The sequence below is a fragment of the Panulirus ornatus genome, chromosome 14 (genome assembly GCF_036320965.1).
Source record: "Panulirus ornatus isolate Po-2019 chromosome 14, ASM3632096v1, whole genome shotgun sequence".
Taxonomy (NCBI): Eukaryota; Metazoa; Arthropoda; class Malacostraca; order Decapoda; family Palinuridae; genus Panulirus; species Panulirus ornatus.
The window spans coordinates 2,097,095-2,336,804 of record NC_092237.1 but is presented as its reverse complement, the minus strand read 5'-3'; the positions used below and the strand labels follow the sequence as shown (position 1 = coordinate 2,336,804).

Here is a 239,710-nt window from a genome sequence, read left to right as displayed (position 1 = left end):
TCCAGCCAGCCCCCCCCCTTAGCAAGGTATCACGCAGGGGGAAGAGAGAAAAGAGAGAGAGGAAAGAGAGAGAGAGAGAGAGAGAGAGAAAATGAGAGAGAAGAAAAAAAAAAAAATATTGTCCGTACCCCCCATCAACAGCTGACCGATAGTACCCCAAAACGAAAACTTCAACCAACAAAATTTTGGGGGAGGGTTTGGTTTTTCCTGTTCGTCTAAGACTTGCCCTTTGGGCCCTGGGGGAAAAAAGCCCCTTCTGTCCCAGGTGCCCAAGCTTCCCAAGGTCCATACTAACGGGAAAACGTGAAATACTCATCTTAAAGCACCAAAGCCGTGTTCGGGGGAAACTTTTTCTTGTAAGTTTCATTTAATGGAGGGTTTTAAAAACTGGACTTTTTGAGGGCCCTTTAAAACGCCCCCTGGCACTTGATAGGCCAAAAAGACCAAATAATAAACCAAACCAAAACCACGAATATTTACCTTAGGGGAACCACCACAAAACCACACACACCACCACACAAAACCCCCCCCCCCCACCGCCCCCCCCTTTGGGGTTTTTTTTTTGGGTTTTTTTTTGGGGGGGGGGGGGAAAAAAAAAAAGAAAATTTCCCCCCCAAAAAAAAACCCTTAAAAAAAACCCGGGGGGTTTTTTGGGGGGTTTTTTTGGGTTTTTATTCCAAAAATTTTCCCTTTTTTAAACCTTATTTAATTTAAAAAATTAAAAATTTTTTTTTTTCCCCGGCCCCCCCCCCTTTGTTAAAGGGGGGGGGAAAAAACCCCCTTTTTCCCCTTTCCCCCAAAAACCCCCCCAAAATTTTTTTCCCCCAAAAATTTTTTCCCCCCCCAAAAAAAAAATCCCCAAAAAAAATTTTTAAAAAAAATATCCCCCAAAAAAAAACCCCCCAAATTAAATTTTTAAAAAAATTTCCCAAAAAAATTTTAAAAAATTTTAAAAACCCCCCAAATCAACAAAATTTTTTAAAAAATTTTAAAACCTAAAAAAATTCCCCCCCCCCAAAAAAAAAAAAACCCACCCAAAAAAACCCCAAAATTTTTTTTCCCCTTCCCCCCTTTTTTTTTATTTAAAAAAAAACCCCCCCAAAAAAATTTAAAACCCCTTTTTTTTTTTTAAAATTCCTTAAATTTTAAAACCTTTTCAAAAGGCCCCCCTTTTAAACCCCTTTTTTTTCCCCCCCCCCAAAAAATTTTTTTTTTTTTAAAAAAAACCTTTAAAAAAAACCCCCAAAAAAACCCCCAAAAAAAACCCTTTTTCCCATAAATTTTTTTAAAATTAATTTTAAAAGGCCCCCCCCCCTTTTTTTTTTAAAAAAAACCCCCCAAAATTTTCCCCCCCCCCCCTTTTTAAAAAAAACCCCCCTTCCCCCCTTTTTTTTTTCCCCTTTTTAAAAAACCCCCGGGCCCCCCTTTAAATAACCCCAAAAACCCCCAAAAAAAAATTTCCCCAAAATTTTCCCCCCCCAAAATTTTTCCCCCTTTTTTTTTTAAAAAAAAAAAATTTTAAAAAAAGGTTTTTAAAAATTTTAAAACCCCCCAAAAAAAAAAACTTTAAATTTCCCAAAAAAAAAAAATAAAAAAAAAAATTTTTTTTTTTTCCAAAATTTTTTAATTTTAAAAAAAAACCCATTTCCCCTTTAAAAGGGGAAAAAAACCCCCAAAATAAAAAAAATTTTTAATTTTAATTTTCCCCCCCCTTTTTTTAAAAATCATTTTTTTTTTTCCCCCCCAACCCAACAACCCCTTTTTTTAAAAAAACCCCCCCCCCCCCAACCCCAAAAAAAAAACCCCCCCCCCAAAACTAAATTTTCTCACAATACTCCTCATAACCTCGTCATACTCATATCCTCACTAAAGCACTTCCTCATAACCTCATCATACTCATATCCTCACTAGAGTACTTCCTCATAACCTCTTCATACTCATATCCTCACTAGAGTACTTCCTCATAACCTCATCATACTCATATCCTCACTAGAGTACTTCCTCATAACCTCATCATACTCATATCCTCACTAGAGTACTTCCTCATATTTCCCAAAGTGAACTCAAATTACACCAGATGTAAACCCACACAAACCTTCCCTCCCCTTCCCGTTCTTTTCCATATCGTTCCGCTGTCCCGTCTTGCCCTTCCTGTGAGTTCCTTACATTCACAAGTCCTGCCTCGTCCCTGATGCACCATTCAGACTCGTCTTCACGGCCCTGCCCCGCTCCTGACGATTTATTCAAGGTCGTGTCCAAGGCCCTGCCCCGCCCCTGGACGCCCCATGCAGCCAGGGGTTGCACAGGGGCACGCGAGGCTCAAGTGACGCTCGCCTTTACCGTCGTCAGGTTAGTTAAACTGGAGTCCCGCAGGCGTCCTACAGGCGTTCTAAGGCGAGCTGGGATGTCCTAGAGATATCTTAGGGAGTTCTGGGAAGTCCTATGGCATCTTGGGGCGCCCTAGGGAGTCCTAGAGAGTCCCGGGGTGTTGTAGGGAGTCCTTGAGAGTCCTGGGGTGTTGTAGGGAGTCCTTGAGAGTCCTGGGGTGTTGTAGGGAGTCCTTGCGAGTCCTGGGGTGTTGTAGGGAGTCCTTGAGAGTCCTGGGGTGTTGTAGGGAGTCCTTGAAGGTTCCTAACCATATATCACTCCTCATTGTAGCCTCATGATCAGGGTTGGGATGTTGATCCTCGTGTGTGCGTCATACACAGTGTGGTGGGTGAGAGAGCAGTAGTGACTGATGGGCCCACTACCTGTGCCGACTTGCTAAGGGGAGGGGAGGGGGGGCGGTAATTCATGGTTTCACTACCTGTGTTCTTTGGGGTAAGGGGGAAGGAGAAACTCTGGGGTTGAGGGTGGATGATGAGATGTTGGTGTTCTCTGGAGGTTTGATGGCGTTCTACCACCTGGGGTGTGTGGGGGTCTCTCTGGGGTGATGAATCTATTGTACTGATGGTGTACGTACACTTGAGGTACACTGGCTGTACCATTCAAGGTAACCTCACTGTACCTGTGTCATCTGTGGAAATAATTCGGTGGCTTGGTACACTTTCTGGTACACATTCTCTCTCTCTCTCTCTCTCTCTCTCTCTCTCTCTCTCTCTCTCTCTCTCTCTCTCTCTCTCTCTCTCTCTCTCTCTCTCTATGTATGTACACATAAACCGATTATGCAAACGTGTCCTTGTGTGTGTAGTATGTATGGTCCATGATGTATCGCCGTTCTCATCCGTTAAGGGAAATTTAGATGGAAACAACAGATAACAGGCAGACATACGGACGAACGAGCGTTCAGACTTCGTTGTGACGTTTGTGACGTAATCTGCGACGTTTCTTACCTCACATACGTCATTTGTGACGCAACGTTTGTCTCCATGGAACGTTTATGACATAACATGGAACGTTTGCGACGTAACGCGTGACGTGTGTGAGGCCACGCTTGACATTTATGACGTAATGCGGGAGGATTGTGACGTAATACGAGACGCTTGAGTCTGCCGCTGGTGGAATACAACGCCCGTCTCATTTGCATACTGCTCGTCAAATGGTCGTTCCAGAGGAAGCAGCTCCGTGTTGCTTGTTCCTGAACCCGGCTCTGGCTATGTCCTGGGGGAGGGGGGGGGGGAGGGGTGTTGTGTCACAGGGTGTGTGACATGGTCTCTTAGAGGGAGGATGGGGGATGGGGGAGAGTTCTTGTGGCAGAAGGAGTGTCTTATAGAGGACTAGGTTAGGCTAGACTAGAGTAGGGTAGGTTAGGTTAGGTTAGGTTAAGTTAGGTAGGATTAAGTTTAGTTAGGTTAGGTTAGGTTAGGTAGGGTTAGGTTTAGTTAGGTTGGGTTAGGTTAGGGTAAGTTACGTGTGTTTGTGTTGAGAGAAAAGACTTTTGTGAATGTGTGAGACATTACCACCATTTCTCCTCATTGTTTACTTTGCTGGGTTTTTTTATGTATTTGATTTACTCTTACGATAGTAAAGACTGGGTCCGGATACATGAGTATCACCACGGTGCTTTATTGGGTAATTACAGAGGTGATGTACCTCAGGGCAAGCTGCTGTAAAACGTCCGGGATTAGGTAAGACACTGAGGTGAGGTGAGGTGAGGTTGGCTGGGTTCCCCTGGCGTTGATGGAGGTGCAGAAGGCGAGGCAGGTGGCCCAAAGGTGCCGCTGCAGGAGGGGTGGAGGAGGAGTGTTTGCCTGGCGACGTGTTGGGAGGTGTAGTGAGTCAGGCTCTCCGTGGGGGAATTGCCTGGATGTCGAGTCTTGTGGACTTCCAGTTGATGGGAGGAGGCGTAGCCGAGGTCCTGAGTGAGTGGCCGGTTCCTGAAGTGTTGTGCTTTGTGCTGCCGGAGGCGTGGCCGTAGGTTCTGTGCTCCAAGCTGCTTCAGAACACAGGCGTTGGCGGTGCACGGGTACAGTGAGACAAGATGTGTCATCCACGCCTTTAGTATTAACTGTGCGGGCGTGTCCGCCAAGTCCATTGTGGCGGGTTATTGGAGGATGATAAAGGGTCGTTGATTTGAGGGAGTGACACGGAGATGGACCTCCTGTTGTGATTACAATCACTGTTGTGTACCTTCTCAATCGGTGGCCAACGGCCGACCTGGGTCACATTAGGTCACGAGAGGTTCATGTCAGTTACGTGATGGTATAATCACACTTGGCCAGGTGTCTACTGCTGACGGTGAGATGGATGTTATCATGAGGTCGCAACGCAGGTGGAGGAACAAGGTTTTGTGGCATGACAGTCGAGAATGTTACTATAGGCTGTTACATGATAATGTGAGGTCATTTGCATGTTCACTTGCTGTTTGTGTTATTGTTCAGCTGCACATAATACAGTTATCTGAACAATACAACAATAGTGATATAAACTAATTATAAAAAAGATACAATGTGATTCTGAGACAATGTTGTAAATGACAATCTTTCAGATAACAGATAATGATTGTAATTGCGTTTGTGTTTATATCTCTGTCTCTTTTCTTATCATCTTTATCATTATTTTACATTTCTCTCAGCCATTGGTCAGACAGTCACGTCTTCTTGTTGGTTTATTGATTTGTTTTGTCAACGTGTGCAGCCTCTTCCCTCTTTCCTTCATATATTCTCATGTAGTTATCATTATTATGATCTTGTCGTGTCTGCGTCCGTGCTCTCTCTCTCTCTCTCTCTCTCTCTCTCTCTCTCTCTCTCTCTCTCTCTCTCTCTCTCTCTCTCTCTCTCTCTCTCTCTCTCTCTCTCTTCTCTCTCTCTCTCACTTAAAATCTCACCCTTAAGCATGTCCATCGTAAGGGTCAGAGTCAGTGAACACCTACTTTGGCCACCTGCGATCAGATAAGATCTAACTCAAGAACATTAACAATCACAAGATGATTGAAATTGCAGATTATCCTCATCACTTGAAACAGACTTAGCATAACCTTGTTATAATATTTACTATAAATCTCTGTTGTATCACTAAATATGTCGATTAAATTATATTAATGATAATTATCTCGCTCTGTGTTGGAGCAAGAAGTTTCACAAGATGGGCAGCCTCTACCAACTTCAGACGACGAACATATATTTCGTAACATATCTTCTCTTCCTTCTTCTGCCTGGCAGGTTGCCGGATGGCATGAGACATTACAAAGTCATTATCGTTCACGCTACATTAAGACAGCAGGACACCACATGCCATGTTTAGAATCCCTGAGCGTTTGACTTTCGCTCTTGCGGAAAGATACACAAAATGTACCCCCTTCAAGATGGCTTCCGCCTCCTCGACTGTGTTTAACATGTAAACATGTGCCTTTCTTATTTTTATACAAACCCAATCAAACACGTCTATTGTTCACAGTCAATAACAATAACAGTTTCCTAATGACAGCAGGAGAAATAATGAATATATCATACATAATGTCATGCAGAATATCATGCAATACATCATGCAATATATCATGCAGTATATCATGCAATATATCATGCGCTAAAAGCAATTATTTCAAGAGCAACACTGAGACAGTTAAGTCAGCTGTATAACCCTTCCTGAGCAGGACGGTACAAGTCATAAGGACGACCAAACGACCACTGGACACGACGGTACGACCCCTGGACACGAGCATAGCATCCTTAGATATGGTGTCCTGGCCTGTCTTACGACCCTTCAGTATCAGGTCAAAGATCAAACCATCACACTCAAGGACCTTACCGTAGTTCTGCATATCGTAACGTCATGCTCAGCTGTCGCACCGTCGTGCTCAGTTGTCGTACCGTCGTGCTCAGTTGTCGTACCGTCGTGCTCAGGAAGCTTACCATCTCTCCTGCGTCTCGTCGTCTCTTCCTCTGTGGGAGTTTATCTCTACGAGTTATACTGTCTTGTTTACCCCCTGGACCCACACCTGGCCCGGCCGACAGGTGGCTCCAATTACCCAGCCGGCTGCTAGACAGGACGAACAGGAAGTCCAGCTGGTTCTATTTGGAGCCAACTGAGTTCCTCCAAGAACTGGTCAGGCCTTATTTCTGCACCCAGGAGTGTGTATTTGTTTTGCGTAAAGATTTTCTTGTGATACGAAGACTGAGCACAGAAGGTATGACCCTCGAACACGACGCGCGTGACCCTTGGATATGACGCACTGACCTTTGACCTAACTCATAAAAAGTCTGGCACTGGTGCCAAAAGGTTGACACCTATACCAGAAGCCTGGCACCAGTACCAGAAGTTTGGCACCAGTACCAAAGTTTCCCATCGGTACCAGAGGATTGGCACCAGTGTCAGAGGTTTGGCACCAGTGCTAAAAGCTTGGCACCAGTGCTAGAGGTTTGGCACCAGTGTCAGGAGTAACACAAAGTATAATTAATGTAAACATATGCATTGTTAGAGCTGAGGTGTTGTCCTCTGGTCTGTGGTTCATAGCTGTGGTTTGAAGCTGAAGTTTTCTTCGTAACTTACAGTGGTCGCTTGTAGCCGTGTCCCGAACTTACTGAAGGTAGAACTGTGGCCTGCAGCTGTGGCCTGCAGCTGTGGCCTGCACCTGTGGACTGCAGCTGTGGCCTGCAGCTTGGCCTATAGTGTATGTGTTCTACTTGGTGTCTGATGTTTACTCAAACATATAACGATACTTTATTGCTATCTTTAACGTCAGGGAAACTCTAGATACATCACAAATACACTGTGTGTGTGTGTGTGTGTGTGTGTGTGTGTGTGTGAGAGAGAGAGAGAGAGAGAGATTAGGGAAGTAAGAGACACATAGACAGAATGCTCATAAAAATTCCTTGCGATTTTCGTTTGTTTCATCTTCCTAGAAGAAAGGGAGAGAGAGAGAGAGGGGGGGGGGGGCAATGTAGGTAGAGGAGGGGGTTATGGGGCGGGGGGGTTAGGAGTGGAGAATGTAATGACGTCATTGAGATACCTCAAGTATTGACCCTTAGTGATGTCCTTCTGACTAGCACCAAGACGAATTCCTCACGTTTATTCATTTTTCATATTTTGATATATATATATATATATATATATATATATATATATATATATATATATATATATATATATATATATATATATATATATATATATATACATATATGTAATGTAATACGTTAAGATAGAGCATAATAATATTATGTATTGGAAATAATCCTTACATTATATATGTATGTACAATACATGCGTTGCCTGTAATGTATGTATGTATGTATGTATGGAAAGGATCTGTGTTCAGTCACAAGACATGATCAGCTTATCTTCTTAATACCAAAAGATTAACGTAACAGCTGAACATTCCTCGTTTGGCTCTAAAGCCTTACAAGCGAAGGTGTTTTGTGGGGAAAACGAGATTTAAAGATAAGGTTTCCTCAACCAAGAGGAAGAAAATGTTACCCAACACCTCAGGTGGCCACAGACATCCCGCCCACTACCAGAATATCAAGCTCAGCTTCCGCTACATTTACAATGATACACGCTAAGTGAGCGACATTTGCTAAGATTGTTGTACTCTTTGCGCCTTACGAGGGGATGTTTTCTTCTCCACCTGATACAGACTGAGGAGTTTCCGGGAGTTCACCGTTACAACACACCCATGAAAACCTTCGCTAGCGAGGCGCTACGTGTTCATAACAAAGAAAAGCAGATCGCTAACTTTACGCTTAGTTGATGGAGATTTCGCTTAATTTGCTCTATGTTAAGCAACGTTATCATCAGGCCGGATATATAAACATTACGAATTGAAGTGAAGTGTGTAATGAGCTGAGTAGACCACAACCTTCCTGTGCTAACAACACGACCAGAATGTATTGCTAAGTAGCAGCTTAGGATCTTCACACATATTGAACACCATTTCGTTATATCAACAATACGTCGCTCAATGTGCCACTGTGATTCGTACTATCATATAACTCATTCATGTTATAGGAACCACCATGCAAGCCACATTCAACTTATGTTTCATAAATTACATCTCGAACCACCACTCGACTCATTCATGTTTCATGAACCTTATCTCGAACCTCATTAAGGTTCATACACGGGTTTCATGGACCCCGAGCCTATACTCAACACCTTCCCTGACTCAGCTTCAGTGTGGGGGATTCGAACCTGTCTCGCTAAGCTTAGAGACGTCGGCGGTGACTTTGAAACCTGATACCACACACACACACACACACACACACACATAGGTCTTAAGACCCCAAGGAAATGACTGGGGTTCAGTTTCCAGGAAAGGTGGAACCGAACCCCTGCTTCATGGGTTTCACGACAACAACAGGAAAGTGTTGGTGAACGGAACAATGGAACGGTTTGGTTCACGGGAGAAGGTTCAGTGTCTGGCAGAGGCGGGTGTCTGTGAGAGAGAGAGAGAGAGAGAGAGAGAGAGAGAGAGAGAGAGAGAGAAAGAGGACACAGAATACCCGAGAATGAGACAGACACAGACGGGTAGAATGACACGAGGACACAGCAGATGCCGACGTCAGAACAAACCGTCAGCTTCTGTCATTGACAGGGACTGTTGACCGTGCGAGTGCAGGCGTCCCTGTCCATAACTAAATGACAGATCAAAAAAAAAAAAAGTCGCACTGCGGGTTGCCAGCGGTTCAGAGGATCCGCAGACAGCAGCCGTCATCTCCCCCCCCCCCAGCTCCCCCCACCCCCCAACCACCCAGCTCCCCCCCCCAACCACCCAGCTCCCCCCCCAACCCCACATCTCGTGGTAAAACAAGGTGGGGGTCGCCTCCACACCCCCCCCCTGCGACATAGCGAGGTGGGGGTCGCCTCCACACCCCCCCCCCCTGCGACATAGCGAGGTGGGGGTCGCCTCCACACCTCTCCCTGCGACATAGCGAGGTGGGGGTCGCCTCCACACCCCCCCCCCCTGCGACATAGCGAGGTGGGGGTCGGGCCATCCCCTCTCCCTGCGACATAGCGAGGTGGGGGTCGCCTCCACACCCCCCCCCTGCGACATAGCGAGGTGGGGGTCGCCTCCACACCCCCCCCCCCTGCGACATAGCGAGGTGGGGGTCGCCTCCACACCTCTCCCTGCGACATAGCAAGGTGGGGGTCGCCTCCACACCCCCCCCCTGCGACATAGCAAGGTGGGGGTCGCCTCCACACCCCCCCCCTGCGACATAGCAAGGTGGGGGTCGCCTCCACACCCCCCCCCCTGCGACATAGCAAGGTGGGGGTCGCCTCCACACCCCCCCCCCTGCGACATAGCAAGGTGGGGTCGCCTCCACACCCCCCCCCCTGCGACATAGCGAGGTGGGGGTCGCCTCCACACCTCTCCCTGCGACATAGCAAGGTGGGGGTCGGGCCATCCCCTCTCCCTGCGACATAGCGAGGTGGGGGGAGGGGGGACGCGCTCTCCCGCGCTCACTGCGGCATACCAGGGCTGGGAGGAGGGGGGGGGGACAACAACAGCTGCGACCGATGACGTCAAACGAAGCCCAGCGAACTGACTCCGACAAGGGAATTTAAGTACCGGGTTGAGTGAGAGGGCCAGCTGGGAGAGTGGGGAGGGAGAGGGGGAGGGCCAGCTGGGAGAGTGAGCAGGGAGAGAGTATCTTGGCTCTCCCTGACGGCGTCTCAAGGTTCCTTTAGCAGCACAAGCACCTCCCCAACCCCACCCCACCTCACACCACCAGGTGCGATCAGACCTTACATGAGACGTCTCCTCCCTACCCTGCCTGCACTGGTGTGGCCGAACTCCCTCTCTCTCCTCTCCCTATCACCCTCCCTCCCTCCTCTCTCTCTCTCTCTCTCTCTCTCTCTCTCTCTCTCTCTCTCTCTCTCTCTCTCTCTCTCTCTCTCTCCATGGGTAGGTTGAGACAAAGTGAGGAGAAATAGAGAGGAACTAGACGAGGCGCACCTACAGGGGAGTATGTCCGACGAGGGTGTGAAGTGAATTGTAAATGGGGAGATTTTGCCCTCCCAGCGACGCCTGGGTGCACAAGGCCTCTGGGAGAGAGAGAGAGAGAGAGAGAGAGAGAGAGAGAGGGAGGGAGAGAGAGAGCAGCCACCAACCCTCACACTCCACAATATAAGCGATCCACCAGCAAGACCTGGTCAAGGGGGAGTGTCCTGGGAGGTGCACCGTCTGCCTGACCTTGTTGTTTGGGGAGGAAAGGGGGGGAGGGGGGGTTGTCGGGCTGGGGAGGGGGGAGCTCGAGCTGGGGAGAGGGGCCTAGAATTAGGGGAGGGGAGTTGGAGTTAAGGGGGAGGGGGCTAAAACTGGGTGAAGGGGTTGGCAACAGCTGGGGGAGAGGGGGAGCTAGAGGTGGGGGAGGGAAGCGAGGGTGACAATGACAGACAGAAAAAGAGAGAGGGAAATGCCAGTGTAAGATGGTCACAGAGACAACACGATCATACATACACAGAAGATGACAAACAACACAATACCAAATATACCATCAACCAACCTTCACATTCTCATAAATAAACACAACGTACACAAGAAATCCTCAAACCCTGAACCAAGAAAATATAGTGTCTTCACCAAGAACATATTCTCAGCCACTCATATATATATATATATATATATATATATATATATATATATATATATATATATATATATATATATATATATATATATATATATTGATTTACGATCTTCCATGGTGTAATAGTCATTTTTGTTGGCTATGTTTCGAATGCCGGACGCACACACACACACACACACACACTCACACAACACACACACGAGCCTCTACAACGGTCGCCTCGCACACCATCTAACACATCGTTCACAAGGCCAGGAATCACATGTAATCCTTCACGTTCTTCAGGTGATCCGGGGCACAACAGAGGCTCTCTCTCTCTCTCTCTCTCTCTCTCTCTCTCTCTCTCTCTCTCTCTCTCTCTCTCTCTCTCTCTCTCTCTCTCTCTCGCCATGGCTTTTGAGGGACAATGAAAGAAGAAGAAGAAAAAGAAGAGGAAGAAGACAAACAACATTTGATATTAACAGCAAAAAGATAATTAAAGAAAATATGTAAGACCAATATATCCACCCTGTCCTCTCCTCTCCTCCAACACCACGACAACAACATCCCCCACCACCACCACCACCACCACCACCAACACCAACACCAACACCACCACCACCAACACCACCACCAACACCAACACCACCACCAACACATCCTGTTAGCCTGGTGGTGGTGGTGGAGGAGCAAGGTAGGGGAAGGTTGGGGTAAAACAGTAGGAGTGGTGATGATTAGCAACACTGGTGGCAGTGAGGAAGCCAACCCTACCCCACCCCACCACGAACATGGCCCATACGCCCTGCCAACCCCTGCAGGTGCTGCCCAGCCACACCTGCGGCGCAGGAGGAGACCCTCGAGCACGACGGTACGAGAGCTGAGCACGACGGTGCGACAGTTGTGCACGACGGTACGACAGTTGTGCACGACGGTACGAGAGCTGAGCACGACGGTACGAGAGTTGTGCACGACGGCACGAGAGCTGAGCACGACGGTGCGACAGTTGTGCACGACGGTGCGACAGTTGTGCACGACGGTACGACAGTTGTGCACGACGGTACGACAGTTGAGCACGACGGTTGTACCTCTAGGTATGGTCGTTTTCAGCTGGTTTAGAGCTCCCCCTTCCCCCCTTGTCCTCCGTTGCTTCTTCTCTTCTTCGTGTGTCACCAGGACCAGACCAGACCAGACTGGGTAACCCCAGCTACAACTTTACTTATAAAAACTTTCGTCTTCCGTCCAGCGGAAGTTTGACCACCGCTGCTCCTCTGACCGATCTTGGTCATCAGCTGGGCAGCTCTTCCTTCCGAACGGTGGAAGCCACACAAGAGGCCACTCACCACACTTAACTATCGACCATCGAAGACCTGAATCTGTTTCCCAGTGTCGAACCCTACAACGGTTCAGTGTCGAATCCTACGACGGTTCAGTGTCGAACCCTACGACGGTTCAGTGTCGAACTCTACGACGGTTCAGTGTCGAACCCTGATAGGAGTCGGTATCGAACTCTACAACGAGTCAGTATCGAACCCTGGACGACCCTGTTGCCCCATGTGTCATGACTTGAACGTTCATTCGTCAAAATTTACAATACAAAGTTTAAATTTATACAAGGAACTTGTTTACATGCAACATTACACACACGAAAATAAGATTTTCATGATTAGTGAAAACCTTTTTCACAATTGTTCTAATAAAAATATAAGGAAAATAATTCGTTCTTCGCTTCGGGAAAAAAATCTAATTGAGACAAAATGAAGAAAAAACAAGTTATTTGAGATAGTTTAGATTCCTCTGAGGCCGCTGACCTGACGGGAAAAAGGATCCAGTACTCTCGGTGTTTCTTTGAAGACTTAAGCTGACATCTGCTGGAGGAATGTAAGAACTTTGATCAAACTTAACACATCCGGTTTTAACAACAAGAAATAGAAATGATTTAACTCCAATTCTTCTGAAGTAAAAGCTAGTCTTTTTTTTTTCTTTTTTGAGGGGGGGAATATCATTAAAACCCAAACAAGCTTAACCAAAGCTAAGCTTGGCATCCCTAACCTCAGCTATACTAGAGCAAGCTAGGTATATCTAACCTCAGCTATACTAGAGTAAGCTAGGTATATCTAACCTCAGCTATACTAGAGTAAGCGCAACTGCTCTATGCAGTCCAACACAAGAGTTGTGTGCATAACTCTGAAAACAATAACAATATATTTTTGCAGTAACTAAGGTTGTAATATGCAAATCAAACATACAAATACATGTTCACATTAGCCAACAACACAAACAAAATAGAGACATGTGTAAACAAAGTTAATGTCACAAAAGTTTGTAAATACTGACTCCTGTATGATTCGGCAAACAATCTCACGCAAACAAACAAAATCATACAAGCAAATAGTCACAAGATAGCAAACAAATATCCCAAAGACTAGTAACAATATTTTGTTTACGTCGTGAAACTGCTCAGAAATGACAATGTAGATAATTTGAGACACCGTAAACAATGTCTGAAATCAACGTAGAAAAAATATATATCTAAACTTGAGAATGTCTTGTTTACTGGCTATATGGGGTGGAGATCATGGGGAGGTGGGAGGTTATGGGGTGGAGGTCATGGGGAGGTAGGAGGCTACAGAGTGAACCAAAAAACTTCAGGAAGGTCTTATTGAAGAGTGTAGTGCAGGGACTGTGTGTGTGTGTGTGTATGTGTGTGTGTGTGTGTGTGTGTGTGTGTGTGTGTGTGTGTGTGTGTGTGTGTGTGTGTGTTGGCAGCCATGCGAGGCGCCCTTGGCCCATATACCGCCTGATCTGTGGTGGAAACAGGACGATAATGTACCTGAGAAGGTACCAAGACCACTCGTACCTCGTAAGGTAATCATCTGATGGTGATGGTGATGGTGATGGTGATGGTGGTGATGGTGATGGTGATGGTGATGGTGGTGATGGTGATGATGGTGGTGATGGTGATGGTGATGGTAGTGATGGTGATGGTGGTGATGGTAGTGATGGTGATGATGGTGGTGATGGGGATGGTGGTGATGGTGTTGGCGGTGGCGGTGGTGTTGGTGGTGATGGTGATGATGGTGATGGTGATGGTGATAGTGATGGGGATGGTGGTGATGGTGTTGGCGTGGTGGTGATGGTGTTGGTGATGGTGTTGGCGTGGTGGTGGTGGTGTTGGTGATGGTGTTGGCGTGGTGGTGGTGGTAGTGAGAGAAAGGAACTCAAGCAAGAGACCCATGATTGTGTGGCCTGCAGGTGGTTGTGTTGGAGGAGTGGATCAGGAACTCACACATTAGTGGAGTAAACATGAAAAGATTCACAAGGGGTTCAAGGAGGGAACCTGCAACCTTTTCCTGTGAGTCAAGAGACACAAACAATGTTAATCGTTGTCTTGGAGCAAAATATCTTACAAGTCTATTCTTAAAGGTATTTACAGATTCCCTTCAAACGATCTAACTAGCAAATTATTCTACCTCTTAACGATCTTGTTGAGGTAAAAATACTTTTGATTTATTTCTGGTAAAAATTTGCCGAAGGGAAGGTACAACATGACACTGATCCCCGGCCAGTAACTGGTGCCACAAGGTCATCTTTCTGGACCCGTGTTGTCCCGCATGTGATAACCACATACCCGTGTGATGACCTCCCGAGATAATGACCCTCGTTAGAGATTCCGCGATGTGACTGGCTGGCTGACTGGCTGGCTGGCTGACTGGCTGGCTGGCAGGAAGAAAGAAAGAGAAATAATTGGCATTTTGGGAAGGTTAACACTGGGGACAGCAAGTGCTGGATTCGTGTTCATCATAGAAAAAGGAACCATTTCCTTTCTGTCTTTAGGAATGTTACAGTGTTTCTTATGTCTTTGGTTCATGTTCTAAAGTATTAAGTAGATATATGATTTTTCATATATGATTTTAGTTTACGTTTGTCTCAAAAATTAGGATTAGAACATTACACTGACTTATAATGCCTTGCTTCTTGAAGTTCTGTGTGATCAGTGTCAATGTATGAAGTAGATGTATAATACTTTGTATAGGTCTTGTACCCAGGTGGATGAGGATATATATATATATATCATGCATGTATTACCAGATCTATGAGGCTCAATTTCGTGGTAAACTTATGGTCTCAACCATAGCAGTAGGTGAGGTTAATGTGTCTAACCCATTCCTCAGGGTCTGGCCCATCCCTCAGGGTCTGGCCCATCCCTCAGGGTCTGGCCCATCCCTCAGGGTCTGGCCCATCCCTCAGGGTCTGGCCCATCCGTCAGGGTTTGACCTATTCACCAAGGCTTCGTCGAACCCTCGGGGTTTCACCCATCCCTCAGACAGCATACTATCCCTCATGACTTCACTCACCCTTAGGGCCAGAGCCATGCTTCAGGGCCTGACCAACCATCCTACAGCAGAGGGTAACGAAGGTGTTGAGGGATGGTTCATGTCACTGCTTACATCCTCAACTTAAGTCTGTTGTGTCTGCTCTCACCAGCCAGTGGAGACCCCGCCACATATGTTTTCGTCCTCTGCACATGAGTGATGCATATGTATAACTTCCTCCTGTATACACCGAGTCAATAAAGCTGTCTATCATCAATAATCCCAGGCTAATACCACACTAACTGCCACCTGCCACATGTATTACAATAAGACATAGCAACACGTCCAGGTTCTGTTAAGATATGTGTTACATTAGAGTTCCTCCCACGGATCTGTCGGTTATACCACACATACTCCCATCTTGGCCGACATATCACAAGGTATATTACATAATATAGACGATTCTTATAGGTAATATAGCCTTCACCATGAGAGTTGTGGTTAGAATATAAAAAGTATGAGGTGTGATGGAGAGATAAGCTATCCTCTGCTGGATGTTGGATTTCCACACACACACACACACACACACACACACACACACTCACACACACACACACACACACACACACACACACACACACACACATATATATATATATATATATATATATATATATATATATATATATATATATATATATATATATATATATATATATATATATATATATATATATATATATATATATTTATATATATATATATATATATATATATATATATATATATATATATATATATATATATGTATATATATATATATATATATATATATATATATATATATATATATACAATGAATATAATTTCTTTACACATGTTGAGCCAAGTGAGGTTATTCAAGAATGAAAACATCAACAGTTTGAACCATCGAGGCTGCATGAGTTTTCATGGTATGAGAATCATGTTAGTCTCACATGTACATAATCTTTCATAAAGACGTTGACATCATAGTTGACAAACTTGTGTATTGTTTGTGTGTTCTTTGCATCAGTGTCTTTGTTCTTGTATTATTCCCTTGTTATTATTTGATGACAGTTTCATCATGCACAAGTGCAGTATGTCCTTCTTGTTTCCCTGTTGAGATCCAAGATTTATTTGTTTCGTTGGTTTGCATAAGAAACGCAAATTCATGCCAGAATTCCCCACACGTGTCTTGGAACCCCACCAAGAGAATCTGCGTCGACGAAATGTAAGGAGAAATAGAATGAGTACATCCTGGGGGATATGGAAAACAAGCTACTGCTGCTGGTTAGATAGATAGATAGATAGAAATATATATATATATATATATATATATATATATATATATATATATATATATATATATATATATATATGTATATATATATATATATATATATATATATATATATATATATATATATATATATATATATATATATATATATATATATAGAGAGAGAGAGAGAGAGAGAGAGAGAGAGAGAGAGAGCAGGATCACCAGCAGAGAGAGAGTGAGAGAGAACACACGAGAGAGGAGCCAAGTTTGTGCCCTTGTGTTGACGTCCTCGAGTGTACAGTCAGAGTGGCTGTGGCCAGTCATATAACTGTGTGCCGGCGGTCAAACAACTTTTTATATGTTTGCTTCAGAAGGCAAGACAGGCAGGCAGGCAAGCAGGCAGGCAGGCAGGCAGGGAGGTAAGCAGGCAGGCAGGCAAGCAGGCAGGCAGGCAGGCAAGCAGGCAGGCAGGCAGGCAGGCAGGCAGGCAGGCAGGCAGGCAGGCAAGCAGGCAGGCAAGCATTCAGGCAGACAAGCAGGCAGGCAGGCAGGGAGGCAGGCAGACAGGCAGGCAGGGAGACAAGCAGGCAGGCAGGCAGGGAGTCAGGCAGACAGGCAGGCAGATATCCTTGTATGATATCATTTTATTCTTTATCATTATAAGGACTAGTAATGTAAAATTAATGCTGATGATCACAGAATAAATGATAATGATCATAATATAAATGATGATGATTATAAAATGAATAACAATGATCATAATATAAATGATTATGATTATAAAATGAATAACAATGATCATAATATAAATGATAATGATTATAAAATGAATAACAATGATCATAATATAAATGATGATGATTATAGAATGAATAACAATGATCATAATATAAATGATGATTATAAAATGAATAACAATGATCATAATATAAATGATGATGATTATAAAATGAATAACAATGATCATAATATAAATGATAATGATTATGAAATGAATAATAATGATCATAATATAAATGATGATGATTATAAAATGAATAACAATGATCATAATATAAATGATAATGATTATGAAATGAATAACAATGATCATAATATAAATGATGATGATTATGAAATAAGTGATAATGATGACAGAATATAACAGAGAGAAAATTGATATAATGATGGTGTACAAGTGTGAGGGAATAGTTCTTGTTCCTAGATGTGACGAGATAAAAAGTTTAAGTGTGGATGATGTAGAGAATGGTAATATGCTTAATGTCACATGAATATGGAACAGATATTATGGATGAACGGGGCAGTACAGGTCCTGATGGTGGAGTGTGGATGACGGGGCAGTACAGGTCCTGATGGTGGAGTGTGGATGACGGAGCAGTACAGGTCCTGGTGGTGGAGTGTGGATGACGGAGCAGTACAGGTCCTGATGGTGGAGTGTGGATGACGGGGCAGTACAGGTCCTGATGGTGGAGTGTGGATGACGGGGCAGTACAGGTCCTGGTGGTGGAGTGTGGATGACGGGGCAGTACGGGTCCTGATAGTGGAGTGTGGAGGGAAGTGACGGGCAGTGTCCAGTGCCTCCAAGTAGTGGCGTGTTGTGTAGGTGGAAACCTCTGGTTTTGGAGGGTATTCGAAAGAGCAAGAGGTTTGGAGTGGCTGGTGCCACACAAGGACCTCCTTACATAACGTGTCCATAAGTAACGACTCCTGAACCTTGTGACCCTGGGCCAGTCATGGTGGTGGAGGCGGGGTATGATGAAGGCCACTTTGCTGAGCAAAATATAGTTACCCTTTAAGCACGACGGTACGACCCTTCAGCACGACGGTACGACCCTTGAGACGGTACGACCCTTGAGCACGATTGTATGATGGCCTGTCTTTGACCTAACCTCTCGGGGTCAGGTCAGAGGCCAAGGTCATTATACCGTAAGGTCGTACTTCCTCACTCGAGACATTACTAGATCGCATTATCGGTGTGGTACGTGTGTGGTCACGGTGGATGCAGGGGGCTGCCAGCCCACCTCTGCCTTATGTAAGCCCAACAAACATGTACTTCATGTCTGAGGAATATGTAGGAGGCTTAACTAGGAGGAAGTGACGTCATAGGGAGATATAGAAGGATTAGAAGATCTATCGAGATGAGAATTGACCACAAGAAACGGAGACATGAGACTGGAGAACAGAAGACATCAAGAAGTATTTCATTTGCCCATTTTTCCTTGTATGTCACGATCCTTATGACCTATATAGACCTATACCATTCAAGTGAAATTGTAAGGAATATTTTCTTCGTATAAGATTTCATGAATAACATTTCAGTGAGTTCCCTGAAGGCCATAGGCCACTGCACACTTAGCATTGTAAACACACTCGCACAAACCATCTCGTCACGGCTCTTTACACTCCAGCAAGTGCGTGAATTATACAAACAACAGACGCAAGTTGTTCTCCTAAAAGGGGAGGCACATTCCTAAAAGGGAAAGGTTCCCTAAAAGGAGGGCACTTCCCTAAAATTAGGGCACTTCCCTAAAATGCACACACTTCCGAAACTGGATGCACTTCCTCCACAAGAGGAGGCGTATCCTTTAAAAGGCGACTTGAAGCATTACATTCCTGCCTGCCATTTTAACCTTGAGTCAGAACACCTCAAACCAAAACATTCTGTAATACCTAAACTTAGACGCTCTCCCACTCACTCCCGCCGAGTGCGTCAACACACTCCCCACACCCTGCTCATAACGCACTCTTCCTCTTGTATGTATGTGTCTGCTATCATCTCATCATACAACTCAGTTCCTTATAGTTAGACTCATAAGTTCTTGTGGTCGTTCAGTTGTCATATATCTAGAGAAGTGTGTGTCTGTACCTCAGGTCAGGCCTTACTCACAGCCGACATAATCTGTCAAACATTTGTTACCAACCTCGCTATAATGGCTATTACCCAGGCTGATCATAATGCCGGTTCGAATATTGTCTGGGAGTCAATAATTCCACAAGTGGTTACTCTTTCACAAGATTCTCAGATATTCACTTCAGAAGATTCTCAGATATTCATTACGTTTAAACTGTGTATCTATCAGCTTGGAGAAGTATCATCAGATATTTTCTGTGATGATTTCAAGTAGAGAAGTGTTTCTCTATGTAACATTTCAAGTAGAGAAGTGTTTCTCTATGTAACATTTCAATTTTAAAACAAAAAGTATTTTGGGCCAAAAAAAAAAATATCCTGCAAATTTTTGGTCATTTCTTTGATTGTTGTAAATTTGCTTAAAAGTTTCTTTTAAAACTATTCTTCTTGCTCGAATGTGGGGTTGAAACACATGCCGCGGGTCATGAAAACTTGGGATTATGGATTTAAATGGTTACTCTCATTGTTGATTCTTCATTGTTTACTCCGTATTTACTGGGTATACGTCGGCTTGGGGAAACATCATGAGATTTTCCCGCGATTATTTCAAATAATCCGCCCTGCTCTCTCTCTCTCTCTCTCTCTCTCTCTCTCTCTCTCTCTCTCTCTCTCTCTCTCTCTCTCTCTCTCTCTCTCTCTCTCTCTCTCTCTCTCTCTCAGATGACATCCTCACCCTACATCTGTGTTGCCTCGCAGGTAACCTCTCCTGTGCAGGAGGTCACACGTGTGATTTGTGATTACCTTTCCCCCAGCCTGGTCAGGAAGGCTGGTCAGGAAGGCTGGTCAGGAAGGCTGGTCAGGAAGGCTGGTCAGGAAGGCTGGTCAGTGGCCCCAGCTGGTCTCGTTGATGATGGACAGGTGGCTGGTCAGTGGCCCCAGCTGGTCTCGTTGATGATGGACAGGTGGCTGGTCAGTGGCCCCAGCTGGTCTCGTTGATGATGGACAGGTGGCTGGTCAGTGGTCCCAGCTGGTCTCGTTGATGATGGACACGTACGACGTTTGGCCTTTCCCTGCCACTCTGCCTCGCTCCAGCCATATCTTGAAGAGTTTTGTAGGTCGTTTATTAAACATATCTCCACACATCTTCATCACATATGATGACGTGATATCATGAGGACCATGAACCTTGGATGGGTCAGTACCGGAAAGCTCCTCCCTAGTGTATGTCCATGATGTTAGGGCGATATTGCCTTCCTTTGTGAACACACTGTTGAACTTCATATTCAGTTCCTCTCACCTCCTTCCACGATCCTCAACATGGCTGCCTTGTGAAGCTCTTCGCTTGTTTACCTGATCTTCAGTTCACATTCTACTCCTGATGAATTTATGAAAATGTTTTTGAGTTTCTTCTGCCTTTCTGACATCATGTACTGGACTGGTCCTCCCTCTGCCTCATCCTATGAGTCTAGCTACACTGATGTACTCATGTTCCAACCCCCTACTGAACTCCATTTCCCAATTTACGTTTCTTCCGGACGTGCAATGAATGTCTTCGTCGAGGTTAAGCTTAATGATTGATCCCTTGATTATGCTGATGGTTATATTACCAAGCTTGTTCTCTATGTTGGTGTTAAGCTGAAAAGCTTATTCCTTGATTGCTCTGGTGTTAAGCTTATGAATCACATCCCTTGTGTTGATAGTAAGCTATCAATTGACCCCTTAATTGCATTGTTAGCTTATCAAGCTTATCCCTTCATTTCAAAAGCTTTTCCCTCACAGTGAGTCTATTCTGTGATTGCTATCCCTAATTAGTGTATGGTAATTAGACTTCAATTAGCATCAGATGATTTTCATATCTTATTTAAGAAGAAGAAGAAGAAGAAGAAGAAGAAGAAGAAGAAGAAGAAGAAGAAGAAGAAGAAGAAGGAGAAGAAGAGGAAGAAGGAGAAGAAATAGCTAATTGTTCTAGTAATAATTTTTCTATGACAGTTGACCTTCTATGTGTTCAGACAGCCGTTGCACCAACCCCACGAGGTTGTCCAACAGTTTACATGATCAAGTCGTAAGTGAGGTTGTCACGACCTCATCCATGTGAGGTTGGAACCTACGGTACTGATGCCATGGGGTTCAGAGGTGAGGTCACCATAGCCAGACGGTTACTGTGGCACCCCATGTGAGGTTGCCTGCCCAGTGTTGGCTCCCGGGTCTGGTGGGGTGGGGAGGTGGTTGAGAGGGGAGGAAAGACATGGGTTTGTAACCTGGCCAAGACACCTCGTGTACGTGGGTAGGGCTTGAAGTAATGACACTCAGGACGGACTTATCACTGCTCGGCAACAGCGCGCGCGCGCGCATTACCGTGCCCACGCGCAGGCGGGGGGGTCCCTCCCCCCCGGGCCCTGACACTAGCCAGCCAGGGGCTCAGCGCCACCGTTGCCAAGGCCGCGCCGCTCAGTGTCCGACGAGATCTGGTCACGACAGGACGACGCAAGTGCACCAGCAGGGCTGCTCCTCCTCCGTCAGACACCCACAACGTCCGTCCTCTGTGTCTTCCGTGAGTCGACGTCGCGTTGAAGACCTCTCCCTCCTCGCCCCGACCACGCCAGAGTTTAGCACACTTCATCGTAAGTCGAGCTGGAATGATCATAGAGCTGTTACTCCTATAAGGAGAACGGTAATTACCCAACCATTGTTGAAGAAGAGGCAAGGGGACGTGAAGACAGGTACTGTCTCGATCTCTCTGAAGCTGTAGCAAGAGACGAGAGACGAAGAGATGGAGAGGGTCGAGGTTATGAGGCCAAACCTCTACGATGTGTTGGGTCCTCTGGACAACATTGATGGTGAGTCATTATAAACATAGTATCTCCCACGTACTTCAATAGTGTATGATCTCACACCTACTGTATACAATGGTGTATGATCTCACACCTACTTTATACAATAGTGTATGATCCTACACTTACTGTTTACATTAGTGTATAATCTACTGTTTCCAACATCATACATCACCATAAGGCACGACCCCCCTCTTCTATCTCTCTCCACAACATACAACACAGCAAACTCAAGACCCACTTATAATTCTGAGAACTTTGAGTCAGTCATGGAGGGCTACGTAGAGTCACAGTGACTCTCCTGCACCTGCAGAGTTCAGAGACCCTTACTGGCACTTTACTTTCACTTGGCTGATGTAGTGAAGACACGAGCGTCTGCCTCAGTCCGTCATCAGGTTCTCATGTTGTCACACACGTCACCATGTTGCATGGGGGAATAATGTTACTCATTACTTAATTAGTCTGAGCAGGTGTTGGCCTTGTGAGCTGAAGGGCATGACCTTTGTCATGGGTCAGGTCAAAGACCAGGCCATCACACCCGCTGGTTGTGCCGTCGTATTCAAGGGGTCAAACAGACGTATCATGTTATCATTGTATCCATTTCCTTCTGGGAAGCTAGACATGGGTCAGAGGTCACCCAAGGTCAACGAGTGGGAACAGCAGCCCAAGTGTGTATGTGAGATGTTGATGTAATGTAATGCAGAGGATAACAGTTAAGTGAATCATCAAGGTGGATAAGCTTGAATTTAAAAGACTATGAATAATACCCTTTAAAAAACATTTGATGAGAAGCTTTGTATTAATATGAAATACATCTATCGAGGAAGAAGCCCCTAATGAAACCTATCTATCGAGTAGGAAGCCCCGAGTATATATATCGACCGAGAAGGAGACCCAGGGGGAGGAGGTAGCCCAGGGGGAAGGGGGAGGAGGTAGCCCAGGGGGAAGGGGGAGGAGGTAGCCCAGGGGGAAGGGGGAGTACCTAGAACCAAGAAACAGTGAGGGCAACAAGACGCATCACCTTCACCTGTGTTGACATAACACAAGAACAAGGTGGACCAAGACGATGACGAACGAGGAAAGATTTCGGGGCCTCGTATGTATCCCAGGTCAACCAGGAGCGAGCACTTGCCTCACACAGGTTCATTGTAAACACAGAATAATGACACAAGGAATGACGGTGTCATGCATGTTGCCGACCTTGGCTGAGGGGAACATGGGAGAGTTTCCACTGGGTAAGCTTCAGCTGGGAACGTACGGGACGTGGGTGAGGTGTGTGGGTAATGGTAGGGGGACGTGGGTGAGGTGTGTGGGTAATGGTAGGGGACATGGGTGAGGTGTGTGGGTGATGGTAGGGGACATGGGTGAGGTGTGTGGGTAATGGTGTGGGACATGGGTGAGGTGTGTGGGTGATGGTAGGGGACATGGGTGGGGTGTGTGGGTGATGGTAGGGGACATGGGTGAGGTGTGTAGGTGATGGTAGGGGACATGGGTGAGGTGTGTAGGTGATAGGTGCTGCTGAGGGATTGTAGGTGGCATAGGCACTAGTGGTGGAAGCCACTTGAGACCACAATGGCCGCTGCCACCTGCCACGTCTGTAATTGACATCAGCTGCTGTATCACCTCTGACGCTTGACACCACCTGTGCCATCATGTCTGACACTTGACACCACCTGTGCCATCATGTCTGACACTTGACACCACCTGTGCCATCATGTCTGACACTTGACACCACCTGTGCCATTATGTTTGGCACTTGACACCACCTGTGCCACAATCTGACTCTTGTATACACGCACATAAACTGACACATTAACCATTACTGTGTGGGAGAAATCTCTCTCTCTCTCTCTCTCTCTCTCTCTCTCTCTCTCTCTCTCTCTCTCTCTCTCTCTCTCTCTCTCTCTCTCTCTCTCTCTCTCTCTCTCTCTCTCTCTCTCTCTCTCTCTCTCTCTCTCTCAATATATTTAGATATCATATTATGTGCATGTAATATCACTGTGTCTGTGTGTTTACTTATCACGGATGATCAATATTCTTACGCCACATAATGGCCTTAAACTCTAATCTCCCCAGCTGTCCACGGAAATATTCGCCCTTCTCCCCACCTACACCATTAAGCTCCCTCCCTCCGGCACCCCATCCCGATTAACCCCCCTCCCCAGCCTGGACCTCGCCCGTCGTGACGTGAGGTGGCACAGTGCCAGGGTAGCGCATCGTGACCCTGCTGGTGCCAGAGCCAAATGTCCTCTATTCCTTCCTGGCCTAGTCAGTGCGGAGCCTCGCCCCTCTGTGTTTATGGGTCTTCCGGGAGGCACCATGCGAGTATGGGGGTACGTGTGAGGAGTGAGGGAGGCGTATGTATGGGGAGGTAGGCGCTGGTTGTAAGTGTCATGGGGAGGTGTTGGTTGTATGTGTTATGGGAGAGGTGTCTGGGGAAGTACAGGATGTATGTAAATGTAAATAGGGGAGGCATATACGGAGAGAAGAGATAAATGGGCACATGTAGATAATAGATGTGTATGGGGATCCTGGCTATGTGTGTGTGTGTGTGTGTGTGTGTGTGTGTGTGTGTGTGTGTGTGTGTGTAGAGCAAGAAAACGAGAGACACGACAACTGGTCCCCCAACATAATGATGCCAGACAGCAGCCATAACATTTCTCAAGTCTAAACGTTCATATGTTGATTCATTATGTTATTCTTGGTTCCTAAACTGATGCTGTGACCTTGGGTACGTCTCTCTCTCTCTCTCTCTCTCTCTCTCTCTCTCTCTCTCTCTCTCTCTCTCTCTCTCTCTCTCTCTCTCTCTCTCTCTCTCGTATTCAATACCCTGCTGGCTCTAGATCTGCCCTGGACTTTCCCACATCCCAAGCCCTGGCACAGGGACGTACAGAACAACAGGACGTTAAACAGGAATGACACCTATGGTGTCCCAGAGCAAGGGCGATGCTCACTTTGCTCAGTTAAGCGTCTGTACCAGGGCGTTCGCCAGCGACTCCGTAAATGTTGGTGAATCCGGATTGGCACGAACGATACTGGAGTAAATATAGAAGATACTGAGGTATTCCTAGGTTGTGGCCGAGCGTACCTCGTCCCTGGCGTCCCCCGCTGCTGGCGTCTCCTGCTGCTGGATCTGTCACGCCAAAATCAGCTACAAGAGAGAGAGAGAGAGAGAGAGAGAGAGAGAGAGAGAGAGAGAGAGAGAGAGAGAGAGAGAGAGAGAGGTACACTTGTAATTATTTACAGTTGTCTTCCTCTGGTTGGCCTAGCTCCTCAGTGAACCATATGTCCTCGGGTCCTCTTGTGTCCCACGCCAGGTCCTGTGAGTCCTAGCATCCCCAGACCTCAGGCCTCATCCTGTCGATCCTAGATCCTCTACGCTTGGTGCATGACAGCCAGCCAGCCACTGTGGGACACGCAGTCGCATCCCTCAGTCTCCAGGAAGCATTTGCATACAGCCAGGGAGACAGACAATGGTGTGAGAACATGCAAGATAAAGATCGCGCCATCCATCAGCTTGTGATAAGGATCGTTCTATCCATCAACCCGCGCCACACTGAGGGACAACATCCCAACTGAGGAGGAGTTGGGCCATTAAGGATCTGGATGTCATGTTTATGTACTTTTTATCTTATTACCGTCCAAGGTCAGTCAGTACTGCAGGCAGGAAACGCTGCGGAAAATGACTCCGGGCTTCTGTCCGGTCGGCGGATGTGAGGATAGTGTGAGCCAACGTGTGAGGATAGGCGTGAGGATAGGCATGAGCCATGGTGTTAGGATAGGCATGAGCCATGGCGTGAGGATAGGCATGAGTCAGGGTCAGACAGTCGTGTAGGCAGATGTGGAAGCTTGGCTCAAAGGGCGTCACCCTGATCCTCACTGCCGCCCTTGGCACTCGTGTACGTCGGCGTCCCCTGCTGGGATGGAGCCAGAGTTCTGTAGACCTCGGGACGCCCTTCGTCAGATCGCTGAGAACCACGTCAGTACGACGACGACCATGATCCCGACGCGCCATGTCCCATGAGACGTATGGCGTCCTCATGAACCGACCCTGGGAGGTCAAGATCCCAAACATTACGCTGGTGGTCGCACGTCCGGTCATGACGACGCATGCGTACGTCCACACGTCAATTCCTTATCGTAAACGTATCAAGGAGAGTTGGTTGCGTCTACCATGACGACGACGCCAGATGTGACGTGCACACAAGAGGAAACTTGACGATTTAAAGGAACTGAATGTTGAGCTTTGTCAAGGCCAGGAGGTGGGGGGGGGGGGGGTTCTTTTTCCCCTCCCGTGGGGGGACGTTGCCTGGAGGGGGAGGAGGGCAGTGGAGGTAGAAGTACGGGGAAGGGGTCGTGAACGAAGAGGAGGAGGAGGAGGAGGAGGAGGAGGAGGAGTAAGAATAAGAAGAGGAGAGGAGGTGAGGAGCTTTGGGAGTAGAGATGAGGGTTACCTGCTGACACTTGAGGCAGCGGTCGTGGCCCACCAGGGTAGGTGGGAGGTGGGGGGGGGGGGGGGGGGGGGGTAGTGTCTGTTATTGTACGTGGGAGGAAGAGAAGGTGTGTGTGTGTGTGTGTGTGTGTGTGTGTGTGTGTGTGTGTGTGTGTGTGTATGTGTCCGAGATACACCGCTCGTGGTCATACCGGGTAAATGATAGGTGATCAATATATGATCATTTGAGTAATATATGATCATTTGAGTAATATATGATCACTTGAGTAATTTATGATCATTTGAGTAATATATGATCACTTGAGTAATATGTGATCATTTGAGTAATATATGATCATTTGAGTAATATATGATCATTTGAGTAATATATGATCACTTGAGTAATTTATGATCATTTGAGTAATATATGATCACTTGAGTAATATGTGATCATTTGAGTAATATATGATCACCTGAGTAATATATGATCATTTGAGTAATATATGATCATTTGAGTAATATATGATCACTTGAGTAATTTATGATCATTTGAGTAATATATGATCACTTGAGTAATATGTGATCATTTGAGTAATATATGATCACCTGAGTAATATATGATCATTTGAGTAATATATGATCATTTGAGTAATATATGATCACTTGAGTAATATATGATCATTTGAGTAATATATGATCACTTGAGTAATATATGATCATTTGAGTAATATATGATCACTTGAGTAATATATGATCATTTGAGTAATATATGATCACTTGAGTAATATATGATCACTTGAGTAATATATGATCATTTGAGTAATATATGATCATTTGAGTAATATATGATCATTTGAGTAATATATGATCACTTGAGTAATATATGATCATTTGAGTAATATATGATCATTTGAGTAATATATGATCATTTGAGTAAATATATTGGTAATATGATCATTTGAGTAATATATGATCGTTTGAGTAATATATGATCACTTGAGTAATATATGATCATTTGAGTAATATATGATCACTTGAGTAATATATGATCACTTGAGTAATATATGATCATTTGAGTAATATATGATCACTTGAGTAATATATGATCATTTGAGTAATATATGATCACTTGAGTAATATATGATCATTTGAGTAATATATGATCACTTGAGTAATATATAATCATCATTATCTATAAGCTGTGACGTCAAGGGAGATAGGTTAGCCTTGTTTACTTCACCTTGTTAAGAATTAACGGACACACACACGTACAGCTGGCCTCAGAGCCACGTACAACACGTACAGCTGGCCTCAGAGCCACGTACAACACGTACAGCTGGCCTCAGAGCCACGTACAACACGTACAGCTGGCCTCAGAGCCACGTACAACACGTACAGCTGGCCTCAGAGCCACGTACAACACGTACAGCTGGCCTCAGAGCCACGTACAACACGTACAGCTGGCCTCAGAGCCACGTACAACACGTACAGCTGGCCTCAGAGCCACGTACAACACGTACAGCTGGGTTCGAATCCTTGTTATGGCTGTCGGCCTCCACCCACCCCAGGTGTTCATCCTCCCCTCGAGGCTGGTCGCTGATTTGGTACTTGGCTTAAGCTGTGTGTGTGTGTGTGTGTGTGTACGTACATAAGAACTAAAGATATGGTACATATATACAGTATTAAGAGACGGGGTAACATGAGTGTACAACTGTCTCCCTGTAACACACACACACACACACACACACACACACACACACACACACACACACACACACACACACACATACAGTACATCTGGTTCAATAAGTTCGTAGATTTAGTTTTATTTCGTGTGAGGTCACTCTCAAAAGTTCTACAGGTTTTTTGTTATTCATAGAGATCATTAGTTCATGCATACATACATACATAAGCATACATACATAAATACATACATAAATACATACATACATACATACATGCATACATACATACATACATATATACATATCAGAATTCAGCTGCAGGCGCCATGTTCACTATCTTCACCCACCCCCAGAGAAGGTTACTGACCCCAGAGGGAACCCCACCGTAAGGCTCATAAGGCCATAGCGCAAGCGTTGCAATACCGTTCTTACGTGCACGTTCAATTACGTGAGCTGTGCCAGGGTTACGCCTCTCTTGCCCCCTTGGATCTCAATGTCGATTTGAGTGGAATTTATTGATATTTATATGTAAAAGTCAGTTTTGTTGAGTTTTATAAAAATGTTATGATTAATTCTGATGAATGTTCTGGAAGGTGATGAGCCTGAGGTGAAAATTGTAGCTGATTGGATGAAAGGAAATTGACGCAGTCAAGTCTAGAGATTGGAAAGTGTTGCTGATTGGATGAAAGTAAAGTATATTGACAAGTCAACAGTGTGGACCACCTGAGAGTGTGGACCACCTGACACAGACCACCTGACAGAGTGGACCACCTGACATTGTGGACCACCTGACACAGACCACCTGACATTGTGGACCACCTGGGTAATTCTGTCATGAAATATTGTATTGAAGTTATGTTGATGACATGATGTTAGCTGGGGGAGTAGGTGAGTATCTACTTACTAACCTACCTGTCTACCTGTCTACCTACATACATACAAACTTATCTACCTACCTATATACCTCCTTCCCTACTTACCCTCCTACTTACCCATCTACTTTCCTACCTATCTATCTACCTACCTAAATATCTACCAATCCTCCTACCTTCTTACCTGCCTCCCTACCTTCCTATCTATCTACCTATCTCCTTACCTACCTACATACCTGCCTACCTACCTATCAACCTACTCATATGCCAACCCACTTACCTCCATACTTACCTATGTACCTTCCTAACTACCTGACTACCTCCCTACCTATCTACCTAATTGACCAACTACCTCCCTAACTCCCTCCCTCCCTACCTACGAGTACCTACAACTAGCTTTGGCCAGTCAGCTGGCTGGAGACTGAACCCCACAACCCCCCCCACCACAATCAAGGACACCACACCCCCTCCCAGGGAACCCCGCTCTGAACACCCCCCCCCTCCCCCCCTCCCCTCCCCCTCCCCCCCCCCCCTCCCCCCTCCCCCCCCCCCCCCCCCCCCCCCCCCCCTCCCAGGACAAGGAGCCTCTCCAGGACTCCCCACCCCAGGACACACTACTCCCCACCCCCCCACCAGGGCGGTATCAGCTGACCCACTTCCTGGGGCGGCAAGTTCCCCGCTCAGCCGCCCACAGCCGCCCACAGCCGCCCACAGCCACCCGCTACCTTCATGTGTTTTATATATATATATATATATATATATATATATATATATATATATATATATATATATATATATAACCAAAGTAGTGTTGGCTCTTAAAATTATCTCTACGTATGTTTAACTTGGAACAGTTTTAGGTCAAAGGTCAGGTCAAAGGCCAGGCCATCACTCCCAAGGGTCGTACCGTCGTGCTCAAGGGTCGTACCGTCGTGCTCAAGGGTCGTACCGTCGTGTGTTTACCAGTAGTTCGTGGTAGCAGCAGGTAGCGCTGGTCACATGCTGGGATTATTGACGCCCCAGAGAACTAGGACACGCCCCCAGAAAACTAGGACACACCCAAGAGAGCTGGGGCACTCTCCCAGACAGCAAGGTCACGCCCCCAGAGAGTTGGATCACGCCCCCACATTGCTGGGTCACGCCCCAGAGACCTACGTCACCTCCCCACACTTCTGGGTCACACCCCAGAGAGCTGGGTCACGCCCCAAAGAGCTGGTTCACTCCCCAGAGAGCTGGGTCACGCCCCAAAGAGCTGGCTCACTCCCCAGAGAGTTGGGTCACGCCCCAAAGAGCTGGTTCACTCCCCAGAGAGCTGGGTCACGCTCTAAAGAGCTGGTTCACGTCCCAGAGAGCTGGGTCATGCCCCAGAGAGCTAGGAACTACACATGTAATTCAAACACCAATTATCACCAATTATCTATCAATCATTTTCATCATAAACCCAAGTAAACAATGTTATCACATAACAGTATCACATAACACTAAACCTACAACAGTACTGCACACCATCGAAGAGAAAATTACAAAATATCTCGTTCATAATGTGATATGTCTTTTGGTCCACAATATACAAACCAGAATATGGTTTAGAGAGGTTGTTTTTAGACAAAGAACTCAAAGGAATTTGAATCTAGATTGCGAAAGAGAAGGATTTTGATATCATAAGAAATTTATACAATTATGGCGATGATTATAGTTAGGGAGTTACTTTTCCTGGATCATTATCACGTGAGACATTTTAAAATTGTTGCAAGAGTAAATGTTTGAGTTATTCCCTGACGACTTCTTAGCCCAGCCCTGAATGACCCTAAACACCAGACCCTAAGACCAACTGGCCCTCATTACAGGGTCGACACTTCTTGCTCTGACGTAATTGAATCATTAGCACAAGCTTCACCGTGGAGGATTACAGCTAATTACTCGAGATTTTGTAGACGAGGAAGAAATCAGAGAATATTGTGGCCAAGGGAGGGAATATTGTGGCCAAGGGAGGGAATATTGTGGCCAAGGGAGGGAATATTGTGGCCAAGGGAGGGAATATTGTGGCCAAGGCAGGAGACAGTCTAACACTTTTGTGCCAGCTGATGAAGACTGAGTTGTTAGCTGACGAGTCGTTAGTGAGGCTGAGGGACTAAGAGTGGGTATGTGTGGAGCAGGAGCAGGAGCAGGAGGAGGAGCAGGAGCAGGAGGAGGAGGAGGAGCAGGAGGAGGGGGAGCAGGAGCAGGAGGAGGAGCAGGAGGAGGAGCAGGAGGAGGTATAGATGTGTGGGGAACTACTTACACAACGAGTTCCATAATGTTTCTGTTGACGACAAAACAACAAAAATAAATAGAATATTTTGTTGATTGTTACATAGAGTTAACATTTTCTTGATTGTTAAATAAGGTTAACATTTTGTTGATTATTAAGGAAATGTTCATTTATTTTGGTGAGGTAAACTATGGATTGTCCCGAACGACGATTTAAAACTTTCATTTGATCTCAAGTTAACTCTTAACTCACTCTCTCTAACTAGTGTTCGCAGTGGTGGTGGTGGTGGTGGTGGTGGTGATGGTGGTGGCAGCCTACATCTAGCTACAGTTTACTGTAACAAACCCTTGCTTCCACCCGGCCCACATGTTCTACCATAACTATATGTACAACCTCTCCACAGTTGGACCAGCTTCAGCATAGATATACAAACAATATAGAATGACATAGAAACACATGATGGTTGTTAACGCTCCAATTGCTATTGATGAATAGGCTGATTGCCCAATGACTATTTCAAACTGCCGTAATTGTAACGGGATTTGGTCGTAATTGTATTAATTTTCAGGAGTAACTCGACCTTAAGATATGCCTGTGGTATGACACTGTCTGGTACCTCTTGCTTGACCCGTCACACAGCTAACTGGTGACGCTGTTATGACGTCACCCCCCCCCCCCCCCCCGTGACAGGGGAGAAGGGTTACATTTCCGTAGTTTCACGTGGAACAGAAGGAAGAGAAGGGAAGGGTGAAGAGCGGGGTGTGTGTGTGTGGGTCTGGAATTTCCTTCAGGCCAAATGAAAGCAGACATTCTCTCTCTCTCTCTCTCTCTCTCTCTCTCTCTCTCTCTCTCTCTCTCTCTCTCTCTCTCTCTCTCTCTCTCTCTCTCTCTCTCTCTCTCTCTCTCCCAGGATATAAACTCGAAGCTGGAGAACATTGGCAACTTTACATCATACATCTGTTTTTATCAGTATATTTTATTCATCCTGGGTTTTGTTGTTCTTCATTAATTAATGATCATAAAGTTCATCAATCATCTATGTTCCTACAGACGTCTGCAGGACTGTCGATATAGGAGGTGCTATACCATGGATGGTGTGCCAGGTGCTATGCCATGGATGGTGTGCCAGGTGCTATACCATGGATGGTGTGCCTAGTGCTATACCATGGTTGGTATACCAGGTGCTATACCATGGATGGTGTGCCAGGTGCTATACCATGGATGGTGTGCCAGGTGCTATACCATGGATGGTGTGCCAGGTGCTATACCATGGATGGTGTGCCAGGTGCTATACCATGGATGGTGTGCCAGGTGCTATACCATGGATGGTGTGCCAAGTGCTATACCATGGATGGTGTGCCAGGTGCGATACCATGGATGGTGTGCCAGGTGCTATACCATGGATGGTGTGCCAGGTGCTATACCATGGATGGTGTGCCAGGTGTTATCCTACCTTGATATCCTGTTCTGATGTCTCTTTACACTCGCTGTCACGTGGGTTGCTCGTGTGATCTGGTCTTTGTATGGTTTTGTGTTGTTATCTTTATAATAATCAAAATGAGAATGTTTTTGTTTATGGTGGTATTGTCTTTACTTACTCATTCCCCAGAACATGTCCTGAACTTCCTCAAGTATTAGGATGTCACCCTCGAGCACGACGGTACGACCCTTGGGTCTGGTGGCCAAGGGTCGTACCTCCGTGTCCAAGGATGGTATGGTCGTACTCAAGGGTCGTCATAATTAATGAGACATCTCTCTCCCTGCGTGACAGACATCGAGGTGTTGGAGGTGGAGGGCGAGGCGGCAGCCCGGGTCAGCCTTGTGCAGCAGTTGACCCAAGAGGTCACGAGCCGGGCCGACGCCCTGGGCTGTGGTCAGGTCATCTTCCCTCCCAGACTCATAGACGGGGTCACGGCGCAGGTCCTCCGCCTGGCTGACTCTGAGCCCTGTGGGTTAAGGTAGGTCATCTCTAACTACAGTTCAGGTTACGACTTCCTCAAACTATGAACCGTCTATCTTTCTGTCAAACTGTCTATATAAATACAGATAGATGAATACATGAGAGGATATATATATGTATAGAATGACACATCCCTTACTCTATATTTGCTTGTTATCCGTCATTACTGTAACTATCAGTATGCATGTGTCGTGTTGCCTTCCTCGTGGATCTGTGAACTAACTCCGGTCACCCTCAGGGGCGGCGTGCTACACGTCCATTACTACGACGGTCAGCAGGACCAGCGTCTGGCCACGGTGGTCCTCGACCCCACCATGCCCAACACCTACGAGCTGGACCTCACCCTCACCCCCAACACCTCGACCTGGTACCACAAAATGTCGAGAATCATTAAGTAAGTTTCTCTAGTCTTCCTCGAGTGTTGCTAAACACATTTTATATCTGTATTTTCTAAATCATATATACATACTTGCTTGCCTTGCCTACCTCAGCGACGCAGCGTCAGAAACAAAGGAAAAATCTTCGCTTGGCTCCTTCCTCAGTCCCTGCTTTCAGAGGTGATGATACAGGAGGGGAGGATTCTCAGCTCCGAGCTTCCCACACGTCTGGGACACTTGGGCAATATCACGTGTCCCGTCTCCGGTCCTGGGATGGTAGACATTATACATGTTGCATAGAATGTAGTGCGTCACCCTGTATGACTGGCCTACAGTAACTAGTTTACTAGATACAGACCCTCGAGTATGGTGCTTCGATCACTGGCTGGGTATGATGGCCAGACCTAACACTGCAGGTCAGGTCAAAGGTCAGGCCACCATACCCAACGGTCGTACCGTCGTGCTCAAGAGTCGTACAGTCGTGCTCCAGCATGATAACTTTGCAGCGCCATCCCTGGAGACGTGGTGTACCTCGGCGGGAACCAAGCTCACCCACTCATTCTCCTCCTCCTCCTCCTTCAAGGTTGAAAACCTTTTCTTATAAATAAACTCGAAACGTGGACAACCCTGACTTGAGTTTCATCCATTATTTAATCTGAGAGGCAGTCACCCCCCCCCCCCCCAACGTGCCCCTCCTTACCTCCCACATTTCCTCCCTCACGCAGGGGGACCCCCTAGCCAAGGGCACGCCTCCCTCCCCCTGGGCCTGGCGTCATAGCAGCGACATCCTGTTGAGGGCCATTTAAGGAGGCCATTACTCCCCTCCCCCCGCACAACCTGCACCATCACTCACCCCCCACCCGCACCCACTCCCCATTAATGCCTCCCCCTCCTCCTCTTCCTTCTCCTTCTCCTCCTCCATCCCACCGGCAGCAGCACCCACGCCGTGAAGCTTAGGGTGAGGGGGAGCCACTTGACTGTAGGGTGAGGAGGAAGCACTTGACTGTAGGGTGAGGAGGAAGTACTTGACTGAAGGGTGAGGGGGAAGCACTCGAGTGAAGGAGGACCTCATGGGTGAGCATGAGGGGTGAGGGAGAACTTCTCTCCCCCACTACTTTGGTGGAGGAGGCTAGAGTGGGATGGCTGGGTGGGAGGTGTTAATGCATGGATACTCCCCCTCCTTCCCCAAGTTAGCCTCACCTGCTGCTGTTTACAGCCAGGTCTGGCCAGGGACGGCCCGACAGGTCCTCTCCCTAGCCAAGCCTCTCCCTGCCTATCCTCCATCCCTGGGCTCAGAGGCACTAGTGTACTATCCACCTTCCTCCTGCGTGTTGTAAAAGGCAAATAATAGGGGCGGGGACAAGGGGTTGGAAATCCTCTCCACTTGTATCATTACTATCCAGAAGAAGGAACAGAGGAAGGAAGTGAGCGAGTAGTTTTTCCTGAAGGCATAGTCTTTTGTTCCTGGCGCTACCTTGCTCAGCCGGAAAGCTAAACAGGTAAAACAAAGGAAATTGATATTTGTTCACATGGAATCCTTGTTTATGTTTACTATGTATATATCAATGTGTTGCATGATGAAGAGGGGTGTCATGACGCAAGCTAGGAAGCCATGAGACTTCTGATTAGAAAACAAAGGGGTTGGTTATCTTGAATAAACATGATAAGTAATAACCAGGACAGTCACCCAGCAAGCGTTCCTTTATCTTGGGTAAAGAGAAAAAAAATGTAACATCCTCATGTTGTTAGTCTTATCAGACTCTTATCTCTCCCTTGTGACCCCGACACACTGCCTTATCTTGACACAGCATCTTCATCAACAAGTGTCGGCTATGATGGCGAGGTTATTCACATGTTGTCACAGTTCACAATCTTTCTTATGCAGAATTTTCGTCGTTATTGAAATTATGATGAAAAGATTTAATTGTTCAGAATAATGAACAGATGAACAACTGTCCGGACGGTCATTCATCGAAGACAGACAGAGAGACAGGTAGATAGAGAGACGGTTGGACCAAACAACATCTTACATAATTCCAAACATTAACTTAGTTGTTTTGCTCTTCCTTGACAGGCCTCTCCGTAAGTCCAGCCCGCTTCTGCTGAGCACAAGCTTCAAGCTGGAGAAGATAAAGCTTTACCCTGAGGAGTGATGCCCTCCTGATCCTCCTCAAGCCCCTGCTTCTCAGCTCCCTCAGCTCCTAGACTCCTGTCAGCGACCACGTCAGCTAAGACTCCCATCACCTGGTGTTTCCACACCGCCCGGTTGACATCCTCGTCAGGAGCGTCCCCTCGCTCTCGCCACGATTCTCAGAACGATGTTAACTTACAGTAAACAAACACCTTTTAATATAACCGACTGACGTGTGTTTGGTCCACCCGGAGACGCACGGATCTCTGCAGTAACACAACACTTGGCTGGGGTAACGTGTGACCTCGGGTCTCAGATATTGCATGTTTACAGTCGTCATCTGAACAACGCCACTGGTGTCAACCCCACTGGTGTCAACCCCACTGGTGTCAACCCCACTGGTGTCAACCCCACTGGTCTCTGTGTACAACCCCAGCCTGGACGCCCTGATTTCGTCGTCTCTCTACAGAAATTATCTGTAGATCTTGATCTGAAGGTTCTCACCCAAGCGGCTCGAGCAATTCGTGTAACTTGTCAGTGTTGTAGTTCCTTATGGAATATAAAAGGAATAACAACATGTACAACATGTTACACAGAGGAGGTCGCATAATCAGTGTCTGTGGTAACGCGACCAGTGACGGATAACATAGAAAACCAAGAGTTAGGATTTCCATTGCAGGCTCTGACAAGACGTAGTGACTCCAACACCACAAAGCAGAAAGCTTCATCCAACTTTTCCTGATATGTGACCAAAGAGGAAAGTTGGCGAGCGTTTCTTCCAGGACACAGAGGGACGAAAATTCTTTTCAGTCTCTTCCTTCCAGGAACTGCCTGAGGATCTGCTCTTTGGAAAGATCTCGTTGTCTCTTTCACGGAAGCAGTTTTTCTCTTTACTCTTTTCATGACATTACTTCAGAGTCGCGTTTAATGAGGTCTTTTGTCTGGTGCTCTTGGAAGCAGAGCGGCAGGTGCTTCGGCAGCAGGAACCTCCTGCACAAACTTGCTGTATGACAACGTCAAGAGTCATTCATGATCTGCCTCATAGAAAGACCAGTCCACAAGATGTACAGGACCTTCATGTCAAGTTTACAGCTGCTTTCAAGATGATCACGAAAACTAAAGCATTTACCCCAACTCTAAGTTCGATGGAACTTAAACCACAGAGAAAGGGATATCAAGCTGGAAAGAACTTAGAGCTTTTAGTTGAGCCAAAGCTTTACAAAGCTTAGATTGTACTTGGGGCTGGACCCAGCAGGAAGGGGCGCCGACGTGGAAGGAAGTGAAGGAGGAGGGAGCTGAGGTCCCCGACCAGAAAGAGGGACCCGTCCCCAGACCAGAGGGATGGAAGTTATGTCCCCAGACCACAAGGAGGGACGGCTTCCTCTGATGGTATCTCTGTACAATGTCTATATTACCTCCTGTCTCATTCTGGAGCTGTGAGATTACTGGATGGATATTGACCCCCCTATACCTTTTCATTCTTTATGTTCTTTTCCTCCTGCAGTTATGGCGTTAGGTAGATTAACAGTTTGTGTGCTAAGATCCATGACAAAGATTATAATAGATATATTCTCTAATTGATATATAAGGATATATTCAACTATGTTTTTATTGTTGGTCTTGAGAAACCAAAAGGTTAATTTACTAAATAGTTTAAAGGAACACATCTAAATCTGATTTCAGACATTTCAGACATGATACAGAAATAATAGAAACACACACACACACACACACACACACACACATAATTCTAGGAATCATAGATAATTTCCTGCCTCTAGAAATCGTTCAAGGACACATTTTTAGTAAGTCTTTAGTATATCATTCTTCTCATATTTATAAAAAAAATATATTATAATGAATAGATCACAGATGATTATCGAAGTTTTACCAAGCCAGATGATATAAAAAAGTGCAAGGATACATATATATATATATATATATATATATATATGTATGTATTGTTAATATTCGTTTAAACTGTGATTTTTTGCACAATTTGTGATAGTATGAATTTATAATTCATTTGATAAGATTACATAATATCTACCTTCTTCTTACCTTTGGTCTGTATTTGTGTATGACTGTTCGATGAAGATGTTTGTCATGTATATAAACAGTCTGGGAACTTGAGAGAGATTAGCATAATGTTATAAACAAAGTTATGTGGTTTAATTTATATTTTACATGTGGCTACAACACATATGTGACTTTTTTGGATGTTACTGAATGTCGGACAAAAATGGATTTGGTTGGATATGATGTTTTGAATGTTGTATACTCAGGATGTTACAGCATTGAGCACGACAGTGCGACCCTTGACTATCATACCCAAGGGTCGTACCGTCGTGCACAAGGGTCGTACCGTCGTGCACAAGGGTCGTACCGTCGTGCACAAGGGCCGTACCGTCGTGTACAATGGTCGTACCGTCGTGTACAATGGTCGTACCGTCGTGTGCAAGGGTTGTACCGTAGCGCTCTGCCGTTCTTCATGCCTGGTATACGATAATTTTGCATGTTTTTAGCCATAGTTGCATGTTCATAGTATGCTGTGTGAGATAGATAGATGTATAGCGAAAGGCGTCACTTATATATATATATATATATATATATATATATATATATATATATATATATATATATATATATATATATATATATATATATATATATATATATATATAAAACGACAGACATTACGAAACAAGTCGTAATGTAACATAACAAATTATTATTAACTGATTATTTTATACATTTAATTTACAAATATATAATAAATGTGTTTTTTATTATACATGTGTTTCATATATCCCTAATGCATTATGGTGATTTACTAAATAGACAGAAAATGAAGGTTTGATTATAGAGACGAGCTAATTAGACACAAGAACCCACCAATTAACAGACTAATTAAGCAGCAAGACGGAACTGTGAGTCGCCTGTTCACGACCAGGTTGTGGTTGTGAACGCAACACAAAGCCAAGTTCTTTAACTCCTTGAGTACGACGGTACGACCCTTGAGTACGACGGTACGACCCTTGAGTACGACGGTACGATCCTTGTGCACGACGGTACGATCCTTGTGCACGACGGTAGGTATCTGGAGCACGACAGTAGGTGTATGGTAGATGCCCTGGCCTTTGAGCTGACTCTGAAGAGTCGTACCGTCGTGTTCAAGGGTCGTACCGTCGTGTTCAAGGGTCGTACCGTCGTGCTCAAGGGTCGTACCGTCGTGGTCAAGGGTCGTACCTTCGTGTTCAAGGGTCATACCGTCGTGGTCAAGGGTCGTACCGTCGTGCTCAAGGGTCTTATCGTCGTGCACAATGATCGTACCGTCGTACTCAAAGGTCGTTCCGTCGTGATCAAGGGTCGTACCGTCGTGGTCAAGGGTCGTACCTTCGTGTTCAAGGGTCATACCGTCGTGGTCAAGGGTCGTACCGTCGTGCTCAAGGGTCTTATCGTCGTGCACAGTGATCGTACCGTCGTACTCAAAGGTCGTTCCGTCGTGATCAAGGGTCGTACCGTCGTGGTCAAGGGTCGTACCGTTGTGGTCAAGGATTTTCCAGTCGTGTTCCAGGATTGTACCGTCGCCGTGGTTCAGGATCGAACTGTTTCTTTCTCATGATATGAACAAGGTTATGATACAGTTCTGTATAAGCTGTTTGGTTAACAGCTCTCATTATCTGTACACAAGATGGTCAACCTTTGGGTTGATGAACCTGAAGTGGCCAGGGAAAGGGGCGCAACCCTCGTTAGCTCCTTCATTTGTTATAATTAACGTATGTTAAGTTCACACTACGAGAGAAACGATTGTTTTAACTTCACGTTAGCATTGCCTAACTACCTAACTAATCGCTAGATAGTACATGTTCATCGTGTAGCGACGACTGTAACGCTGGTGTAAACATGGTGATGGAACCGGTCAGGTATGTCATCGATCCACAGAATGTGACAGTCATGTTACGTGTGGCTACAGGTACACAAGTCTGGCTCTGGTCACTAGTTACTCAGGGGTCCAGCTATGTCTGGGGGAGGGGCTATGTTAGGCGGTGTTGGTCCGGTGATCTGGGTAGAACTATTGCGAAGAGAGAGAGAGAGAGAGAGAGAGAGAGAGAGAGAGAGAGAGAGAGAGAGAGAGAGAGAGAGAGAGAGAGAGAGACTACATGCGAGTACCTATGACGATCTTTTGTCATCATGGGAGAACTTGCGCGTAGTGCTTACCACTTGTGTAGTGTGTCGCACTGTTTTTCTGGAGGGCGTCTCCTCTGCGCAGCACATATCTTGTTTGTTGTGTAACGACCACTTCTCAACCCTCACTGCTCAGACGGAGATGTTAACTCAAGGTGCGTCCGGCACTGTCTTCAACCATGAGGTCAGTCTTCTTTTGAATGTTTCTGTAGTCATTCCATGTACGTATGATTCTGTGATCATTCCATGTATGTATGATTCTGTGATCATTCCATGTACGTATGTTACTGTGATCATTCCATGTATGTATGATTCTGTGATCATTCCATGTACGTATGTTACTGTGATCATTCCATGTATGTATGATTCTGTGATCATTCCATGTACGTATGTTTCTGTGCCATGTACGTATGTTTCTGTGCTCACTCCTTGTACGTATGTTTGTGGTCATGTAATTGCCACAGACCTTGACGCAAACCTCTCGGTATCTGCCACTGAACAGACCAAGACCATTTGAGCCAGTCTAGATTAGAAAGCTTGTTGCATTATTAAGCTGACGTGGCTCCTGCTGCTGGATCAGCTTAGATGGTGCTGGAACCCGGCGTTGGTATGCAACCGGTCTAGTGTGATGACTTGCCTCAGGTTTTATAAGGAGACAGACATAGAGACAGGCAGAGAAAAAAGGGACAGAAACAAACAGACGTTCCCCCCTCCCCTTGGTCTGTCCCCACCAACAAAGCCTGACTAATTAAGCTTAACTTACCCTAAATCAAGAGAAAAAAGTAACTACTTTAAACCATTCATTCAAACTAGTTTAACCGAGCCAAACATAGCCTCCCTCAAGCAACACAAACGTTAACTCCTTTTAAATTTTAACATGAGTCTCACTATCTGGTTGCCTGATGTTCTCTGTCTCTTCAAATTTACTTCTGTTTCCCGACAGGATAATCCATCCTCACTTCATCGTTAGTTCACCATCTGTCCATAACAAGCAGACGTTGCTAAGCCACAAGACACAACTCACAATCGACAGAAAATAGATAAATGAAGAAAACACACCATGTTTGCAAGCACAGGTGGCTGCAAGCGTGAGACTTGTCATCATCAATCTTCATTGAGCATTTAGCACATGAAGGACTCTACAGAATCCCTCAACCACCTACACTGGCTCCTACGTGAGTCTTAACTGGTGGTAATACCGAGAAATCATCATTGCATTATATCCTGACTGACTATCGTACGATATTCACTTGCCCAGCCTTCGTGCCCGCCAGTAATGACTATCGTACGATGGCTTCTCAGCCAAGGCCACAACAAGCCATATACCCTGCGACCCCCCTCTTGGCCCACACCGCTTATAACCTTAATCCAAACTCACACTTGCTCATAATGCAAGGGGGAAATACCTGTACAAACCCTATGGTGAGAGACGACAGTTGAAGATGGAAGAATTTCCAGAGTCGAATAATACCGAAGTTTGAAGAGAACAAGAGAAGTTTGCATTATCAGGTGTACGTGTGGACAAATGGCAGATACCAGTCGTTCAGATAACCTGAACATTGAATTCATCTCATAAACCATCAGTTTCTTTTTTGAATATCATATTTGATCATTTAGTTTCACCAGCGGGAAATGATCTAAACTGAATACGAGAAAACGTCGCAAACTTTGTGGAAGTATTATTTGGTCATGTTCATATGGCAAGAGCGAGAGTACTGAGGACCCACCGGCTAACTTTAGCAACAGCTTCGCCAACCGCTGCACTAGCAGCATGGAGACAAATCCTGACTTCAAGTACCTACAGCAGCAGTTCCTCCCGTTGGCAGCAGCTGTATTAGCAGCAGCAGGTGCAGCACGAGCCTTTATTGTAGCATGAGTTGCAGTAGCAGCGGCTGTAGTAACAGTGGTAGCATAATTACCACCACACCAGAAGGTCACATGGCACCAAACGTGGTCTGGTAATGTGGTGGGACGTGGCGGGTGGTGATGGTGGGTGCCAGCGAACCCCGCGGCGCTACACAAGCCAGAGCTAAGCGACCGACTCGACCGAAGAGAAGAACAACAAGTTCTTGAAGAATGGTAGGTGACCTGCAGGGTTTGTTGTTGCTGTGTTACATAGTATACTCACAAGCTTTGGCTACACTGGCTACGTTAATGTTGGTAATGATGTGAAAACAACATCAACAACAACAACAGTAATGATACTACTACTACTAATAATGATATCAATAATAATAATAATACAAATAATGATAATAATAATATAGGAAGGAAGACGATATGACGGAGGAGGGGAGTATGTCATGAACTGCCGACTCATTGTGTCCCGTGACCCCACGTGGGAGGGGACGGGAGTCGTCATTCCCCAATGGAGGAGGGGGGGGGAGGTGTGCTTCCTGGTGTAGGGGGTGGAAAGGGATAGGAAATAATGGGTGATGGGGGAGTGAGAGAATGGGTCAGGCGGAAGGGAGTTGGGTGGGGGAGCCAGGCTGGCAGGAGGGGAGGTCCCCATCCCAACATGGTAGACAGTTTTTGCACGTCGATCGGGGTTTTTATTTTCAGGAGTTGGAGGGGAGGAGGCCACGTGACCTGGGGAGGGGATAAGAGGAAGCTGGGTACGGGGGACGGGGGAGGAAGGTGTAGCTGGGAGCTAACATGGTGGTGGGGAGGAGATGGTGTAGGTGTAAGTGTAGACGTTATAAAGTAGAAGTGTAAGTGTGGACGTTATAAAGTAAAGCATTAGTTTATATTTTTTACTTTAGATTGGAGATATCTCTTAGCTATTGTCTTTCATTTCCGCCTTAGCGAGGTAGCGCCAGGAACAGACGAACAATGGCTTCATTTGCACACCTCCACTGTTTAGCTGTCGTGTATAATGCACTGACGCCAGAGGCCGCCGTCCACAGCCCAGCCCCACATAATACTCCATGGTTTACCTTGACCGCTTCATGTGTTCTGTTTCAGCCCACTACAGCACGTAGTCCCTCCATACATTACAACGTTCCACTGTCTCCAGTGCACACATCTTTCGTTCTACTGAAAGTTCAGGCCCCGATACCCCAGAGCCCTTCCTCTCCTTGGTCTCCCTCTCCCCCTGTGGTTCTGATGCAGATGTATCCCAGGATCTCCTCGCTCCTCCTCTCCACACGTCTGAACTGTTTCTGTACACGCTGGTCGCAGCAGCACCTCTCTTTCCGGAACAACCCAGTGTTTGAGTTGCCTTGTATGTTGGCAATACCTGCGCGATCATACCTCTTCCCACCACATATTGTCGTCAGAAAATCCACTTCTGATACACCCAACCTCTTCCCGTCCTCTCTATTCAGGGCCTTACACACACACACACACACACACACACACACACACTCGACTACTAGACCTTTATACATACCTATCTTTTCCTAACAGACGCTGACCTCTCCTACACACGCCCTTTCCCAACTTATGACTCACTTAAGCTATTATAGATTCGACGGCTGCTAAGTCCTCACCCGGGTAACTAAAGCACTTCACTTCCTCCACGTTTTCTCTGTTTACTTTCCCATTTAGCCCATCCTGATCCACCCGGCCCTACTGCACCTTACTTTTGCCCAAAGTAACTTTGAGGTTTCCTCTTCCAGACACTCCCTAGACTCCGCCACAAGACTTTAAGGTTTCTACCTTGGAATTGTCGCCAGAGCCGGGTCATCTGCGAACAGCTTCACCTTTCATGCTTTCTTAATTCACACATAATGTAAAACTACTTCTAACATCTTCGCACATAACCATTACCCACCGTGAACATACTTGGCACCGAGGAGGGTAAGTGAGTGATTCCTTAATGTATTCCACCAGCATGATGCCTGAAAGAGAGATACCCCAGTGCATTAGTGCCAGGTAGGAGGAGCGTGGCGCTGCATGAGGACAGACAGAGGCAGCATGACGCTACATTTACGTCAGGTATGGTCATCGTGGCACTACATCAGGGCCACAATCAGGGCCACGCCTGAAGCACTGTTCCTTGTTGACGAAAACACCGCCAAGAGATCAGATAACAGTGGTGGCTGAACGACCCGCCTTGTAGGGTTGTTGCGGTCACTGGGTCTTGTCACCAGGATGCAGTCACAGTGCCAGCAGTACAGCGTGACCTTTGACCCCCAGGAGGATAAGGTGGACATTCCCAGTGTCGACAGTTCATGGAAGGAGGGACCAACGAGAGCTGAAGTCGCCTCGCCAACAACTGGGGTGAGAGAGATGAGATTCCTGACATAGATATTCCTGTCTCAGTGTGGGGAGGGCAGACCCGGGGACCAGATGCCGTGAAGGTGGGAAGGTCAAGGAGGAGGTGGAGTGGAGGGGTGGGGGATGGCTGGTGGGGGGAGAGGAACTTTGTGTCACCACCTGAGTAGGCTTGGGGTCAGGCAATACAAAGTTGTGTGTGTGTGTGTGTGTGTGTGTGTGTGTGTGTGTGTGTGTGTGTGTCTGTGGATAACCCAGAAAAATATAGAGTCCTGATCCAACACTAGGGTCAAAAACACCTCATTTATTCGAGTCAGCGTCCTGAGCCTCGTGTCTGTAAGTGTGAACATTGAGTTTCCTCACTGATGAACAAAAAAGATGCAGTCGCTCGCTCACTCACACCTGGTCAGGCACTCAAGCTCAACAGCTCAGGAAGGACTCCTACCATATACTACATCACTCCCCCCAGTTACTAAGCTAATAATACATTCATCCCAAACATGCGGATCCTCTACAATATGCGGCACCTTCAGCAGATCTACCTGCTCTACCTGCGGCACTGTCAGTAGAGTTGCCTGCTCTACCTGCGGCACCGCTAGTATAGCTACCATTCTAACTGCGGCACCGTCAGTAGAGCTACCTGCTCTACCTGCGGCACCGTCAGTAGAGGTATTGACCAGTGTCGCTCGCCGGGTGGGGGCGACAGAGGACCCGTCATGATGACAAGAACTGGTCATTCTGAGCTTTCCAAGTCAATTAATTTGCGACAGATTTTGGGTATGTTTTCTAGGAGAAAGAAAGTGAGTTGCCGTCACCATTCTGGCTGGAGGCCATCACTAAGGTAGGACAAAGAAGGAGTTTAGATGGCTGATGAAGAATCACGGAAAACGCCATCAAGGCCGAGTAGATCCCGTATCTCCCAAGCTGTTTAGCTGTGCTATCTCTCTACAGTGTCCCCCACGCGCTTATCTCGCAGTCTCTGGGTATGTAAGTCAGGTCACAGCCGTCACGTTGGCGAGCACAAGGGTTCGAAGTCGAGGTGTGGGATCCGACGCATGGGGTCTGACTGTGTGGGACCCTACCACCGTCTCTGACTCACTCAATAATGTAATATAGAGAGGCCAGACGAGGACCACTTGTGAGCGTGCTGACGAAGATGCTCTTGTCTGATGGTGATCAGAAGAGGGACCACTGAGCCGTCAGTCTTGATACCAGGAGACACGTTCCTGGGACAGGGAGGAAGTTGACACGACGGTATGGCCCTTGAGCACGACGTTACGATCCTTGATCACGACGGTACGATCCTTGATCACGACGGTACGACCCTTGATCACAACGGTACGATCCTTGATCACGACGGTACGACCCTTGATCACGACGGTACGATCCTTGATCACGACGGTACGATCCTTGATCACGACGGTACGACCCTTGATCACGACGGTACGATCCTTGATCACGACGGTAAGATCCTTGATCACGACGGTACGATCCTTGATCACGACGGTACGACCCTTGAGCACGACGGTACGACCCTTGATCACGACGGTAAGATCCATGAGCACAAAAGCACGATTCTTGGATATGGAAGTACGTATGGAAGATAGATAACAGAAGACCTAATGGTCCCATACACGAGGTTATCTGTAAAAGATGCCAGCAAAGAAAAAAAGGCATCTCCCCACCCACCTATCTCTCTGGCTCAACAACCGGCAGGAAGAAGATAAGGAAATGATAGCATGCAGCACAGTGAGTGGGAAGATAGCATGCAGCACAGTGAGTGGGAAGATACTGCCCTGGAAATCTTATAGGAAAGTTTGGAATGGAAAATGTTTCCTATTCGTTTTATGACATCTGTTTGCTGACGTCTGGTTGATGACATCTATTTGATGTCATCTGTTTGATGATATCTGTTTGATGTCATCTGTTTTATTGCTGGATTCTGCAAACACAGCATAATGAGACTCTGACTACCTTTCTGGTGATGATGTAAGTGAAGTATACGTCTTCCCTGGAGAAACATATTCTCTGCAATGATGTCAGTGCTCTACATATCAGTCCTGCACATATCAATGCTGCACATATCAATGCTGCACCAATCTGAATGTGTAAAAAGTGATGCGCACAATGATCTTACATCTTCCTTTCATCACCATACTAATATTTCTGGTCAATGAATCTCTTTCTAAGGTGATGAAATTCTCGTACGATATGGTATCGCGATGTGACATTTTGAACAGGACGGAACGACCCTGGGGTATGACCTGTGACCTGATCCTTCAAGTCAACAACAGGGTCTTCTGTACCCTTAGAGAATTACGTCGCTTGATTACCAGTAAGAACATACACACCCCACACACACACACACACACACACACACACACACATACACGGGCCATTTAAGGCACTGTGCCTGTGTGTATATATAAGGTCAAGCCGTGTAAGGTCAAGGTTGTATAAGGTCAAGCCGTGTAAGGTCAAGGTTGTATAAGGTCAAGCCATGTAAGGTCAAGGTTGTCTAAGGTCAAGCCGTGTAAGGTCAAGGTTGTATAAGGTCAAGCCGTGTAAGGTCAAGGTTGTATAACGTCCAGCCGTGTATGGTCAAGGTTGTATAAGGTCAAGCCGTGTAAGGTCAAGGTTGTATAAGGTCAAGCCGTGTAAGGTCAAGGTTGTATAACGTCCAGCCGTGTAAGGTCAAGGTTGTATAAGGTCAAGCCGTGTAAGGTCAAGGTTGTATAAGGTGTATTGTACTGTATCGAGGCGGAAGTGGATTCGTCCGGTGCCCAGTGGGTCAGGCTTGGGAAGGGCCCGGACGAGCCGCCACGCCACGCCGCAGCCAGCCACAGCCGGCCGCGTGCGGTCCCACGTGCCGCACAGGGGGGGTCTCTGGCCGAGGGAGGAGGGGAGGGTGATGGGGCAAAGGGACTGGTGGAGGGAGAGAGAGAGAGAACACGAGGCGTGGAAGAAATAAAGGAGGAGGAAGAAAGATGAGGGATGGAGGAGGAAGAGAGATGATGAGAGAGAGAGACAGAGAGAGAGAGAGAGAGAGAGAGAGAGAGAGAGAGAGAGAGAGAGAGAGAGAGAGAGAATGGAATAGTACAAAAAGGGAAGGTCTATGTAGGCAGTGTCCCAATATTAGTGGCACACACACACACACACACACACACACACACACACACACACACGTACACATAGGGATGAGAGAAGACTGAGGGGTGACTTGATCACAACCTATAGTAGTCAACCAGGTTTATGAAGCAGACACTGAACAGTTCTTCGAAAAGGAGCTACACAAGTGTACAACTGTACAGTACATAGAGGTAAGTACAAACGTGTGTTTACACACATTCTTGAAGAAAATAATCTTCAGCTGAGTTTAACAACAACAACAACAACACTGATGTTAATGTATGACGTCATCAGTAGTGTAGTTGGATGCTGTCGAGAAGGTCGACATTAGCGAGTCTGTATAACAAAAAATAACAGCATGTGGAGCAAGATAATTACAACCATCCTAAGTAATCAACATGAGTAATTATCTAAGGTAATTAGACGTACTACTGATGAGGTGTAGCGGAGTTATTTCAAAGACGTAGTATCTTTATATTTGTTCGCTGTTTCCCGCGTTGGCGAGGTAGCGTTAGGATGATTAAGCGATTAAGGTCGACGGTACGTACGTCCCAGAGCACGACAGCAAGACAGCACGACCCCTGAACACCGCGGTAAGACCTCTGAGCCCGTCGGCACGACCCATGGGTACACTAGGCCTAGCTTTTCACCCTCCCTTTAAGGGACACGTCAGGGGCCAGGCCATCATACTCAAAGGTCGTACCGTCGTGGTCAAGGGTCGTACCGTCGTGCTCGAGGGTCGTACCGTCGCGCTCAAGGATTAATGATACATGAGTCGGGTATGTGGTGGTGCAGGCTGGGTTCAGGTGTGTGGCAGGTGTGTGCGTGTCAGGGTTGAGGTGGGAACACCTGAATCCAGATGGTTTCCATATTTCTCAGTTGTGACTCTGACTTTGGCTTCCATCCTTGCGTATGTGTCGACCACTGATGTTATCTTCACATCTTTGAGCCCTGGTGACCCTAACTTTCATAGCCCTGACTCAGGTCTGGTGACCCTAACTTTCATAACCCTGACTCAGGTCTGGTGACTCTAACTTTCATAGCCCTGACTCAGGTCTGGTGACCCTAACTTTCATAACCCTGACTCAGGTCTGGTGACCCTAACTTTCATAGCCCTGACTCAGGTCTGGTGACCCTAACTTTCATAGCCCTGACTCAGGTCTGGTGACTCTAACTTTCATAACCCGTGTGTGCGAATTACTGCCTCCGGGACTTCGGCTTCGTCTTCCGCAAATCCGTATCGTTACGTTGGACGTCCCTTGACCTTGACCTCCGGATGTGTTCGAGTCTGCAGCGTGACCTGTTATAACCTGGGAGGATAATAACCCTTCACCTACAGGTTATCCTCTCTTTGTGACCTGAGTGTCTTGTATGATTGTAAGTGGATTTTACACACACACACACACACACACACACACGGACCTCCTTCGTTCAGTAGCCAGTGTTGTAAGACATCACACTAAAGGACCTGAGTTCGAATCCCAGGCACGGCAGACGGCTCGCAGCCAACCCAGCCGTTCATCCTCTCTCTTTGAGGTTGGCCGGTGGATATGCACGTGGCACAAGCTGAAGTGTATATGTGTGTGTGAATGAATATATTTCACATAACGTTAAGATATGTAATATATACGAAACTAAGAGACGGAGGAAACACCAGTGTACAACTCTCCATCCAAGAAACACAGATGTGCAGTGAGCAACCACATCTTGAGAATGATGATGAGGTTGGCAGTCTGTACAGCAGCAACAGTGACTGCATGACAGTGTTATGTTCAGGGAAATATATACACGATGCACGTACGCAGGTCAAGGGTCAAGGGTTTGTAGGTACGTGCACAGGTTAAGGGGAGGAAGTATTCTGCGATGGTCACAAATGTTATCTAAATGTTTGAGAAACAGAACGGTTGTTTGGTGATTAACAGTTCACCTTTTAAGCCTTATTATCTCAGCTGCTCAGGAACTTTAAGAATTGAACAAATGACTCGGTTTCTCTGAAGCTCCTAATTCACCGATACCCAGATTCCATCTAACATAGTTTTTATTTTACGAAACACTGAAATGAAGATTCAAGTTTTCTGTTGGTAGTGTTGTTCTACAACCAAGATCATAGTTATCATGTAGAAGATATAGCATTCTAAGCTCATTATAAACAAAGCTTCGACACACTGGTTCACGAGACACCCAGTGTTTGAATTTCGAGACAGTTTCAGCTTCACATTACTCATTAAGAGAGTCAGTTGAACCGGCCACTTCAGTTCCTCACTAGGGCTCGTGGGGGGAAAGTCTTCAAGCTTCTCTTCTATACTCGACTCTACTGCGAAAATTCTTTATTTCTCTGGATTCTGAAGTGGACATCATGAGGGCCGACGCTATGAGCCGCTTGCGAAGACAGTGGTGTCTGACGGTGTGTCTGGTCTCTGTCCTGGCCAAGATATCCTCGCCTTTATCCTTGTCTTTGTTGAAAGCGACCGAAGACAGGGACTTTCACTTACTAGGGGAGGTGAAGGAAGGATATTACTTCGAGGATAACGACTATCCAGACTTTCAGGGTAAGTTTTTTTTTTTTTTTTGCTTGAATCGGATCTGTAGTTTGACCGTCTCCCAGACTGCCCTTAAGGATGGTTGATCTTGAGCACAGTGGTACGACCCTTGAGTATAATGGTACAACCTTGAGAATATAGTACAACCCCGCTTCAGCATGACCGTCCGACCACTGAGGACGAATAACCCCGCTTCAGCATGACGTTTGTGGTCGTGCACATTGTCCTGATCCTCACGTCACGCTAACTGTTTATTGCGTAGTACATTGATCGTACCTGCGTTATCTTCTCTCGGTACTTTCTACGTAAGTCTATCTTGCAAATACAAGGTTCTATAGTTAGGGTGGTGGAAATGAACTTGCAGTAGCACCATCCCTTCCCTCGTGAGTTCCCACTTTAGCAAACTTGTTTAATATTGCTAATTGGTTCGACTTCGTTTTCAACTTTACCATGTCATTAGTGACAAGTGATTAACAATCGTAAATTTCCCCCAAACAGTTGTACTTTTCAAATTAACCTCTGGCTTGTCGCCAACTGCCGGGCCTCGTTACATGTTAGGTCGTTTGACCTCCACATTTGACTACATACTATACTGTTGAGTGGCTATTGAACTGCGAGAGTAAACAAATGTTTTAACGTTTCGTTCATCTTGATACTCGCCTTCACGAAGGGTGTGGAGTCCCCTGGCGGCAGATGTTTCATTTTCGTAGTGAATTCGAAAAAGTTTGATTACTTATGTTGACACTTGACTAACGTAGTACGTTATATCTGGCACAACACATTTTCTTTCATTGTAAAACTGTTGGTTTGATGATGTGGTTATGAAGGAGGAAGTTGTGGCGCGGGTCCGCACGGGAGGTGGATAATTAAGAGGAGAGTGGGTGGGTGGTGGGGGCTGGGTTCGATGATTGAGAGGTCTGTATGGTGGTTCCTAGAACCAGTGGCTTGTTAAGTTTAGAGGAAAAGGTGAAGTAACGTGGATGTTGCATTAACTTGACGACTTGAATGTTTTCTTGTTTACTGTACATGTGAGAAGCTGGAGGAACATGCGGATCTGTTCGGGTCAGCCGAAAGTGAGGAAGGGAGTGAGGGAGAACTGTAGGCTTGCAACCAGGGAGTTAAGTCGATGGTCTTAAGATGGATCTGGACGTAATTTCTCCTCCAGTTTGTAGTTGAGACTTGGTAGGTTAACTTGTCAGATGAAGTCATTTGTTGCAATGAAAGTTTCGTGTGACGTCACGACAGGAACAGTAATTTTTCCTAATGAAACAATGTTTTACTGAGCCTGAGTTCCTCAGGTGAGTATGGTGTTCCTTCAGTAGCTGGTGTAATGTTTGCTGGGTTGTATACTCGAGGGTTGTGCAGTCGTGTCAGCATTCCAGGTGTACCAAGAGAATATTTTTGTAAAGGTATCTTTGAACGACTCTGGTTCACTAAGAGTCCTCTGAAATCAAGGAACCTGGCACTAACAACCTAATGTGGCTTGTATTACGAACAAAACTTTTAGTTGCGTTTGTGGGTAAGATTAAGTTGACATCCACCCGGGAACCGGGGTTTTGGGAGAGGGCAACTACAAGGTGACTTGCGATGGAGATGGTCAGGATATATAAAGATATCAAAAACAATTTCGACAAAATCTAACTTGTTATTCGCTCTTCAAAACTGGAATTACGTCACCACTACACTGTCTATGGTAAGGATGACGTCACTGGGAACTTGTTAGCTACACTGGTAGCCGACAATGTTATTCAGGTCTGGAACTTCACTAAACACTTTTTATCGAATCTTACACTTGTGTGTCTGGCCATCTGCATAGTTTGTTCAAGGTGGGAGACGGAAGGTACATCAAGCCGAAGATTTCTCTTGAGGAAATTGTGTAGGTGTTTACGCACGTACACACTCGACAATGTCACCCTCAGCAGATAACCTCCTCGGTGAACACTCCACCTAATCATTTCCCAGCGTCACTCTCGACCTTCTTCATGGCTCTGACGTAAACCTGCTATAGTGAACTAACTTGAAAGTCTTATGTGTACCTACCTACTTCTCCTGATGAGACCTTGCCCTTCGTCAGGTTGCAGGGAGGGGATGCTTCGCTGCCACGATCCTCGGTGGTGCTACACATCGGACCAGCGGTGTGATGGTATCGTCAACTGCCCCGACGCATCAGACGAGACGGTCTGTGCTTGCGTCGACCGCATCCCGCAAGCACGACGCTGCGACGACACGATCGACTGCCCGGATTACGCAGACGAGCTAGGCTGCTACGGTAGGTGTCTGGCAGGTCCCTGGGGGGATGGGCGGCGGCTGGCTGTCTCTGGGGAAGATTATAGAGAAACTGATGTTGATAACCGGGTTCTGCAGAGCTTTCATTATGCTCAGGCGGCCCCAGATTATCATAGGATCATTGTATACGAATTTTCGACAAAAACTTTTATGAAGGAATATTGAATTTTGAGACCTCCCGTCTTCTGATCACCTCAGGTAATCCCTTCTGTGCCTCCCTCAGGATGCAAGACAAGGCAGATGTGGTGCATGAAAGATGGCAAATCCGTCTGCGTCAAGGAAGAAGAGGTATGCGACGGGAGGGCCTTGTGCGACAACCGCCGGGACGAGATGTATTGCTGGAGGCTGTCGCTCCGACACCTAGACAAGTCGGTCAGTGTCCGACGTTAGTGAAAATATAAAGTATTTTCAGATAACTCCCAGTGGCGGCGATGACCTGTAGTTTTGCTTTTGTTTAATCACAGATGCTGAACTTGTGTTATTCCATAATGTAATTGTCCTGGCATGGTTTCGTTATCCGTTGCATTTTAGCCTTTTTTGGAAACAATTCTGCATAATGTCGAGTTATTTGTATCACGTGTGGATATCTTAGTCTTGCTCGTGTTCAGGCTAACGTGACTGTGCGTAAACAAGGGTTCATGCAGGTGAAGAGGAAGGGTCGGTGGATGCCTTTGTGTGCTCATCGTGACCAGGACCTGACCCAGGCCGTCGACAGCCTCTGTGACGAGGTCATCGGTCGTGACAGGTAAGAATCCTTATTTTTGGACATCTTTGATAAAGGAATAGATATTTTCAAATCTGTTTCTCGTTCACCTCTAGATGGATGAGAGTAAAGATACCTTCTTTTCAATATGTTGGGAGACTTCCGTAGATTTTGCAAGTTACAGCTATAAATACGTTTTCTTTCATCGATTAAAAACGGAGAAAATGAATATATTTTAGGGAACACTAGATTTATTGCACTAAATTTTCTACAATTTTTATCTTGTGTGCTCGAAGTTTGCCATTTTCTTTTTAGGGGAAGGGGGGGAGAGGTAATGTGTTCTAGCTCTAGTATCAAATTGGTGCCAAGATTCACGATAGAATATTTAGAATAGTTTCATGGAGATGTCACTTCTGGCTAGGAAATGCTATCAGCATATCGCTGCACTGATCCAGGATAAAACTGTCCGTTTTTTGTGCGTATTAGGCCTTGGCAAACCTGATTTTTAAACCAGATGATGAGCCCAAAATGGTATATAATACTGTGTGACTTGGAAGTCAATTTGAACGGTTTCTTTAACAGCTTTTCAGTCAAGTAAATAAGATTCAAAAATTTATGCAATTTGTTTCATTTTGTACAAAACTATGAACAATAACTATGATGCCCACAGAGTCGGGAGGAACAAGTATGAGTTGGTGGCTGCTGGTGCCAACTCCCCTGACGGCAAGACCCGGTGGGCTCATCTGGGGGCCACGATTAGCAGGGTTCATGTCTCCAAACGTTGTATGTCCTCACTCATGGTGTACGTCACCTGCGCCGATCCCACTTGTGTCAACTCGAGCCCCAAACGCAGACGTAGGGATGCAGGTAAGTAAGGCCTGGGGGGTGGGTGTAGGAACTCTTGAAGGAGTGGTACTAGATCCGGGCAGAGCCGAAGCTCTTGTAGGAAAACGTTTTTTAACGATTTATATTTTTTCTTGTGGAAATTCACCACAGTGCGACCAGTGGATGATGGTGTACAAACAATAAGGTAACTTGTATATGACAACAACCAATTGTTAAAGTGGACAAACTCTGGTATATTTTCACCAGATCTCGAGGTACCTCCCTCGGGCACGTCTGACCGCGTCCGGAGAGACCACTCGTCCAACAGCAGGATCGTCGGGGGCAATGACTCGGCACCAGATGTGTGGACCTTCCTGGTGGGGATCAAGAGGAACGGAGTCTTCATCTGTGGCGGGTCCATTATTACTGCCGACTGGGTCCTCTCGGCAGGTCACTGCTTCGTCAGGTAAGTTGCACTTGAGAGGTTTGGAGCTGTGGTGTTCATACAAGGTAGAGGAGCCTGGGGTTATGGCGGTAATAGAGATAATAGGTTGTGGCCTTGAAGGGTTGGGCTGGGTAGTGTTGACCATATTTAGGTGAAAGAAAACATCTTTAAACATGGTCGTGTCTTGGAAATCGTAAGATATTCTTGAGGAAACGAAGGCCAGGAACAAGTCTCCCACAAGTGGCGTTTTCATCCCAGGTTTCGGAAGATGTTCTACGAGGTGCAGGCTGGCATGCTACGGCGGGGGTCTTGGTCCCCCTTCGAGCAGACGACGTTGGTGTCACACGTCATACGACACGAAGACTTCGAAGTGACTCATCTCTTCCATGATCTCGTCTTGCTGAAGCTGCAGACGCCCCTCCAGCTCAACAGGTACGTCAGTTTGTGTAATGAAACTACGATTTTCAAGTACTCTTATCACAAGATTTACCAATGAAGGTGGATTTCTTAAAGTTTGTTCTAAAGATCTTGATTTAGTTTCAAATAGCTCCAACTGTTTGGCTTATTTAATGAACTGTTATATATATATATATTTTTTCTAAGACTAAAGTAACTTACAATTTTAAAGCTGATTTTGACCTTCTTAAAGTACACTGAAATTGAAAGATTGAAAGATAGGAATAATTTCTTCCTTTACAGTTTCTAGTTCAATATACCATTAGATTTAAGATGGATTTTTTTAACGAGTAAATTTAGCAACGTTAAACGCAAAGACCCGTCAGGTCTCAGTATTGTGTGCTAGACCTGACGAATTTGTGGCGCGGTGTTAACCCCATCTTATACTGCAGGTGGGTTCGTCCTGTGTGCCTGGCTACACAGATGGACCTGAAAATGGGGACGATGTGTACGGTGGCAGGCTGGGGTAACGTACTGGAGGACGGGGATCTGGGTGAGTCTCGGATGGTTGACAAATGTTCATTTTTATGGTCAAGCTTCCATGTATCAGGATCTTGTGATTTTATCGTGGAGTTTGGTGTTGTAAACATGTTTACACCTGCTCTCCTCCCTCACAGCGGACAGCCTTCAGGAGGTGCAGCTGCCCACACTAGACACCTGCACGCGGGACTTCATGCTAGTGACAGATGAGCAGGTTTTGTGCGCTGGCTACCCTGAGGGCCTGAGGGACGCATGTCAAGGCGACTCGGGAGGACCCATGATGTGTAACGGGTAAGTTGCGGCGTTGACGCTCGGGGCAGTGTGGATGGCTGCGGTACAATCGTCTTTGTGGATAATCTGAAGACGTGAATTTTGTCACAACTTTGCCACTTTAGGTTTAACAGGCAAATAGGAGGAATATTTCCTCTCCTCCCTTCCCTTGCCTCCGCTCATTGCCTTGAATTCTTCGCCACTTTTCCTGACTAGGACGGAGGGATGGGTGCAGGCTGGCGTGGTGTCTTACGGGCGTGGGTGTGCACGGGCGGATCAGCCTGGCGTGTACTCCCGCGTCACCCACTACAAACCCTGGATCCAGGAGAAGATCGGTAAGCAACGCGAGGCAACGCTTTGGGGAACACTCGTCAAGGTTCAGGTGTGGTGCACTGAGGTAATTGTGGTATAGAAAACTCGCTGAAGCGAAAGATGTGGAAGAAAAGGCTACCTACATGTTTTACTCTGAATTTTATGGTTTGTCCTAGCTGCTAGGGCCACCTAGGGGATTTGTCCTAGGGCCACCTAGGGGATTTGTCCTAGGGCCACCTAGGGGATTTGTCCTAGCTGCTAGTGCCAGCTGGTATCAACTACAGTATAATGTTTTTAAAGGTTTTTCTATGTATTATTTGACTTCGCAATTTGATGAAGCTGTCTCCTTCCCTTACGGTAGGAAAGATGCGGAATCCTTCGTTCCTGCCGAAGGAGGGACCTCACACTGCCTGCGACGGTATCGTGTGTTATCTGTCGGTGGGTTCCTGCCTTCCACGGGAGTCGCTCTGTGACCGGAAGGTGAGTAGAGATCCTGCCAGGTCTCCTGGTCTCTCAGAGCAGCTGTTATTTTACCCCTTAGGAAATGGTAACTTGTAAGGTTTTCTGTGTGACATGTTTGTCCAAAGTTAATGATCTAACAAAAGAACTTTTACATAACTTTAGTTTGAGGTAATCCTGCAAGAAAGTTTGGTCTGTTAACCTATGTCACATCGGAGGTTCATCATCAATCAATAGTAAGATGTGGTGAAACTTTTCATGAAATCTGATGGGCAACCAAACTGAAGCTCCACGTATGACATTAGTTCCAGGAAAATGTTTTAATGGAACGATTGTGTGTAACTAGGCGAGCGTTGTAAACTACTGAAAACTGATCACAGAGCAACTATATACTGAAGCCTAAGTGACCGTTCTTATTGACTACGAATATGAGGTTGACTATGCTCTATCGTGAATAGCTATCCTCCATCTTCTAACCAGGTCGACTGTCTTGGGGCCGAAGACGAGATCAACTGTCCCGAGTTTTACAACAGTGTCCCAACGACGGCGGCTCTCGTGTCCAACAAGACTCTCTCATCCCATACGAGCGAAGCGTCAACCACGACGTCCCACACCATATTCCAGGAATCAACCACGCCCACGTACACCGCAGACCCAGGAACAACCACGCCCCTACAGGTGGATCACTTACATCCTGAGGCTCCCTCGTCATCAACGGAGCCTCCGATGGCGGCAGACCACCAGACGACGACAGAAGCGCCAGGGAACACTAGTTCAAGCCTGGAGGCTTCCCCATGCAACCAGCAACCGCTGAGTCTGGACTCCCTACCAAATGTCAGCTGCTCCATGGACAAGTTCAGCTGTAAAGAGTGAGTAAGATTGGGTTTGTGAGGGATGTCTATGCAGATGATGGTTCGTGACAAAACATCTTGGAAAATTTGCATTTACCATAGTTTTCTTATTTCACTTTAAACTTCAATTTGCGTTGATGGTTTAAAGTTTCATTACTCGGGTTGACTGCTGTAAAGATAGTAAAACTCGAAGTAATTACCTTCCTTCACTTGGATTTCATGCACTAGTAAGACAGACACGGTAAGATAGATCCAGTTCACTATCTCGCCTGACCTGCACTTCTTTCTGGTAGTGGTAGATGGCAGTGTTGTAGGGCACGGGGAACCAGTACGCAATATGTTCGAGGATGCAAGTCTGATTCCATCAGCCACCTGCTGTAACAGCGTCAGGAGTTGAGAGTCTGTTGACAGGATTCTGTAGTGTCTTATGTCGCAAATTCTCAATTTTTCATACTGTGTACCTTTCCCCAGCGTCCTACTTTATTTCCTTGTTATTCTAACTCCTCTGTTGGCTTTGATATTTTACGTCTCTAAAAACCTTGTTTCTCCTGCAATTCCCTCTGTTGCCATTCTCGATACTTTCCACCGCGTCTCGCCTGACCTGTGTCTGGCTTAATGCCACAGCAAGACCCAGTGCATCCCGAAGGAGTCGGAGTGCGACGAGATTGTACACTGTAGGGACGGCTCCGACGAGACCAACTGCACCTGCGTCAAAAGATTACGCAGGTTCCGCAAGGACTTCGAGTGCGACGGGATCTATGACTGCTACGATCTCACCGACGAGGCGTCTTGCGGTAAGGCCACTGTTGGTTAAATGGGGTACATGTGATGTCAGTGTGTCTGTAGTGGGAGGATGGTGCATCGAAAGCTGAAGATGGTTAACATGTGTAAAGTGTTCTGGTCGGCTGGTTGTCAGTTTAGTGGTCAGATAATTGTCTGGAGATGATTAAGATCAGTTAGGATCTGAATCCCTTTTTGTATTAGCTACTGAATTCTCAGTCTTGTAGGAATCGTACAGCGGCCTTCCTGTACCTGATTCGTTCCTCCTCCCGCAGAGAAAAAACTTGGTGGGTGGTTCCCGTGCAGGAACGGAACGTGCTTGAGCCAAGAGCTGGTCTGCGACGGTGTAGAACATTGTACTTACGGGGAAGATGAACTCAACTGTGGTAAGTACTAACATCAGGTGTTCTCTAAAAACGTTCTGAAAGCGATTGCAGCTACAGGATACAAAATGGCTTTCACTATCTTGTCTAAAAGAATAAGACAACGCAAGTATATTAAGCAGAGGTCTGCACCGAATGTTGACTTTAGTACTTACTCCATGCAGTAAAAAAAAAGAATGTACTGCCAGTAACGGTAGAGGGAAGTGACAACTGACGCGTTAGCAAGTGTCGTCAAAGCAGGTGAGGGTCTCCCTGATGTACACAAGGGTTGCCAACTACTCGAGGTTTGGGATGCAGTATCACTTAATGGTGGGTAAGAATTTTGTTTAAAGGATAAAAGTTTCAGGATTCGTCGTTAATCATAGAATTTAGAATACTATGCAGTAGGTTACTCGGCAAAGCTGACATCCACGGAAACTTTGAATTAGAATAAATTAGTAGGTAAATTGTCACCTTCCTCAGGTTAACTGTTATCCAATCCTTCAACTTAATGACTCTTGTCTTCGTCAGTCGGGCTGGTAAAGGAGGCGGGGTTGCTGGACTACGATAAATTCGGTCAGCTCGTCCAGCACTCTCGGGGCATCCTGATCATGCGCATAGGCTTCACCTGGAGCACTATCTGTGTCGATCACCTGCCTGAAGACATCGCAAACAGCGTCTGCACCTACCTAGGCTACAGGTGAGGCTTAAGGGGAGGGGAAATGTTGGTGAGGCTCTGGGACGATGGGAGGGATAGCTATTCTACGCCGAAAGTTTCATTTACCTAGACAGCAGAACAGGTTGTCATTGTTTCGTCTTCCTACCTGAGAAATCTCTGAATATTCATAAATTGTCACTCGGAACACCAATTTTTCAAACGTTTGGTTTGACTTGGACAGAGAATCTACCAGTACCGTTCTCTGTAATATTATGTGTAGCAGCAAGTAATGAAGCCTGAACACTGTAGATGTGTACAGCAAACCCATCACTAGACCTAACCCATGCTCGCCACACAGGAAACTGGCAGACGTGTCTTACTTGGAGGGTCCTAAAACTTTGCGACCCCAGCCACATGCCGGCATGGCCATCCCATACGACCCCCAGAACAGGACTGCTCTAGACTGCTCTGAACTTCCTCGTCTTCCTAAAGAGGGTATGAAGCACAGGAGATCTGTGGGTCCTGGTAACTCATGGGACACCCAGGAGTGGCAGAAGGTGAACGGTAGCGACGGCGGCTGCAGCTTCAGGGAGGAGCTGAGGTTCCTGCAGGAGCTGAAGGACCTCTTGCAGGGAAGGAGGACTAAAAGAGATGTTTGTACACAGGTGAGACCTTAGAGATGGGAGGCACAGAGGAAGTACACCTCGTTTTCGGAGGCACTAGGGTGTACAATGTCGGGTATAAAAGGAAAAACTTTTGTGGTGGCGTTGTTACTTACTGTGTGGTCTAGGTAGATAGAAACTGTCGGGAAAGTCTTGGATATAGTCTAGACGTCGTTACTGGAATTCCTAAAGTAACATATTACCACAGAAGGTTGGAATCTTCAATGAGGCAGTCATGTCAGCACTTTACATGGGTAAACTACAGTAAATCTTGTTTTTGGACTTCATACAGTAACTTGACAGAATTCAACCAACATTCTCTAACATTTACTCATTCTGTCAATGCTGGCGACAGACGGGCTGTCAGACATAAATACCTATCAAATGCTTTGATAATTGCACCGATTTAACATTGGTACGTTTCATAATCGAGCGAACACTGAAAAATTAAAGTAGTAAAGTAAAATAATAAACGGTATGAAAACTGTTTTTACTGGATGATTCTGCCACTCCTTGTTCCTGCAGGCTGTGCTGGACTGCAGGAGGCCGGCGTGCGGAAAGGTTCCTCTCCAAATCTTTAATAACAAGACCAACGTATCGATACCTGGCGGGGTTCCCTGGGCCGCCAGCGTCTATGTTCAGGGTCGCTACCGCTGCGGAGCAACCCTGATCCGCCGTCGCTGGGCTATAACTTCGGCTCGTTGCATGGACGGCGTCAGGTAAGGTCCTCCTCTAACGGGTACTGACCGTACTGACGTAAAATGTTTTCATAACGATGATTTTTTTCTACTGTCAAATCTTTATCTTTGGTCAGACTGAACTCTTCTCTTGTGACTGTGGTGATGGGATCCTGGCGCTCTGTTGGAGAGCCTACACGACTGTGGGGAGGCCATGAACACGACCGTCGTGTGGATTACATGAAGGACGTACCCGGTTCCGACATCCTAGTGTTACACGTGAGCGACGGCATGCCCAAGACTCCCTACATAAACTCCCTCTGCCTCCCAAACAAGTGGGTATCTTCACCAGTAGACAAATTTTCCCCCTCCTTCTTCCCTCTCGACGCTCCAGCCCTGCCACTAGGGCAGAAACCTTGTCATGCAGTCTTGGCCATAGTTTCTGAAGTCTCTCCAGACCCTACATGAACCACCACTCTCTCGGTCTCCCCATATTAATAACCTCAACACGTGTGATATTCACCCAACAACCTTGCCTTCCACCATCATACAACAGTATCCATAACCTGGGTTTAACATCAATAGTGTTCGTAAGTTACATGGAACATTTTTCAAAAACTTGCAAGAATGTCTTTGGCCTACAGCTGGCATCAGGCTCTGCATGATCCTGTGTTGACAGACTAATATAAAAACTCGTGTTTTGAGGATGACGTTACGCTGTCATCAGCCAATTCTTCGAGAGGATGTCTGTCTTTTTGACATCTGACTCCCACCTGCGTCTCCCTCCCTCAGGAGTGTGAGGAACGTAAACAAGAGCAACTGGTGTTCCATGGCAGGAAAATCTGATCGACATGGTCTCGTGAGCTTCGGTGTTGGCTTCCACCCTGACAGTGACTGCCCGGACGGCTATGTGTGTCCCAAACACGATCAAGGCGACGACCTTCCCTGCATGGTGAGGCTTCGTAATGCATGAGTGGAGAAGCACACAGTGCATAGATTTTGGTTTTAAATGTCTTAAGACGCGGTCATTTCATACATGACTGTTTTACATGGGTAAACAAGGATTTTCCTGTACGAGGTCACTGAACGAGGGTAAGATGCCTGTCATTGTATGGTCCTTCACCTTTAGACTACAACCCCCCCCCCCCTCCCTCTGCATGATAATTCGTCTTATCTTGCAGAGGTCGTGGTCAGGAGTTATGGCGTGCCATTACAACCACAGAGGCACCTCGAGCTGGGTGGGTATAGGTGTGTGGACGTATCGCGCTCCCGACGATGACAACTGCAACGCGTCCGCCCAGCACCAGCTCTTCACCCTTGATATCCTTGTGGCTATCCACAGCATCTTTGGTACGTCCAGTTAGGGCAGGCACAGGTGTCCTAGACGAGGTAGGTGGGTAGAAAGGGAGTTCCTGGTTAGGATAGATGGGTAAAGTGAAGGCTTGGTAGATATGCTGGATAGAACGATAGAGAGCGTTCCTAGCTGAATTGCATAGGTTCATGTGTGGGGTGGATAGGCGAGTGGGAAGAACATGCTAGAATGGGTAAATGAAGTTAGGGATCTTGTCAGGACGAGTGCGTGAACTGGGCTCTGCTGCTGTGGACAAATATGTAACCAACCAGTCGACTACATTGCTAGGACGAAATGTTTGGACTAAAGTCTGATGGCACTCTGCACATTAAAGCCAAAAGACGCTTTTGTACCTAACGTTTGGAAACTAGATGTGTAGTGCAACACTGTTTTGCCATCTTGAGAATTAATTTTGTAAACTTCAGTTTTAAGAGCTCCCAATCTACATTCTCTGAAACCCTTCTTGCCCTGATGTTTGGAAACTGTTAACTGTTAGAGTATTTCAGTAATGCAGCTTTAGAGAAAACATCTGATGTTCCTAGTTTGATTTTCTCAATCATCTCACCGTAGAGAACTACTCGCCAGCGCAGCTAAGCAAATGTTACGGAGTTACGTGCGTGACGGGTGTGTGTGTGACGCCGGAGGACCAGTGTGATACCAGACTGAAGTGCCCCGACCTGATGGACGAGCCCCCGACGTGCCCCAGCTCCCGCTCGACGTGTCGTTCAAACCAAGAGACGGGATTGTGCGGTGAGAGCAGCTTGCCTTAAGGACAAGGGTTTCTCTTGGCCCTTTCCGGGGTCCCTGGGTTTCTCTTGTCCTTTCCTGGGGTACCCTAGATCTCTCTGGGGGAGGGGTCTGTTTTGGTCTTTTCACTGGGGGCCCTGGACCTTCCCATGTTCCTTCAGGTAGTACTGTAATCTTTCTATACTACCTCGTCCACCGAGTGGAGGGGACTGGATTGGTTTCCTTGCCTGGGGACTAGATTACCTCAACCTGGGACCCCAAGATGTCCTTTACATTCCTCTCCGCGTAAACCTATCGTGTATCTGCTCCTCTCGTCATGCAGACATGTACCATGTTCTGCTGCAGTAAATGAGAAACCTGTTCCTTTTAAATCATGCTTACTATGGATTTTCCATTTGTCATTTTTTCTTATCGCATCTGAAAACCTTGTAATACTCTTGGAAGATTTCCTGCACATTTTTGAAGGTTGACATTCCTGCATGTTGTGGTGGCATGGTGGAACTTGCCTGGTATGTGATTATCTCCAGACTAATACAGAATAGTTTTCCGGTTCTGGTATCCTACTTCAATGGAAAGCAATCATTAACTTTCTTTCGGGTTTCATTTTATCATTTTTAATGTTAATCTATTAATGGTCCCTCAGTTTGCCCTGAAGGACAGCTGCTGTGCAAGGACGGATCCTGTATCCAAAATGACAAGATATGCGATGGTGTCCCCTGACTGCCCTGGTGCTACTGATGAGGACAACTGTGTGTGTTGTAAAGTGAGTGTCTCCAGCTCTTCCCACCAACAAACTTTCTTGCATTTTTGTTCAAAACTTATGTTACGAAAAAGTATGTTCAATCACACGTCATAAATAAAAGCTGTAACTACAGGATTACTTGAAGCTGTACTGTAAAATATAAAGGATTAAGGGTTTTTCTAAAAATTCCAAATCTTTTCTTCCAGGATGCATGCCTTGGTCCACTCAGTATCTAGAAATAAACATTGGTTAATTTAAGTTCTAATGCCTCTGTCTTGTACTCCTCAACCTGAATACCTGAGAATCCTTGTTTGTCTATCAGATCACCAGTACAGCTTTATAAGTCTGTCTACTGTTTTTCTGACCTTCTTGGTCATCATTGTTGTGAATCTTGTGTTGTACTTCTCACACTCTCTCATTTGAACGTGACACTGCTTGCTTCTTTCTTTTATCTAGTTTCTTGATATCTTATTGTAAATAATGCAACCTTGTAATAATATTTGGACACGTTAGGCATAACCATTTCCTCAACCCTTAAGACCTAGACTTGCTACTGGGAGACTCCTTCCCATATTTTGTGTACAACAGCCATGCAAGGACCAGCGGAACTAAATTGTCATTACTTTGCCCGACAGAATCTGGGCGAAAGTGCCCCTGTGAAACTCTGCGATGGCCACCTGGACTGCACCGACCAGAGCGATGAACAGTTTTGTGGGTGTCAGCCTCAGACAGAGTACTTCAGATGTTATGACTCCTGGAGGTACATGGCAGAGCCCTTCTCGTGGGGAAAATAAGATAAAAGAATGGTTAACTGTCAACTGAAATGTATGGGTTGTGGAACGGCTCAAATGTGCCCAATGGTTTAAAAACTTTTAAAAAGTTTGTTCGTTCTTATTTCATTAAGCTTAATGTCAGGGTCTTTGTTATTCAAGGTTTAACACTGACTGCTCCTACTAAATCTATACCTTCCATATATATACCCCTAAATCTTTCTTAAGCAATTTCATCTCTTCTCAACCCTGTACAGGAATGATTCGAAGTGCATTAACCGCAGCAAAGTGTGTGATGGGAGGAAAGATTGCCTACATGGTGAGGACGAGCAGCACTGTGTCACCCTGGCACCTGCCATCATTGTCGACGAGAATGTATTAGGGTAGGTGACTAACATGATGATCCTGTGTGTGTGTGGTACCTAGTAAAGTTATCTTCTTGGTGTATGTTCTTGAAGATAGGGTGGCAAAGCCATGTTCTTTAAGTCAATTGGTGTTGTGTAGATGATATTTTGGTTTGTGGTCCTTGTACTTAGGATAAGATTGGCTGAGATTGTGTTTGTATTTTGAAGTCATAATACTCTGCACCTGATATTGATCGCATATTATTGTGAAGGCCTATACAGCTTGTAGGGCAGAGCAGATAACAGGAATGATTATGATCATGAGACTATAGATAAATGGTTGATTAAGGAATAGTATCTTCTACAACTGTTCAATTGTAGCATGGTTTGGAGCAACTAAGCCTTCCTTGTCTAGCAAGTGATGTTCTCCAGGGTTCTCTTGTATTGTTTTAGCAGTAATATTCTATCTCTAAATCTATTAACTCTCATCCTGATTCCACTGTGTACACAGCTCTTCCCTTCCCTACACGTGATGCATTTCTTGAGTAATTAACATGTTTTCAGTTCAGGCTTGTGCAGCATCTTGGAATGGGTGGCAAATAAGCTAAAACTATTGCTCTTTGTATTCTTAAGAACTTGCCCATCTGTTCAATTTCGAAGAGATTCAACTTAGTATGAATATTAGCATGTTGATCGTGGCCGTATCCTCAATTGTCTTTAATCCACATAAACAAGATCAGCTTTCCTAAATCTGAGGTTGCTGTATACATACATTGCAATTACCTTAATTAGCAACTATGGTATCGACTATATAAAGGGGTCTAATCTCCTATATATGGACTATTCTCGTATGGGATGGCTGTTATTCCACTTCTGTTAACCATCATTGTATCAAAAAACTTGTTAGTTCCCCTTGCATTTACTCCACCATTTATTTCTGTATGCTGCGTCCTTACATACTTTTTAAATGGCTAAATGTGTCCCCAAAGCTGAGGCATGGCTGCTTGCTGCTTACAATCTGTGTATGGAGACTGGCTATTTTTTTTCTTTTGTCAGATAACATTTGACAGGTTGTTTTGCCCAAACCAAGTTGGCCAATTTATTTGGGCATGTTTTACCCATCTATATTGGCCAGTATTCAGAGGTATGCTTTACCCTATCCATGTAGGATACTGTATAAAATAGGACTGAGTAATGAAAAGATTAATAATAACCTTTAATATACAAGATTGTAAAGCAAGATTAAAGTTACAAAAGTAGAAAGGATATTTGGCAAAAATATATTGCAAAAGTATATTTTTGTGCCAAGTGTTACATGTTTTGAGTAAACAAGTTTAAAAATGTTAATCTGTATATATATTTTTTTGGGGGGTAGGGGGTTGTGCATTATTCGATACTCTTTATATGTTCTGCTTGTATGCTAATACTGTATATTAATGTCCTTTACTTTATCAGGGTCCCTGAGAAGCCATCTCAAGGGTTTCTGGTGGTGCGGCTGTCTGGGGTGTGGTATACGTATCTCTCCTCCATGTGGGAGACTTATCTCTCGCACCTGGTGTGTCTGCAGATGGGATTCTATAAGGCAAAAAGCACAGAGGAGCGTAGTCTTAACCTTGAGACGGTTGGGAAAACTGCAAGGTCTGTGACTCAAGGAATCTTCAATGAAATTCTGTTCTTCCCTGAAAATCTTCGCAGTGCCAGTGACATCAAAGGCAACAACACTGTTGTTTATATTGTCTGTATGGAAAATGATCCTTTGGATACCAAAGCGGCTGCTAATACACAGAACACCACCAAATTGTAATTGAATGTTCTTCAAATATCCTTATACCGTTCATCTTTACTCCTTTAATGATACTTAATAGTAATGTCTTCTATATATTTTTGTTTCCTTCCTTTGCCTTGTGGAATATTTACTCTAGGCATGGAAATACAAAATTGGAATCGACTTGCTGAACATGATAGTACAAATTGTGCACTGATGCAGCCCTTTGGTATCATAGGACTTTGTCAGGCTAAAGACCAAGCAATCTTGCTCGGAAGCTATCTTTACGAGTTTCTGTGTATATTTGTCAGAAACTTGAGACGGTTTTAAAGTACACCTTTCCCCTATATAGCAGCTCATTTACAAGAACAGGGCATTATCTACCAAAGGTCAATCCTCTCTATAACAATGTATTTACTTAAGTGATTAATGGGTGTACTTTGCCACATAAATTAAGTTTTCTTAAATTGCAAATTCATATTTTCCCTTTCCTTTTTTTGTATATTATTTTTTGTTACTTTTAACATTATAGTTTATTTCAATTTTATGAATTTAAGTTTTTAAATAAATTTTATTGGAGATTTTGGCTTTTGATTTCTCTTGAAATGTACAATTTTGGAATGAAGATGAACTACCATGACCAAGTACACGTGATACATCTATGCAAGTATCCACATCTTGTATTGCAACCATTTGTACATGTAATTGTTCCATAATCTCAAGTTCACACATGCTGTAAACACAATTTTACAAGGTAGCCATTGCCAACGCCAAGGAGGAACATTGTAAAGTTTTTCTTTCAAAATACTCCATCCAGCTTTAAACTACATGCCTAGACTAACACATGACTTGCACTTTTTTAAAAACATCTTTCAAACCTTAATTCTACTCCTTTCCCTATTTGTAGCACTTGTAATTAGTCTGAGGCCTGATGTCTTCAAATATGGACAAGCTTTTGAATTAAGGAGAGGTATGAATTAAATTTCTACAAAAGGAAATGGGAGTGAATTGGGGAGTGCTCATCCTCCTCGAAGGCTCGGACTGGGTTTTCGTGTGGATGTAACCAACATGAGAAAAGAGATGGGTAGTATGTTTGAGGAAAGAAACCTGGATGCTCTGGCTGAGTGAAAAAGCTCGAGGGTAAAGGGGAAGGGGAAGGATGGTTTGGAAAAGTCTTGGGAGTAAAGTCAAGGGTTGGTGAGACAAGAACTAGGGAAGGAATAGCACTACACCTGAAGCAGTTGTGGGAGTGTGATGGTGTAAGAAAGTAAATTCTAGATTGTGGGTAAAACAAAGTAGACGGAGAGAGAGGGGTGATTATTGGCACTCGTGCACCTGGTCATGAGAAGAAAGATCATGAGGCAAGTGTTTTGGGAGCAGCTGAGCAAGTGTCAGCAGCTTTGGTGTCAAGACCAGGTATTGGTGATGGGCAATTTAGATACGAAGGTGAGTAATGTGGCAGTTGAGGGTATAATTCATGTACGTGGGGGTATTCTGTGTTATGAATGGAAATGAAGCGCTTGTGAATTTGTAAAAAAAATTGGCTGATTGGGAATACCTGGTTTAAATATAAGGTATACATATACGAGTAGGAGAGATGATCAAAGGGTATTATTAGATAAGGTATTGATAGGCGTGTAGAGAGACTTCTGGGTGTTAAGGTTCTGAAATGGGTAGCTGGTGGGTTATCTAATCACTTTCTTGTGGAGGCAAAAGTGAAGATTTGTATAGGTTTTCAAAAAAATGCTGAAAAAGAGTGGAAAGTAGACTTGTGTGAGGAGGTGCCAGGAGAGATTGTGTGGAATGGCAAAAGGTGAGAGGAAATGACAAAGGGAGTGGCTGAGAAATGGGATTTATTTAGGGAAGCAGTGATGGCATGTGGTGTGGGAGGTGGGCAGATTAGAGAGGGTAGCCAGTGGTGGGATGAATTTGTTAGTGAGAGAAGAGGCCTTTGAACAATACTTACAATGAAGGAGTGCAAGTGACATATAAGATGAAGCAGCAGGAAGTCGAGAGGAAGGTACAAGAGTAGAAAAAGGGCAAATGAGAGTTGGGGTGAGATTATCATTAAACTTTAGGGAGACTAAAAAGTTTTAGCAGAAGGTAAACAACGTGCACAAGACAACAAATGGGAATATTGGCGAAAGGGGGCAAGGGAAGAAGCGATAACTAGTAGCAATGAAGTGACTATTTTGCAGGATTGTTGAATGTTTCATGACGGTGGTAGATGTGGGGCATTTTGGTCTCGGTGTTGTGCAAAGTGAGAGGGTCAGGGAGAGTGGTTTGATTAAAGGTGTGTGTATGTGTGTCTCATTCATCTGTTTCTTGGTGCTACCTCGCTGACATGGGAAACTGGAGTAGAGTATAGATATGATTTTGGTACACATTAATCAACCAGCCCCAAGGGTGTTGTGGAATCTTGTTTTTCCAACCATAACCTTTCTAGCTTTTAGTCTAGTCTACAAAATACCTGCTGAGCCCGTAACATTTTATTTCTTACTATATTCCTTTTGCCTCTGATGGAGCTTGTTTTAGATGTTATGGTACTGAAAAAAAAAATCCTGTACAAGGAAGCTGATTAATGTATGAAATTTGACACACAGGGTACGAGGTAGAAATACAAAGGTAAAGATCCCAAACTTGATTTTGGGATGCAATTTTGAATTGCAGTCTACCTTGTAATTCTTTATAAGGTTTGAACAAAGAAACATCAGAAACAAAAGGCTTCATTTGCTCACATCTACTCATGCTGTCGTGTAGAATACACCAAAACCAGTGCCTCCCACCCAGACAAAACCAATGGAAAATCGTTTTAAATTTTGAGTTTACATTTTCATTAATATAAAGTGTACAGAAAACTTAATGCTGCTGATGATGCTTTGGTAATACAGGAATTCTCATTTTCCAGAACATGTGAATATGGAACATATAAAGCAATTAAGGTTAACCACAAATTATAGTGCAGGGCTTTGTGGCATAAGCTCTAGTTTTTATACATTATACAAAACAGCTAGTATTCCATGTGTGGCGAGGTGGCGATGGGAATGAATAAAGGCAGACTGTGAATTGTGTGCATGGGTATATATGTGTGTGTCTGTGTGTGTATATATATGTGTACATTGAGATGTATAGGTATGTATATCTGCGTGTGTGGACGTGTATGTATATACATGTGTATGGGGGTGGGTTGGGCCATTTCTTTCGTCTGTTTCCTTGCGCTACCTCGCAAATGCGGGAGACAGCGACAAAGCAAAATATAAATACAAATACAACACAGCTGGAGTGGAGGTGTGTAAATAAGACCATTTGGTATTATTACAATGCTACTTTGCTAAGGCAGGAGAGGCAATTGGGAAAAAAGTAAAACAATTCATAAGTGTATGACCATCAGATATATCTAGTCAAATATGAAATTTTGTAAAATTTCCATCATAAATTAGTGCAGCTTCTTATGTTACATATGTAGTATCGAAAATTTCTATAGCTATGGGGATGAAATATTTGTTGCACTAAACTTTTTATACATAGATATCCTAGAATAATGTAAACCATTGTGCCAAACGTGATGCAATAAGGAAATTCTTATTTGGGAGAGATTTTGATTGGGTCACTTTTTTCTAGTCTAAGGCTAAGATATTCAAATGAATATAAGGTAATACAAACTACAGAATACAACCTTAAACTTTAATGAATGAATAACAATATAATGAATAACCTTTGTACACTACTATATAGTATGACATTTAAGCTATGTAGCTTAAACTGGAATGTCATGATTGGACAAATGTACAGATTGTGAAACCACAAAAGTACAGAGGTACTAGAGAACAGTATTCCATAAACTCTACTGTTCAGGATAATGCATATATGAATAAGTGTATTTATCCATGATATACTCTGCATGTTTTTTAATCGAGTGCACGGGAGGAAAACTACCCACAATACCATTTACCAAGCTTAGAGGAGCAGCTTAGATGACCAGTCATGCAACAGGTGTTTTACCTTAAGTTGAAATGCTGTATGGACCAAACAGTACACAGTAGGAGGGGGATTACTGTATAAAACATTTAATATAGTTCATGGACATTTTCCGATGCATTCTTAATTTATCAACTAAACTGTACAAATGAACTATTTGTACAAGCCTCAATTTCCACATCATCTAAACATGAAAACAAAATAAGGGTGATGAATGACATAACATACTAAATGAATACACAATTCCTTGGCTTTAAACACTGACAAATTATTGGGTTCCTTAAACAATTTGATATAAACTGGTTAAATCTTATGAGTAAAATAAGTGCTTTACTTCAAAAGTCTGATGCACCATCATGGGAAATTCTTCCAAGCACCAAGAAACACTTCTACAAAGTAGGCCAAAATACATCCTCAGTATACACATGCTGTTCACCACAATTAGTTGATAATTATTGCTCCCATTTCTGAAATCTTGTGAAGCACGGCCCCCTTAATGTCTTACAAGTAGTTCATCATTTTAAGGGTCCCCAGCAAAGCAACATATCAAGAGAATAACATCTGATATCAAGCTAGGAGTGGTTTAATGATCCTACATGCAGCAATGCTCCATCTTGTGTTACATTACCATATTCATCTACTGTAATAAAAACCAACCTAACTGATAAGTTTATTCATATGATTTTGTAATGAATCGTATTTCTGAATACTTGTATTTGTGTTTGCCTTTGTCAGAGAGAAAATGGTATAGTATAGAATCAAGTCTTAAATGAGGACTGGAACACATCTCCCTTTGTGCTGTTTTAAGAGTGGTAACTGTATTCAACTCTTCTTTGTAAACATACCTTTAGTTTAGAGCAAGGGTATCCTGTACCTAAAATATTACACATGGACTAGATACATTTCAAACACAGGTATACGGGAAGTCTTAACATACACATTTGCATTAAATGAGACTCATAACACAGGAAGAGTTCCAGGTTTTGTCTGGGATAAGAACTTTGAAAGAAGACAAAAACCTGTCATAGCTCATATACTAGTGCCTTTCAAAGTAACAATTAGTATTCAATAATGGACACTGCAAGCACAGCCTAAGCAGTCCACACTCACATGTCACAGCTGTGCACCGAAATGCTGCCAATATTTCAAGTTATTCACATCTGGTTAAATATGCATATTAGTTATTTCAGCACAAAGTTCATAGGTACCTTAATTCAGTAATGGCAGTGATTAATTTTAGCATACAGGGATATTTTTCATACAAGATTCCCCATTCGTTAGAATGTCTTGCTGGCATTCAGAAATGATTTTATACATGAAATACCATGTTAGCAGCAGCTTATAGATGAATTACACAGGATGTAGGTTTTTATAAAAAATAATTTTGTGTAAAGTAGCTAACTGACAACTTTTAACAAGTTAAAATAATTCATTGTCTACATTATAGGATAGACTAATTTGATAAATCTGCGACCTTTGTTTGCTTTACATGTATTTCTTAAGTGGTGAGATAAAATACACCTTAGGTACTCTAGTTAACAGTACCATAAATACTTCTCCAGAGAAAATGTAGTTTTAATGTACACTTTTAACAATGAAAGGAGGTTCTACTTCCTCTAATATATATAGAACACATTAAAACAAATATATCTTTAGTTTATATCCTGACATTTTTGGTCTAATGCTTAGCTTTTATAAATATGGCAATCGATACATGAATTTTTGTCATAACTAATGATATCCATCATACAGAATGTAAAGATGAAAGCAACATCTATTTGGGATTGTTTAACACAGATGTATAGTAGTAAAGTTATTAGTGATGAGGAGTTTTCCTTGAAGGTAAATGCATGGAAAATTTGTATTCAGATATTCAATATATATCAATAGATACAGAATCTTTCCAATATCCTACAGACTAACAATGAATAATTTCTCTTAAAGGAATTCACCATATTTCTAAAGTACATTTCTAAGTAGGAGCCACCAAGCAAAATTTCACGATACAACCAATTTTAGATTTCTTCCAGGATCAATGACAATATCAGTGCTCAACCAGATAACTGTTAATATTTTTAACCAGTTTTCCCATAAAGAATCTTCTGTAAGGCAAAAAGTGGGATAAAACAGCTTCGTGAAAATACTCAAGATATAACAAAACCTACAAGATAAAACTTCTAATGTCTTTATAACTGGATTGTCATATAACTAAAAAATGGCCAAGGAATTTTGTGAAGAAACCATGAGATGCATGGAAGTATCAATTCTACAATGTTTCAGCATACAGGAGTAGCAATCTATCTTTTTCATTTACATTCTTTCCAGGTTAAAGAAATTCTTTTTCTTCAGCCTCCCTGTAATATGATCAAAGAGGGTTTTGGTCAACTGATTGATCATAAATAACATGGGATAGTACACACTGGAGAATTCGTCTACCAGCGACACACAACAGATGAATGATTTCCCTGGTTCTTGACTGTAAAGCACAATTTAGTCTTGTCTTTTGATTTATGTCATCATTGTAAACTGGCAAAATGCACTATTTAACGAGCAACTAGAAAGGCTTGAGAACTTGCATAAAGACCTCAAAGTTAACCTAAAAAGACACTAAAAATAATTATTTCCTTCCCCTAATTCTAATTCTTGTTCAAATTTATGAGAGGTGAAACAATTGCAGAAAGCTTCTCGACATATCCTCTAAAGATCTACAAAACAAGCAAATGGCTATGTTCATGACGGATTTGTCTGTTAACGTTCTTTGAATTCAAGTTTGGTATAGGTACCTTGGAAGATAATGTAAAATTGGGAGTATGAACCTGATAATGGCCAGATACGGTTAAAACTCTATCCTTCAGCAACAGCCTAAAACTTCAGGAATTCTCAACCAGGACCAATACTTGAACGCCTTAAGATATGCAGTTTTGCTAAATCTTTGCTCTGGTAGGTCACACTGTCTGAATTAGGATGCTATGGCACTTTCTTATACTATGTGTTAAATACTGCCACATACCTATAAAAGATGTAGATCACCTGCAGGTATTCCAGCATATTGGCAATGCTTCTACACTCGAAAAGTACAGAAAGGTAAAGTGTATCAACCTCACCATAACACAAAATTTCACTTCCTTGTTCATGTCAAACATTCAAAATTCCAAGTTTACATACACCTCATTCATAAACAACAGTTTCTTTTGACACGCTGAAAAACACAAAGCTCAAAACTACATTTTTCAGAGCTAACGTTGACCAAAAGTATTTGACATCACATACAGCCTCTGAAAACACCAGTTAAGAAGACAGTTTTACCATGGCCAACCCCTCGAGAGACTTCCTAAAGGGAATAGGCATCAAACATACAGATAGACTGATAGATACATACAACCAGTGACATAGCAGTTCTGTAAATTTCATCAAGATACAGGTATTAGATAGACCTTCTAATCATTTCTAGGTTTTCACATTTTAGTGCAGTTAGATATCAATCCTATGGACTTCAGCTCAAAGGTAATAAATTACGATTCCCCTGTGATATATCATCACCAGTCAATTGTGGTCTCTAATTTTCAGCATATCAGAATTACTATCAAAACCTAGAAGCCTTAACCAGGTACATGCAACATTTGCTGAGCTTACCTTTATCACACTACTGGCTAGAAAGCTTACAAATATCCACTAAATACAGAAACTTAAAACAATACTGAATGCATTATCTCTACATAAATTTTCAATGGAATTTGCAATAACTTACAATACAAAACTAACAACTGGCCCAGGGGAATCACCATTCTGAGACTTTCTTGTTGACTGAGGATTGCTCAAACTATGTTGATGAATAGTCCCCTAATGGAGGGAATATTTGTCCCAGTATATAACACTTGCAATTGTAATATGACCATGGAACTAACAATACAAAAGAAGACAGAAACCTCAAAGTCAAATACAAACTATGTAACAGTGGAAGGAATAAAAGTAGGAGAATTTTAGATCAATAATGTTTATGTAAAGCAGTTGATGAATATATAAGACCCAAAATATAGATAGTTTCAAGAAGTCTGACATAATTTGAAAATGTCAAAATATGCAATTCTACAAATATCTTCTACTTTTCAGACATTTCTCTTATGCTAAAGAGCACCTGACCATTTGATTCTAATGCTCTACAAATTATCAAAATCAAATCTATTGTTTCAAGAAAAATGGGAATCAACCTTCCTCCTGAGCTTTGTCTCAACATCTCCCCAAGCCAAATTTTTAAAAAAATATAAAAGGGTCAGACTATAAATCAACAATGTTAAAAATAAAAATAAAAATTTCTTGGCAGAAACAATTCCTTCAAGCTTTCTTAGTGATACAGTAATTTGTTAGCCTGGATGTTGGCCTACTTCTGCCATGTAACTCAACATGGGGCCCAAATCAAACTTCAATGATCATCAAAATCCTCTACAACACTACTTAACATCATCTTTGCACCTTAAATTTACCCATATCCCTATGCAATTGTTTGAAGCTGCTAAACACATATCACTCACCCCTGCCCTGTAGCATTTTCTGACGAGTCGCCCTGCCGTGGTGTCCCAAAGGAACGGATAACTGTGAAATTTCCGAGGGTGGATTATAACTGGTAGTGATGTATGGCATCTGCATAAGGCTCATGGTTACCCTAGATTTGAAATAGAGCAGGTAACATCAACATTTGTCTCATACACGTGAAGGTTTCTGATCCCAAATGTACCATATATGTGTATAGCACTGGAAGGATTACAATTACATGAAAACATGTTAAAAATATTTCTCAGAGCTGCCTGTATACAAAATGGATTTAGTGTACATGGATCACAGAATGGGTAGGGCTAGTAAAGCCTGAAGACTAACATTGTTCCAGTCAGCCAAAACCAATTATGCTACTTACAAAGGGAGAATTCACAAGTATTCCTTTGTTAGTGTTGGTATATCAAAAAATCTAAATTATAAAGGTGAAGCATTATGCATATTGCAGCATTGTACATCATACACAAATCTGATAACTCATTAAAACAGAACAACAAAAGCAAAGACCTAGAGTACCTACCCTCACCACCTGTACTGGAAGGTCTGACAACTAGGATTTGTGTGTGTGTGTGTGTGTGTGTGTGGGTTACCCATTAATGTGTTGTACCATCTCCAAATGGCAGTAATGGTCTCCCACCATATTCTGCTCCTAATTAAATCCATACAAAATAACTTGTGGAGCTGGAAGCAGATATATTTGCACAATGATTTTCTTTATACACTAATTGCCTCTCCTGCCTTAGCAAAACAATAAGAACAAACAATGGTCTCAATTTCATACATCCACTTTAGACGTCATGTACAAATTACTTAAACCAGATCTTTTCCTTGCTTTTCAAAGTGATCAAAATGTCACAAGCAAAACACACCCCAATCAAAGGCCATCCCAGGTGAAAGAAATGAAATGACAGGAAGAGACAGAGCTCAAAAACAGCTCTTAAAGATAAGCTTATAAAAAGAAAGAAAAAAGACAAAAGTGTGAAAATTTCAAGAATTTGGTAGTTTGACAGAAGGAAGAGGTATCAAATCAATGCTTGGGAGGCTGATCTCCACACAGAAACTGTTGGAAGTAGCAGGCAGGTGTACGTCATGAGTCCAAGCCTTGTGGAAGGGGACATATGTAGACAGTGTACGAGAACAGTAGCCAAAATAATATCTGTAGAAAAGATATCAACAAGAGTGTGGTAAACAGAAAATATGGTTGAAGAGAGGCAATACTGGTAGAATTAACAGAACAAAAGGCTTTTAATTTCACTCTTGTAAACAAAGAGGTGGAGGATTAGCCACTCCAGATGTGTAAGCATTGATCCATACAAGGGTGTGTAAAACTTATTAAACTCTCGAGGACCATCCAGACTATTGTATTCGAAGGAGGCAGAAAAATGGCAACTCCGAGGACCATGTAGACAGTGGTATTCAGAGTGGATAAAGTAGTAGTAAGGATAAAGCCCAGACAAACACTGGTCATCGGAGAAGTGGCACGGACAATTCCAGATGAAAGAAGGACTCTGTCGAGCGTCTGGCACAAACTTTTGCGGGTTCTATTGTGGACATGCTAACCAGCAAGAGGAACGGACAGACAAAATGCCTCATTGAACGGACCCTCTTAAGATGCATCAAAGTAATGCTGCATAACAATTAGATATTGAGAGAATGGTGAAGAGACTAAACATTATTAAGAAATTGCTATTGAAGATTTTTTGGTTAATCATAATAGATGTGAGCAAATGAAGCCATATTTTGTTTGTTCCTAACATTATGATACTAAGTGGAAAAGGCAATCAATATAAAAAAAAAAATCCAGATAAATTACTCACTATACATTGAATTATTGCTGGATTCCACTCTTACATTAACAATTTCCATCCTTACGCTAGTCCATATATAATGGATTTGAATAATGCATCTAAATGACGATTTTCAAAACTATCATTTTTTCACATTTCCAACAGGTAATTTCTGGAAAGAATAAAGGCAGCAAGTGTGAATTATGTACGTGTATATATGTATATGTCTGTGTATGTATATATATGTTTATGTTGAAATGAATAGGTATGTATATGTGCGTGTATGGACATGTATGTATATACATATGTATGTGGGTGGGTTGAGCCATTCTTTCGTCCATTTCCTTGCACTACCTCGCTAACGTGGGAGACAGCGATAAAGCATAATGAAAAAAAAAATCTGTAGTATCTTGAAAAAGTGATTTAATTACATTTTCAAAATGTTTTGGTGTAAGCAAATCTTACATTTTGTTTGGCATCAGAATGAAAATAGCGCAATTTATATTTCACACATCTTTATGGGGGACTTTAGAGCCTTTAAGAAATATGTATTTTGTCTAATGCTGACCTGCTGTGTCATCCCATTGGTCAAGACCACAATTTCAACTAACCTATGGGCAGGGATTAATGGTTATGGATGGGCTTGGTCAAGCTTTCATCTACATACAGATTGAAATTAAAATCTGGTCTGTCTGCAAGATAAAACAAAGACTTGTCTAATAATGGGGTGAAATGATGTCTGAATCTGCAAAAGTGTGAAAACAAAACTAGACTAGTCCAAGTCTCCAAAAAAATCACTTTGGCCACTATTCACAACCTCCTTGTTACCAAAGTAAATCTTCAGTTCATTGTCCAAGGTTAATTCTTAACCTTACCTCTTTGGATGTTTCACCTGGTTATAAGAACAGTGTCAACCTGCGTAAGCCTTGTGAAGTGCTGTTGGTGTGATCCAAGATGCGATGGATCATGCAGAAGTTGAGGAGATGCCTGCAAGAAGGTAGCTGTGAGGGAAGGAGGTGTTAGGGGCTCCAAGTGAATTACCTCGGAGGAAGGACCTCGCCGAGTCACAACTTCCTGTGTGGCCAGGTTACTGTGACTCATCCCATAAGCAAAGTACCATGCCAAGCCTGTGGGGGAAGAAACAGGTTGGACATTGGAAAACCTGGAAACAAAATGGGGCACACAAGATCTCACAACTGGTGATGTTATGAAGATAATAAAGTATATTCATTAACGGAGAAACCCAATACGTTCAAATAGTTTTAAACTCTGAGCAAGTAAAATTCTCCTGGATATTAAGTAAAGAGCCTTATCAGTAACAAAGTGCATCACAAGACCTTTATAACCTAAAGTTCTTAAATTAAGAGTATCCGTGTCTGGTGGCAAACGTTCAAAACCAATTCTACATTTTTCATTGCCCATTATACTTAACATTTCTTATCACAGAAGTAGACAAAACTATTTAATTACACTTCATAAAATTCAGAAAATCAAACAATCTAAACCAAGATCTGGATGCACTGCATGTCATATTTTCAAAGAAGGCGATTCTCTTGTCATTATGGGTATGCCTGTCGATATAAGAGGTAGATAATTCAAGTGCACCTCCAACTTTAGAGTGACCAACACATAAATAGTGGCAACAAGGACACACCTGTTGTAGTGTAGATTGTTATGATGAGCCAGGAATGCCTCAAGACCTGTACCAGGAGGATTACATTGAGGAGGAGGGCAGCAGCTGGAAGCCAGGGAGCAGCTGGAACCCTGAAGGAAGCGGTGTGAGCAGGGCGGAGGGTGGGTAGTCGGGTAAGAACTGCTACTAGCACCAATGCAGCCAGCATGGATGTTGACAAGGCCACCACCAAGAATGGGTGGTCACCACCATTCTGCCATCCATAAACAGCCACTAGTGCTGCCACCACCACTATAAGCAACAGTGCTGTCAGGGCCATGCATGCCTGCCGTGCAGTGGCCACCGTTGGGGCATGGGGTACACCTGTGTTCAGTGTGGCCACTCGCAGCTTCTCCTGGTATTCAGCCACCACTGCATCAATATCATCTTCTGCTTCAGTGTCAGTGCCATATCCTGATGCTGCAGACTCTGTATCAGATGTGTTCATCTCCTGGCTGACAGACTGACCCTCTTCCTTGGAGGTCACAACCTCACTACTTGCCCACTCTGGGTCATGGAGGGGAGAGGTGAGTGGGTCATTAAGAGGTGATGCAATGGGTGAAGTATCGGGATCCTGGGGATTATCCAACAGAGGAACAGTGTCACGCATGTCAACACCAAGGCCACTGACACCACTTTCAGAGTCTGGAGAGGTGAAAGAAGAGGCTCTGTCCTTTTGAATCCGGACTCTAGTTGGTAGGACCCGTAGCCCATCCTGCAAGACACCAGAGAGTAATAATACACATGGTACAATATTCATAACGGTGTTTAAGTTCTAATTCTTCATCACTGATAATGCGTACCAAACTAGTAGTCCAATCATTTAATCATTATGTCAGGTACATGATGGTACAATGTCTACACACCAATGGTACACATTCCCTGTAGTGTTACAATCACACCACCTTGTAAACATCAATCTGGTATAACAGCCATAACACAAACACTAATTTACATGAATATTAGAATATCTATTCCATCTCAAGAGCATCCAACTCTAACCTTAAGGAAGTGCAGTGTTCTTTCCTGACGGGAGTGTGGAGGTGCAACGTGTTGGTAGCTGTAGGGCTCACTAGATGAGGCAGTGGCAGCTACAGAGCAGAGAGATCCATAGGAACAGCGATGTCTGCGATACATCACTGTCATGACCACCACCACATGTAGACACAGGGCACAAGTGGCCAGCACCTGAGGGAGAACAATCAGGAACAGGGTCACCTCATGCTGAACAGTATGCGGTTGGTTTTCATGCCACTGCAAACACATTCTTAAGAGGCTGTAATTAGTTATACATTTCCTAAGCCTAACAGTAAGCTACCTTTTGTCCACAAGGGCTGCAGAGTAATAGATGGATTTTCTTGGAGTTTGCAACACTAACGACTATGCTTTCTGAGCCTTAATTACTTAATCCAACAAATCAACAAGCACAAAATTATGTCATCCAAATAATCTTAAAGAAAGTTTCCATCTCAAATACCTAGATGTCTAAACAAAATGATTCTTAGCAATATAGATGATGAACTGCAAAATTTATTCGTTTATCTATAACAGCAAACAGTAAAGCCTAAAAAAAAAAAATACAGGCTCACACACAAATCCTTTGCTCTCCAAGGGAATCCATTTGTGCATTTCAAGAAGAAAGCCATTAACTAATCATTCCAATATGTACTGATCTGTAATATCATCTACAAACTTCATTAAGCACATGTTCCACAAAGGACAACTTCGGTGTTTAATAATGAATAGTCCAGGAGCAATCTCAAGATACAACATGTACACCATCTATGCTTCTTCCTCAAATATACACCATCTCATCAGTTTAGCTACCAGGAGAAGAGTAAGGAAAATAAGCACATCACTCTCATTTGCAGCAGGTGGGGAGGTATGCACACTTCTACTGATGGTACTCACTGGATGCTCCCTATGTAGGCTGAGCTACATTACTGGTGTCCTGACCCTCTTACCTGTAGAAGGAGAACATGGCTGAAAAGAAGAGCCAGTAGGGCTGCCAAGGCACCTCCAGCTAGGTGGGCGTGGGCATGCGAGGCTGTGCGAGAACACTGGTGGGCAAGGGTGGTTGGCAATAGACCATCAGTGGCCAGGGACACTAACTGTCTGGATAGTGGATCTGCTGCCTCTACCAGCGCCAAACATAGCATCACCACCTGTGGGTTAACTGCATATTAAGAGTCATCTCTGAGGAAAAAAAGTATGTGGGGTACCCGTCCAAGTACAATCTGTAGGAGGTGGTACCACGAGTTTATCAAATAACGAGTGAATTTGATCAGTGTATTAAATCATTAACAGTCTGGTTCAGTGACGATACAAGCACCGAGGAGCATTGGAGTCAGTGAGGTGCGATACTGAAGACATCTTTGTATGACCTTAGAGCAAGATAACTTTTACGTTATATATCTTTAAAAGATAAAGGGGATATACTAGATGTTTCAGGAAGGACAAGCCCCCTCCAGAAGTTAAAAGCTTAACAACAAAAGCTCCAAACTACAATAAACACTGTACATTCCTACAGTGACCACTGTGGCAGGCTGATTTCATACCCTGCGACAACCTACAATAGAAGAGGAAGAAAAGAACATATCATGCAGAGAATCTTGTCAGGTTACCTCAGATTACCTTAACTAGGAGAAGAGTTCCCAAGCTGGAAAGGGTGAGTACAGATGTCATTCCTACTCATGGACAACCTGACTAACACAACACAAGTCACCTAACTAGGAACTTGCAGCAGCAGGAAAACTTCAGATGGTGTCGACACCAGCATCCCTCCTCCGTCAAAACTACCCAGCATTCTTGACAATTTTAACTATTGTTTTAAATCAACACTAGAACTTGTACACAGATGTCTCTAACCATCAACTGCAATTAAAGGAAGTTGGGGTATGGCTTATGCTGGAAGTCGTCTTTAAAGGTAACAGTAGATGGAATCTTCTTGTAGGAATGACATCCTATGAATGGTGAACAATATATATTTCAACAAACTTAATTTTTAGGACATACAGAGTGTGACTGGATATAATGACTATCTCTATCATGTAATGTACATGATGGATGTATTGTAGAGGACAGCTATAACACAACTACACTGAAGGGAAACCAAATTTCCCTGATAAGAATAACAAACTTAACACTCTTGGAAGCAAATATAACTTACTACTGTTACTTAACACTCTTAGAAGAAAACATAACTTACCAAAGTTCCAGAAACATAATCAAAGATTACTGGATGGACATTCCTGAAAAGAAAAAATTACAAAACACCTGTGGACAGCATCTGAAGCATACAGGACTTCCCTGGGAGGTTAAGTGGGGCATACAAAACGTCCAAGATGATATATAATGCATACTTTGTACTCTTCGAAAGCATCCAGGTCATGGAAGGTGTAACTGGAAAGTATAAAAAACATACAGGATGTCCCTGGAAAGTAACCAAATTGTACCACAGTAACACTCGACAGGAACATATCAAATGCATGTATCTTGAAAAACAACTTTACAAAACACACGGATAAAACCAGACTTACCTGGAAGGACCCAAGGACAAGTCTGGCCCAGCCTACATCGCGACGTTCCAGCGCCTGGATGAGCGGTGCGCCCTCAGGGGGAATCCTGCGGAAGGGAACATCTGTTAATAGATGGCCTCTTATTCATGGCCACCCGTTTCTGACTCACCAGGGTGTTTCATCTGTTACTATGTATTCTGATGATTAAAACTTTACTATTCTCAATATTGCCATTCTGAAATCACATAAACAATCAGCAAAATAAATGTCGGTATCCGAGAACACTAAACGAGCGTGCTGTTGAAGGCTGCTGTACTGGAAGGTCCCCGGATTAGTTTAAAAAATCAGTGTTAACGTCAACCTATTGCTTCTTGAACACAATAACGTGGACTTACCTGTCTATTACCTCTTATGTAAGAAAACTCAGAACCCTGGATAAAGAGTAAATGTCGATTCAAACATGTTTTTCCCAACTTCTTCATTCATAATATAGGCAACGTAGATGCTGGAGTTTCAGAGCTTTCTATTAAAATTTGGGAACATGTCTATCTACATTATTTCCTATCTAAAACTTGTCATTGGATTTAATTTCCTTTAGAAGATGTTAACAGGTTCAATGAAGCCTCAAGCAAGGAAATCAATAAATGGAATACTCCTTCAATATTCCAGAACTTTATCAAGGGTACATCATACGCAAGGCCCTCGTCTTATACCCGAATAGTTCCCACCAGTAACAAACATATATTTTCTTCATTTGGTTCCTCCATTATCTGACATTTTGAAAAATATGGAAAAAGTTATTACTAGAGGGTTCTATCTGGTTCAGCGACTGGAAACAGAATCTCAAATACATCTTTTACCAGAGGCGTGACTCGCTAGTGTCTTGAAGACCTCGAGAACACAGGCCAGCAGACTCTTCCACAACCCTTAGCCTGTTTAGGTCACAAGGAAGAACCTTCAGTGTCCTAGAAGCAACTCTGGTAATGACCAAGGGAGCAAGACCTCTACTCTACCTATGACCCAAGAACTACTTACATGTTGCCTGTCATGAGTGTCAGGACGATGCCCAGGGCGAAGAAGGCGAGGAAGGTGAGGCCGGTGGCAAGGGAGAGGGCGATAGGCAAGACTCTGTGAGGTCGCTTCTGCGTCTTCACCAGTCTCCCTGTCTCGTAGAAGCTGCTGTAGACCGCCATGCACACAGCTGCTCCAGCCAGCAGCTATTGACAGACTAAACTGGTTAGTGCTGCTTCCACAGGAGCAGGGTGCCAAGGCTAGAACTAAAGTTTGAGTGTCTGGAGTAAGTCAACCCGTTGACAACATTACAAAGTTTAATGTTAGACCATTTAACTAGTTTGGAACATCTTTGAACTGAATAATGCATGAAAGGTCTTGGAATAAAGCCCTTCTCATTCTGAATTCCCTTCGCACATGATCTATAACCAAGCTTGGAATACGATTTGCTCGAATCATGGAATCTATCAAAGAATCAAGGCCGTTACGAGGTCGATGCGACCCTGGGAGTGTCAAACCCAGAGGCTACAAACTGGTCTTAAGAATTCGGGACAAGGTAAACCTTAGAATCCGGCCTGCAACTGGTGCCAACAGCTTCTCGGCTCGCTCACGGCCCTCAGCTAATATCAAAACCTCTAACGTAAACATGGTAATCCAAACCAATAAAAGTGCTCTTTACTTTTCACTTATCTACATCACGTGAATACATCAAAGACAACGTCCCTATTCACACCATTTAAACACGACCATTTTACATCTGAAAATAACACTTCTCTCATCTTCAGTACCTCTCGCCATGAACAGCACTCATTTAATAATAAGTTAAAAGTTCTTTAAAGAAGCTTCACTATTACTGTCATACCTGGTCACGTACCGTCAGCTCTTCTGTTCTCTGTCTATCACGTACATGTCGCAAAAATGAAAAAGTATCTTACCTGTCTTTTTATGAGAGTACGACAACCCGGACGAAAGATTTTGAGAAATGTACATTGGTCTGCTCTTACAATGTTATCAATGGTTTCATGGTATTGTAATATATAGCGTGGTAGCGACCTATCCTGTCATTTGGTATAAAAATGTTATATTGCCATATATCATGAAAATAACCATACAGTTGGGCTACCATAATGATTAGGAAAATTTCTTCGCTTACCAACCTACAGAGACAACAAAAGTAGTACTGATCATTTGAACATTCATCTGACTCATCCGGACATACTTTTTCTACTGCGTGTACTCCATGCGACAGGTCCTAACCCCAACACTCAAGCACAAATCCCATTCAGAACAATAATCTACTATCTTAATACAGAGACCATGAGTGTTTAAGGATAATGGTCAAGATGACTGTAGTTCTAACTAAGGATTCCACACAGCCCATCACCCAATTTTGTTCGTGTCACAAACCACAACCAACTTTTCCAACCATTTCCTAAACGGTCATAACTCTGAACCCTCGCCACTTCAGATATTCCACCAGAATATCAGGCCTTTTTCCGATAGAGAGACTACTCAAGAGAGCAAATCACGGTCTACCTAACGAAGGAACTCGGAGAGTGGGGAAGGGCGAGGAGTCGTTGTGTGTGTGTGTGTGTGTGTGTTTGGGGAAGGGGAAACTGGGACAAAAAATTACCGTCTGATGTAGTATATTCAGATTACCAAAAGGCTTTCGATAAAGTAATACACAAAAGACTTACACAAACTCAAAGCACATGGAATCGGTGAATAACTCTGTACATGGATCAGAGAGACTGGCTTAATGGAAGAGCAGCGTGTAGTATCAAACTGCGAAGCCTCAAGTTTGGCTAGACGTAACCAGTGGTGTACTACAGGGGTCGGTATTAGGCCCAATTCTGTTCATAATATACATGAATGACCTCGAACTCTCTCATATACCAGATCTCCAAATTTGCTGAAGATACTGAAGCAGGAGGTAGAGCTGTAAACAAGCGGGATTACGACATGATTCGATCTTAAGCTAATAGAGAGTCGTCAGAAAGATGGCAAATGAAGTTTATTGTCAAGTGTAAAGTTAAGCACTTTGGAAACAAAAATATACGTTACGACTACAAACTATTCGGAAACTAATTAAAGTAAATGAAGAAAAGGACCACGGAGTTGTCATTAGCAACAATCGGAAATCCACTAAACAGTGTCAAGCAGCAAGTAAAAAAGGCAACCAAATGTTAGATTTCATAGCCAGGTACATAGGTTACAAGACACCAAAAACAATTCTCACTTTATAATACTCTAGTAAGACCACGCCTGTAATATGCAGTCCAGTTTTGGTCCCTAAACTAGGAAAAATACTAGGGAAAATTACAGAACGTACAAAAACACGCGACAAAATTGCTCCCATCCCTTAGAAATCTCGCATACGAAGAGGCTAAAACGACTGGATCATCTCTCTAAAACAGACTTCGAGGCAACTTAATCCGTTTTCAAAATTCTGAACAAGTTCGATAAAGTAAATGACGAACATCTTTTCGAAGTACAAGAAAATACGGTTACCAGAACAAATGGATAAAACTCAATAGCTAAAGTACGGACGTGGGGAAGAAAGTTTTTCCTATAAGTGCGTTGAGCACTGGAATAAGTTACCGTCAGACGTAGAGAATGTTGACTGTAAATACCTTCAAAAGTCGTTTAGACAGACATCTTATAAATTCATGTATACTCTTAGAAAAACGCCAGAAATAAACTGTATAAACGACAGCGGTAACGGGGACAGGAGAACGTTAATGTGCAGCAGCAGGGAGTCTGTGGTAGCTCAAAAACGACCGAGCGAAATTACATCTTGTCAAGTTAAAAGACTTTTTTACCAGACAACTCAGTCGTGGGCCAATCAGGTCTCATGTTGTCTGTCTCATGGAAACTGTGTAAACACAGCAGCACAGACATACTTAAATCCTCAAACATCCCTTTCCGTTCAGTAGGTCTTTCCTCCCATTTCCCGATCCTACAACTCCTATCTCACTCTGTTCACGTTCTCCACTCACCAACTTTTAACTATGATATCCAGCGTACCTGAATTACACATTCTAAAAATAGCTCCACTACCAATCCTCTTACACTGTTCTATATCTGGCGATCCAACTGATCCGAACGAATCCGCTTTCCTCGAACACCTGCATGTTTGGTAAATCATGTTTGGTAAATAACCGCAACGATTGATACCGGAACTTATCTCGTTACATTCATGATGCCTATAGGTATATGACTACTGACGTAGCCAGAGTGTTGCAGTAACTACGTTGATCCACTAAACTATTCAAAATGTCCAGAAATAGTCACAGAGGATTTTGATTGCATACACAAAAATGTTCATTACATCGAAATCTTCCCCAGTAATCGAAAAAATATACAATATAGATATTGATAAATCCTTCCCCAACGCCTCTTACACAGTTGTAATACGCTGGATTAAGATTGTCTTTGAATGGTGTAGATATGTAAATTTTCTGTCATTAATTGAATAGTCTATCAAAACTGTTTACAATACTTGCACAGTTCTACCAATGGTAAATGCGACTTGATCTGGTTGGTTGGTTGGGCTTTAGGCCTATCAACTGTCAGGGTCATTCAAACCGTGAACGTAAGCTCCAACGTTCACCAACCGAAAAATCTCGAACACCTTCTTCAGGTGTTGAATATAATTCCAAGATCACACACACACACACACACACACTATGATGTGGCCCATCAAGTTGCTGTATTTTGTATCATTTCCGACGATAAAATCAGTACCAAAGCAATGCGTACTTTATGAAAGTTTTGTATCCACTTAATGAATTTCAGTCTTGAAATTTCACGTATCCTGGGAAGCATTTAGTGAACTAATGGCTCTGAAGGAAGGACATCTGCATGATCCAAATTTGACTACAGCTCTCATAGAATTCAGTTCAAAGATCTAATACAGAACTTAAGATAAACTTTTAAGCTAAACATACTTCAAACAGCTGTATTATCTAAAGAAAAACCACATATATAAAGTACGTCTCCAAAACTTCACCCAATTAAGTAGTTCATTCGATACTCACAGAGTTCACCAACCAGTTACGTCCTCTTGGAATACAGAGACGTGACGTATATTTCTCAGGATTAACTGCAACACTACAGACACCTCCCAGTAGTGGCATGTTGTAGCGGGCCTTCAGCTCGCCTTACTGGGTTTACCTCTACACTCCTCGCTCACGCTCGAACTACAATTGCGGATAAGTTCACTTCAGTGAATAAAACTTTTCCCTGTCGTCGACTTGGTTCTGGAACCTTCGAGCGTGGTTCCGGAGCGCTTCGAACTCCTTGCGTGACTTCAAGAGCGGACACTATGAATTCTTAACAGCATATATGTTAATGATCCTTCACAATTCATGTCTTCAGATCTCAATGCAATTACATATGCAACGGACCCTAGTGTAACCCAGATTGGTCTGAAAGGCTATATTTGGTCTGATGTCACGGCTCGAGTGAGCCAAAGGAAAACCATCTCATAAAGAAGGGAGAAACACTAAGATCATCATCATCATCACACTGGAGACACTCGATCCAAACTTGCAGTACTGAACATATCTGATGTTAGAGGACATCAGAGGACAAAATACAACGCTGATATACAGTCAAGTCGGGGTTCCATGTATCTTTGGCTTCTGGATGACGAGCGAGTGTCGAGTCTCTGAGTGACGTATGATACAGACACATTGACCAATAGGCAAATAGACACAGTAGTTCGGTTGACAGACTGATTACAAGTTTAATACATACATATAATCATACATGCATATACATTAATCCGATATTCATCGTAGACATACATACAGGTCAGGTCCAGGCATGTACGTGTTTTAGCCCAAAGTTCACCTCATTATATCCAAGGGTCGTGCTCAAGGGGTCACAGACTGTGTCTAAATATTTCCTTTGACAGAATTATCAACAATGATACTCCATTTCATCTTCAGGTTTCTCGTTCATGGTTTTCGTTTACATATATATATATATATATATATATATATATATATATATATATATATATATATATATTTTTTTTTTTTTTTTTTTTTTTTTTATACTTTGTCGCTGTCTCCCGCGTCTGCGAGGTAGCGCAAGGAAACAGACGAAAGAAATGGCCCAACCCCCCCCCCCATACACATGTACATACACACGTCCACACACGCAAATATACATACCTACACAGCTTTCCATGGTTTACCCCAGACGCTTCACATGCCTTGCTTCAATCCACTGACAGCACGTCAACCCCTGTATACCACATGACTCCAATTCACTCTATTTCTTGCCCTCCTTTCACCCTCCTGCATGTTCAGGCCCCGATCACACAAAATCTTTTTCACTCCATCTTTCCACCTCCAATTTGGTCTCCCTCTTCTCCTCGTTCCCTCCACCTCCGACACATATATCCTCTTGGTCAATCTCTCCTCACTCATTCTCTCCATGTGCCCAAACCATTTCAAAACACCCTCTTCTGCTCTCTCAACCACGCTCTTTTTATTTCCACACATCTCTCTTACCCTTACGTTACTTACTCGATCAAACCACCTCACACCACACATTGTCCTCAAACATCTCATTTCCAGCACATCCATCCTCCTGCGCACATCTCTATCCATAGCCCACGCCTCGCAACCATACAACATATATATATATATATATATATATATATATATATATATATATATATATATATATATATATATATATATATATATATATATATTTCTATGAGTCCATAGGAAAAATGAAATACGATAAGTTCCCAAGTGCACTTTCGTGTAATATATATATATATATATATATATATATATATATATATATATATATATATATATATATATATATATATTCCTATGAGTCCATAGGAAAAATGAAATACGATAAGTTCCCAAGTGCACTTTCGTGTAATAATATATATATATATATATATATATATATATATATATATATATATATATATATATATATATATATATATAAACAGAGAATACTGATCCTGTAAAATCACCAGTATCACAACATACAGGCACCTAACACCACCCTTATAATAACACCATGACATCCGGTCCAACAACAAAAAAAAACATTGAAGCCTAGCCAGTGTGTTAACACAGCATCAAACTTCCGACATCTAACTCTCTTTCACACATCATAACACAACTACCTTCCTGCCATGCAGTCTAACACATCGACTTCTGTCGGTGAATATCTTATCACAAAGACTACTGTTATCTGCAGACAATGAACAAATACGAATTAACACTAGAGAAATATATATTTACATATATACTTACATACATACTTACATATATTCATAAAACCACAAACATTCTGTCACCATCCATGGAAAACCTTGACACATGACACCTGGGAGGCGTAGAAGGCGCCACATCACGAACTATTCGAAGCGTTTTACGGCTTCAAGAGGTCGACTTTCGACTCTTCGGCACCATCCTCAGTAGACTTGGGCCCCATAAACCACCTACGAACGCGTTTTGGAGTCGCACATTTCCTGACGCAATTTCTCTGAGTACGTCGGGGATTTGGCTACAGCCCCGGCAGGTCCCAGTTGGCTTAGACGTCCAGAAAACCTGGAACTACGTGGGCGATGAGTGTCTAGGGTTCGTTTTACTGCTTCGTTCACTAGGCGATAGTAACAGGACTGCTTCGTTCTGGGTTCGTTCACTGCGTGGTGGGTTAATCAGGTGACGGAGGCGGGGCTGCTTCGTTTTGGGTTTCGTGTTCGATCACAGTTTCGTTGGTTCATTAGGTGTTGTGAGTTGCTTCTCTCTGGGTTTGGTTCACTACTTCGTGGGTTCGTTTGATGTTGGTGGGACTGCTTCACTCGGAATTTGATTCACTGATTCGTTCGTTCGTGAAGAAGTTCTATATTTTTTTTTCCCATTATGGATCTGGATTCCTGATCCTTAAGTATGTATTCGCTGAGAGTGGGTTCAGCGGGGTGGGTTCACTGAGAGTGGGTTAGTGTGAAGGTGGCTGGTAATGGAGCTGCAGGAAACTTGGGTCTTATGCTTGTTGGCCAGTTCTTGTGTGTGTGTGTGTGTGTGTTGACTCTATGCCGGAACCTTTTCTCCACTCGTAAAATCCCTGTCCATGGACACTGTGGAGGTGGACACTGTGTCCATGGACACTGTGAAGGTGATGGAACCCGAATCTTCGTGACTGCACTGGATTATCTCGAATTTCATTCCTTCTGGAAGCCTTACCCAAGTTATTTGTTTACGATTCGAGTTACGCTGGTTCATTCCTGGTCTAAGTCACGCTGGTTCACTCATGACTGTCCACATTTGCTGAGAGGATTTTCTAAGCATTGATTAGAACAGAAAATAGACAAGATATATCGAGTTGCCTTTTTTTTTCGATACAACTTCATCAGAATCCTTCCACACAGCGTCCTCTCCAGTCCCCTGCCGTCTACTCGGCCAATCAGGAGCCAATCACATTTCACACCTCTGATTGCCTCGGGCGACCTGCCCTCCTCTGGTATCCAGCCCTTAACTATCTCTCGCTGATCCTTACCAACTTCTGAAAGATTTTTCTTCTTCCATCCGTTGCGTCTTCTTAAGATTTCTCTGCGTCTGTGGCAGAGAATTACGACGGGTTTCATGGTACCATGGAGGAAATGGTGATGCAGTTTGTTTTGGGTCCGAGTCCCACTGAAATCTTGTGATCATCTGGTATTCCCAGGAAACTCATTAACACGCGAGTTAATTATTAAGTGAGGATCCATTTTTTTTTTACAGGTTATTACAAAATTCATATTCCATTTGGAAGAATTTCGTTTTATATTTTCAAGGGAATGAGTTTTGCGTGACATGGCCGTTCCTCACACACACACACACACACGCACACACACACGTGAGCAGTGACTGACCTCGGATGAGCCGATGTTGAAGGCGTGGTGTAGGTGGTCGGGGTTCTGCTCCGTGTGAAGGCCTCCAACAACAAGGAAGAAGAGGAGACCCACCAGCGTCGCCAGGCTCATCGTCAGCCTCAGGAACCCTGATTGCTGGGGGGGAGGAAGAAGGGGAGTTAAAGGGACCTCTGCTGTGCACTAACAACCTCTCTCTCTCTCTCTCTCTCTCTCTCTCTCTCTCTCTCTCTCTCTCTCTGTATACGACATCCTGATTCCTTCACTATGAGTCCTACATTCCTGACTGTGGGTCAACGCTGCGGCTTCTCATCTCTATGTTTCTTCTTCACTTTATCATCCACCGCCTATCTTCCCCACTATCTTTACTATCCACCGCCTATCTTCCCCACTATCTTTACTATCCACCGCCTATCTTCCCCACTATCTTTACTATCCACCGCCTATCTCTCCACTGTTTCCTGATTTTACCAACCTGACCTCATCTGTTCCCGTCCTGATCCTCCTGTTACACTGGTTCGTGAGCTGATCAGCATGACGTCTCCCGTTCCATCGTCCCTCATCCATCCCTCCTATTCTGTTCTTTTCTGTTTCCTGAATCAAGTCCCTGTGTGCCTTACTCTCTCTTTCTAACCTTCCGGGTTATCCTTCTCTCCCTCAACTCTTCTCTCCTCCTCCCCAGGTATCATGAGTATTCCTGCCACCCCCCCCCCCCCCTTACTCACCTCGAGGCCGAGGGCCAGGATGACGGCCACGGAGAGGGAGGCGCCAGCCGCGATGAAGTCAGGGGGGACGAGGGTACCCGGGACACGTCCGACCTGCGACGTGACGAAGTGCTTCACCTTCCCACCAGACATGTAGTCCATCGTGGCCGACTGTCGGGGAGAGAAACCCCAGAGTTCAGGAGAGGCGCTTACAGTTACTGATGCCCCCTTGTGAGTGGACTACTACGTACTATGTCCTTCTGTACTGAATGAACCACACCTTCTCCCTCTCCCTGTACACAGAAGGTAGGTACACACAGTGATGCGGGAGGCCATGTGTCTTCCTACGTAGGAGGCCATGTGCCTTCCTATGTAGGAGGCCATGTGTCTTCCTATGCAGGAGGCCATGTATAGTATCTCCCTGTGAACTTGGTTGGATGGTTCACTGCTGGGTCAACTGCCAGGGTAATTAAGGTCGTCACCGTCAAGTCATAACCATTAATGGAAAACACTTAACACCTGCAGCGATCAAGATGATCTAAGATCATACACACTTACTGGACATAAAACCCTTCCCACGTGTCCTCATAATAATTGTGCTTCATCCAGAGACCCCCCTGACAGAGGGGCCATTACGAAAGGATGAGGGGCGTATGTTCTCAGAGGTCTCTGGGGTGATTCCCCAATCTCTTTAACATGACGGAACGACCCTTGGGCATGATGGCCTGATCTCTGACCTGACCCACTGACGCCAAGATATCATACCTAGGGGTCGTACCGTCGTGCTCAGGAAACGTACCGTCGTGCTCAAGGGTTGGAGGCATCATAAACAGACCTACAGTGCTACAGTCCCTAAAGGAAAGACATACTGAGCGGGAAATGACAGTGCGATAAACAATTGGGTGTCAAAAAAAAAGGGAATACAAAATCACTTGTTCTAGAACAATTACATTACAGAGTAACACTTCGTACATGGAGCTTTGATGGGCACCACACAAAAAGGGAGATTGCTGGGGATTACTTACAAGTGTATTTTACTGAAGGATTTCACGATTGGTTGTTAAACATGGAATACAAAAAAAGCATAGCACAATTACAGCTTACGGGATGTTACAGAAATTACAGAACAAGAGTTTGAGGAAGATTACACTGGATAGGGGATTACACTACGAGAGAAGGAGATTACAAGATAGTGGGGATTTTAAAAGTGGATTACAGAGCAGTATAGCTAATACGAGGCCACAGACACATGCAACAGGCCACTCCCTTCCTAAGGCCAAGTTGAGGAACGTCCTTACCAGAGCCTTACTGACAGCGGCCAGTGTGGAGGCAGTGAAGAGTGTGTTGAGGACACCCAGTAGATAGGCAACGAACTCTCCCACCAGCTGGTAGGCAGCGGTGTACAGCTGACCCGAGGACTGACCTCCCCAGGTCACCATCTCGGCGTAGCAGAAGCCTGAGGAGGAAACGGAGCAGGTCGAGTCAGAGGTTATGTATGACGTATGACGCGTAAGAGGTCAGTGAGACGGCTGCAGGTCAGGGAGACCAGGGGACCAGGCATCAGGTCAGGGAGACCAGGGAGAGGTAGGGCGGGACTGTGTTACAAGCAGGTACAATGACGTGGTAATAATACAGTACACAACAATGATAAAAAGTTCTGCATCACAATCTCCAACAGGGATACAAAACATCCTTCCTCTTCTTTTACAATCAAAAATCTTAGAAACATTTAACCCTCAATAGACCTACTTTTCATTTACAAGTTAACATTATGCCTTAACTTTTGGCCTGATTTACAATTACTGGTGTAAACATTCCAACAAAGTCGTTCACATTTGCAATCAGATTTAACATTTCTTTTAACAATAGTTTCGTAAATGATAATGAGTCGGGGAAAGTCCTTCCTCAGTCGCTCCCTACGTTCCTTGTGTTGTATATCAAAGTGAAAAGGAAATGAAGTATTTCATTAAACTTTCTTTTACAAGTTTTGTAAGTTTTTTAAAGTCTTAAGATTCCGTGGCGAGAGAGCAAAGGGGCCAGACCCTCGCTACCAGTGACACGCATCCTCACGCAGGACGGATGTCTTGTACGAATACAGGAGGAGGGAAGGATTCTCGTGACGTCCTGTGGAGGAGAGAGAGAGAGAGAGAGAGAGAGAGAGAGAGAGAGAGAGAGAGAGAGAGAGAGAGAGAGAGAGAGCAGTTTACCAAGTCTTGCCAGTCATCGTCCCAAGTTCTACCGAGCAAATTAGTTAACTCACTTCACAGTCTGCCGGGTCTTGCCTCCCAGGTCTGTTGCTTCTTGTCCACCAGATCAGCAGGTCCCACATGGTGTGACCTGGTCCTCGAGGGCCAGTCCTGACTTCGAGTGTCAGCTCGACCTCGACGTCTCGTCGCTGACGTCTGACGTTTTGTCACAAGACGAATATGCAAATCGCGTGATAAAAATAGAATGATTTTATAGATGAAGGAAAAGTGTAATTTCTCTCATGACTTGAATTGCGAGGATGAAGTGAATGCATGGTGATGTTTAGTGGTGATGCACGGTGCTGACGCATGGTGCTGACACATGGTGCTGAGGCATGGTGCTGAGGCATGGTGCTGACACATGGTGCTGAGGCATGGTGCTGACGCATGGTACTGACGCATGGTGCTGACGCATGGTACTGACGCATGGTGATTTTTGGTAGAGCACGAAATTGCTTCTGTTTCAAGAGTGAAATTTTTGGTTTCTGGAAATTATATCTTTTACAACACCGTAAAAATATATTTCAGTTTAGTATAGTCATCATTTCAGAGAAAAAAATGAATGAACAGAAACTCTGTATATTTGCAGTCGCTTATAAAAAGACGCGTTTAATGAGGACATTCCTCTAATGAAAAGAAAATAAAGAAGTTGAGGTCAAAGTTAAGTATCTCAAAGTCAAGATCTAATTCAAAATCAAACACCTTGTTCAGACAGGATACACAGGATGTTCAGTCAGAATGAAACAGTATCAATCATACAATGCCTAAAGGAACACGAAGGATCCCGGACGTGTTCGTGTGTTGAGGAGCAGCGTTGTCCAACCCTGACCCTATGATCCCGGGGTCAAGGGTCGAGGGGGTTGAACTCATGTGAAGCGATGGTCTGGCCGGGTTTGGAACCTTCTTTCCCAAAATCTTGAGGCAATACGTCACGGGAATGTCAACAGCTTCCTGGGGAAAACAAGACATCTGCTGGCGCGCCTCCAATGTGAGGATCACAAGTCAGACACTGCGCGGCTTGATGACGTTACTAAAGTTCAACGTCATTCGGAAAGATTCTCCAGCAATGTCCAGGTCGTACTGTGAACCGTCTCAGTGTTTTCAAGACGTTACGTCGAGTACGTAAGACGTGTGGAGACGCCTCTTGAAGATAACATGTAAACCCGACGATCTTACACAGGACATCATATTTACTTTACCTTCAAGAATTTTATTCTCGAGAGAAAAGGTATTCGATCCACAGTATGGCTGAAGAGGTGACCTAATACCGACCTTACTTGACTGTGACACAGACTGGGTCACACATCAAACAAACGTCAACACACGGGCAAGAGGTCAGGGCCATAGGGCAGGGTTAGGGGAGACAAGAAATACACTACTTTCTCCAGGGGACAGACAGACAGACAAGTCCCAGTACACCAGGGTAGGGCCTGGAGGCAGGCTCAACCAGTGGGATGCCATAACGTCAGGCGGGTCAGGCGTGAGTGATGAAGAATCAATGGTAATGACCCATCCTGACCCATGACCCCAAGAAGCTGTGGCCAGACCACGACCCCTGCCCTCCAGGAACACCAGATGACCCCAGACCCATAGGGGTAAAAGGTAACTGTTCACTACTGCAGGCCACCCTGAGCCCTGACCTCCAGGGGTTAGCGGGCAGTTCTTGACCCCCAGGGTCAACAAGCAACCTTAACCTATGAACCTTGGGGTCAACAGGGAACCTTCCTTCTCTTCCTCTTCCCTTACAACGCTTAACCTCAGAATACACCACCAGCATGTCACCAAACTTGAAGAAGGACGCATATAAACTGGAACGAATACAAAGAACAAGAACCAAAGTAACGCCATGGCTGAGACATATGCATTACAGAGAAAAATTTAGATATCTTAAAGTACTCTCTCTCTCTCTCTCTCTCTCTCTCTCTCTCTCTCTCTCTCTCTCTCTCTCTCTCTCTCCTTCAGAGAGAGAATATTCCCAGATGTAACCGAAGTTTTCACATTATCAAATAACTTGTCAAGATAAAATAGATGACATTTCTTCATATCAGATATTCATGGACCAGAAATAACGGCAGAGATGTAAGGCAGGAGACGAGACACTACGATGGGCGATGGTTCTCCAGCCTCAGAGTTGTAGAAGAACAAAATGATCTAACAACTGATGTTCTCTATAACTTTATACATGAACATCTCTGAACACAGGCAGACGAATACTTAAGTGACATTAATCATTACCATTAAGGAATCCGCTGAAGAGGAAAGAACACATATTCTTCATATATTATCCTGTCTCCATCTGTGTACATTAGGAACACAAGAAACTATCAACGTCTCCAGCAGATAATACTCTTACAGACCACCAGGTCTTCTGTTATCTGTCCTTCCCATCCGCCCTTCCCCTCCCTACCCTTCCCATGCCTCCTTCCTTTCCCTTCCCGTCGCATGGCGGAGGAAGCCAGGTCAAGAAAGGCCACCAGGGTTGTTCATTAGACAGTCCCAGGTAATTTACGTCTCGTCCCACATATAAACATGCTCTCTCTCTCTCTCTCTCTCTCTCTCTCTCTCTCTCTCTCTCTCTCTCTCTCTCTCTCTCTCAAGACGGCCCAGCTGGGAGGCCTGAGGACATGACCCGAGTGCCCGGTAAGGTTAACCGAGGTCAGGTCAATCCGAATTCAGTTTAAACGAAGCCAGTTTAACTGAAGCCGCGTTACCCAAACCTATTCTAACCGAAGCAAGATTACTGAAGTTCCCTTTACACTAAATTAGTTCAGATGGAAACAGTTCATCAGAAGGAAAGATACGGTCATTTCATCTGAAGACTGATATCCCATATCACTAGTTTGGAATGTACCATCACCCGAAGCCCATCAGGATGGCCCTGCAAAGCCTTAGTACCAAAAAATTGGTTTCATTTATGAAGCTTCAATACTCTGGTACATGAAGCAGACGAGCTCGTTAGAGGATGAATAGAACTTCGACACAATGGTTCAGTCATCAAAGGCTTCGCAGTAATTACCTGTTGTTAGAATTGTTATTAACTCTAACTGTAAGACTTTATTAAGCGTAAGTCTCTAAAGACTAGTTATGCTCTTCAGTCTCGCACGCAAGTCTCGGTATAAACCTGGTCGAAGCTGCTCCGAGCCTTGTGTCTCGACACAGGTCTCGGTGCATCGTCCCTCAGCTGTGTACCGGGACTTAGACAAGTTCCAAGATCTCCCCAAAATGTTGTCGTGTCCTTAGACTTCAGGAACTGAACTTCTCCCCTGGCGGCATGAAGGGGAACTGAAGCTCCCCTGTTGTGACAGAAGCAGGAACTAGAGCTGTTTATGTTCTGGCGTCCTTCACCTGGTGGCGTAAACGAGAACTAACCTTGTTTACGTTTCAGCATGCTCCCTCTAGCGCGACATCTTGTGCAGGGAGCTGGAAGTAATCACGTTATATTCTTGTATAATGAACCTCCAAACGCGGAACTGTGCTATACGCTGAACTGAGCTATGGCTGGACTAAGCTGTACATGGAGCTGTGCTATACGCTGAGCTGAGCTATGGCTGGACTAAGCTGTACATGGAGCTGTGCTATACGCTGAGCTGAGCTATGGCTGGACTAAGCTGTACATGGAGCTGTGCTATAGCAGTTTATATATCTATAATCCTTGGATTGTTGGACAACACGTGCTGTTTAATGAGGCGGGGGTCTGGCTGACAACATTCTACATACGGTTAAGATTTCTGTATATGGAGAAACTTCCGGTAGTAAGAAAGGCTTGTCAGGTATCAGGGGCAGGATACACGGACCACTGGAATTGTTTTCCTCACAGTTGAGCACAAAAAAAAAAAATTCCAGACTATGGCAGTTTTGATCTTACTTACCAGACGTGGTAAAAGTCGGTTAGATATCTACTAAGACAGTCACTATGATAGTTTTCCCCGGATAGTTAATTAGACATCTACTGGGAAGGTTAAATTGATATCTACTTGGAAGGTTGATTAGATTACTCCTGGGGAGGTAAATTAAACATCCTGTGGAAAGACTTAGACATCGAATGAAAAAGTTTAGATATCTCCTGGAAAGTCAACTAGACATCTCCTGGAAAGGCTTCCGTATCTACTGGTTATACTTTCTATATGATCACTCGTCTATATAGCTGACTTATGTATTCCATCTGTATCACACATATCTAGGATTTATAGAAGAGTAGCTTCCCTCGCTCACTGTAATCCAGTGGACGTGATGGAAAGGAACTACGTTTCCAGTGACCAGTTTTGTCAGGACTGGAAGCTCTGGATTGGTCACACTCCAGCCTGAGGCTTCGACTATTGTGTCATCACGAAGAAAGGTACTCCTCCTGTATTATAACTTAATCGTGTGATGCCTGCTTGGAGAGAGAGAGAGAGAGAGAGAGAGAGAGAGAGAGAGAGAGAGAGAGAGAGAGAGAGAGAGAGAGAGATCATGTCCTACCATACCTGCTTAGGTGGTCACCAGCAGGTCACGTGGTCCTGCCCTTCCATGGTTAACCGGCCGTTAATTTAGCCATTTAGGTCCCTGGCCTCCCTGTTATAACCCCCCCCCCAACACCAACTGATGGCGACGACATTTGCAACAACAACAGTGGTGGCGTGATCAACAACAGTGGTGGCGTGATCAACAACAGTGGTGGCGTGATCAACAACAGTGGTGGCGTGATCAACAACAGTGGTGGCGTGATCAACAACAGTGGTAGTAACATGATCAACAACAGTGGTAGTAACATGATCAACAACAGTGGTAGTAATATGATCAACAGCAGTGGTAGTAACATGATCAACAGCAGTGGTGGTAGTAACATGATCAACAGCAGTGGTAGTAACATGATCAACAACAGTGGTGGTAGTAACATGATCAACAACAGTGGTAGTAATATGATCAACAACAGTGGTAGTAACATGATCAACAGCAGTGGTGGTAGTAACGTGATCAACAACAGTGGTAGTAACATGATCAACAACAGTGGTGGTAGTAACATGATCAACAGCAGTGGTGGTAGTAACATGATCAACAACAGTGGTAGTAACATGATCAACAACAGTGGTAGTAACATGATCAACAGCAGTGGTAGTAACATGATCAACAACAGTGGTAGTAACATGATCAACAACAGTGGTAGTAACATGATCAACAACAGTGGTAGTAACATGATCAACAACAGTGGTAGCAACATGATCAACAGCAGTGGTAGTAACATGATCAACAACAGTGGTGGTAGTAACATGATCAACAACAGTGGTAGTAACATGATCAACAACAGTGGTAGTAACATGATCAACAACAGTGGTAGTAACATGATCAACAGCAGTGGTAGTAACAAGATCAACAGCAGTGGTGGTAGTAACATGATCAACAACAGTGGTAGTAACATGATCAACAGCAGTGGTAGTAACATGATCAACAGCAGTGGTAGTAACATGATCAACAACAGTGGTGGTAGTAACATGATCAACAGCAGTGGTGGTAGTAACATGATCAACAACAGTGGTAGTAACATGATCAACAGCAGTGGTAGTAACATGATCAACAACAGTGGTGGTAGTAACATGATCAACAACAGTGGTGGTAGTAACATGATCAACAACAGTGGTAGTAACATGATCAACAGCAGTGGTAGTAACATGATCAACAGCAGTGGTAGTAACATGATCAACAACAGTGGTGGTAGTAACATGATCAACAGCAGTGGTGGTAGTAACATGATCAACAACAGTGGTAGTAACATGATCAACAGCAGTGGTAGTAACATGATCAACAACAGTGGTAGTAACATGATCAACAACAGTGGTGGTAGTAACATGATCAACAACAGTGGTGGTAGTAACATGATCAACAACAGTGGTGGTAGTAACATGATCAACAACAGTGGTGGTAGTAACATGATCAACAGCAGTGGTGGTAGTAACATGATCAACAACAGTGGGTAGTAACATGATCAACAACAGTGGTAGTAACATGATCAACAGCAGTGGTAGTAACATGATCAACAACAGTGGTAGTAACATGATCAACATCAGTGGTGGTAGTAACATGATCAACAACAGTGGTAGTAACATGATCAACAACAGTGGTAGTAACATGATCAACATCAGTGGGTAGTAACATGATCAACAACAGTGGTAGTAACATGATCAACAACAGTGGTAGTAACGTGATCAACAGCAGTGGTAGTAACATGATCAACAACAGTGGTAGTAACATGATCAACAGCAGTGGTAGTAACATGATCAACAACAGTGGTAGCAACATGATCAACATCAGTGGTGGTAGTAACATGATCAACAACAGTGGTAGCAACATGATCAACATCAGTGGTGGTAGTAACATGATCAACAACAGTGGTAGTAACGTGATCAACAGCAGTGGTAGTAACATGATCAACAACAGTGGTAGTAACATGATCAACAACAGTGGTAGTAACATGATCAACAACAGTGGTAGTAACATGATCAACAACAGTGGTAGTAACATGATCAACAACAGTGGTAGCAACATGATCAACATCAGTGGTGGTAGTAACATGATCAACAACAGTGGTAGCAACATGATCAACATCAGTGGTGGTAGTAACATGATCAACAACAGTGGTAGTAACGTGATCAACAGCAGTGGTAGTAACATGATCAACAACAGTGGGTAGTAACATGATCAACAACAGTGGTAGTAAGGACCTGAATTACCCTGCAGGGCTCCTGAACCCTTAGTTACCTCGCCCCTACGCCTTCCTCCCTTCCCCTCCCTACCTCATGGTTAAGGGAGATGCCTCTCTCCCTCCCTGCCCAAGATTAGATTACGCCCCTCCAGCGTATATTTCCCTCACTTGGCGTAACTCCGTGAGGGGAATTTCCTTGCCAATCACTGACGGGATATCCCAGACGCTGGTTAACTCAAGATTTTTTTTGTCCAATAAAATGAAAATACACGAACAAAAAAATTACAGCAGCAGCAGGATTTTTTTTTCGTCTTAAATAAAAATTTTACTTTTCGTCAGTCGTGACCCCAGCTGGCAATTCATCATTGTCTTGTCGCTCACACGTTTTATTCAGGTTTTATTTTCATTCTGTCTATAACAAACAACGGAACAAGGCAACTGGGTAGTTGGGCAGACTAAAACTGGCTTCATTCGTGTCACTGTCCACAAGGGAGAGAACAGAAGAAATGGACACACAGATATAAGACAATAGACAGAGAGGAACAGACGGACACAGAGACAGGCAGACAGATATACAACCATAGAATTGTAAGCAATGTTCACATCTGCTACACACACACGGGCCGACCCTTAGAGAGGTCAGGTCAAAGGCTAAGCCATCATAGCTAAGAGTCGTACCGTCGTGCTCAAGGGTCGCACCGTCGTGCTCAAGGGTCGTACCGTCGTGCTCAAGGGTCGTACCGTCGTGCTCAAGGGTCGTATCGTCGTGCTCAAGGGTCGCAAGAACATATATTGGTATGCTAATTAGCCTGAAGATAAGGGATAATCAGCCTTGTGCCTTAGTGATACTTGCAACAAGAGTGTGTGAACACTAACTGAATATTCGTCACAGAATAACATTATAATGTGTCAGGTAATTTGTTCATGTATTTGACTTGGTTGAATCACTGGTGCTCTGGGAGAACTGCTAACGTCCCAGTCTGCTTCCGTGCGCCTGTGTTGGATGTGGCCTGCAGGTTGTCACTTGGGCTTCAGACTTCCCGACTGCCAGGGTCAGGTCAGGTCAGGCCATCAACGATCACGTTAGATCCACCGATCGAGTGACCTTAAAGACCGTGACCTCCTCCACGACCGGGCACAGGGCACGACACGCGTGGTGTACGGCAGCTGGGGAACTACATCCACGCAAGTCCTCAACCCAACTCTGATTTTTTCTCTTGTGGTTTTCGTTCATGCAAGTTGCCTTTTCTTCACTGCTACACTTGGCGTGTTTACATAAACCTACACCTTTGTACGTATATGGTCACCGGGACACTAAGTGTCATGATGTGTTGTCTGTCATGATGTGTTGTCTGTCATGATGTGTTGTCTGTCATGATGTGTTGCTGGTAACTCACTACACCACCAGCCAGCCTGACAGTTCCTACCACCACAACAGACAGGAGGTTCTCTGTAATGATGTTCATGACAGACGTCCCTCACTTATGACTCTCCAGATATAAACTTTTTTTTTTTTTTTTTGCTTTGTCGCTGTCTCCCGCGTCTGCGAGGTAGCGCAAGGAAACAGACGAAAGAAATGGCCCAACCCACCCCCATACACATGTATATACATACGTCCACACACGCAAATATACATACCTACACAGCTTTCCATGGTTTACCCCAGACGCTTCACATGCCCTGATTCAATCCACTGACAGCACGTCAACCCCGGTATACCACATCGATCCAATTCACTCTACTCCTTGCCCTCCTTTCACCCTCCTGCATGTTCAGGCCCCGATCACACAAAATCTTTTTCACTCCATCTTTCCACCTCCAATTTGGTCTCCCACTTCTCCTCGTTCCCTTCACCTCCGACACATATATCCTCTTGGTCAATCTTTCCTCACTCATTCTCTCCATGTGCCCAAACCATTTCAAAACACCCTCTTCTGCTCTCTCAACCACGCTCTTTTTATTTCCACATATCTCTCTTACCCTTACGTTACTTACTCGATCAAACCACCTCACACCACACATTGTCCTCAAACATCTCATTTCCAGCACATTCATCCTCCTGCGCACAACTCTATCCATAGCCCACGCCTCGCAACCATACAACATTGTTGGAACCACTATTCCTTCAAACACTAACTAAAATAAAAGCATATACGTCTCTCTCTCTCTCTCTCTCTCTCTCTCTCTCTCTCTCTCTCTCTCTCTCTCTCTCTCTCTCTCTCTCTCTCTCTCTCTCTGCTCGTGGTACAACCTCACGTATGGCGTCTTATATGTGATGAGGTGTAAGGTTGTCGTATAGGATCATGTTGGTTGCGTTACTGAGACCAGCTAACTATGAGCAAAAATCATCAGATCTTTCATATATTCTTCTACAGTTCCGTACGACACAAGATGGATCACATACGCGTCGAATTCAACAACCTTTGTGTATCTGGTCACCACACACACCCTTGCCTCAGCACACGACGTTCAGAGGAAATCCAATACCGTGCCAGGACACCTCAGTAATACCGTGCCAGGACACCTCAGTAATACCGTGCCAGGACACCTCAGTAATACCGTGCCAGGACACCTCAGTAATACCGTGCCAGGACACCTCAGTAATACCGTGCCAGGACACCTCAGTAATACCGTGCCAGGACACCTCAGTAATACCGTGCCAGGACACCTCAGTAATACCGTGCCAGGACACCTCAGCAATACCGTGCCAGGACACCTCAGTAATACCGTGCCAGGACACCTCAGCAATACCGTGCCAGGACACCTCAGCAATACCGTGCCAGGACACCTCAGTAATACCGTGCCAGGACACCTCAGTAATACCGTGCCAGGACACCTCAGTAATACCGTGCCAGGACACCTCAGCAATACCGTGCCAGGACACCTCAGCAATACCGTGCCAGGACACCTCATCAATACCGTGCCAGGACACCTCAGTAATACCGTGCCAAGACACCTCAGCAATACCGTGCCAGGACACCTCAGCAATACCGTGCCAGGACACCTCAGCAATACCGTGCCAGGACACCTCAGTAATACCGTGCCAGGACACCTCAGCAATACCGTGCCAGGACACCTCAGTAATACTTCCACAATATACACGACACAGGGAGAACACAGCCTCGCTGAGAGAGCCTGAGTGCACCAGGTGATGGAGCAGAGTGGCTGTACTCAGCCTTATGGCCTCCCCCACCAGGAATATGGGGCCTGCTTGATGGCCAGTCCAGGAGAGAGAGAGAGAGAGAGAGAGAGAGAGAGAGAGAGAGAGAGAGAGAGAGAGAGAGAGAGAGAGAGATCACAGCAGTACGTTCTTGAGCATGGCTGAATATTTCAGTAGTGGTTGCAGGTCAATGTGAGCGAACTCGCATCTTTGTCCAAGGTTAGGTCGCTCCTGACGTGGTCAGGTCAGTGGTATCAGCTCCTCCTCCTCATCACCCGACGCCCACACCACACTTGAACGCCACGCAGACACATGTTTCTTCATCAAGAAATACCAGGCATACATTGTTAATGAATTCCAAGATACCTCGATAACTTATCAACAAACTCTACAATCTTGCTTCTTGTTGTTAACCCAAAGTATGAGTTTTGTGATTCGCTCAAAATAACCTCTGTCTTCCTGCCATGATTTATGAGTCATGAAAACAAACATAAGAACATTTGAGTCACTATATCGACCTCGACGGGTCAGACCCGTGTGACCTGGTGTGACCTACGGGTGCGACTAATGACCTCACCGGGTCGATCCGGCCCCTGACCTCCCCAGGTAGGAGCTGCATCGCTCACCATGACCTGTATATGACCCGATGATTCATATCAACAAAAAACATCTTGTCTTATAAACAAACTTACCTTAAACCTGAACACAACAAACCATCTCACACTTCACACAATAATATCCTGAAGTGTTAAAACTTGTGCTAAATTGAACTATACAATATATTAACATTCTTCTTTTCCATTTCTCCTACAGCAACATGTCCTTCCATCCCCCCTACACCCCCCCCCCCCCCCTCTCGCCGCACACCAACGATCGTCGTTTAAATCGCCCAGTTAAATACCCGTGAGAAGTCGGGACTTAAAACCATCATTCCCATGCACACGACACTGCCTGAGCCAGCCCCCCCCACCCCTACCACCACCACCACCCAGGGTCGTCCAGCAGCAGACGACCCTGGTCGTTCTTAAACAGGACAGAGGTTTCGTGTTGAGAGTTCGTTAACCATGATATGTACAACAAATTCGTATGATTAACATAGACAGACAGACAGACAGAGCTAAGTACTAGAAGTCATTAAGTTAGCGTTGTAACCAAGGTTAAACACAGGCCCTCCTGAAGAGAAATCATGAAAACCACATTTATCATGAAGTGTAGACAGGTCATGAGGTGTAGACAGGTCATGAGGTGTAGACAGGTCATGAGGTGTATCTACCTCATGGAAACGATGCTTCAGTGTATTTTGAGCGTTGATGAAAAAGTGAGTCACAAAGTGAAGGTGAATAATAACCCAATATAATGTGTTGTGTAGTAATACTGCAAAGATGTATTAATGTATTTTGGGTTGTATTCATTAACTTAATTATGTAGGAATTACTGTAAGGGGCTGTAATGATGACGATATAGATATGTGCTGAACATATTGATAATGTGAACTTTAATACAGACGTAATAACAGATCTGGAGCGCTTATGAACAAATGTCTACATCAACCAGATGGAAGTACGAATATATTTCAGGGAAGGGAGAGAGGAAAGAACAGAAATATTTCATATTATTCGATATTTTTCTACTGTTCCAGTATTTTCCAGTATTTCAAGAGCTTCAGTTTTGTTTCAGTAAGAGCTGGTTAGTGTCTGGTTGTACCCGGTTCACTTCGGTTTCCTACTGGTTTCTATCCTTCGGACCCCCCCCCCCCCCCTCTCTCTCTCTCTCTCTCTCTCTCTCTCTCTCTCTCTCTCTCTCTCTCCAGTCAGGGAGTTAGCCTAGGAGTACAAGCCCCCCTCCCCCCAAGGCTCACGTGGGAGAGAGGGTTGGGACAGACAGACACACAGACATACACTTAAACAGTCAGACATACTTGGAATAAATGGCTGATGTTTGCACACCAGATGAATGGAACTTCGTATCAAGAAATTAGAGAGAGAGAGAGAGAGAGAGAGAGAGAGAGAGAGAGAGAGAGAGAGAGAGAGAGAGAGAGAGAGAGAGAGAGAGAGAGTCCGTCCTGGGAAAACAACAATGAGGCCGACTTCCTCCTTGCGTCAACACACCCATGGTCGTGTTCTGTTGACTCAACACAATTTGTTTTCATTCAAGTGGGTACATCGCCGTCCTGCTCTCCCTCCTCTCATGTCTCCTTTACTTCCATTTCCTTGTCTCTTTCGCACTCAACACACCTTGAGTAGCCTTATTATATGTCCGCTTGTCCTCAGTATTCTACATCCATACTAACAACAGAGTATCGAAAATATTCAGCACATAACAAAAAGTTACTAACAAGTGTTGACAGGGAAATGAATTTTCTTTGGTAACTCTGAGCTCGATATGTACTTAATGCCTACCATCACAGCCAAGTATCACTAACGGGGTAATTATTGGGAATGATATTTACATTTGCCTTCTAATTCGTTTGTCGTACCTTTCTATTGAACTTCTGACGCTTTCTCTTGTGTTCTTCCCAATCCCACGCACACCTTCCCAGCAGATACCATCTATACATCTCTCTTTTCTCTGTCACCAACAATTCAACTTCCTATTTAGATTTGAATATTTCATCTACTGATGATCTTAAAGATGCTCTCTTACAAAATACATATATAAACGTCTCGTGGTATTACAAAGTTATGAATATTTCCTCGTGATCTCACAAAGCTACACACATCTTATGGCCTTACAATGGTAAGACCATCCCTCATGCAGCTTACATCTTGGACAATACGCACGGATAATTGCACCATACGCAAGGGCATGTAGACCAAACTGTTACCTGTTATACGATTATTCTTCTGTATATTTTTTTTCGGCCATTTTTCAGTGTGCTTTATGACTGGTAAGAATTCCAGGGCATTTGACGACGTTTGCATATGACAGCCATGTCTTGTACTCGAATCCGGGTCCAGCATAGTGCCGACCCACTACCAAAGACCACGCATCCACGGAAGCCTGACTTTCTCTTCTTTCTAACTATGGGTTGGGCTGGTAACAATGCCTATCGCCAGATGAATGCTTGTTAGAGGACGGCGATTAGAGTGAGAGAGAGAGAGAGAGAGAGAGAGAGAGAGAGAGAGAGAGAGAGAGAGAGAGAGAGAGAGAGAGAGAGAGAGAGGTAAAGTAGCTCTCAGGATAGAGCAAGAAGGACATGGGTTCAGACGTGTGGCAACGTCGCGTCTCTGAACCAATTTCCAAGAATTCGAGACGTCCCGTAAAAACGACCCCCCCCCCCTTCCCCCAGGGGAGTAGAGCACCTGGACCCGAAGCCGTGCACTTGCACCCTATTAATCTGGCAGAAGTAGGTTCCAGGCCTGTGATAGCGACGTTTATCTGATGGTGGAAATCTAAAATATCTCCAAGTGTGTGGCAGGCTCGCGCGGGATCACATTTCCGAAACTTTATCGAAGAATCTCAGAAAAACATTTCGAGATTTTCGATTTTGTTTGTGTTTATCCGCCCAGAGGCCCCCCCCCCCCCTGCCCACCACTGTCACCCACAATACATATTTCTCTACCATCCATATACGAACATGTTGTTAACCCAACCTGTATTATGTATAACTATAACCAGTGTATGTATACCTTGTATGTGTCACGTATGGTATGTGTTCTGGCTACATAACCTTGGCTGTTGACTGCTAATACATACAACATAACTACAACTGTAATGTATGCCACGCCCCCTACAGTTGTTGTGAGGCGTTGTAGATATGATGTTAACCAACCATCTCTCTCTCTCTCTCTCTCTCTCTCTCTCTCTCTCTCTCTCTCTCACACACACACACACACACACACACACACACACACACACACACACACACACACACACACACACAGAAACCATGAGGTGATGTAAATAAAGGTTTAAATCAGTCCAACGAGATCCCTTTATTTTTTTTTTCTCTCTAGATTACGAAATCTCTTCCAACGGCCACCCGCCCTAGCCGAGCATCTCCCCACAGCGGCCACTCTGATGTAGACCAAAGCTGTGTAAACGTGGAATTTAGAAGGAAGTTTTCAATAGCAGCCAACACGATATAGAAAGTTTAGAAAGTTTCTATATTACAAACCTTACGAATGAATCGGTAACACCACTTCCTAGCACTGTCTTCAACCTACAGCATTTAACTCTATCACTTGTATAACATTGTCTAAACACCCACGTACAAGGCAGTTCTCAACACCACGTACGTACAGGGCAGTTCTCAACACCCACGTACAGGACACTTCTTAACACCCACGTACAAGGCAGTTCTCAACACCCACGTACAAGGCAGTTCTCAACACCCACGTACAGGACACTTCTTAACACCCACGTACAAGGTAGTTCTATGTTAAGCAAACGTAACAGTAGGAATACAGACATGTTTGCCACTGGAAGATACTAAAACAGCTTAATGTTAGTGCAAACACGATGATTACTGGTAACTAGTGGAGCAACAGAGTATGTAATTAATAAAGGTTATAATTATTTTGTTAATCAGTAATTATATATATATATATATATATATATATATATATATATATATATATATATATATATATATATATATATATATGAACAGCATGTATTAACAGCAATATATAAAACACACACATTACGGCACACAGCCTCGCTCTGTGTTGAGCAGACCAACAGTTTCCAGTGGTAAGATCACGCTCTACTGACCTCCACAGAGGCCAAACCGTGACGTCATGCTCCAGTGACCTCTACATACACACACACACACACACACACACACACTGACGCTTCCTGTATGATACGCCGCCACTGTAGTGAACTGTACCAGCGGTACACAGGTACACCAAACATGCGGTACAGTGGAACGATCTCATAATAAAACTTTCCCATGATTTAGAAACAAACTACCATAATGAGGTGGTAAGCATAATGGTCATCATCTTCAGATAAATCGTCATTACTTCCAAGATATTATAAATACAAGAACAACAACAGTTGTGATACAATGTCAGCATATGACCCCTGACATTGCATGTATCAACACTCCTACAAGCCTTTGTTATAACAACACCTCGACACAAACCATATAACTACCACCATACACGAACAATCTTCCTTTGTCGTGTCTCTAACAAACCCTGTACTTAATTCTCACTATCTCTCATTATCTCTCGCTGGTATCTCCCACTGTTGTTATGTCAGAACTTATCGTACAAAAGATCCATGTGTAATCTCATCTCTCCCTTTCTCATTTTATAATTTTTTTTGTCAAAATGAGAAATTATCATTGTAAGAAATGAGATTTTTACCTATATTTTCTTATGATTCAACAACGTCATAAAGGTCAGGTCAGACAAAGGCCTGGCTATCATACCCAAGGGTCGTACAGTCGTGCTCAAGGGTCGTACACAGCAGAACACGAGGGCACGAACATTACGCCATCAATGTACTTCACTCCGGAATGTAATACAGACTCAGTGTTGACACACGTCAGTATACGACATTTGACCAGTGACCTGCATCCTGGGGCGACGATGAGACATTACCTGACCCAGACGTCAGAATCCTACAGGACCCCACGCAGGTGGATCCTACAGGACCCCACGCAGGTGGATCCTACAGGACACCACGCAGGTGGAGCCTATAGGACACCATCCCGGGGATCTGTGGTCTGACGCGCAGGATATTATTTGTCTTGGGTTCGGTCCTTGTGAGTGTACGTGTAAGTGATACGTTTGTCTCTATGTACTTATTATATATATATATATATATATATATATATATATATATATATATATATATATACTCATTCATTCATCTATCTATTTACTTATTCACGTATGCATGAGTGTAAACTCAAATATATTGCGTTGTTGGATTAATTGGCAGCATATACCAGGCCAGGGGAGGGGAAGGGAGGGTCAGAAAATGAAACACGTTCCAGTTATGATGGTACACCTAGCCCCCCCCCCCCCAGGTACACACAGCCACTCCCAGTACACCCAGCCGACCGTACTACACCCAGGCACCTATCAATATACTAGACACCTCCAACTACACCCAGTAGACCAACAATCTTCCCATCCCAAAATTTTAGTCAGAGCCTCCCATGTTGACCCCACGACGAACGTGTATACATGGGAGGGAGGGAGGGAGGGAGGGAGGGAGGGAGGGAGGGAGGGGGAGGGGAAGGAGGGAGGGAGGGAGGGAGGGAGGGAGGGGGAGGGGAAGGAGGGAGGGAGGGAGGAGGGAGGGAGGGAGAGGATATATGAAATACAACACAGTTGTAGAACAGAAGAGGACACGTTGGTAAACAACTGTTGTACACATCACCAACAGGTCAGGTGAAAGGTCATGCCATCATGTCAAAGGGTCGTACCGTCGTGATCAAAGGGTCGTACCGTCGTGATCAAAGGGTCGTACCGTCCTGATGGCCGGGGGAATCAAGAAGTTAACGACCCATCACGTCAGAACCAGCCATCAAACCCTGTGTCATGAGGTCTGACTCACGACGCTACGACCCCAACACAACCTGACACAGTTTGATTCTAAACCAAACAACAACAAACTGTTTGTCAAACAACAGCAAACTGTTTACTTCCTCGGGGACAACGAGTCACTCATAAAATCTACAATTTCACCACAAAATAAGTATATCAGATATTTTGTAATTAATCAAAGTACTTATTCTTCATCACATTAATGATTGAAACTCACTAAGCATAAAACCTGATACATCTTCAGGTAATGAATGACATACATTGCTCATAATGTTTCTCTGCTCACAGAAGAATGCTCAAAAACCTTTTGTTTCACTGTTGAACAAGTTCATAAAACAAGAGCTTCGTGTTAGTGGAAAATATTTCATTACACAGAAGATTGTGGAAAAATTATATTTCCGTAAGCAAAGCCCGCTTCATACAGAGAGAAAGAGAGAGAGAGAGAGAGAGAGAGAGAGAGAGAGAGAGAGAGAGAGAGAGAGAGAGAGAGAGAGTCAATATATGGTAAATTATTCACTTGATGCTTGAAAGAAAATGAATTAGTTCAACAGAACGGAAATCTGAACATGTACCGAGCATATGTGAACTTCATTACTGTTACAAAATTGAACAGGACACCTCCTCTTATTCTGGTAAAGATAACATCTTACTAAAGATAACATCATATCATACTAAAGATAATATCATATCTTTCTAAAGATAACATTGCATTCTAATAAAGACAAAATTATACTTCGGTAAAGATAACATTATATTATCCCACGAGCCTATGTAGAGTCAACATAGTGTTATAATAACACGGCGCAGTATGACCCACCTCATGGCTTTTGTTTTGAAAAATATCGTTGTATGATAAGGTCGAAATGATGACCCATACTGTCAACAACCTGATCCTTATACCAAAGCCTGGTGCGATACGTTATATATATATATATATATATATATATATATATATATATATATATATATATATATATATATATATATATATATATATTCATTTCACTACCTTACCACACTGTCCCTTGTCTTCTTTTTTTTCTACTGCTATTTATGTATTATTATTGTGGTCATTATCTAGTGCCAGGCTACCAGGAGGACGTCTGTACTAAATTGGAGCCTTTGACACAGGAAAGAACACCTTGCTTAGCAAGACCAGAGAGACTGATACATTTAGATATAGATACACATGAAGCCAGTTAACAGCTCCGTTACAAAGACGGGGAGCTTAATAAGGAGTGGGGAGGAAGCAACAACAATAGTGGGGAGTGTAGCAAGGAGCGGGGAGAGGGTGACAGATGGGGAGTAATATGTCGTGTTTATGACCCCTCCCCCCCCAGGCGAGATGAATGTACACCTCTCTCTCTCTCTCTCTCTCTCTCTCTCTCTCTCTCTCTCTCTCTCTCTCTCTCTCTCTCTCTCTCTCTCTCTCTCTCTCTCTCACGAATCCGTCCATCCAATCATCACCTCGGGACACTGAGTGATTAGATCCAATCCAGCAACGTCCAGGATAAACCGTGTTGAGAAGAATGAAATTTTGTCCACAAAGTTTCGAAAGGTTTTCCTGTGTGCGTCCTGCTCTCGCTCGACCAATACGAACAGACGAATTGTAGACATTCTTGCGCAGTTACACAAAGGGATCCAGTCATTCTCCGGTCGGCCAATAGGGGAAGGGATCTGGGAAAGACTGCCACCTGGTCAACCAACAGGAAGGGAGGGTCATTCTTTTCGACGACCAATAGGATTACAGTTTACTGAAGCTACCATCTACTGATGAACCAATGGGAGAGAGATGTCGTCAATGCACATCCATCGCACTTTCTACCCATCAACTGGACACATCAACTGAAAATAAATAAAGAAAATAAGGAAGTCTGTTGACGTTGCTTCTCTGCTTACACATCACTGAGGAATTCAAAGGCAACAGACAATCTACACTAATATTTACTGGTCAACAGCACATACAGGTCAACAGTACACACAGGTCAACAGTACATACAAGTCAACAGTACATACAGGTCAACAGTACATACAAGTCAACAGTACATACAGGTCAACAGTACATACAAGTCAACAGTACATACAGGTCAACAGTACATACAAGTCAACAGTACATACAGGTCAACAGCACATACAGGTCAACAGTACATACAGGTCAACAGTACATACAAGTCAACAGTACATACAGGTCAACAGTACATACAAGTCAACAGTACACACAGGTCAACAGCACATACAGGTCAACAGTACATACAGGTCAACAGTACATACAAGTCAACAGTACATACAGGTCAACAGTACATACAGGTCAACAGTACATACAGGTCAACAGTACATACAGGTCAACAGTACATACAGGTCAACAGTACATACAGGTCAACAGCACATACAGGTCAGCAGTACATACAGGTCAACAGTACATACAAGTCAACAGTACATACAGGTCAACAGTACATACAGGTCAACAGTACATACAGGTCAACAGTACATACAGGTCAACAGTACATACAGGTCAACAGTGCATACAGGTCAACAGATACAAATACGGGTAATGAGGGAATCTCGCTCAAGTGTCATCTTGCGCTTGTTGACTCGTCCTCAAGCTGAAGCAAACACTCAGAGATAAACGAACAAACAAACAAGCAGGCAAACAATAACAGGAGAGTGGATGTGGGGTGTGTACTTCCCCCATCCGGGGTCACAAGTCCTCTGGTGACCTGATGCACACCCTCCAGCCTGACCTCACTTCCTCTATTCGTCCCTCGTCCGTCTGAGCGTGTGTTCGTCCAGCCGTAGATCCATGGTCGCCAAGGACGAGAGAACAGCTAAGCGAATACGCCCAGCGAACCCGACACAGACACACACACACACGTGCACAGACGCAACAGACGAGTGTGACACAGAAAAACAGACACAAGAAACAGGCCGGAGCACAGACCATCGTCTGACGAAATCATAAATCGTCCATCGGTGGCCATGATGATAGGACACGACCCCAGCACAGCATGACCCCAGCACAGCATGACCCCAGCACAGCATGACCCGAGCATAACACGACCCCAGCACATTACGACCCCATCACATTACGATCCCATCAGAACACGACCGCAGCACAACCCGACCCCAGCACAGCACGACTCCACTTCCTTCTGTACAAAACTGAAATATTCTCATAATTACAGAATATTGTAAGATAACGTGAAGATAACATCTCTCGTGTGAGCTGATAACCTCTTTACGTTTTCTTATACACAGTATCGAGCGTCCAGGACGTGAGGTGATAGGAAGGTGTTAAGGAGGTTGACGGACGGCAGTGCCATGGTGGACAGTGCCATGGTCGACAGTGCCACAGCTTGGCCTCTATCCCCGGGTACGTCGGCAACTGACGTCACTCCAGCTGTGGGCCCGACAGGTCGTGTTCATAAGGTCAGGGTCGTGTCTGGTAGTCGTTTAGGTCGGCTCCTGGTCGTGCTGGAGACGTATCATAAGTATGGAGTGTGTCGTCTTGTGTCACATAATATCGTACGGCACTTCGCGCCCGAGTTCAAGTGCCACTTGAGTGGAGGTCTGGCGGGCCCTCCACCAGGGTCAACTTCACCTGCAGCTCCACCGTCGCTTCCCCTGAAGGCTTGTGACCTTGGAGGCCTGACACTATATTGACCTCAGTGACCTTGTGGCTTTGACCTCTCGCTCTGGGCTATGACGTCTTCAGAGAAGTTTTCACTTCAATATATTTTGTTTCTGCGTTTTTTATCATTTCTCACAACACAACTATTGTTATTGTTAATGTAATTTGTTCTTGATGTTCTTGTCATATATATATATATATATATATATATATATATATATATATATATATATATATATATATATATATATATATATATATATATATATTATGTGTGTGTGTGTGTGTGTGTGTGTGTGTGTGTGTGTGTTTGTGCGTGTGTGTGTGTGTGTGTGTGTGTGTTTGTGAGTGTGTGTGTGTGTGTGTGTGCAAAGAAAGAGAACAAAATAAATATATGACTGAATAAAGACAGACATATAGCTAGACATAGATATACAGAAAGAAAAGAATACAAAGAGAAAGAAATGAAGAAAGGCAAAGGAAGAATGAAATAAAGTGAACGTGCGAAAGGAAGAAGAAACAAAGATTGATGAAAAGAAAAAGGAAGAAACGAAAGAAGAAATGAATGAATGAATGAAAGAAAAAAAGAAAGAGACGCTGAGAACTTGTTGGCTATTACCTTCATGAAATTCATGACTGACGCCAGCAACCTGAATATATTAGCTCTCTCTCTCTCTCTCTCTCTCTCTCTCTCTCTCTCTCTCTCTCTCTCTCTCTCTCTCTCTCTCTCTTCTGTTACGCTTTCCGAATCAAAACATTCACTCAGTCTTTCTGCTCTCCATTACCTTCACCCTGAACGACACTCAGAGCGTCCACTCAGACGTCCACTCAGACGTCCACTCAGAACGTCCACTCAGACGTCCACTCAGACGTCCACTCAGAACGTCCACTCAGAGCGTCCACGCAAAGCGTCCACTCAGAACGTCCACTCAGAGCGTCCACTCAAAGCGTCCACTCAGAACGTCCACTCAGAGCGTCCACTCAAAGCGTCCACTCAGAACGTCCACTCAGAGAAGGACGACCATTCATACGCCTCCGAACCACACACATCACTTAGCTTGTCGGATCGCTTACTTATCCAAACCTCTTGTAATACTTAAGACGACCACTCACACCTTTCCAGGCACTCAGAACAACCACTCAGAGCTTTCCTCGCCTGTTGTATGCCATGCCAGAGATGGGATCCTGGACGCTCAAAGGCAAGCAGACAAGACTCATAAAAAGCCTTCAGCTATTTTGGTCCTTCGACAGCTGTGGAGCTGCTGGCCCAGCCACGGGAAGGAGAGAGCCTACAGCAAGACAAACAGACAGACAAACAAACAGAGAGAACAGACAGAAACAGACAGACAAACAGACAAACAGTGGTCAAGTTGAACCAATCAAGAGTTACAAAGATTTGTAGGAGAGAGAGAGAGAGAGAGAGAGAGAGAGAGAGAGAGAGAGAGAGAGAGAGAGAGAGAGAGAGATAACCAGTAAGTACCAGTGACGAGACCTCACCATGCAGCAGGCTGGCTGCACCAGACACAGAGCACATAACCAGGAGCAACTCGTCCGCTTGTGGTGGTGATTGTGACCTACGACACACACACTTCGGGTCGTACTATTTCCAGTCTAACAACAGACCGTAAATATCATCTAGTCTGTCTTTAAACACGTCTTTTGTTCTGGCAATTCCAACAATAGAGAGGACAGAGGCAGCTTTTCCAACGTTTTTATGATCATTAATAGAGACATATTTCCCCTGTGGGTATGAGACCTCGTTGCTCTAGCCACCAACCGATCTCAGCTATAGCGTGTGTGTGTGTGTGTGTGTGTGTGTGTGTGTGTGTGTGTGTGTGTGTGTGTGTGTGTGTGTGTGGACGTATAACAATATCTCGATTTATATTGGAAACTATTCAAGATTTCTGAAGAGTTTTATTGAGTCAGTTTGAGACGTCTGCGTCTGGGTGTGAGTTCCCTGACCCTCTCATGAAAGTATGACAAGGACAGAGAGAGAGAGAGAGAGAGAGAGAGAGAGAGAGAGAGAGAGAGAGAGAGAGAGAGAGAGAGAGAGAGAGAGAGAGAGAGAGAAAAGTATCAGGGACATCTTATGTGAATACGACTCTCTAGATCTATGGACTCATCATCGGTAAGAGAGAGAGAGAGAGAGAGAGAGAGAGAGAGAGAGAGAGAGAGAGAGAGAGAGAGAGAGAGAGAGAAGTATCAGGGACATCTTATGTGAATACGACTCTCTAGATCTATGGACTCATCATCGGTAAGAGAGAGAGAGAGAGAGAGAGAGAGAGAGAGAGAGAGAGAGAGAGAGAGAAGTATCAGGGACATCTTATGTGAATACGACTCTCTAGATCTATGGACTCATCATCGGTAAGAGAGAGAGAGAGAGAGAGAGAGAGAGAGAGAGAGAGAGAGAGAGAGAGAGAGAGAGAGAGAGAGAGAGAGAGAGAGAGGGAGGAGGAGGCAGGTAAGGATAGATCGTCCAACAGATAACAGGAAAGCCGGCAATGGGCCAAGGTAATACAGTGTCTTAAGCTTTTGACTGCAAGGTCGTAGAACCAGTTGCTCTCTCTCTCTCTCTCTCTCTCTCTCTCTCTCTCTCTCTCTCTCTCTCTCTCTCTCTCTCTCTCTCTCTCCAGGTACATGGGTGGGTCTAAGTAGGGTCATGTACCGTACGTGGAGGGAGGGATCCTATCTACCCCATCGTAACATTTCCCATGATGATAATAATCTTTAATAATCGATATCTCCCACGGTAATTATTTGCACACACACACACACACACACACACACACACACTCACACACACACACACACACACACACACACACACACTCACACACACACACACACACACACACACACACACACACACACACACACACACACACACACACACACACACACACACACACACAAACATGGTAAGTAATAGCAAAGGCTCACACGCTACTTTCACACGTTTTCTTCTTTCTCATCTTTCATATTCCAACCTCTGTTGAGTCAAGACCACCCACACCAGGCCAGGGAGTCAGGTACCTCCACACCTGGCCAGGGAGTCAGGTACCTCCACACCTGGCCAGGGAGTCAGGTCCCTCCACACCTGGCCAGGGAGTCAGGTCCCTCCACACCTGGCCAGGGAGTCAGGTCCCTCCACACCTGGCCAGGGAGTCAGGTCCCTCCAAACCTGGCCAGGGAGTCAGGTCCCTCCACACCTGGCCAGGGAGTCAGGTACCTCCACACCTGGCCAGGGAGTCAGGTACCTCCACACCTGGCCAGAGAGTCAGGTCCCTCCACATATGGTTAAGGAGTCAGGTAAACCCCAAACCTGGCCAGGGAGTCAGTTCGTGGCCCCCTTCCCCCGCCAGGTGTACACGCACACACCTGTGCATGACTGGCTCCCACCAACACTCGTAAACAGATCAATAGAGCGAGTGTCTGAGGCTCATGGCGCGCCGTCAGTTGTTGGATGACCCGAGACGTAAGCTGCTGCATGACCAAGGACGTCACCTGCTGCATGACCAAGGACGTCACCTGCTGCATGACCAAGGACGTCACCTGCTGCATGACCAAGGACGTCACCTGCTGCATGACCAGGGACGTCACCTGCTGCATGACCAGGGACGTCACCTGCTGCATGACCAGGGACGTCACCTGCTGCATGACCACCACCTCACCTGCTACATGACCACCGGAGTTCCAGTCCTAGACCCGGGAAGGGGCACTCGCTTCAACATTCCTACAGTCTAAAACATCCAGAAAACGTCACATCCGTGTCATAAAACGTCACATCCGTGTCATAAAACGTCACATCCGTGTCATAAGGTCGCAAGGCGTCGCCTCGGTACACAGAGTCGTGCGATGCTCCCTCCCTGAGGGAAAACGTGCGACATTCCTTCCCTCCACAACAAGATCATCCGACGCTCTGTTCCCTAAAGAAGAGGTCGCATGGCGCTCTTCCCCACGGGGAGGAAGCTGTGCCAGGCTCTCTTCCTCAAGAAGGAGGTCAGACGAAAAGTAACTTTCTCAGTATCGCAGGAACATTCCCCAGTGTCATCACTACAAACCTCCTACATAAGCTCCCTAGCGACGACCTGACGTTGTCATGCGATCAGTCACAGCCAGAGTCACACACCAGCTGGGCCACTCACCTGAGGTCACCACGCTCGTCCTACGCCAGGCACCCACGTAGGCAGGCAGTTTTGACCTTCGTTACATGAGGTTTGCCGCATGAGCACCACCACAAATCATCCCACTACTGTTATTCACTTCGGGATATCGTTATTTACCAGAACTGCTTTTGCTCCTTTATCAAAAACTGCAGAATTAACCGCTGAGTGCCCCTATGTTGGCCCTCTGCGCCAGTCAGGTCAAGTCAGCACAACTACCTCTTGTAAGTCAAGTTTCATCTTTCCCCATACGAAGCCACTTAGGCATTTCCATCATCAGTACCAGCCTCAGGTGATACTGACGCCTTCCCCTGCAGACCAACACCCAGTGAGACATCAATAACACCCTCTACTATAGCAGTTCCTACTGGATCATGGATACGTCCCTCCTGCAGTATAAATCAAGCAATAACAGCATGTTTTCCAAACTACGGCACCTCAATCGCCTCCCATCTGCCGCACCAACAGCAGACGTATGGGAATTCCCTCGATAACTCCTCTTCCCTTCTGCACCACAACCTTTGGACCCAGGCATGCCACCTCTCCTGTATGTGCACCATGAGACCCAAATAAGACGCACGTCTGCTACAGGGTTCCTTCCACACTTTCTCCAGTACCAGCGCCAAGGGACCTCTGTCATCCCCGCTGCACCATCTCACCTTCCTACCTTACCCTGGACCAGGTCTTCACCTTTGTACTTACCCAATAAAGCATTCTGGTGTTCCTCGTGTTCCTGTGCCCTTCTGTCTGTCCTCACTATCACAACAGAACTTAAGACATATTTGAACACCGTTACAGACTTATCACTCCCCGAGGACAGGCGTTCCTCTCTTCACTTAACGTACCATTGTACGACGTTCCTTACGTCACTTGCATGATAGTACGTCTTTCCGCATGACGTTATGTGAGCGCTTACGACGATTTATAGGTCAGGGTTGGTTGGTATATGGCCGGCACGGGACAGGGGTCCGACAGTGCGGATTTCTATTTCTCCCTAACTCATGTAATCCGTTATTTATCCATCTCTCTCTCTCTCTCTCTCTCTCTCTCTCTCTCTCTCTCTCTCTCTCTCTCTCTCTCTCTCTCTCTCTCTCTCTCTCACCAGACGCCTGGTGCTGGTATCGGTCTCACTATACAGCTAGGCTATACCCAGGAGTCATAACTAAAGAGGATATGATCATGAAAGTGTGTGTGTCGAGTGCATCCAGGAGGCTCCGTGCTGCTCTGACCTGACCAGGTCTTATGACCGATGCTCAGGTCTGCTATGACCTGACTTGACCAGGTCTTGTGACCACAATCTCAACGGAGTTGCCTTTGAACGCACTTGTTTGATTAAGACGAGGCCCTCAAACGAGGCCCTCAGACGAGGCCCTCCGTCTGTTTGCTTAGTTTGAAGGCATGTTTTGAGTGCGTCTGGGAGGGAATGTCCATCATGCACTGCAGACACATGACAACCTCACTAGTGCACTTCTTGCTGGACTGAGTCAATGGAGCTGAGTGTATAGTGAAGCCATTCATTTCTCCTCAGTTAAGAGTGAATGTACCTCAGTACACAGTGAAGTTATACAACCATCCACAACGCAGAGTGTGTCTTTCTGAATATAAATGATAAAGTTATTCAATGCTTAATGAGCGCCTGGTCAAGTTATTCACATCCATTCAGTGTATGGTGAATGAATTAGGAGAGAGAAGACACCACCTGTCACTGCTGGTGTTCCTGTGACCACACAGCTGGTGTCAGCTGGCATGCCCACAGGTGGTGGTAGCAAGTGAGAGGGAGAGAGTGTGAGAGAGTTACTGTGGGAGAGTGAGAGAGAAGTGTGCAACCAAGGTTCACTAAATGTCACGGAAAATGTTGAATGACAGGTGTGTGTGTGTGTGTGTGTGTGTGTGTGTGTGTGTGTGTGTGTGTGTGTGTGTGTGTGTGTGTGTGTGTGTGCGTGCATGCACTTAGATGACCTCTAAATCAAGCCACCAATCAGAGATAGGCTATTCAGCCATTCAAACAACACTATACCAAGAGACCATTCAGAGTTCAGGTCGCTCAGATGGCTCTCAATCATTACAGTTTACTTCAACAATTATCTTCTGCCCCAAGTGTCTTATCTGAGATAATGTCGTAAGTTACTTATCCCATAAAGACGTCTGAAGCCATAAACCACACGAGTCCCTTCAACAACCACATAATTCTCTCTAAAATCATAACAGTCCCTCCAAAAACCACCTACAAACATTTCGTCTGTCCCTCAATTGATAGCTCTATCAGCACAAAGCTCTTACGGCAACCGTCAACTAATCCAGGACCCCGGCAACACCTCACTTCTATAGAAGCTCCACGAGATCCGGTGTCAACGCAACTCTCCCAAGGAACGCTTGTTTCACGGGAACCCCCGCCAACCTCACCACACCGCACCTTTTCTCCTCACATAATCCTGAACCAACAAGAGCAACTCACCTGTGGTACATCGCCTCTGTACTCACCTAGGGAGCATTCATGATTCTGTAACCGTGATCACAAAGGAAGGCAGAGGCGATGTGCTTACAATATTAACACAATGATCAAGGCAAGTGTTCGATCAAATTAATCAACTGGTCTACTTGTTACACACACACACACACACACACACACACACACACACAACACACACACACACACACACAGACACACACACACACAAGCTGTAATCAAAGATACCGTGTCCATGTATTGCTGTAGTTAGATGTGGTAGTTCGCTAAATTACCTCAACCAAGGCAGCATTATCTGTTCATTTACGGCAATCTAAAGGAAAATAATCATTAATTTTCTTTTTAATCTATTCATGTCTTTTCCGGATGTTCCAGCTCAATTTCCTGTCTGCCATTTTAATTTCCAGGTCATCTGACAGCCGTGTACCGTGTACCTCTCTCCTCTCACAGCAGTGTACCGTGTACCTCTCTCCTCCCACAGCCGTGTACCGTGTACCTCTCTCCTCTCACAGCAGTGTACCGTGTACCTCTCTCCTCCCACAGCAGTGTACCGTGTACCTCTCTCCTCTCACAGCGGTGTACCGTGTACCTCTCTCCTCCCACAGCAGTGTACCGTGTACCTCTCTCCTCCCACAGCCGTGTACCGTGTACCTCTCTCCTCCCACAGCCGTGTACCATGTACCTCTCTCCTCCTACAGCCGTGTACCGTGTACCTCTCTCCTCTCACAGCGGTGTACCGTGTACCTCTCTCCTCCCTCGACCTACCGTCTTCAGACTACGGTACGGGAGACCTTGAGACACGAGAAGAAAGACCTTTACGAATAACAACTCCAAAATGTTGGGTAAAGAAAATTTGAGACTTCACCTGGAGAAGTTCCAGTTATGAAGGTAAAGATTTCCTGGAAACGTCTCCAAATGGAGGTTTCCAAGAGGAGCATCCAGAAGAGGTTTCAAGGTTTCCAAAAAGATTTCCAGAATTTTTAAGAAGGGTTTTCCACAGAAGATTTCCCAAAAGGGGTTTTCTAAAGACGTTTCCGGGATGTGTTTCCAGAAAGGGTCATCAGGAAGGGTTTCCATGAGAGGTTTCCAGGAGTGTGGTCATCTGAGGGACGGCCAAGGTGACACTAAGACCTGGCACAGCGCCTGCTGGGGTGCCAGGGAGCGAGCGGGGGAGACCCGGGAGGGAGTGAGGTCCCAGAGAAGGAACGGACGTCCCAGGGCGGGAGTCGGGGTCCCAGCGAAACCCTCAGTGTTGGGAAGCCTGATTAATGTTGTGTTAGGGTGGGGTTAGTGGGCGGGGTGGGAGGTTGTGGCGGTGTGGGCTAGGGTTGTGAAGTGCTTGGGGAGGGAGGGTGGCTCGGGTGTATACAAAGGGAGCTTAATCCTAATATGAACCAATCCTCAAGCTACTTCCTCCCCAAGGCTTCTCCCCCAGCTTACAACCCGACACCATATCCTCCCCAGATTACAACCCCAGACCCTCTCCTCCCCAGATCACAACCCCAGACCTTCTCCCCAGCTAAGAACTCCTACAACGCCTGATTCTCCACAACAGTCGACCCTTCTCCCTTTGGTATCTCGAGATCATAACCCTACAGTGATCAGAGGGCCAATTAATCATGTATATTTCACTAACCCCCCCCCCCCCCCCCCCCCCCCCCCCCCCCCCCCCCCCCCCCCCCCCCCCCCCCCCCCCCCCCCCCCCCCCCCCCCCCCCCCCCCCCCCCCCCCCCCCCCCCCCCCCCCCCCCCCCCCCCCCCCCCCCCCCCCCCCCCCCCCCCCCCCCCCCCCCCCCCCCCCCCCCCCCCCCCCCCCCCCCCCCCCCCCCCCCCCCCCCCCCCCCCCCCCCCCCCCCCCCCCCCCCCCCCCCCCCCCCCCCCCCCCCCCCCCCCCCCCCCCCCCCCCCCCCCCCCCCCCCCCCCCCCCCCCCCCCCCCCCCCCCCCCCCCCCCCCCCCCCCCCCCCCCCCCCCCCCCCCCCCCCCCCCCCCCCCCCCCCTCCCCAGGAGAGGGAGATAGATAAGGTCCTCCCTGGGAGAGGGAGATAATAAGATCTCCCTGGAGAGGGAGATAGATAAGGTCCTCCCTAGGAGAGGGAGATAGATAAGGACTCCCTAGGAGAGGGAGATTAGATAAGGTCTCCCTAGAGAGGAGATAGATAAGGTCTTCCCTAGGAGAGGGAGATAGAATAAGGTCTCCCTAGAGAGGAGATAGATAAGTCTCCCTAGGAGAGGGAGATAGAATAAGGTCTCCCTAGGAGAGGGAGATTAGATAAGGTCTCCCTGGAGAGGGAGATAGATATGGTCTCCCTGGGAGAGGGAGATAGAAAGGTCTCCCTGGGAGAGGAGATAGATAAGTCTCCCTGGGAGAGGGAGATAGATAAGGTCTCCCTAGAGAGGAGATAGATATGGTCTCCCTGGGAGAGGGAGAATAGATAAGGTCTCCCTCGAGAGATAGATAAGATCTCCTGGGAGAGGGAGATAGAAAGGTCTCCCTGGGAGAGAGATAGATAAGGTCTCCCTAGGAGAGGGAAGATAGATAAGGTCTCCCTCGGAGAGGGAGATAGATAAGATCTCCCTGGGAGAGGGAGATAGATAAGATCTCCCTGGGAGAGGGAGATAGATAAGATCTCCCTGGGAGAGAGAGATAGATAAGGTCTCCCTGGGAGAGGGAGATAGATAAGGTCTCCCTAGGAGAGGGAGATAGATAAGGTCTCCCTGGGAGAGGGAGATAGATAAGGTCTCCCTGGGAGAGGGAGATAGATAAGGTCTCCCTGGGAGAGGGAGATAGATAAGGTCTCCCTGGGAGAGGGAGATAGATAAGGTCTCCCTGGGAGAGGGAGATAGATAAGGTCTCCCTCGGAGAGATAGATAAGATCTCTCTGGGAGAGGGAGATAGATAAGATCTCCCTGGGAGAGGGAGATAGATAAGGTCTCCCTAGGAGAGGGAGATAGATAAGGTCTCCCTAGGAGAGGGAGATAGATAAGGTCTCCCTGGGAGAGGGAGATAGATAAGGTCTCCCTGGGAGAGGGAGATAGATAAGGTCTCCCTAGGAGAGGGAGATAGATAAGGTCTCCCTCGGAGAGATAGATAAGATCTCCCTGGGAGAGGGAGATAGATAAGATCTCCCTGGGAGAGGGAGATAGATAAGGTCTCCCTAGGAGAGGGAGATAGATAAGGTCTCCCTGGGAGAGGGAGATAGATAAGGTCTCCCTCGGAGAGATAGATAAGATCTCCCTGGGAGAGGGAGATAGATAAGATCTCCCTGGGAGAGGGAGATAGATAAGGTCTCCCTAGGAGAGGGAGATAGATAAGGTCTCCCTAGGAGAGGGAGATAGATAAGGTCTCCCTAGGAGAGGGAGATAGATAAGGTCTCCCTAGGAGAGGGAGATAGATAAGGTCTCCCTGGGAGAGGGAGATAGATAAGGTCTCCCTGGGAGAGGGAGATAGATAAGGTCTCCCTGGGAGAGGGAGATAGATAAGGTCTCCCTCGGAGAGGGAGATAGATAAGGTCTCCCTCGGAGAGATAGATAAGATCTCCCTGGGAGAGGGAGATAGATAAGATCTCCCTGGGAGAGGGAGATAGATAAGGTCTCCCTAGGAGAGGGAGATAGATAAGGTCTCCCTAGGAGAGGGAGATAGATAAGGTCTCCCTAGGAGAGGGAGATAGATAAGGTCTCCCTAGGAGAGGGAGATAGATAAGGTCTCCCTAGGAGAGGGAGATAGATAAGGTCTCCCTAGGAGAGGGAGATAGATAAGGTCTCCCTAGGAGAGGGAGATAGATAAGGTCTCCCTCGGAGAGATAGATAAGATCTCCCTAGGAGAGGGAGATAGATAAGGTCTCCCTAGGAGAGGGAGATAGATAAGGTCTCCCTAGGAGAGGGAGATAGATATGGTCTCCCTGGGAGATGTTAACCCCACGATAGATAACTTCAGATATCTCAGTGACCGAAAGCCTCACAGCTCCATCTTATCGTCTAACTTCACAAGCACTGTATTATTCTCCTGTTGTTCAGTATTCTATAATCAATAGAGTTATATACAACATAAAATACTGGCCAAATAAAACTTCGTAACAAAATGTATTCTGAGTGTGTCTCACAATCAGGTGTACAAAATATTGAAGGCAGTCCAACTTTTATGAGAAAACATTCCGTTATCGATTTTGCAAACCTTTTGTGAGAGACACAAACCTGACCTGATACTGGTAATCTGTGGTACCACCAGGATGTGTGGTTACGACCAGGCAAGGCAGACAGGGCTTGGCCTAGAAAGATTGGTGTTGGACGGCAGGAGCCAAGTGTGATGTTGGGATTTCAATAACTTTGTTTAGTGCTGGCACCTGATGATGAGGTGGATTGTCTCCACGAAACATGTCGTGCCACGTACAGAAAAATTACATGTTAAATAGAATTGTACGAACTCCTACTGAGGTACGATTTCACCGTGTGTGTGTGTATATATATATATATATATATATATATATATATATATATATATATATATATATATATATATATATATATATATATATATCCATAAAAGAGGAGTTAAGGTTGCCAGGGTTTGTGATCATCCTTCAGTGTTCCAGTAAGTGATCTGGATTGCCTGAAGGAGAGGCCAGACGGACGGTGGTGGGGCTTCCAGGAGAGGTCACGCGCTCCTCCCTCCCTCAAGTGCGAACATTGCCGACGACTCCGTCAGGATCCACCTGGGGCGCCTCGCCTCTGACTGGCTGGGGATGAGGGGTCTAGAGTGGGAGGGGGGCCTCCCTATCTGGCTGACTGGCCGCCTGAGTCTTTAGCATAATCAGCTCCAGAGTCGAATCCCATTAGGGTGAACCTGTGGTTGATGCCTCCCGCTGTCAACGCCTGCCACAAGTTCCTGACAAGTTCCAGAAAGTTAGAGATCTGAGATAAGTCTCCGCCCCTCTCATCTAATCACCCCCGTTTTCTGAGACAAAATATGGGAAGAGATCTGTTGACTGAAACCAACCGTCACGTGTTACCATACCTTCGAACCCTGGTCCCCTGATTCAATCATCGAATAAGACGTCTGAAGAGTCCGTGATTGGCTGTATTTCCGCATGGAAATTCTCGATAGCAGGGTTCGAAACCCCTGCAATTCATAAGCGTGACATGTCCACCACATCTAGGGATAAGCCTTAGAAAATATAATTTCTTCCTATGTACCCATGTACACTACTGTTTGACGTGTGCCCACATCACTAGCTAGAACACGCAATACTCGGCAAGCTGCTGCGTCACATGATTACTGTGTGGCCATCGGCAACTCAAAGATGGGTCGTTTTGAAACCTGCTTCTTCCCCTACATGTCAAAACTTTGGAACACTCTACCTTCTCATGTCCTTCACAATAGCTATGACCTGGTAAATATCAGAAGATAGGTTTTTCACTTCTTCAAAATTCGTAAATACTTTCCCTTTGTCTTTTCTTTTTCCTCTTCATAATTCTTTCTATATTTCAATTACGGCCCAGCCTTGATGTGAACTTGAACCTTCAGCATAAAAAAGTACTACCCTGTGACTCTATCTCTTTATACTATTTAAGATTATCGACCACTTTATCTTATAATACAGTTCAACTAAAGACAAGTACATTCTAGGTCGTGACCAATACATTCTGTGATGATAAGTTCATTAGCGAGTATCAACGGGGAATGTCTTGTTCCGTCCAGCCCACTATGGAAAATAGTTATGAAAACAAATATGGCTTGAAATGTGTGGATGGAATTGTAGGTCTTCTTGCTGGTGTCTGTGTCACGTCTGTGGAACATACCGCAGGGCCTGACCCCGTCTGTGTCGTAAGGGCCAGAACAGCAGCACCACAGTGCCACATACACACAAACAGACAGACTGGAACATACTGCGGTGTTGAGAGAGAATAACTAATTCGTAGTTAAACAGAGCTGGACAAGTATTAGGTAACACTAATCTGTTTGAAAGGTTGCGGGAGAAACAAATATATGGTTGTATAGATATATGAATAAATGGATAGATGTAGACACTAATGAAAGAAAAAGTGGTTCTGAACACCCCACATAATATATACCCCTTCTTTCTTGGTCGATCCCCCCAATCCCCTCCCAACCTGGCTAAGTCTCGGGTCAGCGGGAGGTCATGAACCCCACTTCCCACCTTACCATTATTCTAACTAAAACGGTCCTTATTTTTCCAACCCTCTCTCATGTATACAGTTTGGCATCTTCCTCAATTACTTTATTTGGGTACAACGTTTCTCTCCTGTTTTTCTCGTATCGTCATCACCATCTTTGTAATAACAGTGACATTTTCCAGCGCGCATAACTCCAGCAAGGGAGGGGAGTGGATACAGGCCCCATTATGAGAGAGGGGTGGACATGGGCCCCATTATGGGAAAGGGGTGGACATGGGCCCTAGTACTGGAGAGGGTGGATATGGGCTCTAGTATGTGTGGAGGTGGACATGGCCTGAGGGAAACAACAGAAGCCTCACCTTAGTATTCAACACAACCGAATCAGAATATTGGCTTCAGGATCGAACCTAAGATCTTGATCCCCAGCATTGGACCTAAGCAGAATATCTTCCAGCCACTCCCAGCCATCGACCCACAGGAGGCCACCCAAATATTCACCCCAGCCAATCCAAATATTCGCCACAATCAGAATACCTACCACAAACAAAATCTTAATCAAAGTCAAGCATTCGACGCGACCTGAATATCCTCCACACCAACTACGATAGTCACCTCGACGCTGGAAATCTCTAACCCCCGTTGAAGCAGTTGTTTCGACTCCTCTGACTAAGTATTTCGAGCCCTTTAGCTAAGGTAATTCGAACCAACTGACGAAGCTGCTTCCAACCCTTTGAAGAATCTCTGTCGGATACCCGACGACGATGTGTCGAACACTTTGAAGCAGCTGTGTCGATCCCCCAAGGAAGCTGCGTCGAACCACTCGGCAAACGGAATCAGAGACACTGACAGTGTGGTGTCAAACAACCTGACGAAGCCATGTTGAACACCCTGACGAAGCTGTATCGAACCTCTTGACAAGACTGTATCGAATTCTTTGATAAAGCAGTCAATTCCTTAACACAAGTGCTTCAAAGCCTCTTAAGAAGCAGTCTCGAATGTCCTGACAATGCTGAATCGAGCCCCTGACGAAGCTGTAACGAACTCACGGATAAATCAGTCGAATTCCTTGATAGAGCAGTGTCAAACCTCCTAACGAAGCTGAATCGAGCCCCTGATGAAACTGCATCAAACACCCTGACGACACTGTATTGAACCCCCATCAAAGCGGCGTCGAAACCCTGCTGACGAAACAGTCGAACATGTCGTCAACTGTCAACATGCGCCACAGTTCCAAATATCCAACAAGCAACAAATTCCGTCCACGTCATTATCTAGCCAGGGTCCAAGGCCAGCACTCTCATCAACACGACCTCTCCCAACCCCACCACTCTCCCAGCCTCATCACTCTCCCAGGCCCCACCACCCACCAAACCCTACCACCACTCTCCCTTCCTCCTCCTGCTCGGCCAAAAACACGAACTGGCCGAAAGCTCTCATTTTTGCCCCCCCCCCCCCCCTCCCCGTCTCTCTCTCTCTCTCTCCCTGATGGTCACCAGGCCAGGACGTCAAGACATCATGGCGAGGTCAATACTTTCCCTACGGGACTTAAGGCATCTCATGACCAAACTGACTGACGTCACAAAGTAACAAAACTATGATTAACACGAGACCCACCAGTAATGACCCACATAATTAGTGTCGTCATCAGATATAATGACAGATATGGCAACAACAAAAAGCAAATTACAACAAATAAATATGATAGAATTCCATTAATGATTTTCTGGTTCAAAAAGCTTTTATTTTAAAAACTTTTAATAGTTTTGATAATATGGTCACAACTTTACAAAATCTGTTATTAAGACTTAAAAGTTGATGTTAACGAACAAAGGTAGTTTAAGGTAATTAAAGCATTATCATGAATAATTATAACGAATATCAGTTCTTGGTAAACCAATGATACTAATTAGCTTTTGTGTCAATCAACACACCAGGAAAACTAATATTGATCTCACAAAAGAGTGTTGCCTTCAAGTCGTGTGTTGTGTTGTGTTGTTCACGAATGTCTTCCCACATCACATAGAGGTGGACGACCCATGACTAGAACACCTGGTACACAACCTTCCCTCCAGCATCGCTTCTGCCAACACTGTATCTACAACCCTGACACCAGTGTGGTCTGACAACACCATTACTATTAACAAAATCTTCCCTCTAGCCACCACAACCCCCACCTGATCTTTCAACAATCATATCCCAATTATCTTTTAATTGGGAAGGTTCCTGGTCAAATTGGCACCGGAATAGGCAAGAAAATGGGTCGTAGAGCGACCAAATTACGGAGTTCGAATGTGCATGTGCATGCATGCCAGAAGGTAGGGACACGCGCTAATATATATATATATATATATATATATATATATATATATATATATATATATATATATATATATATATATAAACGTGTTCGTATAAGCCTGGTTCCTTGAGGCGTCAGGTGTACACACACCTGAGGAGGTGGTAGATCCGTGCTCCTGCCACACAGGAAGAAGGAAGACACAAAATTGTCCTCACATCCTACGAGTCATGAGCCCAGCTGGAACCTGGAATCCTGGAATCTCTCCAGAGCTCTGGATCATCCACTTCACAACACACTCACAGGTAAACATGGAATATTACAAAATAAACACTTGGAAAACGTAGTCACGTCCTCCAGTGCACGACCAGGTCAGCTCAGGTCAACATGGCAAAGGATGTAATGCTACAGGAGGCAGGAGGATACTGGCCTGGGTCGATCCTTCGATGGTTCCTGCTGAAGGAAGACAATGATGTGTGTGTGAGGAAGGGCGACGCGCCTCCTGCTGTGAATGAGATATTCTTACATAAGTGTACTTAACTACTTGAGACAAGAGAACGAGGACTCTGGCCTCGCGAGATGGCCTTACACATCAATATGTGACCTTGTACAGCACAGCCACGACCAGAGACCTGGCCTTCATCACCACAGACCACACCAAAGACCTGACCTTCATCACCACAGACCACACCAGAGACCTGGCCTTCATCCCCACAGACCACACCAAAGACCTGACCTTCATCACCACAGACCACACCAGAGACCTGACCTTCATCACCACAGACCACACCAGAGACCTGACCTTCATCACCACAGACCACACCAGAGACCTGACCTTCATCACCACAGACCACCTCATGACCAGAGGTATCCGGACGGGCGGGACAATGTACTGATGTCCTCAGCTGGTCCACCCTCTACACTAGTGCTCCAGGTGGTCCTCTGTCTCGCCCAGCTGGCTCACCCACTACACCAGTGCCCCAGGTGGTCCTCTAACTCCATCAGCTGGTCCAACCACTACACCAGTGCCCCAGGTGGTCCTCTAACTCCACCAGCTGGTCCACCCACTACACCAGTGCCCCAGGTGGTTCCTTGGTCTCTGTATCCGCACCAGCTGGCTGGTTGACCCTGATCGCCAGCTGTAGTCACAGGTGTAGGGCTTCCCTTGATGGCTTCAGGCCCGTGGCTGCGTCACCTGACGCTGGCACACTGGCTGCGTCACCTGACGTTGGCACACTGGCTGCGTCACCTGACGCTGGCACACTGGGTGCGTCACCTGACGTTGGCACACTGCCTGCGTCACCTGACGCTGGCACACTGGCTGCGTCACCTGACGCTGGCACACTGGCTGCGTCACCTGACGCTGGCACACTGGCTGCGTCACCTGACGCTGGCACACTGGCTGCGTCACCTGACGCTGGCACACTGGCTGCGTCACCTGACGCTGGCACACTGGCTGGAGGGCGTTAAGTGCTGCTATATCAGAGCTAAGGTATATGTTATAATATATAAGGTGTTGGGCATATAATATATGAGTTTACGACCATAAGGGTCCAGCTATAACGTTAAGGGTCCAGGGCAAGATCCTACTGACCTGCGAGCAAGACAGGTCACGTGGAGTGTGACCTGACACAAGACCCACCACCACCCTAGTACAGGTCACGTGGAGTGTGACCTGACACAAGACCCACCACCACCGGACTACAGGTCACGTGGAGTGTGACCTGACACAAGACCCACCACCACCCTACTTCAGGTCATCTGTTGTATATAAACTAAGCTTGGACAATATATAAAGCATCAACCGTATATTAAGCAGATCCGTTATCTTTATAACACCTCTTGTATGCAAATGAGGAGGTGTTGCCAACAAGCGTTCAGTGATTTAAATCCTAATACGGGCATTTATATGCCTGTGGGCGGCCCTAGCCGATCATCACGCTCTCTGCCCCAGTATTGGTGGGCCAACAACACTACACTCAAGGTGGCTAATGTATGATGACGTCATAGAAAGTTGTGGTGATAATACAGTATTGTAGTGATGATACAATACTGTGTTCGTCAAAATACAGTACTGTAGTGATGATACAATACTGTGATGATTATACAGTATTGTAATGATGATACAATACTGTGGTGATGATTATACAGTATTGTAGTGATGATATAATACTGTGGTGGTTATAATATAGTATTGTAGTAATGATACAATACTGTGGTGATGATTATACAGTATTGTAGTGATGATATAATACTGTGGTGGTTATAATATAGTATTGTAGTAATGATACAATACTGTGGTGATGATTATACAGTACTGTAGTGATGTAGGAAAAAGGTTTTCCTCCTTAAAAGTTGCCAGAATTGGTACAAGCTGACAAGGGCTGTTGACCTCGTGTGCTGCTCTTGCCACCACACCTGGTCATGTTGACCACGTGTGGCTGGACTGTGGTGACTGGGCGTGTCATCCTCAGAGCCACAGTGGTCAATCTGAATGTGTCAGCTGTACGTGACCCCCGCAAAACGAGGCCATTAGGTCGTTCTCTACATGAAACTGTCACTATAGGTCGATAACTGCTTGTATGTAAGGGAAACCAGTGTTTTAGTACAAATCTCAGACAGGTTACTCTCATAATTCACTCATGATAAAAGCGTAATGCCATAGATGACAGCTATATGACATCAGAGATTCTCCACAAATCAAAACTGTATAAATTAGCGACCTTATAAGAGCTAACCAATCAGAAGTAAGAACTAACCTGTTAGTAGTGACGTCACGGCAGCTACCAGCAGGGAAGAGGACACAGCGGGGCCTGCTATTGGTCCAGCTACGATGCCCACCACGTAGGCCACGCCCAGAACCGCCCACAGCCCCACACTTCGATACACGAGCACCCCGAGGCCACGCCCACAGTCGCCCCATATACCAGGCGTGGGCGTGGGCGGGGCAGTGGTGCGACGGTTCTGAGGTGAGAAAGGTCGCGTTCTGACCAGGGCAGAGTAGATGCGTCGGGCGGAGGAAGCCAAGGTTTGCTGGCGGCGAGAGTGCAGTAAGGGCGGAGTCATGGTTGCCAAGCTTATGTATCACCGTCCTTACAGCTCCACAGTGTAATTATCTCAACTCTGGCTACGTACACTTCCGTGGTTTCATTTCATCTATGTTTATATCAAACGCAAATAAACTTCAGGGCTCAACGGTACTTTCCTTTGATATATAATCCCAGCATAAACCCCAAATGTACAATCTTGGGAATATATTAAAAGTTAAGCCCTTGACGGCTGGCTCCCTGGCGCGTCGTACTGCGGGACAATTTGGCGGGAAGATCTAGGAAGATAAGTCACGGGTTATGACCACAACCTTACACCGACGGAAGAAAAAAATTTTTCACTTTTCTTCCCCCTTGTTTCCAGTACACTGTAATTCTATCATCTACTAAACTCAGACGTGAAACGTAAAAAAAATATTGGCGAGAACAAAGGTTGCAAAATATAATTTGCCTGGGATAGTTCCGCCTCCAGTCTGGCAGATAAGTCACGCACACGCCGTCATGTTCTCTCTGACCTCATTATTCATTTTCTATTTTGCAGAGTGTTGCAAGCTTCATATTCATTCTCTTAGTTTGAAAAACACATTCTGAAATGAAATAAAAAGATCTGAATGTATTAAAGCAGTGGAAAGCCAACAGACAAATGTTTAATGTATTCAATATTCCGGGAATATTTTTGCATTCATTGTTACCTGAAGATTTCTTCCTCCTTTGATCTTTATTAACCTTATCATCACTTCATGAATATAAACCGTAGTTTAAACAAAGAAAAATACATTGACGTAAGAACAACGATAGTGTTTTTCTAAGCAATGAACATATATATATATATATATATATATATATATATATATATATATATATATATATATATATATATATATATATATATATATATATATATATTCCTATTAAAAACATTTTTACACAGTTCTTGCAGACCTTCATATCAACAAAAAAGAATGAAAAAGGTTGATATTCTTTAGATGGACAAAGTTATATGAACGTAAGCAGAATAACTGTATATTTAGCTAACATTGTGAGCATATCATTTTCTCATGTTTCTCGTGAAGTAACTTAACCATTTCCTTAATGAATCATTACCACATAGTCTGGTGTAGGTCGGAGCGTCAACCTGTGAAGGATGTACACAGCTACACAGGAGGCGTCATCATCAAACTGGTCATACTTGTTACTGGGTTAACCTCCTCCTTGTAATGACGTCATCACATGAAAGCAGTCAACCAGGAAGACAATTTCAAGATGTTTCTTGTAAACATTCTGACCTGTTTGTCTGTACTACGTCACAAGATGTATGAAGGTTATAATGTAATGTACTATGAACGTAGTCATGGCCAGTCAGGACTTACAACTACTATTACCTGGGAACCCCCCCCCCCCCCACCCCGACTTCATCAGGTCAGGTCGTGTTGTTACGTAACTTGTCGTTGTACGCATGCGTAGCGTCCCGCTCAGCTGGCACTACATACGGGACCTATCGAACTCATTGTTTACATGTAAACAATTAAGGAAGCCAAATAACGGTTTCGTAGAGCAATTAAACGCTCTCCTATAAGTAATTAATGGAGTAATTATAGACCATTCTAATTAACAAACCACTTAACTTCCTACACTACAAAATCTAAAGTTTCTTAATTTACAGGAACCTTATATGGCAACACTGAGGGTGAGGGGGGGGGGAGATGGTGCCCCTCTCTAGGGTAGGGCTGGTGGGGTAATTATGTATGTAATTTTTATGGTAATTAGCTACAGATAGCTTCGTCTGGAACCATCACCTCCAGCTCGTCTGGAAGAAGTATGGTAATTTAAACAGTTGCGAGGAAACCTGTCACCCGTTTTCTAATGTAACAAAATGACTTTTATAAGAATAATGCTATAACAACAACAGAAACTCCTGCTCAACTTGTGAGGTAGGATACATCTTCTCACAGATAAATTCATCTCCCGCAAACTTTGGAGATTATGTATTTACATTGTGTTACGTTGCGTCGTATGCAAATTATATCAAGGTCTCCGTGGGAAACACTGGCTTCTCAGTGGGTCGCTTGTGATCAGTGGGTAACCCACGTGTATCACTGGCCCCCGGGCCTGGTTACGGCCGGAGGAGCACAGTAGAGAGGGGGGGGGGGGTAGTGGTAGAGGCTACGGTAACGACTGTCAAACGTGAAGCAAACAAGGAAAGATGTAGAGAGTGAGGGAGGGGGTCACCCCGCACATATGACCCGAGGGAAGCCATGCAAGCGTGCAGCTGGTGTGGCGTGCGTGGGCCTGAGGGGCGCTCACCCTGCCTGCTCATGATGTCGGGCTGCCAAGACCGAGGTCTCTCTTCTTGGTGGTCTACAAGCGGTCTACAGGTGGTCTACAAGCGGTCTACAGGTGGTCTACAGGTGGTCTAGAGTTACCAGAGAAGTAGGACAGCCTTCTTTTGCGCTACCGCTCACGGGATGAGAATGGGAGCACAATAAACTTGCCAGTGATACCAACATCAATAAATAATACACCAGCAGCTCTTAAGAACTCTGCTCAAATGTTCACCATTCATTAGTTCTTAAGTAGGGTGGCAATCTCTCTCTCTCTCTCTCTCTCTCTCTCTCTCTCTCTCTCTCTCTCTCTCTCTCTCTCTCTCTCTCTCTCTCTCTGTACAAATATAATCATTTTCTTCCGAGCTTCCATATCTGGTTACACCTTGCATTACTCCCCTCACCCAACACCTCCACCATCAAGGAACGTTCGGACCAACGTCTTTATCTGCGGGGCGCCACATCACCCACTATATACCCTCACAACTTCTACTTCATAACTCGTCTGTATGAGCTTCACGAACTCCCATCCATTTCTTCAACTGGACATAGATAAGAGAACTATGCTTTATCAAAAGCAGTAATGCGAATGATACTCGCTCTTGTACGTTAACTTAAGGTCTTATGTACGATAATTTCCTTGTGCGATACCTGAAGTGTTAATGTGTGAAGAATCTCTGATGCAGGTTTTCACTCATTTATCCGATGACACAACCTTTTGAGTAGCAGGATTCTGAGTCTATTAAATGCTTTCCTACAATCACTTTTACATCTTTCAAATATTAGTTTACTCCAAATGATGAGAACCCATATTGTACGGTGAATAAAGACTCTGGCATATTGTATGTCTGCCTTGCCCATTGTTATGTATATCCATCTGTTTCGTTATCTTGATCCCATAGATCTATATAACATCTCTCATTGGTGCAATACGTTAGCCCCCACATTCACTAACTAAACCCCTGAAGAACGATACTTCACCCATTTCATGCATTAACTTTTGCACAGTGTACAACGACTCCTATATTTTCATTCTAAAGTACGCTGATTTTACCCTTACATTAACTTCACCTAATGCATGAACTCTGTTAAATCTTTTGAGATTATGATATAACGGCTGACTACATATACTTCCTTGTTTTCTAGAGGGGTGGGAAAGGCGAATAAAAAATCCGATACCGTATCAAGCCCAGCGAGGCTACCAAACGTACGATGACACCACGTCGCTTCCTACACACAACATTAACTTTTAGGAGGCAAGATGGTGTCGCAATTCATCGAAAGCGTGAAATACAGGAAATGGAAATATGTAGTTTATGTCGCCGCAAGGATATATTCCTGAATTTATGTTCGTTCTGGAGGCCCAGGCATATATTGTCATGCGAGTCCGGATCCATCCGTTATTGGGATACGAGCGTAGCGAGTTACCCGTCCGACTGTGAAAGTACAGACTCGTATGACAACTTCACATTTGTATGACTACGAACAATTATGTTCCTTGTAACTACTGACCCAAGAAATGTTTACATAATACACAGATACTCGTAATACATGTAATTCATATAACCATCAGCACAGAGAGTACAGCTAGAAATGCAGTGACGCTCGGATGACTAATGTTGCGCACAGGATGTTTATACGTGAAGATACTCATTTGACAATGTTGACGTGATAAAAGTTTAGACATATACAAATACTTGCTTTACAGACAACACAGCGCACAGACAAGGATAAAGAGTCTAGGGAGTTTCTAAAAGGAAATTTCAATAGAGAAAAAGTGAACATTCAAAAGCAAGCAAATCCTTTGCCTTCCCAAACATCTCACTCGATTAAAACATCTGGCACACCGGGTTTCTACTTGCATCAAAATGTACACACAAGAAAAAAGTCCCTTTTGAATAGGTCAAAAGAAACTCCATCTTAAACACAAAAGCAGAACCTTTGAGAAAGAAGGCACGACCCTTCAGCACGACGGTACGACTCTTGAGCACGACGGTACGACCCTTGAGCACGACGGTACGACCGTTCAGCACGACGGTATGACCGTTCAGCACGACGGTACGAACTTTAAGCACGACTTACCGAATGAAGGAAAACAGTGCGACCTTTGGAAATGATGGTTTGGCCTTTAACAATAACCTCACAGGTCGTCTCAAAAGTAAAACCAATATACTTAAGGAAGGTAGTCAAGGGTAATACCATCGTACTTAGGGGTCGTATCGTCGTGGTCAAGGGTCGTACCGTCGTGCTTGAGTCGTACCATTGTGCTCAAGGGCTTAAAGCGTCACACTAGAGATGATCTACATATACATCCCCTACGATCCTATCTATCGATACACTGAAACTTGAACTAACAAATTCATTAAACTATTCTGAGGCAAAAAACTCTTGTATATAATTCTAAACTGAAATGCTTTCAAACTACGCTCAAAATCCTTGTGAAAAGTTGGTGTAATTATATGTAAGATCTTATGTCCTTCAGATATTTACACAAATTATTTGCATCTAATTTGCATATACGTGACAACGCCGGTCGGGTTGAAAACCGGTCGTGTGTAGGAGAGAAGTCTTCGCTACACCAGCAAAGGTCACGACCTTTTGACCTCTTGAGCACGTTACGACCCGTGACCACGATGGTATGATAACACTGGCACGACCCCTGGGTATGGTGGCATAATCAGGGTCGTACCGTCGTGCACAAGGGTCGTACCGTCGTGCTCAAGGGTCGTACCGTCGTGCTCAATGGTCGCACCGTCGTACACAAGGGTCGTACCGTCGTACACAAGGACTTAATTCATTCACCTGGACTGAAAGAAAAGGCCAATTTTCTCAGAGGTCAAATGACGACACAAACAAGCCGTGCCGACCACTCAATCAGAGGAGGGCTGCAGGGCAAGGCGCCTCTGATTGGCTTATTCTAAGTGGGGTCTCGGGGCCATATTTGATGGTGAATTAATTCTGCGACGCATACCAGCATCGCTAAAGGTAACACTCGCTAAAATTCGAAGAGGTTTGCTGCATCAAATCCTTAGTTAATCATTCATCATAGTATACACAGTGTAATGTATAATATAAACTAGATGTATATATACTGATATAGATCATTACCTGGACAGGTCATGATATACGCCAAGACGCGTACTGAGCAACACACACACACAAACACAAAATTCATGAGAAAATCTTCCCCGAAAATGAGACAATGATTCCATGTCTTCTTTCTTGGCCCACAACGACCTAATGAGAGAGAGAGAGAGAGAAAGAGAGAGAAAGAGAGAGAGAGAGAGAGAGAGAGAGAGAGAGAGAGAGAGAGAGAGAGAGAGAGAGAGAGAGAGAGAGAGAGAGAATGGTCTCTGTAAGAAAGCTAGATACAGCTTCACAGCAACACTGTATACTCAACACAGCTCACAGCATTGCTACACACAGCAAACATCAGTTCACAGCATCAGCGGACACAGCAGTTCATCACCAAGTACAGTAAACATGTGAGGTTGTCAACCAAACCTGATTCCTCACACACACACACACACACACACACACACACACACACACACACACACACACACCGATATAACCAGTATGATTCTTCACCACTAACTCATCAGCCTCTCCACGAGGAGGAGCTTATTAATGAGCAAAATCCCCAAGTTTTATCCGTCTGGTCATTACTCCACCTCGAGACTTATTATAAAACATAATTAAATGTGGGACACGCAGCTTCTCCTGCATACCTACCTATATATGCTCTGTCATTTCATGTTTTGAGTTACTCTGCTTTTTCTATTAATTTACATTTTCTCTTAACCTTATCAATAATTCCGAGGATTCTAATTAATCTATGTATTGCTATATGGGGGGCGACGTGCTGATGATGGGCTGAACCAGGTTATATATAGTCTGTGAGGCTCTACCGTAGCAGGTCAGGTCAGGTTAGGTTAGGTCAGGTTCCAGCATAATGTACATAACAAGTCAAGTGGACTTGTGTCATGAGGCCCATGTTTCCTGACGCTACCTCGACAAGTCGGGAATGTAGATCAGGTAAGACATTAATCATTATTATTGTCGGCAAACAGCGTATAATAGACCAGCCCCCTCGCATTTAATTTTTTCTTCAATAGAGTAATAAAAAGTAAAGTAATTATATATATATATATATATATATATATATATATATATATATATATATATATATATATATATATATATAGCTAGTTAAAAGACTTATGGCAACCAATCACTGACTACCGAATGACCCACTAACTTTAATCACCTGTACAAGCCTTGTACAAAACGTTAATAAAAGATGAAATAAATGACGAACTGATAATTCATTGGTAAATAACCGAAGCAAAACAACAAATATCAGAAACACTCACCATACGAGCCAGGTCGTCACCAACAGGTTAATTACACCTCTGGTCTCTGCAACCTCCCAGGGACTCTACAACTTACGTACAACCTTCCAGCCACTTCGTATCTTACCTACAACCCTCTCGCTACTTCGAATCTTACCTACAATCTTCCAACTACTTCGTATCTTACCTAAAGCCTCTCAGTCTCTTCTGATCTTACCTACCTTCAACCTCGCAAGCATCGCGACTTTAAAAGCCGACCTTATATTTTTTTGTGGAGGCGGCGAGAAAATTAGTTTGGGGGTCAATTACCCCCCCCCCCTCCCACGTTGTGTTAGCGTGGGGAATCGTGTTGGTGATGGCAGGGTTTGCAGGAGAAGTTTGCAGGTGGGAGTAACGTTAACATGGGGGGTGAGGGTTGCTGATATTGGCATGGGAGTGTCAGGTGCAATTACGTTATCATGGGAGAGTATGTTGATGATGGTGACGTCAGCATGGGTGAGGGAAGGCCGTAGAGGTATGTGAGGCAGGGTTGCATGGGAGCGATCCTTCAGGTCCTTCCCATGCTGTCGGTGCATGGGAGAGATCCTGCAGGTCCATCCAACACACCGATGCATGTGACACCCCGGGATCTATCCCATTCACATTTCATGGGCGTGTGAAAGCCCCTAATGTTCTTCCCTCCTCCACATTAATCATGGATCACACCAAGTTCACATCTGCATCCTCGGTCGCACTTCCCAGGATCGTCCAGACTTCGACGTCCCAAGCATCGACGGATTCCTCCCCCAGCACCAATGACGTCAACACATCCTACATCTAAGCTCCTAAAACCAACCATGATCATCAGTCAACCACGATCATCAGTCAACCACAATCATCAGTCAACCACAATCATTAGTCAACCACAATCATCAGTCAACCACAATCATCAGTCAACCACAATCATCAGTCAACCACAATCATCAGTCATCCACAATCATCAGTCAACCACAATCATCAGTCAACCACGATCATCCACAATCATCAATCAACCACAATCATCAGTCAACCACGATCATCAGTCAACCACAATCATCAGTCAACCACAATCATCAGTCATCCACAATCATCAGTCAACCACAATCATCAGTCAACCACAATCATCCACAATCATCAATCAACCACAATCATCAGTCAACCACGATCATCAGTCAACCATACGAGATCTGATGAAGGAAATTCTGAAAGCTTTTCTATCTACAAATCAAGATCCAAAAACGTGTGATCCTAGAGAAAAGTTTGACCATCAGGACTAACGTTTGTTCATCTTTCAGATAAACGTTTGGTCAAGGACTGAGGTTTCTAACCTACAGAGAAGTGTCTGACCTGGGCTGACGAATGTGCCCTTTAGGGAAACACTTGACCAGGGAATAGGGTTTTCTACCCAACAGGGAAACGTTGGATCAGGGCGGAGGTTTGTTTCATAAAACGTTGTCAAAACAAACGTGCTAACATGACGAAGTAGTGGATTGTGCATCCATGACTGGTGCCTGAAAGAGAAAGAGAGAGAGAGAGAGAGAGAGAGAGAGAGAGAGAGAGAGAGAGAGAGAGAGAGAGAGAGAGTTAATTCACTTCCACTGAATTACTAAAAAGTTTCCAGAGTTAGCAATGTATGTTCCACAGCCCTGATCAGGAACACGCATGCAAACCGCTAACCCTTGCCCAAACCCTACTATTTCCAGCATACAGACATGACAACACTCCCTGATATCACGTGCCATTATCGCATTAATTACAGCCAAATAAACTAACTGAGGAAGAAACAAAAGTAACAATATACTACTCTGCCCTGGATAAGGGTACATCTGTACAACGTCTGGAGTACATTTGTACTTAGCTTATAGTAGAGATCGTCCCTCAGATCTTATCTATAATCATCTATGTTTGCTGACCCCTTGAGTACAGAGACACGACCCTTAAGTACGACCATACGACCCTAATGCACGACGGTATAACCCTTGGGTGTAATGGCCTGATCAGTGATCTGACCCTTAAGAGTTGAGGCAAAGGCTAGGCTATCGTGCCTAAGGGTTATATTGTCGTGCTAGTCGTATCATCGTGCTCAGGGGTCGCATCGTTGTGCACAAACTCGAGTGGTTAAAAATACTAAACATTTTACTTCAGATGGAACTACCAGGCGGCTCATAATGCTTAACGTGTCATGAGGAATGAAACCACAACACTGTACAGTGTAACAAAACTTCCATGTAATCCTTCACTAACGGAACTGGATTGATTTCAAACCTAAACCAATATAATCTAAACACGTTAATCATAATGCAATGAGGATTCAACCGCTCGTGTTGAATTTGATGAATATATCATAACCGGGTTGCTCGTGTGAGACCAAGAGAAGTTCATATATATAAACCACACCTGATGACACATATGTGAGCTGCGCACATGTTACCCTGACACCTGCCTAACACTTGTGTAACACGTGTGTGGTGAAGAACTCTCTCTCTCCAAATGGTGGCGAGAGGAAATGTTAAGTGTCGGCCTGACCACACAGAACAGGAAGCCAAGCCTTATACCATCTATTTGGTTAAGAAGAGAAACACATGACGAATTTGCATCTACACTGATGGTTAGGTTAGGTTGGGTTACATCTACACTGATGGTTAGGTTAGGTTGGGTTACATCTACACTGATGGTTAGGTTAGGTTGGGTTACATCTACACTGATGGTTAGGTTAGGTTGGGTTACATCTACCACTGATGGTTCCAAGACGGATGAATGTGGGTGCAAGTGTGTGGTCGATGGAGTGTGCACTCAGATACTGCTTGCCGAACCATACATATGTATTATGTGCTGAATTGTTTACTATTGATCGAGCTGTAATCTACATAATTAATTCATTTCACAATAGAGTAATAATTTTTTTTCCGATTCTTTTTGTTTTTAAAGCAAGAGGCTCTTAATATACAGAGTCCTGTGAATTACAAGGCAATATTATTGATATACTTCATTCATGTGGAAAAGATATCATCTTGACGTGGGTGTCTGGCGGGTCATTGCAATACATACAGCAATGATCAGGCAGACAGCTTAGCTACGTCGACCTCAGAACACGAGGAGGTGGTTCCGATCCCTCGGGAGCTGGGGTCCTGCCTTTCCTTGGGGAAGACATCAATCTATCATATGTGGCAGAGTCAGTGAACCGACCTGACCATCAACAGGAAATACAAGTAGGTAGTGGCGGATTGGTCGACCTCATGCTGCAAGAACAGAAGAGAGGAGGTCGTGCTGGTCCGCCTCACAATGAACTCTACATTTATCGTCCACAGGAAGCAACACAACCTTCCCACCCACATGTCAACAATGCCAAGAAATAACAACAGAACATTTGCGGTCACAGATGCAATCAACACAGGAAAAATTTATCAGACTATTGCAACAGAAAAACATCTGTTTTAACATTATCAATATACTCGGGGACAACTCGAGTACTATAGACAGAATTACTCAAGATGATGGAAGGTGGTTCGTGTGTGGCGAGGTCGGCTTCGGTGTGAGGCTCCTCCAACTTCGGCCTATCGCATGTGGGTGGACATGTCCACACATTAGACGGTTGGCCTTGATGGGAGGGGATTATCCTCCGGGCAGCTGCGCCATGGGATTGAGCCGGCGGACCTCCGAATAAATTATTATATTCTATGTGCATGACGTGATGGAGGATTATCTCTAGTCTGTCCTATCTCTTCGTACTCTTGGGTCAACTGCAAGTCTGGCTACTGTGCCGACTGGACGGTGTTTGCCGCCATGTTGGCTCAATACCCACAAAATCTTTTCTTCCAATTATATATCTTAATTATCTCTTATTCCTATCGTAGCAAAATTATACTTTTTCTATTTTTTCTAGTTTTTATATTTTTCAGAATAGGTATTGAGGGATGATTTCAATGACATATGAAACAGGGTTGCAAGCCTAATGACCTTCCTCAGAGAACGCTGGCCGCAGAACCTAACAAACAACAACAATAACAACATAATAATCTTCTCCAAGATGAGAAAACTTATGGCAACCACTTCTTCACAGTCTAAACAAAACTGACTTGACAAACATCTTAATTTGAAAGTTTCTAAAACATTCTTCACAATTCCAACACAGAAGCATACAAATTTACTGAAATAGGTAAAGTTTATGCTGATGTTCGTCTGAAATACAGTCAACATTCACCAAGTAAGAAACGAGGTCAGCGGGAAGAAGTTAGTGTGTACTTGACCAGGAAATATGGGAGAAGAGCTCAGGTGAACTCTTCTCTGGTTCTAACACCGGTCAACTTTAGCTTAATTGTTGTTAAACCTTGATTTAACGTTGTGAGATTGCCCCACGTATCACTAGACTCTGCTGAAGAGAGTCTTAACCTTGGCAAAGAGCAGTTCATCCTCCCTGAGCATTAGGTCAAATTACGAAGACTGGATATATATATATATATATATATATATATATATATATATATATATATATATATATATATATATATATATATATATATATATATATTGTTTCACACAAAGGTCACACACGTACATCCGAGTTTTAAACTCAACATTACTACACCGTGCAATGTAATAGATCACATCATCATGACCAAAGTAAGATGAAAACATTCTCGTTAATGATTTGAGACATTAATCAAAATATATCAATACAGCATCATTATACTTAGTTCATTAGCACAGACCATTGTATCCCTTGCAAGGCCAGCAGGTCTCGTTCCATCACACACTATAAACAGTAAATGTCACCAAAAGTTTGGTTCCAACTTTCTCCCATTATTGGACACGCGGGTTCACGAACCGGAACTAACCCTGGACCCGGGAGACACTTACACAACCTCACACTTCGACAGCTCGCGAGCTACTGACCCACCGTTACCTCGGCAACTCAAATCAGCTGACACATCAACGAGTCGCGAACCACGTTGCCAGATCACTATTTGTGCTTTTCACCTCTTACAATATTTTCACGTTTATCTCTCTTACTCTGGACATTCCTGCATTTATCTAGATCGTTTTTTTCTTCATGTTAATGAAAAAGAAATTCGTAATTTTCTCCTGTATTCTAAGAATCTGACGATTTCTCAGATTAACTCAAGCACTCGTTAAGTAGTAGTCGTGGTGTGTTCGTGCGATCGTCACGCTAAGCTTGGCTGTTGTTGATGTCAGGTGACACGACACCACGACCTTCCCGGTTCGAAATCAAGTACGGGCTTGTCGTTTATATTATCTTTGGAGTTTGTGATTATATAACCAAGTTTTGATGCGTTGGCTTGTAACTCTGACGCAGAGATTATGTATGTCGTCAACCCTGAAGTACATCATCACTAAAATAATGCTGAACATTAGGATGAGAGGTAAACAACTCCAATACACCTGGTAATGATTCTAATGCTTTTACTGATATAGATTCTACATCTACTACCACTTCTGCACGTACTAATACAATGCTACTACCACTACATTTGCAGTATACTTAAACAACTCACCTTTGGTCGTTTTGGATTTCTAGATCGCATAATCTCGCTACATTAAGATGTATGTTGAATTCGGTGTATTGTGCTGTATGCTGTAGCCTCATCCAAACTGATTGAGATAATTACGCGAGGGGCATGTGAGTTGTGCTTTATATATATATATATATATATATATATATATATATATATATATATATATATATATATATATATATATATATATATATATATATTCTTTCTTTTTTCTTTTAAACTATTCGCCATTTCCCGCGTTAGCGAGGTAGCGTTAAGAACAGAGGACTGGGCCTTTGTGGAATATCCTCACCTGGGCCCCCCCTCTGTTCCTTCTTTTGGAAAATTAAAAAAAAACGAGAGGGGAGGATTTCCAGCCTTCCGCTCCCTCCCCTTTTAGTCGCCTTCTACGACACGCAGGGAATACGTGGGAAGTATTTTTTCTCCCCTATCCCCAGGGATAATATATATATATATATATATATATATATATATATATATATATATATATATATATATATATATCTTTCATACTATTCGCCATTTCCCGCATCAGCGAGGTAGCGTTAAGAACAGAGGACTAGGCCTTTGAGGGAATATCCTCACCTGGCCCCCTTCTCTGTTCCTCCTTTTGGAAAATTGAAAAAAAATGAGAGGGGAGGATTTCCAGCCACCCGCTCCCTCCCCTTTTAGTCGCCTTCTACGACACGCAGGGAATACGAGGGAAGTATTCTTAATCCCCTAACCCCAGGGATTAAATAAATAAACAAATATATATATATATATATATATATATATATATATATATATATATATATATATATATATATATATTCCTATGAGTCCACGGGGGAAATGAAACACGAAAAGTTCTCAAGTGCACTTTCGTGTAATAATCACATCCTCAGGGGAGACACAAGAGAGAAATATAACAGTCAGTTGATATACATCGAAGAGACGAAGCTAGGACGCCATTTGATAAACATGTGATTGTCCACCTGGAACTTCCGGTTTACTTAAGCACTTCCGGTGAAAAGTGTCATCTGACGAAATTCGCTCAGCCAAATAATTTCCTTACTTGATTTGTTCAAACGTTGAAAGGAAAAAAAAAAAAAAAAATATATATATATATATATATATATATATATATATATATATATATATATATATATATATTGTTTTTCATTCCAACGTTTGAACAAATCAAGTAAGTGTGTGTATTTATTAATTACTCTACCCATTCATTTTGTATCTGTATGGCTGGCGGAAAACTAACATATATGGAAAGTTTTAATCACACACTTCTTGACACGTTTAGAGCAAGTTACCTTGAGTAATCGTAACCATGCGAGGTCAAAAGGTCGGAGGTTAAAGTCATTAGATTACGTCAGAATGCGCTTGGGTTAGCATTGGGTGCATAGTTCGAAACATGCGTCACGCGACTCTTATGTATTCTCCTGATTTACGCGAGTTTGAGAAACTGAAACATTCTTCTGGTTGAAATGAAATTATGATAAAGTGTATATGTATTAACATGTCCTCCAGAAACAGGAGGTAAATATAAGCCATGGCACTAGTGCGCTTTGCTACTGTTTCGAACCTGCTGAAATTCAAGATGTTCGAGACATCGAACCTCAAGGTTTATTTTTTTTTTTTGCGGTTATTTCGAACCTTGTAACCACAATGCATTGGAGACAACAAAGCTTCACGTTGTTTAGGAACCACTCAAAATCACAACACTGGTTTGCTACTGTTCTGAATTTTATAAACTCTGAGGTATTCATAGAACTACTTTAATCCTCATATGTTAAAATCAAGAGGATCACAGTCAGTTCATAATCACTTCAGAACCAAGGAACTAATAATTCGTAAACACAATAATGTTCTAGCTGCTGGGCAGCCTCAAACCTAGGTCAGAGTATCATGCTACATTTTTGATTCAGTCATTGGATTAGATTTACAATAAGAATATTTGAGCGTTTTCAAATTGATTTACAAAATGGAGTCTTAAAAGATCATTACCTGCAAAATTTGAGAATTTCCAGGGTTCATAATAAGGGAGAAAATAAAATTAAAGAAATTCAGATAAGTTTGAACGACTTATTGTCGTGGCGTCATCGGGTTTGCGCCTGACTCATCGCAGTGAGTCATTCGACCATTAAATACCGATGGGTGTGGTCTCCTGGGCCGACCACGCCCACTCTATAGCCCACAGTGCAGTAATGTTAGTCATATGACCATTCATCTTGTCTCTATCTATAGTCCTCTCTGTTCCACTATCCGGTTTTCAGTTATCTGCTTAATTATAGTTTATATCCTTATAAATAAGGATCTTGGGATATTGCTAACGTCCTGCAGTAGATAACCGTGTCATAAACCATCAGAAGTGTGTCCTGTCTTTAGCATGTACTCCCATTTACCTTCTTTTCTCCTATCATGGTATACCTCCCAGGAACACTTTGGACCAGTTATTGTATTTGACTGCATCTCCCTGACAACATCTTTAGATGCACGTTGCCATTGGGTGCCCGAGACTGGCAGACTTTACCTTTAGAACCAACCTTATATCTACATTTAATCTGATATACTGCTGCTAGAGGGTTTCTCGCTCTCATATTTTTCTCTTCTCTATTCCTTGCTTTATTCTTTTCATATGCAGCCTGATAATTTTTCCAAATCCTCAGACATATATTTCATGTGCGTTTGTATTGCAGCTTAGGGTAGGTGGAGGCGAGTATAGAGCATACAGCGGGTAAAATACATCAACACAGGAGAGTGGGTCCAAGTGGACCCAGGGACTCATAGGGCCCTCGTCCCATCAATAAAGTCGGTCCATTATCATTGTTACTGGTACAAGACATAGTGTGAGGGAACAAAGGGAATACGTATGCAAAATATCCACCTCATCAAAGACAATGATTGATTGAAGTTGCTTTATAACGAATACATACTAGCGTTTAGGATGGAGAAAAGGTGTGTTGGTGTATGGTCAACATAATTGTGCTTGACTCCCTCTATCAAGACGACAGGAACAGGGAAATATACCAGATGTCTTCGATATTTCATGACTTCTGACAAACTTTGTTACACTCAGTTCAAAATATATTATTAGGACTTCCCAGTCATCAGCAGGCCTAACCTGTCATCATTACGTCTTACATATTATCACCACCATGTCTTACCTATCACTATCATGTCTTACTAATTTCACCATTACTTACCTATCAAGTCTTAACAATAATCATGTCTTACCTAATATCATCAGGTCTTACCAATCATTACCTTTTTGAAGATGGGATCTGTATGTGCGTTGCTGAAATATGAAGTAGAGTTAAGGTTTTCATTTCTAATCTTGACATTGATGGTTGGTCATTATGTGGTTTGGATGACAATGGTCTACCGCTGTTCCAGAGAACCAAATGCTGAGCATGATGAGGTGAGATTTTAATGGAGTATCATTTTGTTGTGCAGATCTCATTGACACATCTAACAGGCGGGACCACGTGTTCAGAAGTATGGTGGTGATGTGTGTCCTTATGGGGGTTAGTGAAACACAACTGAGGAGCAGGTGAGGAAAATTCATCCTGGTCTCATATGCAGCATCTTGTTGTATAATGAGTTGACGCTTTTAATGTTGGAGAGGTGGACAGTGTTTGGGATGCAGGTGAAATAAGTGTAACTCATACGTGCCCAGAGAGTTTGCTTTTATGCCATTCTATATCTGGTTGAGTAGTCTTTAAGATTAGGTTGGGGAGGCTATTTTTTGTGCTTGGTGCATCATTACAGTATGAAAATATCTTGTCAATATTCATTGATGTTTCATTGATGTGGGGGATTTGTGATTATACGTTGCTGCAGCATGAGGCAAGGGTGAACTTTTTATATATGCATGGAAACTGAATCATAAGGGAAGCAGGTACAAATGTTGTAGAGAAATGGATGCAGATTATTGCAGTGGGATTGTACTGGAAGTGTTTTTGGTATACTGTGCAGATACTGAGTATTGTTGATTGTTAAGCTGTGTGTGACTGCTCTGTCTTGTGTTGTTTTTTAGTCTAAGGTTTGCTTTTGAGAGTGAAAAACTAGGCAGGCGAGATGCAGTTTAGGGTGCAGTGGATGAACTGTTCATGGACGACAGAGGGACTCTTCCTTGTGAAAGTTATGTTGGCGAGTGTTCTGAGGACTTCCAGTTTATGGCTTTTCTTTTTAATTCCTGTGATGTGGAGATATAAATGTCATGTGTGTTGTATGTGATACCAGGTATGGCTGGTGCTATACTGAGTGGGATTGGCTGATCAATCAGGATTATGAAAGGCTGAAGTTTCAGCTCATGTCTGCCCGGCATTCAGATGAAAGCAGATCTCTTTGGGGATGCAAATACTGTGTTATGGGTACAGAAAACTACTCATGATAGAATGCTACATGTAAGGTATATGAACAGAAATAAAGGAATAAAATGTGACTATGTAGCAGATACAGGGAGATGAATCTGTTTTTCATGATGGATGTTTGGTATTCTATGTACATATCAGGCTCAATGATCATGTAATATATGATGGTTATCAATTCTAACATAAGTACATATCAAATGTAAGGACTGAAGAGTTGAGGGTTTGGAAGCAATAAATATTTGAAACAAAACTAATGGGTTTGGCCATAGAAAGTGAACTATCACTGAAAGCAGTGAGTACATGAGCAAAGATTCTCCCCTTAAACAATTCTTATAGTGAAGATATTCCTATAACTGGCTAGGGTCAATCACACAACAATCAGATAAGGATTAGAATAATGTAATTGTGTAAGTTTTGCATTTTAATATCAGTGGCAGATGTTTCTACATGAAAAACAGCAGCATTTAATTAACACAGGCTGAAACATATGTTACCAGTCATAGAAGGTTCATATGCTTTACATCAGAAGTTTTGATTAAACTCAAGTTTGTGTTAGGAAAGTGTTTTATCAGACAAAATCAGGACCTTCTCTACACTTCACTTCATTTTCTTAAAAAAACTGTAGCAATCATTACTTTCACTTATAACACTTCAGCAGCACAGTTTATCATATAATTTGCCATTACACCTAACCTTACCTTAGGGAAAATCAGAACATATAAAGGCATCATCTTTTATTCTTTTTTCATACTTCTTCACCTTTTCCTGCATTCGTGAGCTGTGCCAGGAACATTTGCTCACATCCATTCTCTAGCTGTCATGTGCAATGCAACAAAATTGTATCCCTCTATCCACGTCTAGGCCCCATAGACTTTATGTATAACAGATAATCAAACATGCTACAATGCACCACTATAGTAATTGGTTGGTTTACTTTAAGAAAATGTATCATCATATAATTGGTATTATATCTGGTATAAAAAACTATCACATTCTCAAACTAGCAAAAATTAAAGTTTCATGTGATCAAAATGCTAAACCCACTCACCTCTCATAAATATCAATGTAAAAAAAAAAAATCACTTGATTTTTCAATACACTGATGACCCTAGAATATTCTTGTTTTTACTTAAAAGGAAAACTGTGCAATCAATTTAAAACACTATTACAAATTTCACCAGATTTTAAAGTAAAGCAGCCTACATGCAATACTCTTTGTTGCAGGAACCTCACCTTTAACTTCTTTCTATTTTTAATAGCATCTTATTTAGAAAATTTCACTTCAAATTCTACACAAGTAAAATTAGGAACAAATACAAAAAAAAATTTCCCATCTTGCTATTAAGGGTATGAATTATTTTTTCAAAGCTGATTAAAATTTTGTAAACAATCAAATTAGATTCAACTTTGAAGAATTCATAAAGTGCCAAAACTTATTGGTCATTCAGTTCTTTCGAACATAAAAAAGTTACTGGAAAACTTAAAACTGCTTGTATCAAATTACATACTCTAGCTTCCCTTAAAATGTCTGCCAATCTATTCAGAGTAACACTGAGTAAAATTTCTCCAACACTTTTATTTCTTTCACTGTTATTTCATAATTCATATCAAAGCCTGAGGCTTCTATATTTTTGGCATTCCATAAGTTCATGTTCAATGGCAATACTGCAATCTATAACATACCGGAATAGATCTCTTCTTCATTAAGCACACATGGGTCAATACAGTATGACCAGTCCTCTATTCACAAAAATCTCTCAAAGTGGCAATTCCTATTGAAAGAGGAAGGCCATATTTCAACACTTTTATCTAATATAGTGTCATCTATATTGCTTGCCATTTAAATCTAAATTAATTAATAATTCTGTTAAAAAAAATCATTGTGAGGTACAGGTCTTGTACATAAATTGCTAGATTTAGCAGCTTTAGCCTCAACATACCATATCAAGAACAACAGTAGAATTCTACTTTCTGAGTGGACTCTAGCAACAAAAGTAGTATCCCTGCTTGCATAAAAAATTTTAACCTTTGGGCTACAACAAAAACGAATATGTCAAGCTGTATTTTTCATTTCTTTACTAACTTGTAAAAACTTGTTTACTTGTGTATTTGTGAGTGTGTACATCCATTAGTGTTACATACATCTCAAAATAATGACAAAAGACTATTTAAGCGAGGTAAGTGGGAGCAAGTGTAGACATGGACCTGAGGTATGATGAGGGAAAAATCAGAATTGCAGTGTATGGGGTAATTAACACATGAATGTGAGTGATGTGATGTAAAAGAGGTATGTGAAGAACATAAACCATACTACCGTGAAATGGAAAAGGTTAAATTAGATGCTGACTATCTTTTTATACATAACATACATGTATATACACTATAATATGGAGAGACTTTCTTGTATTACAAGCAAATGATGTCACTATGAGGAAAAATACATTAAAATGTAAAGTTGTCATGTGCTTTTTGAGTCCCACTTCATTTTCTTTTCACAAAAAATTGCTTTCTGAGACATACTCTTTATCCTATAACACATCATCCTCAGCTGGAAGGTGATATATTTGTCTCCTTCAAAAAATATTAGCTCAATCCTCAGAAACAACTTCACCAACCATACAACTAACCTTAATGGCATCTATATACAAAAAAATGCCTTACTGGCATAAGTGTGGCAAACTAGATAAATCTAACAATAGTCCTTTATACATCAATGTGTCTGGTTGATTTGACTAACATTATTAACTTTACCAATGGCACTTTGTCAACTACAAATGGTGATAAAATTGCAATTCTACCCACTGTGAACATTCAGTGACATTCCTATGGCTAGGAGGGAATTCTGAAAACTTTACAACAGTCCTTAACATACGACGATGTATTAATCTATATATACTTGCATGTTGTAGCTCTTATTTATAAGTGTGATGTATTTACAAAGTTAACTGTGAGCATTCATAATCACCTGAAGAAAAAATTTATTACACTATGCCATTACATCAACTTGCTGCATAAGTGGTTACATGGCATTTATCTGTGTATTCAAAATTTTTCAACCAAATATATGACAAATAATACAATTTCTTTTGGGAAACACTAAAAATCAAGAATATGTTAAAACCTAAAGAGAATATACTACAGCACTTTCACACACATTTGAGAAAAAGATCCAAGACTGAAAAAGAATCAATGTTTACCCAACTTAATGGGTACATATCAGAGATGAAAACTGATACTGTTAGGCACAATGGGAATATGACCCCTAAGGAATAACTCGAAAGAAGTAACATAATCTTCCTGAATTATGGAACACAGTGGTCTCTGAGGGAAAAAAGTGTGCATCTAATTCCAGCCTACTGGCATGAGTATACGCAACACATAATATGTATGTGATAGAAAAAAAAGGAAGTGTGTAAGTAGGAGTAGGAGCTAGTGTGTTAGGATCTTTCCTGACTTTGACAGGGATATCACTAAGAAAGATGTGATAAACTGATCATTAACCCCCATGCTAATCAAACAATGTCCAATAAATTTCAATTAAAAATATAATACAAAACACATGCAAAATTCCTTGAAAAATGTTTGCTGTTCCTACTAGATCCTTAATACAAAGTTTGACAAATATTTTACATATTTCTGCAACATGAAAGAAATGCATGACTAATATCTTTTTCAAACCATTCAAAGCAGTCTCAATGGATTATAATCTAAATTCTCTGTAATAATATAATTGCACAATTAGGACTGAAAAAAAGGGCTTAATAATACCAAATGCATTAACAGTGTGACCTACTCTAATAGAAAGGAAATCATTATGTAATGCACCCACAATGAAAGATTTAAAATCACTCTGAAATTACCCCAATTTTCTGCACTTAATAAACACAAACAAGCAAATTTCAAAAATAACACAACTACAATGACTGGGAAGTTTTATCATTTGTATATAAACTTGTGACCAGCTCTATCAGTAAACTTAAAATACTATAAAACATGGGAAGCTAACCCTAAACTCACTGCAAAGAATCACATTAAAGACAACCTAGATGCTATAACTTACATGATAATAAATATGAGTAACACTGACGGCATGTACCTATTAGGGTACCTCAAACAACGATAAGAGACCCAGCTTAGGTGTAAAACAGTATATAATAACTCCTCAAGATAATCGATAACCAATAACTGCATCTACTGCAAGAAGAGACAGGCATTACGAGGAAAACACAAAACCAATAATAAATATCATGACTCAGTAAAACCAGCAAAATGTATCTATAAGAGAGATTAAGCATTTCTCATTATCCAAACTCACAAAGGCAATGAAAGCAATCTAATTCTTCAAACTTGTTTATCGTATAACCCTATCAATGTGGTGTATTCAGTAAATAATTCATAGTCTGAAAGTTACATGCATTATTCTATAAACACCAACAGTCAATATCCCAAACAATGAAGGACTTCTCAACCTAGGCAGCAATGATAGTTAAGAATTGCTGACAACTTGGTACTTCTTATCCTTCACTTCTGGAACACCATTTCAATGAACAATCCTTGTCAAAACTACTTAAGATTTGGGCAGCATAACAAATTTCTATTACCCTGTAGAACACTATCAAAGTGGTTGCAACTACTTTGAAAATTCATACAAACATCTGTATGACCAAAATGTATTAATCTCTTAATGAAAACAAATAGTCTGTATAGTCTTATGAACTAATATGGAAACCTTGTTCATCCAATTCAGATGTAACAACAAAATCAGAACTCAAAATAGGTGGTAAAAACTTTTTAGTCAAACAACCATTTACTTATTACACAGCTATCTTATCAATACTTAAGTGTTCATCAACCAAAGAATAACTGGTCCACTGCACATACCCAACAAAAAACTGAAATAAAGCTGCTACCTTGCATTCTGTGAGGAAGCATGTTTGAGAGTTGAGAATGGGGGATACTGACTGCATATCCATAAGGTTGTCATTATGTAAGATTCTAATACTAATAATGAGAGACAATTCAAAAATCACTTTATAAAATTATAGATGATCTTCATTAAAACTGTTACTTAAGGTTTAAACCTAAATGAGGTTTGACCAAATTAGGCTATGTCTTACTCTTAAACTGCATTTTGCACTTACAAGCATATTAGCCAGCCATATTTCCTTTAGCTCGACACTTGATCATTGTTGCTCGAAGCTGGAATTGCTTCCTGGAGAGAGAACGAACATGCTTCAAGAAGCAATCCAAGTCAATAACATCTCGCCGCAATGCTTCACCCAAGTAATATATAGCATCCTGTGTAGCTTGGTCCTCAGCATATGCATTTAATAGCCTGCAATCATACCAAGTTGATCAAGCTGAGACATCTATGAAACAGTTCACAGTGAGGTTGAGGTGATGTAAAGGCACATGAGAAATGCATTGATAGAAAAGCCATTTTGGTGCAAGCCCATGTGAAAACAACTTGTGTAAAGAGAGAAAAAGCATGAAGCATGATGGAATGTATATTCAAATTTAAATAAGTTCAAGTATAGAATTACAGATGATGGACATGAAGATTTTGGAAAAAGTTCATACTTGAAATCAGAGTTGAAAGGAGGGTAAAGACTGTACAATAGAAAATTGTTGATTAAAACTAAATCATTTAGTAATAAGATGAGGCAAATGAAGATCTCAAGAAAAGGAGCACTGAAAATCTACAACAGAATCAAAGACTGGACAAAAGGAAGTATGTGATGGAAAACTGCTGCACAGAGCATGAGTATACCAGAAAATAATGAGCGATTGATGGTGATAAGAGAATGAAGTTTGCAAAAGGAAGAACGAAAAGTACATTTTATCTTCAAAATATATGCTGGAAAGTTTCTAAACCAATCACAGCAGAGGGTTGATCTGGATTAAATGAAATGGAGTGCTAGTCAAAATCAATTTAGCTTATGATTTATCCATGAATAAACACCCTAGTTAAATCATAGAGGAAATACAGTGTGTCACTGTGCTCTTTGCTATGCCTTCTTATCTGGTCTGGTCAGATGACTAAACAGAACTAACCAAGAATTATGATCAGGAAACACACAATATTCATATATGAGTATGTGATAAGTAGGGTTTAAGTCTTACACGAAGTTAACAGGCGTCTTAATCAACAATGCCTATAAGTGAACGATTTTGGCAACTTAACACCTGGAAAGGAGCAGTTGCTACTTCAAAATTTTCATTTACTAACTTATCCTATCCCATGACCCTTTTCATAAGGCTGTTATAGGAAAGACATGTGAAATGCTCGATTATCTCTTCATTGTATCACAATCCATTGAAAATTTGCATTCAAAGCTAATTTCCAAAACAGAAAACAAAATAGTTTACCATAACCAAAGGATACATACTGTTTATATAAGGGAGCAGTTGTGGTAACAGCTTCATCTACATCTAATGGTTCAGTGGCAGAAGAAAGCCTTGACAGAACAGCCTTGATCTCTGCTTCCCTCTCCCTTAGTACTCTTATATTCTTATCCAGTTCAGCCTGGAAAAAATGTACCCCAAATGAATTATACTTAATACAGGAATAAATCATATTTTACCTCAGCAAGCTTTCCTTGTCCTCTTCAAAAACCATTTCCATTCAAAATACTGAATACCCCAAGCCCCCAGTTATACCCAAAACTACCACATTACTCACCTTCGCATTCAAATTAATTCAAAAGCAATTCTACTAAAGTGTATCATTTTTCAAAAGGCTTTACCTGCTCCTGTTCCAATTTACTGACTAATCCTTCCACTTTAGCTTTGCCTTCATTAAGGTCTGTCTGTTGCTGCCTCAATACAGACACCTCAGCCTGAGCACCCCCATAGCTGTCACGGAGCTTAGCACGTACACGGTCGCTTGCGGCGGAGATAAGAGATGCACGGATGTGTTCCTCTGTGATTGTGCCCGTGCTTGCAGCTGATGTTGTATTTGTCTCAGTTACTGTGGACTGTAACAGAGAACAGTACAGTAAAATCAATGACAGTCCTAGAGTATGGTGAAATGGAAATAAACCTGTAAATGGAAAGATTCACACTAGTTAGTTACACCAAATCACACAGCAATAATCTTTCAAGAGACTTTAACTAATGGGGCAATACAATATTCAGGAGTCCATTATAATCACAGGTATCTATCTATCTATCACAGGAAGCATTTTTCATCCCATCCTTCCATCTCCTCCATCATCCTCCACTCCTCACTCTCTACACTTCTGACATATTTCCTTTTATTCTGTCTCTCTTAACTCATCTTCTCCATATGTCCACATCATTTCAGCACACACTGTTCATATCTCAGAATGCAACCAAAAACATCTGTCTGTTACAAAAGGCTACGAAAAAGGGTGGGAGTAGGACGACTGGAAATCATCTCCTTTACTAATTACTTTTCTTAAAGTAGGAAATGAGTATGGGGATAAAAGAGGATTTTTCACTGATGGCTCACTTACTTGTTTCTGGTGCTATTTTGGTGGGGTGTGAAACAGCAAACATGTACAGAAAAAAAATACAAAAAAAAAGGAATGAAAACTCACCTGAGTTGAGAGGTTCGATGTGGTGGACGGGTATGGTGAGTATGGCATCCCAACAGTGTAAGGAGGGTAAGGAGCTGGGGGTCCAGGCTGGGATGGAGGATACCCTGTTGAGCTAGTTGGGGGATATACAGGATATGGGGTGCTTGTGGGTGGATAGCCTGCTTGCCCTGGGTATGGTGGATATGGTGAATTACTAGTAGGTTGAGCTGTTGGGTATGGTAAACTAGGACCTCCTCCTGGCATTGGCATATAACCTGAAAGGAGAAAAACACGGTGCAATTCACATTATCTTCTTTGCACTAGCATTTCAAAAATGCTACCTAAAGTATGAAAACTTAAAGTTTAATCTTATATCATTTAAGTTTCATTCTGGGTTCATGGTCATTAGATAACTCTTGGCCCATTAACAAGTGGTCGATCAACAAGAGATCTGCTTTGTCTAATCCATAGGAATATTAGAAAACTTTTAAACTCATCCTATCTCTATCTGATGATTATACTGACAATGGCTCCCATTGTCACATGAGACTTAAACTTTTCCACTTCCTGTAAATATCCAACTGACTTATTGTTCCATTACCTGCCCACTGAGGCCTCTTCCACAGTCAAATGACACCTGAAAAAATTTCTGCTACCCTAAGTGCCTCTAAACCATAAACCATGGGATATATGTAGATTATCAGAAGACCTAAATGATAGGGAAGACTTATCACATGTAACAAAGGATATAGGCAGTGAAATAGAATAACAAGAGAAATGTGAAGAAGTAAATGACTGACAATGTTGGTGGATTAGTTAAAAAAGACTTCTGCCAGCATGTGAAGCCAACAAGTGTGTCCTCCACCCTCTCACTTGGGCTTCGTTAATGTAGATGAAATTACATAACAATTGTACTTTTCCTTCTATGGAATTCTAGGGTGATGGAAGATTTCGACAACAAATAACAGCACAGTGAAGAGCTAGAATATCTACTCTGAAAAAACACACCTATTATCCATAAAAACCAGCAACTCTTCATTCTCAAACTCATTTTTAGTCTGAATATTGTGAAATTTATGAACATATTCATGTTAATCAACACCAACACTATCCCTGTGTATGAAATAGAACATGAAATTATTCAGTATGAAATAGAACAGGAAATTAAGTCAAAAGAAGGAAGAAAACAAAAATTTCACAACCCTCCCCACACATGCCAGCCACTCCATTCTCACATTTTTTTTACTTTTTGTGTAGTGTAATGTTTCCTTGCGCTACTTCGCTGGGCCTTTGAGAGAATATCCTCACCTGGCCCCCTTCTCTGTTCCTTCTTTTGGAAAATTAAAAATTAAAACGAGAGGGGAGGATTTCCAGCCCCCCCGCTCCATTCCCTTTTAGTAATAAAAGGTAATAAAAAGAGTGTGGTTGAGAGAGCAGAAGAGGGTGTATTGAAATGGTTTGGTCAAATGGAGAGAATGAGTGAGGAAAGATTGACCATGAGGATATAAGTGTCAGAGGTGGAGGGAACGAGGAGAAGTGGGAGACCAAATTGGAGGTGGAGAGATGGAGTGAAAAAGATTTTGAGTGATCGGGACCTGAACATGCAGGAGGGTGAAAGGCGTGCAAGGAATAGAGTGAATTGGAATGATGTGGTATACCGGGGTCGACGTGCTGTCAATGGATTGAACCAGGGCATGTGAAGCGTCTGGGGTAAACCATGGAAAGTTGTGTGGGGCCTGGATGTGGAAAGGGAGCTGTGGTTTCAGTGCATGATTACATGACAGCTAGAGACTGAGTATGAACGAATGGGGCCTTTGTTGTCTTTTCCTAGTGCTACCTCGCACACATGAGGGGGGAGGGGGTTGATATTCTATGTGAGGCGAGGTGACGATGGGAATGAATAAAGGCAGACAGTATGAACTATGTACATGCGTATATATGTATATGTCTGTGTGTGTATATATATGTATACGTTGAGATGTATAGGTATGTATATTTGCATGTGTGGACGTGTATGTATATAAATGTGTATGTGGGTGGGTTGGGCCATTCTTTCATCTGTTTCCTTGCGCTACCTCACTAACGCGGGAGACAGCAACAAAGCAAAATAAATAAATAAATCTTTCTTCTTTCAAACTATTCGCCATTTCCCGCGTTAGCGAGGTAGCGTTAAGAACACAGGACTGGGCCTTTGACGGAATATCCTCACCTGGCCCCCTTCTCTGTTCCTTCTTTTGGAAAATTAAAAAAAAAAAAAAAAAAATGATGAGAGGGGAGGATTTCCAGCCCCCCGCTCCCTCCCCTTTTAGTCGCCTTCTACGACACGCAGAGAACACGTGGGAAGTATTCTTTCTCCCCTACCCCCAGGGATTAAATAAATAAATATATATATATATATATATATATATATATATATATATATATATATATATATATATGTGATGTGAGGAGATGGAGTGAGTATTTTGAAGGTTTGTTGAATGTGTTTGATGATAGAGTGGCAGATATAGGGTGTTTTGGTCGAGGTGGTGTGCAAAGTGAGAGGGTTAGGGAAAATGATTTGGTAAACAGAGAAGAGGTAGTGAAAGCTTTGCGGAAGATGAAAGCCGGCAAGGCAGCAGGTTTGGATGGTATTGCAGTGGAATTTATTAAAAAAGGGGATGACTGTATTATTGACTGGTTGGTAAGGTTATTTAATGTATGTATGACTCATGGTGAGGTACCTGAGGATTGGCGGAATGCATGCATAGTGCCATTGTACAAAGGCAAAGGGGACAAGAGTGAGTGCACAAATTTCAGAGGTATAAGTTTGTTGAGTATTCCTGGTAAATTATATGGAAGGGTATTGATTGAGAGGGTGAAGGCATGTGCAGAGTATCAGATTGGCGAAGAGCAGTGTGGTTTCAGAAGTGGTAGAGGATGTGTGGATCAGGTGTTTGCTTTGAAGAATGTATGTGAGAAATAATTAGAAAAGCAAATGGATTTTTATGTAGCATTTATGGATCTGGAGAAGGCATATGATAGAGTTGATAGAGATGCTCTGTGGAAGGTATTGAGAATATATGGTGTGGGAGGCAAGTTGTTAGAAGCAGTGAAAAGTTTTTATCGAGGATGTAAGGCATGTGTACGTGTAGGAAGAGAGGAAAGTGATTGGTTCTCAGTGAATGTAGGTTTGCGGCAAGGGTGTGTGATGTCTCCATGGTTGTTTAATTTGTTTATGGATGGGGTTGTTAGGGAGGTGAATGCAAGAGTTTTGGAAAGAGGGGCAAGTATGAAGTCTGTTGGGGATGAGAGAGCTTGGGAAGTGAGTCAGTTGTTGTTCGCTGATGATACAGCGCTGGTGGCTGATTCATGTGAGAAACTGCAGAAGCTGGTGACTGAGTTTGGTAAAGTGTGTGAAAGAAGAAAGTTAAGAGTAAATGTGAATAAGAGCAAGGTTATTAGGTACAGTAGGGTTGAGGGTCAAGTCAATTGGGAGGTGAGTTTGAATGGAGAAAAACTGGAGGAAGTGAAGTGTTTTAGATATCTGGGAGTGGATCTGGCAGCGGATGGAACCATGGAAGCGGAAGTGGATCATAGGGTGGGGGAGGGGGCGAAAATTCTGGGAGCCTTGAAGAATGTGTGGAAGTCGAGAACATTATCTCGGAGAGCAAAAATGGGTATGTTTGAAGGAATAGTGGTTCCAACAATGTTGTATGGTTGCGAGGCGTGGACTATGGATAGAGTTGTGCGCAGGAGGATGGATGTGCTGGAAATGAGATGTTTGAGGACAATGTGTGGTGTGAGGTGGTTTGATCGAGTAAGTAACGTAAGGGTAAGAGAGATGTGTGGAAATAAAAAGAGCGTGGTTGAGAGAGCAGAAGAGGGTGTTTTGAAATGGTTTGGTCACATGGAGAGAATGAGTGAGGAAAGATTGACCAAGAGGATATATGTGTCGGAGGTGGAGGGAACGAGGAGAAGAGGAAGACCAAATTGGAGGTGGAAAGATGGAGTGAAAAAGATTTTGTGTGATCGGGGCCTGAACATGCAGGAGGGTGAAAGGAGGGCAAGGAATAGAGTGAATTGGAGCGATGTGGTATACAGGGGTTGACGTGCTGTCAGTGGATTGAATCAAGGCATGTGAAGCATCTGGGGTAAACCATGGAAAGCTGTGTAGGTATGTATATTTGCGTGTGTGGACGTGTGTATGTACATGTGTATGGGGGGGGGGGGTTGGGCCATTTCTTTCGTCTGTTTCCTTGCGCTACCTCGCAAATGCGGGAGACAGCGACAAAGTATAAAAAAAAAAAAAAAAAAAAAAAATATATATATATATATATATATATTTTTTTTAATTTTCCAAAAGAAGGAACAGAGAAGGGGGCCAGGTGAGGATTTTCCCTCTAAGGCCCAGTCCTCTGTTTTTAACGCTACCTCGCAAACGCGGGAAATGGCAAATAGTATGAAAAAAAAAAAAAAAAAAAAAAAATATGTATATATATTTTCTTTCTTTCTTTTAAACTATTCGCCATTTCCCGCGTTAGCGAGGTAGCGTTAAGAACAGAGTGATGGGGGAGAAAGAATACTTCCCACGTATTCCCTGCGTGTCATAGAAGGCGACTAAAAGGGTAGGGAGCGGGAGGCTGGAAATCCTCCCCTCTCATTTTTAATTTTCCAAAAGAAGGAACAGAGAAGGGAGCCAAGTGAGGATTTCCCTCAAAGGTTCAGTCCTCTGTTGTTCTTAACCCTACCTTGCTAATGTGGGAGATGGTGAATAGTATGAAAAAAAAAAAAAATTCATCCCCGGGGATAGGGAAGAAAGAATACTTCCCAAGTATTCCCTGCGTGTTGTGGAAGGTGACTAAAAGGGGAGGGAGCAGGGGGACTGGAAATTCTCCCATCCTGTTTCTAATTTCCCAAAGAAGGAACAGAGAAGGGGTACAAGAGAGGATGTTCCCTGTAAGGCTCAGTACTCTGTTCTTAACCCTACCTCGCTAACACAGGAAATGCGAATGTATAAAATATGTATACATACATATCAATGAAGTAAGAGTATGAGACGAGTATGAGACCAAGTTCATGAGAAAGAAAGAAACAATACCTATCAAACATGTCAACCATCCCCCCCCCCCCCTACCCTTCACTCAGCAGTGGGCCATACCAACACAACGGTATCTATAATTCTTACAATGTATTTCCATTTATTTTTGCATGCCAAATTATTATTTCATTACTTTCATGCTTGCTTGCTGTTTCCAACTCTGGCAAGGAAGTGACTAGAACAAGCGAAAAACGGCCTTATCTGTTAACATCCAAACAGCAGCAGCAAAATCAGACCCCTATCCACAGACAAGCCTCAGTTACTGTTCTGTAGTTTCCCCTGACCACTTTATGTGCCCTGTTTCTGCCTACTAATAACACATCTTCTGTATATCACATCACTTCAGGTGCTATATCCCATGCATGCCTTTAACCCTCCTGAATGTTAAGGTCCTGATGACTCAAAGACTCTTTCTTTCAATCCACTCTTCTCTTCTCAATCTACCCCTTTGCCCCTTTTAAAGACTCTTCAATCAGCCCTTCTCTTCTCAATCTCCCCCTTCTCCCCTTCTTCTAAGCAGTGTTAAGGCCAGATTACCTTGCTTGGACCTTGGGTCTACGTGGTCTGTGAATCCACGTAACTCATTCCTTCCACTTCTGATATATGAACCCTCTTAGTCAGTCACCATTCATCCTCTCTATTCGTCCAAAGGATTTTAGCATCCCCTGGTCAGCTCCCTTAATTATATCAAGTATGAGAATAACTATTTCATAAAGGAAAAATTTTCTAATTTTTTCACTGTATATAAGCAGAAGATCACAGCTAATTCTGCCATTCAAGAGTCAACTATCCCATCAAATATCTTTTGTTTAACACTTTCAAAGAAATGAATTCTAATCATAAACATTCACAGACTGGTGGATTATATCAAATATACTACCATACTGATGGACAAAGCTACAGAAGCATGCACAATTTTCTGCAAAACAATTATTTAGCATAAAACATAAAACATATAAAGGATCAGAAGAATAGTATCAAAATATGAAACAACTCATTTGTTAAAAAAATAAATCTCTACACCTTATGAGTTATTTATTGTATTCATAATGAAAATTGAGTGGAGAATTCAGGCTACCTTCCACATCAGTGTAGTCATGGAGCTAACACAAATAACAATACAGTTTATAAAATGCATGGTAAAGATGTACCTGGAGGATTAGTAGGGTATGGTGTGGGGTATGGCGATCCTGTGGTGGGCTGTGCAGTCTTTGGCTTAGTATACACAGGTGGCATTTCACTGAATGTCATGATCATGATCTGGATAAGACCCGGCAAATCAGATGAATTCTGAAAATAGGCTAAGTCAAATTACTTGTCATCTATGGAAACTTCAAAGAAAATAATGATAAAAATAAAGAAGTTAACAAAACTATGATACACATATATACATAGGGGATGAAAAGGAATAAGAGAAATATTACAGCAAAAAGATATGGGAGGCATGGACTCTTGAGATAAAACATTCATGAAAAACTTAAAACTAAAAATATACAGTATGTAAGTAGCAATGACTACAAATAAGTAAAATCCATTTTAAGAAAATAAGATTGGTGGCTTGGCCAGGTTAAAGCAGATCTTAAACAGGCAAATTGTAACATATACAGAGACATGAAGAAAGGAACTAGAAATGACCAAATAGGCAAAATTTGCTAAGGAAACAGAAATCAGAGAGTATCATACCTTAAATACTAAAGGATCACTGACAAGAAATCAAAACCTCTGTGAACTCATTGACCTAACTCTCAACTAAAGGAAGGAATCTAGAAACAAAAGAAGTCAAAAGAATGATATCCATCTGGATGTAGGATCATAATCAAAGGTCAGTGACAGTGAGCTCTAGTGAGTGTACATAAATAAAATAAAAACAACAAAAATCCCAAAGTGCTTGAAGAACCAGGTCATAAAGAACTATGTAACAACAAATACAAGTTAAGTCTTACATTACATATGCAAGTTTTACAAATAAATTTACAAACCATACATTCTAAAATCAAATTAGCTTCAAAGATTTCAAACACCATCATCATGATCTGAAGCTCCTCCTGCATTAAAGTAAGAAATAAAACTACTAGAAATATACATACTAAGCAAAAAAAGAAAATAACTGAAGAATTATGAAGATATGTGAAGACATAAGCAAAAGGAAGGAAAGTAATGCAACATTTTGGAGCATTTCTACATAAATAGCATAATACTAATGATAGGATCTATAAAAAAAATGTAAACCAGGAAATTAAAAAAATCGGTATCAAATAATAGTCACAGCTTAAGAGATAAAAGTACAAACTATGCATAACTAAAATACTGTTGATTCATGATGCAAAAAAAAAAAAAAATCATAATCTAAAATAAAGTGAAAAATTCTTTCTAACCTTGTACCTATTTTTCAAGACCTTTTCAGGAAGAATCAATCAAGAATAATACAAAGCCTTATATAAAAACACTATGCTCATGTGAAACAAGGATCCTCACCTGACCCAACAGCAAATGAGAAATTTGGCCTCTGCCTTGACTTCATATGTGAGGTCAGGCCTGTTGAGGTTAGATCAAATGCTACATGTATTCTCGTGCATGCATCTCAATTTGGGGACTAAAATATTATTCTAATCCCCCACCAAGTAAAGCCCTTCACAGATGTACACAGGGCTCATTCATTAGTTCTCAGTAAGCCACTTACCAAATTCCACTCATGTAAGTATGGAAGATAAACTTTCCCATTCTGATCAACATGACGGGAAGCTTTGATCAGCATGTCTGGGGTAGGTTTAACGTAAACCATGGGAGAGGAAAAAGGGTGGTTGTCCAGTAGCCATATGCAGATTGGAATGTTGTAAACAGCACCTGCGATGGACATCAAGTAACTTTAACATACATTCAAAAATGTACATTCATGAGTAACAACTGGGATTAACGGCAATGCTCAACATCTGACTGTTTTTTCGCAGGATTTGATTTTGAATCATAATACTGAACTGATATATGTCATAAGATTAACAGGCAGTATTTTACCTAAATTATTCATCTTTCAAGTTTAATAAAACAAAATAAGCAAATTTGCAAAAATCTAACTTAAATCTCTTTCCAAAGAAGCAAATTTGTAAAAATCTAGCTTAATCTCTTTCCTGCAAAAGCATGAGCATGAGATAACTTGCAACCTTTATAATCAGTAAGATGAATGTAAATCATTGCAATGATTCATGGTATTTGCCTTGAAGACTTAAGTAAAAAAAAAAATCTTAGAATAACCATAACATTTGTTAATGTAAAATAATCTGAAACTACTAACACATGATCAAATGCATTTAAATCAAATATATCCACGCAAATCTTTCACTTATAATCACAAACAACAACTAACAATTTCATATCAAGAAATTGATGAATTAACAACAAACAACAAAAGGCATGCTGTAGGTACTGTTAGTTCTGGAAAAGCAAATTACCAAGGGCAAGTTGACTCATTGTAAGACAAGTCCTCAGTGGCCTAAGCAGTCAAAATAATGAGGCCTTAGAAGCACAAGCAGGCAGGTGCATCAGGCAAGCAAAAGAATCACCAAGTACATCAACAAAGACAGATTCAAGCTCAAGAAAATCAATTACACAAAACCTTTCTAAATCCCAAGTCCTCGCTAGATACATACACTTTTGATAAATGACTGTCAAAAGTATTATAATGTACTCTGCTGATGCCTACTCTCTAATAAGAAAATAAACAATTTATGCATAAAAGTTATTTCTTCTATTTTAACAAAATCTTAATTCAAGAACATTCACAACTATCTCATGAAGCATCCACATCTAGATTGCATGAATAACTTAGGGTATCCTTCGAGTATCAATGAAATATTTCAACAGCATTAATTTAAGAATATGCATCACTTATTACTCTATTACCTTCCAATCCATTTGCATTTATAAATGGTGGATCAATTCCACTCAGCTCACTCATTCTTATACTGATCTCCAGTGGAATAAAGAAAGCAAAGTCTTTCACATTACTATAAAGTTAATCTTTACTTTGCATATTAAGCTGACCTATCAAGCAAGTCTAATAACTCTATTCAAACACACAAAACATTTCCAAAGCACAGGGTGGGTATGAAACTTCTGAAATATATCTTGCTCTCCACAATACACTTAGCATCTACTCATCTGTTTTGTGATCTACATTTTCTTCCCAAACCTTAACCACGCTACCAGAAATCTTCTTTATCAGTCTATTACCTACTATATATGCCACATGCCAAACAATCATAAAATGCTTTTAATACTATGAATTCTGTTGATTTCTACACATCACATATCTTTCCCATATTTTTCAACTTTGTCTAAATTCCTCATTCCTATCTAATTCTTACTTTAATTATGCAAGAAACAGCAACATCCTTATAAAATACCTCCAGCAGTTTCCATTTTATCAAAACTTAATTCAACTATACCCTTCACCCTCAAAGGCCCAGTCCTCTGTTCTTAACGCTACCTCGCTAATGCGGGAAATGGCGAATAGTTTGAAAGAAAGAAAGAACCCTTCAATCACCCCAACTCATTCTCACCCCACATATTCTCCATTCATAAAACCATCAAAACTTAATTCAACTATACCCTTCAATCACCCCAACTCATTCTCACTCCACATATTCTCCATTCATAAAACCACTGAAAAAACATGGTGTACTATAAAGCTCATAAATTCCCATATAAACTTCAAATCACTCACTAATTCTGTAATTTACCCTCACTCTCATTATGAAAACTCTTACCAGTAATAAAAAATCTTCTATATATAACACAGAATGTAAAATTTCTCAAAGTCCTTTTCTATTACATTACTAACGTACCTTTTCTAATTTTACGAAAACTACATAAGCTTTACATTTTTCCCTTTAAATTCCTCCACTACCTACGTAAGTGCTAAAACTCACACATACACAACCTCTTCATTTCATGTAAAAGGAATTCAGGTTCTAACAACCAACAACAATACTGAGTGTGCTTGGATTTAGAACTGCTTAGCTTTAAGCTAACATTCTGGATATGGACATGGCACTCAAATACTAATGCCCTTCAATTGTTATACATCAGCAACAAGGTATACCCCTTACCTCAAACTTCTTTTATAAAGAGATGGAAAGAGTTGCAAGATAAGACACATCTGCTCAAAACACCACGAGCATGGAGTACACACTGATTTACCAACATAAAAGTTGAAAAGTGTCTCATTACGATGAAGTAACCATCTGCTTCCCCCTTCCCCTTGAACCTATCTGTCTGCTTCCCCCTCCCCTTGAACCTACCCTTGAACCTATCTGCCAATCATGTGTATTTAGGAAAGGAGTTTTACATTAATAGGTTCCCATCTTCTAATCTCTCTTTGTTACAGAACAGCCTCTTGACTTTTCTCATAGATTTAGCATGCAGTGTACCTCAGCTTATTCCAGTGTAGTGACTATATTGAAATGAATATTCTATTTTGGGCCTTTTACATATTCCATATATTTAATGAACATTCTATTCTGGGCCTACTACATATTCAATATATCTTTTTTTTTTTTTTTTTTTTGCTTTGTCGCTGTCTCCCGCGTTTGCGAGGTAGCGCAAGCAAACAGACGAAAGAAATGGCCCAACCCACCCCCATACACATGTATATACATACGTCCACACACGCAAATATACATACCTACACAGCTTTCCATGGTTTACCCCAGACGCTTCACATGCCTTGATTCAATCCACTGACAGCACGTCAACCCCGGTATACCACATCGCTCCAATTCACTCTATTCCTTGCCCTCCTTTCACCCTCCTGCATGTTCAGGCCCCGATCACACAAAATCTTTTTCACTCCATCTTTCCACCTCCAATTTGGTCTCCCTCTTCTCCTCGTTCCCTCCACCTCCGACACATATATCCTCTTGGTCAATCTTTCCTCACTCATTCTCTCCATGTGACCAAACCATTTCAAAACATCCTCTTCTGCTCTCTCAACAACGCTCTTTTTATTTCCACACATCTCTCTTACCCTTACGTTACTTACTCGATCAAACCACCTCACACCACACATTGTCCTCAAACATCTCATTTCCAGCACATCCATCCTCCTGCGCACAACTCTATCCATAGTCCACGCCTTGCAACCATACAACATTGTTGGAACCACTATTCCTTCAAACATACCCATTTTTGCTTTCTGAGATAATGTTCTCGACTTCCACACATTCTTCAAGGCTCCCAGAATTTTCGCCCCCTCCCCCACCCTATGATCCACTTCCGCTTCCATGTTTCCATCCGCTGCCAGATCCACTCCCAGATATCTAAAACACTTCACTTCCTCCAGTTTTTCTCCATTCAAACTCACCTCCCAATTGACTTGACCCTCAACCCTACTGTACCTAATAACCTTGCTCTTATTCACATTTACTCTTAACTTTCTTCTTTCACACACTTTACCAAACTCAGTCACCAGCTTCTGCAGTTTCTCACATGAATCAGCCACCAGCGCTGTATCATCAGCGAACAACAACTGACTCACTTCCCAAGCTCTCTCATCCCCAACAGACTTCATCCTTGCCCCTCTTTCCAAAACTCTTGCATTCACCTCCCTAACATATATATCTATCTCAATATTTCCTTACCCATGTGCTTAAAAGCAATTTCTACAATCACCAGTATATAAATTACTTCTTGGTAATTCTCCTATTGTTGTTCTCAGATAAGTGACTTGACTACTACAGCTTTCTCACATAAAAATTCCAGTAATTTTCTTCCTTAAACATGTAACAGTCATACTTTAGCACCAACTCATAATACCTTATCTTCATCATCTCACATCTGGTTAGGCTGAATTTCAACAACCATGTATCTGATCAATGCTGGAGTGTGTCCAAGCTATTCCACAATCCTAAATATTCATTTTCTTATATATTTAGCATCCTCAGCAAGTCTGGCAAGTCATTCACACAGATTAGAAACCTAAGCAGCCCCAAAATAAGCCTGAAGAACACTGCTGGTTAGTTTCATCCAGCTGGAAAAGGCACCCAGTACCTTTCTTCTTGTTCCCTTCCGCTTAGGTGATCCACTACAGGCTCACAGGCTGAAAATCAAGTTTTTTGCTAACCTTCAGAATAAAACTATCATATCACTTGTGGCAGTACAATAGCACATAATCCATTCATATATCTTTTTTGTCAGTGATACTCCTCTTCCTATCACAGAGCTAAAATGCAAGAATTCCATTAATTTGGTCAATACCTAAGCAGCGTATACTACTCTGTAGTTTACTTTACCTTAAAACCAATGGCTCACTTGACATAAAACATACATACGCATCTTCTTTTTGATCAATTTATCATTATGGCAGTATCTGAGTCCTTATAACAAAGCTTACAGATAAAGACCGCTGCCACTCCTATCAGCTGTAAATGCATCAAAGGTTTTCAAACGATTCATAAAACTAAATGGTCAGAGATGTCTGGAATGATCACCTGAACCTATAAGTTAAAAGAGAGAACTCCTGCTGTCAATTAACATTCATTGTTCCCCTTCCCACTTGATGCTGCCTTTCATATGCCTCTCCTACTCAAGGTGCCCAATACACCGACCCAAATTCTGACTTCCTCCTCATTTTCAGGACAGAACTTCCATCCCATTACAACCTCCAATGTTTAAAACTGTAAAAACATACTGCATTGATGAGAACAAACACACAGCTTGTTTTTAAATACCAATGCTCAGCAAAACCACTCAATTTCCATGCATCTCTTATGACATAAGAAAATAGTTATTTGTTAATTACTGTTATCATAATCAATAATCAAAAGATAAATATGTGCCACTTGTACACATAATAAAGAAAGTACTAGATTTGAGTGTATTATAACATCATTTCCATGATTATATATCCCTATCATAATGAATTACAAAGCTGGCTACATAAAACTGTTCAACTTATAATTCTCTTTCTTCTTTATATATGATGAACTTATACAGCAACTGCAGAACAATCTGTTTTCCAATGGCATGCAATCTGTTAGTACTCAAGGAATTAATAAACAGATAGCAAAGAATGCAACAGAGAACAGTAAGTTTCTACAAGGATCATTAACGGCGCAGGAGTGCAGCAGCAATATGGGAAGTGACAAGGGAGGGACCCATGCATCTCTGAATATCAACATCAGGAACTTTGGGCAAAAACTACCCTCAATGCCACAAAAGATGCCCCAGAAACTAGTAATATTTTGACTGCTCTTAGCTCCTGTTATAATGAATACAACTATCTGAAATTCCAAAGGGATTGCCTATTTTTGGACTCTAAATATGATCAGTACTGTTCATTACTGCTTGCCTCAAGTTAGGTAAGTAGCCACACCCCACACCATACCTTTATATGTAACAGGTATCGTGCCTTCAAGACACAGTAAGTAGCGTGAAGTGCCACTGCGGAATACTTGCAAAGAAAAAGAAAAAATACAGTGAGGGTTGAGTTGGCATTGCCAGGACACACAATGCTTTGTTCACTAAAGCAAGAATTCTTTGAATGCTTTTGTTCATTAGTGTGTATCAACAGAGTTCACCATCATAATGATAAAACAAAAACAGCATTCAAAGTATTCTTGACTGTCTTTGAACTCTGCCATTACAGAAAGTACTGAATGCTTTAAGTACAGTACCACAACTTAACACGGCAAGCTGTGATACAAACATCTGAAAATTAGTTTAACAAAACATCCAGTACTTTAGCTATGAAACTATGTCATCATTTAAAGGAAACAACTGCAAACGAAAGAAAAACTTCACGAACATACTGTGTCTTCAAAAAAACTTTTGTTTCCTTTAAAAGATGTTCATTATCCACTTACATGATGACAGCTCATCTTGAGGCTTGAGAAGTTTGGACACGACCAGATACCCCCTATAAGTTATAAAATCAGTTACATTTTCAATAAAATCCAAGTTTTTAGTCCTTTAACCCAGGAATGGTACAATGCCAAATCTCAAGCCAAGTGAGCATCAACGATGCAGCTAATACACCATCTCACCTTTGTAACGAACTGGGATCGTCCCATCTAGGTTCAACAACTCGCGATCGCTGCCATCATTAAAAACTAAAAATAGAGGTAAAACTGGATAACCTTCATATGCACTTAACAAATATTAACACTTTCCATTATTTATGCAAAATATATGGTTATTTAATGCAAAAACTTGTAAAAGACAGAAATAAAATTTAGTTTTTACCTCAGTCTGATACATTATGAACCTTTATTTTCAATACCTATTACACTTTAATTATTTCCAAATTTAAAGACAATATTGCTGTTTTCCTAGCTGGGTTCTTCAACACTTGCACTGATATACCTATCATTTAATTCTTAGACATAAGAACATTCTATAAAAGGAAAAGAAAGGCAGGTAGATGAGACTCCAATGATCATATTATACCATACAAAATTTCCAGCTTGCTCCTTTATCTATTTGCATATCAATTAATATGAAACAACATGAACAAAAGGGTTAGAAATTAAATGTTCTATAAAAAGAAAAAAATCATGCATAAGTCTGTTTTTTCCACTTAACACCAGTGTGTGTGTGTTGTGTGTGTGTGTGTGTGTGTGTGTGTGTGTGTGTGTGTGTGTGTGTGTGTGTGTGTGTGTGTGTGTGTGTGTGTGCTTGAAAACGCTTGAATCATCACCTTTTAAACTCAGATCAGAAGAGAAACTAAATGTCTATGAAAATCTTTCATTTCATTTCTATATCCCAAGAAAATGCATTAAACAATAATCTATTCACCAAAGGGCATGACAGATAATTACTGTGGTCACTATTTAAGTTTTTAAACATTATGGAATGCTCTTGGTTTGTCTAAAAATAATATAAACCACCTGCTTTCACTACAAATTAAGTAAAAAAATTGTCTGAATCACTGAATAGCACGCATATCAACTCCCTTTGAAGTGGACTTTAAAAATAATACGTACTGTACAGTACTGCCAAAAATAGTATATAAACATGAAAAAGAATCTACATGCTTGGGTCTATAGGAAAAAGCATAAATAATAAAAAAAAAAGGAGAATTCATACCTGTGCTCCTTAGCTAAATAATCCCAACTATAGCCTTGATGATATAAAATGGATACTAGATCTTTGTTTCCTGAAGACATAACAGTCCAAGAAAACCAACTCTAAATTTAAGTCAACACATATAAATTCTTGCCCTACCTCTACATATTCAAGTCGTATTGATCTTGTATTGCTCATGAAGGAACATATCAAAAATATCATGGAAAATTCTGATGACCTAAAAAATCAAAGTGGTCTGAGTTTGCTCTTCAACACATGGAAATAGTGCAGCTTACCAAACTTATCAAGCTTAGGTGATAGACCTCGATAATTGTGAAGGGCAGTCATGACATCCATCTTTGTCTTCTCAGCATTCTGGTACTGAAAAATCATCCATATATGTATATACATATTTTCAATAATAAAATTTTTCAAGTATATACACATGCAAAATCAGTGGTCTTCTATTAAGACAGTTTTTTCACTTCAAGGATCATATCCACCCTAGAAAGTTGGCACATTTTTGGTGTTTTGATGTTTTCATGTTGCATTACCTCGCAAACGCGGGAGACAGCAACAAAGCAAAAAAAAAAAAAAGAAAAAAAAAATAATAATAATAATAAAAAATAATAGATTCAGTAATCCATGCAAAACATATACTGATTATTACATGATGGTCTGAGGCAAGATTAGCCTTTATTCACTGCATAAATACCAATTCTACAAATACAAAACTCAGGTGTTAAAGTCTGGCTGCAATACAGAGAATTTTGAGCACTTTGGCAACCTTCATACAAACCAACTTTGCACTTAAGTTAACAACTTCATGAAATCTAACTTACATATTTTACAAAATAATAATATTAAAAAAAGAGAGGGTACTGAAGCCAAAGGTATTTTACCTCCAACTAAAAATTTACTGTTTCACAAGACTTTTATGATTATGATTTTAATGATGCGCTATATCACAGCTCTTTGTGGACAATAATAATACTAACCCATTTACACATCAGGGTTATAGATTATCTGCAAATACCAGGTCACAGCTTGAGTAAATCAAGATTTAGAATAGAAACAAAAAGAAATCCTCTCTTACAGAATTATGATTCCCATACACTATTGATACTGGTACTTCCTATGCAACTATCTAATTCAATAATAATCGAGCAAATAACTACCAAGTTTAAGCAACTTAGAAATTTCATGTTTTAACAATCTTATGTTTAGTTTGCCTCTGGCGTCTATTCATAAAAACACCACAGAAGTGGTCATGAATCTGGAAAAGCAATTACAAAGTGTACCTGACCAACCAGGCTGTGGAGGTTATGTGGGCCTGTAAGCCACAGATTCTAACAGCTTGTTTGATCAATGACCAAACTTATCAGACTGGACCTAGCCCAGGCAGTGTGTGGGTAGAAAAGCCCTAAAGACTTCACATGGTAAACTGATCTGCTGGACTTAATAAGCATATTAAGGGCTAATAATCAATTTGACTTTGAGGATTTCCCCCATCTCAAAGTAGATGGTGCCTGCATCTTTTACATCAGTTTAAACCAAAATGTTAGCTCTCTACTTTCTGTGTTTTGGACCTGAATAATCCTTGATATGATCATAAATTATACAAATTTTCATCCCTTAAAAACATGCTATAAGTAAGAAACCAAGCGAATAATCCTACTCTGCAACCCCAATGCAAAGAAAGTGGCCTGATTGTTAAAATCATCATTCAGTATAGGGTCCTCAGGGATTATGTATCTAAAAATTAGGGCCCAAGAGATGATTCATGGGTTCCGACACCAACTTTCATTCTAGGCCTTTCTTTCCAGTGCCATTATCCTCTAGTCAAATCTATTTCTATCTTCCCCATGTCACTATATTTCAATGATCTTGCTTTAGGCTTCCCAGACTCCAAGGATTTCTAAATCTTTGCCTTTTTGGTGTCAGAATATACTGCAGTACAAAAAGGCTCAGTTTCAGTGTCCCAACTTGCATCCTCCTTCGACCTGAACACTTGATGTTTCAACACCACAGGCACCCAACTCTGATGAAAGTTAATGAGAATAAAAAATGAGATATGTGTAGCAAAACACCAAGTTTAACCAGCAAGAACTCCATTACAATAAGGATGTTTCCCATTTAACAATGAGTGTATATTCTAAAAACAAACCCTGGCAGCTATCAGTCTAGGACAGTCCTCTAGATATACAATAGCAACCTTCCCTCCATTCTTCTCTTTTTTCATGAAAGTCTTTCACTCAGCTTACTAGCTATAATTTTTACTATACTCAATTACTTCTCCAACCCCATTAAGGTAGCACTAAGAACAAGCAAACAGCTTCATCCACAGATATACATCTACTCTCTAGCTGTCATTTATTGTACAATGCACCAAAATCATAGTCTACCATCCACAGCCAAGCCCCAAAGACTATTTCAAGGGTAACCATATCACTTCATTAGACCTGGTTTAGCCCAACGACAGTACTTTATCTTCCCCAAATACCGCATCAGTCCAATTCAGTCTATTCCATGCATGCCTATCACCCTCCTGAATGACTCACAGATCCCCTTTGTTAGTCTTTCTTTGCTCCCTCTGTCCATATATCCAAACCGGTCCAGCACAGCCAGATCATTCCTCCCAATCCAAATGCTCTTAAAATCACATCTACCTCTCACAATGTCATTTCTAATATGAACAGCCCACCTGACTCTGGGCCCATACCCTGTTATGCAGTGTCAAGAAATAAGATTTTGTGGGCTTCATACAGTGATATCAAGTAACTATCACATTTGGACATAACACAAGAAAATGACATCGATTTTAAACATACTATAGGAAGGCTTGATCTCTGATGAGGGCAGAGAAAAATGATACAGAAAGAAGATGCAATGAGTCGCAAAGTATAATACAGCATATGATGGTTTGAAATGGCTATGGTGTGCTTAAGTCTAAATGCCCTAGCATCATGTCAGGGTTTAAATGTCTACAATGTGACTGGCTTAAATGGCAGTGCTCATCATATATTGCTACAATTCGCCAGGCTGAAAGTGAAAACTCTCAATGCAGTCAGGAGCAAAATAGTTAATGTACCCATGTCCTTAATTCCCCCTTCTTCCAAGAAGTAAGAATGCTTACTGGTAATGTATCAGATTTGGACAATAAAATTAATTCCTTAGCATCCTCTACATATTGTTTACCCATTTCACCCTAAAATATGTTTCCACCCTGTGACTCACTTCAGCTTCTATGGTTCCATGTGCTGCCACATCCACTCCCACATACCTAAAGTACCTTAACCCCTCAAGGTGCTCTCCATTCAAACTTCCACTCAAACCATCCTCTCTCATCCATCTGCTGCACCTTTTTACTTTACTTTTCTTTCCCACACTATCCCTGATCCTATCCTACTTTAACAAAGATGAAAATAATAAAATTCTCATACATCCGATAATTATGTATTGCAAGGAAAGTAAACAACATGAAGTTTTATTCTACCTTAGAGGTACTACAGAAATAATTTTATGTAACTGAAAGATATGCATATCAAAAGATTACTTACACTTAGCACAAGTGATTCAGAACTGAGTCTGCACTATTAGGATGATCACCTCTTACACCTAAAAACTTACCAAAACTGTCTATACTGAATTATATATTTTGGCTTTCGTTTAAAAAGATCAATCATTAACATCATTATTGAAAATGCTACTCCTTTTCAAACTTTCAGTGTTACTGTATAATTCATATTCAATTTAACTAATTCAACAACTATATCTATGTGTCACACACTGCAGCAGATCTCCTATTCTTAAGTGTTTGTTATTCTTTCATGCATCCAAATCAATTTGTGATTAATAAACAAAGTAGGCGAAATACTTACAGAAATCAACAGAACTTTTGAAAATATCAACAAGCATCTAAAAATAATCTTAATTTCTAATGTTAGTCAAATTATACACTACACACCCATGATTTCGCAACAGCATCAGCTGCCAAAAACTGTAAACAAATCATACACCATGGATGGGAGCACCAGTGCTCAATCTCCACCCACGAAGTCATTCCATGAAGTCCCTAGCAGTACAACATGTTAAGTAATAATGAAAAATAAAGCTCAGTTGATATGGGAGGCTGTGTTGCGTTTTCTCTATATTTCTTTGATGCCTACAAGGTTGCACCTACTTTTACATTCATTAACCTGACATTTTCCTTGATGCTCATAACCTTCTCCACTCAAACCAATTCATTGTTGTGGGAGTAATTACAGTGTTCTGAATCATACACCAACAGTTTAAATCATTTCTACCCTTTGTAAAAAGTCCAAATCCTTAAGGTACTGATGTCATTTGTCAAGTGTAATATCTACTCCAATACAAATACTGGCATAACACCATCTAAACTACCGGCGATCATATATCTTTCGGCAAATAGTTACAATATATGTTATAATGCAAACAGCAACTAGCAATGGCAAGTATATATAAATAAATAAATAAATATATATATATATATATATATATATATATATATATATATATATATATATATATATATAAATTTTCGAACACTCACGTAAAAAAATTACAGAATGAAACTAGAATCATATGATAACTGTAGTAAACTACCAGAAGACAAGTAGAAGACTACCAAACATGAATGACACAAGTACCGATTTCATTTATTCACAGCTCCTTATTTACATATAACACATTCTTTATACTCTTGTATAGCTCTGTATGCGGAATATACGTTGAGAGAAATACTTGACCAATAAATAAATAAATATAAGAACACATGACATTGTCTAGTTAAGCAATTGTTGGTTACAATATGTCTAGTGATTTGTGAAGAGGATCCGATCAACAAAAACAATGCGATTTGCTATGAGAAATGAGTGGAGAGCTCAGTATGCAGGAATTTGTCTCAAAGAGAAACCGTGTGGTCTTATTGAGTAGCAAAGACTGAGAATTTACGTACTGGACCACAAACCGTGACAAGGAGAGGCAGGACCTCCACTCCCAAAAACCGTATTATACCACAAAATTCAACATAACAGACAGATGCTGTGTTGTACAAACCCTATTGGCAACTGCCTGGGATACAACTTGCTCGTGGTTCATAGGAGACATGCTTGTTAGGAGAATTTTTGGTTTGTGGCTCCGTCAAAACATTACACCACTGTCATTATCCTGTGACTGTCCCCCCCTGAACAGATGATTCATCCGCACCGATTTCCAGCTCACATTGTAGATATTATTGTGAGAGAAGTATCAGTAATACATATTCTTTGATAATTTATAACTAATAGAATAAGGACGGTCAATATAGATATATAATGGCTATAAGCCTTTAAAGTAATTTTCTTTTGAACTAGGGACATTATGCTATCTCTTTATCCACACATGTTTTGTGAAGGGTAAATAAAGAGCATAGATTGAGCAGCATTTTCAGATGTATTTGTACCGGATTAAGGTTAATGTCAGTGTATTTCACTTTAGCTTCTCAAAACAACGATAACCTCACAGTTTCCACAACTTACTCTGCTACCCGGTGAAATGGCGTATGCATATATGAGGATAATACGTATTCATCATATACTTCATGCTTGGAAGTCATCACCTTGGTGATATAGTGGAAGTCCTACTATTTAGTAATTTGTAATAATTCCTAAAATAAAACAGGTTATGTCTAAAGTGATATATATATATATATATATATATATATATATATATATATATATATATATATATATCTTTTTCTTTCTTTCAAACTATTCGCCATTTCCCGCGTTAACAAGGTAGCGTTAAGAACAGAGGACTGGGCCTCTGAGGGAATATCCTCACCTGACCCCCTTCTCTGTTCCGTCTTTTGAAAAATTAAAAAAAAAAAATGAGGGGAGGATTTCCAGCCCACCGCCTTTTCCAGCCTTCTACGACACGCAGGGAATACGTGGGAAGTATTCTTTCTCCCCTATCCCCAGGGATAATATATATATATATATATATGACACTAGAGACTGAGTGTGAACGAAAGTGGCCTTTTTGGCTGTTTTACTGGCGCTACTTCGTTGACGCAGGGGGTGGCGATGTGTTTCATGTGGGGCAGAGTGGCGTCGAGAATGGATGAAGACAAGCAAGTATGACTATGTACATGTGTATGTATGTATATGTTTGTGTATGTATATGTGCGCATGTGGGCGTTTATGTATATAAACGTGTATACGAGTGGATGGGCCATTCTTCGTTCCATAGAGCATTACGTATTTGTAGTCCAGAGTTTATTGATGATGAGTTTGAGAAGATATATTCTATTGAATCTTAGTTAAAATACCCTAGATCTTTCATTGATAAATCCCTTAAGTTAGCAAATAAATCATTTTATAGAGTTGAGCCCAAACCTCCAATTGACGCCAAGAATCTTTTAGTTCTCCCTTTTAATAATAGTTTTACTTTACTTCCCATGTTGCTTGGATCCTTTAATGTAAATGTTGCCTTCAGCACCTATAAAGGATATCTTAATGATATATATATATATATATATATATATATATATATATATATATATATATATATATATATATTTCATTTTTTTTTTGCCGCTGTCTCCCGCGTTTGCGAGGTAGCGCATGGAAACAGACGTAAGAAATGGCCCAATCCACCCCCATACACATGTTTATACATATGTCCACACACGCAAATATACATACCTACACAGCTTTCCATGGTTTACCCCCGACGCTTCACATGCCCTGATTCAATCCACTGACAGCACGTCAACCCCGGTATACCACATCGATCCAATTCACTCTATTCCTTGCCCTCCTTTCACCCTCCTGCATGTTCAGGCCCCGATCACACAAAATCTTTTTCACTCCATCTTTCCACCTCCAATTTGGTCTCCCACTTCTCCTCGTTCCCTCCACCTCCGACACATATATCCTCTTGGTCAATCTTTCCTCACTCATTCTCTCCATGTGCCCAAACCATTTCAAAACACCCTCTCTGCTCTCTCAACCACGCTCTTTTTATTTCCACACATCTCTCTTACCCTTATGTTACTTACTCGATCAAACCACCTCACACCACACATTGTCCTCAAACATCTCATTTCCAGCACATCCATCCTCCTGCGCACAACTCTATCCATAGCCCACGCCTCGCAACCATACAACATTGTTGGAACCACTATTCCTTCAAACATACCCATTTTTGCTTTCCGAGATAATGTTCTCGACTTCCACACATTCTTCAAGGCTCCCAGAATTTTCGCCCCTCCCCCACCCTATGATCCACTTCCGCTTCCATGGTTCCATCCGCTGCCAGATCCACTCCCAGATATCTAAAACACTTTACTTCCTCCAGTTTTTCTCCATTCAAACTTACCTCCCAATTGACTTGACCCTCAACCCTACTCTACCTAATAACCTTGCTCTTATTCAAATTTACTCTTAACTTTCTTCTTTCACACACTTTACCAAACTCAGTCACCAGCTTCTGCAGTTTCTCACATGAATCAGCCACCAGCGCTGTATCATCAGCGAACAACAACTGACTCACTTCCCAAGCTCTCTCATCCCCAACAGACTTCATACTTGCCCCTCTTTCCAAAACTCTTGCATTTACCTCCCTAACGACCCCATCCATAAACAAATTAAACAACCATGGAGACATCACACACCCCTGCCGCAAACCTATATATATATATATTTATATATATATATATATATATATATATATATATATATATATATATATATATATATATATATATATATATATATATGTGTGTGTGTGTGTGTGTGTGTGTGTGTGTGTGTGTGTGTGAAAGAAAAAGGAAACAGACGAAAGAAATGGCCCAACCCACCCCCATACACAATGTATATACATACGTCCACACACGCAAATATACATACCTACACAGCTTTCCATGGTTTACCCCAGACGCTTCACATGCCCTGGTTCAATCCATTGACAGCACGTCGACCCCGGTATACCACATCGTTCCAATTCACTCTATTCCTTCCACGCCTTTCACCCTCCTGCATGTTCAGGCCCCGATCACTCAAAATCTTTTTCACTCCATCTTTCCACCTCCAATTTGATCTCCCACTTCTCCTCGTTCCCTCCACCTCTGACACATATATCCTCTCGGTTAATCTTTCCTTATTCATTTTCTCCATGTGACCAAACCATTTCAAAACACCCTCTTCTGCTCTCTCAACCACACTCTTTTTATTACCACACATCTCTCTCACCCTATTATTACTTACTCGATCAAACCACCTCACACCACATATTGTCCTCAAACATCTTATTTCCAACACATCCATCCTCCTGCGCAAAACTCTATCCATAGCCCACGCCTCGCAACCATACAACATTGTTGGAACCACTATTCCTTCAAACATACCCATTTTTGGTTTCCGAGATAATGTTCTCGACTTCCACACATTCTTCAAGGCTCCCAGAATATATATATATATATATATATATATATATATATATATATATATATATATATATATATATATATATTTTTTTTTTTTTTCATACTATTCGCCATTTCCCGCGTTTGCGAGGTAGCGTTAAGAACAGAGGACTGGGCCTTAGAGGAAAAATCCTCACCTGGCCCCCTTCTCTGTTCCTTCTTTTGGAAAATTAAAAAAAAATGAGAGGGGAGGATTTCCAGCCACCCGCTCCCTCCCCTTTTAGTTGCCTTTTACGACACGCAGGGAATACGTGGGAAGTATTCTTTCTCCCCTATCCCCAGGGATAATATATATATATATATATATATATATATATATATATATATATATATATATATATATATATATATATATATATATATATATATGAGATTTCTTATACCACTGATGGTAATTCATGTCAGAGGTCGTCCTTTCACCAAATGCTACATAGAAGAGAAAATATATAAGCTACGTGTCGTCAGCACAAATTATATGACAGTTGTAAACATAGAAATCATGGTACAGACGGTTTCCTCATACGTAACCACGTCTCGAAATCATTAATAACAGCTTTGTAAACTATATGACGTCATGAATGCTATCGACCAATCCCCATCCAGTTTCATATATATGTTTATTTGTGTGTGTGTGTGTGTGTGTGTGTGTGTGTGTGTGTTGACTTGTAAGGAATAGCCGAAGATAGTCTTGACAAAGACATAAAGATATATTTCCTATGGGAAAAGATGATAGTGTTGATCACACATAGTGAGGGTGACAGTGTTGATCACACATAGTGAGGGTGACAGTGTTGATCACACATAGTGAGGGTGACAGTGTTGATCACACATAGTGAGGATGACAGTGTTGATCACATATAGTGAAGGTGACAGTGTTGATCACACATAGTGAAGGTGACAGTGTTGATCACACATAGTGAAGGTGACAGTGTTGATCACACATAGTGAAGGTGACAGTGTTGATCACACATAGTGAGGGTGGCAGTGTTGATCACACATAGTGAGGGTGACAGTGTTGATCACACATAGTGAGGGTGACAGTGTTGATCACACATAGTGAGGGTGACAGTGTTGATCACACATAGTGAGGGTGGCAGTGTTGATCACACATAGTGAGGGTGACAGTGTTGATCACACATAGTGAGGGTGACAGTGTTGATCACATATAGTGAAGGTGACAGTGTTGATTACGTCCCTCACACCTGATGATGGCGTTCAAGGTTGTTCTACTGGATGTAGCTGGGCGATGATGGCCACTGAACCCTGGGAATTATAGACCTACAGCCCAAACCCATAACCAACCAGCACAACAACCGGTCGTGTAGACTTTGGTTGTTTGACCTCTGACCTCATTAAGGCTTGTAAAAGACCTACATCGAGAAAAAATGGAGTAATGAGGACATAATGAACAGTGGTACGTGTCTACCAGGTTTCACATGATTACATTTATGACAAAGAAAACGAGTACTTGGTTTACAGGAGACAGCGAATAAACACACCAGTGCTGCCCTCATTTGGTCATGCGGGTTTTCACACGCTTTATTCATTTTTTTTTTTTTGTATATTCTGTACGACGCTTGTACAAAAATATATTTTCGGGAATTTCCTGTAGTACAACAGATGAAGACAGTGACACCCAAGTGAACCTGTATGTTATGATTGTATTGGTACGAGTCTGGACTACGTGCAAACACAAGGCAAATGTAATCTCTTTGCATTATGAATATAAGATTATGTATGTGTATTAGTGAGGAACAGAGGTGTAATGTGTGGAGACTGGCTCTCCACCACAGATGTGTGTGTGTGTGTGTGTGTGTGTGTGTGTGTTGACCAAGTGCTGATCACATTTGTTCCCACACGTGGGCTGCCCCTTATCCCTGTAGTCACGTCACAGATGTTTTTGTATCTGCCTCATGGTTGTAGCATTTATTTCCCCTCGGTACACTTTGTTACCAGTCTGTTGCTGAAGATTTGCTTCCTCACATCCCGTACACTTCACATCCCATACACTTCCCCACGTCCCATACACTTCCTCACGTCCCCCCTGGCACTACCTTTCCCAAACTTCCAGTTGCACGTATGTACCTGTCTGTTGTCCTGGTGTCTCCCTCCGTAGTAAGCTCGACATGGTTTCTATACGTGGTAACTGTTTGTGTGATTACTATCATCACTTTTGTGTCGCGGGGAGAGAGTTTTACACTCGTGTGGCTCCATCTTTTAACCTTGTATATGTGTGCCATGTCTTCTTTCCTACACACACACACACACACACACACACACACACACAGAGCCTGGTACCCATTTATCGACCAGCCCTGAAGGGAGGATGAACATCTGGGCTGGGTGTAGACCGACTGCCATAACCAGAAATCAAAGTGGGCCAGCATGGTTAGTGAAGCCATATGTATACAGCCATATGTATACAGCCATATCAAGACAGTAAATCACACACCTCAGCCTCACATGTCAGGAGGTGATAGACGCGTTCAAAGACCCAGGCTCGGGGCTTTCTGGTCCACACCTGACATACATACTAGACCCACACCCTGAAAAGGAATTACCTGCCTCGATTGGTATGAATATCGTAGCTGTGCATTACCATAAACCTTTATGGCTCAACTGTCAGGATTCCTCGATTTTTTAAGGATAAATTAAGAATTTCGTCGTTAGTATTGTGGTGCCGAGGGTTATGTATGACAGCGAACAACAACAAACTGAAGTTAGTTATAGATATATATATCATTTCAACCGTAAATGAGAGGTCGATGGCTCTTCTCACTGTGGAGCCCAGACACAAGAGCTGAACATTTGCTTCTCACGAGGCTGTTTATGATGGTGGAGGACATGAGCAGGTCGTGTATATCTGTGGTAAGAGTAGGACGACATACAGATTTCAGAGGGAAAAACTGAGACGATAATAATGTCATTTGTGCAGTTGGATCGGAGTGGTCATCAGGTCTGGTCTTCAACGTATGTATAGCCGTCCATGTGTTAGCAATACTGTGAGAGAAAAAGTACTTCGCCTCATTCGAATTAAAACGTTTGCCCACGAGTGTGTATCCAGTACTATGAGTGACATCAGTGAAGCTCAAGAAGTTTGTTAGATCAAGATGACCCAAGCCTCTGATGAGTTTGAGAAGTCGTATTCTCGGCTGTCTTAGGACATGTTTCTCGGTCCTGGAGTTATCATGGTAGCTGGGCATTGCACGTTATCTTGCTTGTGTCCTTCCTCAAGTGGGTGACCAAAGGTGAACATGGTGTTCAAGGTGGTGGTGACGCTACGCTGAACTGTGAAACGTGAGAATGATTTCCATAGACTAAATTCGACATCCCTGTCTATGAATGTTGTAGGATATTTGATTACAAAGTGAAGAGCTGTTGTATAGCCAGGATGAGACAACATACACACACCTGCCACCACACACCACACATACCTGTCACTAACCTGGAGCAGATGACACGTTGATATACTGGTATACTGATGACTATAATGATCATTTGTGACGTTGATATGCTGGTATAGTGATTACTATAATGATCTTTTGTAGAGATAAGAATCATGAATAGTAGTACCGTGGCAGACGTATATAAAGTATCTGTGTTGGAATAATGAATACTTTCTGTTATGAATCCAGTTTTGAATATTGTTTTAGAAATGACACTACTGGCGTCCTAGCTTCATCTCTTCGATGTATATCAACTGACTGTTATATTTCTCTCTTGTGTCTCCCCTGATGATGTGATTATTACACGAAAGTGCACTTGGGAACTTATCGTGTTTCATTTTCCCAGTGGACTCATAGGAATATCTTGATCACGCGCAAAATCGTGATCCTTTCCAATATATATATATATATATATATATATATATATATATATATATATATATATATATATATATGACGTGTGTGTGTGTGGAATCTTATATAAAATAGCTCATGCATATATTGATAATTTTTACATTAATTTTTTCTTTTCCTTTCTATTCAAATTGAATAGAGCAAGTAATTAAAAAGTAATTAGAATAATTTACTTTTTGCGGCACTTGTCCAGAATGTAAACAAACTCCCATTGGTGGAGGCGGTGACGGTGTGGCAAGACAGATCTCTGATTCGCTAAAATTGTTTTAAAAAGGACCTGTGATTGGTGGAGGGGTTTAGGTATTCTGTCTTTTGATTGGTAGACGAAACGTTGTTTTAAGTTGAAAGGGAAGGGGAATGAAGGTTGAATGGGTTTTTGTTTGTGAAATTTTCATAAGTTGGAATGAATGAATGTAATATTATTTGTTTGAGGGAAAAAAAAACGGAAAAGGGGGGAAAAAAAAAAAAGGGGGGGGGGGGGGGGTTTTAAAAAAAGCCCCGCCCCTTTCCCCAAAAAAAAAAAAAACCCCCCTCTCTCTCTCTCTTTCCCCCCTTTTTTTTCTCTCCCCCTTTTTTTTTTTTTTTTTTTAAAAAAATTTTTTAAAAAAAAAAAAAAAAAAAAAATTTTGGGACAAAATTTTGGGTTTTTTTTCCCCCCCTTTTTTTTTTCCCCCCTTTTTTTTTTTAAAAACCCCCCTTTTAATAAAAATTTTTTTCCCCAAAACCCCCAAAAAAAACCCCCCTTTTCCCGGGGGTTTTTTTTTTTAAAATTTTTTTAAAAAATTTTTTTAAAAAACCCCAAAATTTTTTAAAAAATTTTTTTAAAAAAAAAAAAATTTTTTTTTTTTTTTTAAAAGGGGGGGGTTTTTAAAAAAAAAAACCCTTTTTTAAAGTTAAAAGTTTCCCAAAAAACCAAAAAAAAATTTTTAAAATGGGTTTTTTTTTTTTTAAAATTAAAAAACCCAAAAAAAACCCCCCCTTTTTCAAAGGGGGGTTTTTTTAAAAAAAAAAAAGGGGTTTAAAATTTTTTTTTTTCCGGGGGAAAAAAAATTTTTTTTAAAAAAAATTAAAAATTTTTTTTAAAAAATTTTTAAAACCAAAACCCCCCCCACCCCCTTTTTAAAATTTGGGGGTTTTTAAAATTTTAAAAAATTTTTTTTTTTAAAAAAACCAACCCGGGAAAAAAAAATTTTTTTAAAAAAAAAAAAAAAAATTTCCCCCCCTTTTTTTGGCCCAAAAAAACAAAATAATTTTTTTTTGGGAAAAAAATTTTTTTTTAAAAATTTTTTTTAAAAATAAATTTTTAAAAAAAAAAAATAAACCCCCCAAGGGAAATTTTTTTTTAACCCCCCCCAAAAAAAATTTTTTTAAAAAAAATTTTTTCCCCAAAAAAAAAAAAAATTTTTTTAAAATTTTTTAAAAAAAAAAAATTTTTTTTTTTTTTTAACAAAACCAAACAAACATAACATCCTTCTGTACTGAACAGTGATGGATTGTTTACCACAAAACCAAACAAACATAACATCCTTCTGTACTGAACAGTGATGGATTGTTTACCACAAAACCAAACAAACATAACATCCTTCTGTACTGAACAGTGATGGATTGTCTTACCACAAAACCAAACAAACATAACATCCTTCTGTACTGAACAGTGATGGATTGTTTACCACAAAACCAAACAAACATAACATCCTTCTGTACTGAACAGTGATGGATTGTTTACCACAAAACCAAACAAACATAACATCCTTCTGTACTGAACAGTGATGGATTGTTTACCACAAAACCAAACAAACATAACATCCTTCTGTACTGAACAGTGATGGATTGTTTACCACAAAACCAAACAAACATAACATCCTTCTGTACTGAACAGTGATGGATTGTTTACCACAAAACCAAACAAACATAACATCCTTCTGTACTGAACAGTGATGGATTGTTTACCACAAAACCAAACAAACATAACATCCTTCTGTACTGAACAGTGATGGATTGTTTACCACAAAACCAAACAAACATAACATCCTTCTGTACTGAACAGTGATGGATTGTTTACCACAAAACCAAACAAACATAACATCCTTCTGTACTGAACAGTGATGGATTGTTTACCACAAAACCAAACAAACATAACATCCTTCTGTACTGAACAGTGATGGATTGTTTACCACAAAACCAAACAAACATAACATCCTTCTGTACTGAACAGTGATGGATTGTTTACCACAAAACCAAACAAACATAACATCCTTCTGTACTGAACAGTGATGGATTGTTTACCACAAAACCAAACAAACATAACATCCTTCTGTACTGAACAGTGATGGATTGTTTACCACAAAACCAAACAAACATAACATCCTTCTGTACTGAACAGTGATGGATTGTTTACCACAAAACCAAACAAACATAACATCCTTCTGTACTGAACAGTGATGGATTGTTTACCACAAAACCAAACAAACATCCTTCTGTACTGAACAGTGATGGATTGTTTACCACAAAACCAAACAAACATAACATCCTTCTGTACTGAACAGTGATGGATTGTTTACCACAAAACCAAACAAACATAACATCCTTCTGTACTGAACAGTGATGGATTGTTTACCACAAAACCAAACAAACATAATATCCTTCTGTACTGAACAGTGATGGATTGTTTACCACAAAACCAAACAAACATAATATCCTTCTGTACTGAACAGTGATGGATTGTTTACCACAAAACCAAACAAACATAATATCCTTCTGTACTGAACAGTGATGGATTCATTACTTAACACGTCACGATAGGAAGACCACGCGTCATTGGAAGCGTATGGCGCGACAGCTGAAGGACATGTAATAGTCATATATTTATATATTTATAGCTAGAGGCTCTGATGAAGCTGATATGTTGATTTATATATTTATAGCTAGAGGCTCTGATGAAGCTGATATGTTGATTTATATATTTATAGCTAGAGGTTCTGATGAAGCTGATATGTTGATTTATATATTTATAGCTAGAGGTTCTGATGAAGCTGATATGTTGATTTATATATTTATAGCTAGAGGTTCTGATGAAGCTGATATGTTGATTTATATATTCATAGCTAGAGGTTCTGATGAAGCTGATATGTTGATTTATATATTTATAGCTAGAGGTTCTGATGAAGCTGATATGTTGATTTATATATTCATAGCTAGAGGTTCTGATGAAGCTGATATGTTGATTTATATATTTATAGCTAGAGGTTCTGATGAAGCTGATATGTTGATTTATATATTTATAGCTAGAGGTTCTGATGAAGCTGATATGTTGATTTATATATTCATAGCTAGAGGTTCTGATGAAGCTGATATGTTGATTTATATATTTATAGCTAGAGGTTCTGATGAAGCTGATATGTTGATTTATATATTTATAGCTAGAGGCTCTGATGAAGCTGATATGTTGATTTATATATTCATAGCTAGAGGCTCTGATGAAGCTGATATGTTGATTTATATATTTATAGCTAGAGGTTCTGATGAAGCTGATATGTTGATTTTATTCCTCAGGTCTGGAGGGGATGGTGGCGCGTGGCACCCTTAATAAGTTACCTTCCATATTGGAACCAAACTACGTGGTCTTAATCCGATTCACGATCACATATTCTTTTAAGATAGAATATATTTAAATCGTATTATCTCTTATGGAATCCTCTCACATACGACCTGGTCCTTACTCCTGCTCATGAGAACGACTCGTCAGAAGAAAGCAATTACTGAATATGGATTTTTCGTGATAAAATTCTTCTTCAGTTAAGAGTTAGTAATTGTTTTGCCAGATGATCTGTTCAAACTTGATATTTAAGATCAATTAATATCTTCATTCATAGAAACAGGATTGTAGGATGACGTCTCGGTAATGTTGTCGTTAGTGTTCCTGACCACCAATCCACTGGCGTGCGTGGGTTCGATTTACGGCCCTGGCAGACGGCGTCCAGGTCACCCCGCTGTTCATCCATTCCGTGATTGATTAATGAATGGATGCCAAACTTCGGGGTTGGGGTAAAGCACCACAGCTGTTGCTATCTTCCCCAGCTGACACCTTGTGAGGGGTCAAGTGTTTGTGGTTAAAGGATTATATATGTGTTCATGGGTGAGTCAGGTGAGTCTGTGTTCATGGGTGAGTCAGGTGAGTCTGTGTTCATGGGTGAGTCAGGTGAGTCTGTGTTTATGGGTGAGTCAGGTGAGTCTGTGTTCCTGGGGTTAAGCTTCTGTCATCATGTGGTTGTCTTGTCCTCAGTGAGGTGTCAGCAAGACTGGGGCTTCGTTCTTCATGTTCAAGAGGTTAAGTTAAGGAGTCCGGAGGATGAGGTTAAGTTAAGGACTCCGGAGGATGAGGTTAAGTTAAGGACTCCGGAGGATGAGGTTAAGGAAAGAGTTGACAGACTGACTCCGCCAGTCGTGTAGAGGTGAGGTGGGTGGGGTGTGAGGTGAGGTTGGGGGGGGGGGGGGGGGGGGTTCTGTATGTAGCAGGTAGATGGCATGAAGAAGTCAGCTGCTCTTAAACCATCTTGATATTTACCGCAAGAATCATGAATATACTGTACACTGCCAGCCCTCATGTGGACGAGGGCCATCAAGACAATACGTACAAAGGTACAAAGGCTCCAGACTGACTCTGTATGACTGAATCACATGACAAGTTGTATTGTTAGAGAAATGTGTTGCAAGGATAGGGCAACACTCAATGCATCATTCGACATTGTAAGGAAATTGTTTACAAAGAAAAAGCAATTGTGATTAGATTGTTATATGATTAATAAATTATTTACAATAGGCTAATACTGGATACTATTCCTAAATCTAAGCTACAACATTCTTAATGGATGAAATTCTTACAAAAAATCTTGTAATTTTTCGGAGTATGTTATCTATGAATTCAATAACTTTACAATAGTAATGTATGCTAGGTTGCAGAGTGTAATAATGTTGCAAGGTATGAGACCAGTGTTGCAGGTTGTGAGAGTAATGTGGCAGGTTGTGAGAGTAATGTTGCAGGTTGTGAGAGTAATGTTGCAGGTTGTGAGAGTAATGTGGCAGGTTGTGAGAGTAATCTTGCTGATGTGATTATAAGTCTACAAGCAAAGTCTACATCTAGTCTTGTAACTTTCAACAAGCGAATGTAGCGAGGTATTATCATGGTGAGGGAGGTTGTGTAGGTGATCTTAGCTGTGAACCTCCTGGCCAGAGGTATAGCAACACTCCTCTGTGATTAAATATCAACAATTTATGTCGTTTTTCTCCGTCGTTGATGAATGATTAGATTCTGATGATTTCTTCATCCTCCAAGCAAATTGACACAGGTCGATTTTTTTCAACGGAATGACGTGGCTGTTTGGTTGGGGTGTAGGGTACGATGATGACGTGGGACCGGAGGGTAGACAGGGGGTGTACACGATGGGGGACGAGTGGGAGTAATGAACATAATGGAGGGGGGGGGTAGAGGAGGGGGTAGGCTGTGATAGGGGACGTGATGTGGCTATTTTTGGGGATAAAGGATCTGGTGGGGAAGAAGGTATAGTAGAGGGTTTGATGGGGGGGAGTTGCGTTGGGATAAAGGGCGTGATGGAGGGGGGGGGGGTGGCGTCGGGATAGGGGGCGTGAAGGGGATGGGGAAATGATTATGGTGGAGCGGGGGAGTGGTGAGTGGGGGGGGGGACACCTGAGTAATAGTATATATTGGGCTGGAGTGAAGCTCTTCCACAGTCCTCACCCAGACACTCAGGTATGTAGTGCGTGTAGGTCCCCCTCCACGTTGCCCCTAGCCTCGTTCCCCTCAGTAGTAACGGTGGGGCAGGGACTCCCCTTACTGGTGTGCACATCCCCTCCTTCCTGGGGATACTGGCGCGCGCACCTTATATGGTACGTGGTTCCCCTCTCAAAATCTACCTTGGGACTTTACTCATCCCACACTCCTGATAAGCTGAGTCGTAAAACCGTATCTCTCATACTCTCTCTCTCTCTCTCTCTCTCTCTCTCTCTCTCTCTCTCTCTCTCTTACAGTGACTTCTCCCAGTCTCTACTCGTCTCTCAGGTGGGTATTATCTCCCCTCTGTCTCCTTTTATCTTTCACACTGGGGTCGTGTACGCGTCAATGGTGTATCTTTAGCTTTCTGAAGGAGAGTCACAAACCTGAGGTAGACATGGTTCCGTGTGTACATCGATGGGTGACCTGGAGCCTTCCTGACTGTTCTGAGGCTTCGGGGGAACACAGGGCCATGTTAGTACTATTGTCCAGGTTTCAGATTTGTCTGTAGTTTGTATCACATTCCCCTCCCTCATGAAAGGTACTCTGTAAGATAATTTTTACGAGTGATATGAGCGAGCGGTGTGGGTGCCTATCATCGAAACATATAGAATCTGGTTCATACTTGAATCATCTCGTCAGTAGGAGACTTTTATCCACCTCTCCAGAAATCTTATCATCTGTAGAATGACACATATTCATATTTCCCCGTGACTGTGTTAAGCCATACACGACGGGGTTAACGTATATTTATTATCAATTTTTCGTTGAGTACGAGGGAAGACTTGATCTACTTGTACAGTTCTCATGCTTCGCTGGGTGTATCGAAGTGACCCGAGTCAGCCCCGGGAGGTGCTGACACCTGTTAGCCGAAGGTGGAAGTTGATAGTTTGTAAACATGGCCTCTTGTGTCCGCTTGCTTCCTGTTGCCCAATGACATGAGTTAACAGCTTCTGTGGACTCATGTTGGGATATGTTGGCAGGAAACATATGGTCATCCCCAGAGATTGATTAGTTGGTTACGTAAGTTTTAGGTTGATTAACTGCTAGGGTCATTAAGACCGTTAGTGTCAAGTTATCATCACTAGTCGAAAACGCAGGAACATCTGCAGGTGTTCTAGATCATTAGAAAACCTTCCTCGCTCTTGCTGTATACATGACCCTTACCCGTGACGGAAGGACGACTCTCACGTTATCCTGGTCATCCTTCCGTCCATCCTTTCAAACGTTCAAACTCCAAGTTGTAGAAAAGCGCGTCCCCCAGAACGTAAGATCCTCACCTGAATCTTGTATGTGGCTGAACAGTTTCGAAAATTTGTCCATCGCTCCGCGGTAATGGTCGACGAACCCACGAGTCCCCTGGGAAGGTCATCCCTGACTGTGTGTGGCTGGGAACAGTCTGGCGTCTGTCTTATAGTTACGGGTCATCTTAAGATGATTTACAAGTGGGTCATCATTATACGAGACACTTGATAACATAAGGAGTGATGGGGAGTTCATTGGTGATTGGGACTGTTGTTGAAGAGAAATATAATGTTGACTAAAGATGTTTACCAATAAGATGAGAGACTGGAAGCTCTGGAATTATTAGTGAGGACTTGCCGTGATCATTACAGGATAGAATCATGGTCATCATGAGAGACTTGTATCCTGTCATGAAAATATTATCGATTTGGCTTTCATGCTTTAAAACATTTTTCTTTTTTTACAAAATAATAAATTTCCTTTGACTCGGAAGTATTTAGACTGAATTATTTGCGAGGCACACCCACCTTAAGACTAGTAAGGCACGCCCACTGAAGACTTGGGAAGGTTAGAATGTTTTTGTAAAGAGAATCGAGTTAAGTGAAATTGTCACTTTGAAGACAAGTTATGTACGTAAAGGCGTCGCACGGGGAACAACAACTCGATCAGGGATTAGATCTGACTAAATTGTCTCCGTAGCCAAACTGTGAGTGAACCATCAGTCACAAGTCTGACACAGGGAGTGATGACTACACACACAACTGTATACGGTTGACGACTGACTCAAGGACGATATAAGATCTTTAAGTACCTCAACGCAAGATGGAAACAAAGAAAAATGTTAACCTGAGAACAGGATGTGTCCTTACCCTCCACAGTCGTGGATGTAACGCTGATGATCTGTGCGTTGTGTGATGGTGACTGAGGGAGACAGAGCTGCAAGGAATACATGGTAGGTTGTGGTTGGTAGGCAGCCAACGACCAGTGGGTATATTACCGGTACTACTAGTGACAGCTTCATTGTGAGCCACCACTTCAGTGGTTGTCAAGTTGCACTCCTCTGACTCAGATAGGTGTCTTCTTTCTGCCTCATCCCCACCCAAGTGGAGTGCTGGCATTCTGGCCACGAACATATGATCTCTCCTTGTAACGCTTAGCGCTTGACAACACTTAACTCACACAACTCATTCTTGGAAACTAGATTTTCCTGTGGTAAGCACTATATTCTAGCCCAACCTTTTGGCAAAATGGTAGGATCAGTAGACAGAGGGAGTTATATGCAGGTAAGTTAGACAGGATCGTTAGGTTGAAGTAGGTTGGAACATTAGGCAGAAGCCGCTGCAAACACTGCACCAGAGTTGCCCTCTGCCAGTGGCCTGTTAATGGTGAGGCACTAAAGGTTAAGAAGCAGCACTGGAGTTCACTAATTATGGAGACTATTACCGTGGTCACCCTTTGAGGGAGTTCCCAGAGGGAAGTTGGTCAGAAATACAGATATATAAATGTATCTCTTCCAGGATACAAGTTTCCTCGGCTGGCATTGTTAACCTGACGAGGTAATTATGGCATTTCTCTTGTAACAGGTTGTTATAATGTAATGATTAATTGTTTTCATGATTTATGTCTTAGAAAATGGAGCTGCAACAGAGACACCTTACCTTTCCGGAAATCCGCGTGTATAAGATTTTTTTTTACTTTTATAATAACCGTATGTTATGGTAGGGTGTGGGCCCATAACCTGTGGGGTGATGGAACCAAAAATCTGATAGTGGGAAAGTTTGTAACAGTGGGTCGTGTCTTGCTCCTAGTTTGCCCATATTACTATGATTCTGTCATAGTTAACTCTGACCCATTACTCCTCACTCGACCAGTCTCACCTCATCCACTGTCCATCACGCAAACTGATAACATCTAAACTCGAAACTCTACACCGTCAGGTCACGTCTGACGCCAGTAAATAGCAACAAGGTGTCGTGTATTCACCTTTTCAGATGTAATGACGTGAAATGAATCATCGCAATTAGGCCTCTGGTCTCATCTGCATATGGCAGTCAGGTGAACGGCGTCACTCGAGCGGGAAATGACATCCAATCAGAGCAGGTGGCAGGCGTGGCCTTCACCTGGGAGCTGGTGGATCTAGCAGAGCAGGTGGCAGGTGAGGCCCTCACCTGGGAACTGCTTCACATGTTGGATTATTCATTCGACTGGACACACATGTGCTATACATGTAATCAATATTTCAGAATGATTACTATGTCTTTATACCTAATTACCCTTCCTGCATATTAAGTTATTTTTACAGTAAGTAGAAAATTATTGGTTATATAGAGAAGAAACTTTGATCTCGTCTAATGCACATGGAGCTGAGCATGTGTACTCTATTCCTCTGTATAACCCATCTAGTAGGATTGAACGCTACATAGTCAATATAGAAATGACCATAAGAGACTACCAGGAAGCCAGATGTCTTGGGTCAAGTGAGAGACGTAAAGGCGGCGACTTACCACCAGGCACCTGTGCTGCAGAGGAAGGAACCTCCCTCCCCAAGTGTTGTGTCTCATCATTCTCTGATCCGCCTGCTGTCTGGTCGTGTCCACAAGATCAGGCTCATGATGAGCCAGGATGTGTTTGTGTTATTTAGAAAGTTGTATCTTCCATCACTCGATTGTATTTACATCATTTTAACATTTTCATTAGTATGGTAGTTGCCTTGATAATGAAGGTTGATACATTACAGATGAACAGGATTTTTGGCATGTAAGATCTCCATGCATGGGAGAGACTGTCAAAATCCTTCTCGCACACAGAACAATTTGTCTACAGAGAAACATAGAACTGAGAACCCGTTCATAAAAGCAAAGCCTTGTGTCCAACTCTGATACACTCCATGAATTCGTAAAGCGAAATTCTTTCCACCCTGATTTCGTTATATGATTAACGTTATATACATACTGTTTACACGAGGTGGGCGGGGAGGGGGGTGGTTAGAATACTACCATTGCATCATTAATGACGGGATGAATGGGAATGGTGAGCTTGGTTCCTGTTGGCACATTTGATGTCTGTTGGCGCAACGCCATTCAACGGGTCGACCCAGTTTAGCGAGGGCCAACAGTCTGTTTTGTCAGCATAACGAGTCCCGGATGTTTCGTATAGTCTTTCGTATATAAGAGGAGGCGATGGTATGTGCTCTTCCCTGCTCTCTCTCTCTCTCTCTCTCTCTCTCTCTCTCTCTCTCTCTCTCTCTCTCTCTCTCTCTCTCTCTCTCTCTCTCTCTCTCTCTCTCTCTCTCTCTCATGATTCTCTCTTCATCCCGGCAGGTCACTGAGTGAGGCAAGATAATGGACGTGCGTGTAGCTGTCTTGGCCGTCCTCCTCGTGGGTAAGTCCTGAGCCACACGTTGCCTACGTTGCCCCGTGATCTCTCCCAGGGGCGTCAGCCTCCGACGGGAGCACGTGTCCAGCCTCCTCCACACTGCACTCTCTCCACCACAGGAATTTCTCTTTACTTCAGAGAAATTCTTGAGTTTCACACTCGTCCACATAGTCTCAAGTGCTACTGTCCACAACGTAAATCATTTACCGTTATATGATATAAATCATTTACCGTTATATGATATAAATCATTTACCGTTATATGATATAAATCATTTACCGTTATATGATACAAACCATTTACCGTTATATGATACAAATCATTAACCGTTATATGATAAAGATCATTCGACGGTTTGAAATGTAAATCATATACTGGTATGTATGAAACCTTTTCCTTACGTTAAGACAGAAGTTTAAAGAATTATATCTGAAATGTGAAACCTTTCAGCACATCCCCTGAGGCACGTCGGTACGACCCTTGAGCACAGTTGTAGGATCCTTGGATACGGTGATTTAATGACCTGATCCTTTACGGTCAGGTCAAAGGTCAAGCAATCATACCTGTGGGTCGTACCATCGTGCCTAAGGGTTGTACTTATGTACTGTTGTACTGTTAGGTGATCAGGACAACAGACATAACCATCGCTTAATCAAAAACATATCCTTCTAAATCTTTAGATATCTACAATATCAAAACAAAGAGTTTTAGATTTAGAGTTATCTCAAAGGATTATCTTTTAGAACCTTCTAAATTGATTATCTTTTAGAACTTTCTCAGTGGATTATCTTCTAAACCTCAGTATTGAAAAAACAATTAGAAGAATGTTCTAAATCTTCAAAGAAATGGGATATGAACGTACCATTGATTTAGTTGTTACAATGTTGTTTTTTAACAGTAAAAACATTAGATTTAGATCTAACCTTAGATTAGTGATACTTGACTAGGTTCTCGACTTAGAGGATTTGAAATATCACATTTTGATTTAGAAATTCCCACAAGTTGTCACCTGGCTGACCTAATGTGTGTGTATGTGTAATGTATCCATAGGGGCGACCAGAGGAGCGTTCATCACGGGCAGATGGCCCTACTGGATGGGCACCAACGGTGGTGTAACACTGTATATCAGCGGCAGAGGTGAGTTCTACAGCGCTGCTCACTGCGCAAGCCTCCTCGCGTGGCTCTTATTACTCTACGTACCCCACTCCTGCCATACTGCGCACTTGACACAATATGTCTTCAACTGCGCACCCATCCGTGCTTCAGCCTCACAGCGCACTGTACATAAGGCTTTACTCATCATGACGAACCTTGCCGTCCAACCTTCACTATCATTCAGTCACTGCGTACACCCCTTCCTGCGCATCCTTCAGTGCGCAGGACTTAACTGTGCTTCCTTTTAGACGCATCTCTGGCACTGCGCTCCTTACGAGGCACACCTTAATGCACATCCCTCACTGCGCACCCCATACTGTCTCCCCCCCCCCACCCATACCGCAGTCCCCACGCTGCGCACCCCTGTTTGTGCCCCCCCCGCCCCCGCCCCCCTCCACCACACACTCTCCCTTCAAAGCCACCGTATTCTGGACACTGTGGATTTCTTTCTACTAATAATGATGTAAATCAATTAAAATGATATCCGGATTATTGATCATGTGTGTGTGTGTGTGTGTGTGTGTGTGTGTGTCTGTGTGTGGAGAGAGAGAGAGAGAGAGAGAGAGAGAGAGAGAGAGAGAGAGAGAGAGAGAGAGAGAGAGACTTACAAAATCTTTCTGTGCAAAGTTTCGTCCATTCTGATGTTTGGTCCTCCTGGCTCCTGCAGGGTTCAGCGAGGACCAGTTCAACCAGTTCGACCCGAGCCTGGGTAACCAGGTCGCTCTGGTCAACGAGAAGGACTCCATCTCGTGTGACGTCATCAGATACTTGAGCAACACTGAACGCATCGCCTGTGTGACCGGGTAGGTCGTGCCAGGAAAGTTGTTTGACGTCATACCTTGAACACTATGACTCATTTTCAGGAGTAGGTGCAACGCCCAGGAAGTCTGCCACGTCACCTGGAAGGGCCCACAGGTTATGAAATATTTTGTTTGTCTGGATAGCGGTTGTGGAGAAAGTGATGTACCCTCCCCATGATGCTCTACCCATGACCTCTAACCTCCCCATCTTGCTCCCCATACATGACCACTAACCTCCCCATCTTGCTCCCCATACATGACCACTAACCTCCCCATCTTGCTCCCCATACATGACCACTAACCTCCCCATCTTGCTCCCCATACATGACCTCTAACCTCCCCATCTTGCTCCCCATACATGACCACTAACCTCCCCATCTTGCTCCCCATACATGACCACTAACCTCCCCATCTTGCTCCCCATACATGACCACTAACCTCCCCATCTTGCTCCCCATACATGACCACTAACCTCCCCATCTTGCTCCCCATACATAACCACTAACCTCCCCATCTTGCTCCCCATACAGACGACGTACCAATAATGGCGCCCCCACCGTCTACCAGATTAAGGTCTTCGTTGATGGGACGGAGGCCTCGGGTTACGCCTTTGTGCAGGTAGGTGTAGGTGGGCGGGTACACCACTGCGCAGGTGGGCAGGGTACGCTGTTATATAGGTGGGTTTAAGTGGGCGGGTGTACGTTTCTGTGCGGGTGGGTATGACTACGACCCTTGAGCACGACGGTACGACCCTGGAGCAGGAAACTACCACCCTTGAGTACGATACCCTAACCTCTGACGTGTCTTAGAGATTACTTCAGCAGTCTAGCCTTCATGCACGAAGGGCCTTAAGGTCATGCTGAAGGACCGTACAGTCGTGCGTCATGCATTACTCTATACGTACACACCCTGTGTCATCCATGCAGGGCGGCCTGTAATCTATATAATGCCTGTATGGCAGGGAGCGGCAGGCACCTAGTAATCATTTCTTAAGAATAGGTTACATATGTGTGTTACATATGTGTGTTACACATATGTGTTACATAAGAATATGTTTGTACATGACGGGTAGTATGGTGGACATGTGTACACCTGGTCATGACGGGTAGTATGGTGGACATGTGTACACCTGGTCATGACGGGTAGTATGGTGGACTTGTGTACACCTGGTCATGACGGGTAGTATGGTGGACATGTGTACACCTGTTGATGACAGCATGTTCAGCCAGATGACGCTGCAGTGACGACAGCTCTATCATGATCCAGAGGAAGTGGTGTGTGTGTGTGTGTGTGTGTGTGTGTGTGTGTGTGTGTGTGTGTGTGTGTGTAGTTTCTGTGTGCAGGATTATCAATGCAATAACTTTGTGAAATGCTCCATGTATCTGTTTATGTCTTTGTATATATTTATGTATGTGTGTGATTACTGTTTCTGTATGTCAAGTAAAACCCAGTCTTGATGTGCACTTTGGACCGCGAGTGACGCCTCCCACGGATATATATATATATATATATATATATATATATATATATATATATATATATATATATATATATATATATATATATATGTATATATATATATATATATATATATATATATATATATATATATATATATATATATATATATATATATATATATATATATATATATATATATATATATATATATATATATATATATATATATATATATATATATATATATATACATATATGTATATATATATATATATATATATATATATATATATATATATATATATATATATATATATATATATATATATATATATATATATATATATATGTATATATATATATATATATATATATATATATATATATATATATATATATATATATATATATACATATATATATATATATATATATATATATATATATATATGAGAGAGAGAGCGAGACCCCTGACTGTCTCTCGTCGTAGTTCTCAGGTTGGGTGGCTCCCAAGATCTCTTCCGTGGAGCCGACGTGGTCGCTGCCTGGGGCGCTGGTCACGTTCACTGGATGGTTCCACACGAACACCTTCCTCATGATAGACACTGAAGACCCCACCGCCAAGGACCCCAGCAGGGGCATAGTTCTCACCAAGTACGTGTCATCTCTCACTCCTCTGCGCCCAGGTATCTCTCTGGAGTCTTGTCTGTCCCGGATGTGGGCTGCTGACCTACATACACTCCACCAACACACAGTCTCTCCAGCACGCACGTAACGCGTCACACGTGACACACACAACTCATTCTTGGTACCTGTGTATTATCCTGCGGTGAGCGCTGTGCGCTAACCCTGTCTCTTGACAAATCTTATCAGAAGTACTCCTCTCTCTCTCTCTCTCTCTCTCTCTCTCTCTCTCTCTCTCTCTCTCTCTCTCTCTCTCTCTCTCTCTCTGACAGAGTCTCCCCTCCCCCACAGGGTGTACATGGGTGGGACGGAGTGTGAGATGACCAAAGTCCCCTCATACGAGCTGTGGGGACCCCTCACCAGCGGGAGGCTGACCTGTCTCGTCACGAGCAAGACCATCGGGCCCATGATGGGCAGCGTGTACGTGACGGAGCGTGGCGCCTCCATCACCGACAGATATAGAATGTACGTCGACTCTAAGGACAGGCTCTTCCAACACCATACATACGCTGGTAAGTCTGTACACTTCCAGTTCTCCTCCTCCTCCTCCTCCTCCTCCTCCTCCTCCTCCTCCTCTTCTTCCTCTTCCTCATACGGAAATATTCATGTCGTCAGCAGTGTGACGTATGTCTGCCATAGTTCACCGTCATTACTTCAGTGCATGTCATGCATGACCCATGTCTTCATCAGATCACCAGCTTATTTCAAGCGCTTCCCTTGCGATCGGTTGGTTACTGTCTAGTGTGAGTATTTGTTTCGTGTTAATATCAATCATCCATAGCTTTATGTTTCTAATTTTGTCTTTAATGGATAGAAATGGACAATATTATTAATATCGGTGGTTTTCTTCTTCCTTGAGGCAGACCGCATAGCCCAGGGGGACTGGAAATATCAAATTAAGAAAAATAAAATCGCCAATCAAATGAGACTTTATTTTTAAACACATGTCGAATGAGAATGGATATAACTACCTAATTAAATGAGACACTAATTAACCTCAGATTAGATATCATTTTGACGCGGGTGTTACTCCCGCTATAACGCAGGTGGTACTCCCGCTACAACGCAGGTGGTGCTCCCGCTATAACGCAGGTGGTACTCCCGCTATAACGCAGGTGGTACTCCCGCTACAACGCAGGTGGTGCTCCCGCTATAACGCAGGTGGTACTCCCGCTACAACGCAGGTGGTACTCCCGCTACAACGCAGGTGGTGCTCCCGCTATAACGCAGGTGGTACTCCCGCTACAACGCAGGTGGTACTCCCGCTACAACGCAGGTGGTACTCCCGCTATAACGCAGGTGGTACTCCCGCTACAACGCAGGTGGTGCTCCCGCTACAACGCAGGTGGTGCTCCCGCTATAACTAATGACAACTGTCTTTCTTCTGCAGGAGTGGAGGGCGTGAGTCCGGCCGTCAGCTCCACGGGAGGCGGCGCCTCGATCACCATCACTGGTCAAGGCTTCGATCCCCACCCGGGCACCACACAGGTAGGTCGCCCCACCTCCTCCCCCTCCTCCTGTGGCCGTCCTGTGGTAGAAGGTGTATGTATATATGTATGTTCCTCTTCATATGTCTCTATGTATCTATATATGTATGTTTCTCTTCATATGTCTCTATGTATCTATATATGTATGTTCCTCTTCATATGTCTCTATGTATCTATATAGATTGATAGATGGATTTATATAGACGGATAGAAAGGCAAACATAGACATATAGACAGACAAGTCTAAATGAAGAGATAGATGGAAAGATGTAGATAAGTAGATATAGATAGAGACAAAGGTATATGTATATCAGTGAGTGTGTGTGTGTGTGTGTGTGTGTGTGTGTGTGTGTGTGTGTGTGTGTTGATACCCATGTATTAGTGCATCAATACGGTCTGGTCCACCGTCCACACTTACCCCTTCAGACATAGTCTTCATGTTTTCTGTATTCACTGTTGCATCACTGAGCTTGACCCATTCCTCCTGTATTCTACTTCTGTAGAAATATTGCCTCTTGGCTCTACTGATCCCTCACTTGCTTGATTTCCTGTATCGTCCTGTGGTTAATGACTGTTCAGGTAACGACTATTTATTATCATCATCTAGTTCATGACTGCTCAGTATCATTGATAAGTACTCAGTACCATCATAATCAAATCAACGAAGGATTTTGAAAGTTGTCATCAAGTCTCCGGTTAACTTTTCCCTCGTTCAACATACTGTGTGCATGTGGCTTGCCAACCTTGCCTTGTGAGCTCAGTACACACACTGCGGAGGACTGTTGTGACTTGTGCTGTTGTTGACAACAACAACAGCGGATTATGAGGTGCGACAGGTAGTGGCAGCCATTAACTGTGGTGCAACAGGTAGTGGCAGCTAGTAGCGGTGGTGTGGCGGTGGGCTGTTCAAATGTGGTGCGACAATTAGTGGGATTATCTAACCTTGTGGCTCATCAGCGAGCATTAGAGACTAATGGTGTGTGCTGTGCGACAGGTGCGAGTGGGCGGCGCGGTGTGCGAATTGCAACAGGTCACCGATGAGACGATCACCTGCCTGGCCCCGCCAGAGGTGAACACAGCTCCAGGCTCAGGTAAGTCGTACGTCAACACAGCTCCATCCTCGAGGATGCTCCTACGCCTCCTCCAGGCTCAGGGACGTCCTCATGCCTCCTCCAGGCCCAGGGACGCCTCCTCCAGGCCCAGATATGCCTCCCACGCCTCCTCCTTGCCCAGGGACGCCTCCCACGCCTCCTTCAGGCCCAGGGACGTCTCTCACACCTCCTCCAGGCCCAGGGACGCCTCCCACACCTTCTCCAGGCCCAGGGATGCCTCCCACGCCTCCTCCAGGCCCAGGGACGCCTCCCACGCCTCCTCCAGGCCCAGGGATGCCTCCCACGTCTCCTCCTGGCTCAGAAATGGCCCATACATCTACCCTCATACTGTCTTGATCCTTCGGCTCCTTCTGACTATTTCTACAGTTCCACCTGTTCCTTCTGCAAAGATTGTCTGTTGTGCTTCCTGTGGATCAATTTTTCTACGTTGGTGAAGCTTTCGGGGACCATCAAAAAACTAGGAGACATTGGCAACACAGTAAGAACCAATGAATTTCCGGAGTGAAAGAAGGAAATATTTCAGATAGCCTGACAACATGAAAACTAATCTTCATATATTGTTTACTTCTTTGATGGAAGTCGAAGTATGAAATATTATCTAAATACGCTCTTTAATCAACTTGTATGTAATCTTCGAGTTTTTCCATTGAATTAGAACAAACCATGAGATCAAATGAACACCATAAACTGAGTATGAAGTAAACTTACAATTCACGGTTTCAGTCAGAATCATCTATGGCGTCCGTCCACCACTGAGATAAACCCTGGCGTCCTCAATCTAATAACATCAATTTTATTGGCAAAATTAGTGTCATTACGTTGGACTGGTTCGTTCCGGTATTTCACATGTCCATTGTGCTGTTCATAGTCCATTGCGCTGTGTGTGTGTGTTAGGAATGTGGCATCAACAATGACCAGGATGGAATGTAACTGCAGTGATGGTTACCATTCTTAAATGATTGTGTCATACTTTTTTTCCGGTCTAGCTCAAAATAGTAAACTTTAGCCCAGCTTAGCTGAGTATAATCTAGTACAGCTTGACTGATTATATTTTGGTCTAGCACAGCTTGACTTCGGATATTTTGATACATCTTGACGGAACATATTTTGGGTTACAACATCTTGAGAGAGTAGGATCTGATCTAGATCATCTTTACTGAAGATGATTTACGTTAGTATAGCTTTACTGAATGTAATTTGGTCTAGTAAACCTTGACTTATTACAAACTGATACAGCACAGCTTAGCAGCTGGGCCTAATCAAAATTCGTACAGGTTAACTCAGCATACTTCATTATACTTCACATGAGTGCGCTTGCTTGCCATAGCTTTACGGAGCATACTGCTTAGTGCAGCTCTAACTAATATACCTGCATGTAGTGCATTTTCATAGAGTATGTACATTTCATTACGAAAGTTTATAGGCTGTACTGTAGCCCTATACATAGTCTGTGGGGTGTAATGTATGTAGTCTATGGGCTCTATCGTAGTCTGTGGGTTCTGCTATGGTTTGTTTGACCTCTCTCTCATGTCCATCGTTCAGCGATAAGTCTGCATAAGGTCCTTACGAAGTTCCACATTCATGTACCTTGTAAGAGTTTCAGTTAGCTTTCCTCTGGTCTACAGAAACGCCATTCATATCATTGTTTACAAACAGATAACCTCGTTATAGACCTTCAAGTATTCTGTTACCTTGATCTGCCTTCCCTCGGTACTGCCACGTACCTGACTAATGTTCACTCCCGCTCAAAGGTGACCTCTCTCTCCTTCCCTCCCAGGTGAACGTGGGCTGCTGTTTGAGCTATGGGAGGGGGTTTCCTTCGACGACCTGGATAACACGGACATGTGGCAGAACCTGAACTCCTCCCACCCGAACTACACGGCCTCCGTCACCCTGGAGACCTTGTTTGACATCCCCCTCGAGTCTCCATCCACCGGAAGGTTCAGAGGTAAGAAGGTTACGCTGGTATCACATCTTCCTTGACCTCAGTTTGGGAAAGATGTCCCCCCATCCTCGCCCGTTGGTGGGGGTCACATTACCACATACCCACCAGACGAGGCAAAGGAGTCTCTTACAAACGTAAGATGTAAGGATGGAGATGGTCTACGCAGTAGGAGGGAAGGATAGTTCTTATGGTAAGATAACGACCTGATTTCAGGAGGTAATGGTAGTTGGATGCCTCAGTTAGATTGTTTACCAGATGGTAGTAATGAATCGACTTTGTGTAGTTGTCATGATAACCTTAGAGGAAGTCACACGATGCAGACGCAATATTTTGACGAAAACCTGGTAGTGAACAGTCAGGATGGTGCAGGTGTTATAATAACAGTAGCACAACCCTCTCTCACTATATCTATGCAGTTTAAGTTTACTTCTTTCACAAAGAAAATATATATATATATATATATATATATATATATATATATATATATATATATATATATATATATATATATATAGGGGATAGGGGAGAAAGAATACTTCCCACGTATTCCCTGCGTGTCGTAGAAGGCGACTAAAAGGGAAGGGAGCGGGGGGCTGGAAATCCTCCCCTCTCAATTTTTTTTTCTTTCTTTTTTATTTTCCAAAAGAAGGAACAGAGAAGGGGGCCTGGTGAGGATATTCCCTAAAAGGCCCAGTCTTCTGTTCTTAACGCTACCTCGCTAATGCGGGAAATGGCGAATAGTATGAAAGATATATATATATATATATATATATATATATATATATATATATATATATATATATATATATATATATATATATATATATATGTATGTATTGCATAACCTCTTTTCTCCCCAGGTTATATTCACGCCCCCCATGACGGAATATATTCCATCGCTGCTCACCTGGGGTCTGCCTCTCTCATTTACATCGCTACCAACGGTAACCCGGATGACAAGGTGAGGAGGGGGGTCCTGTGTGAGTGAAAACCCATTGGCACTGTACAGGAGGAAGTCTTACTCACTTTGGGCCCTGTCTATTGAGCAGTCTCTACTGTCATAAGTTTATGTATGATGTCTGAATGAACTACGCCCTCAGTTATTCTATTCTGTATGATCATCCGCCACTCTTATACTGTAGAAGTATTTCCTATGTGTGTGTGTGTGTTCACATCCATGCACATGACCGCTCATGGTTGTCCTCCTTTACCGGCAGGAGTTCATCCAACACTGGGCAGAGTTTCCCATGAGGGCCGACACTCCCACCTACCTGGAGATCCTGTTCCACGCCACAGGTACGGTGCCCGTCCACCTGGCGCTTCGTGCCCCACACATTTACTTCGCCTGGAGTACATCTCGTCCGTAAAACTTGTCCTTTTGCATTAATCCGCACGTATTGAACAGTGGTCCTCGTTCACTAAGTTATGGTCCGTACGTGTTGAGCAGTGGTCCTCGTTCACTAAGTTATGGTCCGTGCGTGTTGAACATTGTTTCCTGTTCAATGAGTTGAGTGAATCTTGTTAAACTTTTAGGAAACTATGAAAACATTTATCTTTTGTATGTTGTTTCATGATGAAGAAAATGATTCATAAAGATGGTCCAGCATAACTATATTGGTGTCCTGTGTTCCCCAAGTGTCGACATTTTATTCTTTGTCTTATTGTAGTAACGAATGAATGAGTCTTTCATGATGAACATCAGAACAAACTTCAGAACTACTCATGAAGTTCACAGTCACACGTTTCCATATACCTGTTGGACATCTGTAAGATGTCTGTCGCGGGGGTGACGCACGCTGAGAAGAGCTGTGTCAGTTATTCGTGTTTTGTTATCAGAAAACGAGAGGATCAGTAAGAGGTGCGTCAGGGACTCTTTGTATACTCCTTTCCACGGAAGGTATTTGAGACGACTGATCCTGGGCTCTTCCCTCCGCCCTACAGACAGCACCAGATTAAGGCTGATGATGAACGACTTCGATGCCAAGTTTGTGAAGCTGCAGACCTTCCAGGCCTCCAACGAGGTGCAGCAAGTGAAGATCTACCCAAGGGTCTTGTGGGAGACGCAACGCTTCACACTCGAGGGCAACCCAGGCAATGCCAAGATCTTCCTCAATGGCTTCAGTTCGGTCGAGGTCAACGTCTCGAACCCCGAGCAGGTAAGGCGGGATCGCATCTTCATTCGTTATTGTTGTTTATTGGTTGTCTGCTTTCCTGAAGGGTTACTGATGTTTACCCGGATATCAAAGTGGAAGAACATGTTTTTGTCTTCTCTGTCTCACCGTCACACGTCATCCTTACAGGTGAGGGAACAATTGCTGACCCTGACTGATCAGTTGTGCCAGGTGTTGGGGGATGACCCAAATTTCGCCCTGAATATCAGCTACGAGTTAGGGGAGGAGGAGCCCCAGGGGAGCTTTGGCACCACTGTCGACCACGTCGTACCTTTCTGCGGCAGGTGGGTCTTGGTACCTCACAGGTGGAGGTGAGGAATGACACGAGGGATGTGGTACTCTGCGGCAGGTGGGTCTTGGTACCTCACAGGTGAGGAATGACACGAGGGATGTGGTACTCTGCGGCAGGAGAGATCTAACTCGACCTCCTGCAGGCTGGGAGGGAAGCTGAAAGCTTTCACACACTGATGGAAATATGATCTCAATCAGTTGAGTAAACAGGATATTATGGTTGTAATGAAATGTGGAAGAGAGTGAAGAGTTAGCTGACTGGGGACAAAGTTAAGCTAAAGCTGTGGCTAAATATGGAGACTTCATATAAGCTAAGGTTATAGGTATCTTGAGGAGAAAATAGCTGATTGAGGAGAATGTTGAGAGAGATATTGGTTGAGGAGGAAGCTACAATAGTGTGCGATTGAAGATAAAGCCAAGATAAGAGATAACTGGTCTTTACAGAGAGTATGAAGCTGTTGTAGGTTAATGAGCGTTTGAAGGTTAACGAGCGTGCCTTCTTCCCTCAGGCGGGTCAAGCAGATGCATCGGACCTCGCCACAGCTCTACTATCAGAAAGACTTGGATAAGATGGTTGACGTCAACAAGTATCCTTATGTAAGTATCTGAAAGATATCTTTCGACGTCATTGCACTGACTTTCCCCATTCATTTGCCTGCGGTAGATTTATTTCCCCAGGGAAGGCTAATCAAGGACACCATCTCTCTTCGGCTAGTGAAACCCAAGTTATATTCTTGAAAGGTCAGTCATTAAGCCTTTCAGTGTCCCAGGAATACAACGTTGCAGGGGTTACCACAAACATACGGCAACACGCGCTGAAGACACAGGTTCGAGACCCAGGTTTGACATAACCATCAGACTTCTGGTTTGTTGGAGTTCCGAACCCGTAGTTTCAAGTAGCGCCTACTACTTTACTTTCCTGTTAAGAAGAAAAAAAGATGACCTAAGACTTTCAGATGAAGCTATTTTTGGCACTGACTGAATGTATCCATATGCCAGTTAAGGCAACTCACACTTGTATATCTCAACGTTTCCATGTCGTGTCTGCACGACACATCATGGGAATCATCTGATGTCCAGACCTGACAACATTCTGACGTCACTAACTGTATTGTTGTACCACATTTGATGTGTTCAGTCATCACGTCAACATCTCTGGTAGAAACTTGACTGACAAGCGACTCAGAAGTAAGTTATCATCATGTGATGTGAGCTGATGACCAAGTTGGTGGTATTTGGTAGAGACTGAACACAAATGTTGATCTATCTACCTGCCTGTTCTGCAGATATTCTCCCACAGAAAATACAAAGCAGATCATCACAATGAAAGTGTCGTTCAGAAAATGTAGATTGATGTATCCCTTTGCGCTGCCTGTAGCACAAGTTGAGAGATAGTAACAACATAACGTGTGTAGGGTTACAGGTTAAGATTTTCTATGATTGTATAATATTAGCTGTGTTAATAGATCTTGGAAGGGGGCGGGGGGGTTAATGGGTCATTTTGGTTATAAACGCAGGTCTTGGGTTGTACATAGATTGTACATCGATTTCGATTTTATCAAGATATTTACTCAGGTTGTTGTTTACGACGAAGATAAAGCGACAGATTTGTGTTTGGTTCCGACAGGCTTGCCTCGCGCTCATGGGCAACATAGATAGTACCATGGAGGTCAGGTTCTACTGGTGGGACAAGTGGGACAGATACCGAGATAACGCCATCACCTTTAATCACAATTTCACTTCCACCAAAACTGGGTGAGTAAGGAAAGACGGTGAGCCCAGTGTGGGGAGGGAAAGGTTGGGGGCCTGGGATGGGTAGCATGTAGTGTCCTGGATATTGTCGTACATGTAATGTAGCAGGTGAAAGGCAGTTCTCTGATTCTGATAATCATTTATGTGACCGTCTTGTGTGGTGGAGGGCATCACAGGTTCTTCTGTTCCCCCCCCCCCCCCCTCCTCTCCCTCACCTTTCTCTACCTCTTCTCTGTAATATTCGGATCCTTCCTGCGTATGTTCCAGCACTCTGCCTGAAATTTATCTTGTGCTTAATCTCCTTTGATAGCCTTGTGTCGCTTCCACACTCACCTGATACGTGTTCCTCTGTGCATCCCAGTCCTTCTGGCATTTGCTGATCCCCTGTGAGTAACGTACACAGACACTTGGCTAACATCTACCGTGACTATTATGCTCTCCAGACTGCTGCGGCTCACAGCTCCTCGTCCATTCCTTGTTTCAGGTGGACTTATCAATGCATGGACCTGCGGAACGTGGTGGCTGGCTCCTGGATGAAGGACCAGTACCTGAGTGGAGAAACTCTCCTCCTCAAACGTTTCCGGATGCCCAAGCCGGCCTCCGTCTTCGATGAGGTCTACTGCGATGAGTTCGCTATTGTTGACGAGGTTATCAACGGTGAGTCTTGGTGGGTAGGAAGGTATGGAAGGGTTTATAGTTCACTGTTCTTAGTGAGAAACCAGTCGTGTGTCAGGCAACAGACAGTAGCTTCTGGCCAGAGTTTAGCGTCCCTCTTCTCTGAAATAAAGGGAAAAACTCTTAGATAAGTGTCATCACTGGTTCCTGGTCTTGGTCATGTGGCGTTAATGCTGCAAGATCTTGGTTGACCCAGTGATGACCCTTGACCTAGGCAAGGCGTTGGTACTATTCAGTTCGCTAATGAAGGAGCCAGACCTCACCTTTGAACTTCGTTTCCCTGGTCCTGTTTCCTGTGGATGGTCCGTAACACACAAACTCCAGATGTGCTGAGCATCTAGAGCAGTCCCTCCTGAAGCTTCGTCAGATTATGATCTCTTGGATAACCACAACACTGCTGTCAAAATCGTGTTAACACTCCCTAACTCAGCTCTAGTACCGCCTGACTTCAACAAAGCACAACATTAGTTAAACATATAGTAGAGAAACATATGCTAGCCTTAACAAGGAATACGAAAGAACACTAACTAGCCAAATGAAATCAGTCAGAACGACTCTGATGGATCGTCCCAGCGTAGGTAGAACACTAAACATAAACCCCAAAACAGCAAAATCATAAACTACTTCAAACACAGCAACATCATCTAGCGCCAACACAGGAGCAGCGCTATCTCTAGCACAGCCACTAGTCCCAACATAGTCATACTTAGTCCTTAGTCCAGCAACCACACTGGATCCCAGCAGAACCCTCCACAATACAGCACTAACTCCGCCAGGAGGAGGACCAGGCGGCCCCTCCATAGTAACCTGACCCATCATCACCACACCTACCAAAGTGGCACTGACGAACACCTTCTCCACAGTGGAACAGATGCGTCCCTCAGCCCTCAAGTCCGCAGGAATCCTGGTATCGGACGTGCAAGTAACGTCCGTCGAGGAGGAGGGAACCAACGCCTTCGACGTCTCCTTCATCACCTCCAACTGCGCCGGGGACTTCCCACTTTTGGGTGTCTTCACTGGCGATGGTAAGTATCTGATCTCCCCCTTCTCCCCTGCCTGGGAAGTACCTGATCTCTCTCTTCTTCTCCGTGATAAGTATCTGGAAAGTAACTGCACTATGGGTCAGAATTTCCTGCTTTATGAATGATGATCATACGTTCCATTTTGTCAGTACCTGAGGACATTGTGGACTTTGGTAAGTATCTCAACTTGTCGACGAATGGTAAGTACCTTTTTATAACTCGAGACAGAAGACATGTATGTCTCTTCCTTTCTTAGCGTCGAAGGTAGGACGGCTAAGTACCGTACTAACACCTTCTAACCTCATGGTAAGTACCAAAACTACCTTCACCTATTAAGCATGAGTCCTTGTACTTCTTTTCCATAGTGATGTACTTACCGAAAGTTTTAACAGTAACGGAAGTACAGGTGTTACTCACATCTACTACTTTACTACATATATTTGTATACTTTAGTTTGTAGTACTTTACTACTAGGTTTACCTCTGGTCTGGTTGTGGACTATTTTTGGACTGACTGGTCAGGATTTTGTTATCTGCTTGTGGCCTCACTGAGGGACGGTGCGTTCTGCCCTGCGTCCCCTGCTGAACGCTTTAGACCGCCCAGAGAACGCACATAGTGTAGTGGATAATTAGCGAACGCCGACGGGGCCGTAACCTAGAAGCAGGTGTTATAAGTAAACCCGAAGTAAACCCAACACTGGGAGAGCCGCTTACCCATAGCAAAAGCCCGTATATTCCCCTCCTGTAGTGCAACGAGTGAAGACTAATGCGCCTGTGACCCGGCAGTCAATATGTCGTGGGTGGAGGAGCTGAGGGACGCCAGCGGTGCCAACTTCAGCGTGAACGAGGGCCAGGTAGAGGTCAAGAGGACGCAGGTGGCCACGCACCCCGTGACGGGCACTTGGGATCTCCTGATCCAGGGAAAGACTGTGTCAGGTGGGCCTTCACTAATGCTGCGTCTGTCACGATGCTTCATCTCTCTCTCTCTCTCTCTCTCTCTCTCTCTCTCTCTCTCTCTCTCTCTCTCTCTCTCTCTCTCTCTCTCTCTCTCTCTCTCGCTCTCCCATTGTTCACGAGGCAGCAGTAAGAGATAGCGCAACAAAAAAAAAAATAGCAGCAACGTTAACACCTTTCGCACGTTGATGATATCTCTTGCGCCTGACATATCTAATTCCAGTTTCCAAAGACAGGAACCTCAGACTCCCCGTCCACCTACAGGTATTCCACCGTCGGTAACTGAGCAGGAGCTGAAGCTGATGATAGAGAACGGGCTGGGCAGGAGTGGGGTCGAGGTGAAAAGGTCAGGTTCATGCTACAAGCGATCCTGGTCCGTGGAGTGGACGGAGGACCCCGGACGCAAGGAGATCATCGATGTGGACGTCTCCGGCCTGGTGTTCGACGGGTAAGTGACGGTTGAGGTGATGCGGGAGGAGGGAGGAGACGTTCTTGCTCATACAGGAGGGGGTGTCCGTGGTAAGGGCAGTCCGTGTGCCGGAAGACGTCCGTTTGGTGTTATATGAGGTAGTGCAGGAAACTGAAGGCGATGCCAGACGTGTGTAGTGCAGTGTGTGTAGTGGTCAACGTTGCCGAAGAAGGATTACCCTGCCCGGGTTCGAGTCTCCCGGTGTAAGCGCGCGCGCGCGCGCACACACACACACACACACACACACACACACACACACACACACATACACACACACACACACAGCAGAGAAACATTCTCCTACACCGTACAAATAGGTAATCATGAGCAGATCAAAACAACGTAGACCTACCAAAAAGACGATGTTTATGTCTCACATATACTTACTTTTTTTCTCATTTTTGTAACAAAATATGTCAGGTGTGCATTCAGAACTGCTCCCTCTATTTTATGGACAGTTCCCCAGGAGGCCACGTGATGAATTGGGTAACTGAAAGATATCCTGTGTCTCGCTAAGTATGAAATCATCATCATCATCATCATCATCATCATCATCATCATCATCATATCATTACATATGTTGATTGTATGGCACATTTCAGTAAATGCTTCTCTCTACCCGTAATGGATTCTTTAATCATATAATTTTTTAGTCTTTTGACGTCCTTATTTTATGGGACGGATTTCCTACCCGTGAGATCATGGCCTCCTACGGACGTGGTCAGTGTTCACCTCAAGACTCGCGTAATTAACACACTGGCCCTCCTGCCTCCCTCAGGGACGACATCCACGTCCAGACCCGGAGGACAGGAGATGCCAAGATCTGGCACGACACTTTGTCTGTTGACTTTCTCTCGACCCACAACGACAATCCTCATGTAAGTCCAGAGATGCCTCATGATTGGCTCTTGAGCATTTTGTAAGACTAGAGACGTTCTGTGATTGATTCGTGCTCAGCGTGCAAGTCTTGGGAATGCCCCTACGATTGTTTATTATGCTTCACGTAAGAATAGCGACTCCCCATGATTGGTTCATGTTCATCATTTATGTCTAAATATTCCCTGTGATTTGCTATTCAAGATCCCGATGATTAGTTAAACTTTAGGATGATAAGTACGCTCCTCAAGCTCACATTGATTACATTATGTCTTCAGTGCGAGTCCGGTGTATTATAGTTGTACACTGTAGACCGTCAGGTTTGTGTATTATATAGAAATATAGACACTCAGATTTCAGTGTATTATACAGAAATATAGACAGTCAGGTTTGTGTATATAGAATAAGTATAGACAGTTAGAAACGGAGTGACTGTGGCCTGTGTCGCCGCAGGTCGTGGTGTTGGTGAACGACTACATAGCTGCCTGCCTGGGCGACTGCACCTTCACGTACGACGACACAAACGCCCCGTCCTTGTCGTCCGTGTCTGGCAGCGGCGGTAAGTGGTCCGTGGCTGCCTGAGCTGTTGTTCATGGCGCGAGGTGAGGACGTGTCTATACGTCTCTATATCAGGTATAGCATGCAAGACAGTCGTCCTCATCTGCATCGCTGTGCCCATCTTCTGTCATGCACTGCTCTCATGCCAGCCAGCATGACTCCCTCCACGCATGACAAAGATTTGGAAGACAGAATGTTACTGTCATTCTCTGATTCATGGCTGTAAAGGTTTATGTCTCTCTCTCTCTCTCTCTCTCTCTCTCTCTCTCTCTCTCTCTCTCTCTCTCTCTCTCTCTCTCTCTCTCTCTCTCTCTCTCTCTCTCTCTCTCTTCATATACTATACTCAGCCTCTGGAGATGTAATAAACAATATCATTGTCTCCGTCTTTGTACTGCTGATGACCACAATATACTTCAAAGTGCACAGTGCTAAGCACAGGTGTTAGGTACAGGTGTTACAAGTGTTCAGTATAGTCATTACAAGTGTTAGGTAGTGTTACAAATGTTCAGTATAATCATTACAAGTGTTAGGTACAGGTGTTACAAGTGTTCAGTATAGTCATTACAAGTGTTAGGTACAGGTGTTACAAATGTTCAGTATAGTCATTACAAGTGTTAGGTAGTGTTACAAATGTTCAGTATAGTCATTACAAGTGTTAGGTAGTGTTACAAATGTTCAGTACAGTCATTACAAGTGATAGGTAGTGTTACCAATGTTCAGTACAGTCATTACAAGTGTTAGGTACAGGTGTTACAAATGTTCAGTACAGTCATTACAAGTGTTAGGTGCAGGTGTTACAAATGTTCAATACAGTCATTACAAGTGCGTCACATGTCCACAGATGAGACAGGCACGCACACCATCACTGTGACGGGGACAGGTTTCACCAGTATGAACGTGAGCGACTACAGCGTCACAGTGGGAGGCAAAGACTGCACTGTGACGGATGTGACGACCACTCAGGTACTGTCTCGTGACTGTCAGGTGACGTTATAAGGTACAGACCCACACTACACTCTGCTATAGCTTCACATGTAATCATGCTGGCAGACAATGCCATACCTCTACAGGCAACATGTTTCTAATTGCCATGGGTTGCCAGGTGACGTGCAACGTGAGCCTATGGGCCGGCAACTACCTCGTCACCGTTGCCATGCAGCCAGTGGGAGCGGCGTTGCCATACCCGTCACAACTGAACTACGACGTGCCCCTGACACTGACCTCAGTAACGCCAACCACAGGAGGCACCGGCGGAGGCTACAGCTTGGAGGTGTCCGGCTCTGGCTTCCCCGACCCCTCAGGCTGGGCGACCAACAGCAGCGTGACCCTGGGTGGGGTCGAGTGTGAGGTCACGGGCGCTGGCAACACCGGCGCAGCAACCTCCGTCATCTGCGTCGTCCCTCCCTCAGTGAGTGACCCTGGCTGTGACTCCTGCAGCAGCGAGGACCTGCTGCGTGTTGCGTCAGACTCAGCGAATGACGTGTGTGTTGTTGTAGCTGGAGCTGCTAAGCAACGTCTCTTGGTTCCTGGATTTAGTAAATGAATGTGTTGATGTTCAGGCTATGTGTGAGACGTGTGTGGCCCGTGGTAAGTGACGTGGCCGGGTGTCTGGACATTGTATGTGACTCATGTGGATGTCTTGAGTTAGTAGTATATGATGTGTGGTATTTAGACTTGTGTGTAGATATGATGTGTGTATTTAGACTTGTATGTAGATATGATGTGTGGTATTTACACTTGTATGTAGATATGATGTGTGGTATTTAGACTTGTATGTAGATATGGCGCGTCAGTAAAGACGTGTAGATCATGGATAGCCATTATTTATGAATATTTACACCTGTGTTAGAGAGAGATGATAGAGAACGAGTTCTACTTGCCGTGCATTTAAGGTAGACTGCACTATCAGTTACTGCTTAATGTGTATAGACAGAAAAACTCGTGACGAAAGTCAGTTATTTTGCTCAGCTTACAGTGCCCCTCCGTCTTCCAGTGTGTTGGCCCTCCGCCTCCCTGCTGAACCTCGGAGATGTTGTTTGTACCATTATCTCACGACCTCAGTATTGTGTTAACCCTTCAGAATATAGTAATGTGTCTTCTTCATCCTCAACTTCTATGTGTCCAGAATATATCATTATCTTCACTTCTTTCTCTGCCTTCTTCTTTTGTTCCTTCTTCCACTCCTGTTCCTCCTGCTGCCAGGATCACGTGACACATGTCTTCTCCCCCGTCAGGCTGCAGGCACCGTGGACGTGACGGTGACCGTGGGAACCATCAGCGATACCCTGGTCGGGGGCTTCACCTTCGATGCCTCCCTCTCCGCCTCCGTGACCTCCGTGTCACCCACGACCACCTCCGTCTTAGGTCAGTCACCTCACACGAACCATCCAGAACAAACCACCTTCCTGACTCAGTCCATGTCATTGGCCAAGATCGAAAACCAACTCTTATGTGACTCATTTTCTCGGCTCATGATCTAACCTTCAGGTGATTCTGTCGTTTAGTTTGACCAGAACGTTTGTAGCATTTGCATCACCAGTTCTCCTCCCTTGACATTATTGGACTGAGACCAGAGTGCGTGCGTATAGATCTCAAGTAATCCTCTCAGTTCACGGTGTATACTTCTGTTTCCACAACTTAACTACATTACACATCTACTGCTAAGAGGGGGCACTATGTACAGCCAGGAGGGGGACTACTCTGTACAGCCAGGAGGGGACACTACTTTGTACAGCCAGGAGGGGACACTTCTCTGTATAGTCAGGAAGGGACACTTCTCTGCACAACCAGGAGGGGACAGTACTTTGTACAGCCAAGAGGGGACACTTCTCTGTATAGTCAGGAAGGGACACTTCTCTGCACGACCAGGAGGGGACACTTCTCTGCACAGTCAGGAGGGGACACTTCTCTGTATAGTCAGGAGGGGACAGTACTTTGTACAGCCAAGAGGAGACTCTATTCTGTACAGCCAGGAGAGGACACTACTCCTTCGTATGTGGTCACTGGTAACAATGATCTGTCGTTCCCTCTCATAAGAACAGCCATTTTTCCTTTTCGTAGGAGGAGAGATGACGATATCTGGCTCTGGCTTTGGTTCCGGTAATGATGGCTATGTAAAGGTAGGTTCCCAGCTCTTTACCTTTCTAATGGTCTATATATCATTAGCATACGATTGTAGGTGTCTGGTATGTAAATCAAGTCCCTCTGCTGGCTACAGAGATGAGGGAATTGAGATAAAAGTGATTCGAATAAAGTTTTACGACACTCAGGTTGTCTCAATAGAAGTCTGACAGTATGTTTGTAAACCTCAGAGTTGCTGACCATTTAGTTTTACGTTGGTCAGGTTGGATCGGCCGCCTGCGAGACGGTGACCTGGGATGACCTGACCATCGTGTGCCTCCTGCCTGCTCTTCCGCCAGGCCAGTATCCTGTTCTGGTGCACACCGGTGCCCAGGGCTTCGCCAGGTGAGGATGTCCCACGCCCCACACCTGGCATCACTTGCATCTGTTCATATCTCTAATATAGGCTCTAACCTCCTAGCCTATCTAACAGAAGACCTTCCTAACAGAGTACCTAATTGTCTAACCTCTCTACAGAGACGACAATCTAACCTCGAAAAGTGTAGTAATTAACTATTCCACCTTACCCTAGTGTTCCTAACCACTAGCCTCCAGTGTTGTGCTATTGTCATTTAATCTTACCTACAATGCAGCCTAACCACTGGACCTTCCCTACTGTAGCACCAAACGACATGGCTTTTCCCACTGTAACACCTGACCACTTGACCTTTCCCACAGTGGCAGCGCCTCAGTGACCTATAACCTCAAGATAACAGCCTCCTCGCTTGGGAAAGGGGTCAGTCAGTGGAGGAACTATCCTCGTCCTCGAGGGTGTTGGGTTCGGTTCCAACTGTTCCCTGCTGGAGGTTGACCTCGGAGGGGGCATGAGCTGTGAGGTCACCGAATGTTCGGACACCAGGGTCACCTGCCGCACACAGTTCGAGCCCGTGAACCACGTCCTCACCAACCTGGGCACCCACTCCAGTACGTACGACAGGTGGTGTGTGTGGGGTGCGTGACTGCTGAGTACCTGTTGGTGACTGAAGGTTGATAAATGAGTGACGTGTGAGCAGGTGTTGATGACTGGATCGTATAGAGGTGCTGCTGACTCCCTTGTGACCCGTAACGTTAAGTCCAGACGGCCAAGTTGTTGTTGACGATTTGTGATGACCAGTTGTCCTGACTCATCCATGACCTGGTCTGGAAAGAACAACAGAGAGGTGGTGTAACCGACCCTCGTCTACACGAAAGATTAAAGATTGTTATTCGCCAAATATTGTACATGATGAGTAGACTCTATCGGGTTATTCATCAGGTATTCTACATAATGAATAGACATTCTTGAGTTTCTCATTCTGACTGTTGAGGGAAATTATATATCATCTACACGTGAAATATTGACATAAAAAATCGTTTTAGTTATGATAGATGTCTTATGATTATTCCCTCAGCTTATACTAGTTTATTTATACCAGCATATTTATACTAGTATGTTTATACCAGGATGTTCATACCAGTATATGTGTGCCAGTATATTTATACCCGTATACCGGTGAGCACGCTCCTGTGCAGCCTCCTTGTTGCTTCCATCCCAGCATTAACCTTCCTGGACCTAACCTTGTACGTTCATCACAAGCTTTACGTATTTTGTGTCCCTCTCTGTTTTCTTCTGTACCTACCAGTACCATACATGTTCCACTGTATGTTTTCTGTACCATACATAATACATTCCTGTATGACTAACATTTACTACGGTACATATCTTCCTCTACACCTAAACATCACATTCCTGTGTTCTTTCTGTACTCTTGTACCTCACTGTAACTTTCCCTGGGACAGCTTTCGGCGTCGGGTTCGCGTGGAAGCCTCGCCTGGTGACGGTGCGCGAGGGGGACAGTGTGACGTGGTCATGGAGCAAGAAGGATCCTTTCTCTCAGCTGCAGCACAACGTCTTCCAGACGGCGACCTCCGCCTCCTTCCTCTACGACGGCACCGGCTTCCACTCTGGAGCCCCAACATCAACAGGTCAGACAGCGCTGCTTCATCCACGACCACACGGGACGACCATCATCATCTAAACTTATTATTGTTTTCTCTATATTTTCTTTCTCCAGTTCTATGAAATCCATGATCTCTTTAAGTTTGTTCTTCATCATTTCTGGTAAAACTCTTTATTTTGGAAGGTTATTTATGATTTATTCTTCGTCATTTATCCATTCGTTGATAATAAGTAACGATAACCTTGTTAGAAATTAATTTTTTCTTAAATACTTTTATTGTACTTCATTCATGATCTTAACGAAGCAACGATTATCATCAGGTATATCAGAGAATTCCATTCACCCATATATACATTCATTAACACGACTCACTCTACATTGATCACTCACTCTAACATTTCTATCATGCGACAGTATCGTAACTTGTATTTCTTACTCTCTTCCTCCCTCAGGAGCCATGACTGTACAGTTCCCCAGTAGCGGCACCTACTACTTCGCGGGCGCTCCTGTGGCCGAGGACCTGGTCATGTTTGGTCAGATCATTGTCCTCAAACCAGGTCAGGCGTCCTACAAGGTCACCCTTACTGTGGCAGGTATAGAAGCCGAGTACGACCCCAGTGGTGATGGTAAGTGATTGTCCTTGAGTGTGTAGAATAACCCAGGTAACAAATACTGTTATTCTTTTTAACATTTTGAGTGATCCTCGCGCTCTGAACTGCTTCTCACAGTCAGAAAACAGTCAGTTACGATTACTATCCATCATTTCCTCTGTCTAGTACACTAGGAAGTGCTTGACTATTGTGATGATCATGTCATTGGTCAGTGGTGATAATGAATACTAGTTTTCGACCACTTTTAACTAGCCTCAAGTATCTGTAGATATACACTCTGCCATCTTTCTTGATTTGTAGCCGTACAGTCGCATGGTATGTTATGTACAGTCTTACAGATACAGAGGAAATGTAGCAGCTTATCTTGCTCTCTTGGTGATACAGGCTGGGTGTTGGTGATACTGGCTGGGTGTTGGTGATACAGGCTGGGTGTTGGTGATACAGGCTAGGTGCTGGTGATACAGGCTGGGTGTTGGTGATACAGGCTGGGTGTTGGTGATACAGGCTGGGTGTTGGTGATACAGGCTGGGTGTTGGTGATACAGGCTGGGTGTTGGTGATACAGGCTGGGTGTTGGTGATACAGGCTGGGTGTTGGTGATACAGGCTGGGTGTTGGTGATACAGGCTGGGTGTTGGTGATACAGGCTGGGTGTTGGTGATACAGGCTGGGTGTTGGTGAACTTGAACATAATTGTTGGCTTTGTACCACAGTGATGTGCTCCGTGGTGTTGTGTGGAGTCGTTGTGTGTCCCGAGCCAGTTGTGGTGTCAGGGTTGTGGGCGTGTTAGGATACAGGTGTACTGCTCCATGACCTGGTGGCCATCATCCGTGTCGTGTGACAGGTGTGGACGTGACCATAGAGGGATGCGACCCAGTGCTGGAACACCCGCTGGAAGACTGCAACTCCACAGCCCCGTCCCCACCCGAGGCCGACCATGTCTACTTCATCACCGACACTTGCTTCACGCCCGTCGTCACCTCCATCACCGTCGGTGACACCGAGGACGTCATGGGACTCAGGTAAGACGAGCCGCCAGGGTCTCAGAGCGTATCCCTGGACAGATACCACAACTTTTCGGGACTCTAGGGAGGCATATTGGGGTACCTCGGGACACAGGCGCATCCCGGGACGTGGATAAGACATCTCTAGCGTCTCTTGAACAAGATGAACCATAAATAAATTGTCCATGATTCACATCAGACAGGAAGTAGAGCACTTGTTAAGTCTTCATAGAGTCATAGTCATGTACAGAACCCTTGTTAGTTATACAGACACAAGAGAGGGGAGTCAGATGGAGGAATTCAATCCATCTATCGTTTGCAGTGGGCTACAGGTAAGGGCAGGGACGACCCTAACCATCGCAGGGTCTGGCTTCGGTACCTCCCCCTGCCAGAGCTCCGTCAGGGTGGGTCCCGCCTCCTGCTCCGTCATGGCCTCCGCCGACGACTCCGTCACCTGCGTCTTGGACGACCTTGAGAACATCCTCTCCGTCTGGCCCTACCCTGTCTCCGTCAGCGTCGCCAACAGGTGAGAATCCCGTTCTTTGTATCTTGTGTAGGAACTGTCTGTACGTTCAGAATGCAGTGGAAACGATCTATACGTCTATATGTGGAGATTCCTCATTGTGTGTGTGTGTGTGTGTGTGTGTGTGTGTGTGTGTGTGTGTGTTCTATAATATTATTGTAATGTTTAAATGTTGATTGTCAAACTCTATGAACGCTGTGGTACAGATCATTTAACTGTTTGGTGATGGTGTTGTGTCAGGAGCTGACTATATCAACTTCTCAAGTTTTCTTTAATTGTATATATATTTACGTTCTATAAGTTCTTGATAAAAGATAACACCTTTTCACCGAATGCTTCAGGTCAAAAGACGTAAATGAAATGAAGTTAGATCCTTGAGATTAAGATGAAGAGGCCTGTCTAAGAGAAGTATAACATATATAATAAGAAAGTATAATTTACGAACCTTCCTTGTTATACCTCCCCAGGGGCAACGCCCTCACAGAGATCCCGGACTTCAAAGTCAATGGTCAGGTTACCGTGGTGCCAGTCATGACCTCCTTTGACCCAGCGATCGGGTCAGTGGCAGGAGGCACTCTGATCACCATTACAGGTAGGCACAAGCCTACTTTCTTATCGTGTTGGGTCAGATAACTGGCATGACTTTATCAAAAGTGTCTGATGGTATGTTCATCATCCTAACACTATACAAACAAGTGAGTGTCTTACTTACATGATTATTTTATCAAATTACACCAAAAATAAATTATATTTCAAGTAAGTCTGGTAAGTAGTTAAGACGGGTCTCGTACACGTAATGTTAGTGGTAAAGTCTGGTGTAGCGGTGTACTGGAAATATTGTTTCTCTTATTTAATGTTTTTCAGCGTTTCATTTACGGCCGAGTCCAGTGAGTTATGATCATGTTAGTATGAGAACCATTGTTGATCTTCAATATTCTAACGTTTGGTGAGGGATCATACTCACTAATACTGACACACTGGTTTATTCTAACGTTTGGTGAGGGATCATACTAACACTGACACACTGGTTTCGTCTGTTACAGTTTCACTTGTCTGCCTGACCGTGGAGGGCCACATTCTCAGTATCATTATGTTGCTATGTGACAGTGTACAGTAAATGAGGTAGATCTCGGCAGGAAGTAGTGTGTGCCGGAGGTGAGATTCATAAAGACAACATAGATGTCAAACCAGTCAAGTTTATTGGCAGAGTTCAGGCGTATCAGCCGTGGACACTGAACTTGTGCATTGCGTCCACAGGAACTGGACTAATGGCGTTCAGCGGGCAGGCGACCGTGAGGATTGGCTCCGAGACGTGCCAGGTGGCGAGCGTGGCGCCCACCACCATCACTTGCCTCACTTCCCCAGCACCGCCCTCCAACCTCACCCTCGCACTCTTCGTTGGAGGGGTATGACGCACTCACTCTCCTCTTGTATACAGGATTTTGGAGACAATTAGAGAGTTATTTTAGATTAAAATTGATTTCTTGCAACATTTACAGTGTCTCCGTTGAAACACATAGGTCTGGATTTGTCTATCTTAATCAAAAAATTTTCCTTATGTGTCGGATGATAGATTACTAGCTAGTGCATGTTGGGGGATGGAATATTGACTATAGAAACGGTAGACAGATGAAGAAATGGTTAACCCTTGAGTACGACGGTGCGACCCTTGGATATCATGATCCAGCCTTAAGAGTAGGAAGCATCATGGCCAGAAGTCGTCCCATCGTGCTCAAGAACTGTACCGTCATGTCTGATGGTCGTGTTTAAGGCTAGCAGTCCCGTCGTTCTCAATGTAATAAAGTGAAACTGTCGTCCTGATCAGGTCGAAGCTGTCAACCAAGTGTCAGACTCGATCTTCAGGTTCAGCGAGGCTGCCACGCCCACAGTCAGTAACATTACCATCTCTGGTGAGACGGTCAGCATCACCGGGTCAGCGTTTGGCTCAGATTCTTCAAAAATCACCGTCACCTTCACCCGGCCGACGTCTGCGAGACACAAGAGGAGCGTCGAGGAGGAGGAGGAAGAGGAGGAAGAGGAGGAGGAGGAGGAGGAGGAGGAGGTGACAGCAGGAATGGAGGACGTGGAAATAGACGATGAGATCGGCGTGTACGACGAGGAGGCTGAGGAACCTCGCAGCATGCATCGCCCTCAGGTTCACTCTGAACTCTTCGATAGGTTCGATGCCGTGTCGGACTTCTGGGGCCACTTCACGAAGACCAACGCCAAGACCTTCACAGAAACCAAGAACCTGGGGGCCTGGCGTGTTGGAGGAACCAATTCCGCTTCCCCATCCTTCGAGGGTTTACAGGAGACACACAGAGTGAAACGAGAAGCAGAGGACGTGCCTGAGTCTTTCGAGTGTGTGGTCTCTTCCGCATCCGACGCTTCCATCGTCTGCGAGACATCCGGTCTCCCGGCAGGCGCTTATGTCGTCACCATCAACGTCGATGCCCTGGGTGACGCCGTGGCTGACGAAGGTGTTAACATGGTAACAGCAGCTGCCGTCATCACTGACATGACCCCAACTGAGGGCAGCGTCAACGGTGGCGCTCTCCTCACCATCTCGGGCTCCGGCTTCATCCCTGGGGAGGTCAGCGTGACCCTGGACGGGGCCGAGTGTCAGTTGGTCAGCGAGAACACCACGACCCTAACCTGTCGGACCCCCGCGCACGCCGCCGGCGCCGTGACTGTGGTCGTCACTCTCGGTGGCATCAGCACCGACTCCCCCTCCGACTTCACCTACGACCTGACCAAGACCCCAGTGCTCACCTCCGTCTCGTAAGTTATGCACATGTTACTAACCTGTAATATATCTCCCCAGTATTGACCCAATGGTGGATATTTTACTCTAAACTTAATCCTGGACAAAAATGGCTGCCATGTCCCCAGATGTTAACACCTCACAGATTCGTAGAGTCATCCATGTCCACCATTCTCTCTGGTTGTGCCCTCAGGTCACCTCTGTTTTCGTCTCCTGCGACCCCGTAACGTCTCTCATGACCTTGTCACTCCTGCGATATTGCGCCCTTCACGCCCTACGTCCCTACATGTCCTCACCTCGTCAGATCCTACGCCTTTATTTCATTGGTCTAAATATTAGGCTATTGTTGGAAACGATATTTTTTTTTTCTCTCTCTCTTAACTTTCACCTCTTCCTCTCCTAACCCCAGGCCTGCCACTGGCGTAACCGAGGGCATGACCTTGACCTTGAGCGGCAGTGACCTGAGGCTATCCGAAAGTGACCCCGAGGTTCTGGTAGGTGGTACTTCCTGCCCCGTGGACACTGCCTCCGACTCGGAACTGACCTGCACCGTGAGTACCACCTTACTACTTGTTACCACATAACACTCCACCGGTCACTGGTATTTACATATAAGTATATAATGATATGTAATGTCTCCCTCACCCCTGTCACACTGATGTCTGTCTCCCTCACCCGTCACACTGATGTCTGTCTCCCTCACCCGTCACACTGATGTCTGTCTCCCTCTCTCCTGTCACACTGATGTCTGTCTCCCTCTCTCCTATCACACTGATGTCTGTCTCCCTCACCCGTCACACTGATGTCTGTCTCCCTCTCTCCTGTCACACTGATGTCTGTCTCCCTCACCTCTGTCACACTGATGTGTCAGTCTGTCTCGTCAGACTGACAGACTGGCATCCTCGTTCATCCTTCTGACACCAGCGTAACTTTTCCCTCACCCTTGTAACATCAACACACCTCACCCCCGTCACCCTTACAACATAGCTCCACCTCACTACCTCCGATCCTGCCCCCTTCCCCAGAACACCAATATTCCTCCCCCCAACTCCTGTCACAGATTTTAGCTCCCCTCTTCCCGTCTTTTTCTCGTGAACGCCAGATGTAATCCGTTTTGACCCTTGAACTTTGGAAACAACTTTTCTTTGAACCCCTGAACCCCCGCAGATAACTCCTCTCTGAACTCTTGAGTCACGGATCTGGCTTCCTCCCCGACAGAGTCCGGACCTGGTGGCGGGGACGTACACGGCGATGGTGAGGGACCTCACGTACGGTGACTCCAGCACCTTCTCCGTGACCTACGACCTCACGCTGACCTCCCTCTCACCTGCCACTGGTTAGTGTGTGTGTGTGTGTGTGTGTGTGTGTATACAACTATGGATATAAGAAGGTTTTACACCACATCAACCCAGTTTGGAAGTAAAGACTATCTCTGAACTATAATGTCATCAAAGATCAAGTAGTGTGTACAACAAACGATAATAAAAAGGAAAAATAGAAATAATTTCATTCATAAACTATTCCATTGAGACAATAAAACCAAAACACACCTACGTCCATTTTATACATCACAACATGAACTAAACCTATAAATACGTCTTAACATAAACCATAACAGTGAAGTTCCGATAAACCAGATATTCTAAACCATTGTTTTGACGTCTCCAGGAGGATTTGGTGGAGCGGAAGTGACCATCAATGGAGCAGGCTTTGACCCCGCCGGCGGCTCGACCGTGACCTTCTGTGGTGACCTCTGTAGCCCCGTGAACTCTACCTCCTCCAGCAGTCTGGTGTGTGTGGCCCCTGCCATGGAACAAGGTCAGTTACCACTCACTGTTGCAGGTTAGGTGTCCTTGATATGATATTCCCAGTAGCCAGTAGTTAATCACAGTTAGCTAGAAAGGATCTTTCAGGTCATTTTTTTTTTTTTTTCAACCTCTCGTTGATGGTCAGTTAGTTAACCGTGATTTAGCATCACTCGACCTTCGTGGACGTTCACTCAGTCCATCATCAGCCAACATCCAGGATACTGAACTGGATTCCTGAAGCACGATGGTACGACCCTCGAGCACGAAGGTACGACCCTTAAGCTCGACGACCTCAGGGTATGGCCTGATTATCGACCTAACCTTCATACCTAAAGGTCGCAGAGTCGTACTCGAGGGTCGTACCGTCGTGATCAAAGGTAAACTGACGCGTGAGATCATTTAGAGAGAAGAGATATGGTCATGTGGACGACTGGCCTCGGTCGCTCAACTCACAAATCGTCAGTTAGTTTATGTCACCGAAAGTTTCACGTCAATGAGCATCAGAAAGCGACAGATGGTGTAACATGGCAGCAGATGGTGTAACATGGCAGCAGATGGTGTAACAGTTACCATCAGTAACACCGTTAGTCTTGGAGAGAATAATCTCGCAAGAAAACAGAAGTGGAAGCTGCTTTAAGAAAGTATAAGTATTTCTGTTGACGGTACTTATGGCATTGCATTTTTATGTACAAAATTTGTGAGTAGTGACGTAGGTCTTGTTTACACCCATTACAGAGAATAATGTCTGTTGTTGATCCTTCAGTGACGTAGATGAGTTCATTACAGGTGGAAATAAAGTTGATGTTGTCACTTGTCTCCTGCAGGCGAGGGGAGCACCTTGGTGTGTGACGTTGTTGTGTCGAACCCCGACGGGTCCAATGCGACGCTAGCTGGAGCCTTCACCTACGACGCCTCCATCACCGCCAGCGTCACCTCCGTCACCCCGACCAGGGGCGGCACTGCGGGAGGCACCACACTCACCATCACTGGCAGTGGCTTCGCGTGAGTTATACAGTCGACAGATCCTCATTAGTTCTCCACCGGGTCAGGGGTGGCTGGCACACAGGGCTAATCATGTGATCCAGTTTGTAGGTTACGTACACTTGATATGACGGTAATAATGATGAGGTATGTACCTGTGTAGGTGACTCCATGTTTCATACCATCTGCCAGGTGGCTTAACCGCAGAGTCTGCTCACTATATCACTGGCTGTGTTTGATATAAGGGAGGTGTGTATTAACATGTAGGGACGGCCGTAGATAAGATGTCTTAGTGTAAAGTCTCGGTTGGAGCGACTTCCAGGTTATCTTATCGTTTGTGTTGTGTCGTGACGACAGATCAAGCGGCAACACTGTGAAGATCGGAGGGTCGGAGTGCGTGGTGACGGCCGAGAGCACGACGGAGATAACCTGCACGACGGAGGCCCACCAGGGTCCCGGGTCCTTCCCCGTCCTGGTCACCGTCCCAGCAGCCGGTATCGCTACCACGGTCAGTAGCTTTTGCCTCACAGCCACAGGCTCCTGCCCAGCCTCTCTTCCCTGTGTGATTGCCTCATAAACTCACTCTCTTCCCACACCTTACCCACTCACTCCTCCCTCACTCTCAGGACGACAATGGAGTCTTCTTCTACATCGACCGCTGGAGTTCCCCCTACACGTGGGGAGGCGAGCCCGTGCCATCTGAGGGGCAGCTGGTCGTCATCGAGGAGGGACAGACAATCCTTATCGACGAGTCGACCGAAGTCCTCAAAATGTTGCTCATCAAAGGTAAGGATTCAGTCAGTTATGTCCTTCTTTCATGCAATCACACAGACGATCAGTGATGACACCGCGAGCTGCAGCAGCAGCAGCAGCTGTCTCGTGTCTAACATGAATCACATTTCTTTGAATCAAATTTCTTGTCTTCCATACATCTTGTCTACGTCGGGATGATGATATCCTAAATTAAATTCTCTGTATCTCCTCTACGGGTCTGTAGCGAGAAAGTTATTCTTACCTTTCTATTTAACCCCAGGAACTCTGGAGCTCTCACTATACCTTCGTCTTTTCCTCCGTCAGGTGGTCATGTGGTAGTTGATCCAGATGCCGCGGACGAAATCGTCCTGAGGGCGGAGTACATCCTTATCGTGGGAGGCGGATCTCTCAGCATCGGCTCGGAGGAGGAACCCTACATGGGCAAGGCCATAATCGAACTCCACGGCAACACCCGGTCCATTGAACTGCCCAACTACGGCGCCAAGGTCCGGGATTCTGTAGTCTGTCGCCTTGTAGGATCCTCTCTTCAACCACTTCCTGAATTCCTTTTCTATCCTACAGAGAGACTCGTTCAGTTGCCGTCCTGCAGGACCCTTCCATCTGCTGTCTTTTACGATCCTTTTAGTGTATCGTCTTGTGGGAGTGTCTCATTCTCGCACGCGTAGAGCTCGACTTAGTACCTCCTCCTCGTACAATGCTATCCTGCAGTTTCTGTGCTGCCTCTCACTCCAACTCGACTGTCATCTCCCACCAGCCATCTCCCAAGACTCGTGAGACTTTCCCTCCACTGTCTCTTGATATCAACAAACGAGACCTTTGTCTCAGTCATCTCGAGAGTTTATGATATTCATTTCTATTTTTCTCCGTTCGGGAAGAAGGGGAAAATATTATCAGATATTAGAGATCTTTATCAAGACCTCTTGTTGTTAACTTTGTTTAATGATGTGTTCTGTATGATATTGTCATCCCGCAATGATGGAAATAAATCCTGTGTAACGTAATGTATGAAAGAAACTCAACCTTTTCCGTCTTATTGTAGCGGAAAAGAAACCTTCATGAATGAGATTCTCCTTTTAACAGGGTTCAGTTCTTTAGAGATTAAATTAAGACTATCATTTATAGAATCTGACCCTAATGAGAAAAGATTATGTTCCATATTAGATTAAGCTGTGCGACGGATATTGGTCCCCCTACTCCGGGATTCGAACCCATGTGGCTGGTGTTGATACCATGATCGAGAACCCTCGTGTTGCAGGTTCTGGCGGTGCGCAACGGAACTTTAGACCTTCACGGAGCGCACATCCCTGTAACCTGGACTCACCTGGCCTCCACAGCCTCACCTGGCGACACCTCCATCACCCTCACGCTTCCGGTCACCTGGCAGCCAGGAGACCAGGTGGTCATCGCTACCACAGAGCGTAGGTGAGGTGGGAGACAAGAGCAGGACAAGAGGGCAGCTCACAGGTCGGGCACCGTGCTAGGGAGCAGGACAAGGGGGCAGCAAATGGAAACCTGTGGATATTTTATTCTATTTTCTGTTTCTTCGCCACACTCCCAGGAACCGTCCAACGTACCCCCGTTAAGTCTTCTTCTCCCACACTCGTCCCTCTTCTCAGTAGTCATTTATCATGTTAATTCCACATAGAGAGGGAGGGGAGCAGGGCTGGTGTTCAGAGTGACATGACATGCCACAGGGCGGGATGACGCGTCACATCAGGGCAAGCAGGGTTTGATGTCACCACTGCCGACTACAGTTGACCTGAGGATTGCTAGTAGTATGGTAGATGTCAGGAAGGATGTCATGAGCGCAGGCAGGGACGGACGTCTTGAGAGTTGGGAGGGAAAGGTCACCACTCCAAGACAACCGTCAGTTGTGTGTGACTCTGACCTCTGACCTCCCAGCCAAGATCATAAGGAAGCGGTTATGTTTTTAGTCTCCTCCAATTAATTCCGTGATGACAGATTTTAAGACAATTTCCAGTATGTTCTCCGTGAACCCCTCGCCCCTCACCACCAACCACATTCTCACCCCTCCAACCTCACCCACAGGTTCATGAAAAACGAGAACGAGGTTCGAACCATCGCCTCAGTGTCCGGGGACGGCCTAACCCTGACGCTGACGGAGGCGCTGCAGCATGAGCATCTCTCCCTCCAACAGACCCTAGGTGGCCGCACCGTTGAGACCCGCGCCGAGGTTGGCCTCCTCACCAGGAACGTCAAGGTTCGAGGAGCCATCAACTCCGCCTTCACCGAGAACATAGAAGCATGTGACGAGACCTGGAATCCTGGTAATTTCTGACGTGCTGTGCTTGTGTGTGTGTGTGTGTGTGTGTGTGCGTGTGTGTGTGTGGGTAGGTGTATTTCAATATATCTCCCAAGGGAAAGATCCAAAAGTATTCCTTCATACACTAGTTATGTCCAAAGGTCAAAAGCATTTCAAAGGTGAAGAAATTTTGCTGTGTTGATGGTGAAGACATCGTGAGGAACTGGTGGGGTGACAAGGGTCAGGAAGATATTGCTCGGTACATTTGGGATGACAGGAAGGGACGCATGGGATGACTGGGAGGCACAGAGGAGCTTCCATCAGTCCACTTGTCTCAGTTCGCTGACTCGTCCCCGTCTGCACCGCAGGTCAGTTCCAGACGCAATCCTGCTTCAACGGCAGGTTCGGTGAGGAGATCGGCAGTGATCAGTTCGGGGCGACGGTCATGCTCTCAGGCAAACACCCAGACGAGGATTTGGTCCGAGGTCGCATCCAGTACGTCGAGGTCACCGAGGCTGGTCAGGTGAGTTCACTGGCAGGTCACGCACACTGTTCTGGCTCGTAGTCGCCAGCTGACAAAAGTGAAAGGGGACTGTGAGAGAAATCCTTATTCTAAAAAGATGGAGTATCAATACTAGCCAATTACAAGTTTCGATATTTCTAACTTATTCCTGCAGAGACATTCATGTTTGAACTGTAAAGCTCCACGGAGTATGAGAACCTTGTCCCCTATCAAGGCGTGGAAGCGTCTTCTAAACCAGCGTCCCTCCTGCTGCAGGCCTTCCAGCTCGGGCGCTACCCGCTCCACTTCCACCTGGTGGGCAACGTGAACACCTCCTACATCCGCGGGTGTGCCGTCCACCGCACCTACAACAGGGCTGTCACCATCCACGCCGCCAACTACCTCACCGTCGAACACAACGTCGTCTACGACAACATGGGTCACGCCATCTTCACGGAGGACGGCGTCGAGCAACACAATGTCATCCAGTACAACCTGGCTGTTTATACCCGCACATCGTCCTCTCTCCTCAACGTTGATGTGACGCCAGCGTCTTTCTGGGTGAGTGATTCGTTCCATTATGGTCGTCCTGGGTCAGTCAGTGTATCATTATCACATGAGGGAAAGGAGGCGACCACCCGTCGCTGTCCCTGACAGCCTCACCCAATCATTGTCCTGATCATCTTTATAAGACCTTCGTGTAGAGACCCTTTCACCCGACACGACGTTGTGAAAATGTGCGTCGCAGCCACAGCCACCTGGCCTCCCGTGGTCTCCCTCCACAGGTGGTGGTATCACTGACACAGCTGGTTTCCGTTCACAGGTGGTTAATCCTAACAACATCGTGCGACACAACGCAGCCGCTGGAGGGACGCACTTCGGCTACTGGTATAGGATTGAACGACATCCTTCGGGACCTTCGTTCGACTCCTCCTACTGCCAGAACAACGCCCTGATGGGCGAGTTCCGCAACAACACCGCCCACTCCGTGGGCAGGTAATGACTCTCAGTGGCAGGACCATAGTTGCCTCTGCTGTACCCGTGAGAGATTCGTTCACACTGCCTTACACCTCTTTTGATGAGCCAAGAGGTCAATGTTAATCCCCCATTGATCTGCTTGTAATAATATTATTCTCAGAGGAATTGACAAATATGCTTTCTCACTTGCTCTTACTTGCTGTTCTTCCTTCTGTCATCGAGTCAGTGTTATCAAGGAAGATCATAACCTTGACCTTGTCTTCCCGACAGGTACGGGTTGTGGGTGTTCTCGAGGGATGGCTACTACCCCAAGGCACACAACTGTGGAGGGAGGGATCAGGTGAATACCATTATCACTGCACTCTTCGCTCTGTCATCCCCTCTGTGGACACATTTTCAAATTATTTTTTACATTTCAAATTTCATGCCTTTCACAAGCATTTATTATCCAGCATTTTCTTATAGCATGCATCATTTTTGTTACTTTTCGTCCCATCACATTGCTTTTCTCTCAGATTTCATACTTAAGTGTCAGTTTTCATCCCCTGTCTACACCTACATAATATTCTTACTTTTTACGGTTTAGAGAACCAGCTTTTTGCCCTCCACTTGTTGCCCTCTACTTCATCCCTGTCAAGACATTGCTTCTCATGTCTCCTGTCAGTGCATAAACCTGTCTATCACAGGCTTGTATATCAGTTTATCGAAAGGTTCCAGAACTGTATAACAAGCTTGTCTAACTATCACCACAAACCCCCAGAACTTCTGGACTTGTCTGTGACCTCACACGAGCCTCGTATAGAACACCTTCAAGTGAACCAACCTCACAGACAACAACCTTAGGTACATCAGTTCTTCGTATACCAGTCGCTTGCAGATTGTGGCCTCCATGTAGACGACTCCCTGAAAAAAAAATCACTATAATACTTTTCATTCCAGGTGGCTACCTGGAATGACTTCACAGTGTGGAGGTGCGACCGAGGAGCCGAGGTCGTCCTGGGAGGCGCCCTTCAGTTCCACAACTTCGTGGCTTTGGACAACGAACACGCCGGGCTGGAGATGGTCAAGGTGGAGGGAGGCTTCGGTGTGGACGACGGGCCAGGTAAATCGAAGTGTTTCTTCACAAGACACCATCTAGGCCTCCTGTGGGGGCTGCCTGGGGGATAGTTACCGTTATGGCGGAAATAAAGAATGTGTACTAAAGTGCGCTGCTCATGATGTATCAATTTATAAACATTCCCGTCAGTATCTGTGTGGGAGTATGTATGTATGTATGTATGTATGTATGTGTGTGTGTGTGTGTGTGTGTGTGTGTGTGTGTGTAGATGGAGCTAAGACAACTATTCCTGAATAGCCAACCCCTGTTCCAGGAGTCTTCAACTCCCATGTGATCGGCTACTCCGACCTCACGCCTGAAGGTTGCAACTCCGGCAGCGGCATCGTGGCCCCCAAGCAGTATGTCTTCAGTATAGCCAACACTACCTTCGTCAACTTCGACAACGGAGAATGTTCGGCCTTGTCAGGCTGTTCTCAGTGTAAGCTCTTCCAAGGAGGCTTCAGAGTCCAGGTGATGGGTCTTAACTTCATCAACGCCCCCAACAAGGTGAGCTCACTTACACACGTTTTTCATTATTCTTTTTAACACGAACTTTGTTTGCCACGGAGCATAAGAAATAAATGAGCAGACTCCATGGAAATAAAGTGCGAAAGTAATACTTTAATTGTGAAGCTGCAAACATGAGGATACAAGGTAGTGTTGCTTCATGTGAACGTAGTATCATTCATAAAGGACTCATTCTTACGAACACAGAAGCTAACTGAATTTACCAGAAGTCATAGAACTCTGGCTGAGGACGTGTGGTGAGGTGGGAGTAACCTTATCTCGCCAGAGTTGCTCGAAATATATTAGTCCTTTCGGAAGCAACGTGAGTTTGGGAAGACAATGAATCTTTTCTGACAGTATATCGTTCGGATAACATTTACTTAACACACTCAGACTTGTTTGTTGGATCTTTTAGTGTAGCGAACTTACTTCTAAATTGATCCTTCCAAAATCAGTGTTTGATTTGTTTACTTCCTCCTCACAAGTCCCCGACCTCGTTGATAACATTACCTGTGTTCCCGTACCTTCCTCCTCCTCCTCCTCTGTTTATTCATTCTTTCTCCACTCCATCCTCCCACTCCTGCAGCCTGGTCTCTGACCTGTGCTTATATAAACACATCATTAGTACAGGAAAGGCATCACTTCAAACCTTCATAACTTTCTACACATTCCTTGAGGTTTGGTTTGATTTATTTTCTGGCCCTTACGTTACGGGTCATATAATCCTGTTGCAGCTGAAGTTTAAGTGGGAACACGAGACTATCTGGATCGACGCTGACGGCTCGCTGTCAGGGTCAGCTGAGAACAATGTGGTGCCGTCCATGGGCATCCTACCCACAGATGCCTGTCAGAAGGACGTTCCTGCCTTCTCTGTCAACCCTCAGGTGAGTTCCAGACTCACACTTCGTCATAATTCTGATGCAACGCCTCTGGCTGGAGGAACAGCTGGATATTGTGTTGACATTTCTCCCTTGTATTTATCTGACTAACAAGTTAGTAGTTTACACAATTCCTGCCGTGTTATGTTCTCTCTGCTACTCCGTGACATAGCTGATCCTCCTCCTGTGTTCGTGTAGGCCCCAGGTGCCATGTGCTCCAGTGCCATCAAGTTCCTACGCTTCAATGTCGAGGGCCCGAACATCGAACCAAGCTCCCTAAAGGGCAACGATCTGATCGTGACCAATGCCCACGGCAGCACCAACGTCCCCTACCGTGTGAAGCGTCTCACGACGGAGGGATGGATGGGCATCCTGTACAGTGGAGGAATCTTCAACTGGACCTACGATTACTCCGTCCATGTAAGGCATCCTCCATCTTCCAGTGACTGTAGTCTTTCAATATGTCATGCAGATAACGACCCTCATTTACCCAAGCATGTAAGGTATATTGTTCAGACGACAAACATATATGAAGCAGTCACTTCAGTAAGATCAAATGGTGTTTGCTCAGAGAACTTCATACTTACAACTGAAATAATTATGATTGTCTTTAGAATCAAGGATTAAAAGTCCGATATTACTTAAAGATCATGACCGAACGTAACTTACCTTGAAAATACAACCATGACTGACCCTCACCATGAGTGTCTGTGTTGGGTCCCATCCTGATCCCCGGCCTCACCTGTAGATCTCCAACATATCGTACACGGCCAAGACTCGCTTTGTTGACGACGATGACTACTACCTGGTCCAGCACCAGCTGATGCAGCGTCCTGATGGCTTCAGGTAGGTGGCCTCCTGAAGGTGTTCACGCCGTTCTCAAGGAACGCTGATGCCCCGAGTATATGTAAAGGATTTGTCGATTTAAAATAGCTTCTTGAGTCTTGGTACGTGTGTAGCATGATGTGAGAGACGTTATCATACAGACAGACCACTGTGAGGTTTCCAAGATCAGAGGTGCAGAGGCTTCCATGGAAACACAACGACTAAAATTATTGACTTCAGAATATAACATAATGGAAGGTGTCTTTGTCATAAACACAGCAAATCAGGAAACAGATTACTGTTTGTTTACAAACTGTCGTTGTGAAACATCTTATGTTGACTCTGTCGTTTTCTGTTATCCAGCATGACGAACGACGACAGGAACAGCACAGACTCTGTGCCTGACCCCACGACCAACGTCCACGGTGACTACCACTGGGAGAACGACACTCGCATTGTCACTTACCTAGGTAAGTGGGTCTACACCTAGGTACGTGGGTACGTAGTCCTACGCTTACCTACATAAGTAGGTGGGTATACCATTACCTACATGGGTAAGTGGGCTTACCCTTACCTACATGAGTTGGTTGGTTTACCCTTACCTACATGGTTTACGTGGGTCTACCCGAACCTGCATGGAAAAGTGATTGTAGAGAGTGATGGTGGAGATGTGGTGGTGGATACCTGTGAAGGTGTAATGATACTGACGTAGAACTTCAGTATGTGATGGACGCATAGTAGTGAATGGGAGACCTGATGGTCCATGGCAAGTATAGCTACTGCAGGAGAGGAGTTGAGCCATAAATCTTTACTGACAACATCTGATGGTAGTACTGACAACATCTGGTGGTAGTACTGACAACATCTGATGGTAGTACTGACAACATCTGGTGGTAGTACTGACAACATCTGGTGGTAGGTTATTCCACAACTCATATTCCACTGCATCTTCTTCCATTTAACCTCATAATCTTAATTATAAACATTATGTCTCTGTATTGTGGGAGTATAATGATTGGTGGGAAGTAGTGAACCTGAATAGATGATTCACAGAAAATTGATAAACAGTTAAGAGAGAGAGAGAGAGAGAGAGAGAGAGAGAGAGAGAGAGAGAGAGAGAGAGAGAGAGATTAGTTTTCCTTTTTTTCCACAAAAGAATTTTCGTTATTCCAGTGTCGGGGATGTTGACCAGCTCGAGGAGGAGGAGGAGGTCAGTTCTGTTCGATGATCGGAACATTGGATCAGACAGGAAGATAGATTTCAGAGTGTACTGGTAAGTTACACTGGATTGTACCATCTGATTAGTTAACTGTGAGAGCCTCAGCTGGTCTCCATTGACATCAGCATCCAAGAGTAAAACAAAAAAAGATTCTAATTTTCATAAATATTATGGTCAGTCGATGCACAACATTTTCGACGTATTTCTGTTTATCCAGTTTAACCTTGATCCATAAACTAGGCTTTACCTTGGAAGTATTATTGTGAGATTGAAGATTTGATTGATTTCACTAAAGTTGCTTTTCATTTCAACTTCGTGGTGATATGTTTGGACTTCTCTTCCGCCATCTTAAATCCGTCAGAGAACATCGTTATAACATTATAGTCCTTGATGACTGACGTCACCACAGGTGCCAGTACGAGGGTTGTGTACCTCCGACGCTGCCTCCAGTGCCGACAGGTCAGCCCAACACGACCTTCCGATGGTCAGACGTGGAGACGTGGAAGGAGGTGCCCATCGGGTCAGGAGGCCACCCCAGCGAGGACGTGTACAACCTGCCTGTGGAAGGAGACGAGATCATCATCCCCCTGGGTGAGTGTTGCAGCTCACGAAGAGAAAATATACAGTGGTTGGTCACACTGGGATCCACTCTTGGTATCACGTGAACAGGATATGTGCTGGGGCGTACCCAAATCAGGACCTGATCTCCTGTTATTAGGATAAGATGTGGTGCAGGAGGAGGTCACGATTTCTGGTGACATGGACGAGTTAGGAAGTCTTGTTAATGACGTCAGGTGATTAGCATGTTCAGTGGCTCTATGGGAATGGGACTTCCTTTCATCACATTAAAAGATTAAAATCCTTTCATACATATGATTAGTTTTGTCCCTATACAAAATGAAACTAGGATCATGATGCTTTGCACTTCTGTAGTATGTGACATACTCAGGATCTGACCTGGAGTACACATGACCCCTGGTTACGTATCATGCCATACCTGCAGTGCACATGACCGCTGGTTATGTATCCTGCCATACCTGCAGTACACATGACCCCTGGTTACGTATCCTGCCATACCTGCAGTACACATGACCGCTGGTTATGTATCCTGCCATACCTGCAGTACACATGACCGCTGTGTTTATCCTGCCATACCTACAGTACACACGACCCCTGGTTATGTATCCTGCCATACCTGCAGTACACATGACCCCTGGTTATGTATCCTGCCATACCTGCAGTACATATGACCGCTGTGTGTATCCTGCAGGTATGTGGCTGATCGTGGATATCGAGACGCCTCCTCTGGCTCGGGTGTATGTGTACGGAGGTCTGGAGTTCGAGGACACGATGGACCATGTCTTCAACACTACCATCATCTACATACAGGTGAGCCTGGCCTTCTGTGTCGCCCCCACGACCACCTAACATATCCTGGAGGTCTGTATATTTCCTGTTTGCTTCTTCAGTCACTCTTTAGTCCTTCAGTTATCGTTCACTACTTTCGTTACTGCTCACCACTTCAGCAAGGAGTTTGTAAGACGGATTTTCACGCATGCATAACTTTACAGACTGTGATATTAAGACTACTGAGTTGAAGTCTGTAGACATGAAACCGTGTTTATCAAAGTGTTCCTCAAAGTGATCATGTATAGTGACAAATGGGGTTGAAGTAGACAGTAAGGTCAAGGTTCAAAAGGTTTAGTGATACCACATAAGAGGGAGGAGTATGACTCGGTAATGTCTTCTCCTTCAGGGAGGTAGTGTGGTGGCCGGGTTCTCTGAAGACACGCCCTTCACACACAATCTGAACATTGTCCTGCGTGGCTCGCTCGACCCTGAGGACCCCGACAACCAGTTCATGCCCATGCCATATGGTGTACCCAACGTGGGCTGGAAGGCCATAGGTTAGTATGAGTGAAGGTGCACTGACCAATACATGTATCTTTGACTGGCTAATGTACACATGAGCTTACTAAGAGGCCCACAGACGCACCAGCTTGGTGCAGTCATGGAGGCGACAAGCTTTTTTTATATCACGTTGGAGGCCCCAGTCACGGACAACAGTTCACATCAAGACTGGGCCTTGATTGAAATATAGAGAAAATAATGAAAGGGTAAGGAAGTAGACAAGGGAAAGTATATATGAATTTTTTGGGGGAAGTGAAAGACTGTCTTTAAAAATATGCCAGGTCTTAGTTATTGGGAAAGACTTTAGAGGGTATAGAATTCCAAAGCTTAGAGGCGCAGGGATAGATAGAGTTATCAAAACGGCCCACCCTTGAGTTGCCGACGGCCACACAGTAATCACGTGACGCAGCAGCTGGCCGAGTATTGCCTTGTCTGCTGACTGTGACATACGTCCATCTTGCTCTCATGTAGTTAGAAGTTACCAGTAGGGGTGGAAGCTGTTGTCATGTGCGGCCTCACAGTTAGAGTAATACCTTCACTGTTCTCTTGTTTACATCAAAACAGAAACTCGTTCTCCTTTAATGTTAACCTTAGTTCTCCCTTAATGTTAACCCATGTGTTAGTTTTCCCTTGATGTTAACTCCTGTGTTAGTTCTCCCTTAAAGTTAACCCCAATGTTAGTTTAACTTCATTATCCAAGATGACAAGTTTAAAGGAAAATATTACAAACTGTTTAATCGATAAAGTTAAATGCTTTTACTTCAATGGTTTAGTTGACCCATCATCTTGACCTTCCTACTGAGCAGGTGTGTTCGGCCAGTTGACCCTGCACGGGCTGCTCTCCGGCAGGTCATGGGTCAAGCTTGGGGTCACGGCATCATCAGGCGACTCCCAGGTCACACTTGCCCAGCCTGCTGACCCATCTTGGCTCAACAAGCAGGTAACCACAAACATTTTTCTCTTTGTAATTGGTAATAAACTGTTTATGTCTGTTTGCCTGTCTCTATACAGTATATATTTGGTGCCCTTACCCGCCTCCCTACACCAATTGCCTCAATGGGTTTGAGTTGTTATAACATGTTCCTGACCCTAGTGCAGTATCCTTGTACCCCTAGCGTAGCTAAATCTCCCTGGAATACATCTCATCGTTAGTATAGTTTAGTGTCTCCTGAAATTTCTTTTTTCTCCCTCTGCATCTTCTCTGACCTGTTCCTGTGACTTGCAACCTTTTTGTTACCCATTATGACCCCTTCCCTACCCATTATGACCCCTTACCTACCCATTATGACCCCTTACCTACCCATTAAGCCTCCGTCTGTAGCAATCAAGTCCTTAATCACCCCATGTAACCTCCAACTACCTTTTCCGACCATGTGTTGTTAATCACAACTTATGATAATTTGTTGTAACCTGTGGTGCCCTTTGGGGATAGACCCATTTGCCATCCTTCGTGTCCTCTCGCTGAGGTCTGTAACTCCCTCTGGGAATCCTGATGACCTCTTATGACCCCCTGATGGCCCCCTCTGTTGTAGGTGATGGTGACCACCTCGGGGAAGGAGGCGACGGAGACGGAGGTGAGGACAGTGACGGCCGTGGATGGTGCTGTCCTCAGCCTGGACACACCGCTCCAGCACCAGCACTTGGGTCAGTCTTCTCTCGTTAACCATTTGTTGATCAATCGTTGGTTACTCGTTAATAACTCTTTTGACAGTTTAACTACGCTCTGGTCACTCGTTAACTATTTGTTATTCATTTCCTGATCAATCTAGTTTATCACTCTTTTCTTTTATTGTTTATCTACTTTTCTGTCAGTGTATTTGCTGCAGTTGTTGTTCTAATGACATGCCTCACGTCCTTGGCTGTTGCAGGCGAGACCTACACGCTCTCTGACGACGCGACGGTCGTCTCCCTGGCGGCAGAGGTTGGGCTCCTGACCCGCAACATCGTCGTGCAAGGCAACGACTACCCAGCCTTAGAAGACGACAGCTTCGGCGGTCGCATCATCGTCTCACAGCTCACCGACGACGGAGTGACGTATGTTGGTAAGTTAAGGACCGAGGGTTACCACCAGTGTTTCCCAGCCGATCATACCCGTACCAATGGAGGTACAGGTACCATTAAAGGTACCTGTACCTCTGAAGCAACACTCTCGAGGTACCCATACAACTGGAGGTACACAAGACACACGACCCAGTACACTAGAGTCCCGTCTACCACTATGATAGTTTACCACACTCTTGTATGTTCATGTATGAAGGTCTTACCTGATTCTGTCGCTGGTATGAGGGGTAACGTCTGGATCACTACTTACGTCATGCGATGATCAGAAATGATGCTTTTATGTTTAGAATTTGGATAGGAACACAAGGGCACCATTCAGGTGACCACAGATGCCACTACTTCCTGTATTAACGAACGGCTTGTGTTGGGCAGGACGAGCTCAGCTTCACAGTGTGGAGCTCCGGAACATGGGTCAGATCGGCTTCACCGACACGGACGACCCCCGCTACTCCCTGGCCTTCCATGGTCTGGGGGTCGTCGATGGCTCCAACTACGTCAAAAAATGCTCCTTCAACAAGAACTACAACGTCGCCCTTGGCTTCTACGGCTCCAGCAATATCACCGTAGAGTCAAACGTCATCTACCACACAGTTGGATCTTGTAAGTCGCGGAGTCTGAAACTGTTTTAGGGGGAACACTGAAACAGGCAAGATGATTCACACGACCAAAGTGAAACACTTGCACCTGAGAATTCTTATATACCGCTAAGATCATTTGATACTTGAGTTAATAATAAAGTACTGTGTTAGAACTTGGATGGTGATGTAAGATCATATATGATATTAAACCAGTTAACAAGAACAGTAACTGCAGTCCAGGAGCAACACAAACTGATGACAGACATGTAGGAAGGTAAACCTTGTGTGGCTGTGGTTATCTTGTAGTAAACCAGCGTATAGCTTTAATGCACAGTGGATCGTTATGGTGGCTGCTTATCCTTAGGTATCAGGGACGACAGCGAGGACAACACCTTCAGGGACAACCTCCTCTCCGTCATGCTCTTCCCGGGCTTCTACAACGGCCGGCTGGAGGACCAGAACTTAGACTGGTTTGGAGGGTTTGACCTGAACAAAGCTTCGAGAACGGTGCTCGAAGACAACGTAGTGGCAGGTGAGTGTGACACCAGGACGCGCCCGCTGCTCCTCATCATTTGTTTCGAACCTCTGCTTGGAAGTGTCACTTGTTCTGATCATACATGTAGATCTTCGGTCGTCATTGAAAGGGTTTGGAACCTATGAATTGAAGTTATGAACTCAAAACATAAGGCAAATACCATACATGTTGGGAGCATGATCACCAGGAGGTTAACACACACATCCTCGTCTCTGGCAGGTTCGGAGCAGGCGGGCTTCAGGACGTATGGAGAGCTCTGTGATGAGTCCACCAGGTGGAGCAACAATGAAGTGCACAGCGCCACCTTTGGCGTCCTGGTGAGATCTTGTTGCTATGATGTATCACGAAATATTTTGTCCTGTTGGTCATGTAGGACTGAGGCAAGTGTCTCGTTAGAGATGGGTCGAACTCGTTCAACTGTTTGATTTTCACGTCACAAGTATCAGCAGGTGTCAGATTGCTTGTTCCCCTCAACCAATAATCAATTTGAACGTAAAGTTTTTCTGTGTTAGTCGCTTCCGAGTCGTGTTTGGCAATAAGAAATGAAAATCTTGACATCAAAACAGTTAAGGTTCAGGTGGGCCAGCTAACCCTTAACCTCCTGCAGCTGTGGAAGAAGGGAGGCGGGGGACCACCTGACGAGTGTCGTCGACTGAACCACTTCTACGCGTGGCGGGTGTGGGACACGGCCTTCTACATGCAGCACTACGCCAGCTTCATCCTCACAGACGTAAGGCCAATAACGAGCTACAACTCGCTGTTGAGGTAGTTGTTTAATGTGACATAAAATATACTAAAAGATCATTACTAACAACGTGTCATGGTACACACTCTCAATACTGGGTCTTAATTCTAAGTTTCCTATACTTAAAAGCTTCAACATGCGCACCAGGAACTTTTATCCTATATGTAAATGCCATTAACAGGGTACATTATTCTGATGAATATATATCTCTCTACATCGTCGGAAAATATGTTCATCAGTGAAACATCTTGCGAGAATTGTCTCAGAAATTTGTCAGCGGGAATGACGAGTGTTGACCAGTGTGTCAGTGTTGATGCCTTGGTTTCTGTCCACCAGGTGATGGTTGTGGACTGTAAGCTGGGCGTCAACCAGCTGGTGTATTCCCCGCCTGCCCTGAGCCACGAGTTCTACCCCAAGACCGCCACTGTTCAGAACTCCGTCTTCGTAGGGGCGTCTCCCTCCCACACCTGCAGCTACCATAACTCCATATCCAGCTTCCAGGCCACCTACCGTGACGTCTTCTGGAAGGGTGGGCTGGACGATGGCAACACAGCCATCATCTTTGCCTCCTTCACGTCAGGTGTCAACAGTAAGGGTCACATCAGGTGTCAACAGTAAGGGTCATGTCAGGTGTCAACAGTAAGGGTCACATCAGGTGTCAACAGTAAGGGTCACGTCAGGTGTCAACAGTAAGGGTCATGTCGGGTGTCAACAGTAAGGGTCATGTCGGGTGTCAACAGTAAGGGTCACGTCAGGTGTCAACAGTAAGGGTCACGTCAGGTGTCAACAGTAAGGGTCATGTCAGGTGTCAACAGTAAGGATCATGTCAGGTGTCAACAGTAAGGGTCACATCAGGTGTCAACAGTAAGGGTCATGTCAGGTGTCAACAGTAAGGGTCATGTCGGGTGTCAACAGTCTGTTTAAGAGACCGTGTTTGTGCTTCGTGTATTACGTTCATCTGAAACTGGTTTGGATCACATTTGCCTGTGTTTTGTTGACAGATATGTCGTTTGTAACACAAGATAAGATTGATAACATTACATGATACGTAATATTATGTCCTTCAGCACCAGGCTGTACTCACTCATCACACATCCTGATGAGGCAGTGTGTTTACTGTCTTACTACAAAGCTGTCTTAAGTTGATACCTTAACCTTATCCTTACCTCTTCCTGAAGACTAACCACATCAGTTAAGGAGCGAATGTAAACACATTCTTCCTTCATATGAAGC

The 239,710-nt window shown here is 43.7% G+C and overlaps 5 protein-coding genes across 8 annotated transcripts in view; 3 read left to right on the top strand and 2 right to left on the bottom strand.

Annotated features, from left to right (window-relative positions):
* The first annotated feature begins 21,847 nt into the window (after positions 1–21,847).
* Positions 21,848–37,697, top strand: LOC139753151 (protein charybde-like). Its single transcript, XM_071669323.1, has 4 exons — positions 21,848–22,247; positions 33,253–33,439; positions 33,680–33,835; positions 35,893–37,697. The coding sequence occupies exons 1-4, from the start codon at positions 22,181–22,183 to the stop codon at positions 35,969–35,971; spliced, it is 489 nt and encodes a 162-aa protein (XP_071525424.1). The 5' UTR covers positions 21,848–22,180; the 3' UTR covers positions 35,972–37,697.
* Positions 37,698–49,738: 12,041 nt separating this feature from the next.
* On the top strand, positions 49,739–63,850 carry LOC139753149 (uncharacterized). The gene is made up of 23 exons (XM_071669320.1): positions 49,739–50,033; positions 52,099–52,293; positions 52,534–52,682; positions 52,919–53,055; positions 53,684–53,880; positions 54,106–54,304; positions 54,542–54,715; positions 55,132–55,232; positions 55,357–55,510; positions 55,706–55,824; positions 56,163–56,281; positions 56,741–57,129; positions 57,736–57,905; positions 58,167–58,277; positions 58,785–58,953; positions 59,270–59,576; positions 60,099–60,292; positions 60,388–60,585; positions 61,043–61,202; positions 61,432–61,600; positions 62,172–62,351; positions 62,992–63,111; positions 63,726–63,850. Exons 1-22 carry the CDS (start codon positions 49,841–49,843, stop codon positions 63,066–63,068), a joined length of 3,861 nt encoding a protein of 1,286 aa, XP_071525421.1. The 5' UTR covers positions 49,739–49,840; the 3' UTR covers positions 63,069–63,111; positions 63,726–63,850.
* Positions 63,851–69,639: 5,789 nt separating this feature from the next.
* Positions 69,640–142,974, bottom strand: LOC139753150 (uncharacterized). Of its 2 annotated transcripts, XM_071669321.1 has the most exons (11): positions 142,815–142,974; positions 131,124–131,998; positions 92,386–92,543; positions 91,109–91,258; positions 90,387–90,521; positions 82,508–82,689; positions 81,494–81,578; positions 79,919–80,119; positions 78,957–79,142; positions 77,937–78,669; positions 69,640–77,409 (listed from the first exon to the last, which is right to left on the bottom strand). In XM_071669321.1, the coding sequence occupies exons 2-11, from the start codon at positions 131,428–131,430 to the stop codon at positions 77,171–77,173; spliced, it is 2,376 nt and encodes a 791-aa protein (XP_071525422.1). In that variant the 5' UTR covers positions 131,431–131,998; positions 142,815–142,974; the 3' UTR covers positions 69,640–77,170. The 2 variants fall into 2 exon arrangements, with proteins under 2 accessions (XP_071525422.1, XP_071525423.1); XM_071669322.1 differs by lacking the exon at positions 131,124–131,998.
* A 5,418-nt stretch (positions 142,975–148,392) lies between these two features.
* Positions 148,393–175,916, bottom strand: TSG101 (tumor susceptibility gene 101). Of its 3 annotated transcripts, XM_071669316.1 has the most exons (10): positions 175,769–175,908; positions 170,986–171,070; positions 169,669–169,734; positions 169,011–169,076; positions 163,311–163,474; positions 161,782–161,920; positions 155,572–155,825; positions 154,756–154,986; positions 154,399–154,535; positions 148,731–153,344 (listed from the first exon to the last, which is right to left on the bottom strand). In XM_071669316.1, exons 1-10 carry the CDS (start codon positions 175,817–175,819, stop codon positions 153,158–153,160), a joined length of 1,380 nt encoding a protein of 459 aa, XP_071525417.1. In that variant the 5' UTR covers positions 175,820–175,908; the 3' UTR covers positions 148,731–153,157. The 3 variants fall into 3 exon arrangements, with proteins under 3 accessions (XP_071525419.1, XP_071525420.1, XP_071525417.1); XM_071669318.1 differs by lacking the exon at positions 169,011–169,076 and having other exon boundaries at positions 148,393–153,344; positions 175,769–175,916; XM_071669319.1 differs by lacking the exon at positions 169,669–169,734 and having other exon boundaries at positions 148,393–153,344.
* Positions 175,917–193,377: 17,461 nt separating this feature from the next.
* Positions 193,378–239,710, top strand: part of LOC139753147 (fibrocystin-L-like) — a 58,859-nt gene continuing 12,526 nt past the window's right edge. The window contains 66 exon segments of the mRNA XM_071669315.1: positions 193,378–193,451; positions 194,496–194,582; positions 195,268–195,403; positions 195,931–196,018; positions 197,352–197,515; positions 197,837–198,057; positions 198,936–199,033; positions 200,027–200,123; positions 201,922–202,092; positions 202,950–203,050; positions 203,307–203,385; positions 204,031–204,245; positions 204,390–204,544; positions 205,061–205,148; positions 206,179–206,306; positions 206,788–206,960; positions 207,842–208,003; positions 208,786–208,935; positions 209,218–209,401; positions 210,201–210,300; positions 210,752–210,857; positions 211,698–211,819; positions 211,959–212,264; positions 213,091–213,220; positions 213,917–213,975; positions 214,200–214,321; positions 214,655–214,700; positions 214,702–214,900; positions 215,756–215,941; positions 216,369–216,542; positions 217,370–217,547; positions 217,852–218,055; positions 218,520–218,644; positions 219,310–219,458; positions 219,878–220,833; positions 221,226–221,367; positions 222,035–222,152; positions 222,485–222,634; positions 223,449–223,626; positions 223,963–224,113; positions 224,232–224,391; positions 224,683–224,864; positions 225,635–225,801; positions 226,429–226,667; positions 227,011–227,165; positions 227,421–227,705; positions 227,968–228,140; positions 228,393–228,462; positions 229,062–229,224; positions 229,493–229,725; positions 230,460–230,609; positions 230,802–231,023; positions 231,352–231,449; positions 231,792–231,898; positions 232,602–232,701; positions 233,057–233,238; positions 233,918–234,036; positions 234,404–234,554; positions 235,365–235,498; positions 236,091–236,202; positions 236,427–236,600; positions 236,992–237,219; positions 237,562–237,729; positions 237,952–238,049; positions 238,340–238,462; positions 238,814–239,066. Coding sequence (XP_071525416.1) covers positions 193,412–193,451; positions 194,496–194,582; positions 195,268–195,403; positions 195,931–196,018; positions 197,352–197,515; positions 197,837–198,057; positions 198,936–199,033; positions 200,027–200,123; positions 201,922–202,092; positions 202,950–203,050; positions 203,307–203,385; positions 204,031–204,245; positions 204,390–204,544; positions 205,061–205,148; positions 206,179–206,306; positions 206,788–206,960; positions 207,842–208,003; positions 208,786–208,935; positions 209,218–209,401; positions 210,201–210,300; positions 210,752–210,857; positions 211,698–211,819; positions 211,959–212,264; positions 213,091–213,220; positions 213,917–213,975; positions 214,200–214,321; positions 214,655–214,700; positions 214,702–214,900; positions 215,756–215,941; positions 216,369–216,542; positions 217,370–217,547; positions 217,852–218,055; positions 218,520–218,644; positions 219,310–219,458; positions 219,878–220,833; positions 221,226–221,367; positions 222,035–222,152; positions 222,485–222,634; positions 223,449–223,626; positions 223,963–224,113; positions 224,232–224,391; positions 224,683–224,864; positions 225,635–225,801; positions 226,429–226,667; positions 227,011–227,165; positions 227,421–227,705; positions 227,968–228,140; positions 228,393–228,462; positions 229,062–229,224; positions 229,493–229,725; positions 230,460–230,609; positions 230,802–231,023; positions 231,352–231,449; positions 231,792–231,898; positions 232,602–232,701; positions 233,057–233,238; positions 233,918–234,036; positions 234,404–234,554; positions 235,365–235,498; positions 236,091–236,202; positions 236,427–236,600; positions 236,992–237,219; positions 237,562–237,729; positions 237,952–238,049; positions 238,340–238,462; positions 238,814–239,066 — 10,684 coding nt within the window. The 5' untranslated portion in view covers positions 193,378–193,411.

Bases quoted from the DNA above. Each gene is read 5' to 3' on its own strand.
- LOC139753151 (XM_071669323.1), top strand. From the start codon at position 22,181: ATGGAGAGGGTCGAGGTTATGAGGCCAAACCTCTACGATGTGTTGGGT. The intron at 33,440-33,679 runs GTAGGTCATCTC...GGTCACCCTCAG, and splicing joins TCTGAGCCCTGTGGGTTAAG to GGGCGGCGTGCTACACGTCC. The intron at 33,836-35,892 runs GTAAGTTTCTCT...CTTCCTTGACAG, and splicing joins AAAATGTCGAGAATCATTAA to GCCTCTCCGTAAGTCCAGCC.
- LOC139753149 (XM_071669320.1), top strand. From the start codon at position 49,841: ATGAGGGCCGACGCTATGAGCCGCTTGCGAAGACAGTGGTGTCTGACG. The intron at 53,056-53,683 runs GTAAGAATCCTT...TGATGCCCACAG, and splicing joins GAGGTCATCGGTCGTGACAG to AGTCGGGAGGAACAAGTATG. The intron at 55,233-55,356 runs GTGAGTCTCGGA...CCTCCCTCACAG, and splicing joins ACTGGAGGACGGGGATCTGG to CGGACAGCCTTCAGGAGGTG.
- LOC139753150 (XM_071669321.1), bottom strand. From the start codon at position 131,430: ATGACTCCGCCCTTACTGCACTCTCGCCGCCAGCAAACCTTGGCTTCC. The intron at 92,544-131,123 runs GTTAGTTCTTAC...TTTCCTCCTCAG, and splicing joins CGTGACGTCACTACTAACAG to GCTTCTGCTACGCCGAGATG. The intron at 79,143-79,918 runs GTAAGAGGGTCA...GTTCTCCCTCAG, and splicing joins GCCATGTTCTCCTTCTACAG to GTGCTGGCCACTTGTGCCCT.
- TSG101 (XM_071669316.1), bottom strand. From the start codon at position 175,819: ATGTCTCCTATGAACCACGAGCAAGTTGTATCCCAGGCAGTTGCCAAT. The intron at 169,735-170,985 runs GTAAGCTGCACT...CTCTATTTTTAG, and splicing joins ACCTAAGCTTGATAAGTTTG to TTTTTAATGATGGCAGCGAT. The intron at 155,826-161,781 runs GTACATCTTTAC...TTCTCCTTTCAG, and splicing joins ATACCCTACTAATCCTCCAG to GTTATATGCCAATGCCAGGA.